Source organism: Peromyscus leucopus, chromosome 7 (genome assembly GCF_004664715.2).
Source record: "Peromyscus leucopus breed LL Stock chromosome 7, UCI_PerLeu_2.1, whole genome shotgun sequence".
Taxonomy (NCBI): domain Eukaryota; kingdom Metazoa; phylum Chordata; class Mammalia; order Rodentia; family Cricetidae; genus Peromyscus; species Peromyscus leucopus.
Window position 1 is genome coordinate 104,058,345 of NC_051069.1, and position 230,685 is coordinate 104,289,029.

The 230,685-nt window shown below is 43.8% G+C and overlaps 1 protein-coding gene across 1 annotated transcript; it reads left to right on the forward strand.

Moving 5' to 3' along the window:
* Window positions 1–36,800: 36,800 nt before the first annotated feature.
* Window positions 36,801–216,725, forward strand: Gadl1 (glutamate decarboxylase like 1). The gene is made up of 15 exons (XM_028886523.2): window positions 36,801–37,146; window positions 70,517–70,689; window positions 77,709–77,835; window positions 80,521–80,611; window positions 84,553–84,659; window positions 85,403–85,518; window positions 91,984–92,063; window positions 92,231–92,285; window positions 97,317–97,433; window positions 102,046–102,110; window positions 102,723–102,804; window positions 143,776–143,975; window positions 157,008–157,059; window positions 165,298–165,387; window positions 214,951–216,725. The coding sequence occupies exons 1-15, from the start codon at window positions 37,110–37,112 to the stop codon at window positions 215,122–215,124; spliced, it is 1,566 nt and encodes a 521-aa protein (XP_028742356.1). The 5' UTR covers window positions 36,801–37,109; the 3' UTR covers window positions 215,125–216,725.
* Window positions 216,726–230,685: the final 13,960 nt, after the last annotated feature.

Genomic DNA, 230,685 nt, shown 5'->3' on the forward strand with positions numbered 1-230,685 from the left:
AGGTTCATTTATGGTGTGACTGTCCAATGGTGTTCGAACAGGCCATGATCATGGCAAGCTTAGATGGAGAGGAAAGGGACCATAGACCATAGCAAGCAACAGCGCTTTTCACTGAAAACCTCAGGTAGAACCAGGGATGGCTTCGTGGGTGAAACGCTTTCCACACATGCATCAGGCCCTGAATTTGGATTCCTACCACCCACACAAAAGCTGGGCACAGTGGTGGGCATCTATGATCCTAGGACTGCGAAGAGGATGTAGACAGGCAGATCTTTGGAGTTCACCGGCTGACTAGCCTAGCTGGAGCCCCATGTTCAGCGAGCCACCCTGCCTCTCAAAAGATATGGTGGGGACCAATTAAAGAAGACATCCCATGACAACCTCTGGCCTCCATATATACACATGTGCAAACAGGTGAACACACACACACACACACACACACACACACACACACACACACACACACTCAAGCTGCTGAGCCATGCTAACACTTTTTGCAAATGTTGGTTACTCAAGAATAAGGATCTCATGAATACTACGCTCCCACAGCTCTCGGTGTAGACTCAGACTCAGTTGCGGCATGGGGTCTGAGCTGCGATTCTAATGTGCTCCCAGTGTCACCTATCCCAGTGCTGCTGACCCCTGGGCCCCTACTTGGGGAAGCAAGGATCTAAAAAGCTTCAAGGGAGATCACTTTATAAAGCTGTCCTCAGGGTTTCAGCTCTCCACTGAATTAAAATGAAGAGCTCATCTTCCAGAAAGGGATGGCATGAGTTACATCCCCAGGGCATCATGGCACCCTTAAGTTAATTGCTTTTCTGTAAGTATTTCAAGCAAAAGTACTGTGCATTTATCTTAATGCAAATCCAGGAATTTGGACATATCCATATTCTGATAGATGAAGCAGCTTCCTAGTCAAAACGCTTTTCTATTTTTTTCCTTATTACTATGTTGAGAAGCTCGAGATGTTACCAGCCTAAGTGCATTTATTCATTCATCAAACACTACTTTAATACCAACTCCAAGCTCTGTTCGCTGCTTGGTTGTGGGATACAGAGAGAAAATAAAAAAGAGACACAGAGAATGTTCCAGAGCTTGTTAGAGTGGAGCCACAACCAGACAAGAGACCCTCCATTCCACAGCGCTTCTTAACACCCACCAAGAGCAATCAGGGTGTTAGTTTGGAAAATACAATTCTGTAAGCCTGAATTCTGTTTTCTCCATTCTTTTTCAATGTGGAGAGCAGAGAAATGCTTTTACAAGGAAAAGTGACCAGGTGTGAAACACTGTCCTCTACAGAATCACATTTCTCAGCCTCAAATTCTGTAATTCAAACCAGATAGGAGCCTTTTGCTCTCAATCACACCCCCTTCTGAAGCTGTGGCCACTTTTCCCCACTTGAACTTAATTCTTTGGTTTCTCACTCCTATCTGAAGTCAATGGCTCATCAGGCTCTGTGGCCCACCGCAGCAGCCAGCCAGCATCATTAGGCATCTGGAAGCTCAGGGCCTGGATTCTTCACTGATCAGGATCTGCCTGGCGCTGCAACTCCAGCCTGATTCCCAGCTCTGACTCATAAGCTTGGAGGAGCCAGGGCTGTGTGTCCTTCTCCCATCAGAGACCAGCCGTATGGACAAGGAGCTTCGAGAAGACTTCAGTGGGTGGCACTTGGTGTCTGAGGAAGCAGTGGAGGCAGGAAGGTCTCTTACCTTCCCTTGTTTCCATTGGATGTCACCCAGAGATAAACCCATCCATGGAGGAGAAGAACACGCGAGTCCCACAGAAGAAGCTGGACAGAGTGGCCGTGCAGAGTTCTGCTCAGTAAATATTCCCTCTTTCTTCAACCACACTGTTCTCCGACTTCTTTATTACATCTAGCATCAAGGGATCTGGTTTTCCCTACTTCTTGGGCCTCTAATTCTGATGGCATTTGTGTTTTCAGAGCTGACAAGTGCCCTTGGGGAAGCAGCCCATGCTTTGGAAATGTCCAGACCATTCCCTCATTTTGGCTTTCTCTGAGTGTTTGAGGGTAACCACCAGTAGGTTTCAGCCTGCTGACCATGACTCATGGCTGTGGCATCTGGTCGCTTTGTAGGTGGTACTTCTGCCCTGGAAGGTATTCTGTTGACACAGAAAGTGCAGTTCTCATCTTTAAAGGAGTAAGAGGTGGTTTATTCTGGAGTCATTTTGAGTGACCACAGCCCAGGAACCCAGATTTAAGTTACCCCAAATCCCATGTTCCAATGAGGAAGCAGTTTCATGAAGTTCTATAGTTTTAGAGAAAAAAGAAAGTCATAAATTTAGGAAAGTTTAAAATACATTGTTGGGTATATCAGACAGGTGGTTTTGGCAAGATGGGTGACGCTTTTCTGTAGCCTCAGATGCTGTCTGATGACATTCTTAGCTTTGGGATTGTGGAAGCCCATGGCCTGCTAAGTTCATGGATTGCAAAAGGTTTTTTAATATATTAGTCACACGATGCTGGCTCAGACACAGAAGTGGGCAAGGAATGGCTATTCTGGAGGGCTAGAAGTTGCCTGAGAGAAGGTCATTAGCCTCGGGACCTGCAACGTTCCAGTTTCTCCACAGCACTGCAGTTCTAAACAGCCTCTGCAGACACGGCTTCTTTCCAGGAGCTCTCAGTCACAGACCCTAGCACCTCACATCCCCTGTCAGTTTGGCTGGCACATCCTATATATTGTCATTGATAAAAACTCACACTGAGTTTGACAGGGCCCTTCAGCCTTCCAGTGGGAGCAGACTGCAGACAGATGCTGGCTCCTATCCCCCCACAGCACCCCCAGGACAGGTGTTCAGTCATCCCCGAATCTGCCTTGCTCTGCTGTCTCCCAGCCACAGAGTCCACCTCTTTATAAACGTCACAGGAGACTTTGACAAATGCTCTGAGGACTCCAGAGGCCTCACCTCTAGAGTGTCTCCGCCATTCCTGTCAGACAGACACAAGAAGAAGGGAAGGATGGGAGGAATCTATCCTGAGAAAAGGCTGATGGTCCTGCCTTCTCCTTCTCTCCCTCCTCCTCTTCTTTATTCTCTCCCTCTTACTCCTCATTCAAGTTTAATTTCCACTATCTCAATATGCTCTATAACTCATCTGGTCCTGAAATTAAAATGCAAATTCATCTTTTTAGATTTATTTTTATTACTTTTAATGATATATAGGTGCGCATATATGCACTTGAATGTATGAATATGTGTGTGTGCCTGTGTGTGCGTGTGCATGTGCGTGTGCATGTGCGTGTGCGTGTCTCTGTGTGTGTGTGTGTGTGTGTGTGTGTGTGTGTGTGTGTGATGTCTACGAACATGAGCTCAGGTGCCTGTGGAGGCTGGAGGTGTTGGATTTCCTGAAATCAGAGTTACAGGCTGTTATAAGCCATCAGTGTGGGTGCCAGGCACTGAACTCAGGTCCCATGAAAGAGCAGTACTCATCCCTGCTGAGCGTCTTCACTGTCCCCAAGCTCATCCTCTGAAGTTCCAGTTTTGGAGAGGACTTGGACAAGAGGCTGCCCTTCCCGAGTCCCTGCCTTCTCTACTTCCTTCCTTCCTATCCTTTCTTCCCCTTCCTTTGCTCATCTGTTTATTTACAACTTTAAATGTGTAAATTTTCTAGTACATAGAACACAGAAAAGTTAGAATTATCACTCCACACTCCTGCCACCCAGCATGAAGCCTTTTCTCTCTGGCTAACCAGCTTTATCTGTACTTTGAGTGATATCATATTATTTATTGTAAACATTCAGTATGGATCTCCAAAAACATCTTTAAAACATACCCCAGTGTCATTTTATAATCAAAATTAATAATCTCTTAACATCATCAAATAGTAGTGATGGTTTTGGTTGTCTCACAAGTATCTTTCTTCATTCTGGTCCATCTCTAACGAGCTCCTCAAGAACATCTTTCTTTGTTCTGGTCCATCTCTATCAAGCTCCTCAAGAACATCTTTCTTTGTTCTGGTCCATCTCTAACGAGCTCCTCAAGCCACGTTGGCCAGTGTGTCACATGAGCCTCTCAAGAGGCTTCCTCTTCTTCCCTCTTTTTCCTTTTTCTTGAAGAAACCAGGTCATGAATATTTGCACTCTGAATTTCTCCACATCTTGTGGGGATGTTTAGCAAGCGCCTCTGTTCCTGACTTTCTCTAAACTGACGGGTCTGTCTATGGGCCTGCTCTCATTCAATAGTAATTTTGTGGCAAGAATGTTGTACACACAGTTCTGCACATGTCCTCATGTCTCCCTTCACAGAACACACCATGCTTGGTTGTCCGTCTTTATGTAATGATACCACTGTTTAAAAAAAGATTTACTTTTTTTTAAGTGTGTGTGTGTGTGTGTGTGTGTGTGTGTGTGTGTGTGTGTGTGCAGGTCCCCATGTGGGCCAGGAGAGGGCGCTGGATCCTCTTGGAGCTGAAATCACAGATGGTTGGGAGCCAAAATGGATGTTGAAAATGGAACCTGGGTCCTCTGCAGCAGCAGCATGTGCTCTTAACTGTTCAACCATCTCTCTTGCCCCAATGGTAGCAATGTTTAAGAACAGTTTGTCCTCTTTGAAAACATGAACTATAGGTTCTTTACTACAAGTTCTGAGTAGAATATATAATCCTTTATGCCTCACACAGTGTTTTATAGAGAAAATAAATAAATTTCTATGAATGTCTATATCTTGGGGTGGTTATGACAATTAAATGTATTTATTTTTGTCAAATGATCAAAAAGTGATGATTTAAAGAAAACACAGTATATAAAAATACAAACATTATTCATGTATATACTTCTCATACTTAAAACAGTATGCACTAGAAATATATAAAAAGCCTATAGTAACATACAATATACAATTGAAAACATACTTATGGATACTTTTTCATTTTAATAGTATATACAAAACTTTAACAGATGTTGTTGTATTTTAATGCACCTTATTTAAATGTTTTAAAATAAATATATAGTTGTTTTTAGCACATATAGTTTATAATTTGTTTGTATATGTGGTGTGTGTGTGTGTGTGTGTGTGTGTGTGTGTGTGTGTGAATGCAGGCACACACATGCTATGATGTATATGTGGAGGTCAGAGGACAACGTCACATGTTAGTCCTCACTTTTTCTCTTGTTTGAGACAAGGTCTCTTTGGTCTTCACTACTGTGTATGCCAGGCCAGCTGGCTGGACAGCTTCCCAGGATTCTTGTCTCTGTCTCCCATCTTGCTATAGCAGTTCGAAGATTACAGACACATGCCACTGTATCAGGCTTTGTGTGGGTTCTGGGGATCCACATGTAAATGCTTATGTTTGTACAGCAAGTACTTTAACTACTGAGCCATCGTCTAGCTCCAGGGAGAGCATGTTTTAATATACTTAAAAATATTATTCACATTTTTAAAAGTTAACAACTATATATATTTTCATCTATACTTTATAAAGTGCTCTTATTTTTTAATATTTACAAAATATATTATGTTTGCTGATTTGTAAATCTTCTGGGATTACCTAGAAATCTCCTCCCTATGAAGCAAGGCACCTGTCCATTCGGCAGCTGGGGGACAAACAGCATTATGCATGTTCATGAGTCATTAGGTCATATATGCCATCAACAAAGACTTCCAGCTCCTCTGTGTGCCAGGTCATGGTGAGCAGGCCCAGCACAGTGTCTGTTCTCATGTGCACACAGCCTGTTTCAGAGGGAGCTGCTGAGTTCTTCTCGCATCGTCTACCTGTGTCTGTCTGTCACCTGTGATCCCCACGTACCATCTGGCACACTCATTGGTATCAATTTAGATGCCTGCATTTATGCCTCATGCTTTGCGTCTGAACATGGCCTAGTTTTTAGAGAGTTCTGACCTTTCTCTTCAGAGGATCCAATTTTAGCTCCAAAGCCGGGGAACTTGAGCCTCTGATTACTCATCTGGCACACTGCCTGGCCTCTTGTAGCTCTCAGTGTCAAAGAGAGAGAGAGTTTTCAGAACTGCCTTCTATAACAGAATTAATTTGGAAATGTTGTATCAGTTAGCTACTGTGCCCCCCGCCCCCACTTAGTGACTTGAAACAATAATCATTTGCTTAACTCACAGTTCCAGGGTGTGGGTGGATAATTTAGGTGAGGTGAGGTAGCTCGGTGGTTCCGGTCTTGCCTGGACTCCATCAGGCACAGGTCAAGATAAGATGGTTTTTCTGATTCTGGCTTGTCTTTTAGTTACTTACTTGGTCACAAGGACAAGTGCCCTGACTTGGTCCGATTCACATGGTCTGGTCACCCATTCTTCAGGACGCTGGTTTGGGCTCAGCCATGTGACAGACTAAGGGGCAAAAGATATGAGTAGAAGAAGGCCGGTCCTGCCTGGACTGAATCTACCAGGTTGAACTCAATCCCCAGGGGAGTCTTTGCCCTGGAGGAGATGGGAATGGGGGGTGGGTTGGGGGGAAGGCACTGGGGCGACGACGACGACGAGACAAAGGAATCTGTGGCTGATATGTAAAATTAAATTAAATTATAAAATTTAAAAAATATTTTAAAAAAAGAAGAAGGCCCGTGGTCAGTCCCTGCACAGAAAAGGGTGACATAAACTGTTATCTCCTAAAGGAGAGAAGTGGAACTGCAGTGCAGAGAGCATGCGCACTGGGGAGGCTGAGAGTATGCGCACTGGGAGGCTGAAGTTTGGCCGTCATTTTTGCAAACCGTGCTTTGTTTCTGCGCAGTCATGGCTGAGGACTAGGGCTAGAAGCAGATTCTTCTTGTACTGTCCTGCCTCCTGTCATATCTAAGGAAGTGATCTGTCTGCTAGCAGATGACCAATCACCGAGAATGAATCCCTGAAGGGTAGACATCTGAAGTGTCACATGTACAGAAACAAAGTGAAGAACACACAAACCAAGGAATCAAAGCTACAAGTCCTTATCTTCTCTCTCAAGAGACTCCAGTCAAGATTCAGGAGTGAGGTAAAGACACATGATCCTTTTTGCATTGAGATGGGGCCATCTTCATTTCGGCAGTCACGGAGCTGCTGGTTTGGAGTCTCCAGAAAGCCTGCCTCCCCTGGCATGTTGTTTTCCTCTGACGTTCCATGCCTGTCAAAGCAGTGAGGTATCACAGAAATGGGCCGAGGAAATGCATGTCAAGTAGCATTCTGAGAGCTGAAGCGACCGTCACGCAGACCACTTAATTTTGAAACTGGTTCTGGTGGGGCTCACCCCACTGCGATTCCAAATTTAGTTGAGATTTTCCACCTGGTGCTTGTCTTGCTTTGTATATGGGGGGCTTGGTTAGTGGAAGGCACACACAGTCACCCAGACAAAACCTCTCCAGGTTCTTGAAGAACTGGTTCTACCCAATACCCTTAATTTCGTATTTCCTTTCTTTCAATAGTTTCCCTGTCACAGTCATTTGATGCCTTCTAACAGAATTCAATTTTGTTTCAATTTAATGAAAAAACCATGAGAGTTACTCTATTGGTCGCTTCTGTTTTCCTGTTGTCCACTCATATTAGTCACCTTTGTTGCTGCTGTGTCAAAGGTAACTTACAGAAATAAGGAAGGGTTTATTTATGCTCGAATTTCGAGGGTACAGCCCATCATGGTGGAGGAGGCAAGGCAGCAGGAGCTTGAGGTGGCTGCCACATTGCATCTGTAGGCAGGGGATGAGAGATGGACCCTGTGGTTCAGCTCCCTTCCTCTTTACTCGGTTCTGCCTTAGTCTCCTCTTTGATGGTGCTGCCACAGTCAGGGGAGGTCTTCTTCCTCAGTGAAGTCTTTCTGAAAACTCCTCCATAGACACGGCCAGATGTCAGACGTGTGTGTGTGTGTGTGTGTGTGTGTGTGTGTGTGTGTGTGTGATGACTCTAAATCTGCCAAGCTGACAACGAAGATGAGCCATCACACACACCCTCTGATGCCTCCTGAGTGGTGATGCTAGATATCAGGCACACTTCCTCCCCACCATATGGGTGAATGTGTGGAAGAAACAAGGAAGGAATGTATCCTCAGACAAGAGCATAGGAAGTGAGTTGAACAGGGTCACTCACTGAGCTTGAAGCTAACCAATTTGGTTGGGCTGGTGTGGTGGTTGAGTAGGTATGGCCCCCCATGGACTCATGTGTTTGAATGCTTGGCCCACAGGGACTGGCACTGTTGGGAGATGTGGCCTTGTTGGAGGAGGTGTGTCACTGTGGGGGCAGGCTTTGAGGTCTCATATGCTCAAGTTACACCGAGTGTGACACAGTCTCCATCTGCTGCCTGTGGATCAAGATGGAGCACTTTCAGCTGCCTCTCCAGCACCATGTCTGTCCACACACTGCCTTGCTTCTTGCCATGATGATAATGGACTAAACCTCTGAAGCTGTAAGCTAGCCCCATTAAATGTTTTCCTTTATAATAGTTGCCATGGTCATGGTGTCTCTTCACAGCAATAGATCCCTAACTAAGACAGCTGGTTGGCCAGTAAGCTCCAGGGTCCTCCTGCCCTGTCCTCTAAGTGCTGGGCTTGCGGATCCACATTGCTGCTGGCTTTTTAGGGGGGACCTGAGGGGCTGAATGCTGGTCCTTGTGTTTCAGTTCCAGGTATCTTACTGACTGAACCCCACCTGTAGCTGGAGAATTTCTCTCCAGCTCCCACCAAGTCCCGCCAGTCCCGGAGCCCACTTATAAAACAAACACAGACTCTTAGATTATTTAAACTGCTTGGCCATTAGCTCAGGCCTATTATTGTCTAGTTCTAACTCTTATATTTAGACCGTTTCTATTAATCTATACTTTGCCACGTGGCTGGTGGCTTATCAGTACCTTACATCTTCCTTGTCCTGGCGGTGGTTCCAGGCAATCTCTCCCTTCCCTTCCTGTTTCCTCAATTCTCCTCTCTGTTAGTCCTGCCTATACTACCTGTTAGGCTATTGGCCAATCAGTGTTTATTTATACAGAGCAATATCCACAGAACCCATCCTCCTAGGTAAAGTTTTATGTGCCTTTTATTAATGAGAGGTGTAGATTTTTCTCTTCAGAATTCACTTTCTATGGTGCCTATCCTTTTGGATGTTAAAGAAAAAATTGCATAATGTCATTAGAGAAGCAATAAGTTAATATGCAGGGATTTATGTTTGGCTTGAGTGTGAAAACACCAACTCAGAATCCTAATACTGCTTCTACCTAGGCAGGTCCTTGGCACCTCTCAGCTTCTGGTTCTTTAGGCAGAAACAGGAGCAGAGTCCATGCCTTGGGTAATTCTGGTGATTAGTGATGAAATACTCAGAGGATGATCCAGTAGGGCCCAGCCTGTGACAGGAGCTCGATACACTCAGCCATTGCTTGATACCTTTTCTACTGTGTGGTGGCCCTGGGGGAGAAGGTCCCTCTTGATGTAGGTTCCGAGAGGTCACTGTCTAGGACAATGGCTCTGAGATTTAATTAAATGACCAAACGCCATAAGATGGCAGAAGGGACAGAAAGGACATTTCCTTCTTTTTCCTTGATCCTTCCCTCATCCCGTCCTCTTTCCTCTCATCTTTCCCTTGTCTTCCTGTTTATCTCTGAGGTATTTATCATGGACCACTGTCGAGTACAGCCATTGGCCCTGGGGTGCAGAGGCCCTGGACCTCAGATGGCTTCAGTCCCTGAGGGGAGATGCACGGCATCGGCCACTACAGTCTGGGGCTACAGGGGAAGAACACAGAGGAGCCTCGTCAAGAAGAGTCGGTGCTGAAACTGAACGTGGAAGGTTGAGTTTACTCAGCCCCGTCACCGGAGTGAAGCGTGGGCCTTAAGGTGCAGCAGGGGAGGCAATGGACAGGAGGAGAGAAGGGAATTCTGGGAAGATACACATATGTGGCTGCTGGAAGCCAGAGGAAGAGGTGAGAGCTGGCTCAGTGATGACATTGTCCTGTTGTTCTTCAGTGCATATGGGGTGGCTCCCGACACTTAATCCTGGGGATGCACGTTCCTCATTTATAAGGAGCTGCTCTCTGCCCTGGACTCCTGTGCAGATGGACAGGAAGTCTCTGCAGCATAGTGTGACTGTCGTGGAAGGTAGAAGGACAGCATGAGGAAGCTAATCCCCAAACAGCAGTATGAACGTGAGGGTTCAGACCCCCAACCTAAACACTTCCTGATACTGTCACAGTGCTCACTACATTCCCACATGAGTTTGAGAAGGGTGTTCAACCCTGAGAACATAGCAGGGGTGCTACTGTAGAAGGCCAGCCACAGTACAGGACACAGGAGTATCAGGAGAGCTGAGCAGAACTGGCAACAGTGATCCCTTCCCCTGATCCGGTGTCCCTCCAGTGCCCCCTGCTGACAAGGTATGACATGGTGCTGGCAGTCAAAGAAACCTCTGGAAGGTCTACCCTACTTGTCACAGAGCAGGCTGAAAGGGAACATTGCGCAGGGGGCCACCGTGTTGGTAAGGTCGTTGTCACAGGGAGGGTAGAGACACTGAACACTCAGCATTCACTGTTTATTCTTCCTCAGGAAAGCAAGGAGGAGCTGGGGAGATTAGAACTCAAGTCAGTAAAGTGCTTGCTTTGTCAGCAGGACCCAACCCACACAAAAATCACCAGGTGTGACGGCACACACTTGTAATCCAAACACTGGGGATGCCTGGCCAACAAATTAGCCTCTATGACAAGTTCCAAGCCAGCCTCAACAGCAAAATAACAGCAATATCAACAACAACAAACCAAACAATGGTGTGTGATATTCTGTGAACACTGGAAGCTGACCTCTGTCTCTATATGCATGTCTTGTAGAAAGGCAACCTATACTTTAGTGTTTCAGTAGTGGTTTAGTGCTTCTAAAACTGTAACAACTAATGCTTATGAAAGGATAAAATAAAGAACACCAACACAATTCCTAACTGTTTGAACAATACCATCACATTAAGAATATGGAATTTCATTGACAGTTTATGAATGAGTGCTAGAGAAATTATGCATTCAAGCAAGGGATTACCATCGAGTTTCTCAGAGTTCATGAGCTGCAGGGAAATACCACTTTCCAGAATCACCATTCTAGAGTCTGGATGGGAAATATTCAAATCAAGTGCAGCCTTTATGTATCAACACATCTTAAATGACTTGCTAGGTTCAATTCAGTCCCATGAACCCAACAAATGTTTAATACCTCATATTCTTAAAATTCATTTCTGAGAAATGTACAAATGACTTCTTAAGAAAGTTCTATCTATAGAGACTGATGAGTGTTTGGAAAGTGAGCAGGGAGGGGAAGAAGCCAGGCACAGGCTGAGTTGAAAAAATGTGGTGGTGGTGGAGGAGACTGGCTCATGGCTGTTCTGTGCTTGAAAGCATTGCTTGCACAAGGGAGTTGGGACCACCCTGGGATGGCTTGTCCTTCCAGAACCTCCACAGCTCTCTGCTCAGGCAATGGGAACTCTAATAGGTAAGAATGGTTCTCAGAAAATGAGATATAGAAGTGAAAATACACCATTGTCCTTGGTAGAAAGAGCACATATGGAAAAATAACTAGCAAGCATGTGAAAAGACTTACAGGGATATAGGCAGAGTAATGGCCCTGACCTCACTGCTATTCATTTCTTCTTAAGTTGCTGTCCTGTTGTGGGATGTTCTGTATGGCAAATGTGTTGCTCTGATTAGTCAATAAATAAAACACTGATTGGCCTGCCCTTCCATAGGCAGCTTTATTTTATTAACCAATAGTAGCACCACATATCACAGTGTTCAGAAAGACCATCCCACAGCAACAATCAATTATATTTTTCCAAGGGGAAACAACACACATGGTAGTAGGAGCAATGAAGGCAGAGGTAGGTATTTAAAGAACTGTCTTAAGGAAGGCAAAAGTCAGAGGATCCATAGCATATTCATCAAGCAGGACTGGAACAACTATTTTTCCTGCAAGCCCTGTCCCCAGTCCCCTTGCAGGAAGTATAGGCGGGACTAACAAAGAGGAGAAAAGAAAGAACAGGAAGGCAGGAGTCACTGCCAGCTGCTGCCATGACAAGAAGCATGTGAAGATGCCGGTAAGCCATGAGCCACGTGGCAAGGTATAGATTTATTGAAATGGATTAATTTAAGCTGTAAGAACAGTTAGCAAGAAGCCTGCCATGGCCATACAGTTTGTAAGCAATATAAATCTCTGTGTTTACTTGGTTGGGTCTGCGCGGCTGTGGGACTGGCGGGTGACAAAGATTTGTCCTGACTGTGGGCAAGGCAGGAAAACTCTAGCTACACTGTCCCAATTTAATTTCTGTTGCTATGATAAAATATCCTGACAAACTGACTTAGGAGAAGAAAGGCTTATTTAGTTCACAATTCCAAGGAGTAGGCCATCATTGTGGGGAAGTCAAGACAAGAACTTAGAACACCTAGTCACATCACATCCACAGCTAGGAACAAAGAGAAGTCCATGCATGCATGTCCACTTACCCACTTCCTTTTTCTCAGCTTCTTTATTCACTCTTAGCTAGTTCAGGACTCCTTGCCTAAGGAATGGTGCCGCCCACACTGGTTCGGTCTTGCCATATCAATTAACTTAGTTAAAAGAACCCCTCCCCAGCTTGAAGACAGGCCCACAGGTAAACCCAATGTAGTCCATCAGTGAGCTCCATCTAGGCTCAGCGAGAGACCACATCTTAAAAAATAAGTAAGGAGCTAAAGAGAAAGACACCTGACATTGATTTCCAGCCCCCGTGTGTGTGTGCCTGTGCATGTGTGTGCACATGCGCACATGTGCGTGTGCGCGCGCGCACACACACACGGTAGTAGGAGCAATGAAGGCAGAGGTAGGTATTTAAAGAACTGTCTTAAGGAAGGCAAAAGTTCAGAAGGATTCCATAGCATTATCTCATCAAGCAGGACTGGAACAACTATTTTTCCTGCAAGCCCTGACCCCAGTCCCCTGTCAGAGACCCAGATAATACTAGTCAGTTGCTCATGCACTTATGGTCAAGAGTGAATGAGACCTGTTGAATTTCAGTCCGACTTTTCTCATGCTGACCTAACCACAATCTGTAGCCAGAAGTTTTCCTGTGTCCTGCCTGGCCTGTAGCAGTTTATAAATAATCACTCAGAGGCTTAATATTAATTATGAATTGTTTGGTCTATGGCTTAGGCTTCTTGCTAGCTAGCTCTTCCATCTTAAATTAACCCATTTCTATTAATCTATATTTTGTTGCATGGCTGTGGTGTTACCAGTCTGCTGTTCCTCCTTGAGCAGCTGGATCATCTCTCTCTGACTCTGCCCTCTTCTCCCTGTATCTCTCTTGGATTTCCCATCTGGCTCTTATCCTGCCCTTTCATAGGCAGCTTTATTTTATTAACCAATAGTAGCACCACATATTCACAGTGTACAGAAAGACCATCCCACAGCAACAATCAATTATATTTTTCCAAGGGGAAATAAAATGTTATTATTCATGTCTCTCCTGCCAGGACTTGAAAGTGGGCAGAATATCTCTCCTGTAAGCTGTGCGAGGATTCAAATGCTATGTCCTGCCATGCTGATGGTTCTCCACTGTGGTCCAAACAGAAACCTGCTCACTTTCTCACAAATTCGTCTGGAAAGGATGTTGACTGATGATGCTGTTTTAATTATGCTAGCTAAACTTTTCCTGTGTACATGTTCAGAGGCATAATTGGATTCTCAGAATGAACTCCTTTGATAAAACCCATGAAGAAGTACCTCAACTTAATTCTTTTTATTAAAAAGATTGATTTTTATTTTATGTGAATGAGTGTTTGCCTGAATGTATGTATGTGTACCATGTGCAGTACCCAAGGGAGCCAGAAGAGGACATCAGATCTCCTGGAACTGGCATTACAGGGGTTTGTGAGCCACTATGTGGGTGCTGGTGCTGGTTCTCTGCAAGAGTAGCTAGCCAGTGCTCTTAACCACAGAGCCATCTCTTCAGCCCCAAGCCTTTTAATTTTTAAAATAATTGCTAATTTCATGCCCCATCACTTATCTCACTTCCCCCTTCTTATTCTCCAAAACATACTAACTAAACGTACTCAGAACTTGCCCACATTTGTTGGTACTACAGAGAACAGCTGTGGTGATATAACTGCCCACATTACCTGCCTCTTGTCCCCTTTCCTCTGTTGGAAATGTCTTTTCTTGGGTAATGGGTTTAATGAAGTAGAAGCAGCCTGGCATTCCTCTCTGTTTTGGCAATCTCTCATGATCCCTCAGATAAATTTAGAGGCACTGGCTCTAGACTCCACTGTGCTCCTGGAGGGTCGTTATTCTTGCAAACTGTGCATCATTAGCCTTTTATCAGTGGCCTATTATATGCTGTAAATAGTGCAAGCCCAGCAGCTGGGTCCCAGCAAGACACATGAGGCTCTAGCCAACCCAGTGGGTCTGGATACTTGGGTCTGCGCAAAACTCGCTTTTGGTTCTAAATGGCTAAGTAGAATGAAGACTGGCCTGGAGCTAGGGCAGGTGGGTTTTGGACCTCAGCTCCACCCCTGCTAAGCAGAAGCATGTGCTTTTTGTCTCCCCTGAACCTCAACTTACTGGGAAGGTATTTTTTAAAGGGGAATATTCTTGGCAGGGGATATTCCTACCTGGTGGGGTGTGGCGTGTTGCTACTGTTTGAAAGTCATTCTGATGGCATCCATTGGAATCTAAAGTCTGCATGTCCTTTGAATCCAGAACCCCTCTGGGTCTGACCCACAGTAGACCCAGTAATGCAGTAATGCAGGTGCATTGCTGTTTCTACAACATTCGCCCCACTGCCCATGTTGTCATGGAATATGTATAGCCCTGAGAATAAACCTGTTCCAGCCTCTAGAACTGTAGGGAAACAGATTTCTGTTGTTTTAAGCAATCAGTCTGTAGCTGTTTTTTATGGAAAGTGTCATCATGAGTACTGGATCACACCTGTACATTTATATGTCAATATCTTTACAGCACGTATGCATGTAGTGAAAACAAACACTTAGACATTGTCATGTACTACCCAGATACCAGCCCTCATCATTGTCACTTTTACTGTCCCTCTCAATTTGCCTGGACTATCCTGCTAGCATTTTCATTATTATTTTATTTAGAATGTCTTAATTTTTATTTACATTGTAAGAGCAGTTTATAGGAATTTTTCATTTCTTGTTTGAAATCACTGCTTGTTTTTGTTATTATTGTTGTGGATTCTAGTTTTATTGTAGTGCCACCAGAGAATGCTCCTCTCATTATTTTTACTTTGTGGAATGTGTTGAGCTGAATTGATAAGCTAACATCAGTTTTTTCCACATGTGCTTGAGAAGGCGTGTTTTCAATGGTTAGGGAACAAAATTTAAGAAGTATGTGGGCCACATGAACATTCTATTTCTTTCTTTGTAAAACGTACCATCTCTCTCTCTCTCTCTCTCTCTCTCTCTCTCTCTCTCTCTCTCTCTCTCTTTCTGGTGGGGGGATAGTGCAGGCAGGCATACCATGGCATTTGTGTGAGGTCAGAGGACAACTTGTAAAAATCAGTTCTCTCTTTTCGCCGTGTGGATGGAAACACAACATATAGAGAGAAATGGGTAGATGGATAGTCACACAGAGAGACAGGCAGACAGACAGATGGATGGGCAGACAGATGGACAGATGGACTGAAGGACTGAATGACAGACAGATTATTTTCTCAGCAATGTCTTGGTCCTCCTCTGGTAAATTGTTGAAGACTTACAGATATATACTCTTTCTGTTATTGTCTGTTTCAATGTTTTTCAATCACTTTGGTTCAATAATTTTGACTGGATTTTTAAAAATGACCTTTGGTCGACACTTTCTTAGGTTTCAAGAACATGTTGCTCCTAAGAGGGATTGTCCCCATTACTTTTCTAGAAATTTCTGCTGCAAGCCTGATATTCTGTCATTTCTAAATTTGACTGGGTCTTTCACTGAGAGGCACGTGATTATTTCTTGTAGTCTTTGGAGTCCAGTGGTTTTTGTTCCTGTGAGTCCAGTAGATTAGAGGTTGGGAACGACAATTCCTGTGTTACAGTTCGAGGTTGGCACTGACAATTCTGGTGTGTAGCCCCTTCCCAGTGCGTGTGGTATAGAGTATTTTCCCTTTTGTCTGTTTCTGTGGATCCCATCTTAACATGCTGACTCTTTCGCCATTTCCTTTTTCTTCCTGTTTCCTTTTTCTTCTAATTCTGCCTATTCTAGGGAGTCTAGGCTCCTTTGTTTCTCTCTTTCTCATAACAGACTTTCTTCATCTCTTCAGTGTCCCTTTATTTATTTTTAATCAAGTTGATTTTTACTTGGGGACTTAGAGATTTAATTTGACATTTTTTTTAAATGATTCAAGACTATTTTCTGATGTTGATAATCAGCTTCACCTCTTCCTGCTTTCTGTCTGTTTGATTCTGTATTTCTTATTTGAGGTTTTTATGCACATTTCAAACATTCATTAATAACATACATTCATATTGAAACGCATTACACTTTTCCTGTTCCTCTCCCTTCCCCTTTTCATTAGTATTTTCACTGTATTGGGAATAGTTCAGTTCCTTCATTTCTCTTTTCTTATTTTTGTCACAATGGCTTAACACAGATGCTGTCTGGGTTCTGTTTTTAAAGTGGCTTTAATGGGATCAGCAGGGAGCAAGCAGAGAAGCATTCTCACCTGGGTTTCTCAGCTGCAGGCGCCCTCTACTGTCAGGGCAGTGACCTGCATGTTGGTCTGTGTGAACAGGACAGTGACCTGCATGCTGGTCTGTGTGAACAGGACAGTGACCTGCATGTTGGTCTGTGTGAACAGGACAGTGACCTGCATGTTGGTCTGTGTGAACAGGACAGTGACCTGCATGTTGGTCTGTGTGAATAGGTAGCTGTTCTTACTGTTGTTTTTCCCACATGTTCCCTTCCTTCTCTGAAGCATCACTTTCCCATTCGAAGCGGTCTGCTTTTCCTCCACAGTGTGCTTTGTAAGACTTTCCAGTCTTCCAGTCTGTGGATTTAGCATTGACACATCTCCATAGTACACACTCTGTCTATCAAATCAAACATGACTTGAGGGTGGCTTCCAAATGGTCCGCCAGTGTCAGAAACTGTGGGAGCTCTCTGTGGAGTGCTTATCAACATCTTTAACTTGTTATTTGTAAATCCTTGGGTAGGATATGTCAGTCTGTTAACTTAGGCCATCAGCAACTGAGCTCAATAAAGTTTTGCAGATGTTAGACAAGTTCTTGACATGCTTTGTGAGATTCACTCTGTCCCCATGGTTGTGTTTTTTATAAGTAGCACATAGTAAGACTTCACTTGTTTATACAGTCCAAAAATCCAAACAATTATCCAGAATATTTAGCCTACTTACATTTAATGTAGTTATTGATAACTTGGAATCCAAATCTACCTTCTTTAGTTATTATTGCTCTGTTCCAGCATTTTCTATTCTTTCTTTCCCTTTCTTATATTAAAGAAGAAATTAAATTATTTGGTAGTTTGTTGCTTGTTGTTAGATTAATTGATTAAATTGATCCACTGAGGATTTCAATATCCAATAGGAAATATGGTGCTAGTCTTTAACACTGATGAATCTCAATAAAAACAGTAGATTTTATTGCTGTGTCACTGAACTTAACCTTAAAAGTGTTTTCTCACTTTTTAAAATAAGCGTGTTTGTGTGTGTCCACCAAAATGCATGCTTGGAAGTTGGAAGACAGTTTGGAGAAGTAAGTTCTCTCTTTCTACCACGTGGGTCCTGTGATCAAACTCAAATCATCAGGCATGGCAGCGAGCACCTTTATCCTCTGAGCCACCGGGCTGGCCCTGAATGCTTTCTTGTGTTAGCTACATTCAGAGGAGTTAGGAGACTCAACATGGGTTTTTGAAGGAGCAGCTCGGGGCTCAGTATCATTTATGACAGCTTTAGGGTGAGTTGTCACATGTTAACCAGAGTGTTCTCATCTGTTCACAGCCTCTTTGAGACTTTAATCAAGATACAAACATTGTAATTTTAGGTTTTGGAATTGGATTCATCTTTGTTTTGTGGGTGACTGTTGGGGTGGATTGTGAAGTAAATCAGTTCCATCACATTTGGGGATTTGCTCAGGGCATGAGTGCCAGTCAGGGTTCATCCAGAAAACAGAATCTATTCGGAGTAATTTAATAGAAATTGAGGAGGCGCACCTGATAAAGTACCCACATAACTGGAGAAACAGCTGGAGGGGGAGTCAACAATGTCAGCCTTTGGAGAGGTGGGAGGAGAGGGGAGGCAGTGTGGAGGGGCCAGGGAGCCTGGTGGGGAGCCGAACCGTGAGTGGATCTGGTGAACAGAGGCTGAGCCGCTCAGCTATCACGGAGACATGACCTAAGGCAGGGAAGATGGGCAAATGCTTTGCCTTTCACCCATACTGCTCTGCTGCCAGGGCCTCCCACCAAGCAAACCGGGCAAGGAGAACGATGGGAAAGACCCCAGCGAGTGCAGTTTGCAGGAGTCACTCTTCTGTGGTTCAAAACAAAACAGGAGATGATGGACAAGGAGTCTGGGAGTGAACAGGAGAATGCCATATGGTCCAAGTCATCCTAACACGTGTGATGGATCACTGTCAGGCTGGGAGATGATATTTGCATAGCTCCAGTTGTTCTGTGGGTAACCTGTGATTTCTGTCTATGATAATACTTTATTTTTGTTTTTTATTAGCATATATAATTTTCATAAAATCATGGGTTTCATTCTGATATTCTCGCAGCATATATATAATATATATATATATATATATATATATAATACATTTTGATATTTTGATCACATTCATTCCTTATTTCCCTTTACTGTTCTCCCACTTCTGTTTATTCCCTCCCCTTCTCAAGCAATCTGTGTTCTACTTTTATGTATTTTTCATTTGTGTGTGTGTGTGTGTGTGTGTGTGTGTGTGTGTGTGTGTTGACCCAAGGAATTTAATTAGGGATTGCTTACATGAACTTGAGTGAGGGGCACCTGACAGAAACATGGATAACTTATTAATGGCTATAACCACTGAAGAAAATCTCCCTTTCTCTCCTCAGTCAATCATTAACTGCTAATAGCTACTCAAGATAGGTTGGGCCTTTGTGAGCTCCTCCCTCATCCATGACAGAATGTTGGCAGAGCCAATCTTAGAAGACCTTAGAAGACTGCTGGTATAAACTCATAACTGCAATGGCCATGCCACCCTGATTCCCAATGCTCCTTCTTTTCCCAACTCTTAGATTCTTTCAACACCCTCTTCCTGGCTGGTCCCTGAGCCCTGAAAAGAGTCATACAGATGTCTCAATTATGGCTGAGCATTCATTAGTTGATTATTCTCAGCAGATTAACCAGTTATGAGTCTTTGTAGTAGTCACTTACAGTGCAAAAAGAACCACCCATGAAAACCTTGCAGGTGGAGATGGATTTCTATTGTGTGGTATTTTGTTTGTATTCTAACAATAAAGCTGAAAGATCAGAGAAGCAGAGGAGCAGCCATAGTCATTTCTTACCTCTCTGAATCCGCAGACCAAAAGGGGGCTGAGATCCTGTCTCTATCCCCCTTATATTCCTGTTTCCACCTCTCAAGCATGCTGGATTAAAGGCACGAACCTCCCAATTTTTAGAATCAAAGTGGTGAGGCTCCCAAGTGCTGGGATTGAAGGTGTGAGCCACCACCACTTGGCCTCTATGGTGGCTAGCTCTGCCCTCTGTTCTCCAGGCAAGCTGTATTTGTCAACAGATTTTGAAGAGACCAAAGCATCTTTTCTTATATGACTCTGGTTCCAGGCAATAATGTAAATTCCTCATGAACTACTGCCTGAGAACAGACAGGCTCTCTATGGAATTTCCCAGATGTAGAAGGTTTAACTCAGCTTGGCTTCCCTTCATGTATGTCCTTACCCTTAACACCAATCTCTGACTGTTTTTCCCCCTTCTTGCTGCTTATGACAGTCAGCCATCTTGGGTGGAGTTTGGGAATGACAGCTTAACATTACTCAGGAGCTGAACTAGGAAGGTGCTATGGGTTTATCTGCCTGTGACTCATTTTGCTTCCCACTATCACGTCACTTACTAACTTAGCTACATATTCATTGCTTCCTTGCTAGAACGTAAGCTTTGTGAGATCACTAGGTGTCTCATTCACTCCTCTGTCCTCAGCACCTAAGATAATGGCATGGTATGTATTAGATAACAGATCAATGATTGTTAAATAACAACCTAAGATAAAGACTATGGTAGAATCAAACATGTAGGGAGAGAATATGAGAATGCGCTATCTTTCAGAGTAAAGGAAGTGACTTTCAGTAAGTGGATAATAATGAGCACTGTTATAGGCACTGATAGGGTCGGAGCCTGGACACTGGCAGGCCTCACAAGCTTGGCTTTTCATCCTCAAGACAAATCAGACAAAAGTAATAGTGAAAAAAAAGAGTGATTTATTCATCCAGTCACATGCAGATGAGGAACAAAGAGGTCCAGTGACAACTCCCACCCCGAGTCTGTCCTCAGCATCCAGATGTGAAGTTCAGGTGTAAATGGAGGGTAAGAGCACATGCACAACCCTGATTTGCCGAGATTTGGTCCCAGCCACCATCATCACCTGTGCCCCAGTCTCCAGCAAGGTGATCTGATAAGGTGAACTCTTCCCAAAGATGAGCTCCCACTCTGGCCAGCATAGACACCATTGTATCAGGAAGCTGGTAGCGAACTGGAGGGAAGCAGTGTCTCTTTAGAATCCCTTCACTCCTACCAGGTTGGTTACATGTACACTTTCAAATCTCATTGAAAGATGAAGTAGGTTAAATACTTAAGAGTAGCCCTTGGTTTGAAGACACTTCATGTCTTGTTGCTGCCAGGTCTTGTGAGTAGGAGTGAGCAGACAAACACTAGCATGGACCTGGGCCATGAGAAACTTAGAGCCTTAAGGGGAGCCAGGCCTCATCCAATGACACTATCCATGAAAACACACCAGCATTGCCTTGAAAGCCCATCACTGGATCTTCTTGCTTCTATGACTCTTCCCTAGAAAGACTTGGTAGCCCCTGAGAAGCACAGTGTCAAGTATAAGGCTAATGCAGAAGACCCCACTTAGGAACCTGGGCTGGGAGGAACATGTTTCTCAGAGAGCATGAGAGAATCCTCCTGGCATCAGTGTTCACAAGGCTGGAGCCACATCTGGACAGTCACTGTTACTCAAGACTGGGAGGTGAGATGTGTCTTACCCACTAGGTAATGATCCAGCTTGCTGTCTTTCCCATGTGCCCTAGAGAACCTGCCCTCATCTCCACATTTATAATGATTGTAGAGACAGTTTGTTACCCCCTAACAATCTGATTCTAGGAATCCAATTTACATTTATAAAGTTCTTATAGATACCATCAAAAATTCACATGGAATACCAAACCAGCTAAGAGCTAAAGCCAGCTAGCTTTCCAGAACTGTGAAGATTCTGCAGGTACTTCTTCTCCAGACTCTCAGCTTTTCTTTGTCTGATAAGAAATAAAGTGTGTATGAGTGTGGAGGAGGCTAGTGATCATCAGTCAGAGGTCAGCATCCACATTTGTGCCCTAATTAATTAGCTGGAACTTTGTCACTGTGTCTTCCATGACCTCAGCCTCCTCTTCACTGGATGGGATGAACTTTCTGCTCTGTTGACCATACCTGCTAGCCTACTAATGATTTAATTTTATCTATTTGTTTCTTTGTTCTTTTTTTCCTTATAAGTGTTTTGCCTGTGTGTGTGTCTGTGCATCATATGTGTGCCTGTCACCTGAGGAAGCCAGAGGGAGTCAGATCTCCTGGAGCTGGAGCTCTAGATGGTAGTTAGGCTCCATGTAGGTGCAGGGAACTGATTGCAGGTCTCTAGGAGAGCAGCCAGGCCTCTCTTAACCATTGAGTCACATCTCCAGCCCCTACCCATTAACTTTTAGACCCATGTATGAAGCGCACCCCTTGATTGTTTGCTAAGTTCTGAGTTTCCGGGTCCCTTCCATAAGTCTCGGTAATTAGGTATGTAGACTAAGTGTTGACTCAACTACTGAGTATTTCTCAGCCTTAATTTTCAGGAAATTCATCACCTTCCTTTAGGTTTCTCTACTCTTGATTTATTAACTTTCTTAGCTCATTATCCTCACCTGCCTTTGGTTTGTTCACTTCATACAGCCGCAGTTCTTGTCCTTAAGAAAGTTTTCGTGTGTATGTGTGTGTGTGTGTGTGTGTGTGTGTGTGTGTGTGTGTGTGTACACGGATTTGCATGCAGATGTTGGGGAAAGAAGGGAGAGTAACTATCACAGTTCTTCGAGAAAAATGCTGTCATAAAAAAGAAAACGGTGTCAGCTGTTGTATTGGTTTCCTGAAGTCTGTTATACACTGCAGTGCCACACTGTACCTGCTGTCACTCGATGTCTGCATTCTAGTTGAGAGAACTGTACAAATACTCCTCTTCTCTGATGTCCTCACTGTGTGTGTATTCCCTGTGGGAAGTGAAAGCAGGTAGCCGTCTGTCAGAGAGCGTGTCCATACTGGCCAGATGTGTTTCCCAACCTTGGCCTTCCATGAGAGCAAAGCAGACAAGACAGAAAGTAGTCGGTGCCTCTGGAGAAGAGCTCAGTGGAGCGCAAAATGTCATAGCTCAACCACTTCTGCTGGTAGATGCCACCTAGATGCAGTGTTCCTTGCACACTTAGGAGAAAGCAAAGCTTTATTTATGACAACCTGAGGACAACCTACAGAGCTTGATCCATTCAAAGCCTCCATAGCAAAATATCTTACACTAGTCAATTTACATTCAATAAAAACGGATTACATCTATCGTAAGGATTGGGAAATCCAAGACCAACATTCCAGAAGACTTGGTGTCTAAGAGAACTTGCTCTCTGCTGTAAACGTGATACTGTTTTGTTGTACCCTCACGTGGAGGAAGGGAAAAGATCTCTGCCAGTCCTCTTCCAAAGGAGCTTCTCATTCACATGAAGATTGTGTCTGTGACCCAGTCACCTCCCTTTGGCACCACCTTTTAATATCATCACCTTGAGACTTGGGTTTCAATATAGAAGCTTTAAGAGGACTCACATACACTGGCCATAGCAAAGTCTCATGACAGGATCTCAGTCTCCCCGATGTCCCCATGACACAATAGTTGTCACTTTGAGTGTGTGTATTCCATCTGTCTACCTTTCATTTTTGTACTGTTTTAAGGCAAATTTCATAGACTATTCATAACACAGTTACTCTTCATTGTCCACTTGATTGGCTTTGGAATCACCATGGAAACATATCTCTGGGTGTGTCTTTGAGGGTGGTTGCAGAGAGTTTTAGCTGAGAATGGAAGACCCATCTTGAATGCAGATGGAACAATCTCATGGATGGGGTGCTGAAACTAAAGTGAAAAGAAAGGAAGACTCCACTGAGCACCAGCATCCATCCTCTGCATCCCACAGCAGATGGACTGTGAGCAGCTGCTTCATAATCCTGCTACCTTGCCATGCTTTCTCTCAGTAGTGATGGATTTTACCCTCAAACCATTAGCCAAAATTAATCCTTGCTTCCTTAACATGCTTTCTGCCAAGCATTAGTCACAACAATAAGTAACAATTCATGTATTACAAAATGTAAAAACCATTTTAAAAAGTAACTTTAAAAAAAGCCAAGCATAGTGGCACATGCCTTTAATCCCAGCACTGTGGAGGCAGAGGCAGGGACAGAGGCAAGTGGATCTCTGTAAGTTTCAGGCCCTTGGGGCTATATAGTGAGACTGTCTCAAAATGAATAAGATGTTATTATACACAAATAATCGATGTTTTATTAATGTTATCTAATGCTCTGCCTATATTCAATTTTCTGAAAACATCTCAAATATTTCTTTTCCAGCTGGTTTTTTAAAATCAGGATCCAAAGAAGATTCTTTTAAGTAATACATTATACCCTTTAACTAAATACAGGACTGTTAGCATATCTTAACTTATTATTTAGTGTAACTAAGTTCCTTTGAGCCTACTTTCCATTGTCCAGAGCAGTAGCTACTGCCCACAATGACTTAAATATAAAAAAAAACATATTTATCCAGGTTATTCATTGAAGAAAAAACAGGAAGGAAGCTAAATATGGATGCCTGAAAGTTCTGTCTATGCAACCCAGGGTAGTTATGAATGTGGCCTAACATAAAAACTAGAAACCTATTTGAAATATAGTATTTCTTTTTTTAAAATTCAACATGAATTTTGTAGATGACAATGTCATGTCTCAATTTTCTAAAAGCTGGACTCTACTTTAAAGACTGTGCCAGTTAGCCCATCTATCATCAAGCCATCCAAGTTAATTCATCAGTCGATTGATAGACTCATAGTGAGACTTGAATAGGCCAGAAGAAACAGTCAGCCGATCCAACCTGAAATGCCAGCTCACAGAACTATGTTTGAGACATTCATCTATTATTTGAAGGCCTCCCCAGGCCCCTAGTTTGGTCCCTTCCTTCCTCTCATCTTCACGCCTCCTGGTTTGGTCCCTTCCTTCCCTTCTCCACCACAACCCCTAGTTTGGTTCCTTCCTTCACCTCACCTGTGCCTCCTCTTTTGAGACAGGGTCCTTTGTAGCTCAAGCTGAACTCCAATTCATCATGTAGTCTGATGATCTTGAATTTCTAATCCTTCTGCTTCCACTTCCATAGTGCTGAGATGATAGGCATGGACCACTGCATCCTGTTTATGGGTGTTGGAGAGAGAACCAGGGCTTCATTTATCCCAATGAGCACTCTACCATCTAGATCCCTAGTCAAAAATAACTAATATATGTATGCATTCCTTTAAAAACTTTAAAGATGGGCTTCAGATTTCAGGCACCTCAACTCTGTCCAAAGTTGCTAGGCTTTGCCTCTGTACAGTAGTAACAAGCATACTTACCTTTCCCCCAAGGTTCTATTCCCAAGGGGACACTTCTAATTGATTAGAACTTCTAGATCTGAAAAGCACTACATTCTGATTTTCTCTTAAAGTTTGGGAAGGAAACCACAGCATTTATTTATAACAAATTAAAGAATAATAACACCACCACTCCCACATACACTTGGGTTACATTTAATTATAAGTCATGGCATGACTTCTTGAAAATCTAGATTCATCAAGAATTTGACACAAACATAAATCATCTGTAATTTAATTAGAGGAAAAAATTCATTGTGAAACAAGGTTCCCACCTCCTCCAAGGTCCCTATGGCACAAAGATGCTGCACTAGTATCTTTTTGGCTTGAGTCTACATCTGAAATCTGACAGAAACATCACTTAGATAACCTAGCATGTCTTTGCTTGCAAACAGGTTGTTTCTGGGTGGACTGTAGAATCAGGAAGACTAGGGTTTAGAATCTACATGTGTCTAACCATCTATGGATCTTGAGCTTTTAAGTTTTGCTAATAAGTTTTATTTGTCTTGGTGACATCATAAATAAAGGAAAAGCTACAATCTTACTTTGTGGCATTGTTTATGGAATAGATGAACCAGGAAACATGGTGTTTAGAACTCCAAGTAGGATTTAAAAATGTTTCACAAATGATTATTCATCAGTGGTTGCTGGGTATTGTAGGCAGAAGTTTCTCTCCTACCTGCCTGTTCCCAAATATCCAGCAGCTGCTTTCCATATAATTGACTTGGAGACTTAATATTATTTATAAATGCTCACTAGTAGCTCAGGCTTATTACTAACTAGATCTTAATTTAAATTAACCCATAATTCTTATCTGTGTTTAGCCATGTGGCTTGGTAACTTTTCTTAGTGCAGCATTCTCATTTTGCTTCCTCTACATCTGGCTGACAACTTCTGACTGTCTTCCTCTTCCCAGAATTCTCCTAGTCTGGTTGTCCTACCTATACTTCCTGCCTGGCTACTGGCAAATCAACATTTTATTAAACCAATTTGAGTGTCAAATCTTTACAGTGTATAAGAGCATTCATTATCCCACAGCATCTCCCCTTTTTTTGTCTAATTAAAAAGAAAAGTTTTAATCTTAATATAGTAAAACAAAAACAGTTATTAAGTAAGAATTCCAGTAACAATATCCATCCCTTTTGCATTTGACAAAGTTAGGGAAAATACTTAATTATCTATCTTATCTTGGTGAGTCTAAAGTTTTATATCTAATTTACTTTCTATAATAACTAAAGAAAACTAGAATTATAACTATTTAGTCTTCAACTCCAACAAAGACTCCAGAAGGACGTAATGTTACCTAATGTCAGGAATATCAGGCTTCCTGGACAGTCACCCAAAGTTCCTCTGCAATGTTGGGGCATCCATCTTTGGCCTACAGGCCTAGCATATCTGACAGACTTAAGTGTGAAGCAGGATTTTTAAAGGACTGTCCCACTTTGTCTTGGCAAAGTTCTGCAGTCTCTTTTGTGTCCTGCTTGTCTAATTTGTACAGCATACTGTCAGCAGCTGAGGCAAGGGCACTTTTTTTGTCCACATGGCTAGCTTTTGCCATAAATAGAACACACTCCATATTGAGTTTCTTCAATGCCCATCATCCTCTTTGAAGTAACTGGTACTGCCAGGAACAGACATGTTTCACTGTTGAAAAATGTAAGTTTTTAAAACATTTTCAATGTCATATTCTATAGGTCTTTGAAGTGTTTGAAGATTGCTTATCTACCTGAAATACATATCTGTATGACTTTGAAAACATACCTAACATGACTGTAAGTTTGATATTATAGATGACTATTAATCCATATTTCTTAATTATATACTACATTTTTAAATGAGCTGCATAAACATAATACCCTAAACAAGAGTAGAAATATACATACAGTATAACAAAATTAACTTTAAATTTGTATCAATAATATAAAATCCATACTGATGTAAAATATGTAAGATTAACAGTTGTTTTTTGGATTAAAGAAGATTTAATAATCTACCTTTATTTCCCCCATCATTTCTATATCATATCCCCCTTTCTTCTTTTAGAAAGAGATTGACTATCACCAATAAAAATTTGTAACCAGACCCCCTAAACAAATACAAACATCCATATCCATTTTGGGAGGGAATATGGGCATAGTTTTCTAGGCTACTTCTTGTTGACTAGGGATGCTGTTAATCTTATGGGGATCCTAAGAAAATTTAGGATAATGGTTAAGTCTTGACTGGAGTAGTCTGTGAGGCTGGATCATCTCACCCAGCAGCCTTAAAGCCTTTCTAGATGCAGAACTCAGAAGAAACTACAACAGAGGTGCTCTGAAACATTGGATCATCTGGATCATTTGTTCCTTTTGAAGATTTTTCAGGGGCTCTTCCTTGATCAAATCTGATTTTTCTTAACACAATGAATCCACAGCCTCTCATTTCCTGTGGAAATAAAAGCATAACCTCTTCTCCAAAGTAACATATCTTTTGACTTAAATTTTGAAGTCAAGGCATTTTCAAAATAAATAGGTTAGATGAATCCAGCAACATTTATAATCAAATGTCTCTTAGCAGCTGTTTCTCCTTCCTCAGCTGTCAAATAATTCAAAGACAACATAATAACATACTGTATCCAGGTTCTCTGTGTATTTTCCATCTTTACATGGCTTTTTAAAAATATTACTTTACTCCCTTTTTTAAGGACTTTACTATTATTTTAAAAACTATATATTTCTTTTTTTATTACTGTCTATACATATTTTTTTCTCTCCCAAGCCCATGTGTATTTTTAAACACATTATAACCTGCTTAGAGTTTTTTTTTTTAAATCTGTCTTTACTGCATATCTCTATCTTTTTCTGATCACATGAGCATTTACGCTGCTAAGCAGGTGTGGCTAGAACTAAAGCTGTGGCTTTGGCAGCTGGCTCTGCCCCAATCTTTGTTTCCTTGAGAAGCTAGTCTCATGTTAGAGGCACGTTTACTACCAGCTCTGAAAAACATGTTTATCACTCCAACTCTGAGAAGTTCTTGGGTCCATGCTGCCACTGAGTAGTGTGCCAGCTGCTGCTCATAAACTCCATTTGAGTGTTGGTAGCAGGGCCTCTTAAAAGAGCCACGTGGTTTTTGCCACTAATGCTGAGTCAGGAAGCCGTCTCTTAAAGGAGCTGAGCCTCTGCTTGCTGCCAGCAAACAGAGCCTTTCTCAGCACAATATTCTCATCTTGCTTCCTCTGCATCTGGCTGGCAACTCTTGACTCTGCCCTTCTCCTCTCAGAATTCTCCTAGTCTGGTTGCCCCACCTATACTTCCTGCCTGGCTGTGGCCAATCAGTGTTTTATTAAACCAATTCTGCTACAAGCCACAAAGATATGCAAAGTAGGATTTCAGTTGATTATGACAAAGCTGATACCTGGAAGAAGCCAAGGGCCTTCCAGAGGTCAAGCTGAGGCTCAAGGAGCCTTGGTGATATTTGGCTTTTGATTATCAGCCATTTTCTGCTATGAGTTTCTTGTGTGCTATTGTAGCTTTTCCATCATTTATTGGGCACCATATCCCCTCTACTAAAGGAATATTTACATAACCTGTGCTGACAGCTATGCACAGCCAGAACCCTAGTTCAAATCTCCCTGTAATTATTGTCATTGGCAGCATCCGACCAGGACCATCCCCAGATGGAGGAAAGTACCTTATCAGAGATACCTCTGTACTCTCTAAGAACAGACTTAAACATCCAGACTACCCATTTGAGAATGCTTGGTGGATGTGCCAATTAAGTGTAACTACCTCCTTTCCCAAATCTTACCTCTAGTTCCAGATCTCCCTTTAACTATCACCAGAGGCATTTAGCTGTACACAGGTTGCTTAGCGACCAAACACACCTTCCCACACCCTGCAGAAAAAAAACGGCAGATAGCTTGGACAGATAGCCACAGGAAAATAGACCCAGCAACTTATAGCTTCTTAACATTTTCTACCAATCACGTTTAAGATTATAGTTGTACACATAAGATCCCTCTTCTTAGATATTACCTGAATTTAGCCTTTAGTTAGTTCATTTCCCCATTAGTCACTTCCCTTTTGGGTTGCAAATGATAATTAACAATTACTGCCTCTATGTGATTCTTATCACCCCTCCATTTGACCCTGGAAACCTGGCTTTGCACTGCCAAGGGATTACTACTTGTAAGTGTATATATACCAGAACTCCCAGGGCACAGGAGGATGGAGAAGAGAAAAGAGAATGGAAGAACTAGATGGGTAAGAACTGGAGAGGAACAAATTGAGATGGGGAAGAACTAGATTGAAGGTTAGAAGAAAGTACTAGAAGAATGGGATAGTAGATGAGGAAGAGCCAGATGGGGAAGAACAAGTCAAGGAAGAACAAGATGAGAGAAAAGGAGATGGGAGAGGAGCAGATAAAACTAGGGAAAAAAAAACTAGATGGATGAGAACCCAGAAGGGGCAGAACTAAGATGAAGGAATTAAGATAGAACCTACAGGGAACAGCAGATAAATATAGAGAAAAATCAGGCAAGAAAGGCTAAAAAGGAGAGCAGAATAGTAGCTTGTAGAGAGAGAACTGACACAGAATAATAAAGTGTATGGATGAAGGAGTTTCATGTACATAGATTCATTTCTTTCATCAAAGATTAATTATCAGCTAGTTGTAGATTCTTCCCAGACCCTGTGAGGGGACTATCGAGGCAATTCCAGTGACAAATCTTTACAGTGTACAAGAACATTATTCCACAGCAGGGTATTCATTGCAGTGCCATTCTTGCAACCTTCTGTTCCCTGTCAGTTCTAGGAAGTTTACCATGACTTTGGGATGTATGCTCACCACATTTAACAAAACCTATGGGACTTAAGCTTTCAAAATAGAATAAAACCATGATTTTGATAAATAATGGAGTGAGGTAGTGAGATAGTATCACCAAAACATCAAGGCTTTTTATGTGTGTCCCCATATCATAAGAAAACAAAGCTACAGGATCCTTGGACATCACCAAAAACACTTCTTGGATGGCATGGAATCTTCTAATTTATCACTCATGGCTTCTTTTCTATAATTCTCCTGGATCCAGTTGCTGCTCAGAGTTTCTGCAGGTGTCTCTAAAAATCCCATTGACATTTTAAAAAATTTATTTAACTTTATTTTATGTGCATTGGTGTGAGAGTGTCAGATTCCCTAGAACTGGAGCTACAGACAGTTGTGAGCTGCCATGTGGGTGCTGGGAATTGAACCCAGGTCCTCTGGAAAAGCAGCCAGTGCTCTTAACCTCTGAACCATCTCTCCAGCCCCACCAGTGACAGTTTTGAATGCAATCTATTTTGTCCCTTTGTTGACTGCATCCCTCACTTCCAAAGGGAGTAGATTCTTATTGTTTAATTTCCCCGCAGGAATAATATGTCCCAGTATCATCTTGGGTTTCTCAATTTCATGTTATGATAAGAGCCAATATTTTTATAACTCAAAACATCTAAAATGCCAATTAGTTATTGCTTCTTTCCTAGGGAAAATGCTAGACTCACTTGTATATATGAAATTATATAAATTTCCATATATATATATATATATATTTCCTTTTTCTTTTCTCTTCTTGCTAACTTCCTTTTGTTCATTCTTTCTCTTTCATTCTTTCTTTTTCCTTTTTTTTGGGGGGTCAGGTTCCACTATGTAGCCCAGGCTAGCTTCAGACTCATGGTACTACCTTTCAGCCTTGGCCTCCCCACTCGTAGGATTACAGGCATAAACTGCTATATTCAGCTAATATATGTAGTTCTTTTGTTTTGATTTGCTTTACAGACAGGGTCTCATGTAGCCCTGGCTGGTCTTGAACTCACTATGAAACTGAGGATGAAGTTGAATTTCTGATCCTCTTACTTTTACCTCCAGACCAACCAAACATCAGCAGCAAAAGTGGGAAATCCTTCACCAGATTTCCTCTCATATTTATCAGAGTTTCTAAGTTCTAGGGCAACCTAGTGATTACCTATAAATATTGAGATTACAAGGATGGTTTAGAACAATTGGAATTAACCACTTATACTGGTTCTGCCCTGTGTGGGATGGTGGTGATCCTTTTGCAATCTTCTCCTTTGAGTACCAGAAAGCAAACAGACAGAGCATTTAAATGAGGACAATTTAAGGATTTACAAAGGGACTCATTATAGAAATATAGTCAGGGGACCTAAGCAGCCACAAGAGATAGTCACAAAAGTATAGGCTGCCAATGTCCCTGGACCAATGGCATCAGGTGAAGGACAGCCTACAAGGTCAAAAGATCCCAGGAGAGTCTCCCATGTTTTTAGGAGCCTCCACTTCTTGTCATAGAGCCAAGAAAGTTCAGGGTGACCCCAAGGAGAACCTCTGGAGACCATCGATTCTCCATCCCAGACAGACCCTCATTCAAATGTTAACAGAGATAAACTGAGAGCTAGAGACAGCATCCACATTCAGTAGTGTGTGGAGCAGTGAGCAAACTACAGAAAGATGGAGAAGGACTCTTAGGGGGCAGGCAGAGTAGATGAGGCATGCCTCTGACATAAAATCCCATTTCCAGGGGGGAAGAGGACATGGATGCGTGACAAGAAGTCTAGCTTCTCATTCAAAAGGCCCAGAGGGCACAACACAGTCTTCTGTAATTTACTATTGATTAAAAAAAAAAAATACCAGTCACATTGCACTTAATCCAGTATGTAAAAAAAGCCTATTACTTCAACAAGTATATTTAAAACATTAGTGACATATTTTGCATATTCTCATAGTACCTTGCTGGCACCTAGCATTGCAGGCACATCTCAAGTGTGTAGTTGTTACACGAGGCTACGGCTGAGCAGTGGATGAATAGCTTCACTGCCTTACTGGCCAGTTAAGACTATGTCGCCCATCTCCATCATTTAGATAAACACTTCCTTCACTTTTAACGTACAGAAACTGCTCTTTGGATGGAACACCAAATATGTGAGCCCCAAGATTGGGGTGAAGAGGTCACGGGGTGCTTCCCTATCTGCCATAGTGTAGGGGGCCTTGGTTTCCTATTACCTCAAGGTATGACTTCAAGGTAATGTCAAATAAAAGTTCTTATCAATTAATAATATTACTTTTCAGATTTTCACCACTCAGCAACATTACATGTCTTGATGAGTAGCACATCATTCAATCTGCCAGTTACAACTGACTAGGCTTTGCTTAGCACACAGCTATGGGATGAAATCACCAATAAAGATATGGTTGGGAGAGTTTTGATGGGCCTCTTCTTAAGTACATATATGGTTATGGAGGCTATAAAGTTGACAAGCTGACCAGTCAGGGTCCTGACAGGAAGGCCACTTGTGTGAGCATGTGTGAGCATTGTGCGTGTGTGTGCTCGCGCACACGCGTGCGTGCGTGCGTGCGTGCGTGCGTGTGTGTGTGTGTGTGTGTGTGTGTGTGTGTGTGTAGACTAGAAATTGATGTTGGAGAACTCCTTCAATCACTTGTTACCTTATTTCCTGAGAAAGGGTGTTCCACTTGACCTGAAGCTCACTGACTCATCTAACTGGACTGGCCAGCAAGCTCCAACAGGGCATTTGTCTCCACCTTCACAGCCTTGAGATTACAAGTGTGTGCTGTCACACCAGGCTTTTGACCAGGGTGACAGGAATTCAAACTCATTCCTCAAGACCACATAGCAAGCACTTTGCTAATTTAGTCATCTCTTCAGTCCAAGATTAAAAATTTCATTTTAGCCCTTAAATTGAGTTTTATGGCCTGCCTTCCATCACTTCCCTGACATTTCTCGATAATGAACTGTAACCTCTAAGCTGAAATAAACCCTTTTCTCCCCTTAGTTGATTCTGGTCATGGTGTTGGCAACATAATGCTTTGGAAACATCATGAAACAAAAATACAAATACAATTGGATGCCAATGCTCATTGCAAGTTAATAAAAAATTGCACAGAAAAATCACAGATCAGTACATGAGACTCATATATGTGATACCCAATACAGATGCTTAGGATTGTCTAATTTTACCAATTAATTTTTAACCATCCTCTGTGCTATGTGCTGAAAGTGAAACTGTAAAACCACTGCGCCATTGGAAGAAAATATTTAGTCTGCTGACCCCATCTAAGGTTTCTTTCTTTCATTTAAAAATTATACTTAAAAATTTAGGTGTGTGTGTGTGTGTGTGTGTGTGTGTGTGTGTGTGTGTTTGGGTTTGTGTGTATGAGTATAGGTATTCATGGAAGCAAGAGATGGGTTCCCTGGAGCTGGAGCTACAGGTGGTTTGAGGTACCCGATGTGGACGCTGGGAACTTCAGAAGAGCAATATGCACTCTTAACTGCTGAGCCATTTTTACAGCCTGTGTTTTCAGTTTTTGTAATGTTAGTTTTGGAGCTAATAAAGGAAGTAGCAGCAATGTCATAAATAGACCCCAGATGATGGATCAGTGTCTCAAAAGTTATCTCTCACCAATATACCATGGAGGCATATACTTTCATCTCCATTTTTTTTTTTCAGAGAAAAACTGGGGCAGAAAGACAGTGCATGGGTTTCCTAAGCCTTTTTTACCCCAGCCACCTTGTTAGTGGCACATATGGAAGTTAAGCCCAGGACATTTGGCCCAGAAGTCAGTTTTTTGTTTTTTTTGTTTTTTGTTTTTTTTTCATGTTACTTCACATCTCTGTCACATGGTTGCCCTAGAGTGCTGGATTACATTGCTCAAAGATGCTGCCTTGACTGGTTCTAGGGAGACTTCTAGATTCCACTGGAAAATAAGGAGTATGGGGATGCATGCATCTTGCTCTGAGAGATCAATCCAGAGAAATACGAGGCTTCTCTGAGCTATCCTTTAAAGCTAATCTCTCTCATAGCTCCACTGAGATTGAACTGCTTTACTTGGGCAAGACACAGAGAATTCTCTTTTCTGAATTTTCAACCTCTCTTTTCAGTAGGCTCTTCCTTCTTTCTACATATGTGCTTAGGATGCTTTGAGTTCCAGAGCTGTGATGAACATGAAACACTGTAGTTCCCTTACTTAAGGTCCTCACCTGACTCTTGCCTTAACTCTTGCAGCCACTTCTGAATGGCATTACTGGTCTGCTAGCATCTTGTTTCTTGGGCACCTGGATGGTATCTGCCATGACTCCTCCCAATTCTGCCTGTATCTCTGCTAGGATTAAAGATGTGTGCTACCATTGCCTGACTTCTATGTTTAATATAGTGGCTGGCTTTTTCCTCTGATCCTCAGATAAGCTATAGTGGGGTATACAGATAAAATACCACCACAGACTGTTCTATTTGGGCAAAATTTATCAGTTGCTTTCTGTGTCTTGTAGAATGACTGGCAGTTAAGAGCAACACATATTCACAGCATACAGAAAGACTTTCTACATGATTCTTGTTGGGAATCATTTCTTTACTCTGTCACCAGTGACCTTCCTGGGGTGAACGAACATTTGCTCATATCCCAGGAAAAGACACTCAATGGGTGGGGGTGGGAGGTCTTATTCTGGAGCTCCATACATATAATAAAAGTGGATTTTGTTTTGTTTTTAGGGACTGGAAACATGGCTTAGAGGTTAAAAGCATGCACTTCTCTTCAAGAGAAGCTCAGTTATAGTCTCAGCAAGTGGTTTACAACTACCTGTAACTCCAACTCCAGGAGATCTGACACCCCATCCTCCACAGGCACCTGAACTCACATGCTCATAACCCCTCCCACACATGCACACACATAATTAAGAAAAATAAATATTAAACAGTTTTTAAGTGTTTTTATTTTCTTTCTTTTTTTAAGCAAATGAATGCCTAAGCATCATTTGAATAAACAATTGTCTCCATTGCCTGCTGGCTCCAGGAATCATGTTCAGTGCCAATCCCTTTAATATATCAATATCTTCTCTCAAGTGACCTGACTAATGAGTGGCATTTGTTTTTTTCCATGTGATGTAATATGCAGACAGGGTCTCATGTTGTCCAGACTGGTCCCCAACTCTCTGTATAATCTAGGACAACCTTGAGCTTCTGATCCACCTGCCTCTCATCCCCAAGTTTAAGCTGTGTTGGCTGCTGGATCAAACCCAATGTTTCTTGCACATTAGCTAATAACCTAGCAACCTGAGCTACACCTCAGGCCCTCCTCAGTAGTTTTTTCAATGGAGTTACCAATTTTAACTTCAGAAATTCTTATGTATGCCTCTATTAGCAAACTGAGTCCTTTCTTTATAGTGAAACTCAATATAACCATAGAGGGGCGACCATCCGAGAAACACACAGAATCTCCCTAAAACCTTACTTTAACATTTCCCTCACCATGTGGACGTGGTGTATTAGATGCCGTCAGCCTTCCTGGGTGTACACGATTGCACTCCTCGACAGTAGCAGCACTTGCTGGAGGATGGAGGATGTGACATTTCATAGGGAACGACACTGGGCTCCCAGTTGAAGCAGACTTTTGTCTTCGCCCATTTGAGACTGAATTACCAGTATAGCTCCACATGTAGCTAGCTGCCACAGAAGGCCTTGAAGTGACATTAGCTGATGCTTCCTATCACACCCACAGTCTGAGTTAAAAAGCTTCAAGGAGAATTCAACTTTAAACAAAATGCTTGTTGGAGGAATGACTAAGAAATGAAAATAAAAGTAACCACTGATTAAAATTAAATCCACAGACGGAACAAGGCAAAGATGAAACCCCAAGAGCTTAGAGGCAGACACTGTAGAGCAAAATTTCATCTAAAGACAGAGTGAATATTACATCTTTCTAATCTGTCTAGTGGTTTGAAAGAAAATGGCCCCCAAAGGGAGTGGCACTATTGGGAGGTGTGGCCTTGTTGGAGGAAGTGTGTCACTGTGGGGTGGGCTTTGAGGTCTCCTCTATGCTCAAGCCACACTAGTGTGACAGTCCACTTCTTGTTGCTTGTGAGTCAAGATGTAGAACTCTCAGCTTCTTCTCTAGCACCATGTCTGCCTGCACACTGCCTTGCTTCCTGCCATGATGATAATGGACTGAACCTCTGAACTATAAGCCACCCCAGTTAAATGTTTTCCTTTATCAGAGTTGCTGTGGTCACAGTCTCTTCACAGCAATAGGAACCCTAAGGAAGACACTGTCACTTTGTCCCTTCACTTCTGTGATGGCTCATCTCCATGTCTGCCTGACTAGATGTAGTATCAACTAGGTAACATATTTCCAGGTGTGTCTGAGGGTATTTCCAGAGATGTTTAACCCAGGAGGAAAGACCCACCCTGAATGTGGGCAGCGCCATCCCGGGGGCTGCGGCTTGGACTGAATAAGAAGGAGAAAGCTAGTTGAGCAGCAGCCTTCGTTCCGTTCCTTTTCTCTTCCTGACTCTGCACACAGTGTGACCAGCTGCCTCACGCTCCTGCTGTCCTCTCCCTCCCCATCCAGGACAGACCTGTGCCCTCCTGGAACCGTGAGCCTAAGTAAACCCTGCCTCCTCTCTGTTGCTTCTGTCAGTTTGTTGTCCCAGCGAGGAGAGAGGCAGCGAAGACAGTCCCTATCTGGAACACACTGCTGGCCACTGTGCCTGTCCCACACTCGGGACATTGTAGCAGCAAAAGGTTGAAGTCAGGGAAGGAAAAAACGGTTCACTTGTACAACTCTTAAATGTCAGGACAGTCCTGAAAGAATGGGATCTGCAGCTGCCTTAAAATAGGTTCCCAGAATGCACCAAGAACAAGCAGTATCATATTTACCTTGGGACTTGTGTGTCCAGATCAGACACTGCAAGGCATTTACACCAGAGAGCTGTTGCTATTATACTCCTGCAGTCAGTTGGAGGCTGCGGCAGGAGGATTGCTGAGAGTTTAAGGCCAGCCTGAGCTGCATAGTGAGTTCCAGGGCCAGGCCAAGTCAGACTCTGACTCAAAGCAAGCAAGCAAACAAACTAACAAACAAAAACAGGGGAATGGGGTGGGAGGAAGGGAAAGAAGACAAAGAAGTCGGGGTGGACAGTGGGAGGGGCCACCAGGACCTGACCCACTGCCTTGCTGCCCCTCCCTTCCCCTGAGGCTGATGGGTTTCTCTGCCTGCCCCAGTAACAAGTCCCTGGCACCTAGTCCCCACCTTCCAGAAGGGGCGGAGGGACGCTGGCCCTGGCTCAAGCTATGTCTTCTTAGAGAGCCTCAGGCTGTCCCAGGAGGCAGGCACTGCAGCCTGGGTGGCAGGGCAGAGCAGTGGCAGGCTTGTCCTGGTCCCTAGCTGTCTCTGTCTCCACCTGCGCGATCCAGAGCAAGTCCCCACTGCAGCCCCAGCAGAGAAGCCAGGAGCAGCGATGAGCCACGCCTGCGACTGCCAGGGCGCCAGCCAAGGTAACTACCGCATGCATCTCTCTGGGCTTCAGGGTCCCCGCTGACCCAGAAGACAGCAAACAGGCGATTTCCTCCTCCTTAAGCAGTCCGTTAGAAGTCCAGACCTTCGTCGATTTTTTTTTTTTTTTGCGTTTTTCTAGATCTTTTCTGTTGATTCTAGAGTTAACTTTTTAAAGTTCAGGGAACTCAGAGGGACACTTTTGGGGGTGGGGCATGGAATACTGAGCTACTGAAGGCATCCGCATGGCGCTCACCGTGCTGCATGAACTCCGACAGGGTGCCAGCGCTTTCCCAGAAAGTCTGACAGTGCAGCTTCTGCTTTGGGACAAGGAGTGCTCAGCACCAGTGTGCTACCTCCATCCTCCACTCTAAAAACAGACCAGCAGCCCACACACAACCCCATGTGCTTGGGACCATAAAACTGCAGTCTTAGTTGTTTAAAGATGAGCCGGTAGAGAAGTCTGTAACTCAGTATCTCCTGGTTCTATATCTTTACAATAGTATTTCCTAACTTTTTCCAGGGGAGGATCTGAGACTGCTTTGCACATGTGATAAAATGCCCCTAGCCTGTCAACACTGACCTACAGAGATATAAGCATGTTCTAATTCGTGAAAGACTTCAGGCTAGACCCCCTAATGTTGTGCCTCCCCAGGCATCTGTCTCCCCTTTGAAAGGTCACTGTTGTTCAGATTCTCACTCACTGGTTAGTTGTTGACCTTTTAGGAGTCCTCCTGCAGGAGTAACTCCTCTTTGTATGAGACCCTTTGGGAAGGCACTGAGCAGGGCTTAATGAGACCTCATTGGAGTTGAAAAACGCCCCTTGGGCTTCTGTTCTTTGTGTAGTCAGGTAACCGTGCCAGGGGATCCGGAGGACCAGCCACTTTCAGAGTTAGGTATTTTGTTCAGTAGTTAGCCAGGCAAGGACTCTTATGCAGAGAGAAACCTTGTTTAATTCATCCACTGCCGTTTGCTGCTCCAAGGTGAGTGCCTAACACAACTGCCTCCATACACTTTACAAATGATTTGGTGTGTGTGTGTGTGTGTGTGTGTGTGTGTGTGTGTATGCACATGTGCATGTGCAATCTCTCGAGTACTCAAACATATTAACAGGTGTGTGCACATGCAGGTGCACTTATATCCAGATGTACATATACATGAGTGTGGATGGGGAGGCCAGAAATTGGTCTTGAGGGTGTCGTTTGCTCCTGTGGAGCTATCCACCTTGTTTTTTGAGACATCCTCTTTCACATTATCTTACAATACTCCAAATAGACTCAGTTGGCCCGCAAACCCAAGAGACTCTCTAGTTTCCAGCTCCCGAGCTCTGGGATCACAGCATGTGCCATCACACCCATGTATATAGTGTTTTACATATGTCTATCTATATACTATGTTTTATATAGGTTCTGGGGAGTGAACTCGGGTCCTCCTCACTCTTGCAAGGCAAGCATTTTGCCAACTAAGAGGTAACTCTCCATCTTCATCTTTTGGGTAGCTCAGGCTGACCACAAATTCTTAGGTAGCTAAGGATGACCTTGAAATTCTTATTCTTCACCTTCTGCCTCCCGAGTCCTCAGATTATGAATCTGCAGCGCCACCATAGTTTCATGTGATGCTGGAGATCAAACTCGGGACTTTGTGCATGCTAGGCAAGCATCTATCACCACATCCTTAGCCCCTTTAATTTTAAATCTGAATTCCCGAGAGACCAGCAGGCTTAACTCTCAGTCTGTCTGACTGTCCCAGAGCAGCTGATAAAATGATGAAACGTGGTTAATGGCCCCGGGTTACACAATAAGCTTGTTACGGCATCTTTAACAGGTATAAGATCTGCCTGTCAGACTTCTCACATCCTTAAGTATTTATGAGGCAATAGTGCAGAGTGACATTTGATAAATACACTGAATGGTGTTCATGTTGTCTTCAACTCTCTTGCTCACGGTATGTTACAGATCTGTCCGTCATGGCAAAAGGCCGTAAGGAATCCTAGTGCAGATAATGATTTCTTACCTCTTCTTCACATTTTGATAGATACTATGGTCTAGATGTCTCACATCCAGGAAAAGTTGGGGTATTAATTATATTCAACTCCATTGCATTTTTATTAGCAATAAAAGATGGTTTTTACTCAAATTATAGTTCTCCCTATTGAAATAGTAACAACACCACCCATAGAGTGCTGTGTGATTACATTTGATTATTGTTGAAAATATGTTTGCAATGGAAATCTGACTCCTGTCTGAGAGTGATCGGTGGCAATGTTTTCTATTTTGCGAAATGCCACTTGCCTGTGTTGGGCTAAGGCCTGTAGACAGAGATATTGGAATGAAATTTAAACCTTGATAACAAGACTTCAGTACAGTCCCCCCCCTGTGTGTGTGTGTGTGTGTGTGTGTGTGTGTGTGTGTGTGTGTGTGTGTGAGAGAGAGAGAGAGAGAGAGAGAGAGAGATTCCTTCACTTTGTGTGTCTTCCCCTTTAAATTTTATTTTAATTGCTGTTTTTGAGTGTTTTGCTTACATGTATGCCTGGTGCCTCCAGAGGACGGAAGAGAGTCAGATCCCTTGTCTTGAGATTTCAGGTGGTTGGTTTTAAAGTGCCATGTGGTCCTGGGAATCATCCCATGTTTCTGGAGGAGCAGCCAGTGCTCTTAACTACTGAGCCACCTCTCCAGTCTTGGCTCAGGGGTAGTCCACATTTTGGTGATGCTGGGCTACATTCATAGCAACGTTGCTGGGAGCACTATTAAGTCCAGTTTCTAATTTTTGCCAAAAGCACTATCAATATTTTAAGTAACTTTGCAATCCATTTTGTTTTGGGATGCATTCATAGCTATCCTGGTGTGCATGTGTCCTGTGGGGTGTGGGTTGGACCTCCTTTGAATGAAACCCAACCTGGGCAAAAGCCACCATGTGGCAAATGATTCTGCCCTTGCTCTGCCAAGCTGTCAGGATCATCTTCTCTAAGTCCATTAGTAAGTTGGTAGGAAGGAAGCTATTATGAGTGCACGTGGTTACTCTGGGTGTCCACCCCAGGGTTCTAGTTCAACATTCATATCCTAGCAGCTAACTTCTGACTCTGCAGGGCACTAAAGTGAGCAGATCACCTGGAGAGGCATCCCTTGCCTGCCTCTCAAGGACCACAGGAAGGGTACCAGAGAGGACCCTGGGATGAGACTCATTTCATGGGAGTGGCAGTTTTGGAGCGGGAGGCAATGTGTGGAGACAGGGTAGGCAGTGGATGTTGCTCCTGTGGGAGAAACTTCTGGTTGCTGAGCAAGGCAGACAAGTTGGTGCTGAGGGGCAGGACATCTCTGTAATAGTCCTCTCAGGGTGGCTCACAGATATTACTTCTCTTGATCATGGTAGATGGGTTCAAGTTTAGGGAAGTGTTCTGTGAGGAGGCAGGCTCCGGAGGCCATAACTCCTCTCCAGGGTAACTGAAGGAATAGAGGGAAGAGAAGAAGACATAGAGAATTCTCTGGCCCACAGTCTGTTCTGATTCCGTGTCTCTGGATATATGGCTTAAGACCTGTGAGCCTCAGTTTCTCTGTGCAAGTGTGTGCCTGTGTGGATGCAGGCATGTGGAGGTCAGAGGTCAACTTTGGATGCCTTTTCTCTTTGCTGCTCTCTACCTTATTTTGACACAGAGTTGGATATTGCCTGGAACTTGCCAATTGGCTAGACTGGCCAGAAAGTCCCAGGGATTTTCCTGTCTCCACCTCCCCATTTCTGATACTGTTTTACATAGGTTCTGGGGATCAAATTCCCACTTGTATTTCCAGCACCTTGCTGACTGAGCCATCTCCTAGCTTAAACTCAGTTTCTTAATTGGCAAAGAGGAATAAAATTAGCTACTACTGAAGATTATTGTGACAATCAGGAAAAACACGGAGAGGGTGTGGCAGTAGTAGGCTTTGCACATGGAGACATCTAATGTTCAGAAGCTGCAGGTGAAGTCAAGGAAGTAACTGTTGAGAGTTAGGAGAACCAACTCATGTTGGTAATTGCTCAGTCGTGCCCCCCCCCCGCCCCCAGCCATGCTCCAGGGCACTCTGTAGTGCTCCCCCATGTTTCTGGACACTCTGTAGTGCTCCCCTGTGCTCCTGGGCACTCTTCAGTGCTCCCCCATGTTTCTGGACACTCTGTAGTGCTCCCCTGTGCTCCTGGGCACTCTTCAGTGCTCCTGTCCTCTGCAGTGCTCTGTGCTCCTGGGCACTCTGCAGTGCTCCTCCATGCTCCTGGGCACTCTTCAGTGCTCCTCCATGCTCCTGGGCACTCTTCAGTGCTCCTGTCCTCTCAGTGCTCCTGTGCTGGACTCTGCAGATGCTCCCCCATGCTTCTGGACACTCTGGTGAGTGCTGTCCATGTCAGTACACACTTGGAAACCACTAGAGGTCTTTGTTGTCTGGGTTTTCAGTGGGGCTGAGAAGTTTCTTCATACATTGGAGCACAGCAGAAGAATGAACTCAAAGAACGACTGTTGGGAAGATGATTTTACAGGAACAACTTGATCTGTGTAACTCCGGCATAGGGGAGTTACTGCTGATGCTGCTCAGTTGCTGCTCTGAGCGGATGTGAGTAATTAAGTAAGTGCTGCATCACCCTGGTCATAGATAGATCTCTTCAAAGTGTTTCTAACTGTGTCTCCCCTTTTCTTTCCTCTGTGATCCTTCCTGAAGCCTGAGGATATGGATCAGTTATATGGATTGCACTCCCAGCACCTAGCAAAATGCAGGTGCATAGAGGAATGTACATTCAAAGAACACTTGCTTGGTGAAATGAATGAGTAGGATAGCGATGGGGTCTGAGGCTGCAGCTCAGCTGGTCGAGCACTTGCCTGGCACATGTGAAGCCCTGGGTTTGATCCCCAGCACCACAAAAAACAAGGTGTGGTGGCCCATAACTATAATTCTAGCTAGAGTGGGGAGGATCAGAAGTTCAAGGTTATCTTAAGCTGCAGTGTGAGTTTAAGGTTGGCCTGAGTTATGTGAGACCCTGTTTCATGAGGAAAAGGAGAGGCAGCAGTAGATGGCTTCAGGTAATATGCATAGTTCCTTGGGCATTATTTATCCCCATTTGTTGTTACATTTAAGATTTGAACATGTATTTCCTTTTTTTTTCTGCTTGAAGTTATTCACAACAGGAAAAACGTCTAAGTCTTTACACATCAAACAATAGACGTGATTTTGAAAACCCAAGTTCACATACAGTTCAGTGACTTAACCAAGCTATGGTAGAGTATGAACTATTGGAATGCATCTAATTTGCGGGGAATGATTACAAATCATGAAGACTTAGGAAGATCTGTGGCAAAGGACCAAGAGAGTTAATCTTCTGGTGGGAATGCCTCAAGATCCTTTGTCTTGCGGAGTCTTAGGAGCTGGCTGTGCTCTGCTCTTGTAAGGAAGCAGCTGGGTGCCATATGCACACACTGTGACGGTGAATCACAGCACCAGCCACTGAGCACTCAGGCGATCCTCTCAGCTGACTTTGCTGAACTTGACCCTCTAATTATTTTTGAACATTTCATCTCCGACTTCCCAGTGACACAAAATAGCACAGCAGGCTGGTGAGTTGGCTCCAGCCCGTAAACCCAGCACTTAGGAGAGGAAGCAAGAGAATCCAGGATTCAAGGTCATTTTCAGCCATGTAAGGAGTTCAAGGCCAGCATGGGCTATATAAGACCCCGTGTCAAACAAACACAAAGTTAAAAGAAAAAAACCCCAAAACAACGCAAAACAAACAAACAAGAACTAGGGTACCTGATTTTAAAAGAGATGAGTAATTGAAAAAGAAGTAAATAAGACAAACAGTCAAAGCCAGTGACTAAGAACACTAATTTTCCAACCTCTTGTCGTCTTGAACACACGGCTTTGCTGGCGTCACAGTTAAGGGGCCCTTGTCCTCCCACTGCCCTGCACAGTCTCTCCTTTGTGCTGTGGACATTTTATGACAGTTCAGGAATGCAGGCATTTGTAACTGTTCCCTGTCTGTTTGGGGCATGCGCCTGAGAGTTTCAAGGCAGCCACAGCTGAGGACCAGTTCTCCTCAGTTCTCCTTGGGCAGAGCAGCTAGACCTGGGTCCAGCATCCTGGACGTAACGAGTCTGGCCTCAGACTTCTGGGAAAGATTAAGAGAAATATAGACACCTACCAGTGGCCTGTTCTCCGTACACACTCACTCTCTCTAACTGCTTTTGCTAAGATTCTCATGATTAGATGCAGAGGCTTGGTGGGCTCTGTTTATCAGGGGAGCTGCAATGGACCATAGCAATGCTATCATTCATGATAACCAGTACCTGACTTCTTCTGCCTACTAGGAGCTCTTGGCTTTGACCTTGGATCAGAAATACTACAGACATCTATCACTCTCCCCCTTATCCCCTTGAGATAGAGTTTCTTACTGAATCTGGAGCTAGATCCACAGCCACTAATCTACAGTGACCCTGTCTCTACCCATCCACACCTCCTCACCCTGTCCCTAATGCTTGGTGAAGCATTTCATACAGTGCTGGAGATTTGAATTCCTGTCTTTATGCTTGCACAGTGAGCATGTTTCCCCACTGAAGCATCTCCCCAGCTTCTTTTCCCTCATCTCTTCTCTATAGAGCATAGCTACAAGGGCCGGGCCTCCAGGGTGGTTGCTTCTTGAATTATAGCAAGTAGGCATCTCTCATGGCAGAAGTCTGCAGCAGGCTACATCAGCAACTTCAGCTGGCTCTCTGAACAGCTGCATCTGGGGGCTTCAGTGTTCTGTCTCTGTCTCTGTCTGTCTGTCTCCCTCTCCCTTTCCCCTCACCTCTCTGAGAAGCCCTTCTATCATAGAATTTTAACTCCTGTACCCCTTGTAGTTGTTTATGGGAGATGTCCTGTCTGTCTCCTGCAGACCCCTGGATCCTGGCATTCACAGTAAGAAAACATCAGCCGTCAGCTCACCTTTCTGCGTATAGAAATGTGTTCACTGTCCTGATTTTTCTGCACGTGGATCCTCTTGCCTTCTCCCTGACTCCCGCCCCCCTCCCCGTAATACACTCCTAAAACTTATTCTGAAGTTCTAGAAACTGGCACAAAAATCATCCCCTCCATCAGGCTTATTATGAGACAATCAAGCATCTTATTAAATGTCTCATATTCAGCTCCTCATTTTTTCCATTAATTTCATTAAGCTTTAGAACAAGATAGTTAAAATGCATGTTTCCATTTGCTGATTATTTTAAATAGTACTAATGGGATATATTATGGGGTAATTTTGCAGAGTTTTGATATTTTAGGCTTTTGTGGATCTTGCTCAAAAGTTCTCAAATATTTCTTATAGTTTGTTTTTGAACTTTTTCATTAAAATTTAAAGTGATTATCTTTTCTCCCACTCAATAGTAATAGTAAAATGTTGGCAGGCATTAAATATTTAGCACTAGGGACTCTGTTGAAAAATGCAAATGTTGAGATATTTAAATTATAGTAGATTGCAAAATAGTAGGTTTGATAAGTGCAGTCTGTTGAGAAGGAATAACCCACTTACATACATGCAACTGCAGTTGGAAAGGAGATCTGCCTGGAGACTCAGCATCATGGCTATGATTAGGTGGAACGTGGATGTCCCTTAGTTCCTTCTACTGATTTGTATTTCCTGAAGTGAGTTCCTACCATTAGTGCCAAAAAAAAAAAAATTAAAAATGTTTGGAGGGGAAGGTTTGGGGCTGAGGGTTTTATTCTGTGTGGGATGTTTTTCTCATTCATTTCAAGCCAGTCTCACCAGCTGTATTCATCTGCCCTGGTTATACCTTCTCTCATAGGCATGAATGTCATTTCTATTGTTCAAAACAATGGCCTTCCATTGGATTCTGAAATGTGTTCTAATTAATTCTCAGGACTAAACATTGATGCCCTTTCAGCATCCGTTATTATAAACAAGACAGAGGGAAACAACTGGGTGAAAATTAATTAAAAACTTAGACAGCAATCTGGGAAGGGAGTCCTGCCATTCTGGAGAAAGATTAACAATGTTTTAAGTTATAAGATAGAGTTGAAAGGCTGCCTAAAGTGAGCAATTCCTAGAAATCCAGTGACTGCAAGTATTTAGCTTTTTGACAAGTGGTCACCTTGGCCACCTTTCATTCTTTCTTTCCACACATTTATTTATTTATTTGTTGTGTGTGTGCATGCATCCATAAGCATGTGAGTATGTGCACATGAAATGTGGAGCCACAGATGGAGGTCCGAGAATGACTTTCAGGGGTCAGTTTTCTCCTTCCACCATGTGCATCCTGGATATAAAACTCAGACCATCAGAATTGGTTGTAAAGTGCCATTATCTGCTGAACCATCTCACTGACTGGCCCCTGGTCACTTGTCACTGGTCATATGGCTGTTAGGAAAACAGTAAGGGGCTGTTAGGGCAGTACTGGTGCTATGAGCAGAGAATGAGGTAAGGTTTCTGGCTGAACTTCACCAGTACAGTGGGAGGCTCCAGGGACATGCCTACCTCATGGATGTGGAGAATGGATAAGGAAATCATATAGAGAATGGTCTTTTCCACACAGTGTAGCTCCAGGGAGCTCAGAGGCTGTAGATTGAATGAATGCATGAAGGTGACTTCATAATCACAGTGTCTTTTCACAGCAACAGTAAACCTTAACTAAGACAGAAGTTGACTCCAGAGACTAAGGTGTTGCTGTGATAGGACTGACCATGTTTTTGTTTGGAGTAGTATGGACTTTGGTACTTTGGGTTAGGAAAGCAGTGGAATGCTTTATGCACTGTTTAATGGGGCATACTAGAAGGAGCATGTTAGACAACGGTGCTGATAATGATTTGAAATGTCAGGAGCTGGCTTAAGAGGTTTCAGAGAAGAATTTTAGTATGTTGCCTAGAAATCATTCTTGTGATATTTTTGATAAAGAGAGTGGCTGCCCTTTGCCCTTGCCCAGAGTCTGCCTGAGGCTAAAGTGAAGAGTTTTGGATTAATTCCATTGGCATAAGAAATTTCAAAAAAGCCTAGTATAGACTCTGTCATGTGGATATTAGTGGTAACTCTAATGAAGATTTACAATGAAGAGGAGCAAGCTGAGCAGAGTAAATTACAAAATGTAAATTTTGAGGGGAAAAAGAGGACCAGGTGGTGAAATGGAACTAAATCCTGTGTTCAAGCAGATAAAAAGATTAAGAAATGGAATAAATAGAGTGATGGCCTCAGGAAAATATCCCACCCAGCTAAGTTTCCAACTTGTGAAAGGGAACTAAAGAAAAGCTTAGAGCTATGTGTGGTGGGGCACATCTTTAATCCCAGAAATGGGAAAGCAGAGGCTGGCAGATCTCTGAGTTTGAGGCCAGCCTGATCTAAAGAGCAAGTTTCAGGAAAACTGAGTTTAGTCAGTGAAAGACAGAAAATTGGTGGAGATGTAACTGAATGAGAGGACCATGTTCCAGCCTCAGCAAGCAGCAGAACCTGACAGTTTTGGCCATGTGATTCTGGCTTTAGAGTTAAGGACAGAAGAAAGGAGTTATAGAACCTTCCTCAGTGACTAAGGACCAGTCTGAGGCCAGGCATGTGTCAGGGTGTGCCTGAATGGAGGCCTAGAGGGGTCATTTTTTTTAATCTTTGAAGCTGAAGCCTGAATTGCCTTGGAGAACCCAAAATACTGGAGATGCCAGAATTGTGGGATACCTGCCAAGGAGAGATGCAAACAGTGAATAGAACCAGCCCAGAAGAAAGAAGTGTGTTACAGTCAACAAAAATGAAAGGAGTTGGGGATTGGAAGAGTGTTTTGATATCAGACATGCAGGTGCAGAGTTTAGAGTTTGCCTGGCTGGTTTTGGTCTTGTTTTGGTCCAGTATTTCTTCACTATGCTCCCTTCACTATGCTCCCTGAGTTTAGGAATGGTAATGTATATCCTATGCCATAATATTTTGGAAGTATGTGATCTGCTTTTTTATTTTGATTTTTACAGGTGGTTACAGTTCAGAGATTGCCAATCATCTCAGAAGAGTCTTGGGATTTTGAAATAAGTTTGAGACTATAATTAACTATGGGGACTTTCGAAGTTGGACTGAATGCATTTTTGCATTATGATATGGTTATAAGCCTTTGGAGGCCAGGGAATAGAATGTGATGGTTTGAAAGAAAATGGCCCCCAAAGGGAGTGGCACTAATAGGAGGTGTGGCCTTGTTGGAGGAAGTATGTCACTGTGGGGTCGGGCTTTGAAGACTCTTTTGCTCAAGCTTTTCTCAGTGTGATGTCATTCAACTTCCTGTTGCTTCTAAGTCAAGATGTAGTGCTCTCAGCTCTAGTAGCACATCTTCCTTCACATCACCATGTTCTTCATCATGATGATAATAGACTAAACCTTTGAAACTGTAAGCGAGCCCCCTCAATTAAATGTTTTCATTAATAAGAATTGCCATGGTCATGGTGTCTCTTCACAGCAATAAAAACTTAATTAAGACACTTAGGAACTCTTGGAGCAGCTGTGTCTACGTCTTTCGGGCTTACTCCAAAGTTCCTAGCTACCCATCCCCAAATCTTCACCACCTCAGACAAGTGCTTCCTCCTCTGTTCATTGTGCAAATGTTTACAGTATTGAGTTGGATGAATAACTAAGCATGCATCCTTTGGGGAGCAGGTTTTAAACATGGCTTCATTTGACTAAATCCTCTCAATCAAGCAAATAACAAATGCACTCTATGACGTAGGAGACTTTTGAGTTTTGTCATTTCTTTTTCCCCCTGAGACAGGATTTCTCTACTGTGGCAGCCCTGGCTGTCCTGCAACTTTCTCTGTTGACCAGGCTAGCCTTGAACTCACAGAGATCCACCGCTGCCTGCCTCTACCTCCCAGGTGGAGTACTGGGATTAAGGGCATGTGCCTTACCTTGATAGAGAAAAAGGGCTAATTTGGAGGATTCTTCCTGCTCAGAACTGAGGCCATACCCAGAAAGAACACAGCAGAAAAACAAACAAATAAACAAACAAACAAAACCAAGGAGAATATTTTTTTTTTCCTGACAGGATGGCGGAGGTGGCACCTCTCCAGGAGTAGCTGGGAAGGTCTTTCACCTCTGGTGGCTTGAAGGAACCCAGGATCGTCCTGCCTCTGATGCCACCTGTTTTCAGGCTCTGCCTCCCACAGTTGCTAAAGCAGATTTCCCTGGGAAAGGAATCAAGGAGCCCTCTCCTAGGAGTTCAGCATGATGTTCCTTTTTATGAACAAGATGACACTACTTGGCACACTCCTTGGCTGTGTGTTGTTCAAACGTGAATTACCATCTCTTGTTCTGGTGGTTCAGCCCCCGGAAGGCTGGGATTGGACACAGTGTCAGGCTGTTGCTCACAAGTCCAGCTGAGGAAGAATTAATGGTGATCCACATCTGCTGCTCTGCCATTGCCTTGTGTCCTTCTCCATTCTTTTCTATATTCTAGACAGTTAATTTATATTTTTATCAGATAAGAGAGGTCCATAGAAAGCACATTAAAATGAAGCAACATTTTATGTAAATGTTTGCATATATAATTACAGCTCTTGATTTGAAGTAACTGATAACATTTTATGACCAGGTTGAGGGGAAATGCCAGCATTCTGCTTGTAACATGGCACTGGACGTGCACCCAATTTCTGCCTTGGGGGAAGGATGGTACCAAGATTTTCTATCGCGCCGCCTTTTCATTTTTAAGGATTTGTTTTTATGTATGTATGTGTCTGTGTGAAGGTGTGTGCACATGAGTGTAGGTGTCCATTTTGTCTGTGTGTAAGTGTGTGCACAGGAATGCATGTATCCATATGTGTCTGTGTGTAGGTGTGTGCACATGAGTGTAGATGTCTAGTCCTCTGGAGCTGAGATAACAGGTAGTTGTGAGCAGCCCTATGAGGTTATAGGAGCCAGACTGGGGTCTTCTAGAACAGTAAGTATTCTCAACCTCTGAGCCATCTCTCCAGCCTCTCCTTGGCAGTCTTCACTTCCCCTCTATCCATCAGCAGTACCACCGAGAGGCAGGAATGGGGTGGCTCACTATGATGCATGTCCTCTGCTCACTGTGAGTGAGTTGAAAGGCTCTGTGGAGACACAGCTTACACCTATGAACTTCACTTACTGGGGACTATAATTCAGTTCTTAGTTTATTTGCAGAGTGGTTGAATCCCACTATGATCCAATTTGATAGCATTTCCATGCGTAGGACACATTCAGACTTATGACATGCTTCTTCTGCACCCTCTCTGGGTCCCTGCAGCTCTCTGCATGCAACTCACCTCTCGGCCTCTGAGAGAATATGGTCTTTTGTAGGTAGAAAACAAAGAGAAAGGCGAGTACTGTAGACTGCAGCAGTCAAAATGGGCCTTTCGAGCAAGATGATAGCTTCATGAGGCAGGCAGCTGCCTTGAGGCAGAACTTTCTAAATAATTCTATTTTCCCTTCACCATGACACACCAGGCCTAAAGGGCAAAACCACAATTGGTCAAGAGTGCAAAGAGAGTCTACTGTGTCTTGAAAGGTTATCTGTGGGGCCAAGGACAAGAGGGGGGAATAGGTGTCAATAAGTCACAGAACATCTTCACTTGTAGAATAAAGTGACAAAGCAGGGAAAGGAGGGGGAGAGAGAGAGAAAGAGAGAGAGAGAGGGAGAGAGGGAGAGAGGGAGAGAGGGAGAGAGGGAGAGAGGGAGAGAGGGAGAGAGAGAGAGAGAGGCCCTCCATTCTATATCCCATTACCTGAGATCAAGTCACTCTCATTTGGTTTCTATGGTATGGTGTCCTACGGACACACAGCGTTCATCTTCACTGTCAAATTGATGAGATTTAGAATCAGCATGGAAATCTGGGTGTATTTGTGAAGGGGTTTCTAGATTGGGTTAATTGAGGTGGGAAGACCCACCTTGGATGTAGTGGCACCATTCCCTGGGCTATACAGTTTGGGACTGTACAAGAAGGAGAAAAAGCTGAGCATTGGCATTCATTTCTGTTTCCTGCCTGGATGCAGTGTGACCAGCTGCCCCACACTCCTGATGCCGTGCCTTCTCCACCATGGGGGATAACGTCAAACTGTGTGCCCAAATATGCCCTTCCTTCCTTCCTTCCTTCCTCCCTCCTCCCTCCCTCCCTCCCTCCCTCCCTTCCTTCCTTCCTTCCTTCCTTCCTTCCTTCCTTCCTTCTGTTGCTGTGGTTAGCAATTTTGTCACAGTACTAAGAAAAGTAGCTAATACAGAGTTGTGGACCACCTCCTCATGGAGGAGGTCACCTGATAGCCCTGTCAATGCTGAGGTGATGGCCTCTGAGGCTGGATGGAGAGGGAGGGTCACCTTGAAGTTCTCAAGGTGACTCAGATGAGTCACATACCCTTGAACCTTCCAAGCCCTTCTCTGAGGAGGATGGAGGCAAGGATAAATGGTGGTCAACTCTACTGGGGAGTCAGGGGGTTGTCATGTAAGCCCACCAAGGTTTTTAAAGATCAGGCTGGTGGACCTTCCCCATTGAAGAAGGGAGGGTAAATTGTCATTAGAGAGAAACCTGAGATTCCTGCTACTTCACCTCTCCTTCTCTTCCCTCTCAGCTCTGTGCAGTTTTGTCCAAGCCACATGTGGTGTCATCAGAATGACAGTCCCACGAGGTGACAGAGAATCAGAAAATGAAACTGAAGGGGAGAGCCCTACCTGTGCAGCTGTGGGGAAGTCATCATCTCTGCCCGGTGGGCTTTTTCAGTGACACAGCTGTTTGGGGTTCATCAGTGCTCTCATCAGTGACCCCTCATTCACATTCCTAGAAGCAGCCCCTCACTTTTGTTTTACATATTAATCAAGCCAATAAGCCCACTGAATCAACAGGCTAGACTGGAATGGGATCGTTGTACTGGTCTGTTATTGATGTTTGCCCAGGTATCCCAGGAAAAGTTAACCCAACACAGGGCAGACTTGCAGCATTTTGTGGAGCTGTCTCCATTAGCGCTCTGGATAAGATGGTAACAGCTGTTATGCTCAAGGACTCACACAGGCTGACACAGTTAACCCCTCTGGTTAACCTTCCACCGTCTACACACTCTGGCCTTACATCTAGGGCAGAGCTACATATGACTGAATTTCGTCTGACATCCCAATGACCCTCCCTGGCCCCACCTTCTACGGGGGAAGGCCAACGAACTCAACTATGTTGAAGGTCTCCTCTTAATGGTCACAGTTGCTATGATTGAGATGGCAATGAACATAATGCTTGGATGACGGTGTTCTTCACAGCCTCATGTGGTGCCTCACACCTATAACCTCAGTGCTCAGGAGGCTGAGGCAGAAAGACTGTCCTGAGTATGAAACCAGTGTGGTCTACATCGTAAGACTCCATCTTTGTTATTTTTGTCTCTTTTATTTTCAGAGCTGAGGACTGAACCCAGAGCCTTGCACTTGCTAGGCAAGCACTCTACCACGGAGCTAAATCCCCAATCCCAAGACCGATCCCATCTTAAAACATAAAACCCTAAAATGCTATAATTTTGTTACACAACTAAAATTTTACTTGAACTTTACCCATAAGGCCATTGTTTGACCAGTGATACATAACGCAGAGAAGTGTTTAGTTAGAAATATCTTTACCAGGGAAATTCAAGCATTCTCAACACCCTCATGCCAGAATATTCTTTATGTGCATATTGTTAGGACACGTGATTAAACAAACATAAGAAACACACCTAAAAATGCTGCTAAAATCACGTGTATTCTCTTTCTTCTTTCTTTCATGTGCACATGCCGTGGTGCATGTGTACAGGGCCAAAAGGTTAGGAGAGCCAGTTCTCTGCTGCTGTTCTCTGGGTCCTCTCGGGATGGAGCTCAGTCCTCAGCGTTGGCAGCAAGCACCTGTACATGCTGGGTTACCTTGCTGGCCCCAGATCTTTATGTTTGCATCTGTCTGTTAGTGCTTTAAGTCTCTAGGGGCAAGGCTAAGCAGTTCAGCATTTGGAAGCTTCTCAATGCTAAGTATGGCAACTCTCTAAGTCACCTGGGGTTAGCAAAGCCATTGTTAGGTATTGAAATGCATTCTGTGGACTGGGGATGTTGCTCAGTTGGTGGGATGCTTACCTAGCACTAGACTCAATTCCAGCACCCCCAGAAATCATGCTTGTGGTCCCAAGCACTCAGGAAGGAGAGGCAGAACCATCAGAAGAGTTCAAAGGTCAACCTCAGTTACAGCCTGAGCTACATGAGACGCTGTCTCCAAAAGAACACTAGAACATATTGGTGACTTAACCATAGTATTGGGAAATCTTGGATTTCCGCATTGTTATTTTTGCCTGTGAAATGTAACTTGAAGGACTCTGTTCATAGTTCTCAACAAGCAAGGTCTTTCCAGCTCAGCACTGTGGGTTTGTGCTTTGTTATCGCCGCATATTGTGTATTGACTTTTAGAATCAGCTCAGACTTAATTGATTTTTTATGCTATAGATGTTCTTTCAGATGTGACTTGAACCAAAAAAAAAAAAAAAAAAAACAACCATGCAGGCAGCATACCTCCTTCGTGTGCACTTTCACCATGGAACGCTCTATTACACCATTACCCAGTTTTATTTCAGTGCCTAATTTGTATGAAGTAGTGATGGAGGAGAAAGAAAATCTATGAAAAATTGAGTTTTGTAATGCTAGCTAGTGTCCTTATTTTTCAAGTTGATGGCACAACAAAGAGAATTTCAGAAAGTAATTGTCCGGTGGAAAGATGATGACGGCTTTGCCCAGAAGTGTTCAATACAGCACGTCAGTTCACACCTAATTGTTCTTCTGGCGTTCTGTGGGTGAGTCTCCCCTCCCTGTGGAGAGAGGCCACCGGGCTTAGTGGGAAGGGAAGCTGCACTGTAATGAGTCATAGTCTAAACAGTGGTCCTGAATCCGTTATCTGAGCTGTGTGCTCTCTAGGCAGGTTAACCAACCTCTCCGATCCTTGTTTCTGGATTTGCAGAATTGATATGTTACCCAAATTCCTAAGGTGTCCGAAATTGTGTCACAGTGTCTGTGTGGTTCATGGTGTGACGATGAGTTTTAACTGTTCACTTTCATAATCTAGAATGACCTGGGAAGAAAGTCAAAGTGAAAAATCACCTACAGCAGACTGGCCTGTGATACCGTTGGTGGGGAATTGTCTTTTTATATCTATCTATCTATCTATCTATCTATCTATCTATCTATCTATCTATCTATCTATCTATCTATCTATCATCTATCTATCATCTATCTATCTATCTATCTATCTATCTATCTATCTATCTATCTTACATCCTGACTGCAGTTTTCCTCCCTCCTCTCCTCCCAGTTCCTCTCCCATCTCTCCTCTGCCTTCTCATCCCCATCCACTCCTCCTCTGTGTCTATTCACAAAAGGGCAGGCTTCCCATGGATACCCACAAAACAAGGCATATCATGTTATAGTAAGACTAAGCACCTCCCTTGTATTAAGGCTGGCAAGGCAACCCAGTATGAGGAGTAGGATCCCGGAAGCCGGCAAAAGAATTGGAGACAGCCCCTGCTCCCCCTGTTAGGAACCCCACAAATAGACTAAGCTACACAACTGTCACATATGCAGAAGGCCTAGGTCAGTCCCATGCAGGCTCCCTGGTTGTTGGTTCAGACTCTGTGAGCCCTATGAGCCCAGAATAGTTGATTCTGTGGGTTTTCTTGTGGTGTCCTTGACCCCTTCTAGCTCCTACAATCCTCCCCCACCTCTTCAGTAGGATTCCCCGAACTCAGCCTAATGTTTGCCTGTGGTGCTCAGCATCTGTTTCCATCAGTTGCTGGATGAAGCCTCTCCGATGACTATTGGGCTAGGCACCAGTCAAAGAGTATAGTAGAATATAGTTGGGCATCATGACATTGACTGTTTTCCCTTCCAATGGTGTTTGGCTCCATCCTAGGTCTCTGGCCCTCTAGGCCTCAGTGCTCCAGGCAGTGTCAGGGGTGAGCTCACTCTTGTGGCATGAGACTCAGGGTATTGTCTTAACCGCCTTCATTGATGTGGGAAAACCAGGCTTGAAAACAGGCCTTATCCTTCCCTGCTTAGGGCTCTGGACTGTATAAGAGCAGAGAAAGCTGGGTACCAAGTATGCATGCATCCATTTCTCTGTGCTCTCCACTGTGCCTGCCTTGACTTCCCCACAACCAAAGGCCACAACCTGAAATTGTGAGCTTAAACCAACTCTCTTCCCTACCCAGCAACAGAGATCAAACTAAAACAATTGGCATTCAAAACGCAGGAACTCTTGGCCAGAAGTGGTTTTTCCGGAAGCAAGCCATGCAGCAAGGGTGTAAGTGTGAATGAGCGCACAGCAAACACTCTTTGAAGCTGGGGTTCGTTGTGAACACAAGGAACTGAATCCTGGCTAACCCAGCCCTTTTGGTATCAGCCAGAATTAGCCTATCCGGAGCTGGCATTGGTTACTCTCCCCATTGCCATGGTCAAACGCCTGAAAAGAAGCGCTTTCAGGAATGAAGGGCTTATTTTGTATCACAGGTTTTTTTGGGCGGGGGACAAGTTTGCCTCACTCATCAAGGGAAGTCTGGGGTTCACAGCCAACCATCTATACAGAAGGGAGAGAGGCCAGGCCCACTTGCTGGTGTGCCTGTGCCTGCCCATCTCTGCATCTGGGCTCCAAGGTGGTGAGAGAAGCCAGGGTGCTGCCTTGATTTCTGCCAGAGCACCGGAGAGCAATGGGCCAGGAAACCACCTAGGATAGCCAAGTGAGATTGCATTCAATGGGAGTAACACACACAAGCCCTGCTAGATCTCAGAACTGCCATAGGCCTTCAATTGTCCTGGGCCTCCTGTGTTTACCTGCAAGTGGGTCCTGTGTCTTTCTGTCTCAGATCACTAATGAATGTTGCTTATAGCATCTGACAGCTTATGTTTTTGTCTATGGGAACTTGGGCCAAGATCAGCCTTGGTGGAGTAGGCTTATCTAACTGCAGACCAGATTTAGGTCACAAAGTTCTTGACTTCAGGCCTGAATGTGGCATGGACTAGGATTTGGGAGATGCTGATGTGGGAATGAGCAGGTAGGTATGAGAATGTTGATAGACTGCAAATGTGACTTTCTCCCTTCCTTGAATACATACCACCTTGTGATATAACATTGCTCTCTGTGGAGAGGTGAGCTTTTTCCTCCAATCTGGTTGAGCTTGTGGCTTGTTGTCAGAGCAGAATAGAACAAAGTGATGCTGTGTGACATCCAATCTGAGGCTGTGAGTGGCTGGGTGGCTTTTCCCTTTTCTGTCTTTAACCCTGCCATCAATCTGTGAGCAAGCCTGGTCAACCTCTTGAATAATGAGAAGAGCCATAGCAAGCTCAGTCACCTCTGCTGAACTTGGCTCTGAGACAGTGTGTCGGTTGGATATGGTGTGCCAGTGAGCTTAGAAGATGCCATATGAGCCCGCTAAACCTCAAGGAAAAACACTCTTGTTGATTTAAGCTACTGCAATTGGGATCATTATTCATGAAACTATAGGTAACTAAGGTATACTGTATAGAGTATAATACTATAGATAGAATCATTCATATACAAGTACTAATAGTAAAGTATAAAAATATTATATATATATATATATATATGACTATTCTCTACTTAGCTTGCCCAACATGAATTTTGTTTGCTTTTCACAGTATTGTGCTGTGGAAGTGGATGGCTTTATACAGGATGTGCCACAGTCCTGACATAGCTCTACCTGAGTGATGCAATATATTCAGTACGATACAAACAATGATGTGATACATTCAAAATAGGCTATCCCAGTTGTGGTGGCTCATGCTTACCATCCCAGCAACAGGGAGGCTAAGGTGGGTATGCTGCTGTGAGTTTGAGCCTAGCCTGAGGTAAACAGTGAATTTTAGAACAGCCTGGGCTACAGAGTAAGATTCTGTGTTTAAGGGAAAGATACTTAAGAAGAGCAGAGCATGGATAGTCTTCAATGGATTCACTTAACAATCTGTGCTATTAAACTTTTAGTATCAAATAAAAAATGGGGACATTCACTAAATGATTCACTAGTGCCTGTAAATTTCAAAGGTCCCAGGTTCCCACATATAACCAAAGAAATCGTTGGGGTATATTCTAGATGGATCCAAACTTATATAGAAGTGGGTTCGCATTGATGGATATAACCCAGGACAGTGTCATGGCGACCTGCTATGGAGTATTTTAGGAATACTTAACTTCTCAACATCAGGGAACTGAAAGGCATGTGGGTACAATGTGCCAGACAGGAGTACCATCACTAGCATCATCTACACCAGTGTGGTGACACCTGAACATTTTTTCAGTGCTTGAAATTTCTGCAGAGGTGAGGCAGACCTTAGGCAGACTCTCCTCAGTTCTCAGGAATTCATCTTCAGCCTCACATCAGAATCTCTTGTTCAGGAATGTCTTAGCAGAGTCCCCTCCGTAAAAGGCAGTTTTGACGATGTAGGCTGTTAAAGGAGAGGTCACATCGCCATTCCAAACAGCTTTTCGATGTGTTTTTAAAAAAGCCGTACTCAAGAATGCCATAAAAGCGTTTTAGTAAGTCCTACTTCCCACATGAGAGGATGGCCACGTGTGACTACTCCAACATGTGTACTGAGGTATGGAAAAGCTAAGAGTAAGTCTCACCTCCAAGATGACACATCAGAGCCGTCAACAGGAAGCATAATCCTGGGCACAGATGATATCACATCAGAGTTAATCAACAGATCATGCAAATGAGGCACCCATTTATAGCATTTATTTAAATTTTCATTTAAATTGCTGGTTAAATGGAATACATTTTAAATCCTGAAGTCAACACTTGAGCAAATTGGTTTTAAAACTAGATATTAAATTGCAGCACGTTGCAATTTAATACATACTTCCAAGGTAATTGCTTATGGCTTTAAGAGTACAAAATACGTGTCCAAATAGTTTAGTGTGGTTGATGAGACACAGGAAGTATCTTTCTGAGTATCTTTTGTGAGCAGGGCAGTAGAATGTGGTCCTTTTTAAATTCATTTATTTAGTTTGTATGTGTGCATGCCTGTGTGTAAGGCCATGTAATGTACACAGCCAACATGTGGCAGTTAGAGGACAGCTTTCAGGAGTCCTTTCTCTCCTTCCACATTGAGGCTAGGTCTCTCTCCTTTCTGCTCCAGCATGGCTTAGCTAGCTGGCTCACGGACCTCCAGCTAATTCTCGTTTCCTTCTCCCATCTCACTGTAGGAGTGCTGGTGTTACAGATGCCCATCTGGATTTTTATATGGCTCTAGGAATGAACTCAGCTCATCAGGTCTGGGTAGCAAGGGCTTTTACCTGGTGAGCCATCCTCGCAGTCCCCAGAATCAAGGTACATGGTGTTAGGCTGCCTGACTTGCCATTCTGGCCTCACCACTTACTAGCTACATGATTTGGTCAGTTCCTTTCATTTCTCTGGCTGCAGTTTTCTTGGCTGGGAAATGGAGGTAACAAGGAGTCCCCATAATAAAGACTCAATGCAAGCCATGCGAACATTGCTTCATATCCAGCTTATTGTAAATAATCACTCGATGTTAACTGCTTTTGTTTTTTAAATGCAGGAACAATTTTGTCTGTTTTATGTGTAACTAGAACTATTAAACATACTCAATGAATAAAGTTACCCAGATGGCTTGAAACCATGGCTTGCATTACATTTCTGTCTGGCTATGTTTTTCTGGGCTTTTTACTATGATTTTACAGTTCTCACTGATATCCAGTATATGGAATTGTATGTAAGTGGGATGTTAAAAAGAGAAATAAGCAAACCCAAACTGATCCAAACAAAACAAAGAGCAACAAAAACAAACCGAAATTGTAGTGCAGAGACTGTTTGGCGGTAACCGGGCAGCCTCCTCCTTTCAGAGAACAATAAAAATAGAGAGAAATGCTGATTATCCCAAGAGTCCACGGGGCGTAACGATTTGACTTTAACTTTCCTTAGTTGGAACTGGCCGCAGATCCCAAGTTTCTCTGGATATTAGTCACAGCTCTCTAGTTCCACAGAACACGAACTTGGCTCTTGCTTACTCAAAGGGGGAGTTGTGGAGGCTAGACCCAGGAAAGCTCACAGACATGGAGAGATGTAAATAATGTGGTTATAGAGGAGCCAAGGGGAGCATGACTGTTGGGACTCGGATGTCCCAAGCGGAGGAGCCTTGGTTTGTCAGATTGCTGCCAAAGCCAGGTAAGGCAGAAGTTCTGGGTACCAAGATGGCTTCAGGAGTAACCTGGTGACCTGAGCTGGAGCCTAGGAACCCATGGGAAAGTGGAAGGAAAGACCCAACTCTACAAAGTCATCCTGTGATCTCCACATACACACCATGGCTCATGCACACATATCATACATGCCCACCCCACAGTTATAAATAGATAGAACCTTTCTAAAATGCTGCCAAGAACTGTGGTGGTTTGAATGAGTATGGCCCCACAGGCTCGTCTATGTGAATGCTTGGTCTCCAGTTGATAGAACTGTTCAGGAAAGATTATGAGGTGTGTCCTTGTTGGAGGAGGTGTGGCACCAGGGCTTGGAGGTTTCAAAAGCCCATGCTGTTCCCAGTTCTCTCTCTCTCTCTCTCTCTCTCTCTCTCTCTCTCTCTCTCTCTCTCTCTCTCTCTCTCTCTCTGTGTTTGTGGATCAAGATGTGAGCTCTCAATAATGGTGCAGCATCATGTCTGCCTGCCTGGGACCATGCTCCACAGCCCCACAATGGCCATGGACTCTGAAACTGTAATTTCCAAATAAACTCTTCTATCTTATCACAGTGATAGAAAAAGTAAGTCAGAAACCAAATAAGCATTTGTCCTGGTGGCTTAGCTAAGGTTTCTATTTCTGCGATGAAACACCACAACACAAAAGCAGTCTCTGGAGGAAAGGGTTTATTAGGCTTATGCTTCAGCATTGCTGTTTATCACTGAAGGAAGTCAGGACAGGAACTCAAAACAGGGCAGGATCCTAGAGGCAGAAGCTGATGCAGAGGCCAAGGAGGGGAGCTGCTTTCTGGCTTGCTTCTCCTGGCTTGTTCAGCCTGCTTTCTTACAGAACCCATGGTTGGGCCATCCTCCATGGATCACTAAGAGAAAAAAATGCCTTACAATTGCATCTCAAGGAGGCATTTCCTCAGCTGAGGCTCCTTCCTCTGGTGACTCTAGCTTATGTCAAGTTGTTACACAAAACCACCCAGTACACCTGGCTAGTTGCATGTCTACTTGACACAAGCTAGAATTATCTAAGAGGAGGAAACCTCAATTGAGAGAATGCTTCTATAATATCCAGCTGTAGGGCATTTTCTTAATTAGTGATTGATGGGGGAGAGCCCAGCCCATTGTGGGTGGAGCCATTCCTGGGCAGGTGGTCCTGGGTTCTATAAGAAACCAGGCTGAACAAGCCATGGGAACAAGCCAGTAAGCAGCACTCTTCCATGGCCTCTGCAACAACTCCTGCCTCCAGGATTCTGCTCTCCCTGCTGTTGATGAACAGGTACATGCAACGGTGAGTGAAATAAACCTTTCCTTCCCCAAGTAGCTTCTGGTCATGGTGTTTTATCACAGCAACCGTAACTCTAACTAAAATAGCATTCATTCCACTCAGGCTTAAATCTCAGAAAATTATAGGATAAAAGGAAATATAGAGCCCCCAGAATATATGTGGATGGGAAGGCAAAGAGTCAGAGCATCATACAGCAAGGGGACAGACAGTGCCAGAAAGCTCTGTACTCCTGGGGAGACAGTGCTAACGAACATCAGAGGAAAGTCAGAGTGAGCTCCCAGAAATGTGCCATCATGCCCTGCTGCTGCTGTGCCCAGTTAGAGCATGGAACCAGCCTGATGGATCATGAAGAGGTGAATGTAATGGGATGTGAAGATCAGTCTTGTGGAGCTCACTATATGATAGCAAGTTTGGGAGCAGCCTTAGGTACAGGCCTGTGTTTAAAAAAAAAAAAAAAAAAAAAAAGAAAGAAAGAAACGTGTGATGGTCAGCATTTATCCTTGACCATGGGCAAGGGACAGCTAGCTATTTTCATGTGTTTGTCCTCTTGAAGATGGGGCCTAGCTTAGTTGTTGAAGGAGATGACTTGATGTTTGAGTGTTATTTGAGTCTGAGTCATTGAACTAGCATCTCGGATGCTAACAATGGGATTCCATTAAATAAAACCGTGGGTGATGGGAACATGTCACCACCCAGAAATATTTTCTAGCCACCAGTCCTCTGCTATAAGGCGAAGTACTCATGTGTGCATGGATCTTTGTTCTGACTTACTCTGTCAGCATTTCACCTAAAGTTCACTGTAAGAGCTTATGTTCAGTGGGAGATAGAAAAACAGTCCACTCCAAGAACCTGTAGGGTTCATTCCACTAACGTGACTGCAGGAAAAAGTACACGTGAGCACAGACTTGCCAGCCAGTCTGCTCTTTGGTTGTGATCCCACCTTCCTGGCTGGGATCAGCGCTAGCTTGGATCCTTACATTAGACCTTTATTCCCTTACCCGAACCCTCCCTCGCACCTACATCTTTCTTCAGCACTCCTCTGAACCTGCCGGAAGTTCTAAGTGGCTTCCCGCTTGACTTTAGAACACAAGGCAGCCTCTCTACTCTGACTCCAGGCTGCCAAGTCTCACTTTCTTTCCACTACTGCTGGTCGTTACACTGGGGCCCTGACCCTCTCTTTCTGTTTCTTGCAGAGGCCAATATGTCGATGGTTTGTGTTATTTTTTCTTTCTGTGGCCTTTCATGTCTGGAGCCTTTTTCTCTTTCTTATCTTAATTCAGACAACTCTTCAGCAATGTCTTTCCCTAACTGTATCTAAAATACCTCCTCATCCTTGTTTTGACAAGTCAAGGAATTTCCTCTAACACATCTCTAAGAGTCCATGATGATCTTAATTGTTTCTCTGTTGGCTTTTTTGTCAAGTAAATGCAAATTTGTCAGTCTTTTTTTAATGTGTGTGTGTGTGTGTGTTTATGTGTGTGTATGTGTGTGTGCATGTGTGTGTGTGTGTGCGTGTGCATGTGCGTGTGCGTGTGCGTGCGCGTGCGTGTGCGTGTGCGTGTGTGTGTGTGTGTGTGTGTGTGTGTTTATGTGTGTGTATGTATACAATTCATTAGGTACCATCCATCTTGTGTTTTTGAGATCTGGTCTTTCACTGGCCTAGAGCTCACCTAGTAGGTTAGGGAGTCTGGCCAGCTAATTCCAGGGCTCCACTTATCTCCACCCACTCCACGTCCCAACCCCCATTGCTGGGGTTACAAACACGCAGTGTGCTGCCTGGTGTTTTCATTCTGTGAGTCCTGGGGACTGAACTCAGGTCTTCACCTGTTGATCCACCCACATTGCCTCCTCTGTCCTCTCGTTCATTGCACAGCTTTGACTATGACATACGGTGTTGAATACCTAACGTGTCCTGACGAGTCCTTGGGACACATGAGATCCTGTCTTAACCAAAAGATGGGGCAGTGTACCTCCCTGACCATTATTAATTGACAGCTGGCTCTTTCCATGGCTGACCCAGGCCTTGTCCTCCTGAAGTTGGGTGGTCTTGATGAACCTGGCTTGTTCATGAAGGAGGCAACTAGATATCTAAATAGTCCTGAATGCCACCTTACCTAGAACCCTCTACTTTTCAAGGGTGGTCACAGTGCTCTTTTCTAGATTGACTGACCTCAGACACCACACTAGTTCTTCTGGGTGAGATTTTAAGTATTCATAAACACACCTTCCCTGGGTTTTCAGGTCTCTGCCAGTGTGTCTCACTGATACCCAAGTTTCCCATGCTGCCTGCCCCAAGATAGTGCACATTATAGAAGACCAGGGAACATTCTATAACCACTTTATCACATTTGAAAAGTATCTATTCATTATGGATTTCAGCTAAGGGAAATTTAACCATACCTATAAGAATCACTGTAATTAACCAATCAGTACAATTTGACTCACGCTGTCTTGGTCTTTTCTTCTCCCTTGCTCAGCCCACTTCCTGCTGATTAAAGTGGGGCACATAGTTTTGTCATTTATGAATCTATTTGTATCGGCAATGACACTGTAAAAGCATTCCCTCTCCACTCCAGCCCTCTCCAGACATTGCACCCGACACGGGTCCCCAAGGCTCAAAGTTATGGGGCAGAAGCCTAGTTGTACTGTTATCTTTTAGGCTTCTTCCTACAGGCTGTCCACAGTGACCCTCTCATCGACAGCAGAAATAGTGAAAACAGGCATGGAATTTAAAAGGTGTGCAAACAGCACCAAGAACATTGGTGAAAATTAGGCGTCTAGTCATGATTAGCAGAGGTTCCCGATAGAAAACATTCTAGAAGTACATGTTCAGTTTTTTTTTTTTAATCTCAATTTTCCTTTGCCTTGCTACCCAAATATTCTCTTTGGAGGCTTAGCAGTACTGAGGAGAGAGACCATGTATGGCTTGCTTCTATGTCCCTAGGCACTGGGTTGAGTTCTCGGTGCACAGCAGGCTCTCCTTAATTTTTTAATTATTACTACCTCAGCCCCTACCTTGGTCCTCAGCCTTTTTTGGATGGGCTTATCATACTCTGGAGACCCTGACCCCTCTGGCTCTTCTTTGTGTGAGTTTTCTAGAGAGCGTTTTAGTCCTGAACCAAGGAACATGAATTCCTGCTTCATCCATTGTTCCTCTGTCTTTCTGATCTTTGGATGTAAACAGTAACTTAACAAATAAGATTCTTAGATGGGAGGCTTTCCCATTGACAGCTTTTACACAAAGAGCCAAAACAACAACAAAAAACCGATGGCTGTTAATAATAACCTCCATCTGAGCCAATGGTGAATGCAGAGAGATGGGGTAGGGTGGGGGGAGGGAGACACAGACAAAGAGACACATACTGAAGAGACAGAGAATCTAGACTTTTCTATGTTGGTGCTTACCATTTACTGAGCTCCTTACTGTTTCCTGACTCTCCCTCAACACCTTGCATGCATTCCTCTCCTTTAGATGCTCCAGGCGCTTGGCCAGCTGCCTCCCCCATTTCCCAGTAAGAAATACGAGTCCCCTGGAGGTTAGATATGCCCAGGAATAGCATTAGAACTTGGGCTAGGGTCTACCTACTTTCATAGCTCTAGCTTTGGCACACATTGGATATGAATTGAAACCTTTTCAACAAGTTCATGCAGCAGAGGAAGAAAATGGACATCCACTGATTGGCAGTGGGGGCACCACCGCCACGCTTGGAGTGTTGCACCATGGCTTATTGTACAAAGTCAAACCAAACTGGCCCCATCGAAGATAATAGACTGTCAGGAACTAGTGGGAAAGTGAATGTTATAACTGGCAAAATAAGAACTGTCCTTGAGAACTGATGGATCAATGTCCAGTGGAAGGGGATTCAGACTTGCTTCATCTCAGTATTCACTGCACAGTTCCTATGGAAATGACACAAGCCTGCATCTGAAGCCACTCTTAAATGGCTCCGTTATTGTAATTGTCTGCATAGTCAATAACTTAATATGTACTGAGGCTTTAAAAGTATTATTTATTACAGCAGGTATTTAAAAACAAGACAAATATTCTCATTTAAAATTCTTTCCACATACAACAACCTCTGTAACTCTGACCCTGACTCCCAAATGCCTATGCTATTTACATGCAGAATATTGTATTGGAATCTTTCTCTTGGCATGTGGCACTGGGCAACTGTTTACAGTACTCGTTCAGCCCTCAGAGGCTCTCAATAACTGGGAACACTGGGGACAAGTCTTAAGTCTAATCCCTCTTGTTGTCTTTCTTAACTCCTTCACACTGCCTTGCAGACTGAGGGCAGAACAGAATCATACTGCCCTTTCATTGAACTCCAGGGTAGCATTTATCTCAGTTTCCCTATTACAAGTTCTATAACATTGAGTAAATCAATTAAGCCCCGGGAACCTTCTGTATCTTAGTTCCCTCATCTGTAACTGATCCGAGTTTCTGACTAAGTAACTGACCAGAGTTTCTATTGCAGTTAAGTCTGCATAACCTATGAGACCCTCAGATGAAGACCCAGCATGTGAGATTCACTATACCCATTGCATATTAGAGTTTTTCTGCACTCCCCTCCCTGCTGAGACTTTGGGGTATTTAAGAGGAAGGTCCAGCTGATGCCTTTGTAGACTAACCTGGCAAGTGTCATGGACAGAAGACTGATACTGATAGACATCTGCTGGAATAGTGCATAACCACCAAAAGATGATAGAAACTGGACAACCAAGGGTTTGAGAGGAGTTCAAGGTCACCCAGAATTGTGATTTCCAAAGCAATGTGTATATTCTTAAAATTAGATACAAGTTGGGAGTGCTTGCGAAAAGCCCCGATTTTCTGTGCTCCCCCCACACACAGGCAGGAATTCAGGTACCCAAGTGAACCTTCACCAACGGTTCCAGATGGTTTCTATTGGCAGTGCCATCCCTTTTATCAGAGGCTCTCCCATTTTATAAATGGGGAAACTGAGGCATAGAGAGGTTGTATTATAATTGTACCAGGATCAGAGAGCTTGGAAGGACTGAGTGAAATGGGGACTCAACTCTCTCACTATCTAGGCTATTGGGTTGTGGAGGGGATTTGGGGCTTGTCTGAAATAGATAAGATGGCCTCCAAGAGAATGTAGTCAGCCCAAGCTGATGATTCAGTTCAACATTTATCTCGAAGATAATTTAGTCCCTGAGCATTGTTGGAAGCCAGTGTCTGAACTCTGTTCCTGGAATACTCAGAAGAATCACACATGGCTCTCTCCCGTGGGAGTTTGTGATCTAGAACAGGAAGTAAAGCCTCTCTACTGACAACCACATGAAGTGACAAGATGACGCTCTTGCACAGATGTCTATCCTAAGTGGGTGGAAAAACTCCTCTGCCATCTTGGATCCCGAGCCTTGTGCAGAAATTCTGCCTCCTTCACATGGGCATCCTCTGCATTTGGGCACCTCACCAACCACTTTCTTACCCTTTGAGAGAACCTTCCTGCCCCTGTCACAACCTAATAACACAGGCAAATTTCTCTTGTGTGTTTGTACATTTAAATATCCCCTGTCACATCCTTCCATTGGCTCATATTTATTGTGACAGCTGGTATCCACCAATGTTTGTAGAGTGCCCAATGTGTACCTGTGGCTGTTTTAAGGCTTTGGATGTATTGGTGCATTTGATCCTCTGTGAAAGGACAGGCCATCTCTATCTGAAGCAGGACTTAAGTTGGATTTATCATTTTTTTTTTCTTTGAGCAAGGAGAGCTCTGAGCAAAGCAAACGCTGAGCTTTTGTGGGGGCACTGGAAGACACACAGTTGAGGGGCTGGTAGACATGCAGATGTGAGAGGGATGTGGATGTCAGTCCATGATTGAGAATGGTTTGGAGCAGTTCAAGCACTGAAGGGGAAAGAACTGGAAGAGAAGGGTGCCACTCAACAGCCTGGATCCACAGCTTTATTAAGTAACACAGCCATCACTACTTGAGTCAAGGAAGAAAAGGGCAGCCAGGGACTGGTGGTTGCTATGGCATCTGGGGTCAAGGAACACCTCCCTGAAAAACTGACATTCAAGGGAAGATGTTAAGGACACTGAAGGGTTTAATGGAACAGGGTGAGCTTGGAAAACAATAGTGAGATGTGAAGTCTGAAGCCAATGAGGTAACAGAGACAAGGGTCATGTGGGGCCAAGGAGGACATAAGAGCACTCTCACCGGCTTTGATCCAGTGAGGAGTCATGAATCACTTAGCCCATGCTGTCACCTGTCTCCTCACAGGGATGCTGCTGCTGCTGTCTGGAGAACAGCCTTAGAGCTGGGCTAGGCTGGCGGGCACCTGCGGAGATCCAAGCCCTCGATGACAGTCAGGACTTAAGTGGAAGGACTGGGATGCTGAGCACCCTCTGTTCCTGGGTGTGCTCTTTGTGACCATCTCTCTGACTTGAAGTTCGTTATTAATCGGATTAACCATGGCAGAGAGGAAGAAGGTCCCCAATGGGCATTTGCCTCAGATCCAGCTTAGCCTATCAGAGATGCCAGGGGTGTTTCTGTCCTGAACCCATGCAGGAGAAGCACATTGTCCCAACCATCAGCAGAGTTAAGATGCAGTCACAGAGCATCCATGCTCTCCAGCCTGTTCTTGATAAGGTTCCTAATCAATTCTGTGAAGGACAAGGACTTTTGAACAGATCAGCGTGAAGACAACCATGATTTGAACTGCACTGTTATTCTGCTTGTGAGTGGGTGTTTGACATTTTTTTATGAGAGAGAGAGAGAGAGAGAGAGAGAGAGAGAGAGAGAGAGAGAGAGAGAGAGAGAACCTAGGAGAGCTGAAGAACTACTCTTTATCCCTGGGCAATAAAGGCCAGAAATCCCACTAATGAGGTTGAAAAAAAGCTCACTTTTCTATGTGTTTAATAATAGCACTACCTTCTGACACATCCACAGTTCCCGGAATAATTGCCCTCTTTCCCACTTTATTTTTAAAACCTAGAAAACTTTTTTTTCCCCTGAGGGGAAAGTTCCTTCCCTTGCAAGGCATTTCCATGTAAAACATTTCCCCACTGGGGTTTCCTCAGTGTTCCCTCACCAGTTTTCACCACACACGTTCAAGTGGAGGGTAAATGGAGGGCTTGGAAGGATCAGGAACCAGCCACTTCCATGGGTAATGGAGGTGGAGCCGGGAACTGCGGCACCCCCCCCCCACTCCAGATATCTGTCCAAGACCAAGTCATCTGTTACCTCTGTCAGTAATGGCACTAAAAGGTTTATCTGGCCACAGAATTTTACTAGAACATTGAATTTTTGGGAGAAAACCATCTGAGGCATACTAAATAAATAAATGAGGATATTGTTTGAGCATCCAAGAAGGAAGCATAGAAAATATTCAAAAACACATACATTCTAGGGAATTTTGAAAATAGACCGTGTGAGCATATTTAGGTGGATTTAGAATGTGAGTTACTCAGAGAGGCCCAGGGCTGAAACTGCCTTTTAGAAATTGTTTCTGTAAATTTCCACAGTTAACTGAACCCAGGGATTATCAACAGGAGAGAGGGTGTATGTCTAGGGAAAGAGAATGCAATCAAATCCAAGCTTGTAGTAAATATGCTTTGATGTCTGGGTTGGGTGCACAGAGTGATTTCTCGGGAAGGCTATATTGGGTAAGCAGCCAGCCCCCCGAGATACGGATTTCCAGGCTGACTGAGCCACAGTCACGAGTCCAGCTATATGGTCTGAGCCAGTTCAGGTCCTGCTTTCAGGCTGGGCTTGACCAGCACTTGTGAAAGGTTGAAGGCACAGAAGACAGGGTGGCGCAAGCCTTTCCGCCGGGCACTTTATCAACGTCTTTCCTGGGAGATGGGGCTGTGAGGGTAGGAAGGGGCCCTTGGGGACAGCATGATGCTTCTGATGTAAGGTTGTTTAAATTAAGTCTTCAGATGCAAAATGAAGATGAATGAAGACATGTTTGTGTTATTCTTCTTTCCTTAATAAGGATGGGGGCTGGAGAGATGGCTCTGTGCGTCAGAGCAATTGCTGCGCTTGCAGAGGACCTGGGTTCACTTAGTACCACAAGGTGACTCACACCTGTTTGTAACTCCAGTTCCAGGGGACCTGACACCCTCCTCTGGCTTCCTTGGGCACTGCATGCACAGGCATATATGCAGACAAGATACCCATATGCATAAAATAAAAACAAATAAATCTTAAGTGGCAGTGCACCTCTTTAACCTTAATCCCAGCACTTGGGAGGCAGAGGCAGGCAGATCTCTGTGACAAGGCCAGCCTGGTCTAAAGAACGAGTTCTAGGACAGCCAGGATTATACAGAGAAACCCTGTCTTAAACAATAATTGGCAGGGAAAATATGGTTACATTTAACAAACTGTATGATGAGGAGTACTCATGCAGTGTCAAGAGTCATTGAAGAAGAGGGAGCCTCAACTGAGAAAATGCCTCCATAAGATCAGGCTGTAGGCAAGACTGTAAGGCATTTTCTTAATTAGTGATCTATGGGGGAAGGTCTAGTCCATTGTGGGTGGTGCCATCCCTGGGTTATTGGCCCTGGGTTCTGTAAGAAAGCAGGATGAGTAGGCCTTGAGGAGCAAGCCAGTAAGCAGCACCCCTCCATGGCCTCTGCACTAGCTCCTGTGTGGCTAGAGTTTCCCTGCTTGGCCCACAGCCAGGACAAATCTCTCTCACCCGCCAGTCCCACAGCCACTCAGACCCAACCAAGTAAACACAGAGACTTATATTGTTTACAAACTGTATGGCCGTGGCAGGCTTCTTGCTAACTGTTCTTATAGCTTAAATTGATCCATTTCTATAAATCTATACCTTGCTGTGTGGCTCGTGGCTTACCGGCGTCTTCACATGCTGCTGGTCATGGCAGCAGTTGGCAGTGACTCTTTCTGCCTTCCTGTTCTTTCTTTTCTCCTCTCTGTTAGTCCCGCCTATACTTCTTGCCTAGCCACTGGCCAGTCAATATTTTAATTATTGACCAATCAGAGCAATTTGACATACAGACCATCCCACAGCATTCCTGCCTCCAGATTCCTTTCCTGACTTCCTTCAGTGATGAACAGTGATGTGGAAGAGTAAGCCAAATAGACCCTTCCCTCCCCGAGTTACTTTTGTTACGGTGTTTCATCATGGCAATGGTAACCCTAAAACTCCTTCCTGTTTTTTTCCCTTTTACACATAGTTTCATTCTGTAGCACTGGCTGGTTGGTAACTCATGAATTAATCTAGGCTGGATTCAAATTCCTGGAAATCTCTTTGTCTCAGTTTCCCAAGTACATGAACCACCATGCCTCATTTACACGGGCCTTTTTACGTATGTGTTTAATAATGTGTTTTGGGTCGGGGGTGTGGTGGGGGTGAGTCAGATGAATCACAGGACATTCATTACCTAGGCCCCATGGCACTCCCATCTGGTGAGTGAAACACTTCTTGGAAAGCAAAGGAACTTTCTTCCCCCCAAAGACTTTGAAATTCAGCTCCTGGGAAAGCAGCCCAGGAACCGCATGCCCTGGAAGGATGTGGGCACTTCCATTTAGAGAGGTGTGCTGATGGAGCCTGCCTTGATGGAGGTGGTGGCTAGCTCAGCTAGCCTGGCTGGCTCTCTGCCTTTGAAGATTTCAGTGTTTACTTTCTTGAAGATGCCTGGATGACCCTTCAGGCCTCTTCTCTTGTTCAGAGACATCAAATCTGAGATGGGTTTTTATAAAATTCTATTTGGTATTCCGGTTTCACAGTACATTCTTGCTTTCTTGGGAAAACAATGCATGTGGCTTCGTGCCTTTTTCTGTAAAGCCTCTGCATGGCATTGCTGCCTAGGGCCAAGGGGTGCTGAGCTCACATGAGGAAGGGAGGCGGAGGCTGGTGCCCGTTACACGGTTCCCTGCTTGCTGAAGCAGGTTCTGACAGGTTGAACAAATACATGCTTTACATGTTAAGGGCTGGGGGCTGGGTACACAGCTCAGTTGGCTGAGTGGTTGTCATAGCATGCACAGAGCCCTGGGTTCCAGGCCCACCAGCATCAACCAGTTGTGGTGGTGTGCAGCTCCACTCTTAGTCCTGGAAGGTGGAGGCAAGATCAATAGTTCAGTTTCCTTCAGCTACATAGCAAGTTTGAGGCCAACCTGGGCTACATGAGCTCTGTCTCAAGACAATCAAGCAAGCAAAACAAAGCAAAACAAATGAAGATGCTTACAGCACAGAGTTAATTATAGTTGGTGTTTGAAGTACCATTTCCCCTTCTCCAAATATTCAACTCCCTTTCTCTCTTATTCTGCTGTGGTGGGAGCAGGGGCATGTCTAAGGAAAGGATCTTGTGCCAATCATTTGTACCCCATGGGGATGTTACTAAGTGTCTCACCATCTTTGAGAGGTAGTGTTCTGTGAGATGTCCATCTGCTACAGACAGCCTTGTATTTGAACTTCTCCATTCAGCATAGGCACTGTACACAGTGACAACCTTTTGGAATCAGACTTGACATAGTACTGATGGATCAGCTCTCGACTCCGTGGACCAACACAGCCCAATATGAAGGAGCACACACAGTAAGATGGCTCCACCTATCCTGTAAATCATGAACTTTGGGGAACTTCCTTGTGTGAGCAACTGTGAGCATCAATACCCCACATGGTACCCTCATCTGTGAAAAGAAGACATACACGTGACAAAGAAGACTGACAGGAATGGCGAGGGGCAAGCGAGGAAGGGCAGGGGTCTGAGGGGAAATAAGCTCCACATACAATGTAGGCATATCAGAGAACTTAAACACGCACGCACGCACACACACACACACACACACACACACACACACACACACGCACACACACACGAACGTATGCCATTTGTGGAGTCTGTTTCCTGTGTTTCTTTGTCTGTGTTTTGTGGTGTGCGCTCTCAAGCTCATTCTGTTTGTACCCTCCTAGGAGACACCGTCCAGAAGGAGATGACCCCTAGTAAGAAGAACCCGGTCCTTGTGGATGGGGTTGTACTTAATGGACCCCAAACTGATGTGAAAGCAGGAGAAAAATTTGTTGAAGAAGCCTGTAGGCTCGTAATGGAAGAGGTGGTTTTGAAAGCTACGGACGTCAATGAAAAGGTAAAAAGAAAACACACAGGAAGTCCCAGGAACAGGGCCTGGGAGATGGCTCAGTAGGGAAGGAGTTTGCTGTGCAGAGGTGAGGAGCTGAGTTCGGAAGCCCAGAGCCCATGTGAAGCTGGGCACTGTGGCACACATCTGAAGTCCTGGTGTTCCTAAGGAAGGTGAGGTAGAGACAAGATGTGTGGAAGCTACAGGCCGTCTAGCCTGGGGTATGCTGAGATGCCCCCATCTCAAGCAAGGAGGAAGATGAGGGCAGACATTTGAAGTTCTTCTTTGACTTCCCCATATGGCATGCACATGTCCTCATTTACACACACACACACACACACACACACACACACACACACGGGGGGGGGCAGTGTTAATATCCCAGGTATGTTTCCCATATCGGTATGACTGAATATAATGGGGTGTCCACACTTTCATCTCTCTAAAGGGGGAGTCAGATGCCACAGATGTGGCCACTTCCCTCCCTGGCCTCCATGTCCCATCAGCTTGTGGACAGATTGTCTCTCCCTGTGGGCTCTTGTCGAAGGCTGTCCCAGGGCTTGCCTAGCGAGGTCAGGACACACAGGGAGGAAGCCCATCCTGTTTGATTGCCTGGATTATATGGACTCTGCTCTCACAGAACGTACTTCCTCTGTCTCTTAGGTTATCTTTGTCTCACTGGTGGAAATCAACTGGGATGCCAAACACTAAAGAGTATTTACCTAACAATCTCGTAGACGCTTTCCCAAGCTGTCTCACACTAGAAATCATGACTTGTTAAGTCTGACTGCTGTGTGGTGCCCGTTGTGGTCTAGGATTAAAACACAGGCTCAGGTTCAGTCTCAAGTAAAGCTTAGACTTGCCACCAGTGTCACTCAGGCTCAGGCCAAGTGCTCTAGGGAGTGGGTGCTGTGTGCTAAGTCTCACCCTCAGGCCCAGGCCAAGTGCTCTAGGGAGTGGGTGCTATGTGCTAAGTCTCACCCTCAGGCCCAGGCCAAGTGCTCTAGGGAGTGGGTACTGTGTGCTAAGTCTCACCCTCAGGCCCAGGCCATGTGTACAGCACGTTTGATCCCTTCACCATAGCATTGGGAGTTAACTCATTTCACAAAGCTCTTACCAGGTATCAGGATCTGAATTTGATCCACATACAAAAGCTGGATGTGGTGCATGATCTTGAACTATCAGCCAGTGGAGGTTGAAACAGTTAAATCCCGGGACTCACTGGCCAGCCACCCAAGCTTACTTGGGAAAGCTCTAGGGCAATGATAAACTGTCTCAAAAAATAAATGACAAAAAAAAAAATGGATGAGATTTTCTAGGGAATGACAGAACATTGTCCTCTGACCTTCAGTCACACAGGCAAACATGTGAATGCAGCTACACACATATGTTGTCACAAGAAACACACACAGACACATAGACATACACAGATACATAGACACACAGACACACAGACATATACACACAGACATACACAGACACTCAAATGTACACACATACAAATGCACACACACAGATACACAGAAAGACACACAGATAGACATACACAGACACACAGAGACACATAGACATAAACATAGATACATAGACACACAGACACACACGGACCTGCACGCACACACACACACACACACACACACACACACACACACACACAGTCATGACATGAGCTCTAAACAGTAGACATGGTATTGTTTCCTATTTTGGAAAGGAGGGAGAAAGAGAGGCACATGGGGTCATGTATGTCAACCACATCACATGCTAGTACATGTCAGCTGGGGTTAAATCCAAGTGGTATGGCTTCCCTGTCCGTGTTCCTAACTTCTCCACACGCCCCGGGAACCTCTAACAACTGCTAAATTGCCATTTATCATCCCAATCACTTCTCCTGTCGAATTACTAACAAGTGCACACATGGGCAAGACTTCCCCAATTATATTAGTAGCAAACAAATGCCACTTATAACTGAGTTTGGAGGTGATGGTATTTATTCTGAAATGTTGGTCACTAATTAGAAAGCTAATAGACTAGATTGTCATGATCTCTGAACATGGTCAGAATAGTCATGCTCAGGACAAAATTGACTGTGGCAGCTTTTATTCGTTCATGTATTTATAATTTAACATCAGACTTCTCTGCATTTCTCTGAAATACTTTGAATCATGTTTGCTTAGGAACACACTTCTCTGCCAGAAAGTTTTGTTTTTATTATTTTAAAAATGCTATTTTAAAATATATTTATTCTTCATGAATTTCATACATGTATACAATGTTTTTTAAAAATTTAATCTTTTTTTTGGTGTATGTGCATGTGTATAAGTGTTTGCCTACATATACAAATGTGTACCATGTTCATGTACATGTACACCTACAGAGGCCAGAAGGGTGTGTTAGATCCCCTGGAACTGAAGTTACAGACTGCTGTGAACTGCCGTGTGGGTGCTGGGAATCTGGAAGAGTAGCTAGTGCTGCTAACCATGAGTCATTTCTCCAGACCCTCAGCAGCATATTCTGATCATATCCACCCTCACAGTTCCCTCCAGCTCCTCCCAGATTGCCCCACCACACTGCCTTCAATATCATGTCACTATCATCTTTCTCTTTTTCCTAATCTCTTCCTCCCTCTTCATTTCTTTTCAGAAACTAATTGCTCAGTTTTTGCTCCCCCTGTGTTTCTTTCTGTGTGTGGAGCTGGCCATGCTCTGGAGCACAGGCAGCCTGGCAGGATCCACACCCCTGAAGAGAACTGGCCGTCCCTCTTATCTATCAGCTGCCTATATTTCCTCAGCTAGGTGAGAGTCTCATGAGCCTCTCCCCGACCCATACTGGAATACTGACTGATTTGATTTGTTTTTTGAGATAAGATCTATGTAGCCCAGGCTGGCCCCGATTTGATCTCCTTTCCCTCCGCCTCTTGAGTGCTGGAATCATAGGTGTGAGGCACCAGCCATGTCTGGCTAAGGCTGTATTTTTTTAATCTAGGCTTTGTTCAGTAATTAAATTTTAACTGAATGCTAGCTACTTGAAAGGCATTAAATTGAGCCCTTGAGGAAATAAAGAAACAGAAGATGAAGGCCCAGTTTCAAACTGAATTTATGATCCAACTAGACGGGTACATTTTCATTTGTAAAGAGAATGGGGGATCCCGGTGGGGGGGCAGTGAGTGCTGGGCATTTGGGGCAGACCTTTCCAGAGTTCACAGAGGAGCTGACACACTGGGGCAGGAGTAATGGTTAAATTAGTTTCAGGAAGGCAGGGAGGAGTTGCAGGGATGTTCTCATTGCTAAGGACAGTAGAGAAAGCTGGAAAACACACCACCGAGGGGCAAGGTGTGCTCAGAGCAAGGGGGTTCCTCTTGTGGAAGAGACTGGAAAGGAGCGCTGACAGAGGAGACCCATGGGGGATTAGATGAAAAAGGAACATAGGACCCCCAATGAAGGGACTCTGGGGTCCAGCTAAAGAGTACCAAGGTGGCCGATGTTGTAGATACGAAAGCTGTCTGGAGTGAGGGCGCAAGCCAGCTGGAGGTGGGGCCAGCACGTGAAGCTTTTCTGGCACTAACTTGTCTATATTCCCTGAGAACCATCAGGACACCATTCTAAGATGACCTGCAGTGGCATGCCATACTCTTGGTGACCTCACAGGCAGATGTTCATCCTCAGCCACTTTTTTATAAATGGGTATCGAAGCTTATATTCAATAAAGCTTACTCCTTTGCCTTTGCTTCCACGGAGTCTGGTGTCCATCATGACGATATAGAATATATCATCTCAGTACGTGAGAGCTGGAGGATCAGGGGTTCAAGGTCATCCTCATCCACATAGCAAGTTCAAGGACAGCCTGAACTATAAGAGATTCTATCTCCAACAGGTGACAAGGTGGCAGGGAGAGGGTTGGCGAGGAGATCCCGGGAGCCAGTGATGTCAGTAAAGTACTTGCTGTGCAAGCCTGAGGAACTGGAGCTCCATCCCAGGATCCGTAATTTAAGATACAACATGGAGGTGCATGCTTGTAATCACAGCACTGGGGGGCCGAGATGAGAAGCTTTGTGGAGCGCTTTCCTAGACAATGTAGCCTAATCAGCAAGCTCCTAAGGAACGGCCCGAAGTTGTCCTCTGACTTCTGAATTTACATGTGCACACATATACTCTCCCCAACACACACACACACACACACACACACACACACACACACACACACACACACACCACACACACACACACCACACCACACACACACACACACCACACATACCACACACACACACACACACCACACACACACACACCACACCCACACACACCACACACACACCACACACACACACACACACACACACACACCACACCCACACCACACACACCCCCACACACACACCACACACACACCACACACACACACCACACACACACCACACAACACACACACACACACACACACACCACACATACCACACACACCACACACACACACACACACACACACACCACACACACACACACACCACACACACACACACACTCACACACACACACACACACACACACCACACACACACACCACACACATACACCACACACACACCACACACACACCAACACACACACACACCACACACACACCACACACACCACACACACACACACACACCACACACACACACACACACACACACACACACACACACACACACACCACACACACACACCACACACACACCACACCACACCACCACACCACACACCACACACACACCACACACACCACACACACCACACACACACACACACACACACACACACACATACACACACACCACACACACACACACCACCACACCACACACACACACACACCACACACACACACACACACACCACACACACCACATACACACACCACACACACCACACACACACCACACACACACCACACACACACCACACACACACACACACACACACACACACACCACACACACACACACACACACACACACACACGAAAAGATCCAGCTCAATCCCACACTCCCCCAGATTCCCTTGTGTTTCCTCTCGTCCGCCCATCCCAGCCCCTCTATCCCCTGCCATCTACTGCCCTTGCTGACTCTCTAGCTCCTGGGCCCAGGAGATCATGCAGATGGATTCCTGTCCTAAGCAGCCTCTGAGACAGTTTTCCCTCATCCAAGTTCCCTTGAGATTCATGTGGGTAGCTGTGTATGCCCATGGCCATTCCTGTGGGTGGTCTCAGGCATGCGGACTCACCTCTGTCTGTCAGGGAGCCACCATGGGAGTTGAATTTCACACCTGTCACACAACGTGTTAGTTCCTCCTGCTCCCCCACTTCCCCCCTCCATCGCGTCTCACCCACTTCTATCCCTGGTCTCTCCTCAGCCTCATCCTCTCCACCAAGCTTTTAAAAAATGTCTTCGGTCCTTCCCTCTGCTTCTTCACCTCCTACCTCTCCACTCCTCCAGGATCTCTCCACCCCACCTCTCTAGTCACATTGCTAGTGCCAAGAACACCTCTGTGGTGATGAATTAATTCCCTGGGGGCTGGTTGGTCGTTAATTTGGCTTCTCAGCATCATTTGGCACCAGACCCTTCTTTTCATGTATGGCCCCACTATACCATCCTAGAAGGAAGGTCTGCGTTCTCTCTTATCAGCATTCTCCCTGTCAGAGGTCATCGTGTGGTTCCTTAAGTGCCAGTGTTCTCCATGGATCCCTGTAGCTTCTTTCTGAGCCGGGGGCACCTGTCCCCCTGGTATATCATCACAGGAAGCCTAGAATTTTGTCCCTGATTCTTCCCAGAGTTTTATAAAGCCCACCTTGATTTAGCTCTCTCTCTCTCTCCATTTACTCATTCATTTGCTCCACACACCTCCATTGAGTACTTTAAAGTAAGGCCCCATCTTCTCCCGAACACCCCTGTAACCCCAGCACCATCATTAACCTTGCATCCTGATCCATCTTTACTGAGGAGCTGTGGAGCAGTGTTGAACAAGCTTCATGGATGAACAAACCAACAGCTCTGCCCCTGCAGAGATTGTGTAGGACATAACAGATGAGGGAATATATTAGTGATTACCTGTTGTGGAAAATGGAAGAAGTTGGAGAGAGTGATTGAGACTAGGTCATGGGCAGGTGGGAACGTTAGGATACAAAACTGTCACTGAGAAATAATTGAAGCGTTTCAGCAATGACATACACAAACTGAGGGAGTTCACCATGAAAAGGAGGAGGTGAGAGAGACTCATCCTAGGCAGAGGATGATGTGTGTGAAGACCCCAGCAGTGTGTGCATGCTTGGTATGTCCAAGGAAGAAGGAGGCGAGAAAAGCAGGAGGTAGGAGTACCAGAGAAGAAACGCAGGCCGAGAAGCTGCCCGAGCAGGGTGGTTTTGAGTCTTCATAATTACTTCTACTAAGAGGGGGCAGAGCTCATTGGTAGAACATAGACTGCATAATTACTTCTGCTTTGACCTTGTGAAAATGGTGAGTAGTGAGGGTATTTGCACAGGAATACATGGAAATGGCTTGAGGGGGAGAGGCCCACCCTGGCAGCTGGGCTGACAGACTGTGGGAAGGGAGAGAGTCATCTCAGGGAACAGTCAGTGTCTAGCTTAACTCATGGCTGCCTTTCCTCTTCTTCTGATTTATGCTGCAGTCAAACATGCTTCCATGACATCTTAGAGACACTGTAGGCTGCCTGACCTTCCATCCCATGTCATTTCCACCCAGAGCACTCTGGGACTCATCCCTAACCTCAGCTGACTCACTCTGTTCTTACATATGTCACCAGTCTGATGTCAGTTCTCCTAGGAGATCGGAATGGACCTCTCTGGTCCCAGCTGGCTCCATACTGTTCTCACAGCTCCTTTTATGGTAGCCTGCAGCTTCAGCAGGTTGAAATCCCCATGTCTTCTGCTCTTTTGGAGCTACCTGAGGCCAGAGTTCTGGCTCATCCAATACCCCCATCCTGGGCTCTCCTGGGAACTTAGTTAACCATGAGCTGTCACTCAATCTCCAGGTGTGTGAGTGGCAGCCCCCTGAGCAGCTGAGGCAACTCCTTGATCTGGAGATGAGGGACACAGGAGAGCCACAGGACAAGCTGCTGAAACTCTGCCAGGATGTCATCCACTTCAGCGTCAAAACCAGTAAGTCCTTGTCATGTCCCTGACCTCTCCCTGATGTTCGCCTCATAGTGAAAATAATGATGCCAGTGTCTAAGGAACAAGAAACCTGGGTCAGACCAATCAGGGCTCTGATGTAGACTACTCACTGTGTGGGTCCCTTTAATCTCTAATGCGGGTTTGCTTTCAAGGCCAAAGAATTGATGGGGATCTGTTAATGTGAGAGACCTATAAACACGGACTCTTCCTTGTCAATCTCCATCCACCATTTGTAACCAAGTTATGTACGGAAATTCCTATGAATTAGTTAGTAAACTGGCAAGTTATTGAGATAATATGACTATGTTATGTGACTTTAAATTTTTTCTGTGGCCCAGAGCATGCAAAAAGGAAGAGGAAGAGGAGAAAAGAAAGAAAGAAAAGGAAAAGTTCAAAACTAGGTTTATTTAGATGCTGGTACTCTTGGCAACTGCTAATTACCAACTCATTTGATCAAATCTGGCAGAATCAAAATAAAAATAAAAACATTTAGGTAAATATAAGAGAAATATGACAGTTGTGAGTATAGCTCCTAGCAGAGTGCTTGCCCAGCATGCAGGCATGCACAAAGCCTTGGATTCTTCCCAATGTTGCATGAGTCAGGCATGGGGGTGCACACCTATAATCCTAGCACTCAGATGGAGACAGGAAGATCAGGAGGTCAAGGTCATCCTCAGCTACATAGTGAGTTCAAGGCTAGCCTGGGCTACTGGAGACTCAGTCTTAAAAACTAAAAACAGTAACAGTAAAAGAGAACCCAGTAAATGTTAGGTTTGATTGTGACTTTCGCATGAATGCCATCGCTCTTGTGGCTTTCAGTAAGCAGTGGCACTGTGTCACTGGCTTGATTGTTACCATGGGACAAATAACCAATGAAGATGTGTCAAAGCTGGTGGTCGGGGGTGTGTGTGTCTGATTTTCTAAAATATGCACATCTTCCTGTGCTGAGAAGGTAATCCGGGGTCTTAATCTACACAGCCATTATGCTCTGTGAATTCTGACACTGGACTAAATTTAGTGGAAAGAACGCCATAAAATCCTGGCTAAAAATAATTGGATTAAGTTCCCTTGGGAAAGCCTGGTGCATATATCTAAAACTCAGTTAGAATTTCCTAATAGGGATGCCTACTTCATTATTATTATGGCTGTCAGAAGTCTGGAGTGACATTTAATGCAGTAGATTGTTTTCAGTTTACTGTGTATTTTCCATAATGTTACCATGGAAATCAATCATAAATTAACACAGAACTTTAAAAAATCCTATTAAAATTACTTGTAGCGATGTCTGGTTGTCTCTGCCAGATCAGAGGGAGTTTTCCATGCTTTAATTGAAAAGGCATTTGCTTCGATTTGGGTTTTCTTTATTGAACGGATGGTTGAAAGAGAGAGGGGGAAAAAACCCATATTTAATTCTCCATCCAAACCAGTTTCCCACACATTCCGAATTAGAAAGGCCTGTGCCTTTGTGCTCTTTGTCACACTGTCTTTCTTATGCCTAAGAATGTCAAGCCAGTTAGCCTGGTGTTCAGTGTGAATATTCACACTTGGAAGGCTGGGGACTTTTATGAGACTTAAAAAAAAATGAGACCTTTTAAATGAGGAGAAAGATGGGAAGAGAGGGAGGGAGGGAGGGGAGAAAGACCAGACAGGAAGTTCTTACTCCACGATGGAGTTATATAGGAGATGGCAATGGCGTTTGAAGTAGGTTGAATCCCGAAGTGTCTGAACTGAGTGATGAGTCACAGCTGGTGCCCATCTGCTTCATGCCAGACAAGCTGTGCAGCAGGAGGAACAGAAAGGCCACTCCTGGACTGTCACTGCAGGCAGACACTTGGAGGCTGTGACACTGGAGGGATGGTGCTAAGACCCATTTCTCAAGGGCTTGGGTGGAGGCAGACAGCAGAAGAAACCAGAAATTAAAGCAAAGCTCTCAATCTCTCCAGTTTTACAGAGAAAGCTTGTCTTGGAGGAAAAGTTAGGCCAAAGCACTTCATAGGTGGGGATATGGTGCCTCTAATAACGTGCTCGATGCAGAAGCATAGGAACAAGAATTCAGCCCCCCTAGTCCCATGTTAAAAAGACAGGTGGGGCTTCACACACAGGTAGTCCGAGCTCTGGGGAGACAGACGGGTGGCTCGCATGGCCCCACTGGCCAGCCAGTCTAGCTGGGTGGGCAAGCTTGAGGTTGAATGAGAGACTCCCTCTTAAGACTAAGGTGGAGAAAAACTAAGAAAGACAGATGCTGCCAACCTCTGACCTATGCGAACACACACACGTATATGCACACACACACATGCTTGAATATATGTACAAATGCACACACAGAAAAGGAGCCTCAACACTTTTCCTTGTATATATGCTAAGTATTTTTAAAATACTTGAAATGTAGTTATCTATAATAAGGTACACAAATATGACTCTCTCAGCTTATAGATCAGAAGAGGCTCAGCCCATTTCTAGAACCCAGAGGCCCCTTGTGCCCTTGCCCAGCTGAATAGCTTCTTGATGCAGCAAATCCTTCCCTCTATTCTGCAGGTGTCTATGCTGATTCTGAAGGTCCTGTAAGTGGAATCACACTGTGCTGACCTTGTGGCCAGCTGCTCTCCTAATCTGAAGGAGCTATTGGTGCTCCATTGCTGTGTAAGTGAGTACTTTGTTTTCTATTTACAGACCATCCAAGGTTTTTCAACCAGTTGTATGCTGGCCTTGATTACTACTCCTTGGCAGCCCGGATTATAACAGAAGCACTTAATCCAAGCGTGTAAGTACCGTGTGACTGGAGGTTAGAGATAGACATTAACTCTGTGAAGATTTGTTTTGTGAATTTCACTGTCATGATTTGTTTTGCAAAGTCTAACCATTAGAAATGTTATAGTCCTAACACTCCAAGCCATATTGGAGGAGGTGCTTTTGACAGGTAGAGTTGTGAGATAATGCCAGGCATACCCATCAATCAGAGGAGAAAGCTGGTTAAGCAATCCCCCACTAACTCCTGCACAAGAAGCCATGTCTATGCTACATATTAGAGGCAGGATGAAAACAAGCCTTGGGCCAAGGAGATGGCTCAGTTGGCAGAGTGCTTGCCTGGCAAGCAGGAAGACCTCAGAACCCAAGTCTGATGCTATACACTCTTGTAATGCCAGCTCTGGGAGGCAGGCACAGGAGGATCCCTGAGGCTCACAGCTAGCCAGACTAGCCTTCTTGGTGAACTCTAGGCCAGTGAGAGATCCTGCCTGAAAAGACAAGTGGATGGCTCCTAAGGAACCATGTCCAAGGTTGTCCTTTGATCTATGCAAACACACATACACACACACACACACACACACACACCTACCTTAGAAATGATAAAGTCTGGCAAAAGAAAGACATGTACTAAATGGCTTTAATGTGAATGAATATAAAATCCAAATTCATACTTGAGAGACAGGTGTGTTGTACTATAAACATAAATGGAGGAATGTTTCCTAGTTAGTCCCAGGGAAGTCTCTGGGGAAAAGTGACAGCTACGAGAAGGATGGGTATGAGTTAAGCTTGTGAAATTGAGAGGACGCATTCCAAGTGGTGGGAGCAGCATGTATGAAGGCCCTGTGGTAGGAGGCAGCATGCCACAGTGAGAACAGCATATACAAAGGCCCTGTGGTAGGAGGCAGCATGCCACAGTGAGAACAGCATATACAAAGGTCCTGTGGTGGGAGGCAGCAGCATGCCTCTCTATGTTGAAAGGTCAGTGTGGGTGTAGCTGACAGAGTGACAGGGATTATAGTGGAAAACAAGACCAAAGAGACTGAGAGAAGAAATATGTTGAGCCTATGAAACATGCTTATGAATCATTCCACACACATAGGAAAGAAGCCCTTGAAAGTCAATGTTATTTAGTGACATTTGTTGTCAGAAGAAATTTTGCTGAGGAATAGGGAGATGGCTCAGTGGGTAAGCTTGACAATCTGAGTTCAGAATCTATGAACTCACATAAAAGCAGATGCAGTAACACAAATATCTAGAACCCAGCACATCCATGGGAAATGGAAGGCAGATAAGAAAATCTCCAGAAACTCCTGGGCCAATGAGCCTGGCTTAAGCTGCGTTGTCTCAAAGTGGAAGGAGGGATAAATATGGAAAGATTATCCTCTGATTTCCATGTGCCCTTATAGTGTGCGTGCGACAGACACACACACACACACACACACACACACACACACACACGAACACACTGAAATATTGCAGTAGACTAGATGGGATGAATGTAGAGTATATTTCCTTTGCCAAATGAGAGATGGTAGCAGTTTGGATTCTGAGTGAAGAGGAAGTGGAAAGACTAGGGGAAAAGCATGTTTAGAAGACAAAGCATGGAAGCCAGGCTCCATCATTACAGTGCTTCGTAGACACATGAGGACCTGAGTTTGAGCCTCAGCACCCACTTGTAATCCCAGCACTGAGAAGGTGGAGGGAGCTGAATCCCTAGCACTTGGTGAGCAGGCAGTACAGTCACATTCCAAGCCCAGGTCCTGTGAGAGACCCTGTCCCCCAAAGCACCTTTGGCCTCCCTGACCATGTGCACATGTGTGTATGTGTATCTCTACACACACAGTGACATTCATATACATCTGTACACACACTTAGAAGCTAATGTGCAAAGGGGTGGTTAAGTGTAGGATCTTGGAAATGAGGCTCAGAGAGAGATTTCTTAGCTGCTACCTAAGCTTCTAGCCTTTGTGGCTGAGTTCATGGCTGTCCTATAGGACAGTACAAAACGCTGGAAGAGAACACCAGGTAGTGGATGAGGCAATGTCAAAATCTCCACTTCAGTTGTGGGACTTAAAAGTTGCAATGACTTTGAGACAGTCAACCACACTGAGAGATCTCTGGGCCTGGAATTCTGATATGAATTTTAAAATGTGTACATGTGAAAGAGAGTAGGGGAAGAATGGTTAAATAGTGGAAATGGATGAGATTCCCCAAGCTAGTGATTCACATTTGGAATTAACCCGAGGAACCCTGGGATTCAAGCAGACTAATGGCATGCACATGCTGTGCAGGCTTAATAGCTTCAGTGAGCAGCCAGTGTGGAAAACCACATCATAAGGACAAAAGACAGAGTGAAGAGAGAACAGGACTCAGGACCTTGGGAACAAGACTTGAAGATACCTAACCTTTAATGGTTAGGAGGGTGAGAATCAGCCAAGATGGAGGGAGGGAGGAGCGGGGAGTCAAGAGTATAGGTATGGAAGCCATGGAAGAGGATGTGTCGAGGACAGTGCGTTATTGAGTAGATACCCAAGGTAAAGATTGGCAGTTCCTGGATTACTGATATAGATGTCAGGGGTGAAGTCATGGGCATGACAGTGCCTCCACACAGAGCAGACACAGGAACTGGATTCTGGGGTGGAAGAATCAGTAGTAGATCGTCAAAAAGGACAGTCAAGTTTCACTCTTCAGATCTCTCCTCGCAGAGTTTTACAACTCCTTGCTTGAGTTATTTAACCTGGCACATTTAGAGGTCTATGATGTGTTAAATTGCTGCCCTACTGGACCATCCACTCATACTGTGCCCACCCCTTGTGCATTCTATACCTCCCTCCTCCATCTGCATATCCATTACCAGTGTAGAGTTGATCTAATTATTAGTAATAGGTTTACAACAAACTGAGTTATTATTTTATCTTTATTTCAGCTCCCTATAAACATATACAGCCTTTAACATTTTCTGTGTGTGTAAACTGGTTTCACACCATGGTTGGAAATTTAGCCTGTCTTATGTTTAAGAGAATCCAACACCTGTAGAGTGCTTGGCACACAGGCAGACACTACATAGTGGATAGTTGGTTCTTTTGCCTTTATTGCAAAGCTGTCCCCTCCACATGTTAAAATACTCATATCAAATTTTTTTTTCCACAACTAGAAATTTAAACACATCTGCTTAGCCTACATATTGGAGTACATATTTATTCAGATATGATTTATTGTAATCACCTAATTATAAAGGAGGTTGGGAATATTGAGCCACTCAGTTATCTAGAGAGAGAAGATACTTACATGTTACCTAACCAGGTACTATAGCTGATGGAGTTTGAGGTACTAGAGCTGGATCAACATGAGGGATTGGAGAGTGAGGGAAAAGCATGCAGGGAGGGGCAAGACTGCAAGTCAAACTGTCATAAGGCTCAGTGACCCCAGAGAAATCTCTACAAGGACCAGATATCAAGGGTAGATACCACAGGAAGTGTGGCTATAAGGTAGCGCCTTCAGCTAAGATCGCCATAGCAAGGCTCTCTGATGATGGCACCCCAGCCTAGAGCAGGAAATCAGGACAGTGAAACCATCACACAATGAGAGATACTCATAGAACACTTCCTACATCTGCAGATATAGCTAATGTGGCACAAGAAGCCATTTTCAAGATGCAGAGCCCCCATGTAGAGACAGCATAGTTGTGGTAATGACCTAGAAAAACATGGCTACCAAGACAATAGCTTCTCTTTAGTTAGTATCAGCAGCCAACTTACTAAGCATCCAAGCAAAGGAATGGCCAATTCCCATGGCTGACACACAGATGATAATCTTCCCTCTTTTGCCCTTATGGAATTGAAGGTTCCTTGGCAACCATTGGGCTTCATGGAACTCTCTCTGTGCATTTCTCTCGGGACCCCAAAGGGATGTTTTGACTCTAGTCATAGAAGTGAAGTGTTTTTTATATCTGTCTAGTTATACGTATGAGGTGTCCCCAGTGTTTCTGTTAGTGGAAGAGGCGGTTCTGAAGAAAATGATTGAATTTGTTGGCTGGAAAGAAGGGGATGGAATATTTAACCCAGGTGAGTACCACTGGTGACCTCCATCACCCTTCCACTTGGAGCACCTAAACATCTATTCAGTTGAGGAACTTCCCTTTGCAGACATGCACATGACCCAAAAGTTGGCTTACCATGGAGCCAACACCTTTTCATAATGTGATTGAAATTTGCATAAATGCTAGGTCATGATATGCATACTTAACAAATGAGATGTTTACAATTTAGGATTTGCATATCTACACTTAAGATTTTTAACTAGCACAAAGAAATTCCTCAGCTGCTGGGAGCTTACAAAGATACTTCTAAGTCCTCTATGCTTTTCAGGCAATGTTTCTTCAGAAGATTTCCAAACCATCTTGGCTTATTCTACAGTGTTTTTCTAGGGCTGGAGATGAGCATGCATTTCCATTTCCGTTTCACCAAAGAGGTGACAGACAGGGTGACAGACAGGGTGTTATAAACAGCACAACTTTGGATGCTCCTCCTAAGTTCAGGCTCAAAGGCTGAAAATTTTAGTTTGGAAAAAAAAAGTCCTAAGCCAAAAGGATAGGCCTAAATTTCCTTATTTTCTGAGATAAAAAGTTTAGAAATTATAGACATTCCAGGAGAGTATAAATGGGACATTTGGGGTGTTGGGGTGATTCTCACAGTGAGTTTTTGTTAGACAGGGTAGTCCTAGCTGTCCAATGCTTCCCAGTTTATTTGTTTCTTTGGGTGTTAAGACTTCATGCTGTAAGTTTGACATTTAAATTTTGTCTTTGCAGGTGGCTCAGTATCCAATATGTGTGCAATGAATTTAGCTAGATATAAATATTACCCTGATGTTAAGGAGAAGGGCCTGTCTGGTTTGCCACGATTAATCCTTTTCACATCGGCAGAGGTAAAGCATTATTTTTTTATGTTAGATACATTTTTCTTCTTGAGAATGTGTTAGTTAAGAGGGTTCATTTGCCTGAGGATTCCTGTTGTGATTTTTATCCTATCTATGTGTGATTGATATACCTACATATGATGTATCATTTTATTTCATAGGGAAACCAAACTTTATTCTGGTTTCATGACCCCTGGCCACTCAGTTTTGGTATAGCAACTTCATTTAAATTTGTAGTCTGACCCCAGGGTACCATACCCAATGAATGCACTTCTACCTACCATAACCCTTATACCTGAGGCTCAGGGAGCATCACGGAAGAGGGGTGGAAAGACTGTAACAGCCAGAGGGTCAGGATGTCTGCCACAGATCATGATCTCCTACATACAATAGGGAGCTGCACCCATGAAATCTTAACAGAACAGTTGCCTAAACAAGACCTTCACCATGACAACATCATGACATGCTAATGTGGATGGGGGAAATCTACCAAGACCCCACACCCGGATGAAGAGCTATAGGTAGTTAATAGCTGCTGAGAGAGGAGGAATCAGTCCTCTTTAGGAACAAGGCTCCTGATGGGTTAGCTGGTTCTCAGTGGTCATCACTAAACACACATACATATGCACAACAATATGTGAACTCAGCACGGGGTGTGTGTGTGTGTGTGCAGTAGATTTCATTTCAAGTGCTAGCTTTCTCTGCGAATCTTTCCTTGTGTCTCTTGCTTTATCAGAACTCAGATCAGGACTGGTATCAGATGTATTCTCTGCTCCCAATTCCTTGAGAAAGTAGTAGCGTAAGGGATTTTTATCTTTCTTTTCAAGATATAGAGGAAGGCAGGGGGGATTCAGTAGCCACTGATGTCACACACACACACACACACACACACACACACACACACACACACACACACACAGGCAAACACAAAGGATACACACACATATAATCCAGTGACACCCAAGTTCTTGCATCTTATTTTTCTGTACCCTGAAGTATAAAGTGAGGGTGAGGATGAGTGCATGGACATTGAACTAGGCCAGATTTGAGTCCAGTCTCCAGCACGTATTATTTGAGTGACCGTTAGCAAAGGTGATTGCCACCTCTGTGCTTTGCTTTACTAGTTTGTGAAACAGTCTATCAGTTGGCTTTTGTCTCAAATTATCCCCAAAATCCAGCAGCCTAGAAATGCAGCTGTGTAACCAGTTTTAAGCCTCCCAGCACCTGGAAAGTTGTGACATTCATGGCTGGGCTCTTTCCCATGGCTGGTACAGGAGTGGCCCAGCTGAGTGGTCCTAGGGACCTCTCTCCACCCTGTGTGTCCTGTGCACAGTGCACTCCAATAAGCAGTTCAAGCACGCCCTGAGAAAGCTGGGGACACGCCACCCACTGAGTTCTAGCGTCAGACTGGTACACTGTCATTCCAGACTCATTTTTGTAGAAAAGCAAGACAACGCTCAGACCCAGATCCAAATGTCGAGAAAGTGGAATCTGAACTGAGTGAACTTATGCAAGGTCTCCTTGCAAAGGGTCTGGAGTCAAGGATTCCTGAGCAAATGGACCCATAATCCAAAAGCCACACAGTGCTCACCAAAGAGTAGATGATTGCAAAGACTGAATGGGTTATTGCCTGTAAAGTGGAATATGGCCCATGTTAGAAGAGGAAGTAGCCATTGTCAATGGAAAGAGAAAGAGCCAACCCTAGAGATGGGTATAAATGGATGGTCTTGATTAAGAGCAGTCGTATCAGAAAGAGTCCTACCAGCTGTGTTCTACTTTCGTGTATTTCCAGTGGAAACCTCTGTTCATTCCCAGGTCAGGAGCACTAGCTATCCCATCAAAAGCTTGTGGTAGCCTCCCGTCCAAGTACTAACCAGGCCTGGTTTTATTTAGTTTCCAAGGTCAGACAAGACAGGGCACAAGCACATGTGACTTGAAAGTGGGACGTGTGATACTAGGCCTGGAAAGGTAAGAGTGGGATGGAAGTTATACGGGTGAGGAGGAGCTAAGTTGAGGAGTAAGACCTGCCAAAACAGTATGTATGAAAATGTCAAGAGACTTGTTACTTTTTATTCTACTTAAAATAGAAAAACAAACAAACAAAGACCAAAAAACAAGACAAAACCACCACCACCAACAACAACAACAATAAAAATGAAGTAAAATCTGAACATTGTCTGTGACTTCCACTTGGGCTTTCCTGGCCATTCATTTTTTTTTTTTTTTTTCTAAGAGAAAAACGTTAGTTTATTTTTGCAAGAGTTTGTGCCTTGAGGGGTCCTCTGCAGAAAGGACCCTAGCCAAGTGCTGTGTTTTCCTTCTGCCTTTGGCTCTGGCTAGCTCTGCACTGACAGGAGAGCAGGAGGGAGGGTGGCAGGCCCCTTTGAAGACTCTCACCTGAGTGGTACCTCGCTATCAGCATCTTACCGTGGGCACTGTGGTCTTCACAAGCTGTGTCTTCTGTAGGCAGAGGAGGATGTCTGGAACTGTGAAAGTACTTACTCATAGGATTATTATGGGATAGGGTTCCCCTCTCTCTGAGGCAGCTCCATCTATTTCAGACTTAGGGACCCAAGTCATTGGAGATATGGTCCTGCTTCATCCCCTGGGCAGGCTGATGAAATCCTGTTTCTGTCTTCTATTCCATGTCTTTTTGCACTTTCCATCTTCACTTGGTTTAATACTTCTTTACTGGAGTCTTTTTCTGGACGAGATGCCCCAGAAAAGGGAATAAGTTTGATGGAGGGTGAGAAGGAAGATGGTGATGGGGTTGACCAGTAGTCCAGATGAAGGGGGTGAAAAGACACTGGATTCTCATGTTATTATGAAGCCAGAACTAAGTAATCTCCCAGGAGGCATGGGTGGCTGACATGCCAGCAGAAATTGGGTCCAGAAAACCAAGCAAGTGTGAATCCCATCTCTGTGAGCTCACTTTGGCTTGAGTATACATTCATAGAGTCAACCTTTTCATCCCCATGCTACCCACAGTTTCTTCCTTTCCCTGCTGGGGTCAGAGCATATGCACTACTTTCATTTCTATTTTAATGACCACCCCTTCATTGCTTATTATAACAAATTGACCCACTATTTAGTTAGAAAACAGAATTACTCAATGTTGTGTTTAGTGAAGTTCTCAAGACCTAGAGTAGTCATTGGTTGTACATCATTGTTTGCTTTTAGTTTAGTCAGTAGGCATTCAGCGGCCCACAGTCCCTCCATGGCTCGAACGGTTTCTTTTCTGTTTTCACCTCGTCCCACAGCCATGCATCCCTGACTTGCACCTTGGGTTATAGAATGTATATGTCTAGCACAGAAGGTATTTTTGCATATTCCCCTCTTTGTCTGTAATTCGCCTCTTGCTATCTACGAGCAAGATCATCACGGTAGACTTCTGAGCTGTCACTAAATCCACAATATCCTTTCCAGTGCTGAAAGGAGATCAAAGAAAAGGAGACATTTGGAGAGAAGTAATAAAGTTTTATTTTTGTGACTGGATGAGTACTTTGCTGTGAGTGTCTTCAGTACATAGTGATCATGGGTTTTTGAGGTTTATGAGCAGAGCAGATTATTTTTAGAACCAACACAAAACAGAGATCATTGTCTGGCACTACAAGATGAGGAGGGTAAAAAAGAAACTGTTACCTTCTAGGCAGTGACCCAACCAGTTCCTCCTAAGCATGGCTGGCACTGGGGGAGAAAGTGAGAGATGTAGGATGCTTGACTCAGAGCTGGTCCTCCTTCAGCCCTGTGCCTTAGTGCTTCCCCAGTGAGCTACTTCCCCTGAGGAACAGTGACCAAACATCTACCCACCCCAGATAGGGCATGTGTGACACAGCAAAGAAACAATGCCACATAGTCTCGCCGGTAAACCAGTGAACTTACTGGGGTTACTTAAAGGAGTGTGGTGATGGATAGGGTATTGCATCCAGAAGCATGGGTACCCCAAAGTCAGCAGCATTTGAAAAGCCAGTCCAGCACGGTGGGACTCATGGTAGGACTCATGAAAACAGAAGCCCTAGGGTTGACTATCAGGTGATTCAGGTGCCTGAAGAATTTCTTTTCCTGGCAACAGTTGATGAAGAGGGGCCTCACGGGTCTCCTAAGTTTCAGGAGCTCCCTGAGTCTTGATGGTCTTCCTTACTTCCTGAGCCTTCCAGGAATGTTTTCATTTAGAGGAAATAGCTGCTTAACAGGCCCTGAGCTGGAATGGGATGGATCCCAGGCCTTCCCAACAGGAAAACAAGTGCCTTTAAGATGTAGTGTAGAGCATGAAGGTGAAGGCCATCCATCTTGGTTGACCCTGGCATCATTAGGAATGGGACAAATTTTATGATCTTGGAGAAATCACCAGAGTGCTTCTGCTCTCGCTCCCTGAAAGGATAACACTGATAAACTCTGCTCTCCCTACTGAAAATTTGAGCATTCAGTTAGTCAGCACTAAACCCACTGTATTCTGGACACAGCACACACCAAGGTGAAATCAGCAATTTGTCCTGAGAGTCAAGATCACAGAGAAAATATCCCAGGTCACAGAACAGCATCCTCACAAGATCCAGAAAGTGAAACTTCAGCTTGGGGCTGACTTTCATGTTGGAGCTTGTTTATTGTTTCATCTTTGTGGAAACTAATACCCACTGGGGTGGGTATGCCATCTGCAGATTTACAAAGCCTATGGGGAGTCTGGGTTTTAGGATGTCTGATTTATCTTTTTGGCCAGTCATAGAAATAACCACTGTTTACTTCAGAATGCAGTTATTACTTCTCAGGTCAAGCCATCTAGGTTTTGTCTTCCCATTAACTAGTCAACATATGTGAAGCATCACTGTTCTCTTTCCACTTCCAGGGCCCTTCTCCAAAACTCTCAGATTTCTGGCTTTTAGTTGGTAGACATTAAACAAACAAACAAACAAACAAAACAAAACAACTGTTGCTCTGCATTCGAGGGTGATACCGGGTTGTTTCTGGCCCTGATGTCCTGGACGTTAACTGCATGACCTTTGTTCTGATTCTGAGTCTAGATTTTTGCTCAGCAGAGCATTGGTTGGAGACAGTGTGCTGCTGCTTGTGGGGAGAGGGCTGTGCTTTTTCTTACAGTCAGACGTCACTGGAGGCAGGCTAGCATTTATCATTAGGAAATCAATAGCTGTTCGGCTGGCAGAGCCCACATCTCTGGTGAGAAATAATTCACCTTGGCTATGTCACCTTCGTTAGGCAGGCATGCTGCCTCCAGCCAGCACAGCAGCTGTAGCCAGTAGACATTAATTACATTTTTTGTGTACAATTATTGCCGTCTGATATGCATATGTTCTGCGACACCCTGAAATAAATGCATCCTGTGGGCACTTGGGATGTGTCCTGCTTGATATTTGGAAATTCATTATTTAGGATGGTCTCATTTTTCCTGATGGTATGACTCCTTCTGCATTTTATTTTTATAGGGTTTTAGAGAAAGAACTTCCCATTTGACAAAAGGAGAAAAAAATTAACACATTTGAGGGAATATATCAAGTTAAGTGTGAAGGCACAACTATTCTTCTAATGCCTTCATCCCTACAAATTAAAGCTATTTTTTTTTCACAATAATGTTCCTTATCACCTTTGTTTTTCTGGCATGAAAAAGAAATGAATTGGCCACCTGTCCCCCTTCATACAAAGAACAGCATCTTCAATGTTTGAATGTAATTATGTTGTAGGCTTTGCATGGTAAGGGTGGAAGCTCACTGTCTCCATCTTGCCAGTGTTTGTCAACAAGAAATAGGCTACACCTGCAGAATCAACTATTGACCTCATTCACACTGTGCTGGAATACAGTTATTACCTATCGGGGTCACTTTGGTTCGTGGGATGTTAGCCATATTCCCATAGGTCTAATTTCAGCCTTGCTCTCCACATCATAAAATTGGTCAATCATCTGACCAATGTTAAAATCCATCATTTTTCCCCAGGAAATAATTAAACCTTGTCTTATCACTTTTGAGGTAGCATCTTGTCTCTCCTCAGAGGGTTTCCAGTCGGAGTAGACTAGATTTTAATCTTCCATGAGCTCACCCATAATAGCAGTGTCAATAGAAACTTTCTTTACCCTTACAGATGCCAAGAGCCTCCAGTGACCACGTTTGTGCCACGAATTAAGCTGGGTTCACATGTTAACCCATGTCTTTCTGTGACAAGCTGATGGCATAGGCTTTATTGACACAGCACTTTCTGGAAAGTGGAAGAAGACTGGAAAACCTAGTCTTCAAGAGTTCATTATTTATTCAAGGTTCCCAAACTGCCACTTTCTCTGACCCTAAAGTCAACAGTCTCTGCCACTCATTAAACAGCTCAGTTCAATTATGATTTTCTGTTTTCTTCTATGCAATCATGTTCCAAAGATTGTGCTGCCCTATAAAGATGCACTGTGGTATAGATAATAAATAATACATGTTCCATGATCTGCATTCATCTCTGTCTCCCCCTCATCCTCTAATTCAGTGTCATTACTCCATGAAGAAAGCGGCCTCCTTCCTTGGGATTGGCACCCAGAACGTGTACTTTGTGGAAACAGATGGAAGGTAATGGGGCAGGGGCAGGGGCGGGGGGCGGGGGCAGGGGCAGGGGCAGGGGCAGAAGCCTCATGGGTAGAGGTTGTGGGTAGAAGGAAGAAACCTAGCCATCTAAAAGCACTTCTGTTGCCTGTTAAAGACTGGGCATAACTCAATGTCTTAACTCTATCCCTCAGAGGTAAAATGATACCCAAGGAGCTGGAGAAACGAATCTGGCAAGCGAGAAAAGAGGTGAGAATGAGAGAGAGATGAGAAGCGGGTGGGGAGGGCATCTGCCTACCAGGCAGAGAATAGTGGAGAGAATGCAGACCACCAGCAGCATTCTATAGGGGTGAGAGGAGAGTGTGCTGCGATTAAAATAGGAAACCTCGGCAGCTGTTTTACATCCATCCTATTTCCTGGTGCCTGGCTCTCCACATTCTCAGTCATTCTCATTCCTGGGTGGCTAGAGTCTGTCAATACTGGTGTCATGATATTTAGAATTCTTGGCTCGATTGTCCCTAAAGTTGTATCGAGTCCTCCTGAAGAATTCCGGTATCCAGTTTCCTATATAGCTCTTCCTCCTGGAGGCTCAAACACACATATCTGCAAAGCTTTTAGGGTGGGTCTCCATCTCTCCCTGTCCTCATTTGGGGGATTGCTTGCTGTAGTGCTTCTGTGCCAGAATGTTCTCCCTTCCTGAGCTACTTGACTAGAGGAAGTCTGACCATGCTTTTCTGCTGTGACGCAGCAAGGCTGGCCTTGACACAGGGTTCTGAAAATGCTCCTGGCTGCTCTGTTCACCTGATTACCTCTTGGGCCCAAACGCTTTGTTACACCTATGCTGTCTTTCTCCCATTTCCTCCCGCTCTACCCCCCGCCCCTTCCCGCACTGCTATGGAGCTACAGATATGCTTTAAACAGGTGGCTTAGGCAAATGGTCTATTCTCACAGGCCTTTGCACTTGAAGATGAATGCGTTCATTACTTTAAGCCTTAATATTATATTTTTGCTGTTATATTCATCTTTTCAGATTTCATAACATTACTTCACCTTGGGATGTTCTAAATTAGAATAGTTGGTCCACAGTCTATCCTAAACTTTTAAAATATTACATTTTATTTATTTGGAGGGGTGGGGACACATGTCATGGCTCACACAGGGAGGTTAGAGGACAGCTTTTGAGCGCTGGATCTCTCCTTCTACCATGTGGGTTCTGAGGATCGAACTTAGATTTTTCAGGCTTGGCAGCAGGTGTCTTTTTTCTCTGAGCCATCTTGCTGGCTTTGGAGTCTATACTTAAAGTCTGTGATTATTGTAGGTGCACCCTCAAACCTACACCTATCTTTTTAATTAACATCTTTTTTTTTTTTTTTTTTTTTTTTTTTCCGAGACAGGGTTTCTCTGTGTAGCTTTGCGCCTTTCCTGGAACTCACTTGATAGTCCAGGCTGGCCTCGAACTCACAGAGATCCGCCTGCCTCTGCCTCCCGAGTGCTGGGATTAAAGGCGTGCGCCACCACCGCCCGGCTAACATTGTCACACTCTCACTTTAGGTAAAATTCTCCAAAATACTGTCAGGTGTTTTGTTTAGTTTTGTCTTTTTTACAGTGAGTCTCAGATGCTTCCTTCTAGGTTTGCTTTCATCTTTTCCTGCCCAATTTCCTATTGAAAAGAACTTGTATGATGCTAGGCATGCTCAATGGTTGTGGATGCTGAGTATCCTGCTTGCACAGGTCATGTTCTTTCTTCCTTCCCTCCATTTCTCAAGCCACCCAGTGCTCTTCCCTTCCCTTTCCTTCTCCTCTCATCCCTTCCCTTTTCTCTTCCTTTCCTCTCCCTCTCTGTCCGTCTGTCTGTCATCTATCTATCTATCTATCTATCTATCTATCTATCTATCTATCTATCTATCTATCTATCATCTATCAGTGTATCTATTATCTATCTATCTACCATATATCTATCATCCATCGGTTAATCTCTCTTCTTTTACATTTTTCATTGTAGATGGCCTCGGATATTTACAGAACAGATGTAGCATGCCTCTTAGCACTCATTGTGTTCACTCAGCACTCACTGAGACTGCTTACTTTCTCTTCCACCTCCACCCCAGCCCCTTCTGCCACTCCAAGATCTGTCTGACAAAAACCCCTGGCATCATTCCATTGATCCATAAATGTCTGAATATATCTGTAAAGTAGATGCACTCTTATTTACTAGTATTATGATTATATTTAAAGGCAATCAATATAATCAAATTATATTATAATATATATAAATATAAATATAAAATTTCCCTTTGCTTTTAAAAAACAACAGCTGGCTTACTTAAGGAAGACTCTACATAAGGTTGCTATGTTATGTGTGGTTGGTAGGTCAGATACCTTTTTGCTAATCCACAGCTTCTTCTACCTCTACGTTGATGCCCTGAATTGATATGGAGAAGCATGCATGTCCCTGAGTTTATAACTCACAATGAGGTTGAGAGACTCTGATGTCTCCTCTTTACTGTCTATCCTTGAGTCTCCTGTACTGTGGTGCTTACCTCTGTGGGATTCAAGCAGGATTTCTTTCCATGTTTTACATTTTGTCCTTCCTTCTAGAGACACCCCTGCCTCCCTCTATGATGACATTGGTCAATGGGATCCACCCATCCACTGTCAAGTCCCACTTACCCCTATCTCTCAGATCTGTCTACCCTAGTGATCATTGGCTGGAGCATTCCTTCTTTAGGTGACTTTGGAACTCACTCTCCTCTCCTCCCTCACTCATTGGCAGGCTTTCCATTACACACAAAACCGCTTCCTCATCACTACTTAATTTCCCCAAGGAGATGGTTTCCCCAGCCTAGAAGGATGCACACTTCCTTGTTTTGTCTGATTTACCAATTCTCGATGTTCTGAGATCATTTTCCACTCTCCCTGAAACACAGCCTCCTGTGTTGGTGCCATTAACAATTCATATTTCTAACATAGTTGCTTTGATTCCACTGTAGTCATTACTTCTCTTCTTCAGGTGGTGGTTTGTCCTGACACCCCAGGTGTAGGAAACTGACATAATTCTGAAGTTGAGAACCTGAGAACAGAAGTTCACAAAAAGTGAAAATTGCTTCAGGCACATTGAAAAGGAGGGCAGCAGGGACACACTGGTGTTTCTGCCCAGTTTCCTTTGAAATCAGTGCCTACATGGGCATGGATTCACCAGCAGCCAGCCTCACATCCATTTGGAGACAATGCCCCATGATGGGAGGCTTTGTGGACGTCAGCGGTTCAGACCTGTTTGTCCGTGTTTTAGAGTTTCCTTCTTATTCCTTCAGACACAGGGAGCTGAGCATCAGCATGGGTTTTTGGGCTGGGGAAGAACTCTCTGAGCCACCACAACCCATTGAAACATCTTTTAGGGAGTGACCTTTGCTTGATACCATTATGAAGACAGTGCAAACTGCAGGGCACCAACAAAGTAGTTATTGATCAGCCCAGCGAGCAGGACCACTGAACATTTCCAGGTAGTTTTGAGCACGAGTGTTTGAAGTGACAAATTTTCTTATGGAATACAGCTCCCAGGCAGTGTGCGATCAATACTGTTTCCTGAACTTTGTAGTTCATGGCAAGAAGTGAGGAAGGAACAACACAGGGAAGGTTAAATCCACACGGAAACATGTGATTTCTGGGCCTATTAAAAGTATGTGATTTGGTAGGTAAACGGAACCCATTAGACTCTTCTACTGGCTTTTACAGGTATTTTTCTCCAGTTTGTCAGAGCATCATACAGTTTATGGGGAAGAGCCCACTATTCAAGCTGCCAAAAACAGTCTTTAGCAAATAAGTTTGTGTGTTGCTTTGCATGATTGATGTGACTCTGTTCTCATTCCGTTTAGGTCACTGACATGATAAAGACTTAATCAATTGTGGTTGAGTACAGGGAAGAATCCCCCAAGCTCATGGTCCCCCAGTGGGGGCTCTGTCACCTCCTGGCCTGGCTCTGAAAGGGCTGGGGTAGACCCAACCCTGTGTGTCACAGCTGTCTCCCCAGATGGCAACTGGATTCATTCTGTGCTGTCACTCTGACTCCTGGGAATCTCAGTTGGGGGATGTGGGACCCAGTGGCCTTGCTCTGCCCCACTTTCCATTGAGAAATAACATCTTTCTATCAAAAGGTCAGTTAAATTGTAATAAGTTTGGTTCAAACACGAGTGCCTACAGCATGTGAGAAGATAAGATTCTATTGTGATAACAATGAACTTCACAATAAAACTGAGGGAAATCAGCTCTAAGCTAAATTAGAGTAAAACAATTTTCAGAGGAAATACAATGTTAGGAGTGTCTTATTCCTCAAATGTTTTGAAACCCTAGAGTCATAGCTACCCACAGTCCCACAGTTGTCTATAAGCTGTCTCTGTCACAGTAAGTAACACATCTCTGCCACCATGCTGGCATTAATAAGTCTGGAAACATCCCTTTCTCCCTTTCCTTACCTGACTGGCATGAAGCCTGCTGGTGTGTTCACCATGCCTGGCTAACTTGCAATTGTTTTTCATCTCTGTGTTATACCCATGATCTCCTTTTCTTGCCCATGGTCCACTAACATCTGAGTTTACAAGATGCAGGCATCAGGTGTGTGAGGAGGGTACGGAGACAAGAATGAGGCAGGTCCTCTTCCCATCACATGCCGTGAATTTATCCAGGGCTGTCCCCATATGGACAACCCTCCCCTGTGACATTGCCTCCTTCGCTCTGTTCACAGCTTGTTCTGTGTCTACACTTGAGTTTTTTCTTTGCCTGGCAGCTGTATTTACTTAGATAGGCAGACAGGCCTGCGTGGTTCACGCCTGGGGCCAGAATTTTGCCCACCGGTCCTGCCTCTATTTATTTAGGTGAGAGGGGGCAATGCAGGCTTGATAGAAGCCCAAGCTCTTTCCTCAAGAGCACGCAGGATGCCTCCAGAATGACATTTTGTCATTCCTGGTGGGGTTATCAACTTTGGACCTGGCCATCACCAGACAGAATGCAACCAACAGAAACTGACAGCAATAATCTTGACTCTAACCATTGATCTGAATCAATGGAGGACCACATTATAGCATTTTTTTCACTGTGTTCAACCTCTTTATAATGACCCAAGGCCATTATAGTATGGAAGTATCCAAACACTCACTGAATCAATCATGACCTCTAAAGAGGCCCTATTTGGCTCCAGATCCATAACCCCTATGTTCACCAGCTTCCAACAAGGTGGATTTCACAAAGATGGTGAAGATTCTCTCTGTGATTGGCTTCTTTCCGCAGGGGGCAGTGCCATTTCTTGTCTGTGCCACATCTGGCACCACCGTGCTGGGTGCGTTTGACCCCCTGGATGAGATCGCTGAGATCTGTGAGAGGCATGCTCTCTGGCTCCACGTGGATGTAAGTTCATCTGTGTGTCTGTCTAACTTCCAAGTCCTTCTCAACTTCTCCTGCCTTCCCAGCTTCTCCTGCCTTCCCAGCTTCTCCTGCCTTCCCAGCTTCTCCTACGCTCAGGATCTAGAAGCTTCCTACTTTCAGTTGTGCTTCTCACTTGGGAAATGAGCATGTCATTCCTTTAAGGCTTCCCCCAAATCCCAAGACCTCAGATCTGTTTTGATTTTGTTCTCCGGATTCCATGGGACTTTCCCATGAGCCATCTTTTTGGTCCCTGAATCACCAGGGCAGTGTTTGGGAACAGTGGCAGTGGAAGCAGGAGGTCGTGAGCTGAGTTCTAATCTGCATCATTTTCCTGTGCTCAGCTCTGTGTCTGCAGTTGCCTCGGTTGCAGGGGGAGAAGGCTGATAAAATCTGGAGAAAGTATCTTCCAGCTATAAAATGATATGATTCCAATCAGTAAGAAAATGCAAAAAAAAAAAAAAAACTATCCTGCATTATATAATTGCATGTCTTAATTAAAGCAGGTTTTAGCTGGATCCATGACAGATAATTGTTTGAGGGAAATTGATATAATTTATATTCTTCATAATTTTCCAACTTAAAGGGTTGGATTTTTTTCTAATTCATTTCATAAGTCCTGGGGTTGTTCAGAACACATCTTCCTCTAAGTTAAAGGTACTTTTTTATTAAAGGTCTACTTACTCAGGGTTAGAAAGTTGAATCCAGCCAGCTGAGTGTATTTGACATGGCTTTTCCATTCCCTCCCTTCCCTCCCATTCCTCATCTCTCTCCTTCCTTTTCTTTCTTCTCCCTCTCCCCATTCCCCTTTCTTCCATCTCCCTTCTCTTTCTGCTCTTTCATTCCCTGTCCACCCTCCCCTCATCCTCCCCTTCTTCTCTCCCCTTCTTTGTTTTCCTCTTTCTCCCCTCCCCTCCCTTCCCTTCTCTTCTTTTTTCTTGCACTCTCCTCCCCTCCCTTTCCCTCCCCTCCTCTCCTCCTTTTATTCCTTCTCTCTTTCCCTCCTTTCTATTTTCCTCTCCCTGCCTCCCCTCCCCCTTCCCCTCCTCTCTTCTTTTGTTTTATATGAAGTCAGACATTCCAGGATTTGAATGTAGCCTAGAAAAGGGATGGTTGAACATGCTCATGAGGCTTCAGTGCAACTTCCTGGGCAGGAGAGTAGTCAAGATGCTCCTGATCAGAAGAAATATGTAATAACTTGCTGAGCAGAAGATGACCAATCATTAAGGGGACATCTCTGCATATAATTTTATAGTTCACAGCATTTTATTCTTTGGAAGTCAATTGGGTATAGAATGATTGAGAGAGAGAGAGAGCACTTGAGTCCTTCAGGTTTTCACTAAGTTGATGGTAATGTTGGGTGAACCAGACACAGGAGTCACAGGCATGATTAACACGCCAATGGCTATGCTTCAGGTAGATTATTTTTTACTTCGCTTAATGGAGCTTGAGTATTCATAGCTGCTCACTTTTTAACTTACACTTTATTGATTTTTATCACCGTAGAAATGTGGTAATATTTAATGTCCTAAAAGATAGTGTGAAGTGAGCACTTTTGTTAACTATGTGAATAGGAAGAAACAATTGAATGCATCAACATTCTCCTTAAATACTTCACTCTGTTAGGAGAAACATCATTGGGGTTACAAGTTTATGCAGAACATAGCAGCCACGGTAACTTTGAAATTAGAAATGACCTAGAGAGATTTATGTGGCTTAGTCAGAATTTCAATTTGTAAGCATAAACAAAAAGATCTATTTTTTGAATTAAGGGTTAAATTTTGAAGAAGATAATTAATTAAGAACACTTTAAGCTGCACCAGCTTATTCTGTTTGCACACAGTAGGCATCTGGCAATGCGTGCCATATTAGATTAAATTTGACCACAGCTTCTCTGAACAGATGAAACATATCTGAATAAAAGAAACAAACACATCCTAACCTCAAGACAGTGTTCATTAATCTTTAGTTGTGGCAGGTGTCTCATCCATTGGACAGTTTGATTACAATAGAAAGTAACTTATCTTCAGGGAACTTCACACACATACACAGTCTATTAATGTTCAAAGTTACAATCGTTGTTTTGACTTCTTATACATTTTTAAGGGAATTTAATTCATTCCAGTTCTGTTGATGTCTCTTCTCATTTTTCCTCTGTAAGAATGAATGTGAGACTCCTCAAGGGTTGGTCACCTCTGGAGTAGGGGCTGGTGGCACCTGCTAGCCCTCAGGTTTCCAGCAGTTTCCTCTTCCCTCCCCCGGTTGCCACAATTCACACAGAGCATGTAAGCATTCTATCTTTCTCTATTTTTAAATAAGGTCTCATGAACTTGCTAGATAGGCAAAGATGACCTTAAAAACCCTTCGCCTTCCTTTCCCCATCCCCCAGCTGCTGGGATCACAGGCAGATGCTATTACTCCCTGTTTGTATAGCGCAGAGGATTGTACTCAGAGCCCTGTGAAGAGCAGACAAGCGATGTCTCCAGCCTGTATTGTCTTTAAATTCATGGGCTTTGGAGGCTGTGAAACCTTGGTTCTACTCCTGCCTCTGCCTGTATTTCAAGGTTAGCTCTATTTATTTATCAGTCTGTCAATAAGAAAGAATTATCTTGTGATGCTTAACATGTACTAAGAACTCAGTCTTTACTAGGGTAGAAAGTCAAGCTCCATCACCATAGAAGTGGTTTGATGTTGCAGATTCTAGAGTTAAGAACCAAGAAAGGGAACTAAGGAGAAGTAGGGCCCTGCCATACTTCAAAAAAGTTGTTTCTTTTTGTTTCTCCTTTTAAATCTATTGAAAAATAAAATTGTTCATGGACGCTCCCTATCCTGCCCAATGACTTTGTGAACCAATAGAAGAATTCTCAATTCTCATTATTGTAATGTAAATGTGGCTCAGTAGGGTTGGGAGATATGTATTTGGGGGTGAAGAAGAGTCAGGGATTGTATGAGGGGCAAGGTATGAGGCTGGTTAACTACGTGGGACCGGAAAGGGCTGTGACCAACATGTCCTGCTTGCTTCCAGCCTTAGTCAAATCTGGTCTTTGTGGAGCCTGTGGGATGTGGTAGCATGGAGAAGGTGGTAAGAAAGACACTGAGTGACAACCCCAGTTTACTAACCCTTTACCTGGGAATTGGGCATTCACAAAAATTCAGGAAAACACAAGAAAGAGGTCATGGAGTCTTTGGGGGATTTCCTTGAATCAGGATTCCACTGGGTCCAGGGTCTGAACCTTGGTAATCTGTTCACTCTTAGCAGAAGCCTGATGCTGGAGTAAGTTCATCCTCAAGCTTATACTGCATGACCCAGTAGCCTCAGCCTTGGCCCTCCCTGAATGAAGTTATGCTTGCAGGAATTTAAGGCCATGGCGTGGCTGGTGCTGTACTGTCTTGGCTACCAATGGGCAGCATTAGCAGTACTCTGAGAGCTGTAAGAGTGTCTCATTTACTTCTTCTGCCTCCAGACTGCACACATCCTGCTGCTTTTTAACCATGGCATCTGTCCTCCTTTAAACTTATTATTGAAAGAAAATGGTGTTTACCTGCTAGGCAGCTCTTGAGCTCAACTGTTGCCTGAAGCATTCCCATTCCCCTCAAACTCCCATGATATACTCTCTAATTTGGCCAAATGATCACTTCAACTAAACTATGCTGCTATTAGGTAAAGAGAACAGGTTTGGGATCCTCAATCTGATTTTGATTGCCCATGACACCCCCAGACAATCTACCTAGCACATCTGAAACTTAGTTTTCCTGTAGAAGTGGAGATGGTCATATCTCCATCCTTCACAGGATGCTGTGGGATTTCATGGGGGATCTCAGAGCATTTGGCAGGACTCAGGGTCCAGTGCCCCCAGAGTCTCCCCATGCAGCCCCCCGTCATTTTTCTGAACAATTTTCAAGAGCCAGATGAACTCTTGAGTGCCCCTATTTGGATTCTTCCTCCCCTCCTTCCTGACCCCTTCCCACAAGCCTTACCATTCCTGTTCTTTTCCTCGGCTCCATCTTCTGGTGCTCAGGAAGGAAGTCATCTCTCCAATAAGCAACTTCCTTAAGGTCTGAGTCCCCTCTTTCTTATCCTCTTCCTATATTATGTTGGCAAATATTTCTGAGAACCAGTAGGCCAAAAAGATCTCATCTTCCTTAGAGAATATCTCCTCCTACCTTACCCCTGTTGACCTTCTAGCCACTTTGCCAACAATGTCCTCATTCATCAGATGGAATTCTAGCCTTTTGTTCATGACTCACAGTACAGTATGTATAGTGACACTGTGAAGATGTCATCTGTTCTAGATCCAAGGCATCAAGAGGGCATGGGCTGTATCTTTTTAACCTTTTTTGGTCTACACAAAGCTCAATTAGCTATTAATATACCCATTTCTTTTGTGTGGCTTCACATCTGAGTCATTGGGGACCCATCTATTACACTGGGGTTCTGATTGACTAGTTAGAATGCCTGATCAAACTCCCCAGAGTGCAAATCAGTGAACATGGTATCAAATGAAGTACCAAACGACACATGTGTAGGGTTGCCATGGTAGTTCATGGGTAAGCAAATGACACTGAAATAACTTTGAGTATCTAAATATCTCAACAGGCCTCTTGGGGTGGCTCAGCTTTGGTGTCAAGAAAGCACCGCCAACTCCTTCATGGAATCCACAGGTAAATTGAGCTTCCTGTTTTGCAGTTGACTTTTATTTAGGAAAAATAAACAATTGTTGGCACATCTCCATCTGAGTGGCCTTTAGAAAACAGACCATGAGGGCTGGAGAGATAACTCAGTGATACACTTACAAAAGGACCTGAGTTCGTCCCCTGGGACCCACAGGAAAAATTGCCATGTGTGGTAGCACACACATATACTCCCAGTGCTAGAGAAGCAGGCAGAGGCCGAGCCCAAGGACCCCCTGCTGTGTATCCTAGGCTAATCAGCAAGCTCCACCCCAACAAGACTGTTTCAAAAATCCAAAAGGTTGGGTGGCATCCTGAGGAATGATGCCCAAGTTCAACCTCTAGCCTCTCTCTCTCTTTCTACACACACACACACACACACACACACACACACACACACACACACACACACACACACACTACAAAAATTACTTTTCTGAAACCTAAAACAAAGCAGCTCCCAAGTTGTTCCCCTCCCTCAAATGAGGAACTGGTGGATTGGTAACTTGTACATGAGGCCTCGTTAGTGTCTTCCTTCTCCTTATAGTAGCGAGCTGAGCCCCTCTCCAAGCTCTCTCTCTCTCTCTCTATTTGACACAATAGGGCTGACTCCGTGGCCTGGAACCCACACAAGATGCTGATGGCTGGAATCCAGTGCTCTGCTCTACTCATCAAGGACAAATCTGTAAGTTTCTCTCTGTGTTCTTCAGCAATCCAGTGCATTTAAACCCAAGTTTTTGGAAGCTACATTGTTGCTCATTCCTTGCTGTCTTGGGCTAAGATGATCCCCAGGAAATGCCCGTGACCTTGAAATGAAAAATAGAGTCAGATAAAGAGCTCATATTTCTTCCCTAGTAGCTTTGTGGATTTGAATGAGGCAGTATACAATCTTTTTAGTCAGAGCAAAATGGTCTCTTACACCCTCATTTGGATTATATTTTAAAGCTTAGTTTTAAATGTCGCTCCCCACTCCCCCACCCCCCATTGATTACGTCTGGGATTTAAGTCATCTCAAAGTTTCTGCTCACCGGGAAAGTGGAACAGATGTGTGTCACACATTAACTCAAATGCTTAATATGCTCAGCTGGGGCTTAGCAGACCGTTTCTATGGGAGGATATTAGTTAAGGACTGATCGCAAACACTGGCTTATTGGGAATGGCTTGCTCAAGTTCTTATTGGAGCATGAGGGAAGAGTTGGATGCTAGTCAGGATGACTGTATGACTGTTAGGCAAGTGGGACAGGGGCTGCTGAGCTTCTCTTGGCCAGAGGCATAAGCGACATGCTTTTTGTGGGTTAAATAAGGATCCTGTGGGAAGTGGCCCAGGCTGAGAAGTGCTACTTCATTCTTAGAAATGCCTCTTCAAGATCTGTGTTCAGCATGTGGGTGATCTTTCTCAGCCATCTGTTTACATCAGAGGGGACTCCCTTTGCCAATCTGAAAATCATTTCTGTTTTTTTAAGGAGTTTTATTGCAAATGAAAACATATTTAAAACTTGAAGTTTTACTCTTGCCTATGGAGATATTTAAATGGTTTTAAAAAAAAAACAAATAAGTGTGATATTTGTATGCTAGTACCCTGTGTGTTTCGACATGGCCAAGCAGAGTGTCCATCCAAAACTAAGAAAAGATTTTGTATCTACAGGAGTAGCTACTTTCAGAGATCTGATCTGTCTCCAAATGTTTTGTTAGGTTGGTTGTAGTTGACTATTCATAGGTTGGCTGTTGATTGTATTCACAGGTCGATTGTAGTTGACTTATTCACAGCTTGGTTATAGTTGGCTGTCTTCATATGTTGATTGCGGTTGGTTGTATTCACAGGTGGTTATAGTTGACTGAATTCACAAGTTGGTTAGAGGTGACTGTATTCAATACTACTCGACCTTTGGTTTAAGTTTTAAAACTGCACATTGACTGTATGTATAACTGGAGGTAGTTTAAGACTATTGTGCCATTTTGAGTCAAAAAACACTCAAGTTACTCACAGATGCATATTTAGGACATGATAGAAATAGGTGTAAACTCAACTTCCTCTTGGACTAGATTCAGGGACAGAACAGCCCAGATGCACACTGTGTACGAGGCATTTGGCATTTTCTTTCTCCCTCCTCATCCGACCTGAATGACAAACTATCTGTTGGAGTGACGCGCTCAGCAATGGAAAATTTAGACAGAAAGTTCCGAGTATTCTTTATATAACTTCCTAGCTGTTCTCTCCTTTCTTTTTCTCCAATCATATTTGAATGACCTCCCAAAGAATTGGCTTACATTTATGTAAGTAGACAATACACTTCTGAACCATGCACCTCATTAACAAGGGTTATATCTTTATGTTTTTAAAAATGAATTCCTTCCTAAATTTCAATAATAACAACATGCCTGCTCGCCCAGAGTGACTGAGAGATTAACGTAGTTGCATGCACCATGCAAGGAATTGAGCATTCAAAGCAACTATCCAAGTTTTCTTGAGGAAAAACTCATTTTTTATTTACATGGAATAGAAAGCTCAGCCCTGAGATGAGAGGAATGGCGATCACTTCCACGAGTTTTGTTTCTGTTGCATTTATACCCGCTTTCTCTTTGTTCTGCTTCATATTCGTTCAGTCAGTCTCTCAGCCAATTGACTTGACTGACCCAGATAGGCTCTTCACTGTGCTTGTTCTAGGAGTTGAGCAGTGAAACATTTCCCACAGCCAGAGGGTTTATAAATGTGCAGACAAGACAACCACAGAATAGGTATATTTACCTCTGTGTGATGTGTGCTCATGTACATACATGTATGCATGTATGCTTACCGTGCAATAGCAAGAATAGGACAGAGACTGGCAATGGGATATCCTCTTTAATTGCTTCTACATGTCATTGTTTGAGATAGTGTCTGTCATTGAACCCAGAGTTTACTGTTTCTGCTACACAAGCCGGCCAGTGAGCCTCTGAGCTCCAGCAGCCCCCTACCCCCACCCCTCACCCCCTGTAATGCTGGAATTACTGGTATTCACCACTGTACCTGGATTTTATGTGGATGCTGGAGATTTGAACTTAGGTCCTCATACTTATGTGGCAAGCACTTTAACCACTGAGCCATCTTTCCAGCCTTACCTATTTGACTCTGTGGTTACTATTATACTGAGTACACAGAAGAACATCAAGATGCTTGTTGGTTGTAAGAGCAAGAGCTATTACATTCCTGTTCTATTCCTGTCATCCCTAGTACCCACCAAATAGCTTCCTTTTAGTCTCTATGTCAGCTATCTGGCCAATTCTATGTAGGGCAATTCAATGAAGGCTTTGAGTCTCTGTAAAGATGATAAACATGAGATGAAATTTCTCCCTTCCTTTCTCATTTGAGTTCAGTGCTAATAGAACCAGAGACACAGATCTCTGGCAGCCACCTTGTGAACATAAGGCAATGACCTTAGATTGAAACACCAACATGTCCGTAGTGTCAAAAAGGAAAGAAGGAAGTCTTGCGCTTGGGTAATAACTTTGAAATGTTGTGACAATTCTGAAAATACCCGTTTTCAGACTCTGTGACAGGATGCAAGTGACATAAAGTGTCCTTGGAACCATCTCTGTTGGGCAAGCTGTGTGCACAGCCGAATGCACTTCCATCTGATGCAGAAAAGGATTTAAGACTTTGAGAATTCACAGCAGAGAGACACACGCTTCTCCCAGGTGCAAAGAACAATATGTGCAGATTTTCTAAGAAAAGAAAGTCCTTGTTCAATTTCAAAAGCTGAAAGGAGTTCACTGAGACTGACTGAGCAGGATGAAAACGTGAAGATGAACAGGAAATGAGATGAAAAGTTGAAGCTGTGGGCAGACCACACCATGACTTAGAGATCATTCTAATGGTTTCAGAATTGATCTTTAGAAAGGGAGAGAGCTTTAAAATTAGACAGTATTGGGACTGAGAGACAACTCAGTGGTTAAGAGCATTTCTGCAAAGGACCTGGGTTCTCTGCAACCACATGGTGGCTCCTAACTGTAACTCCAGTTCCAGGGGATCTTACATCCTCTTCTTGCTTCTCTGGGTACCAGGCATGCATGTGGTGCACATACATACATGCAAGCAAAACACCTATAAAAAATCTTTTTAAAAATGGAAAACATTCTGAATAACTTTTATTTAGGGCAATGAATTAAAAGGGAGCAAGAATGGATGTAAAAAGGAAGGAAGGAATACCACATCTAAGCACAAGTTGATGGTAAATGCACCAGTTACTTGTTTCATGCTGGGAAAAATACCCTGGCCAAACCAACATTAAGGGAGGAAAGATTTCCTGGACTCACAGTTGAGTCTACAGTCCATCATGGTAGAGGAGTCATGGAGGCAGGCATACACGGCAGCTGATCTAATTGTGTTCCTAGCTGAGAAGTCAAGAGCAATGGAGGCTGTTACTCAGCTCACTTTCTCCTTTATGTTCAGTCACGAAGCCCAGCCCATGATATGGTGTCCCTCACAGTCAAGGTGGGGCTTGCTATTTCAGCTAGCCTAGATAATCCCTCAGAGCATGCCCAGAATCTGCTTGTCCTCCAGATGATTCTAGATCCTGTCAAGTTGACAACCAATGTCACAGTAAGGAAGCTAGATAAAATGTTATGATATCCTGATCTATATTACATCAACTCTGCAGGGCTGAAGGATCACTTGCCTATGAGAGATAAAGGAGAAGCCAGTGTCATGGTTGACTCTCTTAGTGTTGACATGGCAATTGAGTGGCTTATGCTCTTTATTGAGGTAAAGTAAGGGAAAATTTGAACATGAAATCTTTTTAGTATTAGATATAAGTATATAAATATGTAATATATAACATAATGATAATATATGTAATATAACAATATGTAACATAATATATAAATATATGAATCTCATAGTGTTGGCTATCTAAAATGTGAGAATACCATCCATTTAAGTAAGACAGCTGATATATAAGAGGTTTTGGCTGGAAAAGTCAACGTAGATGACACCTGCTGTCTTAGGGGTGATTGGAAGCCTTCAGGGGAACTTTGGAATTAGAAAAAAGAAACTTAAACCTCTGTCTTTGTTTTAGGTAGGATCACTATTGATGTGATGAAACACCGTGACCAAAAACAGCTTGAGGAGGAAAGGATTTATTTGGCTTACATATCCTGAATCAACAGTCCACTGAGGAAAGCCAGAGCTGGAATTCAAACAGAGCAGGAACCTGGAGGCAGGAGATGACACAGGGGTCACGGAAGGGAGCTGCTTACTGGCTTGCTCCCCATGGGTTCGCTCACCTTGCTTTCTTTTAGAACCCAGGACCACTAATTCAGGGTGGTACTACCCACAATGGGCTAGGCCCTCCCACCTCAGTCACTAATTAAGAAAATGTGCTATTGGTTTGCCTATACCATACTTTATGAAGCCATTTTTCTCAGTTGAGGCTCCCTTCTATTTGATGACTCTAGCCTGTAAAGTTGACATAAAACTTCCTTCACAATCTTGAAGAATGTTGGCGATTGAATAGAAGAGTCAGAACTCCCTGTGAAGGCCACGTCAGAATAGCTAGGAAGATAGTTGGAACGGGAGTGGTGTAATGAACTTGAAGAATGAACATGTATGGATATATATATATATATATATATATATATATATATATATATATATAGAGAGAGAGAGAGAGAGAGAGAGAGAGAGTCATTGAAGTCTCTACAGCAGTGGGTCTCAATCTGTGGGTCACAACCCCTAGAGGAGTCAAATGACCGTTTCACAGGGGTTGCATATCAGATATCCCACATATTAGATATTTACATTACTATTCATGACAGTAGCAAAATTAGTTATGAAGTAACAACCACAGCATGAGGAACTGTATTAAAGGGTTGTAGCATTTAGGAAGATTGAGAACCACAGCTCTATAGCAAAAGACAGACTAACAAGAAAAGAGCCAAACAAATCAATTTAGGCAAATTTGTATATGACACAGGAGCCCTTCAAAATGAGGAATTTGGGGCTGAGGAATATCCCATAGTGGTAGAGGGCTTACCTAACATTGCGAATTCTTGAGTTCAACTTGGCATTGGGATAAAAGACTTTGTCTTAGTTAGGGTTTCAATTGCTGTGAAGAGACACCATGACCAGAGCAACTCTTATAAAGGAAAACATTTAACTGGGGCTGACTTACAGTTCAGAGGTTTAGTCCATTATCATCATGGCGGGTGTCATGCAGGTGGACATGATGCTGGAGAAGGAGCTGAGAATTCTACATCTTGATCCACAGGCAGCAGGAAGTGAACTGTGTACCACATGGGGCATGTGAGACTTCCTAGCCTACCCCCACAGTGACACACTTCTTCCAACAAGGCAACTTCTGCTCCAACAAGGCCATACCTCCTAATAGTACCACTTCCAATGGGCCAAGCATTCAAACCCATGAGTCTATGGTGGCCATTTCTATTCAAACAATCACAGACTTTAAGATGAGAGGAAAACAGGCTATTTCTGTGGCTGGCCATATACAAGTATGACCAGAGGACAAAGGTAATAGATGAAGGTGACTCAGCACGGCCTATTTGCTCAGTTTCCTCTTGGTACCAGGCAGAACCCCTGGGAAAGGAAGACCTGCCATATGGGAAGAAAGTCAAGGAGTTCTTTTATGATTGTTGAGGGAGAAGAGTGTCTGAGTGACCTTGAAGCTGTCCCACCATGGATCTTATTCTTAGGATGGTGAGTGGCTTTCATCTATCATCGCTGTATCAGTTCCTGCCTTTGCCACTGTGGCAAACCCCAGACAGAAGCAACCAAAGGGAGAAGAGCTCATGTTCACTCCTGATTTCAGTCCATCCTAGTGGAGAAGGGATGGAGGCTTGCATGGCAGTGGAAGGGTGTGGCTCCACTTGTCCACAACTTAGCATGCTAGGAAGCAGAAAGAATGTCACAAAAAGCAGTGAGAGAAAGGACACCCAAAGGACCTGTATCTGTGACCTACTTCCTCCCACTTGGTCCCCACTCCTAGGTCTGCAACCTACCCAAATAGTGCTACAAACTAGGGACACAATAGTTGAACACGGAAGCCTGTGGGCCACTTTACAGACTCAAACCACATTCCCAAAGGTTCATGGTATTCTCATGATGTAAAATGCATTAAGTTCAATTTGAAGAGGCTCAGGTTCTAAACACTCCCAACATTGCTTAAAAGTCTGAATTCAAATCTCTTCTGAGATTCAGGGTCTACTCTCAGCTATAAGTTGCTGCAAAATTAGCAATTAAGTTACAGACTTCCATTCTACAATGGTACGGAGTAAGCACCCTCGCTTGAAAGCAAAGAACGGTGGACGAGGAAGCCAAGACTGGACCACAGCAGTGTGGAAACTCAGCAGGCCACACACTAAACCCTGCAGCTCAGCTCAGTCCATGTCTTATCTCCAGGATATCCAGAGGCATCATCTGAGCACCAATGAGCTTGGACAACCTTGATTCTATGTCCCTGCCATTTGCATGGCCCCTCTCTTGGGGAAGCATCATTTGGTGCCTTCACCTGTCTTGGGACTTCCATCATCCCAAGGTCTCCATTACAACTTGGGCTCCACCCTCACAGTCTCACACAGCAGGGAGGCTCCTCGGTGGGAAGAATCAGGCATCTCAGTTTCTTCCACCCCAAATTCTCCTTTTGGGAATTTGGAAACACAAACATTCACATTCTATAGATACCGAGCTTATTGCTAAGCCCTGCTCAGACCTGAGTGTACCTCAAGTGGTGCCCCATGAAAAGCAATTTAATTTAGACTCCCTTCTGCAGCTGATGTTGGGGATAACTCTAGTTGAAAGAGAGCAAATTGGTGAATATAGTGGTAAGAAAATGAGCTCCCTAATTTTATACTCCCTAGAGTGTTCATGGGCTGTTCTGAGGGGTTCATTGTGGGCACACTGACTAATTTCCTGCATTGGTCAGGGGCCTCTGCAGGAACAGAGCACTTTGCCACTCTTAAAACAGTACTCTCAGGAACCCCCTTTGTTCCACAAGGATGAAAAGAAGGTGAGCTGTCCCCAGAGACCTGTGATTATAAATAGGTTGACTGCAAATGTAAAAGGTGTTGCCTGTGTGGCTGCAGAGGAACAAAGAGCGTGTTCTTGCCCTTTGATGGCAAATAAAAGGCATGAATTCTACGGTTGGCACAGACGCGGAGGATCTCAACATCCACTTTCTAACTCCTGAGTGTTTATTGGAAGGACTTCGGTTTGTTAAAGACTCACAAGTGAACGTTAACAGGGAAGGGCTCATCAGAAGGCCTTTGGCGCACTAACTCCTTTTCATTTCTGCCCACTTCATCATCTGACTTCGCCCGCCAAGCCCTTTGTTAGACTCAGCAACCACAGGGAATTCAGGTCATGGCTTCCTTTCCTTTTATTTTCCATGATAATGCTGGCACTATGGATTGGTCTTTTGCTGTTGTTGTTCTGTGTGTAGTGTATGTGAGCATGTGTATTGGTGAATTTATGTGCAAATGTGTGTAGGGGGGCATACGTTGATGTTGGGTGTGAATGTCTTCCTTGATCACTGTTCACATTAAACCCCGAGGCAGGGTCTCTCATGTGAAGCTAGAAATTGCTGATTTGGCTAATCTAGACAGCCACCTTGCTCAATGAGTCTGTCTCCAACTCCTGAGCACTGGGACTCTAGGAGGCTCCTACATTTGTGGTAGCTCTGGGCATTCAAATTCTGGCCCTTCTATTTACCCAGCAAGGTGTTTTACTCATCAAGCTAGCCCTCCAGCCATAAACACAGTGGATTTTAAAAACTCATGCCCATCTTAATATTTCTATTTCCAAAGTGCTAAAGGAAGGAAAAATGAAGAAAAGAACATTGCTTACCTGAAGATGCCCTTTGCCTGTTTTCTACAGCACCCACACCTTTAAGAGGATGCATACTCCCCTAACCGTCAATCCATAAAATATGCAGCACATTTTGTTTTTTGCAAACACCTTTCAAATGCAATTATGAATATTATTCTATACTTTTCTGTGAATTTTTGAATAGTTGAAAAGCATCCTATCATTTGATAATTCTGTAATTTGCATGACCAACCCCTTCAGACTGACTTATTGGATGATTTTAATTTTTAATCTTCTACTTTAAAAAAAATTAAATGCACAGGTATTTGTCTGTATGTGAGTGCAGGTGCTAAGGAGGCCTGAAGCATTGGAAACCCCTGGAGCTGGGGTTACAGGAAGTTATGAGCTGTCTGTGGGTGCTGGGAACAGCACTCAGGCCCTCTGCAAAGGAAGTACACACTCTTAACAACTGAGCCATCTCTCCAGCCTCTGTGTTAACTTTTTGTAATCGCAAATTTAGTTGCCATCTTCAAGACTCACTCTGCATAAAATTCCTAGAAGCTGAATAATCATGATTAGTGTTTATGACGATTTTCTGTACTTGTTTTGTTACATTCTCACTAGGAGAATATGAGAATATATGTGTGTAACCTTTGACATCAAGGGGTATTTAGGGATGACACTGTGCTAGGCAAGATGTCTGTTCACTTGTAGACATGGATGCAAGCATCTTCCTTCAAATTTTATCTGGTGACATTTTATACTGACTTCTTAGGCATCATCCTTGGTTCAAGACATCTACATGCAATCCTCGGCTCCCAAGGTTTCAAATGTGTGGCCCGAGAGACCAGGGCTCAATTCCATTCCATTTGTATTCCTTCTGGAGGAGGCTCAGCTGTAGATCTAGTTTTCTTTAAGGGAAGGGGTGGAGGAAGAAAGAAGGAAATTTATCCAGCACATATTCATTGAGGATGTGCTATGAGTCATGCAGGGCAATGCTAAAAAGAAAAAAAGAGGGGAGGGGGAGGAAAGACAGGGGAAGGGAGAGGAACAGGAAAAGAGAGAGAGAGAGAAGGAGGGAACAACAAAGGAAGGGAAGGAGGAAGAAAATGAAGAAGGAGAAGAGGGGAGGGAGGAGAGGGGAGGGGACTAGTCACATTCTTTTCATACAACTGCCAACTGATGTGTATACTTGCATTATAGTAAAAAAAAAAAAAAAGCTGTCAGTCAGCAATAAGTGACCACCATGTTTTACTTTTATTTAAGAAAAGGGTTGTATAACATCTGTCTTTCTTCAAAATCCACTATAGTCATCTCCAACCAGCAAATCAGTACAACTGGGGTTTGGTACTCAGTTGTTGGTATTGCTTCTGTCATCAAATTTAATAAGGCAGTCTGTACTTACTTCAGATCCAGGCTCATTGAGGGTGCACATTAACCCTGTTGCTCACAGTGTCTCTAGGGTAAGTTATTACATACCCAAGATCACACACTCCAATATCAATCACTACTTACTGTGTAGGTGTCTTAGTTAGGATTTCTATTGCTATGAAGAGACTCCATTTCCAGACAACTCTTATAAAGAAAAGTATTTAATTCGGGCTGGTTCAGAGGTTTAGTCCATTATCATCATGGTGAGACATGGTGGCATGCAGGCAGACATGTTGCTAGAGAAGAGTTGAGGATTCTACATCTTGATCCACGGGCAACAGGAGGAGAACTGTGTTCCATACTGGGAGTAGTTTGAGCAGAGCCCTCAAAGCCCAAAACAGTGACACACTTCCTCCAACAAAGCCACATCTCCTAATAGTGCCACTCCCTGTGGGGGCCATTTTGTTTCAAACCACCACATTTCACACCCAGGTCTCCACAGGCTTATAGCCATACTACAGTGCAAAAATGCATTCAGTCCAACTTCAAAAGTTCCCATAGTCTATCACAGTCTCAAACTTATTTAAAAGTCTTAAGTTCAAAGTCTTATCTGAGATTTATGCAATCTCTTAACTGTAATCCCCTGCAAAATCAAAATAAAAAAGCAGATCACATACTTCCAACATATAATGGCACAGGGCATACATTACCATTCCAAAATGTAGGGAAGGGAGCATAGTAAAGAAATACTGGACCAAAACCCAGCTAGACAAACTCCAAACTTTGCATCTCCATGTCTGATGTCAAAACACTCTTCAGATCTCCAACTCCTTTTAGCTTTGTTGACTGCAGCACACTTCTCTTTCTTTGGCTGGTTCCACTCCCTGTTAGCAGTCCTCCATGGCAGATAACCCATGACTCTGGCATCTACAACATCTTGGGGTCTCCAAGGCAATCCAGGCTTCTCCTTCACAGCTTCACTAAATGGCCTCTCTAGGCCTCCATTCAGGGACACCCCTGACATGAACCTTACATCAGTGGCTTTTCTTAGTTGTGGAGGAAAATTCCATAACTCCTTTCTTGTCTCCCTGACTCTAAATCCAGAATCACATGACTGAAACTGCCAAGTTCTGTTGCTTGCTGGGACTAGAAACCCCCACCCCTTCGTTCAAGTATGTCTTCACCAGCGGTCTGTTTTTGATGTTTCCTTCACTGCCTAAACTTAGTTGTTCTGGAACTTGATCTGTAGATAGACTGGCCTCAAACTCAGAGATCCACCAGCCTTTGCCTCTGGAGTGCAGGGATTAAAGGCGTGTTCTACCACACCTGGCTCTAAGCTTTTCTTTAATTCCTTTTCACAAATTGGAAACTTAGCTGGGTGGGATCTTGTCCTGAGGTCACTACTTCCTTTATTCTATTTCTTAATCTGTTTATCTCCTTGAACACAGAATTTAGCTCCATTCTACTTCCTGATGCTCCTCTTCTCCTCAAATTGTACATTTTGTAATTTCTCAGTTTGCTCTTTTTTATTGTAATTCTTTATTAGACTTAACACTAATAACCATACGACAGAGTCAATAGTAAACTGTTTTGGGATTTCCTTTGCCAGTGGAATTAATCCAAATCTCTCCACTTTAGCCTCAGGCAGACGTTTTGGACAAGGACAAAAATTAGTCACATTCTTCACCAAAATATCACAAGAATGATTTCTAGGCAACATAACAAAATTTTTCTTTTCTGAAACCTCTTGAGTGAGTCCCCACAGTTCAAATAACAATAAGTATCACTGTGCTTCATGTTTCTACTAGGATGGCCCATTAAGTGGTTTTTAAAGCATTCCACTGCTTTCCTAATCCAACTCCCAAAGTTCATATTTCTACAAACAAAAGCATGGTCTAAAGCAAGGTCAGGTCTATCCCAGCAATACCCAAGTCCTTGGTACCAACTTCTGTCTTAGTTAGGGTTTCTATTGCTGTGAAGAGATACCATGACCACAGCAACTCTTATAAAGGAAAACATTTAATTCAGGATAGCTTACAGTTTCAGAGGTTTAGTGCATTATCATCATGGCAGGACATGGTGCCATGCTGGCAGACATGATGTTGGAAAAGGAACTGAAGGTTTTACATCTTGATCCACAGGCAACAGGAAGTAAACTGGGTGTAGCTTGAGCATAGGAGACCTCAAAGCCCACTCCCACAGTGACACACTTCTTCCAACAAAGCCACACCGACTTCAACAAAGCCATATCTCCTAATAGTGCCACTTCCTATGGGGGCCATTTTCTTTCAAACCATCATGCTAGGCATAGACGAACTCAGGTCCTAATGCAAACCATGAATGAGCCACTATCAGAGCCTGTCAGTGATCCCTGGAGTCAGGTCATGTAGACTGTAACATGAGCTCATTATGAACAGAACTGGTCTTATTCACCTTGTAGTCCCTCTCCATTGTACAACCACTGTCACTCATTTAAAATTCAGTAAAGATACTTCTTAGGCTGAGGAGATGGCTCAACTGGAAAAAAATACATGCTTTGCAGGCATGAGGACATGGATTCAACCCCATAAATTTAGCTGAGTTAGTGAGTTCCAGAACTCAGTAAACAAGGCAGCCAGAATGCTGGGGAATGACAGATGAGGCTATCTGCTAACATCCATGTACCCACAGGCTCATGGACACACACACATATGCATGCAAAATGCATGAAGAAATTAATTAACTAATAGAACAAGCTTTCAGAAGTGTCTGAATTCGAATCTCTCCAGCGTTACCTAGTACTAATGCAGGCCAGGCTTGCTACCCTCAGTGTAAACCACTGACTTTTCTCAGGCAGCCTGATACTTTATAGCTCATGAACAGCTTCTTCTTTTGAGGGCAAGATGAGGAATATCGAAAACATTTTAACATAGTATCTAAGCACAAGAGTTAAGAGAAAGAGAGGTGACTTGAGAGAAAAGAAAGCACACCCCAAAATATGCATGTGGGCTTCTCAAAGATGACTTGCAACAGCCATCCCTTTTCCTGATCGTGTATGCTAACTGATGTCTGTCTCATCCACATGGTGGTATCTACAGCACTTCCCCACATCCCAGCTCAGGTTAGCACTTACAGTCTTGGCTCCATCCCAGCGCCGGGCGTTTGATTCAGATGCTCCATAGCCCAATAATAAACCCATGATTCATGCTCTCCCTCCCAGACACCAGAGTGTGTTTCCCCCAGGAAGTTATTTTTGCTTTAGAGTCTAATGAGGCTGGACAAGCAGAAGAGAGGCTTGCTCTTCTAAAGTTTGTTTGATCCCTTTTGACCCCTTCGAATGAGCAGAATGACATCCACCATCTGCCTGTTTGCTGGCTGTGGCTGTTAGGAATGTTGCATCTAGCATCTTGGCCTAGAGCTCCCTAATTTCACCCTTGAATTCCCATGAGCTCTTGGGTGAGAGCCACCTGGTCCTAGGAATTGGAGCTACATGTATTTCACGAGCTTGGCATAGATGAGCTGGGGCATTCAATGCCCTCTATTGAATCCCAGCTCTTCTGCCTGTCTATTTCTGGAGAGCCTCGAGGGTGTGGGAATCTCTCTGATGCCCTTCCAGGTGAAGAATTCACTCAACTTAGAAGCCAGTTCCAGTCAGTATGAAACTCTAACCTTCATTTCAATGATAATCATCACAAGTGACTTTCTTTTTACTAAGAAATAACCACGAAATAATTCAACTTTGTGCCCTTTTTGTATTGCTGATCTGACAAAAACCAGCAGATGAAAACTGTTCCAGAAAGAAAGAGGGTGACGATCCTGTAACAGGGAAGATTATATAAGTTAAAATCCAAGCAAAAGAGAAACATAAGGGGGGCATGAAAGAAAGGCTGGGATGTAGGTAATGAAAAGATGCAGTCCATAATTAGCATGGCACACCTGTCTCTGTGGGTAGGCTAAAACTCAGTTTTAGCATGTTTCAAGGATGCCAAATGCCTGCCTGTAGTTGGCTCTTAGTTCCCTGTTGCCACATGACAACAATGTCTTAATCTTATTTCCACCCTCTGGCACGACTCCTTGGAATAAATCACTTCACTTGTTTCTCCTCTGTGTGCGTCTAGTTGTCAGGTTTGTTACTTTCCAAAGCAGATCTCTGAAAAAGTACCAGAAGCTGGAATGGGGTCTTTGTAGCCTTGTGATGCCAAAGATTGACTAGTTCAAGAAGTCAATCAATGATTTTCTGTGTAGTTTCTTCTATGGTTACTCAAAATGTTACTCACATGAACTTCAAATAGGAAGTTGGTGAATGTCTCTATGGCCATCCGTATAGTGTCCTTATAAAGACATTTAGTAATTGTACTTAAGCTGTGGTTTGTACAGAAAATGCGAATGGTATATAATAAAGATGAATTCATAACTCATTTGTGGCCTGTGTAGAAAGACAGAAACTGTAAAACAGACTCTTATCTTTTATGGAGGGATCCTAATACCAACAGAAGGAATGCCCACAGATGTGGTACCCTGGTCACGAAGTTCCTGCTTCCAAGCTGTGAGGATGCAAATGGCCAATGCATGCAAAACCACGAGTACTGCACACAGCAAGCATGCCTGCCTATGAGGCAGTTGATAGAGTGTTGATGGAAACTGTGTGTGGTGGGGCACACCCTTAGTACTGACACCTTCAAGTCAGGAGGATTGTTGTAAATCTGAAGTCAGCCTGGGCTACATAGTGAGTTCAAGGATAGCCTAGGCTGCAGTGTGAAGTTCTGTCTTGAAAAGTGAAAGACACAGAAGAAAATCACAATTTAGAGAGACTTGCAAAGTGTGAAAGGAGCTCACTGTGTTGTTTGGTAGTTCATTCAAATAGAAAGCTGTTTGGAGGATCAGAAGAGGATAGTGTGTGTGTGTGTGTGTGTGTGTGTGTGTGTGTGTGTGTGTGTGTGTGTTAGTACCACGGTGCACCTGTGAAAGTCAAAAGATAACTTGTGAGCATCAGTTCTCTCCTCCCACTGTGTGGGTTGTAGGATGGAACTCAGATCACCAGGCCTGGCTGCTAGAATATTTATTGGCTGATCTTTGGTTTGAGTGTTTGCCATAAGGATCACCCATTTTATATAAGGATCTTAAGGATCTGCAGATTTAAGTATGGGGTGTTCTTAGAACAACTGTCCATGAAGAGTGAGAGACAATGGGATGCCTCAAATGCAAACTTACGACATTGTAAAGTGAGTGCGTACACTAAAGCGAAGAGCATGATCAGAAACCTAGACACTCTCCCTGCCTTCCTTCCCTCCGTTGACTGATTTTCTTCTCAGTTTCCCTCTGTAGTCAGATGTCCCTGAAGAGCATCATTTCCTTTCGATCCTTTGGTTTTTCTTTAAGTAGAAGCTGTAACATGTATTTCTTGAGTTCCAGTTTTTGTTTTCAGTCCAGTTTATTCCAGCCATTTGTTTATGTGTTCAGAACTAAGTCCAAATCTCACTATCTTGCCCAGGCTGGCTTCAAACTGGTAAACTTCAAATGATTCTTCTGCCTCAGCCTCTGGAGCTGTTGAGGATTTGAGCACAAGTTATCATTCCAGCAATGTCCTTAAAAACCCCCATATCATGGAATAACCTGCTGCATATTTTCACTCGAGAGCATATGAACACACACTCAATTTGTTTGTCCATTCTATTGTTTGTGAGCATTTGGGTTATTCCAGCTTGAGTTTTTTACATAAATTTACTGTCAACATTTTTGTGTACATATCTTTATTGCTCGCTGAATCTTGGAAAATCCATCTGGAATCATTTTCCTTCTTGAAGACTGTACTTAGGAATGTCTTATTGGCTCACTTGATAGCATATTGTGACTTTTAAAAAATATTTATTTTCCCCACATACAGAGCTCCAGTGAGTGATTTCCTTTCAGTACTTTGATGATGCATCACCTTCCACAGACTTTTCCCCCAGCTTTTTGGTATATGTTTAAATGTTACCAATTTAAGTGTCATTTTTTCATGATGAAATGACTTTTCCCTTTGGTTTCTGTTAACATTTTCAAGCTATTTTTTTTTAAAAGTCTGCTACTTAACTACAGTGTTCTAAATATGAGTTTTGTTGAATGTACCATAACTTGGCCTTTTGAGTTTATAGAGTGATATTTTGTATAAGTTCATAAAGCATGTGCTTAGCTATGGCCTCTGTCTCCTTGTCTCTTTCTCTGGCACCCCAATTAAATGCCTATTGGATTCTTCATGTATTGTTTTTTCCTATGATCTGCTGTGTATGTTTCATAATTTTGTCCTTTTTATATTTTTGTCTTTAGTATATGAGTTGGTACGCATGTGCCACAGTGCATATGTAGAAGTCAGAGGACAACTTGCAGGCATCAATTCTCTCCTTCTAGCACGGTGGTTCTAAATCGAGCTAGTGTCTTCAGGCTTGATGACAAGTGCCTTTACCAGACAAGCTGCCCAGCCAGCCCCAAGTGTGACTTTTAAAAAGAGTTTTGTATATCCATATATATGCATATTTGTGTGGGAATGTGTGTGGGGGGGTACACATGCACATGTGGGAACATGGATGTGGTGTCAGAGGACAACCTCAAATATATCCGCTCAGATGTTGTCCACATTGTTTATTGAGACATGGTTTCTCACTGCCCTGGAACTCAACCTGTTAGGTTAGGCTGGTTGTCCAGGAGATCACTGGATCTGCCAGTCTCTACCTACCCAGAGCTGGTACAAATTGTACCACTGTGTCAAACATTTTTAATCTGGGGGAGCGCTTTGCTGACTGAGTGATCTCTGCAGCCTAATTTTGTCCTTCCATGCTTCACTGTGGGGCATTTCTTCTAACCTCTCTTGAAGTTCACCAATGTGCTCTTCTAGCCAATTAATTCTGTCAAAGTTTTCCTCGTCATCCTTATTTTATGTCCCTCGTGTTTTTGGATTTCTTATTGATACTTTTTTACCTATATGATGTCTCTAGGTCCTTGTTGACATTTTAAAGGTGAGCTCTGACCTCCCTGAACACTGTAGACTATTGGTTCTCAACCTGTGGGTCGCAAACCCCTTGAAGGTTGAATGGCCCTTTCACAGGGGTCATGTAGGACCATTGGAAAACACAGATATTAACATTAGCAGTGGCAAAATTACAGTTATGAAGTCGCAATGAAATAATTTTATGGTTGGAGTCACTACAACAAAAGGAAGTGTATTAAAGAGTCTCAGCATTAGGAGGGTTGAAGACCACTGCTATAGCCAGACTTCTAGCCTGTCTTTGCTAAATTCAGTCTCCGGGTTCTTCCCGTTGCTTCTTCTCTGTGTGTCTCTGGTGTGCCCTGGTTACCACATCACGTGAAGATTACCTCATTCTTCACAATGGTCACAGGATATTGTATTTGGAATTTTACCTTATGGAATAATTTGAGACCAGAGATAAAAACAATTTACATCATGGAGGATTTTATTTTCTTTTTTCTTGCCTCAGGGGAAATTAGCACTCAAAGGTAGGAGCTCAGAGACTTTCTAGGACTTGGCCTGTTCCTCCATCTTAGGGTAGGGACCTTGGGAAACTGCATAAGAAAGGGAACTTCCTTTCTGGCCATGGTGACATTGAACCCCCTGAACTATTTCCTTCAGCCTACTAGCACCTACTGGTGAGAAGTGACAGTCACAACAGGCTGTCCTCAGAGTGGTCACGGAGCTCCTCATCCCCTGACTCTCGCCTTAGAGAACCTCTCCTAGTCTGACCAGGTCTCAGGAGAGAAATACCCCAAGACCTCCACCTCACACTCCACCTCTTCTTTTTACCTTCCATCCATGGATCCCTGCTCCAGACAGGTCTGAGATGCCTCTCAGGAGATACAGATTTTTTGCTTTGCTCTAACTTTCTTGCTTGTCTTCTGTAGGAGGACCTCTGATGAACTGCTTGATGTGCAGCGAGCTTTGGTTTGTAATATTCAACCTTGGCTCAATATGGCCATTGGGGGTGATCAAGTACAGTGCTCCAATCACCTTTTGTTCAGCCTGTGTAGCTATGGTGCCTATTGCGTGTTCAAATGAGGCTGGGTCTAGTCCCTAAGTAAACTCAAATGCTAACAGGAGAGACTTTAATGAACAGCTGAGCTATGATTGCTTTTAGTAATGTAATGGGGGTAGGTGCTAGGGAAGTGCGGATCAGGAAAGTGAATGTCACTAGGGGTTGATCAGAAAAGATGGTTTGTGTGTGTGTGTGAGTGTATAGACAGATACAACCATGTGGAGTCCAGAGCAGGGAACTGAATGTTTGTCTTCTATAATTCTCCACCTTAATGCTTTGTAATGTAACAGGGTATGTCATGAGCCAAAAGCTCGACATTTGGACTAGACTGGCCAGTCTCTGGGCACTCTGGATCTGTCTCGCTCTGTGCCCCAGGGTTGGAGTTGCAGGCATGTATAGCTATGGGAGACTTTTGACATGGGCACTGAACATTCAAACTCAGGACCACAAGCTTACAGAGAGCAGGTGCTCTTACCCACTGATCCATTCCTCCCACCCAAAACTGACCTTGAGACGGCCAATTCTTGATATTTTCTTTCTATAGATCAAAAGCATCACACAGTCATGATAGTACAGAGAGCCAAGCACAGCAAAGGTCATAAAATTCACGTGTGGTCACTGGCCAACGTTAGATCAACCAAGTATGAGAGTACAGGTTTGCCGCCCTAGCTCTCTGGAGCCAGAGGGTTAGAGTTAGGAGTTCAAGGCCAGTTTGTGTTACATGAGCTTTCACCTCAAAAAGCAAAACATAGTTTTCCTAATGGATGTGTGCTACTGTATTAGTATACATGCGTTAGTACACATGTTAGTCCATGTGTGTTGTTAGTACATGCTTGCTGGTACACATGTTGTATATATGAGTTAGTACACATATCTTAGTACATGCATGTTAGTATATATACATATATATGTATCTTAGTACATCTGTGTTAGTACATGCCTATTGGTACACACATGATAGTGCATGCATATTAGTACACATATTAAATATATACATGTTAGTATAGTACACATGTATAGATTGCTGTACTTTTCTTCCATAACCAGTGTTTTGTTTTCTATACTACTTAAACAGAGTCTAAATACACTTATGAGAATTTCCTTTTTAAAACAGATGTGTGTGTGTGTGTGTGTGTGTGTGTGTGTGTGTGTGTGTGTGTGTACACTGTGCTCCTGTAGAGGCCAGAGGTTAACTGAAGATGCTTTCCTCTATTACTCACCTCATTTTCTGAGTTATTTCTCACTGTACCTGAAGCTCACCAATTCAACTAGACTTGCTGGCCAGTGATCCCCCGAGACCCACCCATCTCCACCTCCAGCCAGCCCTAGGTTACAGGTGCACCCCACCATGGGTGCTGGGGATCTGAACTCGGGTTCTCACATTTGCATGGGAAGCACTTTACCCAGAGCCGTCTCTCCAGCTCCAGAATATCTCCCCCACCCCACCCTCTCTCCCCAGTTTCTATCCCTATCAAAGAAGCAGCTAGTTCAACAAGTCCCGGAATGCACCTCTGCAACTGTTTCCTGTATGGAAATCCACGTGTGTTTTCAGAAGTCTGTGTATAGTTGCAAGGTGACCACATCCCCCTTCTGTTCCCATCTTCATCCACGCGCTTCTCAAGCTATGACTGCTAGAGCTATCAGTGGCTACACTGGAAAGAGCAGAAAGTTAAGCTTGCTGACAGCAGGTAAAGTCTTTGGAAAATCTCATCCCATCTTCCTGTCTTATTCCTGTGAGTTTTTGACACCTTTCCTGGCATCTGAACTTCGCATCAGTAGAGGAAATTTTCAAGTGTAATCAGGCTTACATAGTACAAGCCTCCCCTTAGAGATGCCAGCTGAGAGCTGCTGTAGTGTACCATCCTCATCCCAGCTTAAGGATCTGAGACCCAGCCCACGATGAAAACTGACCTTTGCTCACATCAAGAGCTTCAGAATGTAACCGTGCATAAATCAGAGGATAAAAGTAGAAAAATACTAAGGGTCTGGGAACCAAAGCCGGGGTGAGACAAGGGCCTAACCTGATACACTGAGTCCCGTGGTCTTTCCAAGGGGATTAAATGCTATTGATTATTTCCCAAAGTCCATGTTGCTGTGACTAGTATGGCCCCAGAATTTATCCTGGTAAATATTGGTGCCATTTTCTACTAAGTTATTGTCCCCATCTGTTGTCTGTATATGTTTCTGATTAGTTTTGCAAAAATATTTAAGTTCACAAATTTTGTATTAGAAGTTTTAAAGTGTACATGTGTGTGCATGTGCGCGTGCTTGTGTGTGTGTGTGTGTGTGTGTGTGTGTGTGTGTTCACGTGCATGGGAAAAAGAAAGACAGAGAGAGAGTGCTCATGAGTTGGGGAAGACATGCATGTGCCATAGCGCGTGTAGACATCAGAGGACAATTTTTGGGGAGTTGGCTCTCACCTTCTACCTTGTTGGGGCACAATCTTACTGTTGATTCTGCTGTATTGCATATTCTCGGCTAGCTGGTCTGGGAGCTTCCAGAAGATTCTCTTGTCTCCATCGCCCATCTCTCTATCTCCTTGTAGGTGTTTTGACATTGAAGATGCTCACTCCATGGTGAGCATCTATAATCACTACAGCTTTCTACATGAGTTCTGGGATTGAACACCAGTCTTGAATGACAAATGGTTTTCTTTTTTTTTTTTTTTTACCACTATGAAAATTTATCTGAATTTATGGAAATTTTCAAGCATAAACAAAATAGAAATGAAGTCCCTGGAGCCTATCACATCCCTTCAATGAGTAATATGTGTGTCCAACCCACTAATATCTGCCCCTTCCTCCACATTTTTGTATTATTGAGACAAGATAAAGATCAGGTTGAGAAATGGCTCAGCAGCTAAGAGTGCTTCCTGCTCTTGTAGAAGACCAGAATTCTGTTTTCAGCACCTACATGTGACACCAGTTTCAGGGTGTCTGGCACCCTCTTCTGGCCTCAATGAGAAACTGCATTCATATACTCATACCCCAACAGACACATATAATTAAAAAACAAACACATATAATTAAAGATCAAAGTAAAAAATGAATTTAAAAGTAAAGTGGTTATAGATGCTATATGATTTTACTCATAAGCATTTCAATGCTGAGGAGTTTCCATATTTTCTTTTCTGGAAATTGTAATGCATCTGCTAAGCTGACTAATAGATTGCTGCACCAGGTACAGCATCTTGGTGTTTTGGCAAACCTTCTAATTTGTGATGCTGATATACAAGAAACTTCTGATGGATTTGTTTGTGTTTAAATACTTGACCAGCTCTCTTACTAGTTCCTGGAGGTATAAAGTCAATGCCCTGTCCTTCCTGAGAAGTAAGTCACATCAGTGTAACTTACAATTTTGTTCTGATTCTAACCTCCAAGGATGGCATTGGTTACAGCCGTAAGGCACCACGGGAGGCTGTTTTCAGCCATACTAAGTGGAAAGCATGCTCGTCTGTATATCTTGAGCTGCCCTGGGATATATATTTTTCATCAGACCTCTTGAGAAACAATCTGGGAATAAATATTGGATTTTACCACATTCCTTTATATGACAGCTTATAAGCGGATTCCATCATTTTATTTCTTAAGCAGTTAAACATGTGCTCATAGATTTTCCTTGTTACAGATTAACCCCATTTTGTTGCAATGAGCTATTATTTTAGTATTTGTGCTGCCGAGGTGAGCAGAAGCTATTATTTTAATATATCAATGGATTTATGTATTTAGAACTTTGCCTCTGTCTATTTTGATTGATCCCTTCCTCTCCAGTGTGTGTGTGTGTGTGTGTGTGTGTGTGTGTGTGTGTGTGTGTGTGTGTGTATGTGTGTTTCCTTAGTTGGATTATGTTTTTCATTAATTTTTTGAGAATTTCATACAGTGTATGTTGATCATATTTACTTCCCTCAATTCTTCCTGATCCATCTTCCTTCTCTGTCCACCCAACTTTGTATCCTCATTTTTTAAGGACAGTTTATGCTGTCCATATACTCTAGGTACATGGGCTTCTACCAGGGCGTGGTTGACCTATGAGAGGCCACACCCTTAGAGAAAACTGATTCTCCCTTTCCCAGAAGCTTTGAGTTGCCCATAGCTCATCAGTTTGGGTGGGACTTCATGTTCATCTCTCTGCTCCATGCTGGAATTTTGTCTAGTTCACACTTGCATAGGTCCTATGTACACTGTCACAGTCTGTCTTCGTTTGGGACACCAGGACCAGGACAATTCGTATAAGGAAAACACTTAACTGGGGTAGCTCATTTACAGTTTCAGAAGTCCAGCCCATTATCATCATGACCGAGCATGGCAGCATGCGGGCAGACATGGTGCTGGAGAAGTAGCTGAGAGTCCTACATCTTGTAGGCAACAGGAAAATGGTCTGTGACACTGAGTGAAGTTTAAGCAAAAGAGACCTCAAAGCCCATGCCCCACAGTGACACACTTCCTCCAACAAGGCCACACCTACTCCAACAAAGCCACATCTCCTAATAGTGCCACTCCTCATGAGCTAATGGGGGCCAATGATGTTCGAACTACCTCATAACCACTGTGAGTTCAGTATGTGCAACTGCTCTGTTGTGTCCAGAAGACACCGTCTCCTGTAGTACCACCTCTGGCTCTTACAGTCTTTCTCCTTCTCTTCACAGGGATCCCTGAGCCTTGGGGGAATGGGTTGTAGTGCAGATACCTCAGTCTGAGCTGAGCATTCTACAGTCTCTTGTTCTTTGCATTTTGACCATTTGTGGCTCTCTGTGGGAGTCTCTGCCCACTGCAACGTGAAGTGTCTCTGAGGAGGGTTGACAGACAGGCTAATCTGGGTGTCCAGCCCATGTGGGTTGGATGGAAGAGTCCATGGTGGGGAGTGAAATGGGATCTGTTGAGTCCCAAGGGAAGCTGGATTGTGTTTTGATTTTCAGTTTTAAAATACTTATTTATTCTGAGGTAACCACTATGGTAAAGGAATGACCACCCTTTAGAAATGCACAGAAAGCCGGGCGGTGGTGGCGCACGCCTTTAATCCCAGCACTCGGGAGGCAGAGGCAGGTGGATCTCTGTGAGTTCGAGGCCAGCCTGGGCTACCAAGTGAGTTCCAGGAAAGGCGCAAAGCTACACAGAGAAACCCTGTCTCGAAAAACCAAAAAAAAAAAAAAAAAAAAAAAAAAAAAAAAAAAAAAAAAAAAAGAAATGCACAGAAAAATGAATCCTGAAACTCTCTTCTTGAGAATTTTTCAGAGAGAAATGTGTTTATCACCTACATTTGAACTGACATACTGACAACTTCTGACTCACATGAAGTCCAAAGTGGAGGAGGATGGAGTCACGAAGTCCTACCTCTAGCTTCTAGGGAGGACGAGTCAGCCATCTTTAAGGGTGTGGCTTTAGAAGGTCAGCCACACTCTAGTGGAAGGCCTCACCCCCAGGAAAATGTAAACAGCACAAGTTGGACTTAATATTTTTGAAAAATATCAGTAAGAAGAAATGAAGTTTGGGGGTGTGGGGTTGGGGGTACATCCGGAAGGAGATTAGGGGAAGAGCAAGAGAGTGCATATGATCAAAATACATCATATGGAATTCTCAGAGAATTAGTTTTTCAAAAACATCCAATGAAGAATTTCTGGTTCTACCTAAGTCACTTTCAGTAATATCTTCTAAAATATTTAAACTGCTTTGCTAATATCTTTGAGCATGTAGGCAAAATAATTGTTTTCGTATGTTTTATGTCACTCTTGTGTTCTTACCTTGTAGCTTAATTTTAAAAATATTTTTACATTTCCTTCCTGAAGTAATTGGCTTATCTTACCATCTCCTAGTGGCTTTTCCCTACATCTTCTTTTTTACAGATATCCTTATTAAACTTACTCAATTATCATCACTTCCTTACATGCTTTTGTTCTGTAAGAACGCTAATTCATATTTGAGGGTATTTTGGGTTCTCTTAGGTTTTGGTGTGAAGTGTTTGTGTCAGTTCTTTTCCAATTAATCTATAATAACAGTGTTGGCTTGGTCTTCTACCCAAGACTGATTTATACAAGTGACTTCCTCAAGAGCTTACAAGCCATGCCATGAGATGCTGCCTTGTGTTGCTGGGGTAAAGCTATGAGCAGCATGAAACTGGAGATTGAGGGACAGATCTCTTTTTTCAACTCCGCAGTCACTCCTGGAAAAGATCTCATCATGGAGAACACACTTGTATCTCTTCCCTCTTTCCCAAGTAGATGCCTGGACCTGAGGGGTGGGAAGGGGTGGGCGGAGGAAACAGCTGCCAGATTAAATTGTGTCAGCTCAGAGGCAGGGATGGAGGTAGCGCCTTCCAGTGTGTGTCAATACACAGTAAATCCAGTTCGCTGTGACATTTAGAGTGGAGGGGAGTCTCTGTTTCCATTTGTCATGTCCATCTGCACCTGATGCCAAGTCTGATGACCTAACAAGTTCAACCCTTCCACATGGTGGAAGGAGAGAGTACTGACTCTCATAAGTAATGACCTCCACACGAATGCTGTGGCTTGTGTGCACATGTGCGCATGCACACACACACACACACACACACACACAGGGGTGGGGGGGAGGCAGTGATGGAGAGGGGAGACGGGAGCGAGAGTGAACAAGAAAACCCAAAGGTTGAAGTAATGTCCTGAGATACAGCATGGATGAGCACCACCTGTTTACCTTGAATCCATAATGCATTTGATTTTTAGTTAATTTTTGGTCATTGGATATTCACAGATCTCTCACAGCTACCTATTTTCCAACTGGGCTTGAGAACCACACTTTAAGAAGCTATGATCTATGACCTGCAGCTAACTTAGAGAGTCTAAGGGTTAGTGCCAAATTCCCAATCTTCTCTGGCCTCTTAAGCAGTGAAGTAGCCAGGGAAGAAGCTCGCTTGTCTGTTTCTACAGATGAGAAAGGACATGATGGGTCAATGGGACCTGGAAAGAGAGCCTTGGTTGTAGAAACATCGTGACGGCTCCCTGATGGATTGGGGTTTTAAACCTGGCCCAGAGCAGGACAGAAAGCAGGACAGAAGATGGGATGTGTCTTCCCCACTGCTCTTTCCACAGCAGTTGTCAGCTCAGGGCCTCTCTCTGCAGGCCGCCTCTTCCCAGAGCATTTCATTACACCACATGGGGAGGCAGCACATGTCACTGTCCTGTGTGGATGGTATCTTGTCATGTTATTTCTCTGCTTTATTACCAGTTTTGGACAGCTCCATGTGCACTTTGTGTGTCAACATCCTGTTACAGCAATTCGGACGCTTTCATTTAAAATGCTGTCAGCACCTCCATGTCACTGTAGCCAGCTTCCCAGACGTGGTGTAAGATCCTACGAAGTCAGTTGCTGCTTTCAGAGCCAGGGGAAGCAGGAATTTGTGTGTAATAAGGAAAAGACTGCTTCTGTCAGTAAGATAGCAGCTTCTAGGGGGTTGAAGCTCTAATGGGCTTGGTTCCCCAATTATGGAAGCCACGGGGCTCCCCTCACTTAAGGGTTCAATTGAAATCCAAGATGAAAACCTCAGGAATGGGATTCTTTAAATGTCTCTTTTGGGTAAAAATGATGGCGCTTGAGGGAATGAGACAGCTGTGGTTGGTGGTGAGGTTGAGTTCGCAGAGTATCTTAGCAGCATGTTCATTTGGTGTTGGCTGCACACTATAATACTGAATTCCTGTAAAGTCCCTGAAGGTGAGTTTTCATACATGGGCATGTCATAAGTTTAGGTACTCAGCAGAAACGTTGTCACTTAATTTTTCAAAACATTTGTCATAATTATTTAGAGTGAAAATTGCCAGAAATGGGTGACAGGGCACGTGAGGTCATAAGACATGTTCTCCATCAGCAAGCTAACAAGCTGTCGGGGGGGAGGGGGGTTGTCTCTGGTTCATTTGGGGTCCCTGAGTCTGGTTACTGTGTTATCTGTGAGTTCACAGGGTCTTCCCAGAGGAGCTTTGGGACATCGACAGATTTGAGAACTGTGTTGGTATCAGAAATGGAGGTGGGGCGGGAATGTACTAGGTGTCACCCTGTGGTGCTACGAGATACAGTTATTCCTTGATTTCAGAGTAGAAGATTCAGAAACTGACAGCATAGGATCTCTTGGAGAGTGGGCCGTCAGTGACTCAGGCCCAGGGTCTAGCACCAGGGAGTGAGTCTGCTCTGCTGGAAGGTGGGGCTGACAGCCAGCTCAGCATGAGTCTCATGTGGAGGGCTCTGAACACACTGTTAAAAGTTCACTTCCTTTCTTATGGGCAAGTTGAAAACAGATCGTCTTCTTTGCCTGAGTCTTACGTTTTCTCTCACAAAGGGCAGCTCGAGGGAACAATGAAATTGGGATTCCAAACCTGTCAAGTGAGGCTGGGAGGTAACTCAGCCTAGCAGAGATGAAGCCCTGGGTTTGATCCCCCAAACCCCATAAACTGGGTTTGATTGTGCCCCCTGTGATCCCAGGACTCAGGAGGCTGGGACAGAAGGATCAGACGTTTAGAGTCATCCTTGATTCTGTAGAGTGCAAAGGCAGTTGGGGCTACACAGACCCTGTCTAAGACAAGCAAGCAACTGTGTAAGCAAAGCAGAATACTCAGGCCCCCACCTCAGCCCACCATCGAATCCCCAAGGCTTATGTGTTCCGAAGTCGAGATGACAGACAGATGCCAAATAATAGATTAACCTCATTTCTCCTGAGACTGTGGATTTGAGAGCAACACAGTGTGCAGAAGTAGAGAATGTTGGTTTAGAAGATGGAGCCTGCTCTGTCTCCTCAGAAGCAAGCCACAGAGACATCGTAGTGCTAATAGCTTTATTCTGCCATTTCCAGTCTCCCAGCCTGTGCAAGGTCACTTTCAGGCTCCTCTGAACGCAGCCAGCTCCTCAGGCCTTTGTCTGTAGGTTTATCTCTGTAGGCGTTTCCTCTTCTAGCCTAGGCTGTACAGGAAGTCTACAGGCAGCCACTGTCTCCCAGGACTGGTGTCATGGTTGTTCTAGACCCATTCTGTCCCTGTCCCCTTTAGGATATTTGCAGCTTCTATTATTTGGTTAGAAACTATGAGTCTGGTAACTAGAGACCAATTGGGCCAGAGGGTGCTGGGAGGCACCTGGTCCCCTTCATGGCATCCATGAGAACCCTTCTGTGTACCTCCCCCTTTTCTTCTTTCTCCTGCTTCTTCTCCCCTCTCTCCCTCTCCTCTGCATCTCCCCCCACCACCCCTGCTCCTTCCAACCACGCTCCTTCTTCATACAACCATTACAAATGACACAATACAACTTCAGCAGAAAGCAGAAAACGAACCCAGACTCAGCCAGTTTCATTACAGAATAATTGTGTTTCTTCTCGGAGTGCAGCTAGGTCAACAGAAATTAGAAAAGACAGTCCCGTGTGGTTCTACACCATCAAATTCATTCCCTAAGGAAATTCCGTGGTATTCCTCAAACCAAAGAAGAAGCCAAACCATGGCAACTTTTATCTTCCAAATTTGAGTACCTTTCTTAGAAGCCATGTAGCTACTGGGTGAAAAAGATCAAAAACTTACCTTAATGAAGATAAAGGACAATTTCTTTTAAAAAACATTCTTATTACATTTATTTGCACGGGGGTGGTGTGGTGTGTGTGTGCATGTGTCTGGGTGTCTGTGTGCGCGCACGCGTGCATACATGTTTGTAGAGGTCAAGAACAGCTTCAAGAAGTCAATTCTCTCCATCTACCATGAGAGTTCCAAGGATTGAACTCAGGTTATCAGGCTTGGAGGGAAGGGACTTAAGCCACTGAGCCACCTGTGTGAATCCTCCCCTCCCTTCCCCTCCCCCATCTCCTTTTTTACAGTACTGCACTGCAATCCAGAGCTTCAAACAGGCTCATCCAGTGCTCTACAAGTGAGTCACAGCCCTACCCTCTTTTTATTAATTAAAGACAGTGTCTCTAATTTCATGTAAGTGTTTAGCTTTTTTGAACAGAGCTCTAAAAATTGTGGCCATTGAGTTAAATTTGGCCGTTGGGTAGCCAGGAGCATTCATCTGAACATGGCACATGGTGGCCTGCCTCATGCAGTTGCAGACTGTCGTCTTTGTGACAGAGGCCAGAGGCCTTTGAGTGACTGACACTGAGAGCTTATGTCCGTCCCACTCTCTGGAGGAGAAAGCTTTGCCTGCTCACTTGGATTTCAGTTTGAACCAGGAAGTTCTGGGCTGAAAAATATCCCAGTGTGTCAGTCAGCCTGCATACCTTGAAGCCCAGAAAAGCCTCTGTTCAAATTCTGCCTCTGCTTGGGACAGCCCTATCCTGCAAAATCTGGACAAGTCATTGTAGTTTTCTGAACCAACACAGGATGTTTCCACTGTGAATGGAGACACTGTTTTGAAAAACAATTCTCTTATCAAATGAGATAATGACTGAGTATGCAGCACATTGCTGGGCATGTAGGGAGTGTGAATGCCATTTGCTCCGCAGATTAGGAGTAAGTCATACATGAACACATGGGTTTTTCTATCTGAACAAATGTCTGCTCATAGGGCAGACAATTCTTGGTCACTTCAGCAAATGACTGCATTTTATCCTAAGTCTATGGGAAAGAAACACTTTTATTTTCAACTTGAAGGTTTTGGTTCTAGCCAAAGGTTTTACCATGAACTGTCTGGTTCATTTTATTTGTTTGTTTGATTATTTATTTATTTATTTACTTACTTACTTATTTTGAGACAGGGTCTGGTATAGCCCAGGCTGGCCTGGAATGTCCCACCTTGTTGACAAAGATCCTGAACTTGAGATCTTCCTGCCCCCACCTCACAAATGCTGGATTTATAGGTGAGCACCACTATGCCTGGTGGTTAATGTGGTCCAGGGGGGTTCAAACCCACATCTCCAGCTTCCGTCATTCATTTTCAACTGATCTCCCAGGCTAGTTTTAAGTAAGAATTCTCATGGCTATACTAACATCAACAATTCCCAATGAAGAAAAAGAAAATCACATCCCAGAAATTACCTTCCTGCCTTGCATTTTTCCACTTCTATAAAATCAATCTCCTGCCTCTACTCTGGGCCTCAGAGGCCAGACCTCCAGAGGATGGTCAGCCTCCAGGAAATATAGGCCAGAGGCCTTGCTGGAGGATGTGTAAAATTCTCTGTGAGAAAGAGCCATGCACTTGTTAGTGGCATTCGAGTAAGCTGGAGACACGGACTGATTTCATTTCATACTGTGCTCTCCATGTGGAATCTTCTAGCATCAATGCCAAGTAGCATACTTGTTTCCTGTCAGTTGTGGCCAATTTGAATGAGAGCATTTCCCCACACGCCTGTCCACCTATTTCAGGAAGACGCAATTAATCCATCCAGACTGAAGAAAGATGTCTGGTATTAATAAATTTTTGTTTCCAGGCATTCATTTAAACATGCCACAAATAATCAAAATATTCTCAGGAGGTGGGCTGCAGTTCGGTGTCATTATCCTCAATTACAGACGAGTGGAAATGTGATATGATGAAGCAAAAGGATATAGCTGACAGTTACTCCATAAATACTCAGGGTCCAAAGCACCAGATGAGTGCTGGGCACTTTTGCTGTGCCTGGGTAGCTGGGTTCCCACATGCAGGAAGAAACTGTCACATCATCTCCACTTTCAGCCCCCATGCTAAGTGCCTTTCACATGCAGCCACCAATCAGAGCTCTGCCATGCTTTCCCATCACGTTTTTCCATCTCCTCTTTGTCTTCCTCCTCCTTCAGCTCACCCGCCATCTTGCCTTCCTCCCCCTTTTCCTTCTTTGCCCTCCTAATCCTACTGTATTGTAAGCTGGCTGCTTTGTGTCTTTTGCAATAAAGTAGGGCGAACTATAATGGTTATACATCATTCTCAACTTGACTGAATTTGGAACCTCCAAGGAGATAAACCTCTACATGCATCTGTGAGGACATTTCCAGAGGTTTAACTGAGGAGGAAGGTCCCTCCCAGCCCATGCTTTAGCTTGAGTCACACCACGGGTGGAGTCCCAGACTATATAAAAATGGGAAAAATGGCAGAAGCTAGCTGAGTCCAATAGTTATCTCTCTCCTCTTCCTGGAAATGGTGCAATGTCCTTCCCAATGCTCCCACTGTCAGGCTTTCCCAGTTATGATGGACTGGGTCTCTTGAAATCAAGAGTCCGAATACCTCTTCCTTCCTTCAGCTGCCTGTGCTGGGTTATTTGGTCACAGCAGTGAGGAGGGTAACTAATACAGTAAGCCAGCATGGGCCAGGGGGAATCACAGAACGTCAGGGTTAGAAGCCATGCATGACCAAGATCGCAGTTCCCGACGGCAGAGTCGAGTGCACACAACCACACCCACCTGTGCTTCTAGCTGCTCAACACAAGTGACTGTCATGCACATCACAAGAACAGCAAATCGGAATGCTGCATGGGTGTGTGTTGCTGGCTTTGTCTGTGTGTCATCTCTGAGCTACAGCCTAGCAACCTGCATTTTTCATAACTCGGAGCTTATCTTCCTTCCGAGGAAGACAGCGGAGAGATCCATCTTCTGTTGTCTGAGTGAAGGGAAGAGTGTTGAGCACTCCACCTGTGTGCACACACAAAAAACCCAAATTGTAGGCACTGGTAGCACAGAAATGATCCATGCAATAACCCCAGTTTCATGCTCTCGTGAAGACTCGGCATGCCAGCTGAGTCTAGACCCAGCACAAACCTGACATCATGCTGACTGAAAGTTTTAGGATGAAACTTTTCATTTTCTTTTTCCATTTTTTTCACATGCATGCATGTGTGTGTGTGTGTGTGTGTGTGTGTGTGTGTGTGTACATTTGTGTGGGTTCGCAAGCACACATATGAACATAAAAACCCAAGAATCGTATTAGGAATCCTCCTCAACCACTCTCTCACCTTATTCATTGAGGCAGGTTCTCAGAATCAAACCCAGAGCTCACTGATAGGTTGGTTTCACTAGTTACCTTGATCTAGGGATCCCCTCCTGAGGTCAGAATTACAAAGAGGTTACTGTGTCAACTGGCTATCTCCTTCCAGATCAGGACTTTTCAATGTAAAGCTAAGACCCATCAGAAGAGTGACTTGTCCTCAGCATCATCTGGAAGCAGTAATAATAATAATAGCAACAGCAACAACAACACAACAACAACAATAATAATAATAATAATCACATTACCCTTAATACATATGGAAAATTTGAAAATTTTTGGTATGGAATAAGATCTTTGTATTAGTATCTGTAAAAACAGGATGAGTAACTTTAATGTGACTTGAGGTTAAGTCCCATTGTTCCAATTGGTCTTGAGTTATAGAGTCAATTATCGGAGGCACCAGCTTGTCTGATTTTTCCTTTCATGAATGGAACAAAACCGAATGGAACAGAAAACTCCAGGGTGCATTCACTGCAGTGGTAAAGTGCACCATTCCGTGAAACTGTGTCTCAGCTTGTGTCTATGAGGGCGGGCACTGTGTCTGTCTGTAATAATTTCTTACGGTGGGTTGTCATCAGAATTTGAAAGCCACCATTTTAGATTACCATTAGCAGAGAAGGTGTGCTGATAGACACCCAGGGGAAATGGAGAGGCCCTCTGCTCTGAGAGAAGCACAACTGGGCTATTTTTTAAGTGCCAGTAGGGTGGAAGCAGGGCGATCAAGTGATCCTGCCCTGCCAAATGTCTCCCTATTTATAGAAGCGCTTACAAGCCTCCAAGAAACGGAGCCTAACTTCCCTGTCTCCTGTAGGCAGTGTCATGGTTTCCAATTATTAAATTGCATTTCTTAAAAATATCTTTTTAGTTCAGCCTCTTCATTCTCAAGTCTGCTCATGCCAACCCTTAGATAGAGAGGTTTAAGGGAGAATCGAGGACACTTCAGGAGAAAATGTGTTCCAGCCTGTGTTCTTGCAACTCTCTGAAAATCCCTGTGGGATCAAAGGCTGAAAAGTTAGTAACGCCTCCTGTAAGGAGAAGGGGTGGGGTGGGCTTCCTGTGACACTAAGACCCGACGGTCTATGACGCTTGACGGTTCCCACAGACGTCGGACTGATTCAGCACCTGTGATGTACGCTCATTGCTGGCGGCACACAAATGTCCATCATGAAAGCCAGGAAGCTGCGTCTTCCCTTCAACTCCACGCCCTTTCTTCACTCTCTCTTCTCCTTCCCGGCCCTCACAGTTCCTCTTCCCTTCTCTCCTTTCTCTTCCTCTCCCCTCCCTCCCTCCCTCCCTCCCTCCCTCCCTCCCTCCCTTCCTCCTCCCTCTCTGCTTTTCCTCATCCTCACTTTTTTCCTCCTCCTCTCTCTTTCCCCTCTCTCTCTTCTCCATTCTCCTCCCCTCCTCCTTTCCTGGCTAAGAAACCCCTGTCCTGAGGGCTGGTGCTTCTGGAGGCCCTCTGTGAACTGCTGTAGAGAGCTGAGAGGAAAGGATCCAGGGAATCAAAGAGGGAAGAGACAGCTCATGGAGGTGCATCCAGCAGAGAACTGGACCCAGCCAGGGGACCATCAGAAGGACCTGCAGAGCTGTGCCCACCACCTTCACAAAACATACAGTCACCTTCCCTGTGCTGGGTTTTCCAAATCATGTTCAGAGCATCCTGGAAAAGAGAAGCCAACCAGATTGAGTTGCAAAAAAGCAGCTCCGGTTCTCAAGAGGTTAGCAAGAGGCTGAAGGTGGAAGACACAGAGAGTATGTTAAATCTTTCTTCCACAGCATCGCGAATTAAACTCTCAGGCAGCATTCCTTCTCTGGCCACTGTGGAATTAATGGCATTTTAACTGACGTGAGAGGCAGTCCTACACTGCCGGTCACCACACACAGGACACGGCAGATCTTGAGCCAGGCCACGGAAGGCTGACAGGACAGGGTGGGGGGGGACAGGCACGGAAAGCTGACAGGCGGAGGGTGAGGAGGAGGGTGACAGGGGGGCTGACAGGCACGGGGCTGACAGGCATGGAGGGTGACAGGTCAGAAGGTGAGGCCACGGAGGGCTGACAGGTCACAGAGGTGACAGGCCACGGAAGGCTGACAGGCCACAGAGGGCTGACAGGCACGGAAGGCTGACAGGCCACGGAGGGCTGACAGGCCACGGAGGGCTGACAGGCCACGGAAGGCTGACAGCACAGGTACATCTTGAGTGGCTGTGGCCGGCCGGAACATATGAAATGAGAGGTTGGAAAGGCAAGGCGGCAAGTTCACCCACTTGTGCAGGGGAGTGGCACACTGTTCACCAGCTCTTCCAAAACATGTGTCCAAGCTCCCCAGACATCACCAATCTTCTTCACCTACCTGGTATCTGTCTGCCCATCTCGATCTGACCTGACGCCTCCGAGTGACCTGTGACTTAGCACTGAAACTGTGCCTCGATTCCCACCTCATTCCTTTTTCGTCCACTTTTTCCCTTTCTCTCTCATGTCTTTGCTCCCTTGTCTCCTCCTCCCCCTTCCTTCTTTCTCTGGTCCACTGTCTTTTCACAAGATGCCTTCCTTAACTTTTCCTCAAATCATGCTGAGGCTTCTTTCTTAACATTGACAATAATAATGATAATGATAAACCTTTTGTTTTGAGCGTTTTGGACATGAGTGTTGTATTTACGTCATTTTCTCCTTCCCTCTACCCTCTTCAGTTCCTTCAGTGTTCCTCAGCTCCCTTTCAAATTGAGGACCTCTTTTTCAACTATTATTACACACACACACAGAGATACAACCTTCTGAGGGTCCACTTAGTGTTGCTTGTATCTGTATGTGTTTAGGACTGACTGCTTGAAACTAGATAACCTGTTGGGGGTTCATCCCCGGAGAAGGCTGAATTTGCCTCTGTCTGAGCTGAGACTTTTAAAGGGCCATGTGTTAAAGGCAGGTATAGATAGCAGTCAGGTTCAGCTACCTTTGTTGGTGAAGATCATGGGCGACTCAATCTACTGGGCTTAGATTCCCTGTAAGACCTTTGTTATATTCTGTCAGCTCCCTCTGCTGTTTCGTGCTATGTTGACTCGACAATGGGCAAATACGTCACTCCAGAGGAGAGGTGAGTGTGGACTGCAGCGTTCATTGGATAAACAGTGAGGGGCAGAGTGCCCACAGCCTTCTCCATGACTTTCTTCATGAACAAGAGAGCCTGAGAGAGCATGAGTGGCCACTCCTGGGAGGAGTCAAGAGCAGAGGCATGCACCAGACTGAGTGGGACAGGGCTTGGCTCAGAGAGTGAGGGGTGTTCCCAGTGGGCATCAGATCACAGTTTCCCCAAGATGCCTGTTTAGCACCCAGAATAATCATCCTCACCTCCACTAGGCACAGAAAAATCCAGCCCAGCTGTTCAGTGATTCTGCCTGAGTTGATACCTACAGCTCATCAAAAGCAGACTCCATATTTCCTCTTTCTCTATTTTCCCCAACCAGAAACAAAGTTTAATATCTGCAGAAGTCTGCCTGCAAGGATCTCCTCATAAATCCTCCTCAGTGTGACATTTAAGATTCTTTGGCCATTCTCTGCCTTCAGCCCACTCTCTAGCTACACCACCCTTGTTAATTACACAGAATTAATAGCTAACACCACCCACCAAACGTCCCTCTTTCAGTCCTGGGCTGATGTGTTCCCTCTGAGGAGCCCTGTGTGACATCTCTAAGTGATGAACCTTGCTACTGAACTCTGTGCTCCTTGTTCTTCTTCCTGGACGGTACCTGTTGTGTGGTTTGCATCTCTGTCTCCTGTTCCCACCAGAAACTTCTTAATGACAGTGACTTTCTGATTCACCATGTCATCACCAGAGCCTGGCATGGCTTTCTGTGTATAATATTAATAACTTTTATTATTTACAATTTTATACATGTATACAATGGAACATGATCATGTCTACTCCATTCAAATTTTCCCTTCCAACTCCTCCAAAATCCTCCATCATGGCCCATCCCAACTTCATCTCTTTTTAATTTTTTATTTGTGTATATGTGTGTGTGTGTGTGTGTGTGTGTGTGTGTAGTACATATATGCAGGTGCCCACAGAGGCCAGAAGAGGGCGTTGGATTTCCTCGAGGTGAAATTATGTACAGTTGTGAACTACATACCGTGGGTGCTGGCAACTGAACCAGGGTCCTCTGAAAGAGCAGGAAGTGCTCTTAACCACTGAGCCATCTCTCCACTATGCCCCACTTTTTCTGGTAACCCACTAAGTCCAACTAGTGCTGCTCTGATGTGTATGAGGATGAGACTATCTACTGGGGAATGTGGAGAAGCTTACCAATGGCTACAGAGGAAGAAGAATTAATATTTTCCCCACCCCAATACTTTTTAGTGGCCAGCAACTCAGCATATAACAGCTTGGAGAACTCCTCCATCCATGCCAGAATTTTGGCTGGATTGATCTTGTGGAGGTAACTGTAGCTGGAGTGAGTTCATGGTGTGATGCCCATGTCAAGTCCAGAGGTTTGCATTTCACACTCTTCTCCACATCTGGCTTTTACTGGATAATGTTCTAGGTTAAAGCCAAGTCCTTGTTTTACTTGTTTTAATTTTGTTTTGTAGCTGGAGAGTTTATCTCCAGCCCCTGCTAAGCCCCACAGTCCTGTAGCCCACTTATAAAGTAAACGCACAGAGACTTATGTTGCTTACAAACTGTATGGCCATGGCAGGCTTCTTGCTAACTGTTCTTGTATCTTAAATCAACCCATTTCTATTAGTCTATAAGTTGCCACATGACTCCTGGCTTACCGGTACCTTACATCTCCCTTGTCATGGCAGCAGCTGGCAGCGTCTCTCTGCCTCAGCCTTCCACTTCCCTGAATTCTCCTCTCTGCTTGTCTCACCTATACTTCCTGCCTGGCTACTGGCCAATCAGTGTTTTATTTGTTAACCAATCAGAGCAACACATTTAACATACAGAACATCCCACAGCATTGTTTCATATATTACATCATCAAATATTGGCTTAAGTACCTAGTACCACCCTGGGGTTTGTATACCCAGGATCTTAGCATCATAGTATAAATTCTATAAAAAGATAGAGTGAATTAATTACTATAAAGATGATTAATATGCCCATTTGCTAAATGATTAAGAAAAAAAATTGCATGTCAATAAGGATGGCCTGGGACAGAATATGGGAAAAGCAATAGGAAAGAATTGTTGGTAGCTTATATTTGTTAATCTAAAAATGATGATTGCTGAAGAAATAGGAAGGTGTGTGTGTGTGCAATGCAGAATGTTGACTCAAAGTAGTCTGTATGGCCACTGATTGCTGGAATAGACAGCTAGGTTGGATATGTCCCCTGGAAGTCAAAGGCGACTTGGGTGATCTGCACAAGAAGATGCAATCTACTGGCTGAGCTGTGCTTTGGATGACATCCTAAAATCTCACCAGATCCAAGCACTCTTTCCACATTTATTTGAGCATCCATTGCTTAATCAGCAGAAGGTAATAAACTAAGAGGTCAAGCCCCAAAACTAAGCAGCCTTGGTTTGAACTCCAACTTCACCATCTCAGAGACAGACACATGATCTAGGGTATTTAAATTTAAATGCCATCATCATACAGTGTCTGGATAGAGTCTGACTTCAGTAAGTGTCCTCTCTGGTCATGGTTATCAAATGTGCTAGTTAGGTGTGGTGACACAGAGTGAAAATGAAAGTTGAACTCCATTCTCCTGCTTATCTTTGCTGGGTAATATATTCCGAGCCCTTGGCAGACAAAAGGGCTGGACCCTTCCACCCAGTGTTTACCAGGCATCTTTGCAGATCGGCTTTTGGCCAGATTTGGCCAGCAGAAGGTTCAGATGAGAAGTTGTAGGTGAGAGGCCATGTCCTTCTCTCTGTGTGGTATCAAAGAGAACAGAAGCCGGGTAACAGGATGTTAAAAACAAAACACACTAACTGGGAAGATCTCTCACTGGGGATAAGCACTGTATGAACATAAGAACATGAGTTCAAATCCCTGCCAACCCAGGAGAGTACAGACAGCACGACTGCTGTAGTTTAGCAGTCCCAGGTGTAGCTCTAGGTTCAGCGAGAGATCCTGTGTCAAGTGAATAAGGTGGAGAGTGACAGGGAAGGACACTCAGTCTTGTCATGTACTCTATATACATGTGCATAGACACACACTGTCTTAGTTAAGGTTTTTGATGCTGTGATGAAACACCATGACCAAAAGCAACTTGTGGATGACAGTGTTTATTTTGCTTACACTTCCAATAACAGTTTATCATCAAAAGCAGGAACTGATGCAGAGGCCATGGAGAGGTGCTGCTTACTTGCTTGTTCCCCATGGCTTGCTCAGCCTGCTTTTTTATAGAGCCCTGGACCACCTGCACAGGGGTGCCTCCACCAACAATGGACTGGGCCCTCTCACATCAATCAGTAATTAAGAAAATGCCTTACATTATTATTAGGCATTTTCTCAATTGAGGCTACCTTCCCTCAGGTGACTCCAGCTTGTAACAAGTTTTTGTAAAAACTAGACCCCACACACATAAATAAATAATAAAATAAAGTAGAAACAGAATGCTTCCAGGAACCAGTTCCACAGGGAGAGAAGATCTCATAAGAGAAATGGGATTGACTCAAACACAGAATGACTCAGTGAGGGATTTGTGGTCACACAGCGCGGGGAAGGGGCAGGAAAGAAAGCATTAGTAACCAAAGACAAACAAGTTAAATTGACTTAACAGGGTTCTTGGGAAAAGCTAGAGCCAAGAGAAAAGGATGAAAAATGTGTTTGATAATGTCAGTGGTCAGAGATCAGGGGCAGGACCTCCTGTCTAGGCTGACTCAGGCTGGGTTCTTATAGCAATAGACAATACAGCTCCACCAAGATGGAGGCCAATGGGGGGTCTGGGGCCTGGAAAAGGTGACTGTGTAGTTGAGGTGAGGAGCTCTGTCAGCACTACCAGGAGCAGACAGGTCTTTCCTGCAGTCTATTCTCTGTGAACAGCTTCTCTTCAGGATCACAGGTCTCCCTCAGCCATCCCAGTCCTGAGGCTGGCTGCTGACCTTCTGTTAGGAATGGAACCAACACAGATGATAATAGGAGAGTAAGGGACACAGTCCTGAGGGTCGGTGCCATTCCATCCTGATCCAGTCGGGCTTGAAGATATAGATGTCATAATCAAATCGATACAAATTCCTATTTGGTTGGGCTTTTTTTGCTTGCCACAGTGTAGGTTCTAATACTTTGTCTGGTAATCCCTAAGGACCACTTGAGTTAATATCCCATTATACAGCACCTGACATTCTCTCTGGATTCTTGCAGCTGGATTCATATTACCAGTATACACCACCCTGCTAGGACCAAGGGTGTGAATGTGAACATTGAAACATAGCTCTTCTGACCATTAGCACAATAGGAAGCAAGGGGATTTTTTTTTTAAATATTGAATTTTACTAGATGTATTACAAAATGTCATTTTCCCTGGATCTGTGAGTCTCTTCTCCTAGTTGATGTGTGTCTTGAAACTAATAGACATCACATTCACTTATTAGTGAAATAAATTATTTAATTTATTTTTGATAACTAAATCTCAAGCCTTCAATGTTTTTTGTTTTTGCTTTTTTTTTTTTTTTTTTTTTTTAATGAAACCTTCCCAGGCCAGAGGATTTCTCTGAGCAGTGACATTAACTGTGCCGCTGCTGAAGAACTGTCACATTTTGTGCTCTGTTTCCTGCTCTTCTTTTGGTGCATTTACCTGTGACCATGTGGTTTGTCTTCTGAAATAGTTGCCCCTGTCTTAGTCCCTCATATCAGGCCCCAAAGCTTGCATGAGACATGGCTAATAGTCATCATTTTTTTTTTTGCTTTGTTTTATGTGCATGTGTATGTGTGTATTGTGTATATAAATGTATTCTTATGTGCAGGAATTTGTACATGTGTGCACATACATGAGAGAGAGAGAGACAGAGACATAGCCAGAGATACAGAGATAGAGGGAGACAGAGAGATGAGAGAGGGACAGAGACAGAGAGATAGAGACAGAGAGAGACAGAAAAATCAAGCACATGTGCTGTGGAAGCCATGGGTTAATCTTGAGTATCATGCCTTAGGTATTGTTCTCCTTATTTGTTTCCAAAGGATCTCTCATTTTCACTTGGAACTCAGTGATTAGGCTAGATTGGCTGGCCGGTTGCCCAAGAATTTATTGTCTTTACCTCCCTGCTGCTAATATTACATACACATGCCTGTTGGTTTTTAAAGGTTTATTTCTTTACTTACTTTGTTTATGTGTGTAATGTGCATGCCTGTGAGGGTTTATGTGTAACATGTACATGAAAGAACCAATGGATGGGCTGGAGAGATGGCTCAGCGGTTAAGAGCACTGGCTGCTTTTCTAGAGGTCCTGAGTTCAATTCCCAGCAACCACATGGTGGCTCACAACCATCCGTAATGAGATCTGGTTCCTTTTTCTGGCCTACAGGCAAACATGCAGGCAGAATACTGTACACATAATAAATAAACAAATCTTAAAAACAAACAAACAACAACAACAACAAAAAAAAAAAACAATGGAGGCCAGAAGAAAGCATTGGGTCCCCTGGCACTGGAGTTAGAGGTGGTTATGCACCACCATGTGGGTGCTGGGAACTAAATGCAGGTCCTCTGCAAGGTCACTAAACACTCTGAGAACCCCAGCCCTAGCCCCAACTTTGCTGCTTTTGATGTGGGTTCTAGAAATTGAACTCAGATCCTCATGACAATGTGACAAGCACTTTATTTTAACTGAGCATTTCCCCAGCGGCCGAAGCTCACTGGTTTTGAGATTCTTTTCCAATCTTTCATGGCTGATAAAAGTGACCTCACAGTTACTGTGGGAGGAGAAATATGTGTCCCTGTGTTGTGGAGGCTCATGCATGCTTTGAAAACATACGCATGAAAACATACGCAGTGGCCTTTGATGTCTTACCACCAGACTGCAGGTGCTGTGGAAACTATAACCGCATTCTCTGACCATTGCCGTGAGGAGACTCTGTGGCCATCGCTGTGATGAGCCTAGAGACTGTTGGGGAACACCCAATAACCTTAAGTTAGGGACTTTTGCTACCTTGATGGTCAGGCTAAAGTAACCTATTCTGTGCAGTGACCACCAAGAATGGCCATCCGTGCCAGGCTGAAGGCTGACCAGTGTGCCTTCAATATTGTTTTATAGAGATTTGAGATTGCCTCCTCACATTTCTCATATAATGTTTTACATTGTATAAAACCATTTTTTATATAAGACATGTTTAGACCCATATTAATATTCACAGAACACAATGCTGCTATTAAAATTTGAAACTCATCTTTTTCCTTTTTTTCATTTTTATTAGTTCTTTGAGAATTTTGTATGATGTGTTTTGATCTTATTTACTCTCCTCTCCCAACACCTTCTTCTTTTTGTTTTTAAACTCATCAGTCCAGTTGGACTGCCCATATACTTGGGTAAGTGGCTGCCACTGAAACACGATCAAACTGCCAGGAATGACACCCTTAAAGAAAACTGATTCTCCACTATTAGTTGTCAACAGCTTCTCAGATAGAGGTAGAACCACATGCCCACCTTCCCCTTTCTGTGCTGGGATCTGTCTGGCTCAGGCTTGCACAGGGCTAGCATGTGCTGCTATAACCACTGTGAATCCACAAGCACATCCATTGGGTGTGGGAAGCAGTTTCCTTGCAGTCATCCAGTGTGGTGGTGTTGTGTTCCCCAAAATATTGTACACCCTAATAAACTTATCTGGGGTCAGAGAACAGAAAATCCACTAGATACTTAGGCTAGAAAATGGTGGCACTCACGCCTTTAATCCTAGCATTCCAGAGGCAGAAATCCCTCTGGATCTCTGTGAGTTCAAGGCCACAATGGAAACAGACAGGCATGGTGACACAAGCCTTTACTCTCAGGGAGTGATGGTAGACGGCAGAAAGATATATAAGGCGTGAGGACCAGAAACTAGAAGCATTTGGCTGGTTAAGCATTCAGGCTTTCAAGCAGCACAGTTCAGCTGAGACCCATTGGGATGAGGACACAGAAGGTTCCAGTCTGAGGAAACAAGACCAGCTGAGAAGTTGGCCAGGTGAGGTTAGCTGTGGCTTGTTCTGCTTCTCTGACCTTCCAGCATTCACCCCAATACCTGGCTCAGGTTTGATTTTATTAATAAGAACTCTCTAAGATTCATGCTACAATCCAGGGCTTCATACAAGCATTCTGACTCTACTTCCAAAATGGTCTGTGAGCCTTGGGAGGAGGGTGTGACATAGACACTTTATTTGCTGTGTAACTGTTGTGAGTCTGTGTCAGTCATCATCTACTGAAGAAAGAAGCTTCTCTGGTGAGCATTAAGAGATGCACTGCTCTCTAGGTATAGCAGTAAAGGAACCCATCTCCATGCCATGTGGGCAGGTAGGTGAGTTCCTGGTGGGACAAACTCATCTTCATTTGGAAGGTGTTACCATCAAGTGGTGTGTGCCTCTGGCACCAGTAGCAGAATGTCAAGCAGGGTTTGTTTCTGTGTGTAGTTGACATAGAGTTTACTGTAAAGTTAATGGGCTCAGACTCTCCTTTACTTTCTTTTTCAAAGGATCTTCTTAAGAAGTGCTACTCTGCCAAAGCGACCTACCTATTCCAGCAGGATAAATTCTATGACGTCAGCTACGACACAGGAGACAAATCCATCCAGTGTAGCAGGAGACCTGACGCATTCAAATTCTGGATGACCTGGAAGGCCCTGGGCACATTAGGATTGGAGGAGAGGGTTAATCGTGCCTTTGCTCTATCTAGGTATGTGTGTGTGTGTGTGCGTGCATGCGTGTGTGTGTGTGTGTGTGTGTGTGTGTGTGTGTGTGTGTGTGTGTGTGTTAGAAAGACCAAACGAAAATAACGTTGCTAGATTCTATACATACTTTCTACTTCTGAGTTTCTTTTTGCACACAGTAAGCATTTCTTTAGTACCTACTATGTCTTAGAATTGTGTGCAGAGAAGTCCACTACCCTCCCTTCTAGCCACTGAGGGACACATTCAGGTGAGAGAGCAGGATAAATGAAACATAATAAAAGTTCTTGGAAAGCCTGAATGGTGGCATATACCTGTAACCATAGCATTCAGGAGACTGAGTCAGCAGATTTCTGGGAGTTCAAAACCAGCCATGCCTGTACAGAAATATTCTGTCTCAAAAATGAGTAAATAAATTTAATTATTTACTTTCAAAATTGGCCTTCCCGAATCTGGATTTTTTTTTTTCTCAAAGAAATAAAAACTTCTTCACCTGTTTTATCAGCCATGGGAACCTGACGATGCTGAGTGTTTGGAGAACCATGGTTCTTACCTCCTCCTGTATGCTTTAAAATCTGGCCTATTGCTAAGAACAGAAGGACAAACCAATTCAATTTTAATTTTTTTGTTTTTATTTGAAACATGGTTTCACTATGTAGCTCTGGCTGTCCTAGAACTCAATAAGTAGACCAGGCTGGCCTTGAACTTAGAGATCTACTGCCTTGGTCTCCTGAGTGCTGGGATTAACCAATTTAAAACATAGTACTATTTACCTGCTGTGTAGCTTGGAAAAGTGTGTGGACTCCCTGCACCTCAGTTCTAATCCAGTAAAAATAATGGAAATTATTTCAAATAAGTTTTTAAAGATTTTATTTATTTTCATTTTATGTGTATGAGTGTTTGCCTACATTATGCATAGACACCATGTATGTTCAGTGCCCACAGATTCTACCTCAATGGGGCAGGAAGTACCCTCTACCAGGATAGGTAAAGAGTTGGAGAAGACAGGAATCAGTAATTCAGGTGATTGTTCTTTAAGAAGGATTTTAGGGGGCTGGAGAGGTGTCTCAGTGGTTAAGAGAACTGGCTGTTCTTCTGAAGGACCCACGTCTATTACCAGAACCCACACGGCAGCTCACAAGGTCAGCAACTCCAGTTCTAGGGGTCTGACGCCTTCTGGCCTTTGAAGGAATCAGACACCGATGTGATAAACAGACATGCATGCAGGCAAAACACTACGCACGTTAAGTAATCAAAGAACAGAATGAATGAGTTTAGTGCCTGTAAATGTAATAGTAGATTACTATGGATGTGTTCAATGCAAAACACAATTCTTAGCACAAAGAGAATAAGAAGCAGTTGATTTTGAGCCCAACAGTAGTGGCCATCACTCTGGAACACAGATTAAGCTTGCCCCATAAGACTTACTCCAGCATAGAAGTAGTCCATGAGACCTTTAGTTACAGAACAAGCGCAATCAAACAGGAAACCATGAGTCAAGACATTTACCAAAAACATGGGTGGGAATCACAGGGAGGCAGATTATAGCAGTGCAGTGAAAACCTCCTCCTAGGTTTTAGAGGCCATGTGATGAGAATCTAGCTTTGGGATTGGTGAAAATTAAAGTCTGCTAAAAATAGATTTTAAAGACTTTATCTAATAGCCAAAGTGGTGTTAGGTCAGAGGTGAACAATTGCCGTGGCCAGCATAGCTGTGGTCAACACGAGGACCTGGAAAGGAGGGTAGTGGTAAACAGAGACACAGGACTCTGGGTTCATTTCAGGAATGAACAATTTTTACGTTGCTATTTATACAGAGTTTAACTAGTTACTAAAGGTAGCTCTGCAAGCAGAATTTGAGCAAATTGTCTCTTGAACTCCTTTGTCTGACTTCCTTCTTCCATACTCCCTGCCCTTTGGTTTTGTTTGCTGGTGAGGACACTCCTCATGAGAGGTTTGCACATGCCTACAGCTTTCTGCAGTCATACGGCCACATCTCTGCAGGGTTTGTGTCTCAGAAAGGAACTGCAGGCCATTTGAACCCCACGGGCAATAACGGCTATTAAGATTAGAGATAGCCCAAGGGGACTGGAGAAACAGCTCAATGGGTAAGCAGTTCTTGTGCAAGCATGAAGACTCAGGTTTGGGTACCCCCAACCCTAAGTAAAACCAAATGTGGTGGTTAGTGAACATCTATAGTCCCAGTGCTCCTCAGGAGAGATGGGGCAGAGACAGGGGAGTTAGCGAAGTGCAGCCCTGGCACATATAGTAGAGAACAATAAAGACGCCCTGCCTCAAATGATGTGGAAGGCAAGGACTGACACCCACGCGGTCCTCTGACCTTGACATACAAGTGGCCGCACTCAAACATGTGTGCGTGTTTGTGTGTGTGTGTGTGTGTGCATGCACAGGCATGCACACATACAGGCACACACATAGAGGGGGAGAGACAGAGAGAATGAGGGGGGAGGGAGATTTTTTTAAACTCTAGTCCAAGATAATTTGATTCTAGATCTGCAGCATTTGAATTCTCCACTGTCACTGAGTTCCATGGATCATTTAACCTCATAGAATCTTTGACTTAGGTCTGCCCCCAACCCCCAGAACGGAAATAGACAGCTGTAAATTACAGAAACTTCATGCTATGATAAATGAAGAAAAGTAACATGCTGCGCAGCATCACTTATAAAGCTGACTGAGGACTCCTGATACAGCTTGACCGAAAGCTCCCGGAATGTCCCCAGACCTGTTTCTCTGTGCTCTCCAGTTGGGCTATCTGCATGTTGTGTTTATCCCACAGCAGATACCAGGAAGCAGAGCTGTGCTTTACTAGGTTCAAGACCAAGTTCAATACAACAGTCCCAAAGACAGTTTAGTTATTCTTGAGTGAGGGAAATGCCAATCTGTTGCTGTTCCCAGGCCAACATGTAACATGGTATGGTCATACTGAGACATGTGTCCTTGACTCAAATAGAGTGTCAGCCATCTAGTTTTATAAGAAGATCTGTTGACTGGGCTAAAGAAGTGCTCAGTGGTTAAGAGTGCTTACTGCTTTTGCAAAGGACCCAACTTCTGTTCCCAGCACCTACATAGTAGCTCACAACCATCTGTAATTCTAGTTCCAGGGGCTCTGATACCCTCTTCTGACCTCTGTGAGTTCCTGCACATATGTGGTGCACATACATACACTCACACACACACATACATAAAATTAAATAAATAAAAATGCTTTTTAAAAAGTAGTTGAGACTTGGAGGAACATGCCTTAACTAGAGATAGGGTTAATGTGCCCCTGCTAGAAGTACAGAGACAGTCACCCAGCAATGAGAAAAAGGGACTGTTTACAATAAATATTCATACTTGCCCATTAAATTAAAATAAAAGTCAGGAAGCTGTGCCCCTGGTTCCTATTTTCTTGTACTATTTAAATGTGACAGGATGCGGTGTTATTTTGCCAAAGCCTCCCAGTGACTCAATGACAGGTGTCTTGAAATAAGGCAAGATATAAATATTTGATGACGGTATTTATTCTGAAGTTAATATTCATCTCAGGGTGGAATGGAGTTTAGAGTCGAAGGATACTTTCTAATTCTTTCAGACACAGTATCACAGGAGGATAAATGTTAACATTTCAATTCAATTCAACAAATCCTTATTGTTTGTAACCGTTTGTCAAGTTGAATTGAGTGGAATTAACATTTCAGTGAATAGCGCTGCAGGCTTTGTGACCTATATTTAAATATTTGAGAAAAACATCCCCCTGCTTTCATGCTGTTATTCAGAATGGGTTTTTGTACCTCTCATCTTTTCATGCTCCTGATGACAATATATTCCTGGGGTCACATTATCCTCCTGTGCCCAATGCCAAGAGAAGGGACAGAGTCCTTTTCCCCACCTTCCTCCAAATGACTGTGAATGACAAGCTTGGAGACTGTTTCTCTAGGATTAAGAATCTTAGAATCCTGGTCTAATTTCTTTCTGAACTTGCTGATTGACTTGTAGCCCTGCTTTGTTTTGTTTTCCTTTTATTTTATTTTTTTTAAGTCGACTATTATCTCAATTCTGGTGTGTGTTCTTTTGGTGTGAACCATGAGGTTAAAGGCAGATAGACTGGCTGTCAGGAGAAACACCCCAATTAACACTATCTGCCTTTGTCCTAAGTTTATTATTGCTGTGAAGAGACACCATGACCAAGGCAGCGTATAAAAGAAAGCATTTAATTGGGGCTTGCTTACTGTTTCCGGGAGTTAGTTCGTGATCGTCATGACTAGGAACACAATGACAGGCAGGCAGGCAGGCATGGTGCTCAAGTAGTAGCTGAAAGCACAAATCTGATCCAAAAGTTGGAGGCAGAAAGAGCACATGACACGGCCTGGCTTGAGCTTTTGAAACCTCTAAGCCCACCCCCAGTGACATACCTTCTACAACAAGACCACACCTCCTAATCCTTCTGAAATAGTTTCACCAACTGGAAACCAGACATTCAATTACATGAGTCTATGCAGGCCATTCTTCCTCAAACCACCACAGCCTTTTAAAGTGGTGTAAACATCATTACTGTGGGAACTGAACACTGCCAAGAGTCGGGTTTGCAGAATCCCTTACACTCAGCAGTGGGTTCTCAGCGCCCTCCCCAAACTGGTCCCAGAACTCACTGATGACAAGAGTCAGATTATCTGCTTTAATCACATGACTAAAATTCTGATATTGTTTGTCTGTAAGCCCATGGGAATTCAATCCCGAGTTTACCTGATATCATGCATGTTCAGAAAGCTCTCTTTCTCACTGTTTCTACTCTACTCTGAGTAAAGTCAGCTATTTTACCACCAAGAGGAATTAACTTCCCCTAGTAGATTACAGCAAGGTGGGCCTGATAAGGGGACCAAATTGAGGATGCACATACATGTGGTGATATTTTATTTGTGCTCTAACAAATAAAGCTTGCCTGGGGATCAGAGGACAAAGCCAGACACTATATTAAACATAGAGGTCAGGCAGTGGTAGCACACACCTTTAATGTTAGCATTCAGGAGGCAGAGATTCATCTGCATCTCTGAGAGTTCAAGGCCACACTGGGAACAGAGCCAGGCATGGTGGCACACGCCTTTAATCCCAGCACTAGTTAACCATAGAGGTCTGGAGGTCTGTACAGACAGACAGGAAGTAATAGAGCTGAGCAGAAAGAGGAAGTGATGTATCTGGGCAGAGAGAGGAAATAAGATGCAGGGCACAGAAAGGTATATAAGGCGTGAGTATACTGGCAATAGCTCTCTTGGGCTAAGGATTTCCTAGTGCTAAGGACTTGTGGCTAGCTTGTTCTATTCTTCTGATCATTCAGCTTTCACCCCAATATCTGGCTCCAGGTTTTTATTAATAAGACCATTTAGCAATTTATGTTACACATACATCATTAACATTCTGGTGTAGCTAAGATATTATTCCTCAGGCCGTCGATCAGGTGTCTTAGATACTGAAGACCTGTACAGATTTTCCTTGCCTAGCCCAGCCAGAATCACCCTTCCACATTCCCGAATCTAAATAGGGCCTCATTCTGAAATTGGTATGTTTGCCTTAAGATGGAAGGACAAGATTTGGATAGACCAGTGTCCAAATAATTACCTCTCCTTCCCTGGCAAAGCAAGGATGATATATTTTAAAACAAGATTTTTATTTATTCTTTGATAATTTCATACATATGTACAATGTAGTATTTGCTTCTATTCATCTCACACTCCCTCCAACTCCTCTTGCATCTCTGCCACATCCCCCTCCCCACTTCATAACCTCTTGTTTTGTTTCATTTTCTTTTTCTAATAACCCACTGAGTCTGATGACTGCTGCCCATATAGGCACAGGTATAAAACTATTCGCTGGAGTGTGGTCTACCACCCAGGGGCCACACCCCTAAGGAAAACTGACTCACCCTCCCCTAGCAGCCCCCACCTCTCAGGAACTCCTCAGCTAGGAGTGGTCATGAAGCCTTCCCTCATCCATGCTGGAGTGGTGGCTGGCTTGATTTGTGCAGGCAACCACAGGTGCTGCGAGTTCATGGGGCAAGGGTCACGTGATGCTCAGAACACACTGATTCATCCCGGTCCTCTCCAACACGTGAAGAGCAGATATGTTTAAAAGATGAAGGACTCTGGTCACATGGGCTGTCAGAAATCTAGAAAGAAGGGAAGGGGAACCACTGCTAGGGATTCTTCTCCTCTCAGTGTGACCCTCCCATTCCAACTGGGAACACTGCATTTCTCTCCAGAAATAGCAGTGATTTCAAATTCCTTCTCTTTGGGTTGTTGAGGAATCAGTGGCCTTATGAGCCCAAAGCCAGGTGTGAGCATTATTGAAACACTGAGTGAGGGTGGATGGGGGTGGGGCCTAACATCACTTCTTCTAGGGCTGGGAGATGGCTAAGTAGGAAAAGTATTGTCTATAAAAGCATGAGGACCCGCTACCCATATCAAATGTCAACTTAAGATTGGAGAACTGGATCAATATTAAGAGTGCTTGCTGATCCTGCAGAGGACCAGAAATCTGTTCCCAACACTCTTGTGAGGCAGTTCACAACTGCCTATAACTCCAGCTCCAGGGGATCTGGTGCCCTCTTATGGTCTTCAGGCACATGCACACAAACAAACACATGCACATATCACAAATGCACACATAGACATGCACATATCACCCCCCCCCACACACACACATGCACATAATATTTTTTAAAAGAACAGAAAAAGAAGCCAGGTGCACTGTTTATACTGTAATCAGGGCTAAGTACTCTGGGACAGGTGGGTTCTATAATTGCTGCTGGCCAGGTAGTCTAGGTGAATCAATGACTCCAGGTTCAGTAAGAGATCCTGATTATTACAAAATTTTTACAAAAAATAAGGTGGAGAACAACTGAAGAAAACACACAATGTTGACCTATTACCTCCACGTGCACACAATGCACCCACACACGTGTGCACACACATATATACACATGCATACACACATGCACACACACATACACTCATGTGGAGGGAGGGAGACGGAGGGAGTGTGAGGAGTGGATGACTGTGTGTTTCTGATGCCTACCTAGAGAAGCCAGCCCTCTTTTACACCCAGGGCTACCTGTTGCTTGGGGCTCCTCCTAGGCCTTTGCTGTGGCATTCTGGTTAAATGGATGTTCACTGGGGGGCAATTTTTAAGGCATGCTAGAAGAAGCATTTGTGTGAGTCTCAACAACAACAACAAGCATCAGAGGCTTCCATTCTGCTGCTTTATGGGGTCTCCAGCGTGCCGTTCATTAATCCCCCTGACACACAATCTGTAGTCTCTCAGGCAGAATCCATTTATAGCCTTGTGTGGATGCTGGGGGATTAACCATTTCCTGTCTGGAGAAAGCCAGCAGTGCTACCTAGTGCCTTGGGGCTCTTATCAGAAGGAAGGGCAGAACTGGAGGGGCCAACATTTTCATATTTGTTTTCTCTAAACTGATCATTTCAGGGGCTGGAGCAATGGCTCAGTGGCTGAGAACACTTGCTCTTTCAGAGGACCTGAGTTCTAATCCTATCACTCATTTTAGATGGCTGATTCTAGCGCTTGTGCTCTGACATCCTTTTCTTGCCTCTGTAGGAACCCACATATATGTGGCATACACACACACACACACACACACACACACACAAGTGTGAATGTGCACACAAACAGATACACATACAAATAAAGCTTGATAATTTGGAAGGAAACACAGTGACAATACAATCAAACATGAGGTTGCTATGCTCCACAGAAGCCTGAGTATACATTCTGTTAGAGCCAGAGCATACAGAGAACAGATGGAGAAATCCCCAGAGCTCTGGGAACCTCCGTGTATCCATCAGAAGAAATTCTGAGGAGACACCCAGAGATAAACTCAGCCTGGAGTGTTTCAGGGAAACTCTCAAGTGGCTGGTGAATTGAGAACAAGGCTGGAATTGTTTCCAGGAAAAAAATAATGGCTTGCCAGAAGGACAAACGAAATCCTAGCATGTAAAATTTATTCATTCTTATATGTCTGAGTGTTTTGCCTACATGTATGTATGTGCATTGTTTTTATGCCTGATATCTACAGAAGCCAGAGGAAGGTATTGGGTCCCTTGGAACTGGAGTTATGGATGGTTATGAACCCTCAGAGGCCAGAAGAGGTTGGTAGATTGCCTGGAGCTTCAGTTACAGGTAGCTGTGAGGTACTGTATTGGTGCTGGGAACTGAACCTGGGTCCTCTGAAGAGCAGTGAGTGCTCTAAACTACTGAGCCATCTCTACAGCCCCCAAAGCCAAACATTTCAATGTAACAGCTTGGAGAGCGGAAGGTCTGTAGCATTAGGAAGGCATGCCTCCATACAATGAGCAATATTTTGAATATGATGCTGGTTATTGTACATCGCAGCATCCAGCCAGAGTACTACAGTAAGCTTTGCCCCATGATGGATAAATCTTTTCTCCTCTGTCTTCTATGCCAAACTTGCTGTGAGGCACAAGAATGAAGTTATTGAAATTAGGGTTCCTTCTGAAGTAGGCTTGCTTGTATGGTCCTGGTAGAAAGGCATCTGACCCAAACTGAATGTGTATCTCTTATCTGGCTTCTTCCATATAATAATAGGCTTTCTAAAAAATAACAACATGTTTTAATTTTTAGATTGATTTCATATATTTAAGAATTATAAATAACAAATCACCTTCGTAGATGCAGACAGACATGACCTAGAACTTATTGGGATTCCCTTCTGATACCCCATTTCATGTATGAAGAAGATCCAGGTTCCTCATAGAAGTGCTTCTAAATCAGTGTCTCTGAGACATGCTCCATGAGATAGTTGGCATCTAGGACTTTGACTAGTTGATGTGTCAGAAGAAAATGCCATCAACACAGTCTGACGTGCCTGGGCAATATGTACATCTCTACTCTTCCCCTGGAGAATCATATGCCTATGAGGATGTGGAAGGCTCTAGAAGGTCTGTAACTAAAGACCTTCCTCACTCAGCTTCCACCAGTCAGGGACACTGATAACAGGAGCTTGATGCCATTGAGGGAGCAATGTTCTGGCTGAGAACATTGTTTTGCTAACAATTAGTGCAGAGCTGGGTCTGTGACTCACCCAATAAGACACAGGAAGACTTCCATAAGGTCTTGGGGGAAGGTAGTCTTGTACGCAGAGAGGAGCCTGCGCATGAAGGGAATGTCTGCTCTAGTCCTGGTTGTCCCTTTTGGGGGACATAGATGTGTAAGCATAGGATGCATGCTGCCACAGTGGCTGCCCTATGAGCACAGGAGGACTCTTTTCTTACACATTGAGTACAGCCAGTGAACATTAGTCAGTGCCTGGTTTTAGTTAACATTATGCAGCCATCCTGCCACCTCAATAACTGAAGTAACAGAGTAAGTTAATGCTGGTAAGGGGCTTCTCATTATGGACCAATGCATCGGCATGTTACCCCCAGCAGTACTTGAAGCAGTCCGACAATGGAAGCCTTTCTTACGGAAACCTCATTAGCCAGGTATACCAGGATTCATATGAGAGTACTGCTGTTAGACTTCTGTTGGCTCAGTGGTACCTTAGTCCCCAGGCTCTGCTAAACCGTGACACTTTACAGGCTCTGACAGGGACTCAGGGTGATCATAGTCCAGCATTCTGAGGGTAGCAGGTTGCCTATGCATTTATGTTTGGCAGATTGAGATAAGGAATGATTCTCAAATCTTCTGTGGTATAGGTATAGGTTGTAGCTGTTCTCTGGTGTGCTTACAGCTTTCTTTCAAGTTCCCTTTCAGAAGTTAGGCATTAAACTACACTCATGAAACTTTGCCCAAAGACATAAAATGAACAGAATAACTCCCAAACCTACTGTGTCCTTTTTCCCATATTCAAGTATACAATCCTGAACAGCATACGATACCTCCCTTAGTATTTAACTCCATGCTCATATCTTCATGCAGACCATGTAGATAGAACTTGCTTTTATCTTACTTTTAAAAGATTTGTTTATTCATTTGTAAGTGTTTGTATGTAGTGTGTGGGCACACACGCTGGGGGAGTGCACATTCCTGAGTGCTCAGGTATATCAGAAGCACCTGGTGCCCCTCTTCTACCACCTTCCACTCAAAACTTTGAGGCAAAGTTTTCCCTGAACACTGAGCTCTCAGTTTCTCAGCTAGCAGGCCACAGCAGTCCTCCAAACTCAGGCTTTATTGGAGATGGTGTGGCAGGCATGTGCAGGATCATACCTGCCTTTTTACATGGGTGCTGCGATCTGAATTCTGGTCTTCATGATTACTCAGCCAGTGCTCTTAACTGAACCATCTCTCCGGCCCTTATTTAGGCTTGCTTTCTTATAAAATAGTGATGAGAATGGAATCAAACCATCTGTGTTTCTCAGCGCTTTGCTTCTTATGCTTCACATATATGTTATTTACAGCACAGTGGCTAACTGGAGCCCACTTACTGGAACAGGTACATCATACAACTCTGGGTCACTCAGAGCACTCTAATCCTTTAGCCTCTGATTTCTTTACTATAACTTTGCAATAATTGTGTAGAGAAGACACACAGAGAGCTGTAGTTATAACATGTGTGCACATATACATATGTACATATATGTTTCCAAATGTAATATGTACCTCTGTGTATGTGTCCGTAGGATTAACTTTTTCCTAGCTGACTCACACATGTGGTTCCTTCAGTCAGAAAGTGTGGCCATCTGGCAGCTTCCACCATTCTGCCATGTGCTCACTACTCCTGATGCTACTGTTCTTGTGTCCAACACCATGTGGGAAACCCAGTTCAGTGTTGATGTTTTCATTAGCATTTCTTTGATGGCCACTGATCTCAAGCACTTTTTCTGGTACTTAGTGATGACTAGAATTGCTTTTTGCTGTGTGCTAAAGGTTCCAAGACATTACGGCTACGTTACATCATGTCCTGAAAACAATATTCAGGGATAGGAATATGCATGTAGAATGTCAATCCTCTTGTGACTGTCTCTCTGTGTGCATGCAACATAATTGTCCAAAACAAGAGATTTATATGACTACTTAATAATGGAATTTTGTAAGATTTTATACATTAAAAATAATATCTATGTGCAAGGATCAATATTTTATCTTCAGTAAAAATCTATGTAAATAAGATTAAGAGGAACTAAAAGACCAAATTTTGTAAACTAATATTTAGTATCCACATTCTAGAATGCTCTATAGCAAGTAATGTAATGATAAAAAACAAACAAACAAACAAGACCCCACCTCTTCACATGGATTCTAGGCTTTTCTGACTTGATGTGACAATTCCATACTAGTAAAAAAATTGCATTAATTTGGTTTCTGAAGTAATCAAATGAGACTTGAGTATAAAGCTCTTGTGGGGGAGAGGTTCCCAAGAGTTAATTGAATATATATAATTTAATATTGTGCTCAGGTTGCCATGGCTATATGGTGAGTTCTGAGTGTGTTACTTCCTTCTCTCTTTCTATCTTTCTTTTTTTTCCCCTCATTTTTTGTTAAGAGTAGAGTACAATAATTCTCTGGCAAACACTATTCTTTCCAAAGTTTTCTATATTTTCTTAAATGCATTTGAACCCTAAATTTGAAATGCTGGATCAAACATTGTGAGATTTTTAAGTATATGACCAAATCATTGTTTCAGATCAAATTTATTTTTATTTTTATTTTTTTTTTTTTTTTTTTTTTTTTTTTTTTTTTTTTTTTTTTTTTTTTTTTTGTGCTTTTTTTATTTTAAGTTTGAACTCAAGATCGTGTTGTAATGTATTACTCGCCACAGGTCAGGATCAAATATTTTAAGATTTTATATTTATAATTTTTATTCTTTCAGAGAGTTTCATACATGAGCATGGTATTTGTATTATTTCTACTTCCAACTCCTCCTATGAACCCCTTCTCAAACATGACCTCCCTTTCTTCAGTTAGTGTTACACACACACACACACACACACACACACACACACACACACACACACACACAGACACGTCCTACCATGTCCATTTACTGTTGCTTATATATGCATGTGTTTAGGGCTGACCACCTGGACTTAGATAACATATCAGGGGATTCTCCCTGGAGAAAACAGCTTTTCCCTCTCTGAGTAGACATTTTTGTCTGTAGCTCTTTAGCTAGGAGTGGACCTTGTGAAATGTCCCTGTTTAAATGTAGATAAAAAACAAGCCACAGGAGAAGAATCAGGCATTAGTATTCACTTTGTTCAGTATCAATATACTACTGCTCTGATCATATCCCAAGTCTTTGCTTATCATAAAATGATGTTCTCCATATTCAATGGGCCATCACAGACACTGCAGCTCTATCCACACCCCCTTGCTTGTGACTCAATGCTGATCACCGCACATCTTGCCCTCTGTTCTAGCCATAGAAATGATCAGTTTAGAGTCTTTGACCTTAAATTTAAAGTCCAAGCAAATATGACACACCAGAACTGCTCCCTGTGATCTAGCAAAGTTGTTCAGATATCTATGTTGAATCCCATCAAGGAGATGGATATAACTAAGGCTGGTGATGACGCAGTGGCTAAGGGCACTTGCAGACAACCCAGGTTCAGTTCTCAACACCCACATGGCTGCTCACAACCATTCATAACTTCAGTTCTAGGAAGTCTGATACCCTCTTCAGGACTCCACAGGAACTGCATGGTACATATACATGCATGTGGGCAAAGCACTCATACACGTAAAATAAAATAAATACATCCAATAAAATTTTTTTAAAAAGAAATGGGATATGATGTGGCTCACTCTGTTTGACTTTCACGCCAGAGTTAAAGCTCATGTTAGAATGTGAGACTGACCATATCTCCTTAACAAGATGTGCCCTCCCAGGGAGACCCAGAGTGTGGTTCTACAGATGTCCTCAGAGAGATCTCTCTGAGCCTTCTGGACCCAAGCCCTGGTTCTGTAGCAGAAACCATGCTTCAGATTATTGAAGTCAATTCACGGTATTTGGGGATTGCTGAGTATCAATATTGCTATTTTAAAACAACATTGTTTTAATTTTAGGTACCTGGTAGATGAAATAAAGAAAAGAGAAGGATTCAAGTTACTAATGGAAGTAAGTGCTTGTGGGATTGTGCTCCTGGCCCTGTCAGGCAACAGTGATGAAGGCAGTCACTGTCTAATTTGTTGTATTGTGTTGGTTTTGTGTTGCAGGCTAAGAAACAAGTCATTAGCTTAATTCATACAGTCCATTATGTTAATTTACCGTATTAGTGAACATTTTTTTCCTTGGTTGGATTCACAGAGAATGCACTTGCCTTTAAGTGTTGAAAATTAAAATGCTCAATAATAATTAGCAGGGATAATACTGAATAAATTATGACCTCTTTCTTGATACAGAAATGGCGCAGGGATTGTGTTGCAAATACTGTGCTTGTGTATGCAAGACCAACTGAGGGAGTATAAAGCATGCACACATGCTCTCTTTTGATGAAATAATGAGCACGCATGAGCTTCAGAGCAATGGGAAATGGGATGTTTCATTGTAGATACTGGATCTCTTGCTGTGTATAGGAAGTCAGGTAATTCTGAAGATGAATGTTTTTGCTAAAATATCAAGTAAGGAAATATAAAAACCCCTCTGTGTGTGTGAGAGAGAGGGGGAGGGATTCATACACAAAAGTGTGTGCACATGTATGCAGAAGGCCAGAGCAAGACATTAGTTGTCCTCCTCTATATTGTGCCACCTTATTGCAGTAAGGTGTCTTTTCAACCAGAATGACTGTTCTTTGGTCTCATGGAATCTGCCTGTTTCTGTCACCCAATGCTGAGGATACAGGATTGTTCAGCCATGCCCGGCTTTTTACCCGAGTGATGGAATCCTAACTCATATCCTCATATTTCCTGAGCAAGTACTTTTACCCATTGGCACATCTCCCCAGCCCAAGAACCCTGTTTTATTTGGACTGTATTTTTGTAAACTATGCGTATGTTTGTGACTTCATTCTTATTCAACTCATGACCATCTACCTAGGGGTTGGACTGCTCACAGTGAAATGGGCCCTCCCACATCAATCGTCAATAAAACAGTGCCCCACAGACATGCCAACAGGCATGTGGGAAGGTTTGTGAACACAAGTGCAGTTAGTTGCCTCTGGAGGCCAGAAGATGGTATCACATCCCATGGAGCTGGAGTTACAGGCTGTCAGGTGGACAATAAAATACTAAGCACCTCGTTTGCCTAACATGCTGATCTCTAGTTCCACCCATTCTTCTCTGCAGATATTTCATTCATTATAGGTGAACGGATACATCCTGTCTTCTTTATCTGTTCTCATGTTGATGAATCTCTTGGCTGACTCTGTATCTTATGAATATCTTATGAATACACACACAGAGGAGAACCAGTGGTCACATTGTTGGTTTAATTTAGAGTCTTGTTTTATATTTTCCGGACTTTGAGTTTCCCCTTTATTTTCCCAAATTTGGGTTACTTTATTTCCACAGTACTCAGGAAAAACATTGTGCACTTTGGAACTGCATGGTGGGTTTTTGTTTGTTTGTTTTTGTAAGGTTGAGAATAAGAGTGCTGAGGGAAAAAAGATGACATGTTCAAATGCCACAGAAACATCTTCCTAAAGGTCCTGGAAAGGAAGGGAGGGGCACTTAGCACCATCTTTGGAGAATTAAATTTATATTGTTGTAAGGTGAACTTTAATTGTTAGGTAGGCTTTGGCCCTGGGTGTTATTTTTAAATATTTACTATTTTTTATTTTTTAATTCTCTCTCTCTCTCTCTCTCTCTCTCTCTCTCTCTCTCTCTCTCTCTCTCTCTCTCTGTGTGTGTGTGTGTGTGTGTGTGTGTCCCTGTCCGTCCATGTGTGGGTATGTGCACATGAGTGTAGTATCTACAGAGGCCAGGAAAGGGTGTTAGACCCCATGGAGTTGGTGTCATAGGTGTTTGTGAGCTGACCGAAAAAGATTCTGGAACTCAGACACCCCACAAGAGCAGTATATGCTCTTAACTGCTGAGCCTCTCTTTAAACCCATGACTATTATTTTCTCTGTGGAAGCTAGCTGGCTCCTATAGGATAGGAGGCTTCCTGTATGACCCTTCTGGAATTTCTGCCACAGGATTTGGGGTTTTCTTTATTACTGAATCTGAGCATTGAAACGGAGTCCACAGGCACAGCGCATGCCTGACCACTGGGCTGCAGCCAAGCCTTGCTGTAAGGACTTCTGTATTTGATTTTCATTTGTCTCCCTTGACTTTTGTTTCAAGAAATCAAGTAGAATTAGGCCTTGAATTTCACATGTAAGTATGAAGTTAATTTTAAAATGGAGAGGAAGAGAGAGGTGGAGAGGAGGAGAAGAGGAGAGGGAGAAAGACAGAGACAGAGATAGAGCGCGAGAGAGACACTAAGTACATTAGAAATTGTAAATGAGCATAGGAAAATAGAGCACCCAGCACTTGAATGTCTTTTCCTGAAAAGAGCTAAAGTAATGTCTATCTTCTTGAAGATGATTGAAAGTTATCATTTCAAATGAATTCTGCATTATTCATAGTCCCCTGAAAACCATAACTCTGTCTTTTTTTCCTGTTGGATCTAAGATCTGATAGTTATTTTCCTGGAGGTATACTCCTTCTTAGACTCCTGTTCACATTTTCATTTCAATCTCATGGGGGAGTCTGTATTATTCACCTTTTTGTTTTTGTCTTCTTGAATTCTACATTAGGAAATCTTATTGGGATTCATAGACTTTTAGAGGCATGAAGGACATCTTGTCAACCTCCTGTGCATGGTGGGAAGTCTCACCCTAGAGCCTGTATGACAGGCATCAAACTGTGCTGGAACAGCTTCCTACTATGGAGAGCTCACTGGTTCTTCCTCTTGCAGATAGTTCTGAATGCTCATGTTCTAGCTATGGATGCTCACCACCCCCATGTGTACCCAGCACCTTGTAAATTACCTCAGATCACTTATCTCACACAGCTTGATGTAATCATGGTGACCTCTTTACTTGCTGAAGTCTAACACATCTCATTTAGACTTCTTGGACTTCTACTATATTTTACATAGTTTCCCACTCCATTCTGATGTTCTCAACTGCCATGATGCCTTTGACCTTCTCCTATGACTTTCTCTTCCCCACCTTGGTGTGAGGTCCTCTTTGTCCAGTACCATTTGAATATTCTCTTCTACTCTTTTGTCCTTCATCCTTTATTCCATCAGCAGAGTCTCCTGAAAGATTCTGTCCTCTGTGTTTGGTGTCCATTATCGTTGTATTTGGCTCCACTCTTGACTTTTGCATATGCTTCTCTTGTAGTTCCCCCCAGATTCCATAGAAACTCCACCTCCAACTCACCTTTCCGGAAGCTGGTGTGTAACCATTTTTCTTACCAAAAGCTCAAATTTTCTTTGGGTTATTAGAAGCATGATCCGCCCAGGCAAAATTCTCAATGGCACCTTTCACCATACCCCTTTTCTTCTGCTTATCTACTTGGTCTTCTCCTCCCTGTCTTGGTTCAGAGCCAATCGCTTCTCAGGTGGGCAGTGTCTTCCCCTTTCCCCTAGCCCATCTCCAGACACCACAGCTTGAATGATTTTCCAAAATGTAAGTTATAGCTACACTGCCACTCTATCATGACTCCACACTGCCTCCAGAATCAAGCTGAGCACCCACACGCATGGCATGTGGAGAAGCCCATTGCAAAGTCTCTATTTCTAGCTTAATTTCTTGCCATTAAACTCTGTCCTCTGCTCACTCTTAATATTTTTCAGTCATCTGAAGACTCTGGTGTCTACTGATGCACTATCCATTTCTTACAATATGAGAAATCTCTTTTGTTAACACTAATTCATTGCAGATTAGCTATTCCACCCCACTTCCCTAGGAGTCTCTGTGTTTCTGGGCACAGACATATGATAGAAGTCATCTTCTCATTCTAATTTCTCCTCCAGTTTCTACAACATAGAAATCCTGCTTCTGATGCTGAGCAATTTGGTTGGCCTTCCTTAGATACTCTATACATCTTAGGATTTCCTTTCAAATATGGTATCCAGCAATGTTCATAGTGATTTGTCTCAGCTAGTGCAGATTTTAATGAGGCTGTACATCCATCCACTTGAAAAGGACATCTCCTTCTACTGGGATGGCCCTAAGGAATAGTCATTAACCTTACAGAGTGCCTGCTGTGTGGCAGATATGCTACCAACCACTGGAAATAAATTCTCTTTCTGCTCATCCAGATGAGCCCATGGTGCAGACAGTGTCACCCCCACATTACAGTGTAGGAAGCAGAGGCCCGGAACATGTGGTGTTTGTCTAAGACAAGACCTGGTTAGGGAATGGGGAAATGGCTGTCAGGTACATGCTTACTGTGCAAGCCAAAGGACCCGAGTCTGATTTCCAGTACTCATGTAAAATGTTTGATGTGTGGTACATGCCGGTAATGTCAGCACTAGGGAGGTATAGGCAGATGGATCTCTGGATCTTATTGACCAGACAGCCTGGCCTACTTGGCAAATTCCAAACCAGTGAGAGACCCTGTCTCAAATAAGAAGTGGAAAGTACCTATGGAATGATGCTTGAAGTTGACCTCTGATACACACACACACACACACACACACACACACACACACACACACACACACACGAGAATGTGACCTGGTGAGTTTGGAATTCCAATCTTGTGACTCTGAAACCTGGGCTTTATCCCTGGTGCCATCTTTAAAACAGTTTTCAGTACTACATCTTGTTTTTAAAGCAGGAATATGAAGTCTTTTGAAATCTGCTTGTCACTTCTCCTTCATTCTGTATTTGCATAATTGATTATTTTAATCTGGGTGCTAGAGTCTGCATTTATACTTAATAAAATACATCATGTTACTGTTATTCTGATTGAAAGATAGTGTAAAAGAACAGATATAACTTTGTTTTACAGAAATTGAATTTAATAACTACTGGTAACCACTAATTCATCTATAACCCTTCCTAATATTAATAACAAAACCTGTATTTGTTTTTCTCTTTGAAAACTAGACTATAATGGAAGTGGCCCTTAAGAGATTTTGATAATGTCCTTGTTGCTACCATTTGTTATGATTTATTATGTGAGGACCCTGAGGGTATCCTGTGTGTGCAGGGAAACATGCTGGGCAGATATATGACATGTGGGGCCATTTTTTCCACAGTTGTAGTGATATATTGTGTACCCTAATAAACTTGCATGAGGATCAGAGGACAGAGCCAGTCACTAGATTAGACACAGAGGTCAGGCAGTGGTGGCACACACCCTTAATCCTATCACTAGGGAGGTAGAGATCTGTCTGGATCTCTGTGAGTTCAGGGCCACAATGGAAACAGAGCCACTGCAGTGGTGGCACACGCCTTTAATCCCAGTCCTGGGAAGCACACAGATCTTTAATCTCAGGAATTGACAGCAGGGTGGAGAAAGGCATATAAGGCATGAGGAGACAGGAACTAGAGTAGTTCAGCTGATATCCTTTTGGGTAAGGACTCAGAGGCTTTCAGTCTGAGGAAACAGGATCAGCTGAGGAGCTGGCGAGGTGAGGTTGGGTGTGGCTTGTTCTGCTTCTTTGATCTTTCAGCTTTCACTCCAATATCTAGCTCTGGGTTATTATTATTATTATTATTATTATTATTATTATTATTATTACAAGACCATCTAAGGTTCAGACAACACACTCTTCACCTTTATGTGCCTTCAAAATGTGGTTTATAGACATTCTAGACTGAGGGTACTCATGTAGTGTCAGAGGTCAGAGGTCATGCTTTCATATATGAAGGAAATGAAAAGGAAGTGGCATCTGTATGATTCTGCTCTGAAAACAGCCATTAGTGCTTTGACACCCTTGCAGGAAGTCACTGCATGTGACAGAAGCTGCAGAAGGGACAAACAGGAGAAAACTCAAGGTTGTTCTTTGTGAACATGCAAAGACTTCTTTCCTACTCACTCATTTTGGCAATGACTAAAGTAAGTTTATGCCCCCAGAGTATCAAATGTCCTCCAGTGAAGTGTCAGAGGGCTTGACACTTCGTCAATGGTCACTTGAGGGAGCCATGCCATTCAAAGAGAATGTTGAGCAGAAGGGGCCACAGAAAATGTCACCATCACAACAGCTGAAAGAAAGTTGCACAAGGACAGACTTGACCGGCCTAGGGCCTTACTGGAGACATAGATGGTATGCCACACAGAAAAGCTGCTGTGGCATGTTTTATAGTGTTTTCACATAAATAACAATGCATAAAAATTGATGGTGTAGTAGGGTCCATTCAAAAGGAAAAGCCAAAGTGGCCCAGTAACTTGAAGTGAGAAAAATGCAAGTAGATAAATGTATAAACAGACGGGGAAGGTAGATATACAGATGATGGGTAGACAATAGATATGACACATAGCTATAGCAGTGCATACACACCTATACATACACACATATATCTATATTTGTACACACATGGGATATACATACATACATACATACATACATACATACATACATACATAGATTAGCAGTCACCTGGGGCATGAGAGGTGATCTTGTAGGAATGAAATAGTTCCCTAAAACTGTACAGATAAAGCTGACCTCAGCCCTTCTAGATCTGAGATGGAACATAGGAAAAAGAGGCCACTCCCTCACAGGGCTGAGAAGCAGATTGAGTGTGGCTAAGTTCCCTGAAATGTTGCCTTGGCAAGACTCACCAGAAATCTATGTTATGCTTTCAGAAGGAAGCCATCCTCCTGCAGGGGTGATAGCTTAGAAGTAGCTGCAGACTACTCATGAGATGTATCATTCAAGTCACTGGGGCAAAGTGTCTGGCTGGTGACAACTCTCACCCTCCAAACGTGCCTGGGCAGTATGCCAGGAAGCAGAACTGCCATTTTGCTGTGATGTCCCTAAAGCAATAACTACTTGCTTCTGGACTCTCAGGGCTGTTGAAATCAATCCAGACTCTTCATGGGACTCATGAAGTGTATGTAGTGAACTGGGAAGAGCCACCTCTTCCTTTAGCATTCCTCCAGCACCCACTGATGACAGCATATAATAGTAGACCTGGCAACATTTACAATAGTTACAGGGCCCACCACCATTACTGTAGAGTACCCAAAATGGGTGGGCTTGGAGGTGAAGGCTAATGCATTTCTAATTAATGCCAGTGGTACTGGGGTTGGGTGCCTTTGATTTATAGATTAATTCCTAGAAGCAAATGACAGCAAACTATTATTTTCTTCCTCTTTTTAGTTAGTGTTTGAAAAAAAATGCATTCTTTTTAAATGATGAAAGAACTTAGAAGCTCAGCACAGTCTATCTAGAGGAACTAAATCTATTATAAATCAGGTGCCCACATGTAAATTTTGTAGATTTGTGATAAAGGGGTGTGGAAATTGATCCGAACTGCACAGCAGTTCTTTTGTAAAAACTACTGTATAGTTTAGAGATTTGTAACTCTTTTTCTTTGTCAAATCCAATGAGAATGTTGGAAATTTCAAAGATAAAAGGGTGAGTGGATCAGGAAGTTATTGTGGTGAGCTGGAAACATCCCTTGGTTCTCAGTGATGATTTAAAAATCCACCGACAGCAGAACTCCATGTGGTACTAGTCTTGATCTTAAGATAGAGAAGCTGGCTGTTTATTCTTTCTGAAGTACCGCAGACTTCATAGTGGAGTGCTGACAACGCAGGAACTATTAAGAACTGTGAGCATTGGTTGCTGGCTACAAACTACATTTGTAGTGAGAAAGTATCAAAGATGTCTCAATAACTGTTAGTGCCGAGTGTCCAGGGAAGAAAGTGGCTATCATCTGCAATGACTTCTGAGTAAAAGGAGTTGTGTCTCACTTGAGAATCCACCCCATAATATACTCAGTGCTGGTCGAGTACATGTCTTTTGACATGTCTTTTGGCATGCTTTGTCTTACATTGTGCTCCAACGAAGACAGAGACTCATCCTGTGACAATGGCTATGTTACACTGTGTGTGTGTGTGTGCGCATGTGTGCATGTGTGTGTGCGTGTGTGTACATGTGTGTGTGCATGTGTGTGTGCATGTGTGTATGTGTGCATGTGTGTGCGCGCACGCACATGTGCGTGCTGGGTTTTGAGCCCACCCTTATGTAGAGGAAAGAGAACCTTATAGATCTAAACTCTGATAAAGTATTGTCAGAAGTCATGAAGAACTACTATGCAAGAGCTTGGCTGTTTTGTAAGTTATACACAGTTGATCATTCTTAAGAGACTAGCATAGAGTTTATAAGTCTTTGTTTAATTGCATTCTAAGATGAATCCTAAGGTAACAAAACAGTATTCTTCTTATTCTACTTTTTTATAATCCTCAGCCTGAATACACCAATGTTTGCTTTTGGTACCTTCCACCAAGTCTCAGAGAGATGGAAGAGGGACCAGAGTTCTGGAAAAAGCTTAGCTTGGTAAGTAATGAGTGGGTTGTGTTTTTCCTTTTGAGGAGATGGATTTGGTACACATGTCTATTGGTCTGTGGATAACTATGTATGTGACTGCCTCTTGAAGACCCAGAGAAGTACCTCAATTTCTGGCACTTCTCTCAGGAGAACAGAATGACATGCCAAAAGTTGTAAACTGTGTTTACATCTAGCACATTGACTCACCTGATCCATACACCCACATGCAGAAACAGCTATGTACTAAGACTCTTAGAAGCCCTGCCTCCCTATGAGCTTCAGAAACTGTGAGCTGGTTGCAGGGTTCATTCACAGCTGTGTGATAAATGGCTGATGCCATTGCCAGCTCAGTATTCTATTGCCTCACTTGAAACCATGAAAAACCTAAATCAGATACTGTTACTTTGGGGAGGGTGTCTCTGGCTTCTTGTGTTTTTGAAAGAAAGAACTTGAGGTGGGGGGAGAATCTGAGAAGAAATTTATTTAGCTAAGCAAACACTCCAAAGAGAAATTAGACTGGGCTACCCCAAGGTAGTCAGGGGGAGTCCAGGTGATGCTGTGTTGCATATTCCAAAGACATTTTTAATGAATGTTTGTGAGATTAGTGGTATATTCATGGGATGAGGGAACTCTTTGCCCTCCCTCATTGTGATGGACTGGATATCCCCTGTAGACTATCTAGAAACGTCTACAAAATAAGGTCATATCAGAGCCACAAAGCACACGATGATGTGTGGGAGAACGCCAGGGACCTTAGGTTCTGATGAAGAGTGAACAAGCTAACTGCAGTTTCAAGGGTTTTTAAGCACAAAGGAGCGTGCTGACCATCCAGAGCTACCATTGGTAATATCCAACTCCTGTGATCCTTTGTTACCTCACATCTCATTCTTCACTTACCCTGGCTCAAAATCCAGTGAACAATATTCTGTTCTCCTTATCAGAAAAGCCTGTACCACATACCCAAGGGACTTTCAGGGAAAAAAAAAAAAAAGGATCCTGAGTCTGGTTTTTCAATTGAATAAAACGTGCTTGAATGTGTCTTCTTGGGGCTTGGGGGGTAGCTCAGCGGTAAAGCATGTGCCTATCATTTCCTCGTGGGTTCAAAGCCCTGAGTCACAGACTGAGCACTGGAAACAAATAGATGCCTCCTGTAGCTGCAGAGAGCTGCTGATGTAGAGAAGCCCCTAGCCCCAGGGGCTGCTTCTATTTCATCCATGCTTCTCTTGACCTGGCCCTGCACATAAAATCCTGCCTCTTATCCTGCTTTCCAAGAACCATGAAGTCTCATTAGCCAACATCCTCTCCCTACTCCCAGCTGAATATTGAAAATTAATTTGGGTGTTTCGGACGTACGGCAGGCATGTGAGAATTCATGATGTATTGGTACCTTTAAAACTAGGCCATCCCCTCTTCCCTCTGTATCTTTCCTCCCAAGGCAAGCAGAGAAGACTCCATCCCAAGTTCATAAAAGCTCTGGCTTGCAATCCCTTTCCTCCTCTCACTGGAGGAGATACTAATTATTTAAACAGCTCTTGACAGTTGATAGCCCTTCAACTTGCCCTTTGAAAGAAAGGAAAAAGACTTGCCAAGCAGGCGGCAGTAAACATTTACCGAGGGCTGGATGTATTAAGCACTAGGGAGACAAATATCAAAAGAACTTGGTCTATGCCCTTGACAAGTTCATGTTCAGGGAGATAGCGAGGAAAGAGACGGGAGTGATGAGGATGAGCTCTGCTTGCAGCAAAAGCAGAGGAACACACCCCTGCTTCAGTGCGTGACACTAGAGTGCAGTCTCGAACAGTAGAGAGATGCCCGGGAGGAGACAGCCAGAAAGAAACAGATCTTAAGAAAGTTCAGAGTGTGAAGATCCTAAGAGTCAAGAGAAGGGGGCGTGCCCCAGGTTAGGAAGGGGCAGTGATGGATGTGAGGATGGGGAGCAGAGCTGGAGCTTAATTTTCCATAAGCAAATCAAGAGGGAGAAAGCATTTCATTGCCTATGAACTATGACCCTCTGTGGCCTTACCTGACAGCATGACCTCTCAGCTCAGATCATTTCTCTTACTTATTTATTTATTTTTGGTTTTTTGAGACAGGGTTTCTCTGTAGCTTTGTGCCTTTCCTGGAACTCGCTTTGGAGACCAGGCTGGCCTCGAACTCACAGAGACCCGCCTGCCTCTGCCTCCCGAGTGCTGGGATTAAAGGCGTGTGCCACCACCCGGCTATTTCTCTTATTTAGTACACATTGATGCCTCATGTACTGTGGCACACTGGTTAGCCAATATATACATATGGTATCTCCTGTCAAGCCTGAGCTCAGGAAGAGTGGTGATTAATTTTAATTTTTAACTTGAATGGAGTGATGATTAATTTTAATTTTTAACTCGAGGGATTAAAGGACACCTCGGCACTGGTAAGGTATACCTTTAGATATCTGTAAGGGCATTTCCAGAAAGATCTACCTGAGCAGGGAAGACCCATTCTAAATATGAACAGCACTGTTCCCTGGGCAAGGGGTCCAGACTGAAGAAAAGAGCCCCGGCATTCATCTCTCTCCAACTCCTGACTGTGGGTACAATGTGAGCAGCTGCCTCAAGAGCCTGCTGCCATGACTTCCTCACCACGGTAGACTGTACCCTCAAACTGGGAGCCAACAGAAACCCTCCCTTTCTTAAGTTGCTGTTTGTCCTCGATTTAGTCACAAGAAGAAAGAGAGTGATTCAGGAGTGTAGATGGATAGAAGTCGGGGCGCACCCATGTCCTGTCTTCGCCGCACTCTCCCCTCTCATTATAGTAGGTTCCCCGCGATTGAGGTCTGTCTGTATTCTGTCACAGAGTGCAAACAGGAAAGGGCTGTGGCAATACATTGCAGATGGTAAATAAGCTGAAGGGAAATGGGACCCTACAGGGTGGAATCTGAGTGAGGATTTTCACTTTGATAGGTGGAGACTGAGCTTGTTGGGCACAGCCTGAAGAGAAACTGCTTCAAGTTGAGAAAGATGGTCACAGGCCTGAAGGTCATTGTTTGGTTGCTAAGAGAATTTATATGGAATGTGACATTTGTGTCTGACTCGGGGCCACAGCACTGACAGAGAGGAAGAGAGCCAGGTGGTTTCCTGGAATGTAGTGTTGGTTTTTGCCATGTTTCCCCTTTGCTTCTACTCTGAGAAAACCCAAAATCAGTCATGGATCTTGTCCTGATTACTGTTTGTTGCTATGAAAAAAATACTGTGCAGGGGGCCCAACGGAGGGTGAGAGAGACGCACGCACCACGCACACACACGGCGGTGCTCACCCGGAGGATTTGATCGGAGGAAGGCAAGAAGGGATGCAGAGTGCGCCTCTGGAGATAAGAGGAGAAGAGAGGAATAGAGAGAAGAGAGGGGAAAGGAGGAAGAGGAGTGGATGAAGACGAAGCCTTGTGGGAAGAGAGGGGGGTTTGGTTTTATAGAGAATATAGAGACTACGCAGCCAGGCAGCGGATGTGAATAGATTATGTAGTGATTTACAGCCTTAGGACCCTGGGCTGTTTAGGCATCTGCTTGATACTGAGAACTCACGTGTGGCCGTAGGACCCTGGGCTGACTAGTATAGATGCCTGAATGATAACATTATGACCAACTGCATCTTACAGACAAAAGTCCATCAAGGCGAAGAGGTGCAGTAACAAGGGGCCAGAGCAGGAAGCTGAGAGATCACATCTCCATCCACACACAGGAAGCCGACAGATCACATCTCCATCCACACACCGGAGGCTGAGAGATCACATCTCCATCCACACACCGGAGGCTGAGAGATCACATCTCCATCCACACACTGGAGGCTGAGAGATCACATGTCCATCCACACACAGGAAGCTGAGAGATCACGTCTCCATCCACACAGAGAAAGCTGAGAGAGCAGACTAGACGTGGAGTGAGGGTATAGAGTCTCAAAGCCTGCCCCTAGCAGGCTTCCTCCAGCAAGGCTCTACCTCCTAAAAGTTCAATAACTTCCCCAACTAGGGGCCAGGTGTTCAAATGTACAAGCCTAAAAGGGATATTTCTCATTTCAGACTTCACAGATACATAAGTTAAAATCAGAGAATTCATATACTCTGTGCTTCTCACCTTCACAGGAAATCAAACACACATTAAGACACTCTCTTTTGTCCCCAACAATGGCCAACTTTGTTCTGGGGTAGTTAATATCCATGACTGCCTGTCCTTTGCTGCTGGAGCTGGACAGATGGCTCAGTGGTTAAGAGCACTGGCTTTTCTTCCACAGGACTTGCATTCATCTCTATCAGGCAACTCATAGCTGTAACTCTAGCTCCAGTTCTTACGTCGTCACCTAGTCTCTGCAAGGATTCACATACACATGGCATATACTGACAGAAACACACACACACACACACACACACACACACACACACACACACACACAGAAATAGAAATGAATTTTTACCAAAGAACAAATGCTTCTTTGCCTTTGAAGTCACCCTTGCCTCTGCCTGGTTTAATATCATGCCTTTTGTCGTGATTGTTTCTGGCTAGTGAAGCGTATGCTGCAGGCAGTTGTCATGGGGCCTCGCGTTCTTAGCTATCCTATTCTCTCTCTGCATGCGTGTTTGCAGATGAATTTGGAAAGGGAGAGGTGAGGCATATGTATCTGTTGTTGATCCCTCTGATTTTGTGCTTACTGTAGTGTGAGAGTGTAAGTGCGTGATTTATAATCTGGAGATCACTTAAAGCACACTTGGAATTTATTTTCTCACTTATCTTGGATGGAGAACCACAAACAAATAAATAAGGCGAAAGGGGCTTTTGTTTTTGTTTTTGCTCCTCTGGTCACACTAGCTGGGTGAGCTGCCAAATCTCAGAACTACGGGTGTGATGGGGCTCATTCGGCAGCTGGAGGGAGAGGGGCTATTGAGAAATGAATCTGGCATATCACAGGGTATGAGTGTGTGTGTGTGTGTGTGTGTGTGTGTGTGTGTGAGAGAGAGAGAGAGAGAGAGAGAGAGAGAGAGAGAGAGAGACAGACAGGCAGACAGACAGACAGACAGACATGGGGTGGGGCAGAGAGGGAGGGAGAGAGACAGATACAGAGGAGGGAGAGAGAAGGAGGAAGAGGGAGAGGGAGAGAGAGATACAGACACAGAGAGAGGTGGGGAGAGAGGGAGGGAGAGAGGCTATTTCTGAGAACACAGCCATTCAGTGTCACTATGTTCAGTCAGCAGGCTAGGGTGACTTCTGTTCTCAAACGTCCTCTACAGATGTGTCTCCCTCTGACCCCTTTGGGCAGGACTGTATCTCAAGTCTTCACTACTTTCCTACATAGATTGAGTCTATCTTTTTGCCTTCTGGCATCACCTCTCTCTCTCTCTCTCTCTCTCTCTCTCTCTCTCTCTCTCTCTCTCGACAGGTTTCTCAGTGTAGTTTTGGTGCCTGTCCTGGATCTCACTCCGTAGACCAGGCTGTGCTTGAACTCACAGAGATCCACCTGTCTCTGCCTCCCGAGTGCTGGGATTAAAGGTGTGCACCACTGCCACCACCACCACCACCGCCACCTGGCCACCTTTCTCTTTCTATTCCTCCCAGCACATTCTCAACTCTAGTCCTGCTGCATTAGCACTCACCTATGGCAAGACTGGAAGCTACTGCCATCAGATCCAATGACTACTGTTCAGAACAAAATACTGTTAGTATTCCCTTTGTTTTCTCAAGTGGTACACCAATGCATGTGATGCTGTAAGGGCTAAACGGAGTCTTATATGCCATGAAAAGAGCAAAATTGTTAATAATTAGATATGTTTCATTATATCACACCAATACTTGTGCATGACAGCTTCTGAAGACACCTGGACTCCATAAAATTCCTATCTATGCTCTGAGAAGTACAGTGAGTGTGATCCATACACAAAGGCTATGTAGAACACTACAAATAGGTAATATCTGTCTTGACAATAATAAGGATGATATAGTATTAGTGGCAACATTCTCAAAAAACAGCACACAAGTTTGTTTAGAAGAAAATACTTCTTCTCTTGATTTACATGAAGTCAAAAATGCCATCAATTTAAAATGGATGCAGGAATTGGTGAGACGGCATAGTGGGTGAGGGTTATTGGCCAAAACTGATGACGTGGGTTCTATCCTTGGAACCCACAGGGTAGAAAAATAGAACCGAGGGGATGGAGAGATGGCTCAGAGGTTAAGAGCACTGCTTGCTCTTCCAAAGGTCCTGAATTCAATTCCCAGCAACCACATGGTGGCTCACAACCATCTGTAGTGAGATCTGGTGCCCTCTTCTGGCCTGCAGCCATATATGCAGGCAGAACACTGTATACATACTAAATAAATAAATAAATCTTTAAAAAAAAAAAAAAAAAGAACTGATCCCTGAAAGTTGTCCTATGACCTCCACACATACATCATGGTACACACACACATACACACACACCACATATACACATACACATACCACACACACACTTACCACACCACATCACACACATATACACCACAGCGCGCGTGTGCATGCGCGCGCGCGCACACACACACACACACACACACACACACACACACGAATGAATGTAATACAAAATTTTTAATGGTCATGGAGGGCTAAGGAGAAAGCTCAGTCAGTCAACTGATTGGGTGCAAGCATGAGCACCTGAACTGGCTTCCCCAAATGCATGTTAGAAGAAAGCCAAAGGTGGTGGCACGCATGTGGCATCCCAGCACTGGAGGAGCAGAGACAGAGGGATCCCTGGGGCTTACAACCAGGCAGTCTAGAGGGTTCCAGGAGAGCAGGAGACCTTGCCAACGACCTTTTCCTTTTTTAAAGAAAATAAAATAAAAAGGTTGGACTTGACACCTGGGGTTGTCCTCTGCCCTCCACACATATTCTGACATACATCTGCACACATATGTGATACAAAAATTATATATATATATATATATATAATATATATAATATAGAAATGATAGGATAAAAAAGTAGATTATTGAATCTACTTTAAAAATATAGAAATTATAGGATACAAGAATAGATTATTGAATATACTCTGAAAAGAAAAAAGAGGCTTTAGATATGATAAGATAAAAGATAGATTATTGAATCCATTCTGAAAAAAAAGATATAAAAATGATAAGATAAAGGGTAGATTATTGAATCTACTCTGAAAAGAAAAAAGGGAGGGCTTGGATATGATAAGATAAAAAGGTAGATTACTGAATCTTCTTTTAGAAAGCAACTGTTAATTTTAAATATTTTACATTGGATTTGATTTTTGTATATTGAATATAAATTTTGTATATTGATACAAATTTGAGAATTTTTTTTGAACACACTGTACATACATTTCTAATCTCGTTCAAGGTATTGTACCTATACAACTCATTTAACAATGTAATGCAAATTGCTAGTCCTTGAAAGTTATTATTACCAACTAATTAGGATATAAAGAAATGAAAATTAGTAATTAGTTATTATAATCAAACTTGTGGTCATATTAGGTATATTTTCAAGGTCAAACAGATATATCTTAGATACTGACAGGTTATCTTATATCCATATATATATGAAAATCCTGCTTCACAGACGAGTCTGTCAGATGTGCTAGGCCTGTAGGCCAAAGATGGATGCCCCAACATTGCAGGGGAACCTTGGGTGACTGTCTAGGCAGCCAGCTGTTTCTGTCATTTCTCACATTTTTTTGGAAGTCACTTATTTGCACCTCCTGCTTACTCAGTAAATATTATTTCCTTCTCAGGAAGAGAAGACATCAAAAGACAGTTTTGGGTTGGTAATACAAGTTAGGATAGAATGTGAATTAGGTACAACATTTTGGATTCACCAAAATAGGATAAAAATGTAATATTTCCTCTGAATTGTCAAATATTAATGAACTAACCATTGTTAATGTAATTCTTGACTGTATATATTGTATATACTTACTGTAGTTATTGTATATAGTTTTTCTTATATTAGTTATAACCTTATTTTATTATTTTAGACAAAAAAGGAAAATGTGGTGATATATTGTATACCCTAATAAAATTTGCCTGAAGAACAGAGAACAGAACAAGCCACTAGATTAAACACAGAAGCCAGGCAGTGGTGACACACACCTTTAATCCTAGCACTCGGGAGGCAGAGATCAGTCTGGAACTCTGTAAATTCAAAGCCACCCTGGACTACATGAGATTGATGCAGTCTAGGAGAGAAACAGAGCCAGGCAGTGGTGGCAAACACATTTGATCCCAATACTCAGGAGTCATATGTCTTTAATCCTAGCACTTGAGATCTCATACTTTTGCTTGGGAAGTCACATGCCTTTAATCCCAGCACTAAAAAGGAAGTGATATGGTTGGCGGAGAAAGGTTATAAGGCATGAGGAGACAGGAACTAGAAGCCTTTTAGCTGAGGAAGCTCATTTAGCTAGAGACCTATTGGCTGAGGCTTTTCAGGCTGAGGAGTCCTAGAGATAAGAGGTGGCTTGTTCCTTTGTCTCTCTGATCTTTGAACATTCACCCCAATATTCTGACTCTGAGTTTTTGTTAAAAGACCATTTAGGACTTCATGTTACACCTATGTGTACCCACATGCCATTTTGAATGTTGCTGCCTGAGATTAAGCATCAGCTGAGTCCCTGGGGTTTTTTGTTTGCTTGTTTGTTTTTACTCTGTGTGGGTGGGTGGGTGGGGGGTATGTGCATGTGCATGCCAGAACTTGTATATCAGATGTCTTCCTCTATCACTCTCCATCTAATTTTTTGATACAGGACTCCTCACTAAACCCAGTTAGGATAGGCAGCCTATTCTGAGTCCATGTCGTCCTACCTATACCTCCCCAGTGCTAGGATTCTAGGCACCTGTCATCACAGCTGGATTTTCATGTGGTTTCTGGCATACTAAACTCAGCTCCTCATGCTTGCAAGGCCAGCACGTCAATGGCTGGGCCATGTCCCAGTCATTCTTTAAGCTTCTTGTGGGCACATGAATTTGCTCTTTTACTGGAGTGACATAAGATACATGAAAACCATGGCCGGGCAGTGGTGGCGCACGCCTTTAATCCCAGAACTCGGGAGGCAGAGGCAGGCAGATCTCTGTGAGTTCGAGGCCAGCCTGGGCTACCAAGTGAATTCCAGGAAAGGCGCAAAGCTACACAGAGAAACCCTGTCTCGAAAAATCAAAAAAAAAAAAAAAAAAATACATGAAAATCTTAATTTTGCATACATCTTCTCTTATCAATTTCAACCTTTAAAATGTTCCCTTAAAATTGTAACAGAATTGTGAGGAATGAAAATATACTCAAGGTTCACAGCTATTCAAAATAACAACATACTAAGAAGTAACTAAATAGCCAACTCTAAGGAACTAGTTAAATTTCAGTATATAACTTATAGGTAAATTTAATGTTCAGACAATTAAAATATATCATTAATTAGGAAAAAACAATTTACAAATCAACTATGGCATACCAATTTTGAAAAATTATGTTCATATATAGTGATCTCTCTCTCTATATATATATACATATTTATGTATTTGTGTATACATATATATGTATTTATGTGTGTATGTAGAGGGGGCAGAGATTTGACTCGTTTATTCTCCCCTTGCTATGAAAAAAATACCTGACAGGAAGCAGTTTAAGGGAGGAAGGTTTGATTTGGGCTTACAGTTCAAGAGAATATATTCTATTATGGTAACTGGGGAAATGGCCACAGGAATGGAGGGCAGATGGTCACATTTGTATCCACAGGACAAGGGGCAGCTGTTCACATTGTAGCCATAGAAACATGGGCAGCTGGTCACATTGTATCCACAGGAAGAAGGGCAGCTAGTTATACTGTATCCACAGTCAAGGTGGTCACTTCCCTTCTCCTTTTTGAGCAGTCTAGAATCCTATCTAGACCATGGGATGATACCACCTTTCCACCCCAATTAATCTAATCTAAAAAATTCTTCATAGAGGTGCCTAGAGATTTCTTTGCATGGTAATTCTAAACCCATCAAGTTGACAATGGAGATTGACCATCACGGATATTAAGTGTGTATAAAATCATGTGTGTGCTTGATTAAGGACAGGTAGGAGAAGCCCAGTTCTGCCTACAGTAAGTTTATTAATTGTGTGTTCGTTAGGAGCTGCCCCAGAATGACCAGTTGAGGACAGGCAACTGGGAATAGGATATAAAGACAAAGGAGAAACAGGCCCCTTGCCTCATCCTTGACATTCTAATGAAAATTTCTTTTTCTGTGGACATTTCATTTACAAAGTCTGGGTCCCATCAACAAAATCCTAATATCTTGCAAGAACTTAACACACCTTCCTTTGCTCTCCTGTGTGGTCACAACACCTGCTCTGATTTGCTGACCATGTCTGCAATGTCCCTTCTTTTCAGTCACTGAAGAATTAGTTTTTTCTAGGCTCTCCTTGACACATTTGTTGTTTTATTGCTTAGTTGTGGATATAATTTGACAGATGACTCTGGATGTCCTTAGAAAGAATCCATGTTGCCTCAACAGACTTTCAATAAGCAGCCCTTCAAGAGGAGGATGCATGAGCTGGGCAGCCCCACAGATGTTCAAACAGGCTTCTTCTTAGTGCTGTAGGCAGGTTTTCAAGGGTCCTTGGCATGCCCTGTTCAGGTCCTCACTGTGCCTTCACACTTCAAGCATTGAGACTCCATTCTCCAATCTGCCAGTGGCATTTTACTGACCATCTTCTGGTTGCTTTAATGTATTCTTGTGTGCACACATGCACACATGTGCAAGTGTACATGTGTTCAAGAGAACTTGCACATCTCCTGGTTTTGGGAATTCTGGTTCTGATTTTCCTGTGAAATGCTCTCTAATAATGGAATACCCAGCTACTGTGTTTTGGATTGTGAACTAAAGACAAAACAGGTGTTTTTTGTTTGTTTGTTTGTTTATTTATTTTATGTGTATTGGTGCTTTGTTTGCATCCATTTCTGTACATTACCCAGTGCCCACAGTGCATGGTGCCCAATGGAAGCAAGGAGGGGGCATTGGATCCCCAGGAACTAGAATTACAGATAGTTGTGAGACAATATATGGGTGCTGCAAACCAATCCTGGGTCCTCTGCAAGAATAGCCAGTGCTCTTAACTGCTAAGATATCTCTCCAGCCCCATGTTTTATTTACTTTTAATAATTTAAAAAACTAGATCCTTTTGAAAATCTTGTGGTACACAACTGATTATGTATTCTTGAAAAATCCCAGTTTTAGGAGGTGTCAAGGTTAAACTTGCTTTGTTTTTCATTTAAGGAGAATCCAGTGTAGACACTGATTTTATTTACTATTTTATTTGGGTATATCTTTGTGTTTGTGTGTGTTCACAGAGGAGGGGCTACATGCACATGTACGTGTGTGTATGTGTGGAGACAAGAGATCAACCACTGTTATCTTTCTCAGTAGAGCCTCACCTTAGTTTGTTAAGTGAGGGGCTCTTCACTGACCTGAGCCTTGTCAGTAAACTGAGCTGATTGGCCAACAAGTCTCAGGAATCCACCTGTCTGACTCCATCTCCCTCATACCAGGATGAGTTATAATCATGCACCACCACACTGTCTGACTCCATCTCCCTGGTACCAGGAGGGGTTATAATCATGCACCACCATGCTCAATATTTTCACTTGGGTCCTAGGGGACCAAACTCAGGTCTTCATGTTTGCATAACAAACACTTTACCCACTGAACTATCTTGCCAGTGTGTGTGTGTGTGTGTGTTTATGTGTGGAGTGTGTATGTGTGTATGTGTGTGTGTTTGTGTTTATGTGTGCATGTGGAGATATAAGTGTTGCTGTGTGTTTTGTGTGTAGATGTGTGTGTGTATATGTGTGTGTGTATGTGTGTGTGTGTGTGTGTGTGTGTGTGTGTGTATTATGTGTGGAGTGTGTAAATGTGTGTTATGTGTGGTGTGTGTATGGTGTGTAATTGTGTGTTATGTGTGCATGGGGGGGAGATTATAAGTGTTTGCTGTGTGTTTTGTGTGTAGGATGTGTAAGTGTGTGTTACATGTGTGGTGTGTGTATATGTGGGGTATAAGTGTGTGTTTGTGTGTGTGTGTGTGTGTGTGTGTGTGTGTGTGTGTGTATGCACATCAATCCCAGGATCTCTTGCATGCTAAGCAAATACCAATGAGCTACATCCCCAGTTCTTGAATCCTGGAATCCTCATATTCACTTTTACTTTACTATTCCTACAATGATTCTGTTTTCTGTTCCTTCAAGGGGGCTCATGTGATGGTTGGTCCTAACCCACCATGCAGCTCTGGGGATGTCTATGAAATCCACAAAGAAGAAAAGCGTCCCCATGTCCCTGCTAGACCTACAAATCAGTTGTAGAGGTGAGCTGTATCAGGGCTATAGACTTGGGTCCAGACTGACCGTGCAATTGGGATGCCTGGATGCATCTTGTCACTGATTTTCCTCATTTCCCCATCCCCTGGATGGCGTGGGAACTCCAGGCTCCTCGCTGCTCCTAAGGCTTGCATACATTGAAGACTTTCTCTCTTCCTGGGTATTTCCAAGTCCAAGGTGAACTTGTGAAGCTACTTAGAGCAGGGAGTTTGGAGGCAGCCCCAGAAGAGGTAGGGCTGCAGGGGGCAAGCACTGGAGAGGGAGGAGTCATCTTAAGTCCTAGAATGGACTATAGCCTGTGAGGCCTATGAAGGACCCCTAGGGCCCATGGGAACCATAGTCATTAGTGAGGATGGACTTTCTGCCTGGCCTTTTAGAACGGTGGCATGACTTGATTTAGAGGAAATAAAGTGTTGTGACATTTCTTGAGCACTTGAGTTTACAGGACAACATCCATACCCACAACACAGCCATTAAGGAAATTGCGCTGGACACGATGAGAAATTTATTGTTGCGGAATAAAGAATGAACCCTGGGCTAAAGAAAAAAAAGGTTTCCCCAATTATCTTTGAAGCTCTTTTGCCAGTACCAAAGCTGCCCCCTGCTGGCGGCTCTGATCATCGCTTTGTTCCTGGATGGGAATGGACACTCAGATGTCAATGCAGCCCTGTGGAAACAATGTACAGAATTTGAGGGTAACAGCCACCAGGACCACCCAGAAAGGCAGTGGATAGAATTCTAGAAGGATCCACCCACTCCTTCACTTCCCTTCAAGTGTATATTTGTGCCTCTGTGATCCTCTGGACTCAAAGAAAGCCATGCCCTGTCTTCCTTCCTCATTTGCTTTTAGGGCTGCACCCCTACTCAGGACCCTTCTCCAGCCTGCTTTCTGCTGCTGCTGTCCTAACCCCAGTTCCTACCTTCTCTCTCTTCTCCTCTTTCCCAATTCCTCTCCTTTCCCCATCTCATACATTGTTCACCAAAACTAAGAGACATGTCCAGACTTGGACAAAGATGGTGACATGATTTTCTTTTCCTGATGTGTCCCCCTCAAGTTCCTTCACTACCAGTCCATCTGTCGGTCTGTCGTCTGTCTATCTGTCTATCATCTATCTATATCTCTCCATCCTATCAGATGAAACTGTAGAATGAAAAGGCACAAACACTTCATAACAGTGTGCTATAGTCTATAAAACCCACAGATAGAGCTGACAACTCCCCATAGGTGTGATAAGTGTGGTGCTTGGGTGCCTTGAGTATTTTGTCACTGCAAACAACAATTGATGGACATCTTCATGTCCTTCCTTCCTTCCTTCCTTCCTTCCTTCCTTCCTTTCTTTTTTCTTTTTTGGGGTCAGGGTCTCACTATGTGGATAGAATCACATGGAGATCTCTATGTAGTACATGCTAGCCCCAGACTCAGAGATCCACCTGCCTCTGCCTCCTGAGTGCTGGGATGAAAGGGGTGAGCCACCACTTTTTTCCTTTGAGTCTGGATCTCATGGGCCTCAGTTGGCTTCATGGACAATGGACTTCTGAACTTTCTGCTTCTCCACCTTCCAGGTACCAGAGTTATAGTTGTGGCTATATCCAACCTATGCAGTTCTGTGCATCAAACCCAAGGCCTTGTACATGTGACAAGAGTACTCTACCGAATAAGCTGCATCCCAGCCTTGAGTTCTGGAATGCTCAGATCCACTTTTAATTTTTTTACTGCTTCCACAATACAGTGCTGCCCCCAGTGCAGCTGCTGACTGGAATTTGTGTGGCTTTTTTTTTTTTTTTTTTTTTTTTTTTTTTGAGAAAAGGTTTCTCCATGAAGTTTTGGTGCCTGTCCTGAATCTCGCTCTGTAGACCAAGCTGGACTTGAACTCACAGAGATCCACCTGGCTCTGCCTCCTGAGTTCTGGGATTACAGGCATGTGCCACTGACTTTTAAGCCTGGCTGTGCCTATGCATTATGAATTAGTCTAAGATTTTTTTATTTTTGAATTGTGTGGTGTGAATATGCAATTGAGAGAATTGAATCCTCTGGAGCTGAAGTTAAGGGAGTTGTGAGCTGCCGGACATAGACATAGGGAACCAAACTCAGGTCCTCTGCAAGAGCAATGTGTGTTCTTAACCACTAAGCCTTACCTACAGCCCCAGTGCAATTAATCTTTCATAAGTTTGGACCCATTTGCAATTCTGAAAGTCAGAAGAGAGTACACAGCCTTCCGCATAGCTGAGGCCTCGCTGGGTATCACTGATGGACAGTGGAGGGACAGTGGTGGACTTAGAGAAGGAGTGGTGCTGTCTTGGGTCTGCCCTACTGCATATTGTATTCATTCTGGGCAGCCAAATGGTTTTCTTGTCCCCCCTCTTGATGGATTGTATCTCTCTATGTATTTAGCTTTCTCATATTTTACATATTTGTATTTTGAAATCAGATATTTCCTGATAAATTTGAATGAGGGTGTACATAGCTTGGGTATGAGAACACTGCTTGTCACCTGGCATGCAAATATTGCCCTCATCACAATGCCTTTTTTATTTTAGCCTTGTTGGATTCTTTCCCCCTGTACAGAAGTTTTGAATTTTTTATGTATTCAAATCTGTCAGTCTTTTTCCTCATGATTTATTCCAAGGCTTCAAAGCTGAAGTTACTGTTGTTTCATGAACCTGATAAATATTCTAATCCATCTCCTGCTGACTTCCCATCAGTCAATATTCTGTGTTTAAGTCCTTCATCCATGTGGAGGGTATTTTTGTATACAGAGTAAAATATTAATTCAATCTAATTATTTCCCCCAAATTAGTGCACTGATATTCCAATTCAATTTATTAGATAATTCTTCCCACAAATATCATTAGCAAAGTTGGTGTTTTCTGTGTATTATGTTTTTAAGAAATACTTGATTCTATTTCTAGGTACCCCAATCCATTCTAGAGATTTGTGTTTCTGGTTTGGGGGGTCAGGAACCACGGGTGTTTGAAGAATGTTGCTTTATAATATAATCTGTAACCAGTCCAAACTATCTTTTTGTTGTTGTTGTTGTAAAGTGGGTTATTGAAATACAATGTTTTAATATTTTAAAATTAGATTTATTAATTTTTTTGTGTGTGTATTTTTCCCACAAGTATCTATGTGCACTGTGTGTGCCCGGTGCAGGTCAGAAGAGGGCAATGAATTATCTAGAACTGGAGATGTGGATGTTTGGGAATCACCTTGTGGCTGCTGGGAATCAAACCCATCTCCACTGCAAGAAGAACACTTGCTATTAATCACTGAGTCACCTCTCCAGCCCCATGAAAGGTGTTTTTAATTTTTTGCATATGTATTTTAGAACTTTAAAAGGTTTTCTTCTCTTTTTTAAAAGGAAACTTTGTTAAGAATTTTAGCAGAGTTTAAGTTACAGGCTCTAGAGATGAATGGATGTCCCAGAACCTCTGCCATTCACTGGCTGTGATCCTGCATGGACTGGGCAGTTACTAAGCATTTCTTTATCCACATGGTTTCATCGAGAATATGGCAAAAGTGGTGGCTGGAGAGATGCTCAGCGGTAACAGAGTTAGATGCCCTCTCTGAGGACGAGAGTCCAGTTCCCTGCACCCATGTTAGGTGGCATGACTGCCTATAATTCAGCTGCAAAGGCTCCAGCTCCCTCTTTTGGCCTCTGCAGGCAACTGCACTCACATGCACAAACTCAAATCCACTCACATATACACATAATAAAAACAAAAAGTAATATCTTATTAAAAAAAAAAAAAGAATTTGAGGAAATTAAGCTGGTCACGATATTACACTCCTGGAATCCTGGTACTCTAGATTTGGAGGACTATGAGACAAGCCTTGAATATATATGATGTTCAAGGTCAACCTAGGCTGAATGCAACTTCTGTATCAAAAATCAACCAAACAAGAGTGTGAAGGAAGGTCTTGGGGGATGCTTCAGTCAGTAAAGTACTTGGCATGCAGCCTGGGAACTTCAGGTTGATTCCCAGAAGCCATACAAAGAAGAAGCCAGACATGACCATGACAGCATATGCTCACAACATGAGAGGCAGATCTTGGTGCTCAGTAACCAGACAGCCTCCCCCAACCAGTGACTTTCAGGCCAGTGAGAGACACTGTCTCAAAAAACACGCTAGAGTTGGAGATCTCTATCAATGGATAAAGTACTTGCTATGTAGACAGAATTGGTCTTCTCACCAACCAATAAAATCAGGCAGATGTGGCAGCTTGACTATAACCCCCCACTCAAGGGGCAAAAGTAGAGAATCCACTGCTAGCTAAACCAGCCAAATTGGTAAGCTTTGGGTTTGAGAGACTCTGTCTCAGTAAATCTGGTGGGAGTGATCAGGAACGCTGTCTACCACCAGCCTCTGGCCACATCCTGTGTACAGACATATGCATCTGTACACATATGAACATGCCTACACATGAACACTTTAAAAACAAAAATCAAGATTGACAGGGCTTGAGGAATGACGATGAAGGTATTCGTCTGGGCTTTATATGCATGCATACACATCCCCATACATACACACAATAATAATAGTAAACACATTTATGTAAGCATGGTGATACATACCTTTAATCCCAGAACTTGGGAGGCAGAGGCAGGTGACCTCTGTGAGTTTGATGCCAGCCTGGTTTATATAGGCAGTTTCAGGACAGCTGGGGCTACATATAAGACCCCTATCTCAAAATCCAAACATCAAATACTGTCCATGTACTTTGCCCCTTATCCTAATCATGTAATTTCATTAATAAAAGCTCATCAGGAGGCTTAGGAAAACTATCATTATGGTCTGTGCTTTTATGAACAATGTAAAAGATGAAGACCACATTGAATGGCTCTTCATCAGACTTAGGAAAGAGCTGGCTGTGGTGGCTGTCCTGCAGTTTTCATTTGGTTTCACTGTTATAAGTATAGTCTCACAGAAATGTTGCAAAACTGGGCTCTGATTTGTTTTAGCCTAAACACTAGACTCCATCAAATCATGTCTTAGAAATGACTTCCTGTGGTGTAACCCTTACATTCTGGGCAGAGAAAATGCCTTGGATTTGTAATCACATGCTGTAACTCTATTGAGAGGACTGTTTGCTTTCATATTCTTGGTCATTATTTGAGAGAGATAAACTCTGAACATTTCTCAGGCAGGTCTTTTCATGTTGGGAATTGAACTTAGAACCTTACCAGGTCAGCACTCTACTACATTTCTAGCCCCCAAGCAATTCATTTTTAATTCAAATTTTGGTACAAAGACTAACATCAAATTACTTTAATGATTGATTAAAGATTAATATATTTCTAATTAAATGTAAACTAATTTATATTTAATATATAAATTGAAAGATGTATCATATTTATAAAACATTTATTATAGTAAAATTTTCTATACTCTTTAGCATAAAATGTGTAGTGAATATGCTTTAAATCCTGTAATCCATACTCAGAAGTTTAAATCTTAGCTAGGAATAGCCTTTGAAATGTTTGTTCTTTTGGTTACAAAGATAAAAAAATCAACAAGAAGGTGATTTCTCCTGTCTGCATTTTTATTATTTTTATATTTTCTTATTCCTTTAGATTTCTTAATATCATAATTGAAAATTGATTAAAAAATAAATACTTTCACAATTACAGGGCATTTATACATGCCTTGTATATGTGTAATCATATACAATTATACACAAATTTGAATTATATGTGCACATACTCGTAGACATAGATACCTTTTTATGAGGAGATAGAAAGTCTATTGAGTAAAATGTGTTTATAGGCTTGCAAAAGTCTTTTTAAATGTCCAGTGTCTGATTTAGGGGGAGGGAGTGTTAGCCTTTCACACTGTAGAATTCAGGTATGTTTCATCTGATTTTTTTTCATACAGTATAAAAGTTTCAGAAAAATCACATGAGAACTTTGAACACATGTTGAAGGACTAGGAAAGGAATCTGTATTCAGAGTGTGTTCTCTTCTCTATGACTGTTCATCTTAATTTGACTGGGTCTGGAGTCACCTGGGAGACACACCTCTGGGCAGGTCCGTCTGTGTGGGTCTTTAATGAAGGGGGAAGGTGCGTCCTAAATGCCGTCAGCACTACCTTGAGGCTGGGCCTGAACTGAGTAAAAGGGGGGAAATGAGCCAAGTAGCAGCAAGCATCTCTCTCCATGTCAATGCAGTGTGACCACCTTCTTGTCCTGCCATCATGCTCCCCCCAACAATAGACAGCACCCTCTTGTCTGCCGCCATGCTCCTCCCCCACAATGATGGACAGCACCCTCAAACTGTGAACCCAGATAAATCTTCCCTCATCAGCTGTTTAGTCACAGCCAGAAGGACAGTGACTGGCGGACACCTCCTTTACCTGCCTACATTACTGTTACAGTCCATGTCACCCGGGTCTACTGGTGTCCAAAGGTGCCTCTCTCTACACAACCAGAAGGTCTTTAAACACGTGACTGGAGTCACTTTTCTAAAGACCTGCCATGCCTTTCTACAGAGTGCCATGCCTTTCTACAGAATGCAGGCCAGTAAGGAGGAGAGTTGAGACATTTAGGGTCTTTACTACCTCCGGAAGCCATGCTTTCATGGTCTTTGCCTGTGAGATTCCCCTGGGGCACCCAGATGTGTGGACAGGATCTGAGTAGTTTCCTTAGGGCTCAGTGCTGGGAGCCTCCTTTTCTTAGGCCCCCCACTCCTCCTACAATCTTATTTTCCCTGTATCTACATATGTAGAAAATAAAGTCATACATACGCACACGTATGTAAGCTTCATGTTGTACAGTATGGAGCGTATGACATGTTTATGAACAGTACCATTTCTGCATTGCTTTGCAAGACATTAACCATAGTTTCACCCTCATGAGTGGTAGTTCTGGGTGCCAGGCAGGGCTGTGAGTGTGGAACAGTGTCTTGTGTAATCTTTTAGCTGAAATAAGTTATCTCTTGGTCCACTCCTCCACACCCCATGTGAAGCTCCTCCCAGCCCCTTTTGATCTCTATGGTCTGCTCAATCTGGATATTTTCAGTGGGATAATATTTGGTCTAGGATCAAAACTTATGGAGTAAGGAACAAGAATCTGGTACAGCATGAGGGAAGGATGTTTATCCAGGTTTCATTTGTATACATGTGAGTACACACAGGCTCAACTAGTGTAAAACACACCATTCTGTAAAATAAACACATAGCAGCCCATACTCTACAGTTCATTTCCTGGAATGGGAAAGTGTGTGTGTGTGTGTGTGTGTGTGTGTGTGTGTGTGTGTGTGCTGATATGTGCACATGCTTGTGGTGGTACACACGCGTTTGTGCATTGTTCTTCAAGATGCCATCCTTCTTGTTAGCTGAGATAGGTTCTCTCTCTGAATGCCAGGGATTCACCTGTCTCTGCATCCCCAGCATTAGGGTTAGAAGCATGTGCCAACACATGGCTCCTGTTACCTGAGTTCTGGGGTGTCCAGCTCAGGTCTTCATGCTGTGCGACTACCCACTGAGCTCCTGGCTGAGCTGTCAACTCCACAACTCGACAAGGAACTTGGGTGGACTCTAGCTGCCTTCTCCCTGGAGTCTTTGCTCAGAATTCTAGTGGCAGTCCATAATACAGCATCTCTCAGTGATGGACAGAGGTCGACCTTCAGCCAGTTTAGAAAGCTGGGCCCTACAAAGTGAGTAAATAAAGCACCCATATGATACCTGATTTACATCCCGGCTGCATTCAGAGGCTCTTCCTGCAATGCCTACAGGAAAAAACGATGTTGTATCCTTGGTAATTGGAAGAAGAAATCTAGTTGCAAAATATTTTTATGGGCTGTGTTCCACATGGTAAAGTTTAATCCTTGTTTGGCCAGTTTGAATTATTAATGTTCACATTTTTACTAACCATTGATTTTTGAGTAGGGCAGCATGGGAAATCAGCCTCTAATCTTGCTAACCGAAGTAGGAGTGACTGAAGCTTCCCTGTGTCTTCTCTGCATTATCAGATGACTGTCCTCTTTTCTATTAGTAGAGGTGAGGTTCTAGCATCTACCCATAGGCCCCTTGCTTCTCATTTTTTAACATAATGAGTATAGTAGAATTCTGAAAGCAGTGCATGTATTCAGTGCAAAGTCTAATTATCAAGGTTACTCTTTGCTTCTCAAAATTATGCAAGTTAGCATTCCTTAATATAAAACCTCCAATAACTTGAATAATTCACAGAGTGATTGTCAAAGCCACAGCTATTACAGAGCCACAAAAAGTTCGGGAGTTATTAAGTGTGTGTGACTTGGTGAGGGACAAATATTGACCACTGAGCATGTGTGTGTATTCTTGGCCTGGTACTTGGCCAGCAGAAGAAAGAGGCAATAGAACAAATCTGGAGATATCATTGAGAGAGGTGGTTCTGGGCATTCCATCCGTGTAAGGGATTCTAGGAAGAACTCAGGATTATACTGTCTGTTTGCTGGTGGAACACAATGGTTAGGGCTGAAGGAAACGTTTAGCACTTGAGGGGGCTAGAAGTGGAGTGTTGCACACAGAGAGATTCAAGTCAAGCTGTCACTAAAGGAGACAGGCTGGAGGAAGAGGAGCACCTGTGGATAAAGTCTGGAGTGCTGAAGGAGACACTGGAAAAGAGATAGAGCGCTGGTAATGTCTGCTGCTGTGGAAACGCAAGAGGCATGTCCTGCTGGGTGGAGGTGCACACCCTTCAGGAAGATCAGGAGTTCTGGGGTCATTGTCACCTACAGAATGAGTTCAAGGAACTACAGGTAGCATGGGGTGGGGGAGAAGGCTTTGACTTCTCAAAGAGGAAGCCAAGTGTGAAGGGAGGAGCTGGGGCAGTGTCTAAATTTGATACAAGTTGTGCCTTCTGTTTCTAATACAGCAAACCTTTTTTTTTTTTTTTTGAGGAGAGAATTTCCTTTCTTGTCTTCTAGAAGCAGGATTTATTGTCATGGTAACACTGTGCACTGTCAATCACAAAGCAGAAAGCTTGCATCACTCCTCTTCAGGGAAGAGGATGGTGTTGGGCGCTTACCTTGTGTCAGCCTTTCCTTGCATGGCCCTGTGGGAACGTTTTACCTTCTTCCTTGAACCTGTGGACATGAGAAGGGGGTTCTGATGGACATGGCAGCGGGACAAGACCATTTCAAGTCTCTGACATCTCATAGCTACTAATACTTAATTAACCAAAGCAAGTTGGCTAACTGAGCCCAACACTGAAAGATTGTGGAGGGTACACCCCACCCTACAGGAGCCAGAGCCAGCCTGTAGAGACCATGCCCTACCCCACCCTACGGGAGCCAGAGCTAGCCTGTGGAGATCATGCTCTACCCCACACTATGGGAGCCAGAGCTAGCCTATAGAGATCCTGCCCTACTGTGCAGGGGAGCCAGAACCAGCCATAGGGTGAAATCCAGTGTCAGTGGTACAGTGAAAAGCATTTCTGCCATGGAAGTGAAGATATAATAGTTCTGAAAGGAACTGAACCAAACACACACTAAGATGCTGTTGGGATTAGGTTTTTACAACATGGAATTAAAAAAAATCCCCTATAGACAGTTGTCTGTGGTGGTTTGAATGAGCTATGCCCCACCCCCACTCCAGGCTCACGTAGTTGAACACCTGGTCTCCAGTTTATGGCGCTATCTGGAGAGGCTATGGACCCTTCAGAGGTGTGGCATTGTAGAGGAAATGTGCCACTGGGAGCAGACTTTCAGGGTTTGTAGTCTCATCCCAATTCCTGTTCTTTCTGGTTCCTGTATGGGACTGAAATGTGATCTCTCAGCTTCCTGCTCCCTCAGCTTCCTGCTCCTACCAGCTGCTATCCTATCTGCCTGTTGCCAAGCTTTCCCAACAATTATGAATGCTAGCCCTCTGAATCATAAGTCAAAATCAATTTGTTTTCCTTAAATTCCTTTTGATCGTGGTATTTGATAGGAAAAGGACTAGCAAAATGCTGTGAGTGGTAAGATTACATGTTCTGATCACAAATGTGGATCCTTATCTAGCAGGGACATCATGTGTGTGTCAGTAAAAAGACTGAACTTAAGCTGGAGAATGACTCAATGGTTAAGAAATCTTGCTGTTCTGGCAGAAGACTCAGTTCAATCCCCAACACATACGTGGCAGCTCACCGTCACCTGCAGCTCTAGTTCTAGGGGACTGATGCCCTCTTCTGATTGCTGTGGGCAGTGAACTCACATGCTGTGTATACAGACCAGCTGGAATGCAAACATACACATAAAATAAAAATAAATCAGTTTTTAAAAAAGACATCGACTCAGAAAGCTAACAGGGTCAGTGACTCAAAAGCATACCCCACCCACACTGGGCTGACCAGCAAGCTCCTCCCACTTGAATCTGTAGTCCCCTCTGAACTCTGTCTGTGCCCCAAGACATGCCAGTCCTAGATCCCAATCTCTGCTATGATCTGCGCTGGATAAAGTGTATCCTCCCTGATGCGCTTCTCCCACGGGTTTCTGAAATGATGACACTTGGATTGATAACAAGGCAGCTGCCAATCAAGTCAGATCCCTTAGCTACAAAGAAATCTGTAGCAACGTCTACACTGGACTGAAAGATTCTTTGGAGAGAAGCCAGAGAAACGCTGAGCCAGACCCTAATGTCTTCCACTAGCGGCTCAGAAAAAGACTTCACTAAAGGGTTGGCATTGGTACCAGGTCTTAGGAAGGGCTGCCTTTGACAAGGATGGCAAAGTACTCTGTGAAAGTGATTTATGACCTCTAGAGCAGGGAGCAAATATGGAGAAGAATTAACTGATGAAAATTAAAGAGGATGGATCCCCTTGAACAGAGTCACCAGGAAGAAAAACCCAAGGGAAAGTCTGGGGAGGCGGCTCGGTTAGGAAACCTGAGTTCACCCACATTATAAAAAGCTGGTATGGAGGCACATATTTGTAATCCCAGGGCTGGGAAGTGGAGACACATGGGACCCTGGACCTAGGCTAATCCATAGCTCCAGACCAATGAGAGACCATGTCTCAAAGAAATAAGGGGGGCAGGTCCTGAGGGGTGCCACCCAGGTTGTCTTCTCACCTACACACACACACACACACACACACACACTTGCCTGCATGCGCTCAGGAGAAGCAATCTCCTCCCATTGCATGTTCACGGAGGACTTGCCTTTGTTCTTTGTGACACTTTCTGAGCATTTGTCCTTATCCTTGCACAATGTTATTCACATACAGTTTCCATCTCCAGCACACCCCTGGGGTAGATTCTACTGTTATTCCCAGAAGGGGATGTTACATCCCCACATTTCTTGTTAGCTGGTGGATAAGTGACATTTTTATCTTCAACTTGTCATGTCCAGGGTCTATGGCTTGGGTAAGATGAAGGGAACGAGAGGAGAGAAGGTAACAGACAACACGGAGTGTCATACGAGATACCACAATCTGGAAGAAGGCAGAGCCAGGGTAGGCAAAGTGATCAGCAAGGAGGGTGCCTGCCAGGGGTCAGAGTGTCCCACTAACCCGCTAAGAAAGGGTTCACCATACAGATGGCTGTGTAATCCAGACTACCTCACACATGCTGCCCTGGGAAAACTGTCAACAAGCACTGGGTAGAGAGGCAAAGTCTGCTGCGTGGGCGGAGGTCTAGAGCTCAAACAATTGTAAAGAAAAAAGTTCTCTGCCGTTCTCACATTTGATTTCACTCTTGGCTCTGAAACAAACAACGAAAACCACCTTATAAGACCTTCATGGTAAAATCATTTTTTAATGATTTTAAAATGTTCAAGCCTCCTCTGTAAATTGGCGTTAGTAATACCTAGTTCCTGGAACTGTTGGGGAACAAAGTTTAAATTATTGAACACCATGCATCTTAGTACACAGACAGCCTGCTCTGTAAAAGTCACCTGCATTTTCTGTGGCTTGATACCAGCCCTGCCGCCTCAAGCTCAGGTGTTTGTCTCAATTTTGATGATTTGTCTGAACAACTTTGCTGCTATCATGTGTGTGTGTGTGTGTGTGTGTGTGTGTGTATGTGTGTGTGTGTATGTGTATGTATGTGTGTATGGTACATGTGTATGTGTATGATGTATGTGTGTACGGTGTATGTGTGTATGTGTGTGTGGTGTATGTATATATGTGTGTATGTGTGTGGTGGGTGTTTATGTATGTGTGTGTAAAGGGGTATGTGTGTATATGTGGTATGTATGTGTGTTCTAGTTCTATGCATGTAGTGTGTGTGTTCATACAGAATCAAGAGGTTGATGTGTCTTCCCTGGTCACCCCTACCTTATTTTCTTCCAAGACCATGCCACTTATTAAATACAAAACTTGTTGATTGGCTAGGCTGACTGGATAGCTAGCCCCAGGGATCTCCCATTTCTCTGCCTTGCAGTGCTAGGATTGTGGGGATTACAGGTGCATGCTAACACTCAGCCTTTCATGTGGGTGCTAGGGCTCTGCAATCAGGCCTAATGTTTGTGTGGCAAGCACTTTACTGACTCAGCCATCTGCATATACCTTCTGCCCTTTCATCTCGTTTCAAATCCCCTTTCCACTTTCAATGCAAATTTCCCTGTGCATTTACAGTTTTATGGGCTTCTGATGAGCTAGCGTCTCATCTATCTCCTGTCCACTTTTGCTAACTAATACTTTCCTGACTTCTTGCATCAGCCGAGTTTTAAATGTCAGACAGGTTAGGTTGATTTCAGAAGCTATATTTGAAAGGAATGGCATACATAAAGAGAGATTTGATAGTGGCCGGGAAGTCATTTCTTACTTCCCTTTTAAACGTGTCTTGGAAGCAGAAATGCGCCGTGCCCAGCGTTCTGTGAAGGAAGGCGGCTTTTCTGCTGAGAGGGGCGGCTTTCAGCCCTCATACTGAGGTCAGCCCGCAGCTGTGCCTCAGACAGCTCTGGGAAAGCTGCAGGATGCTGAAGGGGAGAACAGAAACATACTCTTAATAATTCATATCACACACACACACACACACACACACACACACACACACACACACACACACACACACACACACACACACACACACACACACACACAACACACACACACACACACACACACACACACACAACACACACACACACACACACACACACACACACACACACACACACACACACACAAACACACACACACACACACACACACGCGCGCGCACACACACACACACACACACACACACACACACACGCACACACACACACATCTGCTTGTGTCACCCTGCCTTCCAAAACCAACTTCAAGGTACACTCATGGGGGAACCATAAATTAGCTATTATTTCACAGAACAAATAAGCCACCGCACTCAGCGTTTGCTACAGGTTTTGTCATCTAGCTGTCTTCTGGGTGGTCCTTCTGGTTTGGGCTGAGCCGGTTTTTTATGCCTGTAGTTGCCTGTGGGTCAGATGTGAAGCTTTGCTGTTGTTGAACTGCTGGGGTCTGAGCTGGGACAGCTGGTTCTCAGCTGTGCGACGCTCACCCTCTGACAGGTAATCCATGCTGGTGGTCTCGGGCCCCAAGCGAGCAAGGGGATATTTGTAAGAATTCCTCAAGTCTGCACTCAGAACCCACACAGCAGTGCTTCTGCTGTTTTCTATGGGTTGAAGAGTACTGCCAGATCAACCTGGGCTAGGTGGAGGAAGAGACTGTGATGTCTCTTTATGGAGAAATTTGAAAATCGTGTTGGGTTTGTGTTGTGGTTCTTTATCTTGTTCCAGGACTGTACAGGCAATGTGATCAGCCACCTCACATCCCTCAATGCCTTCCTCACCATGACGGGCTGTACCTCTTAAGCTGTGAGCCCAGATAATCCCTTCCTCCCCTAAGCTGCCTCTTAAAATAATGTTTGAAAATGATGTGTACATGTGGGTATGTTCAGGTGAATACAGGCACCCATGGAGGCTAGAAGAGGATGTTAGATTCCCTGGAGCTGAAGTCACATGGTTGTGAGTTGCCCATCGTGGGTTCTGGAAAACAAACTTGGGTCCCCTGGAAGAGTAGTCTGTACCTTTGGATGCTGAGTCATCCTCCCATCCCCCTAAACTTCTCCTTGCCAGGCCTTTGGTCACAGGCATGATGAAAGCAACTAAAATCACTAGACAATCAATACTGTGACTGCAACCATTGTCCTATGAAGACATCACTTCATAACGTTATATGGTGCATTTTGTAGCTTGACAAATGTTTCCACGTCCGCCATCACAGTGGCTACATGTAAGAGTCCTACAAGGTCATACTTTTGTTTTTATTATTCACATTTTACATTTGAGGAAACGGAGACCACTCCAAATCTGAAGACAGTCAGAACTCAAACTTAGTTCCATTGTTACTGGGAATAGGGAGCACCTTAAAAATATCTAAACTTTTTCTGTCACAACATAACATTTCTGAACAGTATCTTCCATTTCATTCACTCACACATGGATCAAATCTGTATTGAGATTATCCAGGCTGCCAGGCTGTGGATGAGTAGGGCTCTCTTCCTTCTGGTCAAGTGGAGAATGCAGACAGGCAAATACATCACCATGTTACTGGCCTTCCCAGCCTTCAGTTTCCACTGCCATTTCTTAAAGAGAGAGCGGCACTGAGGAGGAGGTATCTCTCAGGGTACAGGCCCAAGAAGTTGCCAGAGGGAAGGAGGTATCTTTCATCTACCCCCCAGCTTAATACATTTAATGATATTAGTATATAATTATATATCTGAGTTATCTTTATATTTATCCTAATGCTGGATTAGAAAATAATTGGGCTTATTAACATTTTTCTTCTACATAGAAATTCTAAATTTGGGGGACAGGGATACAGCTCAACAGTAGAGCATTTATCTAGCCTGTGGGAATTGGGTTCAGTCCTGAGCACCACAAAAATCAAGAGAGCTCAAGAAAACAAGCAAGCAACAAATCCTAAATGCATTCGCGTTTATTTTACATGTGTGCTTTATGTGTATGTGTGTATGCAGGTGTATGTGGGTGTAGAGGACAGTGCTGACATCTGGTGTCTCCCCTGTCTCTCCTGACCTTATATATCAAGGCAGTCTCTCTCCCTTGAATCCAGAACTGGCTGACTCAGCTCATCTAGCTAGCCAGCTTGGTCAAGGGTCGCCTGTCTCTGCTTTGCTGGTGCTGGCATTCCAGACAGGCTGCCATCACCCCCTGGCATTTACCTACATGCTGGAGATTCGAACTCTTGTCCTCTCATATGTACAAGAGGCATTTGTACACATGAAACCATCTCACCAGCCTCCCTGAATTTCTTATAATAGCATCTTCTTCCAAGACTCACTTGTCATTTTAATAAGAGTCTAACCCCTCTAATGAATCAGGCTAATGGTTTCATTGGGCCAGCATCTCTGTATGGATCTTCCAGCCAATAAATAATCATCTCTTGGTGTTTACATGGCAAATATGGCTAGGGTATACTGTAGGGATAGACTGTGTCTTTTTGATGGTGTAGGCACTTCAAACTCCAACTGGGCGGTATTAGATAGTGCATTAGTGTGGTCACCCTACCGCAAGGACACCTATCTTTTTCTACCCTGAGGTGAGGGTCCACTCTTGGTACAAATGATAACTCTCTAGACTCTTGCTAGAGCAGATATTTTTTTCTAGTATCTTCTACAGTGATGTTAGAGTGGCTCTCCCCTGATGTGCTTTCTCAAGGAAGCCTCTTAGATTATCCATATTTGATGTTTCATTTGTTAGCAATTTTAAATGCTCTCAAAGCATTTCAAAAGAAAGGAAAGAAGGAAGAAAGGAAGAAGGAAGGAAGGAGGAAGGAAGAAGGAAAAAGGAAGGAAGCAAACACACCACTACCCTATGGTTGTTGCCCCTCAGCAAGGTGAAGATTCATTTTTGTTTTTGTTTTTGTTTCTTTCTTTTTGTCCCCTCCAGAGCTGAGGACCGAACCCAGGGCCTTGTGCTTGCTAGGCAAGTGCTCTACCACTGAGCTAAATCCTCATCCCCAAAGATTCATTTTTAGTAAAAATACTTAATAGTTGAACTTCTTTACTTGCTGGTGTCTGTCTGTTCACCACAGCAAACAAGCCAAAGCTTAATTTGCTCCATAAGCCTTGACTTTGACAAAACCAGAGCTCTTGGGCAGTAAAATTTTATAGACACTTAGAATTTGGCGTGGGCGGAGTGGGGGTGGTATTCTTGGCTCATTTACATTCAAATATCTTCTACTCCATGAAGCTTAAGTATTTCTCCATGGAGGTGACACACTCCTTATCGTCCATCAGTTTAGCTTCGGAATCTGGACCCTATGCTCCTGATGCTCCAGGCGGTCCTCCACAGCCTTGGAATGGCACTGCCCTTTCCCACATCCATTTAGGATGGAGGCTTTGTGCTGCTTCTCATTATGGCTGCATCAGTCTCAAAGTGAAGCCACAGAATGCCCCTTCTTCTCTCCTGGAGAGATCTATTATTACATGAAAAGTCTTATTTTATTGTTCGGACATAATTACAGTTTGCTTCCCACAACACTTCCCTGTGGGGTTCTCTTTACATATCGATGAAAATAGAACAATAGACTCCCTACCCTGTATCACACTGGTCTTTGTAACCCAGGGAGAAAGTGTAAAAGGAGAACCTCACACTTGAAGGACGAACCCATACACTTCTTTCTCTGCCTCTTACTGGAAGGATCTTTACTGGGGCTGGAGAGATGGCTCAGCAATTAGGGGAGCTTCCAGCTTGCCCATAGAGCTTCAGTTTGAATCCAAATGCCTGGGTCTGATGAAACACAACTGCTTGTAACTCCAGCTACAGGCACTCTGACGCCCTCTTCTGGCCTCCGCTCACACCTTGCACACACGTTGCATACGTTTAGACAGACACATACTCATAAAACAAGTAAAATAAATAAAGGCTCTTTATGCATCTGGAGGCCGTATTTTCCAGCAGGAACTTTTCAGAAAACCCTGTGCATCGCAAACTGGGTTTATCACTTGAGGGAGGAAGATACTGAATAAAATTGGACTTGCAAGTAGCTCTCAGTCCCTAGCTAGATATGACCTCCAGATGTCTTTTCAAGCCATCCTTCTTTATCTCAGAGCATCGAGGTTCCAGCCATTTCATCTGCAGCGCCACTAAAGTGAGGGAACTGAGTGAGGTGCTTCACAGATGGGTTACAGGATGAGAAAGCCTTGCTGGTCCCCTTGCAATTCATGACTTAGAGAAAACTTACATGAGAATGCTTGCCTGGTGGAGTCTGAGAGTTAAGAGGCAGGTGGTGTTGAAATAGCTTTTCAGCATGGTTTATATTTGGGGCACTGGTTGCATATTGGCCAAATGTCAGTGGGGACCCCCTGTAAATCTCACCAGCCAAATAAGCACGTGGTTGAGAAGGTGATTTTTTACTCTGAGGAGACCTGCTGGCTTTCCTTGGAAGGTCTGAGGCTCTCTAGTGGTTTGAGTGGAAGAACTCAGCAATCATTGGTGGTGGAAGACTATTAGATAACACCGTGTGTGTGTGTGTGTGTGTGTGTGTGTGTGTGTGTGTGTGAACATGTGTACACGAATGTGGAGTCCGGAAGACTACATCAGATTTGAATGAGAAATGGTCACCATAGGCTCTGGTATTGGAACACTTGATGCAAAGTGGCCGGTGCTGTCTAGGGGTTGTGGAACCTTCAGGAAAGTGGAGCCTTGCTGGAGGAAGTACGTCACTGCTGGCTGGTTTGGAGGGTTTACAGTCTCACCTCTGATGGCTGAGGATGTGATTGCTCAGCTGCCCTCTCCTGCTGCCACACCTACTGGCATTTCCCCCACACCAGGGGGGACTCATCCCTCTAGAGCTGTAAGCCAAAAGAAACCCTATCTTCTTTAAGTCTCTGGTTATCACTGATTATTCCAGCAACAGAAAAGCAACTAATATAGAGCATTATATTAGTTTATAAAAGTTAGATGTAGAAATTTTCTACACATTTAGAAATGTTAAATTATAAAAGTTAAAATGTAGAAAATTTCAAATAAACAATCAGCAGAAACCAAATTAAGCAATGTAACAAGCTAAATGCACATTGTACAGAAACTGATCTTTTAAAAGATGGAACCAGGGATCCAAACACATCTTTTGTGGAAAGAAGTTTGAATTGAAGGAATAAATGCCAGACAGAAGGAAAAATGTTATTATATCTAGGGCATGTGATGTAAATTGGAATGGCCTTCACTCGCTTGCTCAGTCCTCACATGACTTCTGGTCACTTGCTTGCAGCCAGAGATGGGGTCTTTGGAATGTGCTTAACACTTCACAAGGTCACTCTGTGTACCCATGAGAGACACAGGAGAATGGTGCTCAGTTGTTGATGGAGAGCAGGCTCAGTCCAGAAGGGACTACCTACCTGGAGAGGCAGGCTATGCCTTATAAGGCCCAACCCACAATGCATCACACTAGAGTCAGGCCAAGGGGCCCGAAGGTTCTGTTTACAAAGAATTCAAAAGCTGCAATAAGTTGATGAAAATAATTTGCTTTATGTTGTAAAACAACGGACCTCCCAAAACTAAAACTGCAGGGACTGTTGCATGAGAATGATCTGCTCAGTGGGGTGTGATCAGCTGGTCAGCAGGCCTGGAGCAGTGGAGGGAAGCACAAGGTGGATTTTTCTAAAACTAGGACAAAACAGCATGACTCTGGGCAGTTCACCTGGGAAGACTGAAGTCAGCAGGCCGGCCCTAAGTTACTTCCTGACCCATGGGAGAAGACACTGTGACTGTTTACGGGTAGTGACAATCTTCTATTTTTTTAAAAGGAAGTTGATTTGAGAAGGTGACTATTAAGATGTCTCCTTTACACATCTGAAACTACCTAACATTTAATGGTTCTATATGCACAATACCAGAGTGCTCAGAAGTGGTTAGGGCTGGTCACAGTAACAGTCCCAATTCCTGGCTGATTCTAAGGCCCTACCAGCACACCTGTAGGACTTATGACTTAGTCATCATGTGTTTGAGAATTTCAGAGCTAATTGTCCCATCGACTTAAATAGAAGAAGCACTGCTTTTGAAGACAGGGTCTCACTATGGGGCATGGAAATTGCTATGTTGACCAAGCTGGACTTGAACTCACAGAGATCTCTTGCCTCTGTCTGCCAAGTGAGAGCTGAAATGAAAGGCGTGCTGTACACCACTGCAACCTGCCAGTGCAAGCACTTTCATTGTTTTAGATTGCTTTATTGTATCACGGATACCTCTCAATATTAGCAAACAACCCTTTGGACTCCAGCACTTTGCACTACACACAACTAAACTAAGAGATAGGAGATGTTTTTCTAGAACATTCTTTCTGCCATTTCCACTCTCGTCTCCAGGCCCTGTAGCCTCTGAAACAAAAGCGAGGCTTTCTCTCAAGCTTTCCCAGGTTGGTATTTGGTTTCAGTTTTGTCACATTGGAAGGAAGGAAACCCTTGGGGACAGTCCTGAAATTGTCTGTGGAAACCTAATGAGCAGTTCTCTTGTTTCCTGTGAAGCCTGTGAGCAGGTGCTGTTCTGCTGTGAGAAAATGAGACAAAAGCGGTGTAAGAAAACCAGAGAGTATTTTGGCTCACGGTTTGAGGGTCCAGCCCCTCATGGCAGGGGAGAGATGGTGGGAGGAGCTTGCAGTCCTGGTCACACTGCACCCCCAGTCAGGGAGCACAGAGTGGCGCATGCTGGTGCTCAGAGGGTTTTCTCCTTTTCATGAAGTCTGGTGACCCGGGCCGTGGAATGGTGCTGCCCAAATGATCTTCCTCTCTCAGTTAACTCAGTCACGAAATGCCCTCCTGTGCACACCTAAAGGTCTGTTTCCATGGTGATTCTAAATCCCAAGTAGACAACCCAAGGCTTACCATTCCAGTGCCTCTTCATGCAGGCAGTGAGAAGCCTGGCTGGTATTATAATGTGATGGGCTTGGCTGCCTGGCAGCCTTTACGGGTGCCCTGTCCCCTCAGCATCCCTGCCCTCCTTATGCAAACAACGATCATTGAATCTTTTATTTATCTATTTTTTAACACTACCCCTTTCCAGTCACTCTTTGGGAACAGAGGGCACAAAATGAACGTGTGTGTGTGTGTGTGTGTGTGTGTGTGTGTGTGTGTGTGTGTGTGTTTTGGAGTTGGAAGAAGGAAAAAAGACTTTGCTTTACTGATTTTTACATTTGTGTCAAATCACAGATGAAAATCTGGGCCAAGGTTTTCACAGGCCTTTTCTCCAAAGCTCAGGGAAATGGTGAGGCCATTGGGAGGCGCCAGCACAACGGAAATCTCACTGATTTTCCTCGGTGTCACTGGGACACAGTTTCAGTAGAGAGCATATAGGGGTGGGGGTTGTAACCCAGTAAACATGTCAGACATTCTCTCAGATTGTCTCTCTTTAAATCTCTGTCTTAGACTGTTTTCTGCAAAGACCTCGTCATGGGGGGGAGGGGGGCTTTGAGGATTCTGTCTGATGCCCTTGGTTGCTTATGGAGGGGTCCCTTGCTTCTTTGTCTCAATGTACACTTCTTTTTTAATTTGCTACAGCTAATTACTAATATCAGCACACCACGCATGTCCAAGGTTGCCCTGTGGGTCAAATACTTTCCTATGATTCCCAGTCACGTATAAAATAATATGATGCCCCACTGATTACCAGCCCCATGGGCCATAATGTTCACTGTAAAGGAAAAGAGAATGTGCTAAACTGGGCAAATGGATCAGTAATTTTTGAAGATTTATTTATCTATTTTTGTGTGTGTGTGTGTGTGTGTGTGTGTGTGTGTGTATGCGCGCGTGTGTGCATAGGTGTCCTGGGAGGCTGGAAGGGTATAAGATCCCCAAGAGCTAGAGTTAGAGAAGGTTGTAAGCAGCCTGATCGGGTGCCGGGGATTGAACTCAGGTCCTCTGAAAGAGCAGTAGATGCTCTTAATCTTGTACCCATCTCTCCAGCCCAGAATTAATAACTTTTGAGTCAGATTAAAATAAACTAGTTCATGTGGATTTCAGTCATCATGAAACCAATGGCATGATCGTGGCCTGTGTGTATGTATGTGGTGTGCTGATATTTGTAATTAGTTTTAGCAGTTGTGTTTAAAGATTGGCTGTGGGAGAAAGGAAAAGGAGGGAGGAAGGACACTCACATGAGACACCTTTCCAGCAGCTGGACGCATCGGTTGGTATTCACATGATGTCTCCGATGAAATTTCACACAGATTCATCTGTGGGTGATGTTGGTGCCACAGGTGGAACTGGAATTTAGGAGAGCTGAACAGAAGGAGGCCAACAGTGAGGTGGGGCTAGCGGAAGCCCACAGTGTAGCATGCCTACTCTTTCACTCTGTCCATCACTGAAGCATCCATAAGATGAGGGGTCGGGGACTGGAGACAGGGCTCAGCAGTTAAGAGTGAGAACTGCTCTTGCAGAGGACCTGAGTTGTTTCCAGGGTCCATGTCAGGCAACACACAACTGTCTGTAACTCCAGCTCTGGGGATCCAGCGCCCTCTTCTGGTCTCCACAGGCACTGCATTCAGGAGTGCAAGTCCATACACACACACATAATGAAAACATGAAAATAATTTTTTAAATAACAGTGTGCTACTGGTCCAACTCAGGACACTTTCAGGAGTGAAGTGGATGCTATAACCCTGAGAGCAGAATCACATATAAATCAGGACTGCCTTGGGCAAGCCAGCCCTAATTACTTATTCTTCTGACTGCAATTTTAAACCGTAATTTCCCACACACTAAAGTATGTGAGATCAGGGTGAGGGGAGTATTATTGGATAATTTTTGCTGAAGGAAAAGAAGGGGTAGGAGTTACTTGCAAGTCCTAGATTTGAACCTGATATAGAGTAAGTTTCCTATAAGACAGAGTTGTGTTAAACTGTGTCAAATCCTTATCTAAAGCACAGCAGTCTCCCACATGGAATGTTGACTGTTTTTCTCATTGCTGAGACCAAATGTGACAAACAGAAACTTATCATCAGGGCAAGGATTTGTGAGTCTATCGTGGAGGGAAAGGATTGACGGAGGCCATGACGACAGGAATGTGTAGCCAGGCCCAGTCTGAGGGAGGCGTGGAAGGAGAGCACCATGAATGAAGCTTACAGCTGTCTTCTCTTTTTGCCCGTTCATTCAGTTCAGGATCCCAGCCCAAGAGGTGCTGCCACCCACATTATGCTGAGTCTTCCCTCAGCAAATCGCTTTGGGAAATGCCCTCACAGAGGTGTGCCTCCCAGGTGACTCTAAATCCAGTCAGGTTGACAATGAAGATTAGGTATGTCATCAAATGGCCTAAGCACTGTCCCAATTCTCCTCCACTGAGCTGTGTTCTTCAGTGATGACATTTAACCCATTTCCTTTTATATCATAGTGGCTGTCACATGGCTTCATCCTTTCTCCTGGGCAGTGTCGTGATTCCATCACCCTTCACTGTGGTACTCTGCATCAGGTGATTAGGTGAAGCCAAGGGAGTGGACCATAGAGTTCAGAGCCACTGAACAAGTCATTCCACCAGCCCTAACATCTTGCCAGGTGTTTCTCTCCATTGGCCTGTCTGTACACTCTCCAACCACTGAGTTCAGAGTGTTTCCATTGGTCTGAAATGTTGACTTCCAGAAGAAATGCCCCAAGATGTACTTATTGCTGAAAGTAAGAATGCAGTAGAAAATGTGTGGCCATATTAAAGATAATATCTAATTAGCCACTGGTGAAAGAAGAAAGTGTGAGGGACACCAGCTTTCTCTTAGTGTTTTTAATAAAGTAAGAAAGATTGAAGTATAGGAAGAAATCAGTGCTTCCTGGAAGCTCTGGTTGAGACTCTGAGAACCATGGTCCCTTGCTTGCTTCATACAAAAAGTGGGATGTAGCAACATAAGAAGTCAACTTAAAAAGCTCTGATTGGGGATGGGAGAGCTGGAGAGAGGGTTCAGTCAGTAAGATGCTCAACGTGCAAGCATGAGAACCTGATTGATTCCCAACATCTACTTCAAGAGAGCTAAGCACACTGCATTCTAGTAAGTTACCAGAAGATCCCTGGAGCTCCATGACCAGCCAGCCTGGCCCACTTGCCTAGCTCCAGTTGAGAGATCCTGTCTCAAAAAATATGACTCTTGAGGATTGACACCTTTGGATGGCCTTTGTGTGCTAACTGGGATCAGTTACTCAGAGAGATTGGGTGCCAGGCTACCAGTGACTTCAGAACAATGGGGAAAAGAAGCAAGCAAGCTTGAAACAGAAAGTCAGATGGGGTTGGTTGCTGTTGGAGGTTGTGTTTGTTTAAAAAACAGAATGATTGAAGGCAAATTAGGTAGGAAATATTGAGGGTTAGTTCTTTAAAAGTTACCACAGTATTGAGATTGAAGATTTATTCTTTTGCTTTTTCTTTCACTGTGAGAATCTGAGAGAAAACCACGTAGCATTTATGCAGTTTGGAGAGAGCACAAACACGGAGTCAGAGAGATGACATTGAAAGGTGAGGTGAGAGGTTCAAAAATAAAAGGAATGAGCGACTTGGCTTTATATAGAAAAAAATCAAAATGTAATAGTTGAATTATATTCAGCTCTCTTCCCAGGTTAAAAATTTTAGCTGCCACCTCGAGTTATTGAACAGTGTTGTTTTTATTGAGTGCCTTTTGAGTGCAGAATGCTGTAAAATAGTTGCTGTTGGTACTGATTTCCTTGTGATAAAAACTATTGAGGTCTAGACAATTTTTAATTTTGTGATAGGTAGGACCTCTTACACACCAACCACTTAGCTAGAGAACACCCTGGCTGGCAGATGCTTGCCTCAAAATCCCTGCACCCTGCTGTCCGGCTTCTCAGGCCCTTGGGTGTCATTCATGTCACAGGGGCTGACGTTCCTGTGGGAGGAAATTATGGCCATGACATGTCCAATGTCAGAGAAGCCCGTGCAAGAGCACTAAGTCAGGGAGCTTGCTGTTCTACCTGTCCCAAGAGGCAGGTAGGATAATGCGCTGGATCTGTGCTGGTCATTGTGCTTTGTGACTCATCTGTAACTTAAAAAACCTCCCAGGGCTGGGGAGGTGGAAATGGCTCAGTCAGTGAAGCTCTTGTTGAACAAGCATGAGGATCTGCGTTTAGAACCAGGTAAAAAGCTGGGTAAGTTGCCTGCGCCTGGAATCCTAGTGCTGTGAAGTGGGAAGCCGTGTAGGTGAGTCTACAGAGGCTGCCCATCCCCTTAGCCTGGCTCACGTGGAGAATTCTGACCAATGAGAGACCCTGTCTCAAACAAAAGGTGTGCCTTCTGAACTGTACCTGTGCCATGTGCACTACACAGACACGCGTGCACGCACTCACGCACTCACGCACGCACGCACGCCTCACACCATCATTTTTGCTGTGGATGGAACAGTACTAGGGATTGAAGCTGGTACCTTGTAAATACTACGAGAGAGTGCTCTCTGGCATCGAGCCACATTCCTACACATTTTATTATTTGACTGCTTACTTAGTTGTGTATTTGTTTATTTTAGGCAAGGTCTCCCAAAGTTGCCCCCTCACTCAGGTCTTTAACTCATTCAGTAGCTCAACTAACCTTGACCTTGTGACCCTCCTGCCTCATCCCCCTGAGTAGTTGTGACAATGGGTATATACCATCAAGTCAGACGTGCCATTATTTTCAGAACTAGTTAAAATAGTCCCAAGGGAAACATGAAACAATAGAATCAGGACTGAGTTTGGAATTTTTCTCTCCATCTCTGCACTTCCCTTTATCGCTCACTAGATGGCGTTCCAAAGCAATCCATAGCCTCTGTGCCATTGTTTTGGACCGGTAAGGTAGGAAGACACACAACTGTCCCTCTCACTAGCTCTGTTTTCGGCCTGCACATGAGTAATGAGGTCTGCATGTTGCTGAGCATTTGGTGGGCCGTCCTTGTAAATATTTTTGAGGTGGCTCTTGACAGGAAGCTTTCTTAAATCATAGAATGGTTCTGTGTGATTGGCAGGAAGTTTGGAGAGACCCATCATTAGTGACCCCGGCAACCCAGCTGGCACTGTGAATCAGGAGCAGATTCACTCTGACTCTGTAATGGAGACAGTCAGTCCCAACTGCAGGCCACGATTGTGACAAGTGTGAAATTCAGATTTTAGATTGAAAGGACAAATAGGTGAAACAGGAAAATATAAAACAGAGTAAATCTGAGACTGGACAGATGGCTCACTGTTGGTCTTCCAGGGACCAGCACCTGTGTCAGGGGTTCACAACTGCCTGGAACTCCAGCTCCAGGGAGAGCTAACGCCCTCTATTGGCTCCATGGTTACCTACACTCATGTGGCATATATACATATATACACAGGGACACAAATGCACATAAATCTTTTTTAAAAAGAGATAAATTTGTGGAAATGATTAAACCCTGAACTTTATTTGAGTATTTGTCTACATTTCATGTCTAGAACCTTTCTTTTGAAGCAACTGATAATATAATGTGTTTTTTTTTTAAATACGCACACATTCATTTGATTTAGAAAATATAACAGAGGCTGTCTTTTCAGGAGAAATTGGATTTGAAGATTTTTGCAAAAAAAAAAATGTCCAAAGAGATGTATGAATTGATAGGACTTTATCACTTGCCAGTATGAATAAAAGTGTGTGCTTCCAGTTCAATTTAATTCCACATTTCTCTCCTCCCTTCTTTCTTTCTTATTCAGATAGCCAAACACATCATCATCTTGACAGGTCTATGCATAGTTGATTCATGCCTGTCAGTAGTCAAGGAGATGGTTCTCTGTGTGTGTGTGTGTGTGTGTGTGTGTGTGTGTGTGTGTGTTGGACTATGTGCACTGGATGTGCGTCTCTGTGTATGTCTGTGTGAGTGTGTCTGTCCTGTTTGTGTGTGCCTGTGCATATGCGTGTATGATGTGCTTGATGTCCAGAGGCTTGTCTATGGAAAGAAGTCTCATACCATCTGAGAGTTTGGATGCTAAAATCCTAGGAGTGAACATGGCTTGCTTATGGCTGTGGTCTGTCTGTCATCATAAACGGAACAGAGCTTGGTTCTGATTGATTTGTCTCATGATCTGCTTGTCATGTGACTTAGTTCAGTCCTGTGGTGATGAGGCCCATCTGAGGTGCAGGACAAACTCGGGAGGATCTGAAAGGCATCTGCTATAGACACACACTTGTTCTGAAGCACAGGTCATGTGTATGCTACCAAAAATGCCTGTGGGGATTGAGAGGGGAAACTCTTTAACCCAAGGAGCATTCTTTCTGCACATAATGTCTCAGGACTCCTCTGTCCTTCAGTGTTCAAACTGAAGGGGTTTGGGGTTTCAGGGGTCTGGAGAGATGGCTCAATGGTTAAGTGCAGTTCTTACTGCTCTGCCAGAGGACCCAAGTTCAGTTCCCAGCACCCACATTGGTTGGCTCACAACTAACTGCAACTCCAGCTCTAGGGGACCCAACACCCTCCTCTGGCCTCTGCAGGTACTTGCATAAACACAGTGTATACACATAAATAAATCTTTTTAAAAATCTCATACTATTAGATTTCCACTCCCCTGCATTGAGGGCCACTAAGAACACTGAATAACACAGCACCACATTTACAGAAAATGCTTCCCATAGTATCATGAATCTAGCTAGTCTTTTCCCAATCATTTCCATGCAGCACCCCACCTGAGGTGCTGTTTCTATTTGTTGGCATTCCTGACCATAGGAAGCCTGATGGGCAGGGATTAGAATCCCTCTCGGATGAGGGAAGAGGGGAAAGTAGAATGAGATGCTGCTTCCCACACAATGTGTTTGCTCTCCTGTTTCTTCACTGTCCAAAGATGAACCTCAGTCTATTTCTATGCTGCTCCACCCCCACGGAAGCTGACAGTGAAAACCTTGTGCCTACTTGCTGTTTACAGTCCTTTAAATGGAGGCTCCCAAACTTAGATCAGTTTGCTGGAAAGAACTTCCAGGCCCAAGGGCTTAGTGATTGTAGGACCGGGCTTTCAATGACTAGATTCTGAAGTCAAGACTTCCATACCACCTCCATGTAAGGCCAACAGTACCTGTAAACATTCTAGAAATAGTTCACAGAATGATCTGAGGCCTGGCTGCAATCACGTTCTTCAAACCCCATTGTTAGTGGATTAAGATAATGAGTGTTATCATTTCTTGGTTTCTTCCCTTTGTGTTTAAGTACATAAAAACCTCTATCAGCCGGGCAGTGGTGATGCACACCTTTAATCCTGGCACTCAAGAGGTAGAGGCAGGTGGATCTCTGTGAGTTTGAGGCCAGCCTGGTCTACAGAGTGAGTTCCAGGACAGCTAGGGCTACACAGAGAAACCCTGTCTTGGAAAAAAACAAAAAACAAAAAGCAAAAAAGCAAAACTCTGTCAGCTCTTCGGAGCCCTACCTACCATACAAATGACGCCTTCTGCCATAATGACTGTTCTGTTGCTATAATCAAACACCATGACCTGAAGCAACTAAGACAGAATTGACTTTGGTCTATGCTTCCAAAGAGAGTCCACGACAGCTCTGAAGGAGGTGTGGTGGGAGGAGGGGGCAAAAGATCGCATCTCCATCTACACACAGGAAGCCGAGACAGAGCAGGACATGGGGCCAGGCTGTAAAACCTCAAATCTTACCTCCAGTGATATAGTTCCTCTAGCAAGGCTCCACTTCCTAAATGGTCCATAACCTCCCTCAAATAGCACCACCAACTGGGGACAGCCTCAAACACACGAGCCAGTGGGGACATTTCCCATTCAAGCCACAGCACCTTCTCTGTGTGGTAGAGCTGGGTCTCTTCAATCCTACCAGCATATGCTGCTGAAGACGATGTCCCCATTTCTGTTTACATTATTACTGGAAGAAGTGTTCATACCAATATTAAGATCATATGAGTGATTGATAACGGGTCATGTCATCTGTGAAAAGAATATGGTTCTTCAAGACTTAGGTCATTATTTTGCCCAAGAGGGCAAGATGTAGGGAGGGGATCTCAGCATTTTGGAAAAAGAACCACCTCAAGTGCTTTGTCACGGTAATGGAAAGCTGACTGCCACCTTTGTGCCTGCTTAGTCAAGAGAGAAGACCTTCAAGAGAACACAGAGCAGCATATGAGTTCATAGCTTGGGAAAAGAAGGCGAAAACTCCTGTCAGTCAAATGGGTCACAAGACTGATCAGCATATAACCCAAGAGCCTCTTCATAGGACTGGGAGCACTGGAGTTTTATTTGCTAATCATTGTCTACATGGGACAAAACTGTGATGCAGTTTTAGAGATTTCACAAACTGGTACAGAACTCACCAATTTTCTATCATTCAAAATATGAAGAGCATTTCCTTAATCATGCCTCCACACTATTTTCTGAAATAAAGTCTCTCACAGAGTCTGGAGATCTCCAATTTAGCTAGGTTGGCTAGCCAGAAAGCCTCAGGGATCCTCCTGCCTCTTCCACTGCCTCCCCTGCATTGGGAGGGATCCTCCTGCTTCTGCTTCTGCCTCCCCAGCTCTGGGAGGGATCCTCCTGCCTCCGCCTCCCCAGCTCTGGGATTGCAAGCATGCTCCCTCCATCCCATCTTTAGGTAGGTCCTTGGGTTTGAACTCAGAGCCTCCTGCTTGAGCAGCAAGCTCTTTGCCTGTAGCTGTCTCCCAAGGCCCACACTCAGAGTTCTCACTCCCTGTAAGGTCTCCTCTTTCCCACCCCTCTCTGCCTGGGCCGTCCCTGTGTGTTTCATTCCAGCAACCCAGTCTCATGCCATCTGCCACATGCGTCTGTATTTCCTTCTAGAATGAGAACCTAGGGCTTGTGAATATCCACGTAGAGGTAAATCCAGGTCGAGCGATGGCTTTTCCATTTTACTCCAATCAATGTGCTGTTCCAAGACACGTCTGTTGTTTCATACCTCTGCTTTCAATTTGCTGTGGTTATAAAATAGCAAAATCTCCTGAAATGCTGCCTAGTAGTATAAGTTTCAATTTCCTTTTGAAGAAAAACTGTCCCCTTTGTGAGCCCAGAACAAAAGTGGCCTGTTAAATGCAGATGTGCCTGACCAGTCGTCCTGGAGGGCAGTGAAGCAGGAAGACACATCAAAGGTACTCTCCCAAACTGGGTCAGAGATGTGTTAAAAGATGAGAGGATTATTTTAGAAATCTTTACAATAATCCACTCACCCAGGTTGAAGCAATTTATGCAGTGTTTTTTGGGCACTGGAGAGATGGATCGACAGGCCTACAATGTCCCACTCAGGTTCCATTTTTAGGGCTTCATTCAATAGAATCCATTATTTTAGAAGCCAAGTCAAAAGCAGCCTTAAAATGCAATTTTCATCATTTTTCTACCTGTCTTTGAACATGTTAAAAAATATATATAATCCGAAATTATATTTCCCACTTCTGTAGATGAAGAAAGAACGAGATCCTTAGAAAATCTGACTTAAAACATACACATTCAGTGACCTTCAAACCGACAGGAGGCAGAGGGGTCACCTGCAGTACGTGCTGAGGTTTGCCTGGGTGAGGTGTTGGGTTAATGTATGTGGAATATGGAAAGCTTCCCTCCACACTAAATCAACGGTAAATGAGGAGGGCCTACAGTGTCTGCTGGAGTCACTGTAGTTCTGGCCCGCACAGCGATGGCGGGAGACACAGGCCTTACAATACTTCAAAAGCAAAAATACTAAACATGTTTACTACAGACTGTAATTGTGTGTGTGCGTAAAATGGAAGGGCAGTGAGTGAAAATGCCATTTAGAATTCTGCCATCATCAACATATGAAGCTGATGACTGAAAGCATTTCCTTACCTAAAGAGTAAGAACCAGAGGCAAGAAATTGGCAACCCAGAAGTCCAAATGACTTCATTATAATAATTTAAAATGTATATATATTACCTATTATGATAAATACTATATATTATATATAACTAAGAGCTAAAGAAAAGATAGTATTTGAAGATGGAAATTGTAAAACTTTTATACCAAAAATAATACGAACCTGAAATTAATGTTCCTGGTGCAATTTCTGTTGCATAGGTTATCAATTATAGCCATTATTTTTAATTTATTTTATCACATTTACTTATGTGTTTGTGTGCATGTGCATAGGTGTGTCCACAGCTGCCACAGTGCCTGAATGGAGGTCAGAGGACAACTTGTAGCAGTTTGTTAGCCTGACGTACCTTGTTGGTCCCTGGGAGGGAACTCAGGTCACCAGGCTTGGTGGCAGGCACCTTTTCCCGGGAGCCACTTTCCATAAGTGTTGTCATTTTTAAAGGTTGTTTTCTGCGCTGTGCTGTACAGGTCAGGAATTTGGAAACAAGCAACTTAAGGAAGGAAGAGTCTGTTTAGGCTCATGGTCTAAGGGTATTGTCAAAATGGTCCCAGGTTTGTTCCTAAGCTACTAGGCAGAGAGATGCACTGCATGTAACCCCCCAAAGAGCCTCAGTTGCTGTCAGAAGCTTGTTGGCATGGAATATAAATCAGTCACCGAAATCTCAGCACATGGATGCTTCATGCCAAGCGATGGGGGCAGGTATCATTCTCAGAGAAAGTTGCCCTGAGATAATCTGTGAGAAGACTCAGCATCTTCATCCTCCTTAGCACGCTCCTCAAACGGTCCTTCTGTCCCCGAGGTCTGCTTGCTTCCCTGGGGGTTGAACCCAGGGCTGTATGCATCTTAGGCAAGCACCCAGCCACTGAACTACATCCCTAGCTCTGCAGGTGAGGTTTGAATGCTGTCCTTGCAATGAGCCACTTATTGTATCAGGCATCAGTTCGGAGAAGAAAGCCCTTGTCTCTGCTAAGATAGCCTGTGAAGGATACAGAGATAGGGGCCATTCCCCACAGGATCCAGAGAGAAATGGGAGTGTGTTCTTGTTTGCTCACTCTCCAGAGGGGTGATCTTTTCTGAGTGATCATTTAGGAATCCACAAGAAACATGAAAATCATTTTCAACTCTCAGCTTTCCACTTCTGTGGCTAACCCTTACATTTAATTGTTTTCTCGGGCCCACAGCAAGGTTAGTGACTCATGTGAAAGACAAGGCCTCACAGGACTACTGAGAAGTAGTGCTCAACAGGACACTTTAATATTGAACACTTAACACTTTAGCATGGAGACTCCTCTGTGGGTGGGGTTACTTTAAGCCTTCTGAGTTATTTAATATCCGTGGTCTTAGGGACACTCAATGCAAGTATCATTCCATGGTCATTGCAGCAATGTTAAATGACTTGATATACTCTCTTGCTCTCTCTCTCTCTCTCTCTCTCTCTCTCTCTCTCTCTCTCTCTCTCTCTCTGTGTGTGTGTGTGTGTGTGTGTGTGTGTGTGTGTGTGTGTATGTATGTGTGTGTGCGTATATCCAGAGGTCAACATTGGATGTCTTGCCACACTTTATTTTTTAAGGCAGATTCTCTCACTATGTAGAGCTCACCAAATTTACAATACCAACGTGCTACCAAGCTGCAGGGATCCACTTGTCTCTGCCTCCCATTTTCTGAAATTGTAGGCACACCCACCACCATTGGCTTTTACGTGGGTGCTAGGATCTGAACTCGGGTCCTCGTGGTGTTTTGTGGGAAGCACTTCATCCTCTCCCCCAGCCCCGTGACATGCTTTCACAAGCCCCTGTGCCACTACTTCTGCCTCTGTTGGAATTTACTGAGGTACACCTCACTTCTCGGCACACAAAGGACATCTCTGAACATGGGCTGAAATGTGGGTGTTGACTCCAAACAGCTCTTCAGCTGCTATTAGCTCAACTGGCTGCTTGGGACACAACAGTGTTAAGCTTTGCTTTATAGAGGGTGTAAAATGTTTATTGTGTCCATTCTTCAGCTAAAGCTTTCAGTTCAGTTTGGTTTGTTTTTATGACTGTTCATTTCAGCTGGTCTCAAATATATGGCTGGCATTAGGTTTATTGGAACGTCTGCCATAGCTGTCTCTGTGGTGTAAACACCACCAGTGAGGCTAACTGCCTCCTTCACTCACCAAGACGCTAAACTCCTCATTTTGGTACCTGTTCACTTGTGTTAGAGAAAGCATGAATGGGGCAGTTCTTCTAAATGGAGGCACACTTTATTCTGATTTTCAGATGTACTCTAGACAGAAATTAGGCTAAAAATATTCATAGTTGAAAAAGGCGTGTCTAGAGGAAATGTTGCCATTTCTTTGTGCTCTGCCAAGCTGAATCGATCTTTTAGATGCATATGATTTCATGGGCTGCAGATCACCAATTTTATATCACTGAAGCTTGAGAGATTTACACGGATATATTTCAACTCTAAATTACGGGGCAGGGGTATCAGGGCAAGTACACTGTGCCAAGGAGGAAGACAAGTAAAAAATTAAAGCACGCGAGATACTAAAATGTGGGCAGAAACCATACTGAAAGGAGAAAATTGACTCTTCAAGCATTCAGAATGAAAATGTTCATTGTTTTCTGGGGCATGTTTAAGTGTTTTGAATACTTTATCAAGTTTTACCATTGACAAACAACTTGCCTAACTTCTCCAAAGGTCATTGGTTTGGAAAGTTTTTCTTGTGGAAAATTGAGATAAGCAATCCAAGCCAAGGAGGGTTCATCTCCGCCCCTGCTCTCCTAAGATTGCATTTCCTGCCCAGAATGCACACCCCCCCCACCCCCACCCCCCCCGCCTCCCCCTCCCCCCTCCCCATCTTCCACACTGCTGCCTCCACAGACACCCAGCAGGAAGACTCTTTTGTTCGGTGCTTCTCAAACTGGTAGAGAGAACATTTGAGCTCCTTTGTAAATTTCCAGACCACCAGGCATATCTACTCAAATCTAAACCCAGCTGCTGTGATGAGGGTCTGAAGCCAGGTAACATGTAGCCTTAAAATACTTGTAGGCCACACCAAAGTTGCTCCTCAAGCTTCATGTGATAACGAGAGAAGCAGCAGACTGCAGGGTAACTGGGGAAACCTAGACATAGACATTCTTGGACTTGGGCTTCATGAATTTCTTCAACCCACAAATAGCTGGTTTATCCACAAATCAATTTGTTCACCCACAACTATTCTGGCAACTCATAGAAACACAGACCTTTCCAGAAAACCAGAGAAAGTCATTCCTCTCCATAATAAATGTTGGTGTTAAGGTAACCAATGACAGTTCAACTTCCTGAAGGAACAAATACGTTCACATTGTTCAGGCTGGAAGCAAAGTTGGAACCTGAATGGAAGACTATGCAGTCACTGCGTGCATGAGGTGTGAGATCCCATGTCTAAAACCACTAAGCAGCAGCAAAGGCTGTCTATGAACAGTGAGATGCAGCGGATGCTTTGGGGAGACGGAATCAGTCACAAATTGTGGTTTTCACAGCACTCGTGAAGATTCAGATCTCAAGAGATGCTCAGAGAGGGGGAAAAAGATGGGGGACAGGGGACCAGGTACAAATTATAATTGACTTAAAGCATGTTAATTTTAAGAAATTAATGATGTAGTTGCTAATGGGAGTATTAACAGATTCTGAGCTCAATGACCTGTCTTTTGGATAGTCTGTCTCAAAAGTAACAGCTTCATCAGACATTATAGGGAGGCTGCCATGGCAACACCCCATATCCAGATGTCTGATGTCTTGTGGAAAAGAAACATGTACACACACACACACACTACATATATGTATATGTGTATATGTAGATGATATATATTATATATGCATATCATCTGCACATATATGCAAATGATATGTAAAGTTTCATTTAAAATGCCCAGACAAAGCATTATGAGACAAAAAAATTCCAAAAATACCATTGAGTCCACTTTGTGTTGATCATCTACTGCTGGCCAAGGGCCTGGCATTAAGTGTGGTTTGTGTAGCCAGTGAGACTCCATTGGAGAAACCAAGTATTTCCTTCATGCGAGATTATCAATCAAAGGTTTAAGATCTATTTGTTTTTTAAATCTATGTGAATATGTCTGCTATGAATTAATGTCCAGGGGTCCAGAGGCATCAGAAGGGGACATCAGATCTTCCTGGAACTGGAGGTCCAGGTGATTGTGAGCAGCCATATGGGAACCAAACCTGGGTCCTCTATAAAGGCACTGAGTGTTCTTAACTACTGAACCACCTCTCCAGGCCTCTTATTTTGATTTTTTTGGGGGGTAGAAGGGGGACAGAATTTCATGTAGCCTAGGTAAGCTTTGAATTCTTGATCCTTTACCCTCCAGCTCCTAAATGTTGAGATTACAGGTGTGCACTATTCCACCCAGGGATATATATATATATATATATATCCATTAGCATTATTATGGACACATGTTCAAAAGAAAGATATTTTCTGGACATGACTATTGTTCTTTCTCAAAGGTTTAGGTGCTGCTCAGCCAGCTGCTTATCAAACGGCTACACTTGGTCAGAGAGAGCCATTTTACTGTGTTCCCTTCTGTGTAAGCACCTTTGGAAGACTCGGGCTCCCATGTGTTGTAGCGGGATGACAACAGAAAGCCGTTGAAATGACCAAGTCATTACTGGAATGTAATTTAACGGGGGAAACAGAAGTCCTGTGGAAACATGGAGAGGAAGCAGTGCAATGAAATAGAGATGTCAGGATTTTCCTCCACTTAAGATTCAGGAACCCAGTGCACTGAGGCACAAGGAAAGAATTTGATTTACAATTTGAAGGAAACGCCGCGGTAAAATAATTGAGAGCCGGAAAGCAATCTCAGCCTTGCCAAATTGCTTTCCACCATGCATGCTCCATTTAGGCATGAGACGCGTGTACTTACATTTAGTTTATGCATATTTTCTTTCCCTTGTGAATATTCCATCCTGCCAGATTAGGCCTGTTTCTCTGCTCTTGCCAGCAAAAAGAGAATGTCCGAATTGCCCAGTGACAGATCTTCCCTCACAGCCTTGTAAACAGAAAATGGTTGGTGTTTTTAAGAGCAAAGGTGATAATCTGACTGTTAGTGAAAATATCCCTGGTCTTTACACTATTAACACGGGCTCTTTCAAATTAGTCTGAAATGACCTTGCAGAGCACAAAGAACTGGCAAAATATTCATTAGCAATAATAATTGCTACCATTACGAGGATGGTTTGTGCTAGAGATTCAATAAGTTGTTGGCTTTGCGGGTCCTCAGGACTTTCTTACCTACTTGATATTTTAGAGAGAGGAAGCCTTTTACTATGTGCATAGTAGTGACTTCTAGGAAATAATCTTCGAGTTCACGGAAAGGTTAATAAATTCCCTGCTGCACACTGTCAAACCCTCACTCGCTCATTCTCTGAGACCAGAGACATTTGATTACTTTTTGGTAATCTCAGGAACCAGTAACAAACTTGAATTTAGGAAGTTTCTTACTTGAGGAGCTTTTGCCTGTGGAAGCTTGTTTATTTTTGTGCCAGACACAAGAGCAGAAATTTAAACCTCCCAAACATCTTTTTATTAAAACATAGCCTCTTATGTGTGCAGTTTGTGGCATTTGAAAGTATTTGTGGGGCTGGCAAGCTGCCTCAGTTGGCGAAGGTGCCTGCTGCCAAGGCTGGCACCCTAAGTTGATTATGGATGCGGAAAACTGACTCTTACAAATTGTCCTCTGACCTCCATACATGTGGTAGTAACATGCACCCTGTCCTTCCCCCAAATAAAGAAATAAAATGTGAAAAAGGTTAAAGCAAAATTATTTCTGATTTGCTTATAAACCACAATAGCCTGACAGATTCATTTTGATAATAGCTTCACTGAGCCTTGGGAATGTCAAAAGCTGGTGTCAGGTCCCAAAGGCCTTCCACAAGTGGAGCAGGAAACACCCTTTTTGAGAGAAAAAAAAATAGGGGTGCTGAAAGTGAGCAGGCACAAACATGCAAATGAGGCTGGAGCCCAGAGCATGCCTGCTTTACCTTTAAAATGGGCGGAGCCAGAGCTGGTGCTGTGCTGTGGAACTGGAAGTGGACGGGAAGGGGTATGGAAGTGATCCAAGAACCGTTCTCAGAACCATGAGCTGTAAGTTCTGAACTTGATGCTTTGTGGCTCTCCTTGACAGACATGTGAACAAGGCCTTGCTAATACTGATCACTGCAGGCACCATGGTGGGATTTCCCTCACAGCCCCAGTTTACATACAGGAGGCTGGGGACAATTTGTTCAAACAGAAAAACATAAAACTTGGCTTTGTCACAAGCCTAAGTTAGACCATAGTTCCATATTATCTGGTGACCAAATGGGGAGATCTGAAGAGCACGCAGTGATATATGACTGAGAAGAAGTTCATGTTACATGTGTGAGCACCTACATGCATATATGATGCATGCACATCCATGTACATCCATCTAAGCAGAGAAGTCCCCTACTCAAGTTCATGAGGGCTAAAAAGCTAAAGCATAAAACCCTGACACATAATCATGTAACATTTTCATACATAATGCTTATATTTTGCATTTAAATACTTTCCCATTATTTTTGCAGTTATATACAATTTATTTCCTCATCTTTCCTGGAAAGGGTTTTTGTTTTATTGTCCATAGATTGAGGATTTTCAAATGTTTAAAATCTTAAGGCTCCTCTTCAGCAGAGGAAATATGATTCAAGGGCCCATTACCATTCTAGAAACTATACTCACCAAGAATCATCTACAACATTCAAGCCAGGTACAGCCATGTGCACCTGTAACCCGATCAGATCACTAGGGGGCAGAGACAGACAGATCCTGAGAGCTCATTGACCAGCCAGTGTAGTTGAAATGGCAAGCTTCAGATTCAGTAAGGGACCCCATGCCCTAGGTGGCTTTCACTGTCACCTTGACACAGCCCAGAGTCACTTGAGAAGGGAGTCTCAATTGAGAGATTTCCAAGATCATATTGAATATGTCTGTGGGAGAGTGTCCTGAGGTTAACTGATTGGGAGGTCCCAGCCCATTGTGGGCAGCAACACTCCCTGGGCAGATGGTCCTGAGGTGTATAAGAAAGGGACAGCAAGCAGCATCCCTCCATTGTTTCTGCCTGAAGTTCTTGTCTGAGTTCCTGCCCTGACATCCCTTGATGCTGGACTGTAATCTGTAAGCTGAAGTGTACCCTAAATTGCTTTTGAGCAGAGTATTTAATCCCAGCAACAGACAGAACTCGAAGACTCTTGTGTGCCTGACTTCCTCATCTGTAAATGGACATGCTGCCAGCAGCTCCTTATGGTGTTGTAAAGATGAACTAACACAGCTCAACCACTTGATTTGGTGGATATATGCTATACGTTCTCAATGAATTATTATTATGTCAGGCTTGAAGACAAAACTGAGATCCACACCAGTAGACTGAAGGTCAGCTGAAGTGCTAAGAAACTTGGTTTTATCTGTGTCCTCTCCCCCTTACAGGTGGCTCCAGCCATTAAGGAGAAAATGATGAAGAAGGGCAGTGTCATGCTGGGCTACCAGCCCCACCGAGGGAAGGTCAACTTCTTCCGTCAAGTGGTCATCAGCCCTCAAGTGAGCCGGGAAGACATGGACTTCCTGCTAGACGAGATAGACAGCTTGGGGAGGGATATGTAGCCATGGCTTTCATTCCCCAAGAGGCACCAATCCTGTCCTGGGGAGGGACACAGATCCAGTGCATCTGGAGACACACTAGGTAGATGACAATCCTTCTGGTGAGATTAGCAAACATTTCCACTCCCACCAGAAAACCAAAATGCTAAGAAAATAGTCCTAAGGGTTCTTTGGCTGCCTGCTGCTACTGGTTATAGAATGGAGAAAGTAGAAGTAATAAAAAACAGTTCCCTCGAATATTATCCCTGGGAACAACCCTGAGAAGACTTTGGTCAGTGCCCTGTGGAGGGACATTGGATTGTAAAGGCTCCCATTATTCTTTAAAGAGCATAGAAACACACAGCTTGGAGCTTACAGCAGTGAACCTCACAGCTCAGCCCCTGTGCCACCAGCAAGAGTGTCACCGAGCAACTTACTAAAAATTCACACTCTCCAGCCTTACCCCACACCATCGGAACCAGAAACTCTGCTTCTAGCATCCCAAGTTTTAGTGAACCCAGTCAGTGAGTCTTATGCACAGTAAAATCTGAGAAACAACGGTTCAGGGAAAACCTTTACCCATGTTTTACCAGAAGAAGGACATGTAATATTTCAGTAGCCCCTTAGCCAGCATTTGAAGAATACAACTGTGGTGTTTGTACTACAAATGTTCAGGGTGCCTGAAACATGTCAAAGACACACACACACACACACACACACACACACACACACACACACACACACACACACACAAAGAGAGAGATTATGCAAGATTCTTACTGCCTAAAGATGTATTTTTATTTGGGCTGAAGTTTTTTTCCCCCAAGGAGTTAAAATGAATTGTTATCTACCCTAATTTATCTGAGTTAGAAACTGGGGTGAAAAGCAAACACTTTGTAGAGTGCCCTTTTGATCAGTGATACACGAGCACTAATCCATTTCTTCAAATATGCCCCTGGGTGGGAACAAACCCTGCACATCTGTGTGGGTCTCTATCCCCCTTTTAGACTTCCGAATGCATTTCTTGTTTTCACTCTTGGCTTTCTAGGGAATAGAATAAGTGACCAGAGGTGAACTCTGAGGCTGTATAGCATTCTCTTCCCCAAACTCTGAAATGCCACTGAGACTTGTTTGATGCTTTCTCTTGGCAGAGACTCTAGAATCAGAGACCTTTCCATGGTGGTCCTCCATTGTTAATAGAAGTAGATGATTGTAACTCTCTCTCCGACCACCATCTTAGATTTATTTCCTTTGACTAAGAAACAGACAGGATTCAGAGATGAGGGTATAGAATGAAGACTGTGTGTTGAGAGTTGTCCAGGTGTGGGACTTATGATCGCCACCTTGTACTGTATCACTAACTCGTGACATTTACATCTTGAGAAACAGATGTGCCCTGTATAGTGCTCACTGAACTCATTGTAGAGTGCACAGTCTTTCACTATCTCTACTCATCAGGGTATTTTCACTTCATTTTCTGAATTGCTTCAACCTCCCTGGTGGTGGGAGCTATCTGGGCATGATTTGATTCTTGTTGCCTTTTAAAAATTGTCTACATAAAATGCTCCTAAAACCGATGCTTGAAATAAGCTGTATGTCCTGAAATAAAAGCCATGTCAGCACTGTGTGTGATTGGCAGTTCTTTTTCTGTTTGTTCTTCTTCTATAGATGGTATCAATACAGTTTTAAGAAGTGAACAGGGTTCAACTGGAAATTTAGTTTAACAACGGAAGAAACTAGAAATGGTCTAGCTTATTTAACACCTAAAAAAAATTGGAAAAGAATGTACAGAGAAGTATGGGTTGGTTGTTTAGTCATTTTTTTCTACTATGCAATCACGGGAAACTCAATAGCCACAGCTCAAATCCCACTGTGCCTTTGATGAGACATGGTAGGTTTTTGATGGATGGCAAATACCACTGGGATCAGATCATTTACAATCCCATTATTTTTGTTTGTTTCTTGAAATATTCTGCTAACACTATCAATCAGGCATTTGGCTCAATGTTTATAAGAATAATCATTTGAGAGGGTAGGGTAACAGCTCACTCAGTAAAACATTTGCCTTAGAAGCATGAAGACCTGAGTCAGATCCCTCAGAACTCACAAAGAAAAAAGGCTGGGTGTGGAGACCTGCTCTTATAATCTAGCCCTGGGCAGACAGTCAGATCCCTGAGCCAGACAGCCCTATCTACTGGAGACTCTGTCTCAAACAATGTCAACAAATAAATAAGCAGATAAATAAATAAATACATAAATAAATACATAATAAATAGAATCAAACTAAACCAAAACATAGGCAATGGATAGAATAGATGAAATTGTCTTTTAAAGTCTTCATTCTGGAAAAGCCAGAGAATTGCAAAGGAGGTCAAGTGGTGGCGGGGCAAATGCAGTTACCCAAAAGTCAAACTCTGCTGAAAATGGAGTAAGAGGTTTTGTTTAAGCACCCTTTCAATGCTGGCATTAAATGAGCTAAGCTGTTGTGGCTTTTACCAGTTTGACTCATTGACAGTGGTCAGACCCTTCCTGTTGTCAAGTTGCCTCTGGAAAGAGAAAGGTCAACTGAGCAATCCCTTTTAGGACAGGCTGGACTGACATCATAGCAATTGGGCTGCTTTCACCAGGCAGCATACACACTACCCCCCAGGTGCAAGGGCCACTGTTACCGAAGCTACAGCAAACTGCACCCACTGCCCCCCAGAGACTGTGCTCCAGCCACGATGGCTGCAGGTGACTTGTATGGGTGAGTTGAGATGACCCTGTTAACCCTGAAGCTTTTCAACTTTCTAAAGTCAGATTAGGGGATAGCATATTCCCCCAGTGACCCAACAGAAAGCTCAAGATTGGTGTCATTTGAGGCCAGTGACAGGTCCTTCTGTGTAAGTGTTATGATTGGTGGAACTGGAAGCAGCTGTGATTGGTGCAAATTAGTCTTATATTTGCATGCCACACCCTCTCCTTGGCTGATGGCTTATTTTTCCAGCCAGCTAGGAAACACCCCCTGTGCTTCCCCCTCTGCTTCTCACAGGATGGTTTGACTTGCCTGCTTATGATCTTTATCATGCTTTCATTAGGGTTACTTTTGCTGCAATGAAGCCCCATGACCAAAAGCAAAGTGGAGAGAAAACAGTTTATTTGGCATATACTTCCACATTGTAGTTCATCATCGAAGGAAGTCAGGACAGGAATTAAAACAGGCAGGAACCTAGAAACAGGAGCTGATGCAGAGGCAATGGAAAAGTGCTGCTTACTGGTTTGCTCATCATGACTTGATAAGCTTGTTTTGTTGTTGTTGTTTGTTTTTTTAACCTACCACCACCAGCCAAAGTATGGCACCACCCATAATGGACTGGACCTTCTCCCATCAATCACTAATTGGAAATTATGAAGGCATTTTCTCAGCTGAGGTTCCCTACTTTCAGATAACTCTAGCTTGTGTCAAATTGACAGAAAACTAGCCAGCACAGGTAGTGTAGGCTGGGTTGGTCATGCAAAGAGGAGACAACTACAGGGACAGAAGAGGTGGCAGTACCTGCCACTGTTGAGGCAGTGGCAGTACCTGCCACTGTTGAGGCAGTGGCAGCAGCCATAGCAATAGGGAGGAGGCAGCTGAAGAGTTCCAGAGAGAGGAATGAGGACAGAGACAGTGAGGAAGAGAAATGGTGGGATGTGTAAGGATGGCGGGCATATAGAGACAGTGAGGGAAGGGGGATGTGTAAGGATGGCGGGCATATAGAGACAGTGAGGGAAGGGGATGGAGGCATGGAAGGGGGGGATGTGTAGGATGGCAGGCATATAGAGACAGTGAGGGAAGGGGGGATGTGTAGGATGGCAGGCATATAGAGACAGTGAGGGAAGGGGGATGTGTAAGGATGGCGGGCATATAGAGACAGTGAGGGAAGGGGAATGTGTAGGATGGCGGGCATATAGAGACAGTGACATAATGCAAAAAACAAAGTTAGCAGAAAGCACAAAGCTCAATGAGACAAAGATGGGAGACTGTAGGCCCTGGCTACTTGAAGATGCCAGGGAATAGCAAGTCCTAAGGGCTACATATCTAGATCTCCAAGGCTCAAGAGCTATAATTTAAGCTGTGTTGAGAGTCAAGGGTCCTAATGCCCAAGGTTTTGGAGCTGTGCCATGAACTGGTGCCAAGCACTACTATTGCTAGTTTCTACTAAGAGCGGAGGGTTGTACTAAATGCTGAGGGCCAGGCCAAGAGTTGGTGTAGCCCAGAGAAAGAAGCCTCAGACATGAGCATCTAGAATTCAGTTCTTTAACTTCTAAAGCTGACTACCTCTACATCTCTGGGCTTGGATCTATGAGCCTCTGTGCCTGCCAGCTCATTCCAAAAGTGTTTGAACTTGAGGTTCTAAGACTGCCAGCATTGGAAAGCCAGGTGCTCCTTTTCTACTTATGATTTCCATCTGTGTGGAACCAAATGACCCCAGCCAGTGGTCTGGTAACAGCAGTGAGCATTATGAAGAGAAACAGAGAATAAAAGAAAGTGTGTGAAGGGAGTAAGGTGTACAATCAACTGTAGAACAGTTGATCAGGCAAGCCTCTGATAGTTGAACTGTTGGGCAGAGGGTTTAAGCAAGTAAGGGAGAGAGTTTCTCAGGAAAGAATGAGCCACATAGAGGAGGTAGTAAGGTCAGAGTGTGACTGCAATCCACAGTGTATCCAAGGATCAGCATGGAGCTAACTGACAGGGGCAAATGTTGGGAGTAGTTGGCATGTGATTAAGTCAAAGAAGTTCTTGGAAGGCAGTCACATGGACCTGGGTGGGTGGGTGGGATCTAGAGTGACATGGAAGCACACTAGAATATTTGACATGAGTATAAGAAGAAGCACACAACTTGATCTTTGGACACTGGGATGTAAACAGGGAGGAATAGACACAGGAAGAACAAATTCATATACATTCTAATAATGTTTGAAAAAAACAAACATGGCTGATTAATTATTACTCCAACTCCACAAAACACACATGAAAATAAAACATAAAATACAAAAGGAAGGGAAACAATAAAAAAAAAAAAGTCTGTTCCTGGCACTTCATTTACTTCTGGGCTTGCTTTCTGGTTCTTGAGTCTGGGTGATGTCTTCCACCGTGTTATCTGTGACTCTGTGTTTTCCACACTACATATCATGCTTTCTTCTACTTCTTTCCCCAGCTTCTTTGAGACTGGATCTATCTTCACACCTCCATCTCCACAACACTAAAATCGTTTGCCCTCATCTCTATTTCCCATAGCTTTTAGTCCTTGCAAACGAATGCCATGTAAATTTTTGTTAAGATGTTTTCCAGTGTGGCCCAGCAATTTCACAGCTTCCGAATACTTAGCTGTTGCTGGAGGGCTTCTCTCCAGGTTCCACCAAGCCCCGCAGTCCCACAATCCACGTATAAAATAATCACTCAGATGCTTATAATACTTATAAGCTGTATGGCCGTGGCAGGCTTCTTGCTAACTGTTCTTATATCTTAAATTAACCCATTTCTATAAATCTATACCTTGCCACGTGGCTGGTGGCTTACCGGCGTCTTTACATGCTGCTTGTCCTGGCAGTGGCTGCAGTGTCTCTCCCCCTTCTTCCTGTTTCCCCATTTCTTCTCTCTCCTTGTCCCGCCTATACTTCCTGTCTGGTCACTGGCCATCAGTGTATTATTTATATAGAATGATATCCATAGCACTTAGCAGTTTAACCTGGCTTGTTTTGTTTGTTTGTTTGTTTGTTTGTTTTCCAGGAGAGCATTTCTCCACCAAAGCTGCAACCTTGTCTCTATATCTAATTTTGGAATCTTTAACACGGGATCTTTCAAGTTATCCTTTCAAGGAAAATGAGGATAACGTGAGCCACTGGATCATGCAATAACCAAGTATTTCTAAATCTCCACATCATGATGGGAACACACTATTATGTGCATCAATGCTGGTGAACTCCAGTGTGCCATCCTAGCATCTTTGGGGATCCTCTTTACTCTTTATAAACTGGGCAGTTCACATAAGCAAGCCCATAGTATACTAAGTTCACCTGCTCAGGGTTCTTGTAACTCAGATTGGAAACTTTGATATCCCTGTATACATACTCATGGATGTTGGGATGGTTTGAAAGAAAATGACCCTCAAAGAGAGTGGAACTAAAGGGAGGTGTGGCCTTATTGGAGTAGGTTTTGTTGGAGCAAGTGTCACTGTGAAGGTGGGTTTTGAGGTCTCATATATGCTAAGATACCACCCAGTGTCTCAGTCTACTTCCTGCTGCCTGCAAGGTGTAGGAATCTCAGCTACTTCTCCAGCACCATGTCTGTCTGCACACCACCAGGTCCCACCATGATGATAATTGACTGAACCTCTGAACTATAAGCAAGCCACCCCCATGAAATGTTTTTCTTTTTAAGAGTTGCCATGGTCACACTGTCTCTTCACAATAGAAATCCTAGCAAAGACAGAAGTTGGTATTAGGGGTATTACTGTGGTAGGCCTGGCCATGTTTTTGTTTGAAGGAATATGGACCTTAGGACTGTGGATTAGAAAAGCAGTTATAACACTTCAAGTGCTGCTTAATGGGCCGTACTAGTAGGAGCATAGAAGACAGTGGTGCTGAATGTGATTTGATGAACTATGAAGGGCTGGTTCAAGAGGTCTCAAAGTAGAAGAATATTAGTCTGTTGCCTAGAGATCATTCTTGTGATATTTTGGTGGAATGTGGCTGCTTTTTGCCCTTGTCTGAAGAGTCTGCCTGAGGCTAAAGTAGAGAGGTTTTGGATTAATTCTGTTGGCAGAGGAAATCTCAAAACAGCCTAGTATAAACTGTTTGTGGTTATTATCAGTAATTCTAATGAAGATTTGTAATGAAAAGGAATAAGCTGAGCAAATGAAAATATAAAATATACAGATGCATAAAGAGGGTACCAGGAAGTAGAATAGAGCTAAATCCTGTGTTCAAGGAGATAAACAGATTAAGAAATTGAATAAAGGGAGTGGTAACCTCATGGAAAGACCCCATCCAGCTAAGTTTCCAACTTGTGAAAAAGAATTAAGAAAATCTTAGAACTGGGTATGGTGGTGCATGTCTTTAATCCCAGGACTCCAGAGGCAAAGGCTGGTGGGTCTCTGAGTTTGAGGCCAGCCTGATCTATAGAGCAAATTCAAGGACAACCAAGCTTAGGCAGTGAAGGAAAAAAGAAACCAGTGAAGATATAATTAAATGAGGGGGCTGTGTTCCAGCCCTAGCAAGCAATAGAACTTGGCAGCTTTGGCCATATGGTTCTGGAGTTAAGGATAGAAAAAAAAAGGAGCTGTGGAATTTGCCTCCACATATAAGGAAAACTGCTGTGGGATGTTCTGTATGTCCTGTGGGAGCCCTTCTTGGGTTCTTTGTGGCGTTACCCAGCAGGTCTGCATAGAGGATGATTAGGACCATGGGCCTGAGTGCAGGTGTTTGAGATGGTCTGCACTTGGCTGTGCTGGGGGATGGTCTGTATGTCAAGTTGTTCTGATTGGTCAATAAATAAAACCTGATCGGCCGTGGCTAGGCAGGAAAGATAGGCGGGACTAACAGAGAGGAGAAATAAAAGGACAGAAAGGCAGAAGGAGACGCTGCAGCCTCCGCCTGCAGCCATGCAGCCGCCATGACCAGGCGCGCATGACCAGCAGCATGTGAAGATGCCGGTATGCCACCAGCCACGTGGCAAGGTATAGATTTCTAGAAATGAGTTACTTTAAGATATAAGAAAAGTTAGCAAGAAGCCTGCCACGGCCATACAGTTTGTAAGCTATATAAGTCTCTGTGTTTACTTGGTTGGGTCTGAGTGGCTGTGGGACTGGCGGGTGGCAGAGATTTGTCCTGACTCTGGGCAAGGCAGGAAAACTCAGGCAACAGAAAACCACTGAGGCCAGGCATGTGTCAGGGGCGTCCCTGACTGGAGGCCAGTAGAGAGGCCATTTCACATGAAGCTGTGAAGGTGAAGCCTGGATTACCTTGGAGACCCCAAGAGGCTGGAGATGCCAGAGTCATGGGATACATACCAAGGAGAGCTGCTAACAGGGAGTGGAACCAGTTGAAGAGAGAGAAGTGTGTTGCAGTCAACAAAGCTGAAAAGAGTTGGAGATCTGAAGAGCATTTTGACATCAGATATGGAGATGCAGAGTTAGGAGTTTGCCCAGCTGGTTTTCGGTCTTGCTTTGGTCCATTATTTCCTCACTATGCTCCCTTCCCTATGTTTTGGAATGGTAATGTGTATCCTGTGCCATTATTTGTTGTAAGTATGTGATCTGCTTTTTAATCTTGATTTTACAGGGGATTACAGTTAAGAGATTGTATGAATCTCAGAAGAGACTCTGAACTTAAGACTTTTAAACAAGTTGAGACTGTGATAGACTATGGGGACTTTCGAAGTTGGACTGAATGCATTTTTGCATTATGATATGGCTACAAGTCTTTGGGGGCCGGGGAGTGGAATATGGTGGTTTGAAAGAAAAAGACTCCCAGAGAGAATGGCACTAAAGGGAGGTATGGCCTTGTTGGAGTAGGTGTTGACATAATTTAAATGTAATTGGCCCCCATAAGCTCATAGAGAGTGGCAGTATTGGGAGACTTGGCTTTGAAGTCGGTGTGGCCTTGTTGAAGAAAGTGTGTCACTGTGGTGGCAGGCTTTGAGGTCTCTTGTGCTTGAGCTTCACTCAGTGTCACAGTTGCCTTCTGATCAAGATGTAGCCAGCACCATGTCTGCCTGCATGACACCATGTTCCCCCCCATGATGATAATGGACTGAACCTCTGAACTGAGGGCAGTCATCTCAAATAAATGTTTTCCTTTATAGGAGTTGCTGTGGTCATGGTGTCTCTTCACAGCAATAGAAACCCTGACTAAGACAGGTGTGGTCTTGTTGGAGGAAGTATGTCACCATAGAGGTGGGCTTTGAGGTCTCATATATGCTGAAGATAACTTCCAGTGTCTCAGTCTACTTCCTGCTGCCTGCAAGATGTAGGACTCTCAGCTACTTTGCCAGTTCATGTCTGCCTGCATACCGCCATGTCCCACCATGATGATAATAGACTGAACTTGTGAAATGTAAGTGAGTCACCCCAATTAAATGTTTTCCTTTATAAGAGTTGCCATAGTCCTGGTGTCTCTTTATAGCAATAGAAACTCTAACTAAGACAAGTATATTCCAGGACATCTAGAGTTCTTAAGCCACACAGTTTTCTCTTAAAATTTGACATTTGTTTCATATATTTTCTGATGGTCACTCCCAAATTTTTTCCCTGTTATGAAGTGATTTTATTAAATGCAGTTAGACATGCTATAGTTCTTGGCAACAAAAACAGTTCAAGCAAGCAAATTTGGTCATTTATACTAGGGCTGTAACAGAGGAAGTGGTGATTGGGGGTTTGATTCTAGAAGTTTCTTTCTATAAGTGGATTGATAGGCATATTAGTGACTTTTCTCACTGTTGTGATAATGACTCATGGGAGGAACAATCCTAGAAGGATTCATGATGGAGAAGACAGCTTATCTCAAGGAACAGAGGAAAAGGAAAGAATACAGAAAGGCCAAGTTGTAGTTCTTAAGAATATACTTAACAGTTGGCAGGAGAGACGGCTCTGAGGTTAAGGGCACTTGTTACTCTTCCAGAGGACTGGGTTGAATTCCTAACATCTACATGCAGCTCACCACTATCCATAACTTAACCAGCAGACACCAGGCAAGGACATGGTAGACAGATACACATGCAGGCCAAACATTCATACACATAAAAATAAATAAGTAAACCTTTTCAAAGGTAACACCCACAGTAAGCCACTTGTTGGGTGTCTCCTCTCATTTTCCTCTACCCCCCAGTAATCTCTTCATGTTATTAATACAGCAATTAGGTTAGACTCCATATGTCCAACATGCTCCAAAGCCTGTCGTTGGAACCGGCCTCCCAGTGTAAGAGCCCGTAGAGGGCGGCTCACATTCGAGGCACACGAGGATTGGCGAATGGAAGAGAGTGTCCATAGAGCAAGGAGGAATTCAGGACACTTCCATATTCTCTAGGTTGGGCAACTATTAGGAAGGAGTTGTCGCTTCCTGAAATGAGAACATAGATTTATAATGTCACCTGATGTAGGCTGTACAAGATTTGAGCTGCCTATAAATCAGCCAAGCCCAGGGGATTTATTGGTGATTATGAATCTTAGCTTCAGGGAGGAAGTTGGGATGAAAGACTTAAATTGCAGATCTACCAATGTAGTCACAGGATTGGGTGAGATCATGCAGACCATGTTTGAAGGTTAAGAAAGGGGGAGCAAGCAAAAGGCAAAAACCTGGGACGCTAGATCACAAGGAGGAAAAATCTGCCAAGTCCCTACAGAGAAGTGTCTTCGTTACCTTCCTTATAACTGAGAAAGAATACTCTAACAATGGCAGCTTAGTGGGGAAAAGATTCTGTTACAATTTTGCACACTCACTGTTTAAACACAGCACCATCACTATGAAAAACCACATTTAGTGTGGATTAGTGATGATGGATGATGTCAATGATGATTTAATTCCTTCAGGCAGTGCTGGTTAGATTTCTTAAAGCAATGCTTGTCTTGTGAAACCAAAGCGCAAGGCAGAACTCAAATCAGCAGGTTTCTCTGGGGCATTTGTGTCAAACTCAGACACATGTTGGTAGTGTCCATGACTCAGCATAGTCCACAGCTTTGAAGAGGCATTCCCAAAAATGCAGTCCTGTCCCCAGGCTGGGGTCTGTTCCCCAGCCAAGAAGAGCCAGGGTTCAGCCATTGCTTCTTTGGTTTTAGAAGACATCGTTCAAAGATTCCATTCAGCCCCAACCAAGTTCAAGTGTGGAGGATGAGAAGCTCGGGGATTTCATCTATAAACCACCACCTCTGCATTCCAGGTGTTTATCAACTTGAAGTGCTCATGAGTGGGAATTTGAGAGGAAAAAAAAAAGCATTTCTCATGAAGGGCCTCAGAACATGAATTATAGTTATTATGAGCCATTATTTACCTCCAAATACTTCATCATATCTGTTTGATATGTAGAGGAAAGCTTTAACGTACATTCCTGGTAGGGAGCTGCCCCAGTCTCAAACAGAACTCTGAAAATGATTAGCTACCATTTCACCAAAAGCTTCCCTTCAGGGGCTCGTGCCGTGTTTCCTGCTTTTATTTTGATTTTGTGTGTATGTGTATGTGCGTATGTCTGTCACAGTTTTGTGAACAGGAGTTCGGGTGCCCGCAGAGGCCAGTAGAGAGCCTAAGTCTCCTGTCACTGGCATTGCAATGATTCCTAAGGGCCAACATGGGTGCTGGGAACCAAACGTGGGTCCTCTGAAAGAGCAGCAAGTGCTCTTCATTTTGGACATGCATCTCCAGTCCCATCACCTACTTTTTCTAAAAAATCAACAACAGAACTTTGTTAGTTATCATAATGTGTGTACAGTTGGGTGCTCACTAGTGTTCAAGACAGACATTGCCTGTCTTCTGACTCAGAGCCCTTTATAGACTGCCCGGGGACATTCAGAAGCACACAGTGTGGAATTTCAAAGGATTTCCCTGGGTTGCTGTTTAGCCTTAGCCTAAAGTCATCCTGTCCCACTTTGTAGCCTGAATAGTGTAGGTGACCAGAATGTCACCAGAAAAATGACTGTGGAAGTCCAGAATATGCTACACCACAAACATCTCTTTAGCATTTGGACTATTTTGAGGTGGCTATTTTGAAAATGTAGCAATAATGATTAAAGAAGAGATTATGGAGTTGAGGAGGAGTGGGGGGCTGGAAGAAGAGAGTGGGGGAGAGAGTGTAAACAGTACTCATGCATGAAATTCTCAAAAATTACGATAAAATAAAGGTGCGATTTTGGCTTCATTAGAATAAGAAGATGAATAACAAGTTATTTTTAAGTGCGGCAAATATCAGGAGGTATATTAGAATTAGATTATGCCATGTGCGACTGATTGGCAGGTCCTGCAATGTGGGAAGTTCACAATCTTGTCTTGATCAGCAGTGTTTGCAAAGCAGGCCTGAAAGGCATGGCCCCCAACCCATAAAGAATGAAGCAAGCAGAAACTAATTAGAAATGTGATAAGCAATGATTAGGCAGTTACTTCAGGGGGAAAATGAACAAGACGAGCAGATGCCAACTGGGATAGCCTCTGTGGAAAAGGATAGACAAGCTTGCTTAGATGCAAAGTTCCCCACGTGTCACCTGGGGAAGCAAGTTCCCTCAAGATGGGGCTATTAGCATGTCATTTGCACACAGATTTTTTTTTTTTTTTTTTAAAGGAAAAGGTCACCACAAAACAGGAACTCTTAGGAGCCACAAGCCCTGCATTTAAAAGACAGTGAATGGCAGGAGGGATGGGGTCTCTGCAGAGGGTGTTTGGAGGGCTGTTGCCAACTGCTAATACTCCTGACCTCCAGTAGCCAGAACTGAAATGACTGGTGTAAACAGCCTGGAGGAGGGTCAGAAGACCTTGGCTCCTCTTTAGGCTGAGGCTCTTGAGTCTGAGCCCAGGGACCTTGTGCATTTGGAAAAAAAAAAAAAAAAATCAAGACTTTCTTTTCCTGTGTGCCTGCCTCTGTTGTTTGACTGGTGCTGTGGTTTGAGTGTGAGTTGAGGCTTACCCTTGAGCCCTAACTGGTGGTGGCATTTCAGAGAGTTGTGGAACTTTAGTGGGGGCGGGGGAGGAGGCTCACTGGAGAAGTGGGTCATCAATGGTCCACTTGTAGCTTTGTAGCAAAGTTCCATGTCTGAATTTTGCTTCATGATCATGGACACAGTGTGTCCACCCGCCTCCTGTTCCTGCTGCTGTATCTGTTAATCCCACTGGATTTGAATAAGACCTCTATCTCAAAACAATTTTGAGTCAAATTTGAAGCAAGCTTTAATTAAATACTGACCAGAATGATGGACTCTGGCCAGGTCCATTCCTGAGTTCCCAGAAAATGGCGACGAGTCACATTTTGCAGAATCTTAAAAAGGCATACCCATAATGCTCTGCATTTCCCACTAGGTTCAATGTATATATTCTGACATACTTCCTGCCTGTTCCCTCCTGTCTACATCCAATCAGGGGCAAGCATACATCCTGACATATTTCCTGCCCATGTACCTCCTGCCTCCATGTGATCAAGCACATCCAATGCAGTTGATCTCCCTGCTTGTTAGGGAGATCAAAAACAAATGGCTTGTTATCTTCCATAAATAACAGCCTCCATCATTTCAGAAAGTATCTGTCCTTGGGCAAGAGGCTTACAGTTAGAGTCATTCATGAAACCATGGATCTCTTAGGCACAGTAATCAAAACTTAAAACATAACTCTGGCTCTCACATATCTTTCATTGCCAACCATAACAGACTGTGTCACCTTGAACTGAAAACCCAAACCCATCCTCCATGCTTGTCAGGTATTTGATCCCAGCAACCAGAAAAGTAATTCAACTCACGAGTCGGGCCATTGTGCCCTCCAGGCCTCTGTCTTGCTGCCTTTAGCCTCACTGGCATTTGAGGAGGGCAGTTTGATTCCAGAGCCTAGCTGCTGTCGTTGGACTACTCCTGTGACTGGAGTGGGAACTGAATGGAAACATCCAGATGAACATACAAAGGAAACCAGCTTGCAAAGGAAGACTGGAAGCTCATTCTTACCTGGGCTTCATCCAAGGAACAGAGCATGCACATACATGCATGTGCATGGAGTGAGGTGGGGGTGGGGAGGGGCCCCTCAGGTAGGAGAGGCAAGGACCACCAGGATCCTATAAAGGACCATAGAGCAGACGGCCAGAGGTTTGGGGCTCTTTTCTCAGCCCACTGGGGCACTTCCATTCCTGATTTAAATAAGCTGTCTCTATTTTTAGACAAGAATTGACAGCCCTCTAAACTCATCTCCTGTGGTTGCCATACATAAGTACTGTTATCTCCCAAGACTTTAACAAATGAAGCCCATTCTTTGTTCATGTATCATCCAAGATAGAACATTTGTGAAAGTCCAGGCTTCAAGTTCTACTCTTTCTAATACCTGTTGAAATAAAGGCATATTTGCAAACAAACAACAACAACAATAAAACAAACCATGCTCTTGATGTCTGGCAGACTGTGAAATCGTTTCAGGCACCAGCACCCAGCTTACACCTGAAGAAAAGCTATGTGCACTCAGCCACTCATTTCCCTCCTTCTTCTCTCAGCAAGAATTCCTTCAGACCTTGTTAGGAGAATGCTAGGCAGATTAAGTGGAGAGGAGAGAATGTTCTGGTTCTCCTGGAGCAAACAGACACATGGGGAGGCAGATACAAGGATGGAAGAGTAGACGGCAACCACACCCACAGTGTGGCCTCTGTTCCACTAGGCTGGCCAGTGTTAATCAGGAGACAACATGAAATACAGAAAAGCAAGCATTTCAGTTACTCAAAATTCTGGTTCCTGGATGACTGGGCTTTGCCCCTGATTGTACATGGGCAAATCTTCCCCTGGGAGGTGGGCATGCTCCCTCCTCCTGGGCCTGATGGAGGACCAGGGCTAATGCTCATTGAGAAAGAGTTTTGTTCATATTGCCAACACTCAGGTAGGCAGATCCTTTCCAGCCTCTGGCCTGTACCACATGTCTCCTTCCCTCTGTTTTTAATGCTGTATCTAGACTTCTCCTGCTTTTATGCTAAGTAGCAACTTAATATCTGCCAAGATGCAGGCAAGGTTCTCCAAGTTCAAAATACAAATGCAAAGCTGTGTGTGGACCACCATGGGCAGTCACCAGCATGCTAGTAAGAGAATGGAGCACACATGGCAGATGCACATTCTCTAAAGCAGCCCTCTGTGACAGTCCTGGAACTAACAGCCATATGGGCCAAAGCAGTTCCTGGGATGGGGAGAGAGGCCATGCTGCCACACCAAGGGCCACCACGCCTGGACACAGGGATGACAAGGGACAGCAGGGTGCCAACCCCCACTGCTTCCTCTCTTATTAGTGAGCTTCTGTCAGGGATTGTTTTTTAGTTGTGCAGATGTGGGCGGTGAGGCCAGAGGTAACCCTCCAGTGCTGTTCCTTAGACCTTGACATAGTCTCTTCATGGAGACCCGGAGCTCGGGTAGGCAAGGCTGGTTGACCAGAAAGCCCCAAGGAGCCTGTCTCTGCCTCCTCAGCTGGGATTATAAGCACATGACATCACCTGTAGTGTTTTTTTTTTTTTTTTTTTTTTTTTTTTTTTTTTTTTTTTTTTTTTTTTTTTTTTTGCCTGGGATCTGAGGGCCAAGCTCATTTCCTTGTGCTTGTAAAACTGCCCTGTCTCTCCTGGATTGTTTTTAAAGGGACCGGAGGAGTCTGTTGTAGAACGCTCCCCGCAATGCCGTCTTCAACAGAGTGGCTGTGACTACCCTCAAGAGACCTTCAAGACTGGGCCTGCTGCCATTCCCCTCACAGAAGTAGGCGTGGTGGGGAGGGTCATCAAATCCTTTCCTCAGACCCTGTCCACTCCTTCCTTTACCTCCCTCCCAGACGTATGTAATTCTGGTCAAATTACAAGTGACTTCCTGGTCTCAGGATGTGCTGGAGTATACGGCTGGAGGGAGGTTAACTGAAGGGGGGCTCAAC

Coding starts and splice junctions, on each gene's coding strand:
- Gadl1 (XM_028886523.2), top strand. CDS start 37,110: ATGAGCCACGCCTGCGACTGCCAGGGCGCCAGCCAAG. Junction 37,147..70,516: donor CTGCCAGGGCGCCAGCCAAG/GTAACTACCGCA, acceptor GTACCCTCCTAG/GAGACACCGTCCAGAAGGAG. Junction 143,976..157,007: donor CGTGCCTTTGCTCTATCTAG/GTATGTGTGTGT, acceptor TTTTAATTTTAG/GTACCTGGTAGATGAAATAA.